Genomic DNA, 288,358 nt, shown 5'->3' on the forward strand with positions numbered 1-288,358 from the left:
TGGTGGTCTGTGAAGCTCAGCCACCAGAAAGTGACTTTGAGAAATGACACTGTAGCTGCAAGTCTGGCTTGCTGCTTTTTTTGCTGTTGTTAGAAGTGCTGCCCTTGGTACATAGTACTAATTCTAGGTAACATTTTATAAGTTAAAAACAATTAACTTCTATCCAAATGTTCTCTTTAAAGACATTTCAGGTTTTATACTTTTTTATTGAATGAGAAAATAGTAAAATAAACTTTTAATATTAAATAGGCATTCTTGATAAAACCGACAATCTATTTTCTCTTGTCAAAACCTAAAGAATGGAACATTTCAATTAGGTGTTCACTCACTCACAACCCTGCAGATGCCAGCAGATCACACTTCCACATTTACTGGTTGTCCTTCTTTCCTGTCCAGAGCAGTCACAGCACAGATTGGCCTGGCACAGAAAAGCATTTGGTTCTGCAGGAAACACAGCTTTAGTAAAAGCAAAGGGAAGACAAGGCTTCATAGACAGCTTTGCAAACAAGATGTGAGTGTAACCAGCAACTCAGCTGCACTGGGACTCTGCACTAGGGCATGACTTGCCCCGTTAATTTCAGGGCACCTTCACTCACCTATCAAAGCCCAGCATCTTCTGTGTCAACCTTGTTTTCCTGTTTTCCACAACACATAATAAAAGAGAGGCAGCATCTGACTGCATTGATGAACAAACCAATCTAATATTGACAGGCCCATAAACCTCAGTTAGAATTTAAGCATCTGGAACTCAGTTCATCCCCCAGTGGATTCTCCCAAGTGTTTCTGGACTTCACAAGGGAGAGAAAGGCCCCAGGAGTCTAAGACTAAGACATGATCAAACTCAACATCTGTTCAATGCACTCATATCACATCACAAGGACAGAGTTTGTTTTGAGTGTGGTGCCTAACAGAAGTCCCCCATGTAATTCTTCTTCTTGATTCTCCCCCTGTGTATAGTTAGCCTTTTGCAGCATTAGCCATACATAGTAAATTGGGATCATAGCTAAATACAAAGCTTGGCAATTCACTTAAAAGCACCGGGATTATCACTCTATGCAACCGTAGCTGGTGCTGAGAAGTTAAGAGAATAAATGCTGCCAACTCAAGCCCCCCTTTTTTCATCAAAGGAACAAAACACACAAACAAGCAGAAGTCCCACTGCTTGACAAATACTTTCTTCTTCAAACCTGTTTTGAGCTGGAGAAAAACAGTAGTGGCAGCTGCTGCCTGGAAAGAACAAATGCTTTTTTTCCCCTTCAGAATGGAGTTAAAGCCTGGCACATCAGATGGCAAATAAACCAGCACGTATCCAGACTGACTCTCACAAGACAAGAGAGTCTGTGCCGCTGTTATATAGCTGCAAATATACTTCTGAGTCTCACCATATACAGGAGTTGTCACTGATTACTTCCAAATTGCATGAGTAGAAACTGTGCTGAGCCCCACAGGAACCTCAGGCCTTTGGTCCACCCTGTCCACATCACTGCTTCCTTGATTTTGGAAGATAATAACCCCTGCCTTACCCCAGGCCAGCATGGCTTGACTGTATCCTCCTGTCAGAAAACTCTTTTGTCACAACCAACCAGTTACGTGATGACATCTGTTGCCACATAGCAGTTGCTGTGCATGCAGAGGATCACAGCAGCGTGCTAGGGATGGAAGGATGGGGAAGCTCAGCGGGAGCACAGCACCGACTATGAAGCAAGGCTTCTAATTTATTTGAAGTGGTGACACAGAGACATCAGCTGGGACATCTCCTGACAGATCATCCATAACAAACCATTTCTGAGCTGACAGGGGCTTTGGAGCCACAGCTGCTCTTGTCATCACTGGGAGGAATAAAGCTCGACACAGCTGGCTGCAGATTCAGTCCTGACCCTCACAGCAGCAGCAAGAAAGCCTCATCACTCTCTCTTTGTATTCTTGGATATGAATCTTCACGGTATTGATCCTGCTTTGAAGAGATGCAAGGACAAGAAAATAAAATCAGATTTATAATCTCTTTTGATCAAAACTGAAGAAGAATCTCTCTTGTGAGATGGTTTCAAGGGTAGCAAAGAGGAAACCCTCATCACTGCACACAATGCACTGCACCCCATCATACAGTGTGTCACTATTCTGCACCGCAGACAGCATGTCATTATTCAGATAGAAGACTTCATTATACTTTCCCATCATCTATAGTACTTCTGTTTCTGAACTGTCTTCTGTACATCTCAAGGGAAGCAATTAAAACTAACATGGAAATAGTGAAAAGCACCAGACATTTTGGAAAACTTCCCCTCTCCTTTTAGAAGCAGTTTATTGCCTGCATGCACAGACACACATAAATTAATAGCATGAACCTTTGGGTACTGCTAGATCTAACTAGAAACATTCAGTACCACCAGGGGCTTATTCTGTGCTTGTGAATCTCCTTTCTCCAGCCAGTTATTTCTGGTCTGAACCACAAAGCTGAATACTCAGCTATAAATAGCATGAGACTTTTTTTTCCAAAGTAATAGAAAAACATCAATTGTCCAGGTTTTGCAGCATGTGTTTGCAGCCCACTAGAGTGGATTAGCTCTTGCTTGCACAAACCAACAAGTGTGTCTCTTGCTCTAGCCATTTAGGACTACAGCTAATTTCCAGGATTTGGGCATATTTCTAAGCTCCTGGGCCTGGGCATATGTCTGGCTAAATCATGAACCAAGACTCTGGCAAATACTGACCTACACCTCCAGAGCAAATTCGCCTTTGGTCATTGCATGTTTCACACATTTACCTCTTCATCCATCCATCCAGATGCACTTAAGTAAAGCAGTCTTGATTGGAGCACTTCACAAGATGGAGAACCCACTTCTTTGAGCTTGTTCCAGTGTTAATAATTTTCATCATTACATGTGTCCTGCTTCTTTTAGTAATTTTCTTCAGCTCCCAGTCATTAGTGCTTGTTGTGTCTTTCCCTGCTAAATTAAAGTGCCTTTTGATACCAGTATTTTAGTTCAGTTAAATTTAACATAGTGAGAATTACTTAATTATGCTCTTTTCTGAAATAAGCTAAACAGACAAATCTCTTGCTGTGAGGCATTTTCTTCAGTTTTTGAACTTCATAGTTTTTCAACACTGTCCCTTCTTCTAAGATAGTTTAAAAGCTTGGACAGCAGAGGCAGACCCAGTGTTTTATCAAGTGAAATCACTTATTTCCACTGCCCTACTTACCAATCTGAGGATGGTACTAGCTCTTTTTGCAAGAAGATGTCTAACACAGCACATTGAGTTGTCTGCTCTGACCTGTGCCTCCAAATCAGATCTGCAGCTTTCAGAGCTAAATCACAAATTTTTAAGGTTATATCCACATTCCTTGCTCCTAATGTGTAACTTTGCATTTGTCTCTATCAAAAATGCATTTTGTCTGCAACGCTTCACTGCCTTGTCCTTACTGCTGTTTGCTTTTCTGGCAGCTTTGTGCCATATCCAGATTTGATCAACCACAGTCCTGCATTTGCTTTAGAGTCCCATTTGCTGTCAGACCTAGTACCCTTCTCTGCAAAATCCTCTTAGAAACACTCCACTCAGTGACAAATCCATATTGCAGGCTACTTTGTGAGATCTTGGGCTCATTCATAATCCATTTGAAGCACACCTCATTCACACTACTTACTGCTAATTTCTTTATTGGAACCCAGGCAGTATTTCAAATATCAATAAATCAAAATGTCAAATATCAAAATACATCAAAATCAAACACATATCAAAATAAAATATATCAAATATCAAAATATAGCAAAATATCAAATGCCCTGTGAATGGACTTTTATCCACAAATTGAGGTAATAACATCAAATAATGGTGTCAAAAGACACAGTGGGATAAGATCTCTTTTTTCTTCTTCATAATAACATATAACCTAAAATTACTTTCTCATGGTTTACCTCCTTATATTAGTTTTTAACTGACTCCTGTATCATCCTTTTTATCACTTTGCCTGCTGCTGGGGTCAGCATGGCTGGCCTGCTACCTCCTCCTTTTCTTCCAGTATTGTTAGCTAAGCATTTTCTGAGGCTCCTGATACTTCTCAGGCTCTATAAAACTCTACAGAAACACACAGCAGTTGGCTGGCGTTCCCTTCAGCCTGCTCTGTGCCACTCCTGGTGACAAACTAGCCAAGCCTCAGCCCTTTGAAAAAAGAGTGAAACAAGATGAACCGGCAGAGGTCAGTTCTGGTTATTACTGTAAGGCATTAACTGCACTGTCTGAGGAACGAGTTTGGCAGTACATTTAATTTTACACTTTGATTCACCCATCTATTTTAGCAGAAAGGGAAGGAAGGTGTTGAGTGTGCTCAACTCCAGCAATATGTTCTCCAGCAGTGAGTAGTATGTGATACCATCTTGCATCGCTCAAGGTGGCAAAGTACAGCTAGTAGACTCCCACATTTTTTCTTACAGTTAGTTCATGTACTTTGTAGCTCATGTACTTTGAAGAGAGATGTTTTCTTTGGAGCTAAAACTGCAGAACTGGCTCTGGAGCATCTTTTGACACAGTGCCTAATGCTTCTCTGTACCTGTTGCCTTCTTCTGGGAGAAATTAATTTCTTTAGAAACATCTTATTTTGGGGCTGTACAGTAAGTTTCAGCTATAATAGGGTTCCATCCAGTTATTGCTGTCCACAAGAGAGAGCTGAGAATTATTAAAGTTACAGCTCTTGGGATCAGTCAGTTTAAACTAAATCCACCTCCTGGGTACCATTCACTGCATCTGTACTATGAGGAATTGGACAGAACACAGCTTGCTTTCTCACCTCTCTGCATTGCTCTCAACACTTCAGTTCTTTGATGATTCAAGCTACCTCTCCTAGCTGCCTGTGGATGTACTGTTTGCTTTCTCAGGGAACTACAATGAATATTCCTCCTGCTAGTTTGCTCAAATGCTTTGCAATCCTGGGTCATTTCTGTTGCAGGAGAATCCGTGTTTCACATTGCCTTTATTTTTGTGACATACCAAAAACACTGCTGCTGTTTGAAGTTCCCTGATCTCCTCTGGCTTTCCAAATATTATATTTGGTCTCTACAGCTGCAGTCTGTATGTTCATTCATCACCTGCTCCATAGGAATGCCCCCCTCTCAGTGAATTCATGCAGACATGATGAAATAGAGCTGTCCTGCTTTCCTATTCCTGCTGCAGGTGCAACTCAGGAATTGGTGTTTGCTTTGTGGATGCTCCCTCTTCCATTTTTGATGCACTGTTATGAAAAGCCCTTGCAGCCCCACCACACCTTTTCATCACTGATCAGTATCCTTTGAGGCTTGCTGGTGTGCTGTGGTGTGTGTGTAGTGTTGTGTTCAAGTTAGGGTTTTGTTGTTTTTTTTCCCTTTTAAATGTCTTGATGAATACATCAAGGGAAGTAAAGAACAAGGCGATAAAAGGGAAGCTATTAGAATGGACACTGAGGAGCTGAAACAGTACCTTATTCAATCGCTCTGAGTCAGGCACAGATAACTTGTTATAGGGCATCTCTGTGTCACTGTGTTAGAAAAGTCTTTGTCAGGAACCTCTTGGGAGGAAAATCCAGTTAACTTGGTGAGCTTGCTGTGTGTAAAGCGCCTGGGAGTAGCATTCAGCTCATGGAATCAATGAACCAAGGTCAGAAAATTCAGCTGCTGGTGTCATTTGAAGAAGCAAAGCTTAATAATGCTTTTTTGATGACACTGGTGTTGCTGGACTGTTCAGATCCTACAGCCTTTAGTAGCTTCAAAGTGATGATTAAGCTTCTAAAAGCGATGCCCTGCCTGTTGGTGACATATTTTTGCACTGTAACATTTAAGCTCTACATATTTATCAGCCAAATTTGATTATTAATCAAAAATAATTACACATTCATTGTTTAAAAGCACAAAATATTGTTCCTTAACATGCTCGTCTACTATAAAACACCCGTAAGATTTTATTTCAAACAAAATAATTCACCTCCATGTCTTACAAATCTTCAGTGAAACGATTTTACCCTGTATTTCACTTCATCTTTAGTTTTGGTAGGCAGAAAGCTGCAGTTTCCAGCTCTCTGTTCAAGCAAAAGCATTCATGATTTGGACATGTGCAATGACTGTGGAGGAAATACCTGATAATAAATGTGAAAGGCAGCTGTGGTTGTGATGATTCAAATGTCCACATGGTGTCGAAGATTCTTCTGGGTGCCAATTATTCAACCACAGCTTGCAGGACCGAGCAAAATAGGTTTGCACTGCAAATTCCAGCCTAACTCCACGGTGCAAACCAACACAGCACATGCCCAGATAGCTGGGACTTACTTCATTCATTCTGGAAGAAAGGCTAATAGAAGAAACTTCCTGACGCTGAGTATTGCCCATCACAGGATTTCATGTCACTGATGTGACATCTGATGAAATCACCAGTACTCGGAGCTACACCTGCATGAGTTTTTTATCTCCCAACTTTCCCTCACCTAGCAGTGGCAACATCACGAAAGACACACAGGCTTGTTTCAGCTCCACTAACATCAGCCTTATGGGAGCATTTGACTTCCTGGATGCCTGTGATTCTTGTCCAGGCTTGCATTCCAATCTTCTGATACAAAATTACTGCAGCCAAGACTAAACACAAGGATAGTTATGTCTTCAGGGGCAATTGTGACTGATTAGTACCCATCACCAGAGGCACAGATTGCATGCAAACAAGTCCATCAGCTTCTCATAAGAGAATTTAGGAAGTCTGAGGTTTTTTCAAGTGCCTGATTAGCCCAGGGACTCATTCATGACATGGAGAATTTATCACATAAACTTACTCTCTTCCGCCACAAATCTGATGAGACCTGAGCGGCTGATGGGACAAAAAACCACCTTTCCCCGTTGCTACACAGTATTGTTCTTGAAATGAATATGTACTTTGCATCTTCTGTTGCATCCCTCTGTGCCTTTTTTGCCATCTTTTGGAAATATCCAACATTACATCTTGTTAGCTTCTGAATCATTTGGATAGTGCTAATGACCTGGTGATGTCAGTGCTAATTCACATGGTTCATTTCTTGGATTAAATTCATTCTGTGGTAACAGAGACAACGATGATCTCAGCAAGGAGTCATGCTTGTAACCCATCCAATTCCACCAGTGCCTGGGTAATACACAGGAACTCATTTGTCTGTGTTGCACAACAGCTAATGTTTTTCCTAAGAAATTCCTTCAACAACCTTTCCTAAGCATTTACCAACTCCATTCTTTCTGCTGGTACTCGAAAATATTTTATGTTTCTACTTGGACATCTAGCCATAACATTTCAATGAAGGTGAATCACGTCTAAACCAATTTCTCCTGATATCCTTATGTGCTTCTTACCTAACTTTACATACTTCAGTAGGTTATCAACAACATCAAAGAGGAAATTGCCCAAGCAGTTAACAGACAGACAGCAGCTGCCTTGTTAGCACTGACTGCATTTATCTCATGTCCTCAAACTTTCAAACAAAGCTTCATCAGCCACCAGACATTTTAAAGCCATATGTACTTACAGGTCTTCATGAGTTACCTTGAAATTAATCACTTAAATCATGGCTGTCAGTAGTTTTGCAGGATTACCAACTCATTCATATAATTACACTCTAATGACTATTTTGAGAACTAATTTCATTGTACATCCTGTTCTTTCAATCTCTTCAGCTGATTACTTCTCAATTGCCAGCTACACTAAGATTCTTCCAACAGAACATAACAATCCAATTTAAAGGCACTTGACGTCATCAGTTGTCTGTAAAACTCTACTCGAAACCATTTGAACATCTGCTGTTTTGATGAAATTGTTCTGAACTTTGTCTCTTGCAGGCAGTAATCTACACACAGCAGATTAATGCAACAACAATCAACTTTGAGAACATGATAAATATTGCTTTAATTTAATGAATGCCATGTTTTGGTCTTTCAGACCTGGCCTCCAGCTTAGGACACATCTTGGATCTTTTCTTCATTGACATGCTTAAAACTTCAGAGATGCAAGCAATCTTGCTATGAGGTTGTTTGCTTTTGGATAAATAAAGATGTTTTCATAATGCATGTGAATTGCTCTGAGGATGTAAATTGCTATAACTATGCAACATTTTCCATTTCAGAATGTTTAAATGTTAGGTCATCATTCTAACCATCTATCATTTTATTTTGATTCTCTTCACATTTAATACTCATATAGTAAAAATTTCCACCAAATAAACAAAAAGACCACTATCTTGGTAGCAATGATGGCAAGGATGACCATCACTGTAGATTTGCCATTGATATATCTGAATGCAAGTGACTTATCTATCAGCTCGTAAGGTTTTTTGTCCTTCCTTCTTCTGAGGCAGGGTACATTCTGTCTCCTATGCTGCCGATCCTCTCCCCTGCCCCTCAAAACCCCCCACAAAACCTCCAGCAGCTTCACTGACTTCCTAGAAGCCTGCACTTTCTTGATTGCTACTGCCTTGCTCTTTGGAGAACTTTTCCATCATGCACTTTCTGCAGTACTTCCAATGATATGCAGTCTGTGGCAGTTTACTCTCGAGTTTTCCATGATCTCCAGAAGTGGAACCTAATTGTGGATTCTGGAAGCTCTCCCAGTGATGCTCCCTAAATTTATGGCCTGAGGGGACACTTCATCAGCATCTGGAACTTCTGAAGTTCATAGCAGAACTTCCAGGGCAGATTATACATATGCCATGTTTTCTTGGGAAGAGGTCCACTCTTTGTTTCACACTCTCTGATATGTTCTGTTGATCAGACAAAATACAGATCTGCAAAAGCCTGTGTAATATTTGAACTGCAGATAATATGATTAATATCATCTAAGTAGGAAAACTAGCAGTGGATTTATGAGCAACACTGGAATCCTGGTTTATACAAATAAAGCTTGTGAAAATTAATGTTTGCTACCTCAGACTGTACTAGCTAGTCTTCAGGTATGTTCACAGATCGGATCAAAACAAGGATGCTTCCCTCTCCAGAAAGCATCATAAAATGAGAGAGAGAAGTCAGTTAGAAGTCAGATTAGTTACATGACTTCTGAAGATAAGATTGCATTTGGTTGCCTCCACATGAGGCAATTAGAAGACTCCCTCATGTTTAAATCATATTTAGTATCTTCCCTTTGCTATAACCACCCCATATAGACTCTTCTCTAAAATAAACATCCTTTCAGATAAAAAAGGTACAAAAGTCCTAAAGGGCTTTGAAAGGAAAAGGAATAAATTAATCTCACCAAAACTGTGCAACAAAGGGAACAAAGATACCCTTGTTTTAAGAGAGAGGACTATCACCACATAGTACAATGAGAAAGGAGGAGAACAAAGAAATGTTACTTACTGCAGTCCAAATCTAACTTTCTTCCTTATCCATGGGGAAGTGAGAAATGGAAGACAATATGGAACAGCTGGAAAGGATAAAAATACCAGGAGATGTAACCAAGCAAAACATTCCCCCAGATGAATAAGTTTCCCTTTGATCAAACGGCAACAACAAAAAAAGGTTTGAAATGCATCTGTTTTAAAAAGAACACAAAATGAGAATAGGCAATAGACAGTGATAAAGGATGAGGAGCAAGATGAAAGGTCCGAGATGAATCTCAGTTGGTATGAAATGCTCCAGGGTTTTTTCCTAGTTTTGTGCAACTTCCTCACAGCCAGGTGATTATGCAGCTCCTGAGCCTATCCCATTAAGACTGCATAATGAGAGCTGAGCTGCTGTTGAAAAAATCAGCAGTAAGTACAGATTGCTTTTATATTATTGATAGTTACTTTGGTAGCAATGCCAATAAAAAATGGAATATGCCACTGGGCAGAGAACAATAACCTGTCTTGGTGAAAAAGCTCATGATCCAGCCAATATTTATTAAATCATATACACAAGCTTAATTATACATATAGTTGATGCATTGCCAGCTTCTTTTTTAAAAAGCCCTGCTTAAACATTGCTCCCTCACTGTCTGCCCATTTCCCAACCTTTAAACCAGGCAGCATAAATAGAGGGCACTGGGAACAAATAGCCTATGTGTTCATCTAAATCGTAAAAGTAAGACAGCACTATTATCAACAACAACCACAGTCGCACACAAAAAGAACAAGTAAATGCTATTAGTTCCTCTACAGGGCCACACAATGATCACAGGAATATTTCCAGGATAGTTTTGTAAAAACTTACATTTTTGTTTATTGCAGCCCTGAAAATTCATCTAGAGCTAAGGGAGATTTCAGGAATGCTGGCAGCCTAGACCAAGCACTAGAAGAGGACTCTTCATGGCTGCAGTGCACAGCATTCAGACACCAGGTTGGGACTCTTTCCCCTTCTCCTTATTCCCAGAGGCTGAAGCTTAAGCTTGTGTCTTGGTAACACTGGCTCACAAACAGAATTCATTTAAGCCCAGCATTTTGTCTCCTACAATAGCCATATGTGGATTCCTGAGGAAGAGTGAGAACAGAGCAAATTCATATTGTATTTTCCCTAATACTCTCCCAGCCTCTGACTATTTTCAGCTCAGGGAGCTTTCTGCCCCTGTTGAAGTTTGTTTAGTGTCCCAATGGATCTCTCTTTCACACACTTTTCCAGTCCCGCTTGAAATCTTGTAAACTTCTTGTATTGCAGCATCCTTTGTCAAAGTAGCATTGGCTACCCTCCGCTTTGAAGAACCACCTCTTTTTGTTTCATTTCCTGCCCCACTATTCCACTTTTTCTCTTATAGTTTCTAGTTCTTCTGCAGGAAGAGACAATCAAAAGACAACCCCTTCCCACTTTTCCACACTACTCCTGTTTTTGTGTCTCTCCAGCAATCCAATTAAGCTATCTCTTTTTCAGGGTGAAGGGTTCTACCCTTTGCAGTCATTCCTCATGTAGGAATTGATTTGTGCCTTAAATTGCCCTTCCGTGAATCTTCTCTAGATCTTTAACTTTTCTGAGACAAGGGGACCAGTACTGCACAGTATGCACAGTGTGGTAAAGTGCAATTTTATAGAGTGATCCTGTATTTTCTGCTTTGCTCTCAATTCTTTTCCTAATCATTACCAATATTTTATTTTCCTCTTTTGACTGCTGCTGAGCATCAATGTGATGTTTTCAGAAACCTACCAAACTCTCAAGAGGTTTCTCTTGAGTGGTAGAGTTCACTAATGAGACCATTACTGCAAATGTGAAGTTAGGACTGTTTTTCTTCCCCATTTCACATCACATTTACCTACACTGACTTCCACCTGCTATTTTATTGCGCAGTTTCACAAAGACCTTCATAGAATCACTTTCTATGCCAATTGCCCATTGCATTTAGTATTTTGAATAACTTACTTTCATCAGCAAACTTTGTAGCTCCATGTTCAAACTCTTTTCATGGCCACCCATGACTATGGTGAACAGGTGAGGATCCAGCACAGACCCTTGCAAAACTCTGGGTCCATTATGAGGACCCACACCAGGGTTCTCTCATTTGTGCCATAACTGGTATGTTTGCTATGCAAGGTAAGCTACTTCACTACCTTTTCTATTTTCTCAGCCCCCAGAATGCTCATTTTAGTTAAAAACCAGAAAATGCACACTGGCAATCACAGCATTTTATTCTGTTGTTAAAGATGACAGGACAGAGGAATCACTCATAGCAATGTTAAGCTTTTCAGTATATGAATGACAAAATGAGAAGTACCACAAACCCCAAAGGTACTTTCCTCAAAAAGGAAAGAAAGCAGAGATGAAGTAGCACAAGAATTGGCTGATATCCAGGCAGAGAGGAACATTTTTACCATGAGATCTTTGCCATCCACTCTCCCATATGAACGACACAAAGTATGATGGGCTGGTACACTCATCAGGTTCAGTGGAACTTGTGGACACAGTTATTAAAAAGAGAAAGCATAATGGCATCTGGCTGTTAGTTATTCAGGTCTTTCCAGCGCAGATTTGGCATCTGCTCTAAAATTATTTAAGGTGCTTGACAAGATGCAGAATGCAACAAAAACAAGTCAGGAATTTTCTAGTCTGCAAAATTTTATTAAGCAACAGCTGGACAACTCTTACAACTCCAAATCATCAAGGAAAAATAGGGCAATCAGTCCATCTCTCAATCATGTAGACAGTAAAGAATCTGGACAAACCACATTTTTATAGGGAAACCAACAATGCTTTCTAGGCACCTTCTGCAAAATCTATTACACAAAATACATAAAAGGAGAGGCATATCAGTGTAGTTTTTAAGTACAATGGAAATCAAGTATACCATGGTATACTGAGGAGAAAAAAATACCCAAACAAACAAACAAAAACAAACAAAAAAAACCCAAAAAAACTTGAGATTCCAAATATGTATTTAAAAAATTGGACAGGTATGTAAAAGTACACAGAGCGAGTACCAGATTTTCAACAGCTAGAAGAAAACACATGCTGGGCTTGCTGGCTTAAGAACACATGCACCTGCATGATTATATGTTCATTAAATTAATGTTAAAAAACAAAACCCAAAACCGAAACAAAATGGAAAAAATAAAAAAGAAAAAAAATCCCAAATCACATTCAAAGTTATAGTACCAGAATAATGCATTTAGAAACAAATGCAACTCCCCTTCTTTTTCAGGAAACACTACAGTGCCTTTTCAATCAAATGCATCCCCATGCTATTCCACAACACCATATATTTTATCTACAATAAACAACAAGATCTTGAACAGACATACCCTTCCCCAACGCACAACACACAGAAAGAAAAAAGAGCAGTGAATGCAGAAAGGTGAAACAAAAGGCAACCAAAGGCAAAACATGTATCAAGCAAGCAAAAGAACCAAATGGAAAATTAGGAAAGTTGTGAACAAATAGCTTGCAACAACCTAAGTAGGAATTACAAGCCGAGAACTATGCCAGTGAAATACTTGAAACTTGGGTGGTAGGAACACTGTTCAAAAATGTTTCTCTTTTATTATTAATCTTTTAATATTATTAATCTTAACCCATTTTTTATTGAATGCTCTGGATATGTAAGTATTTGATACTTTCCATTTATTTAAGTCTCACACAATCATTTTGGTTTGATCCTGCAGTCAGCTCTGGATCAGCAAACCTGAGCACTGGCATTAGCTCTCCACAACAATTTGCCTTGAAGCACAAATCTATCACTATAGATCAGTTTGTAAAATCAAAACTTGAAGGATGAAGTTCTTAATTTTCTTAGCAAGAACTGCTTCACTGAATCCTGCTTCATTCATTTATTTGGTTAATTGCTTTTGTCATAAAAATCTAATTTTCTAGATGCAGCAGCAATCAAAATGCCCAAAGACATTACCACCTGATACATCTTCAGAGATTATCAGGCAACACACAAAGCTGAGCCTTTTAATCTTAGAACTTCTCTGCAGGATTTTTTTTCAGACGAAAATTAAATAAATACAAAGATAAAGTAATACTCATAGCCCATGGATCACAAGTAGTAATTAATCTTATTCCTTGAAGAATGGTGCATGTAAATTCCAGTCTGGCAAAGAGGACCTGTGGTGCCTACCTGCAGACAACTCCTGAAGGTAGCAGGAGTCTAAACTGGTATTTGCGGATGGTAGATTTTGTTTGCCTTGAAGATGAAGGGACTAAAAAATGGGAAAATTTATTTACCAGAATTTTTCCATTTTTGCCAGCAGTATAAGAACATTTGCTCTCTTATGCCAGGAAATCTATTATATCAATCTCTACATAACATAAACACCTTGCTCTCCTTGATGGAGTCCTAGAAATAGGAATAAAAAGCAAAAATCTAGCATTCTTCAGGAGGGGTTATACAGAACTGTCAAATGGCGTTGGTTAATGCTTTATAACTTTCTTAAGTGGATACATGGGTCATGTAAGTCATTCCTTATAATTACACAGTAATGGGAAAGTATATTTTGGGTCAGATTCTACTCTCTTATGTATCCTGGTGTAACCATGTAGTGAGGCTAGAAGTTGGCCCTCTGTCAGTATGCCATGCAAGTGGCTCATGTGTTACTGATCTTCGAGTCAGATTTGCTGGTCTGGAGTGGTTTGGGCTCCCCAGAAATGTGCAGTTTCCAACATGTTGCTCTTGGAAACATTCATAAAAGCTAAAGAAAAGCCAATGAAAACTTACTCTGTCTTCTCTCCCTTTTCTCTCAATCAAATAAGTTTTTGCACATGCTGCATTCTTCATATGCAGATTTAAACTGTTTCTGACAGGTAACGGGGCACCAACATAACATAGGATCACAGACATTAGGCTGCAAAAAGCAAATGCACAGAAAATGTCTAAGGCAATGACCAGGCAAGCTCCAAAATCTGTTTGGAATTCATGAGAGGATATTAAAAAGTCACATCATGGAAAGCCTGGACCTACGGAAAGTCTAGGCTCAAAGCTCATCAAAGAACTTTGATGCCGGTAGACTTTCATGCATCTTCATAAAAACAATGGAGCAAAACTGAAGAGAGAAATGTGGAACTGTTTTACTTGTGGTTGCATAACAGAAAGTTTATTTAACTGATACGAAGCTTTGTGCAGATTTACTGGTACTCAGGCAGCCCATGACACGTATCACTGCTACCTCTGGAACTGAGTGCAAAATTATTAATGTAATAATTCATCTTTTTGCTCTTTCATTCCCCTCCTTACGGTTTCTTACCACATTGCAGAACCATGCTATTCTTGCTGTTTCAAGTTAAATTTGCCACTCCATGCATACTGCACTTCATACCAAACTTCAATTACCAATTTTTAGACTCTGCTGGAAGCTCCCAAGTGAATTAAGCTAGAAACAAAAGAGGAAAACAGTGGAGAAGGACAAATTTCTGCAGGTCCCAAAGAAGTCATCTACATTCTTTGTAATCTACACAGTCCTTCACAGCAAACTCACTGTGTTCAGCTGCCAACAGATATTTTTGCCTGCCTGCATTATGAAATTCTGCACATTATCCAGCAAAACCAGGTCTTCTTATATGCATTTTTAATTTCTTGCAGCAAAACATCCTGCTAGCAAGCAATTACTTACAAAGATGCTTTATAAATATAAATCAGGAAGTGTGTATAACCCACTGATACATAGTAATAAAATAATCCCTAAATCACTTATTACATTATGTAAGATAAATAAATTGTCTTTTGGACATTAACAGGAAATCTGCTTTAAATTATCTTAAAAAAAAACACTCAAAAATCCCTAAAAAACCCCAAAACCTAAACAAACCAAACAACCAACCAAACAATAAGTAAACCCCCTAGACAGTCACAATTATTGCACAACTGAAAAAAAGCTTTGGGAAAAACACACTTAACTACTGGGAATTACTGTATGTATGAAAGAACTAGATATTTCTGAACACTGCTACATTCTTCCTAGAAGAACTCAGTTATCCACAGGAAACCAGGGATTTACTAATAGAATAGAAAATGTAACATCTATTTTTTGGCTGAATGCAATAGCAATCTTCAGGACTTAAGTGATAATTTTGGAAGAGGCTTTTAAATTTGCTTCCTATATTGTATCTCAATGAAAAATAAAACAACTGTCACTTTCATTTGTTCTTTGTATAATTCAGGATCCAGTTGCACATCCAGATATTTGCATAATTTCCATTCCTTTCATTAAAATTCTATATATTTGTCAGTATTTATCTCTCTAATATGGGCTATTCTCTATGTTATTAAAATCCTCAATTCAAGGGACTCTGTTAAATGATTTTCAAAAAGATAATCTTATCCTGTAGCATTTTCTGACAAGTAAATGGGAAGTATGGTGGGAATTTTATTTACTTTCCAAATATTTGACAATTATTCCTTGCATTTTGCTGGGGCAGAAATGAGGTCTCTTTCTACGCCAAGACTCCTTGTAAGTGCCATCAGAAGGACACAATCATGACCTGGGCCAGTGAAACCAAATTACTAACTCTACTACTTGTTGTATGAGGTTTCATTTGTCAGTTCCTCATTTGCATAAAACTGCTGGTAACTGGAAAAATTTGGAATGCACCAGGTGAAGAGGAATACTGTTCCCTGGAAGGTTAAAGAAACCACATGCAGAAGTCCTTCTGTTTAGGTTAGAGTTTGTTCAGAAAAAAAACACCATTCATATTGGTTTCATGTATTAACAATTTTGGCTTAAAACTGCAGGTGATGTTTCATTCAGCTGAAGATTTCTAGCACGTAACTGAGCAGCCCTTCCCTCAGCAAGCAAACAAGCCAGGGTATGTTTCTTCTCTTACGGTGTTCAGTGCCTACCTGTTATACTCTAATTAGAGTATGACTGGTTACCACAGATGTTAGGGCAGGTGAAGATTCTCATCAGCCAACTTTCCTCCTTGTGTACTGACTGGATTCAGTGGACTGAGAATTCAACCTACTGTTTGTACAGTGTGTAACTCAATATAAAGGGCTTAATAGTGCTTCATCCACAAAAATACAGGGGAAACACTTCCACTGCTTTTAAAGGGACTGGAATCAAACCCATTCTGGTTCCTCTATTCCACACACAGTATACACACAGGCACTCAAACTGTTGAATAAATCATGCATGTGAGAAAGAAAACAAATGGGCCCAGACAACTGATGGAAAAATCTTAACTGAAGCAAACAACAATCAGCTAGATGCCAAGGGGAATGTCGTGCCCGACCACTCCTACACGCAAGCAGAAGCTGTTGAGCTTTAGGATAATACAGGCATGGTACCATCTACTTCCCCCATCCTTCCTTCCTACCTCTGCTTCCTCTCTCTAAAGAAATAATCTTGCATGTCGTTTTTCCTGGACTTACCCTGCTGCACATTACCTGTGGATGATCTGCCTCATTACCTCCCTTGGCAACCCTCTGAAACTCCCTCCTGACTGGCATTACTCCTTGTGTGCTGTACAGTTCTAGAAGCCTCAGCAGAGCAGGTGTAAACTCACTGCATGCTGATAACCTCTAATACAGCAGGGTCCTATGCAGTATGTTATGCTATATGTTCCTCTAGAATGAACCAAATGGAACACACACCTGCCCTACCATTAGGATTTAAGAGGGAAAAGAACACCTATTCATCTTAAGTTATAACAAGTTTTTCAAGTGAGAAGTTAAACCATGGATGAAAGACAAAGCAGCCACTGACACCTCAACCAACATAACTTTCTCAGTGTGCCTTTCACTTAAAGGAGGAATTTCTGAAGGAAATCTGCAGTTACATTTTGTAATCTAATGTCCAAATAATAACATCAATAGTTTTGGGGTTTGTGTGTTACTGAGCAAACTACTTCATATAAAAATGCACGCAAGGAGGAAAAAGAAAGCAAATAAGCATGTGCACAACACATTGACAACACAGAAACTCTTCTGTGCAAGTAACCCTTCTGAAATGCACAACAGGTCTGCATGTCCACCAGAAAGAACTGCAGAGAGTCATGCTACTGTTATGAACCCTTCCTTTGTAATACTCCATGTAAACTTGGCTTCCTGCCCTTAGCTGGAGCATTATATTCTCAAACCACAGTCACAAAGACTAGTCAAGTAGCAAGATGATAAGAGGGGATGATTCTGTCCATTTTTATCTTCCTCTTTCAACTCATTTGTTCTCCAGCCAGCCATGATGTTGTTTCCTGTACTGAAACTACTTTCCTCATGAAATTGCTGCTTGCCATGACTTGTTACACTTCCGTCTCCTTCCTCTACACTGCTGTAGAACTTGATTCATACTGATTGCTAAGAAGACTGAATACACTGGGCCTTCTCACCTGCTTTGTTTATGAAGTGTAAACACGTTTAAATGAGGAGCACGTACAGGTGTGGCCTCAGTAGGTACACCTGCTCACACTGTACCTCTCCCAGCTACCAAATCAGAGAATACTGCTGATCAGTATGAGCAAAGAAGCGGTGCTCCTGATTACTTCCTCCCTTTTTTGTGTTACCCACCGAAAGATGTTTATCCCCCAATAACAAAAGAAGCAATGCTTGTAATTACTCCTTTATCTTCCGTCACCTACTGAAAGATGTTTATCCCCAACAACAGCACACAAAACAAGCAGACATCAACTTCTCCAATACAGTGGGGTTTTAAATCACCCACTGGTAACAGCTGTTTCTCTTCTTAATAATACATTGTTATTTATAAATTAAACATTGACCTACATATGCCTCCTTGGAACCTGTGATGCTCAGTTAGTATCAAAGAAGAAACACGTGTCTTCAAGTATTATAGCTTTTTTTTTTTCCTTTTTTTTGCTGCTATCACTGATGTAGTAGTAGTACAAACTGGACCAGAAAAAAAGTTATGTTCCCTGTTTTAAAAAGAACAACATGATATAAGGCAGTCTATCAAAAAGAGCAGTCTTTTTTAATCCCCCTATGAGCTTACATGAGCTACTGTAGCAAACACGGCAGAACCACCACAACAAGCCAAAAGCCACACTTCTCCAAGTAACACCAAATGGCTCTCAACCCTTCGCTCTTTCTGAGACCCAGCACAATGCTTCAAAGGAAAAAAACCAAACACCTGAAAACAAACAAACAAACGAAACAGAAAACAGCCCCCCCCCCTCTACCCCATGACTGATTAGAGTTAATGCCCTTCTGTTGGGCACCAAGAGACTTTTCCAGTTTTACTGCCTTCTTTGCTCCCAGGCACCTCTGCACACCTAAAGCAGGCTGCCCTGACATTTTCCGGTTTGGACTTTCTGAGAAGGTCAACATTTTCCTCTCTCCAGTCTCTGCTTGTTCATTTGAGGCGTTGAGTCACATTAGCCAGAGCAACAGCAAAGGCTTGCACTGCAGAAAATGGATACTGAAAGTCCAAAATATAAGCATTGCCATCAATCCTTCCAAACTGCATCACCTGGGAAGCAGGGGAAGAGGAGAAGGGAAGGAAAAAGAGAACAAAGTCAAAAAAAGTGATCCACAGGAAAGGAACCAGAGAAGAACAAAAGCAAAATGTTTTTGCTCCTTTGTACAAACACCTCACCTCCTGAGCTAATATGAATGGGGCTACTCACAGAATGTGGTACGAAGCTCTGTACTGTTGCTCTGTATGGAGTATTTGACTACAATATTCGACTTTATAGAGTAAACTGAGCTTTAAAACATACTAGCCTGTATACAGCACTGATGTAAGGAGATTGTCATCAACTACTCCAGCAGACACAAGTTACACCAGCAACATGCTTCATACAGTAAAATATCATTCTCTCCCCTGGAGAGATCCAATCATAAGGGAAACAGATTTTCTTTTCAAAGAAAGAAGCTTTCAGGGAAGGGGAATAACCAACCTCGTGACTCTAGTATAGCTGGGTAAGTGTTGTTCCACAGGGAACATCTTAAGTTTGGCTTATTATTATTGCTTTTTCATTTGCTTCATGAGAAGCCCAGATCATATTTGCTCTATAGTGAAGATCCCTGAGTTAGAATGAAGGCTGTCTGTGGAAGCTGAGTCAGGCTTTGCTCCCTCACCAACAAAGCCTGCAGCAAGGTGATTTAGCACAGCTGTCCATGGGCATGTATCCACAGCCATTTAACCAAAGAAAGGAATATAAATAGCTCTGATGACTGTCTTTTTAATGAGCTGTTGTTACAGAGGAACAAAATCAAGAGACTATCACTGGTCATGCGTGTTGGATATTTAAGACATCTAACTCCCCATTTAAATCAGAAGACACATACTTACTTCATTGTCCAGCTCTACCATCACTGTAAGTCACTTCTGATTATTAAAAGATCAAGGCTCTCGATTCCCTCTAAGTCTCAGTGTCCTGATGATTACTACCACTTAATAGCCTGGGTTTGGTGTAGTAACATCCCACTTAGGCCAAGGTGAGAGCCTAAAATTAAACGTGGGGTTTTCTGAACTATTCACAGATCCCTCTACCCATGGGTGGGTCAGAAGCAGCTCAGGAATGCTTTGTTCTGGGACGGGTCTAGCATTAAGAACCAGAACCAGAAGCCTGGTAACCCACAGGGGAAATTTTGGCATGGAGGGAACCTAACTGCTCATCCATCACCTCTGCCTTAGCTGTCCTCTGACTGGCTAACTTTTGTTAGCTTTTGCAGCATTTACTCAGATAGCTGCTATCCACAACAACCAACAGCAAACACAGCTACCATTGGGGAGATGTGTTTATTACAAAACCCACTTCCAGAAGTGAGAGCCAGCGGGACCAGAGGAGGCCCTTATTCCCATGTCCGACTGCAGTAAAACCAAACCTATTTTATACATTTGCTTTACAACTGAACTTTACCTTCCATTCCGAATCCAGACCTTTGATGGTTGCCTTTTATCAACCACATGACAAAGCTGTTCTTGGCAGAGCAGCTCACACAAGAGGGAGGCACTCGCTACATGAGATGCAAAGCTCATTCCTGGCATGGCTTTCCCCCGCCCAGTTCCCACCTTGGACCTCATGTACACCCCTCCTACCTGTCGTCCTTCCAGCTCAATCTGGAAGTTTTTGGCTGACTCCTGGGTCACCCGCCCTCCAAAGTCCAGCTGGTAGACTTGTGTCGCCTCATTCCAAAGCGGCTGCTTGTTGGCCATCACATATACAAATCCCTGGCTCCCCAGCCTGCCATCCTCCTTCTCACTGGCCTTCCGGCACTTGAATTCATCCAGCTCACTGGCTGTCCTCAAACTCCTTTTGGTTTTCCAACCTTTTTTGCTGCCCTGGCTCTGGTTCATTAGTTCATCCCCACTGATAAACAGCTCTGGCTCACTCTCTGAACTGTCCTGAAACTCGTTTGTCTTGTTTAGCTTCTTGGATTTCAGCTGGTCTTTCTGGCTCTTAACCTTCTTCTTCTCCCTCCCCAGCCGAGGGCTGGATATTAGCGAATTGAAGTCAGTCAGTGTCCTTGCCTCCTTTTTGACCTTGCCCTCAGTGATAGCCTGCACATTGCCTTCCTCAGCTCGACTGTCCAGGCGCTTCCGGCTCTTCTTGCCAAATTTATCTGTCCTTTGAGGAACAGGGCTTTCTGTCAACGAGAGCACTTCCTGGAAGGTGTCCGCTGTCTCCACCATCACCTCTGTGCCCACATGGCCCTGCAGCTCTGCCGGCGGGGGAGACATCACCGGCTTTTCCACCACAAGGAGCGGTTTGGGGGGCAAGGTGCCCTGGGGGTTCTGTACGGGTGGGCAGGTGCTGTAGGAACTCCATGGGTGCAAGGCGATTGGTGGCAGCTGTAAACTAGAGCAGGCGCTACTTCCCGGGTACATGGGTGGCAAAGGGCAATAGGAGAGGTTGGATGGATAACCTGGCTGAAGCACAACTGTGGGCTCCTGCTGTGCAAACTGTGTTGGAGCCAGAGCTTCTTTGGGGGAGCAGGGAGGCTGCATTCCCTGAAGGGGAGGGGCACTGTAGTTTCCTGGGTAAGGTACTCCAACCCCATAACTCGTCTGGAAAGTGGCAGTGGGACTGGTTGGAGATTTGGGGGAAACAAACGGTACTCGAGACATATCCAGATGTTGAGCTTGACCAATGATAAGAGGAGTCGGTTTTAGAGGGTTGGGCACTGAGCTCTGAGATGTCCTTTCCTGAGGAACCCATATCTCTTCACTCACCATAGGGTCCCACTGGTACGGTGGTGGCCGTTTTACACTGAGGGCAGCCTCTGCCAGGGACACAGGCACGTGCCGTATTGATTTCTCCACTGGGCAGTGCTGAGATAGAGCCTCATCCTCCGTGAAGGCGGAGTTGATATAATCCGCTCGGTCACGGGAATTATCAGGTGGGCTCAGCAAGCTGTAGGACGACTGGGAGGCCAGAGGCGAAGTACTGACAGAGTGAGCCATGACGGAGCTGTGCTGGGAGGCACTGCCCGTGCTCAGATCAGATCTCATGCCACCAATACTAGAAGTGCTGCTACTAGCGTTGGCACTAGTGATGCTGCCCACAACACCACTGCTTGAGTTGCTGCCACCACCACTGCTGTTGTTGCTGCTGCACTGGCTGCAGGTGTACAAGGCTGTGGGTACTCTTTGCTGGTACTGTGCTGTCACAACATTGTTCTTGGCTTTTGGGGGAAGTTGCAAGGTGGCTCTCTGACCATCCACCAGCTGAGCCATTTTCAAGGCTGCCTCTCTGCTGTTCCTCCGCAGAGTCGCGTGAATGATACTGCTGTCCAGCCTCTGTGTGATGCTTCTGCCCTGGGCCAGCTGGCTGGCAATGTCAGGGTAGGGCGGTGGGTCCCCGGTTGGGATGGAGTAACGGGGGACCGTGAGTCGGTTCAGGGTGGCGCTGGTGCAGGGCTGCTGCATCTTCTTCTCAGCAGCGGTGATACGCAAGGTGGCGGAGCTGCCGGGCCCTGGCAGGGTGTACGTGCTCTGCGCACAGAGCATCCTGGTGCGAGGCCGGCACACCTCCTCCACGTTCCCGCTGCTGTCAAACGTGGTTATCCGCTCGTAACCCAGTGGTGTCTGGTAGTGCCCTGCTGGGTAAAGGGAGAACTCACCCTTTTTCAGGCAGAGGTCGAGGGGCGGCTGTGGGGGGGCAGGTGGTGGTGGCAGGGCAGCAGGAGGTGCAGTGGGGATGGTGCCAGGGTAGGGTGGCGGCGGATTCATCTTGTTCAGCTGCAGCTCCGGAGTGGTTCCGAAGATGACAGCGTCCCCTTCCACCAGCTGTGGCGAGGGCCGTGGAGCCTTGGCCTTGGGCAGGGGCTCGTGCTCACGGTCGCCATGGTCCCGCAGGTCGGCCAGGGTGATGGCGGGGGGAGCGGGAGGTGGCGGGGCGAGGGCCGGGGGCACAGGGGCAGAGCGGCCCATATCGCCCCCCGCTCCGGCCAGCTGCCCTGCCCCGGGCCCGGGGAAGCGGCCCGGAGGCCCTGGGAATGGCCCCGCCCCCTCGCCCCCCGCTTCCGCCGGCGGATTGGTCAACACATCCAGCTGCACGTTCTGATTGGCCAGCAGCGACTGGACGAGGCCGATGCTCTGGGTGGGCGACATGGCCTGTGCCGAGCTGTGGATGGGGGCGATGGGGATGTTGACGGTGCACGGAGGGCTGCTGGCTGGGGCGCCCGGAGCGCCCGGCACTGCAACGACAGACACAGCCCGTCACCCGCTGCACCGCGGCCCACACACCCCCAGGGGACCCTCGCATGCGATGATGGCAAGGCCTGTGCTGTGGGGTTGCCTGAAGGGATGAGGGGCCACAAGCGTGTGCTGGCTGCAGCGGGTGGGCAAGTGGTTGGCTAACAGGCACTAAACCAGTGAATTCTTCTCAAGCAGTGTTTCGTATATTTTTATATATTTTGGGGTTTTCTTCAGCACTTGTGGAAGACATGAGGGCTGCTAAAAATGTTTAATGAGAAACTTCATGGCAGCATTGACGTAAAATTTGGAAACTGGAGGTTTCTTTTGTACTTTGTCATTACACTTTACCTTTGACTTTTTAAACTACTTGCTACTTTTACATAACTTGCTTAAGCAACTCTGCTGCATTTGGATGGACTTCTATCAGATCCCCAAGTCAATGGATCAGAGCTTAGTTTGAACAAGTCAGCCAGCTGGTCTCCACTGATTCCCGCTGCACAATATCTATTTGTAATAGCTGGTGATCAACTTCAAAGTAACTTCTTGGGAGTGATGATTCAGAGATGAAGTTCAGAGCTTGCTTTCAGTCTACATTATGATTCCCACAGACTTTCAGAATCTGAATTACCACTGACTCATCATCTAATTTTAACTACTTTTGCCTAAACCAATACAAGTTTTGCTGAATCAAGACTCACTAGTTTTCAGAGAGAGTCTTTTGATAGTAAATACATCAACAAAACATAGAAGGGATAATCCACTCAGAAACTCATGACTGCCCCTGGTCCTAGCATCCTTTTCTCTGTCCCTAGCCCTAGGATCACTAACACTGACTTCTGAATTCCTCTAGGGCTCCTCCTTCCTAATGGTAAGGCACAGAAAAGTCCCTACTGGCCCAGGATGACTTCCTCTGGAGCCATTCAGGTGCCAGTGTGCTATGCTGAACTGAGCTTTGGGAGGAAGGTGAAGTGATGGTCCTCAAGCCTGTCCTGATCCAACGACACTTATGGGCTCCAACTTGGACATTTGTTGTCATGAAAAGCAAGAGAGCAGCCAGGAAAATAGAGAGAGGAATATAACAGAATGAAATACAGACTAAATGTGAAGAAATAGATGGGAAGCCAGAGCAGGAATGTAAGGGGAAGATGTGAGAAAATAGATGGGAAGCCAAAAAGATTCAAGAAGTGGGGGCTGTAGTCAGGGCAATTTCAGCAAAAGCATTTGGACTGGCTGCAATCAGAAATGTGAAAAGAAGCAAACGTATATAGGAATATTTTCCACATGTGGTGCTGGCAACAAAGGAGGGGGAGGTAAGAGGCAATTCTGATGATGTTAAGCAAAAGCATGGAGCTATCTCAACTGCTTGCAATTCCTTCTGCAAAAAGTGGTGAGAGTGATTGCAACAGAGGCTATCACTGAAAAGCTGGAGCAGGGCAGGGAAATGAGGACACTGGAACCAAGTACAGGTGGAGAAGGAAAGCTAAGAAGGAACAAAATACAACAATAAGGGGAAACACTAAATAGTATATTAAACCCCCTAATAATCTTGCAGATTCTTTCTGTATACAACCCACAGAAAATGGCAAGTGAGCTGCATCATCAGGTTTATGAGAGGAAAAGAGATTAGGCTCCAGGATCCTAGAGTAATATCCAGGATCATTTACACGTGCCAAACTGTGTGCAGACCTCGAATTTGCAAGACCAGATCAGACAAGAGATCCATTATTCAGGACTCTTCCAGCTGCTGCCAGTTCCTGATTAATTTCTAATTAAAATTCTAGTCCATCTACCTATGCCCTATAATTACATTTTCAATGGCATTAGGCTTTTATCAGCATCAGTCTGTAGTAGGTGTACAGCTAGGTCTGTGGCTAATTTTTATGGTAGTTCTGTTCATTCCTTTAGAAGAAGACTAACAGCTAAACTTAATTGATCCTAAGGCAGCATGGCTCTGTGCCTGGCTGGCAGGCAATGCTTTCATCCTGATGCCTTCAGGTTAGCAATTTATCCACCGGAGCTTCAGGTTTAATTGTTAGCTTGGCTTGAGCAACCCACAATGTTGCTGTCATGGGTATTAAGTGCCTTGTCAAACAAAACCTCATTTGTTGTGGTGTTGCTTAATATCCCTCAATGTTTAAATACAATATTATTTGGTTTTTATTTTTTAATTTATTTGTTTGCATAATCTGCAAGTTAAATCAATTTGCTCTCCATTTGCCTTGCCAAATCTTTACTGACTACATTAAGAGTACCTCTCTATGAACAATCCATTTCCCAAGAGCAGCTCTGTACTAGGGTTTGTTTTTATGTAACATATAATCATTATTTACACTGCAGTATTTTTTTCCCATTAGTATATGACACTTTTTTCCTTCAGATGCAGGCTTCAAGAAAGGATATCCACAAAAATGTTTCTGGAGACTTAGGCAGCCTCCATTTGTTAAGTCACAAACCAATTTTCAGAAAAAAGTAGAAAGAAAAAAGTGGACAAGAAGAGGAAGGCTGTTACTGAGGACAGAGTAGGATGATTCTTTTACCAGCCTTCTCAAACGGCTGTAACAAAGCTCTCTAACTATTTGCCTATATGTGGTGTTCACCAACCTGCAAATCTGAGTACCATTTCATCTCTTTTAATAATATAAAAGGAATTGTTATTGCAGATCTAATCCAATTTTCAGGAACGGATATGAAAACTTGGTATTAACTTCTTTTTTTTCCTATATTTTATTTTTCTATTACTTTCTGAAACCTGTAACCTGGCAACAGGAATCCCTCACTGATGTGAAAATTCTGAAAATATATTAATTTATCCTCCTTTTTATTATTTGTTAATTTTATTGGCATGATTTTTTTATTGGAGTAGCTCCTGAGTACTTCCAGTCCTTTTACCTGCCACATTCACATTACCTGCACCCAAGCCTTCCCTGCACTGCTTGAGTCTTCTGCTACCTCACATCCCAGTGAAATGAGAAATTCTTCCCAATCCCCCTTGTTTATAAACTACTTCACTATTTTAGCCTCTCTATGAGACTTGTTATTGATAAAAATCCAAATGGGTGTTTATCACTTCTCAAAGGGTGGCTGAGTTTTATGGGAACCCACCCTCCAAGCCAAGCTCCTGTCTGTACTTTGCTGTACTTTGCTGCCATCAGGTCATGAGGATGACCCTTTTGCCTTCCAATATGTTACAGTTCTGCCACAGGTGCAAAGTGAAAGGAGAATTCTATGGAATAATGGTCTCTGGAGAATTCTTAGTGAACTAAAGAGAAGATGATAATTTTTCCAATGAACTTGAAATTTATCAGCTCCATACGGATTACGTTTTCCAATGTTTTAGAAAACAGTGTCCATAATACATATTAGCCTTATTCTAACTCAGTTTTACAGCACCACCACCTCCCCCATCAGACTAAGGGATTTTGATTTGTGTGTTTACCAAAGGGGACTAGCGATAGAACAAGTGATCTGCCCTCCATCTAGCTTAATCCATAACATGGTAGACCTCCAGCTCCTCCTTACCTGGTAAATCATCTTCATCTTCACTGAAAACATTTGGATTAAAGACAGGCAGGTTAATGTAGTCCATTGAAATCTTCCGCACTTCTGGGAGATATATTGTCATCTGCCTGGGCTGCAGATGCAGCAAACTGGTTTTATATATTACTGGAGAGACAATGTAACAAGAAATAAATAATCTGCTACATAAAGAGCATCTAAAGCTAAGAAAGAATCAATTCAAAGCAGAAATAAGGGCTATGACTATTGTTATTTACTGTATTAAGGAACAAATGCAAGTATGGGCCACTCATAGCTGAATCACTATGCAACACTTTGCATAAACAGAGTTGAAAGATATTGTTACTTTCAGCTATTTCTCTTTAAACAGAAGGGACATTTATGTAATTAAATAATATGTAGAAATAATGAATTATGTCATCTTGTATTCACATTTATTTTTTATGGAAGATAATTTTTCCATTCTACTTTTGAAACTCTTCACCAAAGGATGTTACTGAATTATATGAGTTTAGTGGAAAACTGGAAAGCTCTCAGGAAGGAAATCTGTCAAGGGTTACTACACACAAAGGAACTCCTCCTGGGTTAGGAACTCCCTCGGACCTTAATCACTGGAGACAGGGAGAACATTTGAAGGAAGTGTCACTATACACTTACTCTACACTTACATCCTTATCTACCTATCTGTCACTGAATGAGAAAATTAGAACGACCTCTCGTCTGACCCAGTAGGGACATTCTTACACTATCTTTTGACAATCATTGCAAATGCAGATGTCAAAAAGTCGTATATTACTTGGAAAAAAACCCCCAACAAGTAGCTGGAAGAAACCTGAGGGCTTCTGTAACATTTTGTTAAGTAGAAGGTGCCACTGCCCTTTAATAGTAGCACTGGCTGTCCCCAGGATGACAAGATCCAGAGAGGACAACCTCTGCCCAGAGGCTGGGCCAGAGAAAGTCCTCTCCCCAGCATTTTGGAGTCCATCTCTTGTCTGATAGTAGTGAATATAGCTACAAAAGGTACCTATTTAACTAATTCTGCAGCAAGGGCATCATTACTTAGTCCTGATCTAACTGTACAATGAAACACAGGAAAAAGAAGTTTTCTGAAGACCTCACAGAACTCCTATACTTGCATTAATATTTCAGTTCAGAGCTCACTTCTACTAGTACTCTGCTCTTTATTTAGTCTTATTTCTTCAACAGGACTATCTAGATAGAACTGGCCTACACAGAAAAAGATTAAGGAGCATAGACAAATACGACTTTTAATGAAGTTACCAATTTACTGATGCTCCAGAAAGAGAACCATATGACAAGGTTATGCATTGACTTGAAGAATCTTGAGCATGATGCTGTAATAACTTTTTAAATATTACTTTGGTATAATTAGTAGCCAAGTGACTATAAAAATCTGACTTTTAAAAATATTTCTATTACAGTAGCTTAAAATCTGTGATTTTTATTATAGTCTTCTTGCAAGAATGTTCTTTGGGTTTTTTTTAAATAAACTGTAAAAATAAAGGTCTTGACTGTAGATTAATATTTTGTTACAACTATGACTTAATATTTTATTGGTCATCTTGTTGTATGTATAGATTTTAACCTCTTTTAGTTACAATGAATTTTATAAAATCTAACTGCTACTGTCCATAGAAAATAAATGCTTTGTTAAGGAAGCCTTCTGATCACTTATAAATAATCAAATGGCATTCAGTTTGTTGCTTGTTAGAAGGGAGTTTGACATGCAAAAAATCAATAGAATTGACTTTTACCTGCACCAAGGTTAGTTGGTAGGAAAGCAGCCAAACCCACGATTTTAAATTTGGTTCCCCAGATATTAGATGTGACCTGAGCAAGGTAGTTGTGCTGCAAAGCAAAACAAGATCATTTCACCTAATAAAATCTGTATCGAGCTCTAATAAAAAACTGTCCAGCAATCAGGCTATTCCAAGTGATAATACAATTTCAGCTCCCCTTGTTTTTATTTTACTGAAACATCCTAATGTGCTTATGTAGCAACTATTATACCCAGTGATTAAGAAGTCTCATTTTGATATCTGAACACCATCAGATATTGTGTATACAACAGCCACATTGGCTGATAAAAGCTACTGAAGAACCGAACAACATGATGGCAGCTTAGTGAGAATAGGCCTGTTGTCAGGCACTTGCTTCTCCTGCACAAGAGCATAGCTATTCTGTAAATATACTCTGCCCTTTGCTTTTATGCTTACGAATCACTTTATAGAAAAATAAGTAAAACAGAAATTACTCAGAAAGACAAACATATTTTTCCTGGAGTTTCCGAAGCAGCTTCCCAAACCACTGCTTCAATGGTGATCAAATTATGGGTCTTAAAGATCAAGAGATTTTCTCAAAGGCCAAGAGTTACACTGTCAATAAGAGTTAGATCCTGCCAAGAGCAGGATCTAAGCCTCTGATCTCCTGTCTTATCCAAAGGACTTTTAGTCCTACCTACCACTGCTGTGTAACAGATCTAGACTGTTTCAATGTAAAGGAGGAAGTGAAATGATAGTGCAGAAAAAAAACATCTGAAATTAAACAAAATGAAAAGAACGCTGGCTGGCATTAATAAAATACGTAACTTGGACAGTTCCACAACCTGCCAAGTTTAATTTACCCACAGGACACAAACACCACAAAGAGCACAGAGTGCTAATTCCTTGCCTTCCTTCCAATTAAGGCCACTACATGTTAATTATCAGACAGAGAACATGTGGCCTTCTGATGCAAGCACTTGCTTATCCCTAGAAAAGCAGAGAACTGTGGTAGCATTAAGATAACTCTGAGAAACTGATGAAAGATTTTTACACACACCTTCAAACAGCCAGCAACATTACCTAGAATAAAACCTCTCACATGGCCTCACACTGACAGAAGGCAATGGTAGCAGGGATTACCAGACAACACTTGATATTCCATTGACTCTTTCAAACATTAATATTGAACTGGAATATTAATTAGAGATATAATAGAGATTAAATAGAGAATGCAATTCTCTAGTTGCTCCATCTAGCTACTGTAATTAAATGAAAAGTTTTCATTGGTGATCACTGGATTGGTATCACAACATGCAGCCTCTGGAAGGAGATGCATTTGGACTCAGGTCTGGTAGCAATGTGGACAATACCTGGGTAATATCTTCTAAAGGAAACTCTCTTCGGGTTAGGCTTGGTGAACCAATAGAAGGTTTCCTTATTGGCAGCCTTGGTGATCTTGATATCTCCTGTGCAGCTCGTGACATCTTTGGAGATTTGCGGGCTTCTATGTTGATTCTGCAGATAAAGCAATAATTGGAATCATCATCAGGCATGCAAAACCGCATAAAATTCACGTCTTTCAATATAAAGACGTAATGAAGACAACTGGTATGGTGTCCTCTAAGTGACTAATGAAGTCTTTAGAGTCTACAGGATGGAGTGTTACAGGTCAAATGTAAAGATATGTGAGAACTGACACGCTTGCAATAACTCAGACTGGATAGTGTCTCATTCATTTAACAAAGCTCACAGCAGTTCTGTGAGATACAATATATCCTCTACTAATCCACAAAAAGGTGTAGGGCTGAGTTATTTCAGCTATTAAGACTTCAAGCAATGTCTCAAGAAATGAAAACAAGACACCTGAACTGGCAGATCTTCACATCAGTAGAGCAAACCAAGGGTCCACAAACTTTGTCAGTGATCTTAGAATCACAGAGTCATAGAATAGCTAGACCATAGAAAATGAAAGGTTTACCTAGACTGAGCATTGAAGAGGTAAAAACACAGACTGTTTGAAGGACAAAATACATTCCATGGTGGCAAAAGTTCACATGTGGCAGAGGCAGAGGTGGGAGAGTTTATAAAATCTTTCTTTAAGACTGTCTGAGGAGAAGTCATGACCCACAACCTTTTGCCCCAGAACCTTCCCCACAGACCACCTCAACACCAATCTCTTGGGATCACCCCAGAACTGCACTCTGTAGAGAACCTCACTCCTTCAGAGGACTTCTATCTGCCGGAAGAAGTTTGCTTTTAATTTTATGAGGTGTCAAGACAGTGTTAAAAAAAAAAAAAAAAGGAAGAAAACCAGTGGAAAAAGAAGAAGAAATATCCGAGGAATTACCTGGGGAGTTTGGGTGATTTGCTAGCTCGACTGATTTTGGGAGATTTCTTTGCTGCCCAGTCATCACTCAGTTCGATATCACTGGAGTCAGAGCAGTTGCAGCTGTCAATCACAGTGGAAATCAAGCTGTTTCCATAGATTTCATCTATCAAGACAGGCCCCAGAAAATGTAAGTGGTGCTTCAGAAAACTGATATCAATTGCAACCATCAGCCATCAGAAGCATAAATCCAATCCACAGGCAGCACTTGAGATAAAACCATGCAGAGAAAAATTAACCGTTCTTCACCTTGCCTAGTAAATTCCAAATTTCCAGTGATCTGAACATAAGTGAACATGATTCAGAGGGGTGAATTTCAACTCAAAACTGATATTAAAGAATATTTTCTGCTGATTATCAATCCGTTCCCCGCTGTTCAAAATAGAAGAAGTTCCCTTTTGTAAAACAGAAGAGATAATGGTATAATTTCAGAGGCCTGAGCCCAGGTCATGCTAAGATTTTCTTTTAACTATTGAAGATTTAATATCTAAGTCTTTCTACATCATTTTTTTTTTTATACAGAGCAACAATTCAGCTATACCTGCTTTTCCATCTGTTTTAGGATCCATGATGACAAACTCCGGCCGCAACTTGCTAATGCGACGTCCCTTCAGTATAGGCACCAGTCCCCCAAGGTATTCCAGGTACAGAGTATAACATGGACCACCAACCTCTGGGTCATCTTCTGTCCGCTTCATCGTGCAGTGAAGCCGTTCATTACCAGATGTTGGGTAGCTGACAAAATCTCTCATGTTGTTTGGGTCTGGGATAGGAGGCTTAGTTAAATGAAGGAAGGAAAGAGAAAGTTTCCTATAGGTTATTGTGGTTTTTTCCTGTGGTGACTTAATCCCAACACAACTAACTGAATATGAACCCATCTCTAACTTTTCAGTTCAAGATTAGTACAGGTTACTGCGTGAGTTATGCAGGACCCCCATGCAAGACAGAGTAGCTAGGTCAAAAGCAGCTGTACACAGAAAACTGGAACTAGTTACATGAAAAAGGAAGGTTGGGCCTGTGATTAGATCACTGAATTAGACAACAAACGTGTCTTCAAGCGTCGACTTCTCTTTTTTAACTTGGGTAATATGGTCAAGCCTAAGTCTCAGAATATCTTATCTCTTGGTGGTCCTCCAAGTGAACTTGGCCACTCAGGTTCCCATTCCCGGTTAGTATCAGTACACACTAAGCCACTACGCTACAATGATGTCAGCTGTGGAAGAAGCTTGTACTTTTATCACTTCCAAGCAAATGATCCATCTTTGCTGAGGGCCTATTTGTGTGCAACGTGAAGAAATATGAATACAAAGCTCAGGCTGGATTACCTTGCCCTGCTTGCCCACACACTGTATTAATCCATAAAAAGCTCGGTCTTAAAGCAGTAGACTGCTTTTGTCTATAACAACAGAGCCTGTATGACACAAACGGTATTAACGTGTATAAGTAAACACAGTTTCTTTCAAAATGAAAGTACAAGGAAAAAAAGGAGGGGAAAAAAGGAATCTCCTTAATCCGCTGAGATGGATATAGGCTGAGGAGTGATCTATGATGCAGTGCTCAAGCTGGAGGTGGAAAACGAATGCATGCAGGGAAGACAGTGCCTTTTCAGGCACTGGAGGCACAGCTGACAATGTCAGTGGGAGTATGTGCCTGGGGGAAAGCCAGGGAAAGCATGGATCAGTGTTGAGGAGGCTCCAGAAACACCCATGAAACAGCAGGGAGGGGCATGTGGCTTCTGGGAACTGTGTCAGCCTCTCAGCTATGTAGCCCCCCTCTAGGAGCTGACAGAAGGGTTGTTGGCAAGTACATTCTGCTGTACTGCCTCTTCCCCTCTGAGCTCTGTCATGGCTCCCACCCTTGCTACAGCCAACAGCTGCCTCCATCCCATCCCATCTCCTCCCCAGTACCTAAGCAAGCATCACTGAAGCTCTAGAGAGCTTCAGGGATGGCTCTGGGACAACATGGAAAGCATCCTGGGGAGAAATAGGCATGCTAGAAAGAACTGAGAACCACTGGTGTGTTAAATGCTCTGCATTTGATTTGAAGATCAAAGAGTTATGGTTACAGCAAGGCATTTATTCTTCTCTGGCAAATGAAATGTTTCACAGTTGTACAAATTGCCCTCATTAGCAGTACGCAAATGGAACTGTGCTGAATCATTATTTTACAGGCATAATTTATTCTCATTTTAGCTGGGCCAACTCCACTGATTTCAGATTAGTTATTCTAGCTCTGCATTGTTTTAACAAGGATATGAAACTGGCTCAGGAGAATGCTGTTAACACGTATGCAGAAAATACCTAACACAAAAATACATGTTTGAATGTACGGCATTTACCAGCTAATGCTCTGGTTTATAGGCTGTGATAAAGAGTTCAAAATCCTGAGATATGACTGCAGGCAAAACCATGAAACAAAGGGGCTGAGCAGATGGCTCTGCCTGTGGTACAGGAAAAGGCATAATATCCAGTTCATTTTCCACAACACTGTTAGAACAGTAAGGTTAGCAGAACTCACTGTCAACAGAAATGTCTGGACAGCCACAGGTCTTAAAGTGTAACTTTCCTGGCAAATATAAAGATTCATGTAACAAGTGGGAAGGCAACAGTTTTACAGCTGTGAATCTCTCCTATGACTGTGATACAGTCTTATGGTCCATGTGAGCTGCTTCAGAAGTTTTTGTGAGTCACCAGCATGTTTTACCCTTGGGATGCCCTTGGAAAGGCCATCCCCATAGAATAAAGCAGATCAGCATATGTGAGCCTTCTGTTGAGATTTTAATACGCACCAAATAGATTAGTGGGCTCTTGAAAAGGACAGAAATGACCCTTAATCAAGCTTTTAAAATTATAATGACGATAATTGTAATATCTTATCATTTAGTCACTGCCACTTAGTAGCACCATGGGAGGGAAATCAAGCAACCCTTTCCTCTTCCTCGCACACACACCCCCATTTCTTTCCTTTTACCTTGATTGTTGGTATAAAGGCAGTGGTGAGGTATGAGCAGAGCCGAGGGGGCAGGGTCAGTTTGCTGATATCCTTGTCATCCCGCAGGCAGCTAGCAATGGTCTGCTGGCACAGCAGCTGCAGGCTGGAGACCCTGTGCTCCACTCTGACAACGTACAATGCAGGTCCGGAAGCCATCAGCAGACGTGAATCTCTGTGACCCCAACAGATGGAGATGATGGGACGCTGTGCGGAAAGGAAAAGGATATCACTTTAAAAGAGTCTGTACTTGCTTTGAGATAGTTGCACAGCAAGTGATAACATGAATTCAGCACCAGCCACATTACCACAGGTCTTAAAGAAACTTAAAAATACATACAATTGCCCCAAAAAAGGAAGAAGGATGTAAACATCTGAAATTATCAGTATCAGTGGTTGATGTTTATACAGGGCTTTTTACTCACAAGGCTTGAAGCCCTTTATACAAGGAACTGTCTATCAGATTCACTGGAACAGGTTGTCCAGAGAAGCTGTGGCTGCCCCATCTCTGGCAGTGTTCAGGGCCAGGCTGTACGGGGCTTGGAGCAACCTGGTCTAGTGGAAGGTGTCCCTGCCCATGGCAGGAGGTTGGAACCAGATGAGCTTTAAGGTCCCTTCCATCCTAACCACTATACGATTCTATCATAAGTGACTTTAAAGCCACACAATGTTAAAAAGCAGAATCTTTTGATGCCATATGCAAAGACTTTTTCAGTTATATAATCAATCCTCACCCATTGGTAATAGCTCACATTTTACAACTGAAAAGTTAAGTTATATACCCAGAGACACTTAGTAAACTACTGGACAAAATGCAGACATCTTTCTTGTCTTACACTGAGGCTTCCTCTGCACAGTACCTCTTCTGAACTATTCCCAGAGGAAGTGAACTGTGGAAAAGCACCAGGAACAAAACAGAGAATGGCCTTTTGTCTTTTGCTTGCTACACTCAGAAATGTCTAAATTCATAACCAGTCAGGAGCATCTGGTACTAACTGTCAGAACATGGAGCACAATTAACAATAAACAACTCAAATGCTGTTCTGGACATTATTCCCTGCTGCATGAACATCAAGAGTTCATGTGAGGATACTGAGTTGTGCTTGCAAGGAGCTCTTTAACCTCTCCTCCTAAACCCCATCTTTTTCATGTAAAGCACCAGTCTGTTGTGACCTCTTATAGCCCTATCACTATTACTTTTGTCCTTCTTCACCTCTCATCTCTTGCTTTCTGTTACAAAGCATCTGTATTTGCATAGATACACACAAACTGGATGGAATTTCAATCACGTAACTGCCATTTCTATACAAATAAATAACACAGAATAAAGAAGAAACTCTCATGTCATGAAGAATACTGTGCATCAGGTTCTAATCAGTGAACTACAAAAGGTTTGCTCTTTCCTGTGGAGGCCTCCCTCCTTTTCACAATCCATGACACACAAAATCTTAACCAAACACATTTTTAATCTGAATTATGAACTGTATTTACTGAAAGGTCAAGGTCTCTTTGAAATACGTTTGCTCTTCACAAGATGCATAAACCAAGAATTAACTATACAGAAGATAGGGTCAAGAGTAACTTTTATCCACTCCTCTCTAATAATATGATTCCCAGATAGCTGGGTTAGATCATCCTAGAATCTGGTCTGGAGAAGAAAGCTTTTCCTTCAGTTACAAATTCGAGATGCTTAAAGGTGAGAAACTGGGATAAAATGTTTTTATGTGAATGATATGAAGCAGAATGTAGCTACACAGTACTGTACCAATATATATCATCAAGATACAGGTTGGAAAAAATAACTTTTTCAGAGAAAAGACCTTCCCTCCTATGTCATCTTATCCTAGATTTATATTTCAAGGAAACCACTGGTTTTAAAGTGGGAGGAATGAAGAAGTTTCATTTTTATTGCATCTAGGCAACACCACACACACGCACACTTCCATGGAGGCACAAACCTTCAGGCTGACTGATATGCAAATAGAAAGCAGCAACATGTGAACCGTGTGATTTTCACGGTAATTGCTAAAGGCATTTTGTAGTTGAGAACTTCAAAAGAATTGAGAAACCCTTTGTGTACCATTGATTATTATTACACAGTTTGTTGTAACCATAATCAGTGGGAGAGGGCCTTAAACTTGATGGGAGATCACACTAAAGGATACCTTACTGACAGGTATTTTCATGATTTGAGAGTTTGGCTCAGCCCTTATACTGTTGGGCAGTAATGACAGTTCAAGCTTGCAAAATAAATGCAATTGAAAAGGCACTGACACAACTTAGGTACCTGCCATATCTAGTATATGACAGCCTGATAAAGGCACTAGTAGAAGTGACCCTGATTTTTCCAAGCACTGAATTCTGCACGGGCAGAACTATCTACCTTATCATTACCATGGGATCCAAACAGCATCCTTCTGTTCACCTTGCATCAATAAAGTTTACCTCAAAATACAGTGAAGGAGCAAACAAGGATGTGACTTCACACACAAATCTTTAATTACTGGATAGAGTTTAATGCCAGAAGAGAAGTCTAATATCCCAGCTAGCATAATCCAATATAGCACACCCAGAGAGCCCTACCATGAAGTTTAGTACTGCAGCTGCAGTAACCCAATATATCATACCCAGACAAGCCTCTCTTCATCCAAAGAGAGTTAAGTGAAAACACTTCTCTCCTCAGATTACTGCTGCATGCAGATAACAGCAGAGATGCAGATACTACCAGTGCAATCTTAGACATATTCCCAAGGAAAAGGTTTTTCAGGAGCTTTGAAACACTGGGTAGGACCTCTGGCAACACAGCACTGTGGAGCTCAGGAAGAGTAGAAAGTTACAAGTTGAAAGGCATGGCCTCACTGCATGATTCCACCACAGGCAACCACAGTTCAATCATCTTCTAAGCTTCTGAATATCTCATTCCCTTATGTTCTGTTTACAGACTTTTATGTAAACAATATGTCAGTGGCTGCATGTTTAAAGACACACACACAATACCTAAAAGAGCTGTACTGTTTGTAAATCATGGTATCTCTACTCTTTATTTAGTCTTCTTACACACCTCTCATGTTTTAATATTTTCAGTCTCATCAAAGAGCACTTGTACCATATTGATTTGTCCTTGTTTACTGATTCACCAGAGATGCCTTGCATTCCTTTTCGATGGAATGGCGGCACACACAGTACTTCTCAAGCCTAACATCCAGCTACATTTCCTTTATCGTGAAGGGCTAAGATTTAAGATGAGGTTCAGGGAAAATTAGTCTGTCATTACAGGCTTGGAGAAAGAAAAGATCACCCAAATGCCAGATCTGACCTGACCTTTAAATGTGCTGCTTAAATAGTATTTTTCAATAACTATGCTTCCCACTCTTTCCCTTGACAGACAGGGATATGAATCAATTACTGCAGCAAGTCAGTTATGAGCTGGCCACAGCTTTCCTTCCAGACTCTGCTGAGAAAAAACAATTGAATTCCAACATCCAACATAAAACATCCATTTATTTGCACTGGTTTAACAAAACAAAAAAGGAAGGAAAAAAGTTGTTGATACCCATATTGTATCTGTTAGAAAATGAACAAGCAGATCCCAGCACAGAAAAAATTACTTTCCATGTTTGCACGCTTTTATTTTTCTGCTAGGAACAAGGAAATGCAGCCACAAATATAATGTCTAGTGAGAATTTCTAATCTCACTTTGCATATAAATATCTTGTCAGATTTTTAAAAATCTCAGCACAAACTGTAATATACCTGAATTCCTGGGTTTAAATACAAACATGTAAGAAAAAGACATGGAAACCCCTTTGAAATTCTACATATAGATAGGAATCAGCTCTATTACAATGATATATTAGAAGTAATTGGCTAAAGGACAATGAAATGAGATTTTGTATCAGGAGAAATACTGACTAAAACCCATCTCAAAAAGTGGCCAACAGGCAGCTCTTTCACAATTTTTTTCAGAGTGGGCTTGAAAGCCAGCTACATCCGTTCAAATCTTTACCCCCAGCTGGGACGTTGACTCGCCTTAGAAAAGCACATGGGAACGGATATTTCTGCTCAAAGCTCTGTGGTTGCTTCTCGTAACTCACTCATCTGTCTCTCTTTAGGAGAGAACACAACTTATATGGCTTTCATCACTTGTATGCAGTTCAGTCAATGAAAACACTGTGCAAGCTGATTCGTGCTGCCTGCTTTGAGCTCAGAAATCCTGAGCCACAGGGCCTGCTTCTGCTTGGATTAATCCCTTATCTTCTGACACTGGGAGTCCCACTGGTAATGAAAGAAAAATGGTACTCCAGGGCCAGAAAGCCCAGCAACAAGAGGAATTTTTTCTCAGGAGAAAGAACCCAAATGCAAAGTAGTATCTAGTGAATGGTACCTGTAAGTAAAACTCTGTGTTGCCTGCTCACTCTCACTTTAGACTGCTGATGTGGAGATGAACATTCTTCCCTCTCCTTTTCCCATAGAGAAGCTGGAAGGTACAACAGCTGCAGTGCTGCAGTAGGGATTGAAGGTGCTAAAAGCAATGAAGGCTGTGATGTGGTCAGAAATGGCACTGCCCTGTGGCTTAGTTTGATTTTTTTATGCAGATGTTTCTTATAGCCTCTCTTTGGTTAGGGTTTTTTTGTGGGGTTGTTTTTTGTTTTGTTTGTTTTTGTTTTGGGTTTTTTTTTTAAGAGTCTAATACAACAATGAGATTCCATTGTAGCAAAATGAGTCATTGCTTAGACAAATGTCTCCACTTTCCAGTCCTCATCACAATCCATTTCTGCAGCAATCAGAGATGACCTTATGGCCTATATAGAAAATATCACAGTCCTTATTGATATCCTAAAGAATGTTTCACCACATAGTTCTAGACAGTTGCTCTTGTTCCTGTAAGAAAAAGAAACTCTTCTTGAAGCTTTATTGTCATCCAGGAACAACTAAATGGGATTAATTTCAGGTGATACAAATGCAAGGCAATGTTAATTCAGAAGCAACAAAACCTGAACCCTCTGTGTGAAATAAATGAAGAGAAAATAAGCAAGGTCAGCTCAGGTGGTTAACATAAAAGGCAGCCTCTTATCTCGAAGCTTTTTGATCTGAATTTAACCTGAAATTGCATCCTCCTTCTCAGCCTTAATAAAATAGCTTTTACACAACTACCACATTTCTGCAGAATCACATAATCTTAAATCTATCCATTCAGATGCTGGGACATTTCCAGCTGTGAAGGCTGCTGCTGAGAACAGTGGGTTTAGAGCAAGAGGGTCTTCTCAAAGACTCCTGGAAACCTCTCCAATAAAGATGTAGTGTTTGGTACACCACTTTGAATTAGGGTTTAAAAATATTACACTGATAAAAATGAAATTACAATTTTTATGCATCTAATCCTGTTGCTTATACAACTGGTTCCAGAACATGCCAGTCTCAGTTCACTCTCATCCTTCATTGCACTTGAAGTTTAGTATGTTCTTACATCAGTTACATAGTGGTATAAAATCATAAGCTAATGTAAATATATTGTAGAATTATAGGTGTAATCTATAGGTATAGATTTGATCAGCATCACGGTTTCTAAATCCATGTTCTTATTCCCCTGGTCTTCTCTGGGACATATAAAAAAGGAAATTATAAAAAGTGAAGAAAGAACCAAAATATAATTACAACTTTGAACCATTACACAAAAAATCCCCCAAATCCCAGGTTTGCTAAAGCTGGCAGTTAAGTAATTTTGAAGTGATCCTGTAGAAGACGCCTCTGTTTAAAGCTTAAATGGGAAGACAGGAAGCAGCTGTATCCTCTCAGAACCAACAGCAGGTACAGTCAGTTGATACAGTAAAGACCTGCCTGCACATCTGACAAGAAATTCTGAAGTGACAGAACTGGGTCACAGCATTTTAGCAAGACTGTCGACTAGTCTTGAATGTGTTGATTATTCTCATCCCTGCTTGATGCCAGGGAAAGGTTGTGAGGGTTTAACAAATAATGGAAGAAACCAACATGTCTCCAACAATAAAAAAAACAGAAAGATCAGCAGGGCAGCCTGCTGTTGTAATCACAGTTTTAAATGTTGAAAAAGCAGGACCATGAAAAAACTGCCAGCTACAAGAAATGAGTATATTTTTGGTACATCATGGTGTTCATGTACACAAGGGTGAGTTTAGTAAGAGCTAAGTTTTACAGAATTTGATAGTATATTTTTTGAATAGTTATCAGCTGATCAACAGCCCTTAAGATAAGCTCTTTGTATTAAATAAGTAACCAGCATGGAATCTTTGGAATCACAATACAGATCCAATTTTACAGAACTACTTCAAATAAGATCATGGAATCATAGGATCACAGACAGGTTTGGGTTGGAAAGGACCTTAAGATCATCTAGTTCCAACCAGGGACACCTCACACTAGACCATGCCACCCAAGGCTCTGTTCAACCTGGCCTTGAACACTGCCACAAATGGAGCATTCACCACTTCCTTGGGCAGTGGGTTCCAGTGCCTCACCCCTCACTATAAGCTAAAAGTCTGGTGTGACTTTCTGAAGACTCTTCTGAATATTTCTCCTCATTCTTTCAAGGTTCAAACCAGTTTGATTCCATGTGGCAGAAGTTCCATATTTGCCCAACCCGTACCTTTTTTCATCTCTTTCAGCTTTTTCAGATCTTTCTACTATATTCTGCAAATACATTCTCGCAGCATGTCAGGGTGGGAGGCTAATGCCTCAGATCAGGAAAGAAGTGAGGCTGTAATACTATAACTTTACCACTCTGTTTATGAATGTTATTTTTCATGCAAAGTGTTCATTTGGATACTTCTAAAAAAGTGTGATTTCCCCATCTATGGTTTTATAGTCAGTAAACTAGGTTTATGAGCTATAAATTACTGTATTGAAGGTAAGAGCTTATGAGAGTTAATCAAATGAGACAAAGGATGCCAAAGCTGTCTTGAAGATGGAGGGGAAGATGGCATATAAAACACCTTGAAGGGAACCATGACAACAGTCATCATCAAGATGACTAATCTGCAGTACCCAAATCTATTCCACATTGGGGTCTGCACTGACTTTATGTTAGGTAACATTCCAGCCAAGTTGCATATAAATCCTATATCAGTTTAGACTGAGTTTTGTTATAAACAGTAAAACCTCTTTTTTCCTGAATATCTTACCAAAGACAGGACAGCCGAACAGCAGAATCAAAACCAGTTCAGTATACTTTACTGATAAAATTTTCAGACATCTGCTTTATCAAAGAACTGGGACAGAGGACCACATGGAAAATCAGTTGTGCATCTGTAACCTACTACTTTCTATGTTTGTTGCTGCTTTACTTTTTCTGACTATTCAGAACAATGCTCATTTAGAATAAATTTTCTTTTCCAGTCATATTTGCTTGCTTCAGAAGAAACAGTTTAGGCAGAAGAATTTGAGATGAGGAAATTATTTTCTTCAATTAATTTCTTCAATAACCAGTGATGATTTTTATAAAATCCCATTACAAGGCTGACTATCATGGTACAGAAAACTAATTAATTTACTCTGATGATTACTGGAACCACTGACTCACTGTCATCTCTGCACACATATCTTTGGAGTAGAGGCAGAGAATAACAAAGTTACTAGCAATTGTTTTGCAAGAGTGGTTTTTATCTGGTTTTGTTAGTAAATCAAATACTTAGCAATGTTCTAGCATACCTATCACTTAGCTGGTAGTACTGCCAGACCAGCATTCAAATACACAGAAGCATAAAGTCCACATAAGCAGAAGCTGTCGTGGTTTAAACCAAGTCCCCCAACTCCCGGAGAGTTAGGAAGGAAAATCCAAAGAATGTAGCCCCCACAGATTGAGATAAGAACGGTTTAATAGCTAAGGCATAACACAGAATCACCACTGCCATTACCACTACAAATAATAATGATACAGCAAACAACAAGTGAAGAGAATACAACACCCCACCAGCCACCAACCCATAACTCACTCCACCCTGCCCGGTTGAGCACCGCGTGCTCCCTCCTCCATTTTCCTCTCCAGCTTCCCCTCTCCACCTGGCTGGAAAAAAAAACCTTGAACAAAAACACCTTCAAAACATGCTCAAACCATGACAGAAGCATATGTCCTTCTGAAAGACGCTTCACTTCCTCCTGAAGCTAAGTAATTATGAACTTATGTGAACTAAATAGAATAAACACTGCGTTAGTAAGAGGAGTGGCTTTAATTTTAGGCAAGTTTATGCACAGTTTTTCCCAAAGAAACAAGACTCCATGATTGTGCTATTAAAAAGGTGATTGTTTACCCCCTGGCCCCTCTCTCCTTCATTTCCAACCTGGCTTACAACTTCTGAAGCTGCTGGCTTTTCACCTGAAGTTGACAATGGGGAAAGAAATCTTCATGATACTAAAATACTGCATTTTCAGTGAAAATTAGCAGCTGGAAAAAGCATAGAGGCTCATGTTAATATTTCTACTACAAGAGATACTGCAGTATGGACTTGGCAGCTAACTGTTCTGTACGACCTGTCAGTTGTCCTATAAGTACTCATATAATGGCAGAATAATTAGCCCTTACATATGCCACAGTATGTGCTTTCTCCCAGCTGACTAAGTAGAGAAGAACTGAGAAGAGCTGAAAACATGAAAAGAAGCTGAAGTGATACGGGGAGAAATGAGAGATGAAGGTAGTAGCTGGTGCAGTGCTGTGTTTTGTCTTTAGTCTGCGAACAATGCTGATAACACACTGGTGTCTTAGTTGCTGCTCAGTAGCATTTACTCTGATCAAGGACTTTTCAGTCTCTTACGCTCTGCCAGTGAGGAGGGGCACAAGAAGCCAAGAAGAAGCAGAGACAGGACACCTGACCCAAACTAGCCAAAGGGGTATTCCATACCACAGCACATCCTGCCCAGCATATAAACTGAGGGGAGTCACCCAGAAGGCCAGTTCACTGTTCAGGTCAGGCTGGGTAGTGGTCAGCAGGTGGTGAGCAGTTGAGTTGTGCATTACTTGTGTTTATTGTTTGGGTTTTTTTTCATTTCCCTTTTCAGTTTTATATTCTCTCTCCTTGTTATTTCCCTTATCATTATTAGAAGTAGTCATATTACATTATACTTTAGTTATTAGACAGTTCTTATCTCAACCTGTGGGGTTTATATTCTTTCAATACTCCTCCTCATCCCAGCTGGAGGGAGGAGGAAGAAGGGGGCAAGGGGGAGAGCAAGTGGCTGAGTGGCTCTGAGTTACTGGCTGGGCTTAAACCACAACAGATGCTTAAACCACAATTTGACTTCACAGCTTGACACTAGAGTGCTACACTGCTACAACAGCTAACATGGACATACTGTATTCTGGTATTGAACAAAGAGAACAAGGTGTGCTTTTTAGCTGGTCTGGAAATAAGCAACAGTGGTACAAATATGTTTTCTCCAAAATTAATCCAGAGAGGAAAGAGCTGCTGTACTTTGCTCAAAGGGCTATGTTTAAGACAAGACAGCTGTGCTTTAAGTACCTAAATCAACATTAGATGTCACTGTATGTATTTAGGTTGGCTTTAGAGATCATAATTTTAAATATTACAAAACTAAAGAATTCTATCTAAATTAGAGTGCTAATGTCAGTAAGCACAGGTTAAGGCTAAATATAAGCAAACACAAAAGCTTAGCAGCTGGTTTACTATGTCATCCTTTTGTATCCATCCGAGATCAGGGTACTGAAAAAAAGTTGTAATAAAGGGTATCATCATTAAAAATAATTAAGTAAACATATCTACAGCATTTTCCTTCACTTTTAGATTTCAAAACTATTATAAATTCATTAAGTTTCACTAGTAAGAGTCAAAAATCAGATCAGTCACCCCTATTTTGCAGAAAATGAAATAAACTGTAGAAATACATTCAGCTGCGCTCTGAAATATCAGCAAGGACCTATGAAGCTTGTGCTCCTAAGCAGCACACAGACCAAGTGTTGACATTTACTTGTCAAGTAGAACGACCTAGGTTACAGTGAAAGTCTGTACAGAAAGTGGGAACAGAAACAAGACTTTCTGATTCAACCTTCTCCATCTGATGCCATAAAAAAGTTAAATACTCCGTCAGATCAACTGGTTGTACATTAGAAAAATACAGAGATAACAAAGGGAGACTAATCTTGTAGTTGTGACACTGGACTTAGAATATTTTTGTCTAACTCTTGGCTCTACTTCAACATCAAGCAAATTATCTAGCTTTTTTCTCCTTAATCACTCCAAAACAACACAATTTCCTCTTTCTATCATGGCCCAGTGGTTTTGGGAAATAGACTGCTTCTCTTATATACTAGCACAGTGGTCTTTTGAATCAGATGTCTACCTTAATGCAAACAATAATTATTCATAGTGCATTTTTATCTATACTGTATACTAGAGTGTGTTCCAGGTGTTTTGCAACTGTTTCATATTACAGGTCTATACCAACCAGCTAATGTGAGAAAAACATGTCAGAAAAGCATTGAGAACTGACTTAAAAAATACCTCCTACCTGCACAGGTGTCTCCAGAGTGTAGATATGTTCCCCACGCACATTGTAGAACTTGACAAGTGCACTTTTCAAAAGGGAACCATTACTTAGGTCAACCAGCTGGTTTTGCTTCTCCATGCCTGCTACTGCCAGTAGGTCTCCTTGTGTACACCACTGCACCACCACATCTGAAATCACAAAGATGGTTTGCAATGATCACTGCTTAGAATCAGTAGGCATGGCACTTCCAGATGCTGCAAAGTCACTTGGACAACTAAATCATGCTCTCAAAAGTTACTTAAGTATGTAGAAACCTAAATCCTTTCATTTAAATAGTAGCAAACATGCCACATATTTGCAGTTCCAAGAATGAGTCTTTTTATCCTGTAAATTGTAAAAAATGTGGAAAACACAGAAATTTTTCTGTCTCTATGGTGAGTCTAGAATGTAATGGTTTCTCCTACCTACATGAGGACAAAAATTTATTACAGATGTTTAAAATGATGTGGAAGATCCTATGCATATCTTCGAGGGATAAATAAGTGGAATCAAGTTAATACAGAGATTAAGAATATAAGGAAGAAGTTAGAATATATTATTTGGATATTTTATATATATATAGTATAACTATATATAATATATTATATATATTTGGATATATTATTTGGATATAAGGAAGAAGTTCTTTACTGTAAGGGTGGTGAGGCACTGGAATGGGTTGTTCAGGGAAGTTAATGCTTCATCCCTGGTGGTGTTCAAGGCCAGGCTGGACAGAGCCTTGGGTGACACGGTTTAGTGTGAGGTGTCCCTGCCCATGGCAGGGGGGTTGGAACTAGATGATCTTAAGGTCCTTTCCAACCCTAACTAGTCTATGACTCTATGATTATATGAAGAATCTAACTAAGAGAGCAGCAAAGAGTATCTGCCTGGAAATGCCTACAGTGAAAAAAAAGCAGCATAGCTGTCAGTGTCTCGTGTTCTCACTGGCATTACTCAATTGCAGTTTAATATTAATGTCAAACTAGAAATACGTTTGGACTTTTGTCCATAATTACATATGGTCTCCATGTCATAGGTTTTCTTTTGACACCTGACCTGTGAAAATCTTCTCATCTGCCTAGAAGGAGTTTGGCGGAAGCACACAGGGATTACTTAGTCTCTCATATACACAGATATGATCAGCTACTTCTCCTAAAGGCACCTCACGGTGAGGAACACCCATAGCTTAATGTGGGGATTCTAATTTCAGACCCTTACATCTTCCAGCTCTTTGTCAGACTTCAAGAAAAGCACTAAAACAGTATTTTGTGTTTCTGCTTGTGTTTCAGAGGCAGATTTGCATATGCAAGGAATACTGGGCTAGTCTTTAAACCTTTTTACCCTTAAACCATAGGTGAAAGGCAGTTATTTTGTGCTAAGACAAAGTGAAGGTAAAGACAAAACTTTTGTGCTCTGGGATGCTCAATCTGCCAAGAACCTTTTGAAAATATCTGTGGGCGAGAAGCTGTCTTCAAATGAAGAAGCAGGAGAGAAATGAGAGTTGGCAGGAAGGATCTCAAAATTGTTTCAAGTTGTCAACTTGTCATTTTCTGGGACTTTCATGTGCAATTTAAAATGGTTTTGTATTATTTCAACTTTCTGATATTTCTCACGGGAATTATGCTTCTGCACATATCAGAGTCAAGACACATGTTTCTCAAGATAATTTTTCCTCAGCTAGGCTTTGTATGGCCCTTTTTTCTCTTAGCTCTCAGCTCTCTAAGTAGTCTACGATGAGATTTAATTCATCTTTCTCAGAGAGTATAATGCTAGGCACACTAATGACTTCATTAATGGCAAGCTAAAGAGGCAAGCTAACCGATTCCACTTTTGGTAACTGGATTAACCACACAGCTACCAAAATGATACATGTCTTTGGATACATGACTTCAGGTAAAGCTTTCAGTCAATCCCCATACGGAGAGGAGTGATTATTGCTCCCAACAGTTTTCTCCCTCTCTCTCCCACAAAACTCGCAGAATTAGGCTGCTGTAAAGGCAGCATGGGGTGGATGTGGGCTGCAGCATCCTGCATGGTTCTATAACATGCTTACACTGCCAACAGGGTCTTCAATGATTATTGAACCTTGATGTAAAATAGCTCAACTCATCACTAGGTCTTGGAGCAAGCACAGAGATCAAAACTGAGGTAATGATCTGCAAGTGAGTTGGTGGATCAGAGTCATCCCTCAGTAAACCTTGAAGAGAGCTCTCTTAACTATGCAATAGCTCTGCAGGCAGTAGTTGTAGCTAACTAGTGTAACTAGTAGATGTAGCTCAGCAGTTCTGCAGGCAGCAGTGCACTGTGAATCACTGAATTAAAAGGTGCAAATAAAGAAAGGATACAACTGAACAGTTCAGGACCTCTACTAGAACTGACGAAACATCCAGAAGTTTTCAAGCTGGATGAAAAGAAGAACTTGTATTTGAGTAATCAAATTCTCATCCAACAGCAAAAGTTCTTCTGTATCAATTTTATATAAATATTTCAAGCAAATGACAGCTTTGCGCAGCTAGCAAAGTAACAAAAATTATACAGTTATTGTTCAAAATAGTTTTATAGTTGCCTGATTTACAAATACATTGAGAAATCTACAGCACCCCATAAAGACAAGGACATCTGCTGAAGAGACCAGAAAGCAATACTTCGGGGTTTCAGACAAAGCCACGTGAATTAAGCTTGCAGACAATACTGAAGACCACTCACCCTCAGCAGAATACCAAGTGGCTGGAAAGGATGGCAACCCTGAGCTGGGTGGTTTTGCAAATTCTTGCATGTGATAAAACCAGTAAAATTACAGTCTCTTGAAAAAAAAATTTACAAGAAGATACAGAAAATATGTACTATATAAAACTATACATAAAATACTTTCCACTGTACAATGCTTCAAAACAACAGTGAAATCCCAATCACCTTTCTTGTCTCCATCTCACACCCCCAATCCAGCAAGATGTTGCACATTCTTTGTCTACTGATGAAAATTATGTGGTCCAGTTTACAATTCATAAAAATACTTCTACTCTAGCTGCACATTAATATTTTCCTAAAGGAGAGTGATGCAATTAAGAAATCTTTTTTCCATTTGTGACAGTCAGCGGAAAAGAGAAACAGGACAGACATCCCCAGCAAGACAGACCACTGCAACTCTAAACAGATAGTAAGATGGGTTTTGTTTCTCTTACCGTTTCCATCTGAAAGCTAGACTAAATGACCACTCAAGATTACCCTTACCCTAACTACTATAATACAATGAAGATGCTGGGCAGACCCATTGGTAGATGTGACACGAGCTTCTCTAAATTTGTTCAGTCTTCCCAATTTAGGTGTCCTTTTGGCTGAAGAACTTTTCTGGATCATAAGGTTGCCTTATGATCCTATATTTTGCCAGTGATGCACTTCTTGTGTGGGCACAGATGGAAGCAAGAGTGGAAGAGAAACCTCAAAGATGATTCTTTTATGCCATAAGATTACCCTACATAATGGATTACACAGGAACTATTGGGGTGGTGTTCGGGCAAGTTTTCACCAAAAATATCCAACTGTTATAAAACAGCCAAGAGTCTGCTCCAAAGATTTTTTTGGGTGGGTTTTTTTTTAATATAATATAAAACTAATTTACCTGTGGAGCTGAAAAAGAATCAATGGAACCTATATTTAAGTTTGTGCTTATGTGCTGCAGTGAATTAAAACGCCTCTGCAGGCAAGGAACCGTAAATTGCACTGAGAGCTCTGGCAAAGTAAGAGATTTTTTGATAGGTAAGAACAGTAAAAATTCCAATGTGAATTAAAGACTTTACATGGAATACTGATTGTACAAACATTCATGCATTTCATGCACATCACTTAGCAAGATGTATAGTAATTAATCAGTAGAATTTTCCTTCTCTCAGAGTAACTTGCTTCCTGATAATTAATAAGTCTAGCAAGTTTTCCATATCTGTGAAAGTCAAAGTAGCATTATAATTCATATCTGGTTACCAAAAGGATGGGGGGAGACCTTGCGAATTAAAGGTGAAAAGGAAGTGTTATGTAGCAGAGGCATTCACACAAAGAAGCATAAACATATTAGCACATTCAGCTGGGAAACAGCAAATGAATCAGTTGCTCTACAAAACTGCCATAAAAACACAATCCCAAAAATGGAAACATTATTTCAAACACAAAAACTCCATGAGTCAAGCGCTGCTCTCCCACCAGCAGGTGTCACTGCTGGAAACCGCAATAACGGTGGCAGGGTGCTTCTGCGTTAGGAGAGACAAACACCACTAAAAATACAGAAAAAAGAGAGCATAGGGAAGGGGTGAAGTGATTTCCTTTTGTACCTTTCAACCCTGAGCGGATGATAGTAGGAGATAAGTCATCGTAATTGTTCATTAAACTGATGTCTCCCGACGTGAAGCTGACAGTAAGTAGTGGCTTGGTGTTCTGTACTGGGACTGGATACGCAGCTGGTCCGTCTGCAAAAACAAGGCTCTAAAGTGAGCAAAAGGCAACCAACGAGAAGGAATTATATTCAGGCTGAAATACACTGTACTTCAGCCTGCCACCATCAAGAGTGCTTCCAAGCCTCAAACTCTACCTCTTTATTGCTGCAATGTCAATGGGCAAAGCAAAGCAGGATTAGCCAGTCAGTTGTCTGTTTTTGTGAAGCCCCAGTGTTTTTACTTTGTGATTTTTTACCACAGTATATCCAAAGTAATCTATACATATACTATTACCTTACACAGTGAGGGTTTTCAATCTGTCTCCACTGTCAGATCTTCAAAGTGTCCACAAATTGAAAACCAGTGCTTGGAAGCTTCCTTGGAACCCAAGTTGAAAACCAGTGTAATAAACAATATAACCACATTAAAAGCTATTTGTTAGTTACACTTTCTGCTTGGGCAAGTGCTGAGGGCTCCTCCTAGGGTCACACAGGGATATTATAAGAACTTCTAAAAGAACATACTGACTTTTCACAAATTACTGTATTCTAAATGTTAGGAGATAGGCATCAGATACTGTTTAACAGAATCCAGTGTGCTCACATGTAAAGGTGAGCTCAAATGGAAGAGCTGGCTTTAAAGACAGGATATTTCTGCAAAATCTCTGCTCCTCTGGGCTTGTTTTTCAGCGTTCCCTGAAATTCCCTTGTTCAAATACTGCATGAACAATATCATCATCTATAGTGTTCGCCATTTAACTCTTTTTGTTTACAGTTTCTGACAGGAGATGCTGCTGCCCTGATAAAGTACCCTTCAAGGCCCAGCCAGCATCTTTTTTGTCAACAAAACTGGTAGAGCCAGTTAAGAGTGGTATAGCTTCCTGAACTTGCAAAAAAGCTGATCAGAAAGCATTCTGCTGAAATACGTCTAGTAATTACCACTTCTTTGTGTATATAATTTAGTAAGAAAAGCCCATCAAACTTCCAGTCCTTCCTACACACCTGTGTGAGTCAAAGGCTTGTCACCTTTGAGAGGTTTATGCTGCAATCTGCTCTAAAGAAAACACATCATGTTTGGGTAACTATTAAAATAGGCCTGTAGGCTTGTAACAAGTCCACCCACCCCTGACTGACTCAGAAAGAGCTAGCACATTTGGATCATTTAAGTTCTCATCTGTGTACTCTGCAACTTCACCATCCTCCAACTGGAAACTCAGCATTTAGAAAAACCCCTAAACAATGAACACATCAAGTTAATGCTGTTCTCTATGCTGCTTTAGAAGTTTGCTAGGAAATTTGAAGTTTGTTTCTTTTCCTCTAAGGTAAGAAATGTCACACAGTATCAAAAGTGAGGCATGAATGTCAAAACAAAACTCAGTTTCAAAATATGCTACCGTTTTATCAGATGATCACATTCTCTTTTAACATTATTTGTTAAATACATATGCCTATTATGCTTATTCTACTGACATATATACATGATTCTGGACAAGGTAGATTTTTAGACTGAATACAAATTACAGTTAAAACTGTAAGAGTTCTCAATTCAGCAGTTCAGATCTGAGAGGGTAGCTCAGAATTACTTCTAGCTATTATGCAAGGCTGAGAGAACTGGGTTTGTTTGGCATCCAGAAAAGAAAGCTCAGGGGAGGTCTTATCATGTTCTAGTATTTAGAGGGTGGCTACAGAAAAGATGGAAACTCCCTTTTTACAAGGAGTCACATGGAAAATAAGAGGGGTAATGGGCAGAAGTTACTCTTGGGAAGGTTCCAAATGGACAAAAGAGGAAAGTTTTTCACAATGAGATCATTCAGCCATTGGAATAATCTCACCAGGGAAGTGGTGGATTCCCCAGCATCAGACAGTTTGAAGATTTGGCTGGACAGGGTGCTGGGCCATCTAGTTTAGGTTGTGCTTTGCCTGGAATGGTTGGATCAGATGATCCTTGAGGTTCCTCCAACCTGTACAATCACTGTATTATTGATTTAGACACTAATTTAGTTCAGACTTTATACACTAGTACACAAAACCATCTTACCTAGATCTTCTAGACTAATCAACACTATTAACAAGAAGTATTAGCATTACTTGAATAAGAAGGATGGGGCTGACTGTGCATGGATACCTATGACTCCTAGGTCTTTGCCACTGATTACTTCCAAAGGTTTTGAAACAAAAACATATCTCCCAACGAGTTATATTTATACTTAAGTGGAGGGAAGGATTTCTTCCTGACCCTCAAACTGGCAATGTGCTCTTAAGCATGGAAATTAGTAATTCCAGACAGAATGTCATCTTTCTTCTTACACTGTGTAATTGCAGGAAATACTCTCATTTTCAATCCTTCTATGGAATTTAGTGAGCTTTTTATGTCAGGACTATCAAGAATGGGACTATTATGAGAAGCATATAAAAATCTTATGCAACACAGACAAAATTAAACATGTAGTACTTTCCACTATGTCTAGTACTGGTGTCTTTTCACATGAGTCTAAACAATAATGCATTAACTTCTGCAGCTGCAGTCTGACTACCTTCCTACATATGGACGACTGCAAAACCTCACAATATCTGCTTATCAGTGAAACCTGCTATGCCCCTATCTAGTGTTTTTCACTTACCCCCACTAAAAGCTTTGAGCTTTGTGTTGTTATCTTATTTGTGCAAATGGAGGCAGAGCAGCACAGATGAGGTATGAGTGGCAGCAAGCCATGCAGTGAAGCTGGTGGCAGAGCTGGAGACAAATCCACTCTCCTGTACCAGCTCTCTGCTCCATTCCCCATGCTACCTCCACAGCAACACACCATCTTTCAGACTCTTATCTGCTTGAAACTTTGGCCATCCTGCTGTTTAAATACAGCATGAAAACTCCCTGGAGTTCAAGATGTCTTTGTGAGTGCTTGCAAAGATGAAGCAGAAGGATGTGCACACAACACTACCTTGTGGTGGGGAATAGTCATCAGAGTCTGTGTCGCTCTCACTGCTGTCCTCCACCAGGAAGCTAGGGTAGTTCCAGGACATGCTGAGGATGCCATCTGATTCATGAAGGAGCACGTGGGCCAGCATTCGGCCATGGCAATCCATGACGATAACTTGCCCATCAGCAGTGCCAAACAGTACCTGAAAATACCAGAACAGACCTCAGTCCCACCAAACATCAGCCAAACATGGACCCTCCCTCCTTCAAACGTATCTTGTAATTAACTATCTATCCTGGAAATTAATTGAAAGCAAAGCAGTCAGGGAAGTGAAATGGTGCCACAACAGGATGCCACAACCAAAGATGTACACAAAGAATAAAGTTAAAGCAGAAGAGTCTAGATTTAAGTTCCAAAAATCTGTGAGCAAGTAACATTCCACAGTGGGGTGTATTTTGTTCACTTTAATATGATACATCACTCTTTATTTGAACTTGGTCATTACTACAACTAAAGCAAGCTGGCAGAAGAGCTACCACAGAGTCTGAAGTATTCTTGGATTATACAGAAACTTCTAAAATTGGTGGCAGAAACTGAGGTATGTGCCAGTCATAACAATATCAAAAAGGAACAGCTGACGAAAGTGAGGTCTTAACACAGATTTCAAATAGCTTGTGAGAAATAGAAAGCTGAATAGAGGAAGACAGGTTATTCAGTTCATGAGCTGAGAGAAGGTGGGAGAACGTCTTCCAAAAGCATAGGCATAAAGCAATATGATCAGTCAACTGGAAGTAGATTATTATAGCCCAAGAGGAAGGTAGTATTTTACACATTCAGGAGAGATGAAGAAGAGCTTCTACCCACCATTTCAAATACAAAATGGATAATGCAAGCTACTATACAGCCAGTTTACACTGGCTGAAATCAGACTGACTAGAACCTACAATTTCTCTTTTTATAAGCATATTCAGTCTTGAGGCTTTAAGCAACTGCATATCTGACGAATTAAAAAAAAATCAGGAAATAAGGATTAATAAATCCACCAAACACCAAATGCATTAGCCACGGCTGCTGCTGCTATCATGTAATTTCACATGAGGCAAGTATGTTTTAAAGCAAGTTTAAATGCACTCATCAACTTGAAAACTAGCCAGCATTAAAAATGAAGCTAAAAGGAAGGAAAAATTTTATACTTGTCCTTCAGTCTACCACCTATTTACAGTGCTTGTAAAATGTAAGATTCTAAAAATTATATGCCTGGATTAAAGTCATCTAGCCTTGTATCTTACCTCTAATAATGGTCAAGTGTTTGGGGAAGAGTAAAAGAACAGGATGGACTGAGCAGACACCTCCCCTGCACACTCATGTAGCTTTCAACAAAAAGTATTCCCTCTTCTTTGATAATTTATAGTTTCACTTGGTAGCCTTTCCCTCTTAACACTAGAAGAAATACTGTATAATTGTTCCCTATTTACATTCTCAATATTGGTCACAACTTCACAGACCTCTATTACCTAATCCCTTAGTCATCTCTTCTCCAAGCTGAAGAATCATAACCTATTCAGCATCTCTCTGTACAGTTATTGTTCAAAGCCTCCAATCACACTTGTTCTGCTGTCAGATGTCTTCCTTTCTGTCTTCCTTCTGAGATGTCATGCCAGGCTTGCAGCATTCAGACTGTGTATTGTATCACACTTACACAGTAGTACTCAGCTAGGAAGCAGTTGTCATGGCTGCACATTTGAAAGTTTCAGAAAGGAACATGGCTTCAAAGGTCTTACTGAAAATAAGAAGCACTAAAATTTTTGTATGATCAAAGTGATTATCAGGAAACACAGAAAGTTGTAAACTAGAATAGCAGTTTAACAGAGGAACTATTTTTGGATATAAGAACTGCGACTTGACCTTTGTTCATCTCACACTTCCTTCCCTTGTGGTCCTTTATTCTAGTCTTCTTCCACTTGCATCATCCTGTCTCCTTTCACACTGTTCATTATTTTAATTACTCAACATGCATAATCCATGCACAGCCACTTTCACTATCTGCTTTTAGAGCATAACTACTCTTTCAGATCTCTAGGAAAAAAAACTTCTTCTAGAAAGCCAAAACCCTACCAGTTGTCATTGCTAGCTTCTTACACCACTTCAGCCTACTCTATAGATAGTTTTTCTAGCAGTCTTGTAGGGGTTTTATAACTGCAAAATACCTAAACAGAGGAGATGAAACTCACATTTGTTTCTAAAAATAGTAGTATGAGTTCTAAAATCCTGTAGAAACACTTTATAATTGGGTAGGAGCAAAATGTTGGGACTCATTACCCAGAGTCCAGTCTCATCTCAATCTAAAGTTAATTCTTTCAAGTAGAACTGCCCCCAATTAATTTAGAACTGTGAAGTACTACAGTAATTTCCAATTCAGAACAGCTGCATGTGGAACCTGAGAGCTCTTTAGCAACCTAGAAATGTCAGGGGGCACTCTTCATCTCTTTAGCCAGGCTATAGTTTCAAGGAACAGCTTTAAGTTTCAGGGTTATTGTAGCAATACAACCTTTAAGATTAAAGCATTTATCAGGCTGATAGTCCTGCTGGCTGAACTCCTGCTGAAGCTGTAAAAATGTCTAATGGTATTATTATCCATAACATTACTCAAGTTATAAATGCCACACTCAAACTACTTATGTCAGATGAATAAAACTCTCTTGACCTTCAGAAAAAAAGGTTGAGACATAGGGTATGCCTGAAGGAGCCAGTGAAGAGATGAAAAGGTATTTTAGGTGCCTAAATTCATTATTTTGAGGGTATTTGCAGCTCTAAGAGGTCTAAGGGAATGTTGGAAAAAGTCAGTGAACAAGTTACAGTGTTTTTTTTATCCCCTGAATACAAAAGCTAAATGATAACAATAATTTAAAAAAAAAATCCCAAGTAATTATTTGGAAGAGATTATTTGGCCCCTTGTTCTGTTCTTATCCCCCTTCCTCTCCATTTGTATTGTTCATTATTTCATCTGTTTTTATATGCATTACCACTTGTAGAATTGTGCATAGTCTGGTAAAAAAATACCTAAAATCACTCAATACATTCAAAGCATGAGTCAGTTATACAACATAAATACAGTATTTCTTTACAAAACATATAAACCTTAAGGAACACTGCATTTCAGTGAAGTTGTAGTTGACTAATGGTCATACAAAGGCAGAGCAGTCTCCAGTAGTGCTCTGATATTGTATACTTTGAAGGGAAAACTCTGATAAACAGCATTGGGATAATTCCCACACAGGTTTTATAAGCATACCAAGAGCTGAAGGTTAGGTTCAGTCCTGGAACACAAATGTCTGGTTTATCCATGAAACCCAAGTTAGTGGTGATTCCTAGTTATTCCTAGAATATGCATACTGGACCAGTCCAGCAAACTGAGCTCTACTGGACATGAAATACTCAAGCCTTCTACAGCCCTGAGTCATACAAATAATTGTACATCACCTGTAAATGTTGCTATCTTACAACAGTAATTATCTTATGCAGCAGTATTTTAAACTTAATAAATAAACAAATATTTAAAACAGAGCGTAACATAAAGGCAAATCCAGTGTCCCCATCTTAATAATGCAAAGTGACTACTTAGTCTTCCTTTTCACAGACCGATTCCTGGCTAGTTCTCCCTGCACTGCTAATCCATCCAAAAACCAGAAGTAAAATATGTATAGTTTAAATTTGCTGGAGTTTCTATACCTGCCAAATCATTCACGCAGAGGATATATCCCCACTATGCCAAAGTGCACATGCAGGTATTTCTGTCAGGAAATCCTAAGGGGGGCCTATTTGTGTTGCAATGTGTCAACTTTCAGAACTACATACATCACTTTGGTTATTTTATTCTAGCCATCACTTTTAATGACACATCCAAAGACCTCTGAGATCAGTGAGTCATGATCTCCCTCTGGAACAATCAGCCTACCTAGGTCTTTTCAACCCAGTTTACAGGTGTTCTGTTATTCCATGTTCAGTTTTTGCTTTAACCAGTTGTTAAACCATGTTCAACTTTTGCTTTAACCAGTTTGCAACTGCAGATGTAAATGCTGCTATCTCACAAAAGTAATTATTTTATGCAGCAGTTTACATTCACAGATGTAAACTTCATTTGTGCATTTCTTAAGTGTTCCTAAACCCTTTTCTAAATGTACTGCAGGAAAATAATGTTGTCCTTCTAGGACAGAGATGTGATTATGCAGGCTGGCAGCCAAGTTCATATGAAGATCTTTCATAATCTTTGGATGTACCAGTCAGACAGAGGGGCTTGCTGATATCAAACTAACCTTTTCCAGGACACCCTTTAAATTTCCTCAGACTAAGTGAGGAGTCTCATAACAGTGAAGTCGTAGCTCAGGGCAGAATTCTCACCAGCATCTTGTGACCAAGTAAACCATGACTGATCTCACAAAAACATACATCTTTATTTTTTATCATCCTCAGGAGCTACATGTCCAAAGCTCAATGACTCCTCTTCCACCTACCCACTTTCCAGTCCTTGCTCTTTCAGCGTATCTTTACATTCTTCCATCTTTTCTGTTTGGCATCTGCTAAAATCTCGCTGCCCTTGTAGCAGGTAGCGTGAATACTGCTGCTAGCAACTTACTCTGCATACCTCTGCGTTTGCAGCCACCTCGTCTGATGTTCTGTTTCACTGACATTTCCCTTTTCAAAGTTTAGATCGGTCTTACACTTTTTCCTTCAGCCTCCTCCCCCTTCTCACCCCAAAGGACAAAGTCAGCACAGTACCTCAGAAATCATGTTCTGCAAAAATGCTAATAAGGCTAACTGCGTTTGCATTGTCAGAAGATGCTGAGCAGCTCAAGGAAGCTGAATTAGTTCTGTCTGCCCTGATTTAGCTGTCTGGACAAGCATTAGTATTCATGATAGGAACAGTCTTCACAGTTGTCACCATAATGCCATCATACTAATAGAGATAAATCTATTTTGCCGATTCAAAATTAACCGAACTGTAAATTGGTTCATAGACAAAATGACGGCTCAACCTTGTATTTATGCAGGTAGGCTTAGTAACATAGGAAATACGTGGAAAATTATTGCCTTTAAACATTTTCTTTCATTAGCCTAACAAAAAAATGCCAGTCTTGCAAAGGCCGAGTTACATTCTACAGTCCATTAGTTGTGATATTAGCATTTTGAATTCCTTACTGTTTCTCTGTCACAAGGCAGGAGACACTGAAGCAGTTGCCTCTTAGAATACATTAAAAATTGAAAGTTTGTTTTTTGTCAGTGTGGTATTTGTGGCTTTCCTTCTTTTTACTTCAAAATGCAAAGAGAAAGAGAGAGAGAACCAGAGAGAGGCAGACAGCTGCTCTCCTGCTGAATACTTTTATTTCCATTAAAAATTCAGCCATTGTAAAATGATTTCTTGAACTGACACAAAAAGACGTTACCACAATTCACACACAAGCTCAGGGGGAAGTACTATGTTTTGTTTGACTGCTTTTATGTCTGAAACAACTAAGAAAAGTCTTTGTTTCCTTTGGACATATGGAGTTACCAGCCCTGCACATGGATGATACACCACAAGACCATCCAGCTAACTGTATATATACACAGTAGTGAAATTTTCATTTCAGGCCATTAACACTTTCAAAAACAGCACTGGTTTAGTTACCTACTTTCAGGCTTGTCCCCCTCTCCCTTACAAAGTCCATAAGGTCTAGAAAACTATTACAAAGCCATCAAATAAGAAGACAAAGTAAATACACTGGAGGAATATCTGTGCTTTTTAACACGGACAGGACTCCAAGCGTGGACCACTGAGCTCCCACAGTGGAAGTACTCTGGAATGCTCTTCAAGCAGCACTACTGTTTTCTCACTAAACTTTGCCAGGACAGTGCACACTTGTCTATGAAAACGCAATCCAATTATATATATAGCAACAAAAACAACTGTTTGGTACTGTTAGGTGGGAAAAAGCAGTCAGTTTTAACAACAATCACTCAATCAAGCAAAGAAGTCAACCGATACACTTGGCAGCCTTCTGCATTGCTCCCAAGCCAGGATTCAGTTATTTCCTGAAAGATATGTTGACTGCTGAAGCTAAAATTTCCTTCATAGTTTCAGAAGTCTGAGAGTTTCTTTTTGGGTTTTGTGCTTTGGTTTTCTGCCTGATTGAAAATGGTATTCCTTAGCAACAAGGATTGCACTCTCAACCAGTGACAATGCAACACAAAGCAGCTTAGAAGCAATGTCCTTGCTGTTTTGAATTTCACGATAGAAAATTGAGAAGTTCCTGGGTTAAGCTATATAATAATGGAAGCCAGCCCTCAACTTCTGCACTCTTCTTCTAAGTCTTAGATGCTGGCAGAGAAGGGTAACTCAACTTGGTCAGGAAACATGTAGAATGGGTGAGGTCAAGTGTAACTGAGTCAACATGGAGATAGGCTGACTAATAAACTTACCAAAAGAGGCATTGAAGAAGAATGACTATCCTCCTAAAAGCAAGGAAAACAGGGAAGAATTAATCCCTTCTCAGTCAATGCAGTCGCCAACAATGTCTGAACACTGACAAGAAACTGGCTCCTGGACAAAGAGCAGAGAGCTCAAGTGGAATCCACACAGGATGAAATGCTGATGGGAAAGGTCTTGGAGAACAGATACTGCTCCCACTTTCCATTGGCATACTATTGCTTTTTGTCGAAAAATCATGTCATATCACTTTCCAGAAATATCAACTCTCATCTCCAATTTACTATGAAACTTGGCCACCCTGTTTTCCCAGAAAAGACCCAGCACAGAAATCCACAAATCTCCTCCTGACTGAATCACTTTAATCCTCCTTCCTTGCACCAAGGTTTCAGACTATTCTCAGGCTTGAACACATCTGATCCAAGTTCAAGATCTCATTTGGCTCCTGGTCTTACTACACTTCCAAAAAGTCGATGGATCAAGTCCCTGTGTTAATAAAGTTCAAATCAGCCACTCTGGCAGCTACATTTCTTTTGAACTGAACAGACCACAAAGCTCTAGATGAACCAAAAGGGCCCTGGGGCCGAAGTATTCTCAGCCAAGTGGCTTTGGCAATGGAATAACACAGACTGTTTCTGAAAAATGCTATAAAGCCTTAACAGTTCAGGGGGTTTTCCCTCTCTAAGAATTCCAGTCCCACTCACATGCCCTCTCCTGGTCAATGTAAAATCTGAACAAAAACGTTAAAGCAATTTTCTTACCTTACATACAACTTCTTATAAAGGGAGCCGCTTTCTGCAAAAGGCTTCATGTTTTTCCCTGTACTGCCTCAAAAGTAGCCTAGGTACATGCTGCTGCTTTCCACAGGTGCACTGCAAACCCTCCTTCTTTCTATCTGCCTCAAAGCATAACACAGAGCTTTTCAGAAACACAGTTTCAAGTAACTACTTCCTGTCCCAAAGAACTAAAGACTTCAGGCTATATGAACAAATCTTTCTGTATGAGTGCCAGCAAGGTGAGAGGAGAGGCAAATGACTTCTTTCTTGCTGACACTTCACACACAGAGACTAGTTGTGTTGCTGTTTGGGCTAATCTTTACTTTGCTGACTCAAACACTGACACCCCAAAAATGCAAAACAGCACTGCGTATAAAAATGCTAAATAGATACATTAACTGATCAGCACAAGTCTTCAGCTCTCCCTCCACCTCTGGTTTGTCACTGCCATTGACATCCTTCCTTTCTTGAGGGAAGGGAAGATGTGGTAGAGTGCAGAACTTAACAAGCCCCAGATTCTGGTCCATTAACATAAGAATATTTCAACCTATCTTAGCATCACATCAGATCAAAGTGAAGAGTTATAAGATACACTGTTGAAGGTGATCTGTATGTCCTAGTAGACTGTGCCTCCAGGGAGATGCAGAAATCCATTCAGCCATTTGTTTTTCACAGTAACAAACATCAAAATACTATGTCTACAAGGATAAGCAGAACATTAAACAGTTGTATCACTCCTTTCAGACACAGTCATAAAGGGAGAAACTTCTTTACAAGACTCATCTGAAACAGCATTGACATGAAATACCGCGAGAGCTACTATGATGCCGTCAGCCCATAAACATCCCCTATGTTACAGCTCTCATGACTGGAACAAATGGCACCATCTCATCAGCTCTCTTAAGTCTCTTGCCTCTACAGGCTGGATGAAGAGCACCAAGGGAAAGATTAGCCAAGGCACAGATGAAGCGAGTGGGAAGAAGAAAGCATATTGAAGCATCACCTTGCTGCTTCACTCCTTCCAATTACTGGCTCAATAACTGCGCAGTATCAGCTAGGATTTCTGGCAGGAATAATCAAGTCTGGAATAAACCAACAGAGATGCCACAGTTCCTGAAGATGTAGGTGAACCCCTGAGGCTCCAAGGAGAATGCCCTACCCTCCCCAGAACTCAAGGCAAAGTCTACACAGTCCTCCTCTGAGTAGGGAAATCTGCAGTGTAGCTGCTCACTGTTAGTAAGAAACGGAGAACACAACTAAAAAGAGGCACACTTCATTGTGATATATAACTCTTCTCTTTCTGCCTTCTTGGAAGACATTCTGTCAGCAGAATGATGCAGGAAAAAGGCAAAGACAATGCTAATAAAACTCTGTATAGACACAAGGGAAAAAAAACAACAGAGAAATCCATTTATTTCAGAAGTAGCTGCATAATAGAGCTTTAAAACAACATAATAAAAAGAGATGGGAAAAAGAAAGGTTAACTAGCACTTAAAATCCACATTACTTTTTCACACAAAATCTGTCTCTCAATATTATGTGTCATCATAAAAATCAAGTCATCAAGCAAAAAACAAAACCAAAGTGTTACTGGCTAACAGCATGTATATCCATATAACACAAGAAAGTCTACGCAAAAACTTTTAAACTTTTAAAGTATATATAAAGCCCCACATAGTTCGTCTATAAAAGAATCGTCTACCATAGGATAGCAAACATTCACAGAACCCTTAGCACAAGCAAGCAGAAATCATTAATTTTAATAGCAAGTCTGCCACAAAGGTTTGAAATGCTTCTAAAAATAGTCCAAAATATTAAAGGCAGTTAAGCTGTGGTGGGTTTTGTTTATCTGTTTGGTTTATATAACAAGCGGATTTATCTTGAAAGATAACTGAAGTCTCTTTCCCGTCCTCTTTTTGCATTTTAATAGTGCTGCTCAATTATGCAACAATGCAATGTTAAAATCCTTACATGCAATTTAACCATTGTCTCTAGCCCTTGTGGCTTGAATAAACTGCCTAGTTAATTAATGACACTTCCTCAATGCTATAAAAAGCCTCTAGCCGTTTTTCCCAGTAACCTGAGTAATTCATCCATCAATAAAACTCTTTCAGTTCTTCCTCAAAGACTACCTCACAGTGCAATTTTGAGTGTCCCTAGTCACTGTAAACATAAGTAATTTGATAGTCTCTGCACCCAGAACTGATGGGAGGAAAAGATGCATTTTTATATGTTAAGACACAAAAAAACAGACATTCCCTGGCATTTTAAAGGCTCCTTCATGTGAACCTGTAAAGATCCTGCATAGGGACAAGAAATATTCTAATAAAGACCAAAGCCATTGCTTACACTTTCAAATTTAACAGGATGTATATTTTCATTTCATCCTTCCTTCCATTCATAATAATTAAGGTAAATATTTACCTTCTCTATATTGCCCCAGTTGCCTGTTTGTAGCTCCCTTTCATCATTCTGCCAACTCATTAGAAGGCTGTCTTCAAGATTTTTTTTCCACACAGCTAGATATCTGAGCATAATTAAACTTGATCAGTGTGACTACCACAATAGCAAGAACTGCCTGAATCATGCCTGATTGAAACAGTAAAGTGAATGGAAGCACAAACTCCTCCTTTCAGAGCTACAGGTGATGAGAAGACATAGGTGAGAAGATCACATCATGGCCCAAACAGATGCAACACTTCCAAATGTTTACAAATTCCTTATTTTTAAGCCATGTTCTGGAAGCTAGGTGAGGCTACCTTCCCTGTTTTCATCTTAGAATTGTTCAGAACAGCTATTTCCAAATGCGGTACCAGCACACAGATCCCATCAAACTACACTGCTGAACATAGAAAGTAATATGCATGCCCTTTTTCATGGGAAAAATCCTTTCTGGGTCCTGGGTTCCACCCTGAAGCAGTGCAGGCAGGGTGCTGCAGGCATGGTGAAGGTGCTGAAGCCTGCCCCTGTCTCATGCTTGTGAGGTAAAGGATGCTGAAGTATCTGTGGTTGCCATGGGAGTAGGGATGGCAAGGGCTGCGAGCAGGAGTGAATTAACAGCACAGAAACTGCCTTCTCGCACAGCTATTGCAAACTACAAAACATTAAAGAAACAAGCAAATGAAAAACACCCAGACCTCCCACCCCCTGTGTTTTGAGACAGCTGTTTCATCTGCTACAGGTCTCATAGTTTTCTTCCAGCATCTTGTAAGACCCGGCAGTATACAGAGTATCTGTTCCTAACACAGTGCTGCTTTTCTCTTCCACCATGAGCAGAATTTTGTAGGATTAGACACAGAACAGGCTGAAACTGGGGGCCTGTATTTACACATTCTTAGTACAAATCCATGTAACGTTGCGATGGGACCACATACAGGAATTAATGTGGTACCCAGCAGGATGCAAATCAAATTAGGTAACTGCTTGTATGCCTATTTTCAGAGCAAACAGAAGGAAGCATGCGGGCAAAGTTCACATGTACATGTAGTCAGCCATGTCCTGGCCAGTCCCTGAATTTCCACAAATAAAAGCTTACAACAGGAAAGAGGAGGACGGAATATAGATATGGGTTGCTATGGCTGTCAGAAAAGCCTAGTAATTTACACTACATAAGATATAGGGAACAAATATAGATTAATAGCATCTCTTGGGATATCCACAAATTAAATTCTTTCTTTTTCATCAAGGCTTCCCTCTACTGAAGAGTAATTTCCTTCTGATTCTTTTTTCACACACAGGAACAACAACAGAAACATCAGTGAAGTTGAGGGAGTTACATTATATTTCTATAAACAAGAGAATAATCAGACCCCTCTACAGTTTTCACCCAGTTCTTGTGACTCTGTGCCTTTCCCCATTGTGAATAGAGATAAGCCTCTTGAATAGGTAAAATCTGGGAGAAGAAGAGGATGGCACAAAGGCAGAAGCTGATAGAAAAATGTCACTATGAGCTGAGCAAGCCCACAGGAGGGGACATGAAGCACTGGAAAGATATTTTATCTGACTTGTGGGATTGGGAAAAATCTTCAATTACTTATTGACGTTGCTTATATAATTATAAATAAACCCTTTGGCAAGCCAAATCTTCAGTTTTTCTCACTTGGGAAGTCATTCAGTTTACTTGGTATGTACACTCCCTCTTTGGAAACAAGCGTGGAATGACACCACAGAACTGTCTCAAGACAGGGTACAGCACTCCCTGATATTTCAAATTTATATTTCACCTGAAACATACTTCTCATCCCTACATGATCCTAGGTGAGTCTTCTCACCAGAAAAATACTTCACTTAACCCTGAGGAAGCAGGCTCTACTACAGCCTCTTGTAGCCCTAAAAAACCCACCATTTCAAAACAGTGAAAGGAAGGACTCAGTCCTGCAGAGTCTTCTGTTGTATGTATTTGCTTATTACCCTCAAGAGGTCATTGGTGTAACAAAGCTCTCTGCCTTGGCCAGACATGTGCTCTGGTTATAGTGCACAGGAGCAGGAAACAATGAGGAAGCTACAGACACACACTGAAGTGAGAAAATTAACTTCTAGTCCTCTACAATAAACATTCAGAACCACTATCACAAGGCCTATGTCTTGAAGTAGAATCACAGAATAGTTAGGTTTGGCAAGGATCTTAAGATCATCCAGTTCCAACCCCCCTGCCATGGACTGGGACACCTCACACTAAACCATGTCACCCAAGGCTTCGAATTAGCTGAAGAAGCACACAGGTTGAAGTCCAGATTTGAGACCTGGTTCTGACCACAGTAAAAATCTGCCAATGACCTTTATAAAAAGATCATCTGATGACATATGATGCTGAGAAAGAAAGCACTGCAGTCAATCAGGTTGTATCGACTGTCCTATGACTCATGATCGGTTCGTCCCCAGGAAATAAGGAGAACTCAAGAGATCCTGAAAACAGCAGAGCTGCAAGAAGAATGATACCACTCTCTTCCTACAAGAAAATGCAGAACATTTGCATATAGTATTAATAAAATCAGCCAATAATTTCATCAGGGCAAAGTGTGTACCAAATCAGATAAAAGAGACAACTATATGTCCAGTTTCAGCAGGACTGTGCTGCACACTGGCCATCTCTCTAGTTCTCATCCCATGTCTAGGCTCTTAAAAGACCTTGGGAAGCATTAACTATGGAGATTCAACCACAGGTGACATCAGCCACTACCTCAGGTGCTTTACTTAGAAGTCTGAGTCAATGCACAATGAGGACACAAATTCAGAGGCCACACACATCCTATCAAACAAGACAGAATTGGCTGGCAATAATGTATCTCCAACCGTTTCTTGCCTCCCAAAGAAAGATGGTAGTAGGAAATTACCCTCCCCCGTGGCAGAGATGCCACACAGCTGTGGTGAGGAGTGTCAGAGGTAATAGCCTACTGGTATTGAAGAGGCAGGTATGAGAAAGGATGGAAGATGAAACTTGAAGAGGAGGACAGATGCAGCAGGGCACTGAGGGAGAAAGTTAAGAGAACTGAGGAGTGAGGTAAACAGACTACAATATAATCAGGACGATAGAAAACAGATAGTAAACAATACGTTCCCCTTGGAAATTTAACTTTCCAAGTTGTGTTAAAAGGTCATGGGACATTTTCCAGGAATACTTTTATTAGCAATGTTCACAGTGCCAGAAAGAGGTGACAAAAAGAATAGTATGAAAATATAAACTTAAATGTTGACACTTATCTTTCACTTGCTGCACTGACAAGTAGCTTACATTAGGCAATAGGGAAGATGCTGAAGCTATTTTAGACTAGAATAATATTCTGTTCTTACTTGCACAGTTACAAATCAACAGAGAAACTAGATCAGGAGGTAAGTTAGTAAGGGTATCCATTTCTGTATGTGCTTATTTGTGTGTAATATATGCAACGTCCTTCCCCTGCCCCGCCTGACTAGCTTGAACTGAGCCTAGTCTCTTACCTAGTGCTTCATTAAATCATATGTCCTTGTGCCTCCAGAGGCAAATAACATCTAAACACATTTCAGAAGACCACTTTGCACCAACTCCAGAGAACAGTATCAAGATCCCTCATCACTTAACATGCAAACCCCATAGTCAGGAGACAGTGCAGAGCAACATCAAGCTCTTAGCTGATTTTGGTGTGTATTTCAGTGAGTTTGTCAGCAATAGAGTCTGTAACTCCAGAATTGGCCATTATGTTTCAATGTGCTTATCTGGACACTAACAAGTGTTTCCCAGAATAACCACTTATGAAGCATCCAGATTAGAAAGTACAAACATATTGCCTAAATTGAATTAAAGGCAGTCAGTCACCCCAAATTACACACTCAAGTGAAGATATTTCCAAATACTGCAGCAGTAACTGAGTATCATACAAATGGGGTAGCCTCATGTTTAAAACATAGGATTGAGAGCTATTAGATCTTAGTTTCTCCTCCTGCTTCTGCTTCTTGTCTTTTCCTCTTGATCTTGAGTAAATTATTTATTTACACTTCCCCAGATTCAAAAAGAGGCAGTTAAGCTTCCTGGCTTTAAAGAGTAGCGTTACAATAATTAATTCATTATTCTTTGCACAGCTCTAAAATTATGAGATGCTGCTGCAGAATGCACATTATTAGCGCTATTTATTCCACTAGAAATTCCAAAAATAACTCTATCTTGGATGGATATATAGTATTCTACATTAAAGTCAGTGGTACCTTGGATCTTGAACAAGCACCTTTTCATGGCACTGTAAAGTGAGGGACGGAAAATAATCCAGTTGTGATCATAACACAGTCCCTCTTTGCACTATTCTACCCCCATGATTTCTTTCAGTAGTGTATTATACACACATTAACCATATTGGCAGCAAGCATTTGAAAGGAAAGACCATTCCAGTAAGTTCAACAGTAAATGGCAAATGGCCATTGTAAAATCTACACACGAAACCAATGGGCTAGTTGAAGCCCCACTATAAATGGTGATGCGACCAGTATCATATACTTCTTTAGAAAAACAGTAAAGATTTTTTTCAACCAAACAACTAACTGAATAAGACTACATGTGAATTGGGGTGAAAAGTGATGATAGGTAACTTGGTATATTATCATATCTGCCTAATGAGAATGACAGGATTAATTACATTTCTGTTATCTGTGGGAGCACCAGTTCTGAGAAAAACTGCTCTTACAAAGTGATCACTTAACAACCTTCTAAGAGATGTATTCTATAGCATATAAATGCAACATAATTAATACCTCTAAAAGCACCATTACCTGTTGGTCATCTGGAGTCCATATGCCACAGGTGATCTGACTCTCCAAGTTTATTTCTGAAGACCAGTGTCTCTGTCCACTGACTGAACCAACCAGCACAAATCCATCTCTATAGGAGATAAGTGCTTGAGTCCCATCATGGCTCCATGTAAAGTCGCTTACCTTAATATATCAAAGATAAGAAAACAGATATATGGGCCATATAGGATTTTTTTGTTGTTTTAACAAAAGGTAGCACTGCACAGAACTTGACAGGGCAACCATTAGCCCAGGTGTAGCTCTGATGTCATGGCTATTGAATAAAGCAACTGTCCCTGCAAACTGTCTTTGTGACAATTCTTGCATATTGTTTTCAAAAAAGAAATGTGTCATTTTCTCCTGTGCTTTTTGAAATGTATAAAGCATCACTTCCTCTTTATTTTGCCTCTCAGGACTTGATGAGGACAGATCTCTTGACTGCAGAGAAAACATGCATACCAACCTGTGCCCCACGATCATTCACAAGTTCCACTGACCATCTGCCTTCATATTGTATCCAAACAAATATTCCTCCATCTGCATCGCAGGTTGCTAATTTCTGGAATGGTTCATTCCATCTCACCAGTACAACCTTAAAAGATTACAAACAAAAACAGCATTACCAAAACTGTGTGTTGTGCTAACAACCACTTAACAAGAACCAGTTAAACAATACTGCAAAACTGATATTGCCACATTTAAATCCTAAAGATGTACAAACCAGCAATTTTCAGCACAGCATTAGGTGCCTCCCAGGAACAGCTGGAATCATTTTGTCATCATGGCTGTCAGGAAATGCATCATCTTCCACCATCAGGCCTTTGTTGAAGGCATTGCATGCTTTCAGTAAAATCACACTCTAGACTGGAATGCAGGACTTCATTACAGAAGTAGCAAATGGGACCATCCAACACTCTTCAGTTATTTCCCCCATCATAATTTCAGAGACCATCAGACTGTACATCAAATCATCATCTCTTGCTGTCTTCAAATGAAGTGGCATGCACTGGTATCAGGTTGAATCTGAATACTCATATCAACAGTGACGTGGAAACAAAAATTGAGTCTCAAACTATTAAAATATTCACAGCAAGGCTGCTTTGCTACTCAGTGTAGAAGGAAGACAAAGAGGTTTTAGACTCCTCTCTCCGCATTAGAACTATCTGGGATTTTCTGGAGAAACTAATCAAGTCTAAACCTACCAATTTGCTCTCTCATTTTTAATTAATATCAATTTAACAAATACAGTATCTCTTGAGACCTCAGTATAAAACTGAAAAAAGCACGTCATCCTAGTGCCTGCAGCAGAAATTAGCAGCAAAACCATTTACCATTAGTGACTTTATCTTAAAAACCGTTTTTCCAAAATTAGTTTGATTTGACAAACATTCAGATATATATAGGATGCTTACACTCATACACAAGAAGATTCCTCCTAGCTGTTTTCATAGAGTGATAGAATGGTTTGGGTTAGAAAGGACCTTAAGATCATCAAGTTCCAACACCCCTGCCATGGGCAGGGATGCCTCATACTAGACCATGTAGACCAAGGCTCTGTCCAGCCTGGCCTTGAGATAACACATATCCAAACAGAGAAAACACATATTAGTCAGTCAGTAGTGTTAAATTAATTACTTAATGGGCATCCAGATCTAATAGTGCTTTTACATAAATCTAAACAGATAAGTAATCATCTAAAACAGACAGAGAAGATATTCTTGAAATATATTTTGCTTCCCACAGAGGTGGAATGAATGTCCTAAAGACTCCAGTCCTAGGATGAGCTCTAAGTAGACATACCCTCCATGCTTCACAATAAAATCAGCAGTAATTTTTTGAACTGGGATATAAGTATGCATACATGAAACCTAAACTTGCAGCTGAAGGATATGATCTTACACTTACTTAGCGAGTGCTACACCTAATCAGAGAGTCAAGGGTCAGAACTTCAGACCATTTAATTAAACAACCACAAGCAAACTGTTTCTTCATGCATGCACAAAGATTAAGGGGAGAAGTGAGTATGACAAACCACCTCTCTTATTACACGGCTAAGAATCCCATTTTAGATTTTACAAAAAACCACTTGCTTCTACTTGATTGTAGCCTTGCAGCTGCACTCCAAGTCACTAGTCCTGTCCCCAGTCAGGTAGATTATATCATGCCACTAGCGGGATTGTATCATATATTGCTTTTTCTAAAATAAATATTTTTATTGGAAGAGCAGTAAATAAAATATTCCATCATAGCAATACATGCAGCAGTACTTTGGCAGCGATTTTGCTCTGTCCTTTCCACCTAAACAAGAATAGCACAGATTTGTCAAAATTTTGTTTTCATTTTGATGTAACTCCCATGCACAGAGCCATCATTTCATCCACCCTGAGGCAAAATGCAACAACATAACTGTACTTGCCAGTAATGCCTAACGATACTACAAAAGAAGTGAAGAAAATCCCGAGGATAACACTGAAATAGCTTCACCTTCAAAGGCTAGGAGCCACTAAGATGATGACTATTCAGGAGTAGAAGGTACTTGAATCACCACTAAAAACCAGACCTTCAATTCTTAGACACTGCTCATGTTGGACATTTCATAGATCACACAGACCAAACTACTAGAGAAAATGTAGGGAAAAAAGATAACACTAATTGTACAGGTAATATGGTGGGGTATTTTTAGCCACTGCCATCAAAGGTGCTACTACCTGTTATAAAATAGCCCTGCTTCATCTCGTGAAGACTTGAGACAGCATATGAATTTACAGATTAGCCATACCAGCTCACTTAATGACACGAATTGTGGCAAAGTGACAACAGCTACCTTGATGTAATTTGTCTCTTTCCTATTTTAAATAGAAATCTTGTTAAAACTTGAAGATAACTTTTGATTCAAATTCTGTACAACCTGTTTTTTCTTCAGATTAAGCATCCAAGTGTACATTTGAATGTAAACAAGATTAAGTCAAGCCTCCCTCCCTCCCTCACAATTAGATACAAATTGATAACTTCCAAAATAAAAATCACAGATGAAAATAAAACAATGATTTTATATGCCTTCTGATAACAGCCTCATAAGGAAGCAAATTTGTAATTCAAAAATTCAACTTCTTTAAACACAGAGCAAATGTTATCATTTTATAAGGTCATTTTAAAGATGCTACCAACATTTACATTTAACATCTGACTACAGGTGTTGAATCCACAACTACTTTGATTATTTCCAATTTCATTTTAGGCACAAGATACTGAAGCAGAGAAAGAAAGGAAGAAGGATTGCCTTAAGTATTAAGATGACTTTTGGCTTTTATGTTAGCTAAAACGTAAAGCATATGAAAACATGCCCCATTGACAGCACATTTAAATAATGCATAAGCTTGAATTACCCTTCTGCAAAGAGGAATTTTATTGCTCACCCATAAACGCAAAGATATCATCACTTTCACTAACAGCTTCAACTCACAGGGGATTCATTTTTACTTCTGCCTTTTTGGTTCTCTGCCTTCTACTTAGCATCTTCAGACAAGTGCTGAAGGACTAAACTGTTTTGTATTGAAAGAGCAAAAATGTTGGTGTGCCAGAGCAAGTTGTCTGTGACCCATTTGTGGTCCACATAGTTTCTGTATATTGCTTGATTATTTTGGTTCATTTATTATTTGTTTGTTTTTTAAATACTATAAAAATCACAAATTGTGTTTGCATCCCAGACATTAACCATCTTCTGAATTGCTATCTCATACAGGAAATGATCTCCCATCAATAAAATTTAAGGAACTCCTGGCCTAATATATTAAGTACAATGTAAACAACAATGTACTGCAAAAGGGATGCTTTCCATCAAGTTCAACAAGCTTTTACATCAGGGTCTTTGAGCTCTTCTTTATATTTTTTTTTTAATTTCCCTTTCAATCATAAATGTTGTGCACTTACTACATCTTACGAACCTCAGTACATAATTATAGTTTTTGAACCACAGTTACTTCCCTGTACTTCTTATCCTCACATATGCTCCACTTGGAAGAGGCCAAGTCTTGTGGCAAGGAAACAGCTGTACACAACACACACTAATTTAATTATTGTTATGCTTCTAAATTTCCATTTTCATTCACTATTGCTGTTTGGTCCACTAATGCAAATAACAAAACAAAGTCCAATCAGACTCTGGCCTGGAAGATCATCACGTTTCTTTGAAAGACACTGCCACAGAAAGACCACCATGCAGCTAGCAATGATATTATTTATTAAAATCTTAGACAAGAAATTCTATTAACTGCCATCTCTGGAGTAGCAAATATGTGATTTATGGTAAATGTGACCTCTTCCCAACAGAAAACAGGTTTGGTAATTCCACAGAATCACAGAATCAGACAGGCTGGAAAAGACTTATAAGATCATCAAGTCCAGCCATTACCTCACAACCAGCAAGACCACCACTAAATCATATCTCTGAGGGCCTCATCTATATGGTTCTTGAACACTTCCAGAGACAGTGATTGCACCATTTCCCTGGCCAGCCTGGTCCAATGCCTGATCACCTTCTCTGTGAATTTTTTTCTAATATCCAATCTAAACCTCCCCTGGCACCGCTGGAGGATGTTACCTCTTGTCTTGTCGCTTGCTACTTCGGAAAGACCGATCCCCACTCACCACAACCTCCTGTCAGGTAGCTGTAAAGAGCACTATGGTCCCCCCTCAGCCTTCTCTTCCCCAGGCTAAACAACCCCAGTTCCCTGAGCTGCTCCTCTCAGGACTTGTTCTCCAGACCCTTCACCAGCTTGGTTGCCTTTTTCTGGTCCCTCTATGTCTGCTCCAGTACCTCAATGTCTCTCTTGTAGTGAGGGGCCCAGAACTGAACACAGCATTCGAGGTGCAGCTCACCAGTCATTACTGAAATCCTACCTCTCTGTAGGTCCTAAAATATACAGTATATAAATGCTATAGAGGCAAGGGACAAGCATCTAGGAAAACTAAATGGGTAAATAACTAGGACAATTGTCTCCTGGAGTTCCATGACAAATTTAGATAGATTTATTACTGATCACTGCAGCTAGTCACAGTGAGTCTTTATTTTTAAATCTCTGATCCTCCATCCATTTTACTGAGGAGCAGACATATGCTCTAAAGAGAGGCCTTCTCCAGCATCCCTTTTCACATATGCTATGGAGAAGTGCTTGCAGACAGACTTCCACAGCAATAGAGAGTAGAGAATAGTTGATCACAACTATTTGATTTTAGCACAACCTGCTACACCTGGAGAGTCACGTTCCCTTATCTGGCATGAGCATTTCTAAACTACAAGTAACTAGCCACCTTTGCAGGGTGCACAGGATGTGATGCATTCTTACTCCATTGAGCGTTTCCAATACTGAACATCCTACAGAACTGCTGGCCTTTTTTCTCCCTAAAAAAAAAAGTAAAATCATACTACATTTGTAATGCTACTGAAAGTGCTGATGTGAATCCACCTTCCAAGCAGAGATGGCAAAAGACCTAACTGTTCCTAAGACAGAAACAGAAAAACTAATAAAGGAGATTAGGCTATTGCCTACAGTAGCAGAGTACAGGACAGTCTATCTGAAGGTTTGTTCCAATCCTGTGCTTTTTTAGGAAAGTACTTATGTTTTTAATAGGACATATAAGGGTTGGAAAAAAAGCACTGGAAAAGGGGACTGGACAATCTACCTCAGATCACTGAGCATCACTGCTGTATCCTATTAGCAATCCTATTATGCAATCCCTAGTAAGTAGATTGAACTTAATTCATGATTTCAAGTACAGAGAAATATGTGCATGCCACAAAATGTGGCACACATGGTTTATTAATGGGAACAAAGATGAAGAGATGTGTAAGTATATAAAAGAAAAAAAGATAGTGTGTAGTGAGGAATAGAAATGAAACATAAAAGGACCAGAGAAATCACTAACCACCTTGACTTGCTAATACAGTTCAGTGTCTCTCTCATTACAGAGATAAACACATAATATGTACACAAATTATATACATATAACATGGGTGTGTGCATGAACACACATCCCCATGAAATCCCTGTGGAAACCGTGCCAACTTTCTACATTTGCTGACTTAAATTACTTTACTAAAGCTATTTCTTGAGCTAAAATGCAATTTGAAAGCAACAACAGGTGCTCAGAATAAGAAGAAGGGTTGCAGTTAAGAAGCTGTTGCTTTTCACTATATTTCCTCTATAACGAGTGCTTGGTTCTAAATGGTTCTGATTATGTTTAGTTCAATGAAACATAAAGTTTAACTATTTTTAAAATATTCATGTTTTTAAAATAAAGGCTAATCAAGTTTGTCTCTCTTAATTTCTTATGCTGCAGATTGTTTGCAATTGTTCTTACTTTCAACTTCACTTGTGACCCTCATTTCTTGAATGACAATAATGTGAGGATAATTCTCTCCATTCAAACTAATGTAATCCCGCAGACAAAGAGCATCACATTAAGTATTTTTCCTACCAATAACACTAGACAAAAAACCAGCAGACAGGGAAGACAGCTAGTTTGCACAGCCATCTTCATATCCTACTTGCCTTACATTGCATTCTCCAATGATATGTTTGCTGTCTCTCCCACACCTTCAGAGCTTTGACTTTTTGTTTCCAGTGACATTACACAAGGGTTTACTTACAGAGCTGTCAGTTTCCAAGGTACAATACCCATCAAGGAATCATCAAGAAGAAACTACTCCTATTAATGACAAACACTGTGCTGCAGCTAAAGATCAGCAAATTTATAATAGTTAGTGTCTACATTTCTCGAAGAAAATCTGCCAATTCGCAATAGGGACTTGCATGTTACATAGTCTGTAAATGAATGGTGAATGAGTTCCGGGAGACAGAAAACACTGTGCAAATCCTTCACGTTTCTTTTGTCCACATAATAATAAAATACACTCTTTCCATGGAAGGACTGGAGTAGCCTCCAGGTATCTCAGGGATGGATGTCCTTTAATAACCCTTACCCTTGCCACAAGAGAAGCTGTGGTCACTGGTGATGTGCGTCAACGGCATCGCAGCTGCTCACAGCTCCTGGGGGGTTCTGCAGCTGCCACAGGCAGCCCTTTCCACTGCCACTTGTACCTTAGAGGTCTGCTGCTTTATCCTATGATGCTACTTTTTCCTTGAGAAACATGAATTGCTCTGCCAGCAGCTGTCATCTTGCTTCTTCTCCTCTTTGGAAAGGAGCTTCAATTTCTATAAATTCTATAAATAGTATTTAAGTGAATATAACAACATTCTTGTGAGAGAGAACATAAACGCTACTAACTATAGGGTTTTAAAGATACAAAAAGACGCATGTAAAGGCCAAATTTGAACAGCACTCCCTCCACACCTTTTTTTAAACTGAAAATCTGATTTCATGGTAAAACATTACCAATAAGCTAAGCATGACATCTGTGTCGTCTGGGGACCTAACCTTGCACTAACTGAAATCAGAGGTAAGGGTGGACTAGTAATAAGGTGCTGACCTTAACAGATCTGAAAAGTCCAGGTCCAACTCCGTACATTCTTCTGACTGCAGACTTCTCTGTGGCCTTCATGTGAAAACCTACTCCAAAGCAATTACATCCCTAATTTGAACACCTCAGGTAAGGGTCTAAAGTTAAGCACAATGTAGGAGTACATTAGAAGCTCTGTGCTGTTTTGTTCAATATGCTTGCTCTACTTTTTTCCCCCTTTCTCGTTGGCATTTGTTTTCACAGCGCTAAGAGCTCGCATCAAACTGACAAAGACTCAGATCATCTGCTCAGCTGCAGAAAAAGAAAACACTAGGTAGGAGCAGTGCAGTTGACCATCAATAACCCTCTGAGTTGTTGCAGGGGAGGTAACCATTCACTCAGAGTTCACTCTCCATGTGAGCGGCTGGTACTCTCTGCAAGTAACAGTGTGGTTTGCTCACCCACTACAAAGAGTGTTGATGCTCCCCAGCAAGTCTTGTCTATTTGCTTTGCAAATGAATGCCACACATGCCTATATTTAAAAGGTGTCTTGAGGCTGGCACACATATAGTTATATATATACCACCACATATACCTATTTTTGAAAGGTTTTTTATGCTTGATATCCAACCCTCAAGGGAAGGCATTTTGACCTTTCAAAGCTTTAGGGGATGATTTTGGCAAATAGGCAACTGCAAGGAAATTTTGTTTTGCTAACTACTTCAAGAGGAAATGTACTTAGTGTGAGTAAGATGTCATCTTAAAAATACCTAGACTGTCAACATCTCACTGAATACATTTAGAAGCCTTGATAGTAAACTGCCAAGACAAAGACACAGAAAGGCTCTAAAGCTTTACAAATCTTCATATGGTACTCAAGTCATATACTTCATTTTAAGAAATACATTCCCAAAGTCTATTAATCCCAAGGATTTGCCATGTAACCATTTTATATGTTCACAGAACACAAAACACACCATCTGATCACCTACCTTAGAGGAAGCATCCCCAACACCCCTCACAGGTACCAAAGAAGCAGCATTATGCTCCTACAAATGAAGTGGTTCACAGGGCCAGTTCCAAAGAGATTACTCTTTTCACTTTGGACAAAACACATCTAATTGTGGCTTTAAAGAATTGCAGTTGTAGCGAACATTTAAAAAACAAAACAAAACAAACAAACAGAAAAACAACCCACCACAAAATAAAACAAAACAAACCCCAGAAATAAGCTGTATCCCAACTATATCTGATAAATGTGTTTGGGCAGCTGAGAATCTTTGACAGGTCACTTGTCAGCACTGGAAATTGCACGTGAGAAATAGAAACGACAGGCAATATGAACCTTACGTGGATGATAAGATGTTGGTATCTGGTTACCAGTCCTCATTTGAATGTATTTCTTAACTGTCCCTTCTAGGGCTATTAAGGAAAATAGTTGGGTGTAATCTGAAGGAAAAATATTAAGGCATGAAAAGAGTGAGGGCCTGAAGATAATCACCCATATGCAAAGATATCTGCAAGCTATGTTCTTAGAAGGGAAACGGGTGGAGGTCTGCTCATCTCTCATCTCTCAGACAACAGAGTGACAGTGATACAGAGTATGCTGTGCTTTTGAATCCCTTCCCTTCAGAAGGATGCTTAAGTCCCAAAAGCTCTTTCACTGAAAACCTTTTCCACAGAAAAATCTTTTTTAGACTTGTGCCATGCTCACTTCCTTTATAGCATGTACATTACTACCACCATCTCCTATTGATAGGCTTCTTGTTTTTAAGCATCCCTGTAAGATACTTCTGTTTAATTGCCCATACATACTCCCTAGAAGTGCAGAGGCAAGCCCAAGTTCACTAAAAATAAATCAAACCTGAATGTCGATAAGGATGAGCAAAGGATAAAACAGTACTTCCACCACCTTCCTTACAAGAAGAAAGATCTTGCTTTGTTCTAGTTTCCATGCAGATTAAAAAAAAAAAAATTAAAAAAGAAAGGAGAGATGACTATTCTTGCTAAAGACAAACAACCATTTTGTGTTAATATCAAAATACCCAGAGCAAAATAGTTCCCCCTCTCAAATCACTGCTGAGCACCTTTAGAAAGGTCCATTGTTGTAAAAATTAAGACACATGCAATAAACTCTGCAGAGCTGGCAGTTCCTTGGGTTTGAGCATCTATGTCCCGCAAGAAAAAAACGCACCAGATTTAGAATTCTCTGGTATTTAGCCTACATTAAATTAAAAGTACATGAGCCTAATGCTCATTTCACTAAGCTCTGACGAAATGATGTTACAGATGGTACAAATCAGGACCATTTTACAACCTCCACATTTACATTTCATTTTTGGGCTGCATATATGAAGCTCAGTGTAAAATAACATCAAACTTTAAAAACAAGAATAACACTCACTGACATCCACATATGCATCATCACCATATATGAATTTAAACACCATGAACACCTTTGTTAGAAGCACCAAGGAGAGGGGAGAAGAAAACAACAAAAACACCCTACTTAAGATAGATTTAATATTCTTTCTCTCTCTTTCTTTTATTTTTTTTTATTCCCCTGGCTAAAATAACAGAAAAATACTGGATGGAGAGACACAGACACCCTGTAGCCAGAGCCTACGGTTTTTATTCTGCCTCTTTTTAAAAATATGCAGTCAAGGACAAAATGCTGTTTGGAACCAGTTCTTATATCCTAAAAGATGGATAACCAAATAATTATTAAAAAAAAACAACCCAAAACCCCAAACCAGAGGAGACAGGATAACAATAAACACTAATGAAAACTCATGCCTACCCAAAATGAATTAGCTCTACTCTGCTTTCTCAATCGCAGCTACTTAGGAATTCCTATAGTATCTTTGGACCTCACAAATGCTAAATATCTTGTTTGGAAATACCCTCAGGGTAATGAATTACTGGAAAGTCAGTGAAGTGACTATGACAGAGCTGCCCTCCCTTATACTCAATCTTCTCAGTTTGGTGGCTAAAAATTCCCGATGAAGTGTTCATGTAGTAGTAAAATATAGTTTCATAACTTTTCACGTATATATGCATGCACAAGAACAGTCAAGAAAAAACAAAACCACTTGCAGTACTAGGAAGCTTTAACAGAAACTCATAAAATGTAACATAGATCTTATTTTATAGAACTCTGCTAGTTAAAGCACACAAAGGAGGCAACCCAAGAACTTTGCCTTCTGGTGTCTATTCTGAGAAGTGCCAGAAAAATAATGGTGTCTCATGACCACATACTGCTCATGAATCTGCCCATATCAAATATACTTATGCCTGCCTGCATCAAATACACTAAGGTAACAAATAATTTTTTGCTTGTCGGACACAACTCATACAGCATTGCAATTAAATAACATTATTCCAGTTACTGAACATCTCCTTTAGCATTTGTGGTAGAGACTTTATAATCAGAAGCTGAGCAATGACTCTCTTGATGATTTTACAGGGTAGACTACAACTTAGCTTGCACCGGCTTAGCTGAAATCACTGTAACGGTGTCTCAAACAAGTCTTATGTGGGACCTGATTGCAGCACAAGCTTTGTGCAAGTCCTCTCCACGGAGATGAACTTCCCTCATTACTAAACTGCAGTAAAAGCTTGATTTTCATCAGTGATGTAAACAGGAAAGATCTTAAAATTCAGTGTCAAAAAGTGTTGTCCAAAAATACTTATTTCTCTGATGGCTAGAAATACTTCAGCCTTAATTATTCTTCTCAAACACAAGAAAGTAAAAATAATCCAAACTTCAGTAAGAGAACAGATCAGCCTTTCAAATCTATTAATATTTCCCAGGTGGTAATACCTGTGCATTAATCTAATTAAGGTAAGTTATAAGGCAGACTGCAGACAAATGGCAGAGCCAGGCATTTCACTGTTCAAGTGGGAATACTGTACTATCACAAATTCCCAAAGAAGTACTCTACTACTGTTATCTTGATCATCAAATCCAACCGTAAAACCTCTGTCTGCCACTCAATTGTAGAACATTGCTGGCCATCTGAGGAACATCGGTGACCATAAATTACTCACAGAAATGGAGAAAAGAAAGCATTTGTATAATCTTTATTGGACTGCCTGGACTGGCCTTGCATGACTCACAGAAGCTTCCCTAATCCTGTGAGAATGGAGAATGATGAAAGATGTTGCGACCGGTCTTGTCCAACATCATTGTTGGTGACACAGACAGTGGGATTGAGTGTGCTGCCAGCAAGTTTGCCAATGACACCAAGCTGTTACAATTCTATGAATTTCCACCACGTTACTTTGCAGAGGCAGGATGCCTTCATTAACTTCCACCACAAGGCCAGTACTGGAACACCCTGGCTGCACCGAGTGGGTTTGTTTTAGATCATAGAATCATAAAATAGTTAGGGTTGGAAAGGACCTTAAGATCATCTAGTTCCAAACCCCCTGCCATGGCCAGAGACACATCACACTAAAGCATGCCATGTAAGGCTTTGTCCAACCTGGCCTTGAACACTGCTAGGGATGGAGCATTCACAACTTCCCTGGGCAACCCATTCCAGTGCCTCACCACCCTTACAGTAAAGAACTTCTTCCTTAGATCCAATCTAAACTTCCCCTGTTCAAGTTTTAACCCATTACCCATTATCCTATCACTACAGTCCCTGATGAAGAGTCCATCACCAGCATCGTTATAGCTCTCCTGTCAGATACTGGAAGGCTGCTATGAGGTCTCCATGCAGCCTTCTCTTCTCCAGGCTCAACAGCCCCAACTTTCTCAGCCTGTCTTCATACGGGAGGTGCTCCAGTCCCCTGAGCATCCTTGTGGCTCTCCTCTGGACTTGTTCCAACAGTTCCATGTCCTTTTTATGTTGAGGACACCAGAACTGCACACAATACTCCAAGTGAGGTCTCACGAGAGCAGAGTAGAGGGACAGGATCATCTCCTTCGACCTGCTGGTCACACTCCTGTTGATGCAGCCCAGGATACGGTTGGCTTTCTTCTGGGGTGCGAGCACACACTGAAGCCGGCTCATGTTCATTTTCTCATCAACCAACACCCCCAAGTCCTTCTCTGCAGGGCTGCTCTGAATCTTCATGAAATAAATACTGTCTCACAATACAGTCTGTGCCATGATCAATAATTTTATTTGTTTGACTTGCAGGGCACAAGGAAGTTATACATAAGGGGCTCAATCAGTTAGACAGAAGGATCGTAATAGGCAAAGTGGACAACACTGGATAGCACAAATCCCATTATTCCTTTTTACCGCTGTGTTTTAACACTGTTGCATAAAGAAGTCTTAACCAGAAGAGACACTCGTGTTGTTGGAACTGCACAGTTTATGAATAACAACATGCCTTGAAGTTTTTAGCCTTGAAGACAAAGCTAAAAGCAGGCTGGGAAAGCACTGCAGGGAAGATTAGCTCTACAGAATTGTAAAATGGCTGTACTTGCTCAATGTAGTCTACAGGGCTGAACTATAGATTGGGAATGTGATGTCTAGGCACCCTAGTGGATCACAGGCCATAAGGGTGATAGGAAACACATATCTGACTGTCTAGGACACCACTTGGCCTCAACTAATGCAAACAATAACAAAGACATTGATTACCTGTGGTACAGAAAGCAGTTTTCAAGGAACTGAATTGAAACCGACTTGCTTCTAAGAGACCAAATAGCAACAATACTCAGCCTTTAACAATCCAGCCAGCATATGAACACAGATTGACAGATTGTCTGATCTGCATTCAAGAGCCTGAGCCAGCTAGCTTCTAAGCACTGCATCACTGGAAAGCAATTTTTATAGTTTAGATAGTTTATCCTTCAGTTCGTTCAGAAAAGAGAGAGGAAAAGCAGTACATTGTTCCTTTTTTTTCCCCTAGTAAAATCCTTAAAAAAAAGTTTCACCAGGCAAAATAAGCAGATGTTTTCTATCCCAAGTCACTTTCTTGTCAATATGCATCTGGAATATGACCAAGACAAAAACCTAGTGAAGAAATGAACTGTAAAGCAAGCATGTTTGCCTGTGCACTGCTGCTATGTTATCCAGATATCATTTCCCTGTTTCCTGTCAAGTGAAAGTCTCAATGCAACTGTGTCTCCTTTCAGGTTTTCTGTAAAATGAGAGCTAGTATGGCTAGGAAAAGCAAAGTAGCAGAAGCAGATGGCTACCAAATCTTTCCAAAAGTGAAAATCTAAATTAAAAAGGACACTTCTCTACCATTTTATTTCAAAGTAAATGTGTTAGCATTTAGACAATGTTTTTGATTTCATAATTCCTACATTTCTGTCAAACACCCTTAAAAATTAGAGTTAACAACCTGATAACTGTTCCAAACAATAAGCTTACATGTGACCAGGTGCTGCCTTACCCTACCTAAAGAGCCTGCCCACGTCTGTGCTACCAAGCCTTCTACACCAAGCCACTGCAGCTTTCCTCTCACCACAAAGCCTTCTTCCTACTCTTCAGGCCAGCACATTCTCCATGCTTAAGTCTTAAATCTCTATGTATTAGGTATTTCCAGAGAAGGACTTGAGACTGTGTACACAAGTAACAGTGTAAATTGATTCTCCCAGCCCCCAATTCTGCATTTTCCATACAAACCCTGTTGCTTGGGGTTTTTTACTATTTATTCATCTGCATTTCTGATGCCTTTGTTTTGAGGAGGGGAAAAAAGCCCCACACCTTTATATTAAACATAATAATTGTGCAATAAGACAGTTCTGCAAGAAACTAGAACAAACATCACAGAAGAATTTAAAACTGTAAATAGACAATATGTAAGAGGTTGCCCACAAGTGCTACAGGCCATGATTTCTGACTGGTTCCATGAAGTTCAACCTCAAAAGCAGAAAACACTGCCCCTGGACATCCCCTTATAAAGCAGCAATGGCACCACTTCACAATGGGCTGAGGAAAATACTTGTCTTCACTCTACACACAATTTTGGTTTCTTTTCTTTAGATACTTGTCAGATTTTAAAGTAATGTTTTTTAACATTCTTAAAAGAATTTAAAAATCAATAAAAGTAACTACTGGAATGACATAGAAAGAAAAAAAAAAGGTTAAACATTATTAAATGCTACTGTAAGTAACAGGCTGATATTCAGGAAGCTGTGTTTTCATTTAAATATTAAGTAAAGCTTCCAGCAATGAAAGAAATGGTTGAACAGTCTTCTAAAAGAAAAGGTGGAATAAAGCCAGCCTTTGGAACTACTTCATACAAACTTGCACATAGAACAAGAAGGTATACTGCAGGGACTTACTTGTTTTCTCTGTGTGTTAACTGACTACATGAGGTTACTGCAGTTGAGTGGTTCTGTTATTAAAACAGTATTTTCTTACTCATTAACTGAGATTTAAGGAATAAGAATTGTGGTTTATTAACAAGTACAACAACAAACCATTTTTTATTTTCTTATTTTTTTTCTAGAACAAGATCACATTAAAGCTCACTTGAGTGCTGAAGTGTAGCGCATATATGGAATAAACACATTATTTCAATACGGTAAATATGTGATAAAAAGAAAGATATAGTCCTATTCTATGCATAAGGCTAAAGGGGAATATCTGTATCTTTATATAGGTATGATCAAATCACAATTTTTGTATCTGTCTATAGGCTGGAGGTAGAGGTGATAGCTGCCTAGATGGTCTGCAGCTGTTTTCACGTCTGCATGCAGATCTGCAAGCAATCAGTCATTCCAGTATGTTTTGGTCTGTGTATGTTCTTGTTAAACTTTGATATGTTAGTCTGCTAGCATTTCCAGAGTACAGCTTCTCCCTAAAGAAAAACAGATGGGGTGAGACAGGCTGGAAGTCATTCACTTTTTCATAAACCTTTAGTAACAAAGCAGTTACGTCACTAGCATGATGATCAACAGATCTATTTGGAAATTACTTGTTCCTATTATTAAGCAGCTAGTGATCTGACCTGATGTTATGAGATGATGCTGACTCTGGATCGTATCATAACAAAGAAGTGAGAGTGCCTCACTCTCTTGAAAAAAAGGAGATGGAGCATTAGGGTAACAGATCAAAAGCATGGAGTCAGAAATGGGACCCAAGATCCAACAAGAATTGATTTTCACCAAGCAAAGCCCCAAACCTAGTACCAAAGAGTATTCTGTGGGAGACTCAAGGATACTACATAGACCATCAAGTACCACAGTGTTTAGATGCAGGAGTGAAGGAGCCCTGCTAAGCTGACTTGTAGCCAAGCACAGGGCAGGAAATGGAGCTTAGCTGAGAAGGATCCAGCTAAGCATCAACAGTGGAGTGTAGGAATGCCACAGCTGCAGCTCTCTGCACCATCCCCTGTTCCAGAGCCTCATCTGGAAGGTGGACAGGTGGCCTGTGGTCATCAGTGCATCCTTCTGTTCTGTGGTCCACCTGTACAGACAGAAGTTTTTCAGCAAAACTCCATGTCAGCACCTAGCAGTTATATCCCACTTTGCTACCATTACTACATGGTAATTCCTTCAAAGTATGTTCCTGTAGAAAATACCAACAAAAACATTTTTGCATTGTTGCACCTTATTATGCCCATGGTATTGTGATGTTGACACCTACCCACTGCTTTGTATGAGCCATGGCCAGGGCACCCTGCTGGGCTTGCAACCATACTCTCAACCCTCCTGACACTGCATGCATCATCTAATCTCAGACTCAGAAGAATGATTTGGTCTTAATGTGCTGTTTGCCAAAGCTGACACCTTTGTAGTGGGGAGAGAGCATGATTTGGGGAGTCCTGGACAGACTGTCTCTCAGCAGAGAGCGAGGGAATGCAGAAGAGGCAGCTACTGAGCAGCCCCCGGTGCCCAGCATGACTCCCAGTCTCACATGATCTTGACATACTGGATTTATCAATACTAAAAATAAAAACCATGTGATGCAGACTCATGCACTGGAGGGACTGTTGTTATGCAGTGAAACCATGATAGCTGAGATACTGCTAACTATGAGCCAGCCACCTAAAGTTAATAGTTTTATTTGCACTTATAATCCAATTAGTTCACACTATTTTAACAGAAATCATGCTAGCTTTTTTAATTTTTAAAAAATTCTGTTATTATTGCTACATAGGCATATGCAAGATTCCCTAAAACTCTCCAGTAAAGTGTGTTTTTTCCATGCCATTTTACCGATTCCAATCATAAGGTTTGTGTTATGCTTGCTATTTGAAGGCCAAATATCAATATTTTCCATTAACATTTTGGAACTACCCTACCTTCTGGCCACTACACAGAATTTTTTTTTTTTCATCTATAGCTATCCCTTTGTAAGAAGATTTGATTTCAAAAATCCTTTCAAGTACCTATCTCAGACCTGTCAGATCTGCAGACACCATTAATTATTGTTTGGGGTTTTTTGAATTATCTTTAAATATGTCACCTAAGAAGAGGCACAACTCAGAATAAATACACTAACACTAAGATGAACGCACTTGTAAGACCACAAGAACAATTCCTGAGGAGGAGACTATCATGTGAAATAGCAGGACTACATGAACTGTCTGATGTGTGTCAGTGTCAAATTCATTTAAGGACAAATATAATTTAATACCACTAAAACCTTATCAAAAATGATGAACAGCTCATCACCCTGTACTCACATATGTATCACATATATATCATGTACTCTGATGCATATCCGCGAAAGCCATGCATACTGGAACTGCACCAAGGAGATGTGTTTTTGTAGGCAAACAAATTTACCTTTAGTTTAGGTTTGCCTATTTTATTTTAACTGTTCAACTGAAGACATCAGGAGAAGACGACAGGAGGGGCTTACATCATGCCTTCCAGTCACTCTAAGTGCAATGAACTCCAGAACACACGTGCAGAAAGTTCTCTTGCTTTAAGGGCACTTTTAAGAGATGAAGATCTTTTACTCATATACATAATGGATGTATGACCAAAAAAAAGCAACCCAACACCTTCTACCTGAATTACAATTGCATCAGTTCCTGATGTTATTACTTTCTTGAATCCTGTACCTGCACACTTCTATTTAGCCACAGACTTCAAGAGATGCTGGGAACCATCCTTAACCATCCTCCCAGGCTATGCTGTTTAGCCAGTGCCTGAAAATAGACTCTGAATTCAGGTATCACCCACACAGAATGCTCTTTATAGGATGTTACTGAGAATCAGAACTAATTTCACACCTTTTATACAAATATTATGCAAATTACACCACTAAAGTCGTACACTTTACATTAGGAAGGAAGAACAACCAGCAAAAGAACAGAAAGAAACCTCTAGCAGCTCAAGATTGTCTTACAATCACATGTGTGAGGCTTAATATCCCCTTCAAAATTTTTCAGCATGGATTATGGCAGCTGTAAATATTTCTGATATCCAATAAAATAAGCTTTCTAAAACCCTGTTAAATTCATCAGCCTAGCAACTTACTGCTTTAGTGACTTTTAATCACAGATCTGATTAAGAATTTCCTTTTATCAGTTTTGGAATTTGCAACCTTCTCATTCCTTTAAATACCCACCTACTTTAGTGCTTTAAGACAAGGAAAACAGAAATTACCCCAATCTACCTTTTCTATTACCATTTAGAGGTTTACACAGTTTTAGCACATCTCGTCTCTGACTCACTGCTTCTAAGGTAAACAGCCACATTCTTCAGCCACTCTCCACAACTGAGATTTCCCTGATTCTTTTTCAGCTTCATCTCATGTTCCCAGAACTCCCACTAACTCTTGAATGCTATTGTGAGGTGAGATGAGGGCGTTCTTCATGTATCGGCTTTTAATTCTGGTAACATTCTCCATGCTATTCTTCATTACTTTTCCTGTTCTTACTGGTATGTTTTAAAAATTACTGAGATTTTTCTTTTACTACTGTATTTTTGAAGCCAGCTGCATACCAAGAAAGAGCTTGCTATTATCAGGTCCAGGTCTTTGCCAAATGGAGGTCTCCATGGAGGGGTGTAGAACTTGCAGCCTCATAGCTCTCCACGCTCAGAGATAAGACATCATTTAGATAATTCCCAGTTCTGCCTTTTGGCAGGGCTAGTGGGGCAGGCAGAATCCCACATCGGTGCGCTTCATGCCTGTAAGAACAGAGCAGTGCCCACCAGTTTAAAGTGGAGATTTATTAGCATACCACTGTCAGGTCTAACCAGCTTATGTGCCTTTTTGCTTTTGTCCCCAGTACAGGTTTTGAATCGCACCAACAAACTGACTCTCATTTTAGTAGTACCATGTTTCTTAATAACCATCTGTGAAGAACAAAAAAACTTTCTAAAAGCTTTCATCAGTTAAATCAAACAAGTTTCCATTTGTCAAAACACCTTCCTCACCTTCAGTTTGGCATGACACCAACATCATTTTCTTCTGTGCAATTTTGATGGCTGCAATCTATGAACTGTGACCTGTCAGTAACTATTATTTCAGCTAATTTACTGACTACCAGTATAAACTTACTGGGCTATAATTCTCCAGATGCTTCCTAGAGCCTTCTAACACATGCAGTTCCACTTTTTCACTGTTATTTCTAATAAAACTGTATATACTTGTCTTAACACTTTAGCCATCTCAGACTTGAGCGCTCTTGACAAATCTGGATGTGTATCTGCAGTGAGGACTGGTACTAATAAATAATTTAACAACTCTGCAATATTCTGTTTTCCTGAGTGGCTCCCTTTGCATGTGGTAAACCACCCAGCAAGTCCACCAGCTGTCTCACCAAATTCCAGCTTCTCATTCCCTGAAAGCATTCTCTGTAATTTGTACCTATTCCTTTAGCCATGTGCTCTTCCATCAGCATTTCAGTCTTTTGGGTCCATTTTGATCTGCTGTAGGATTACTGTATGAGCTTAATTTCCTTTAAGAGTCTTGCAGCTGAGCACCTTATGAAGACAGTGGCTATCTTCAGGCAAGGTGCACACCAAAGACCATCTGATTACTGGATCAGCTACAGGATCTCAGGGCAGAGGCATTGCCTGGGAACTGCTGGTGATGGAAGAACTGCCAAGCCTCTCCTTTACCTGCCTCTCTCACTTGCAGAATTACAGGAAAAAAACCTGCTCTCGGTGCATGGGCTTGTGTAAGAGATCATTTTTACTGTAACTTGTCCCTGTTTGTTAGAGCTCAAAGCACACCAGAAGGTGACAAAGTAATCTCATTTATAGTTTAACACACAAAAAATTATTTTTCTGCAGTCATCAAGAGTAGAATCACAAATATTAAGAGTTTCAAAAACAGAAAGCTGAAAAACTTCCATATTTTTAAATGAAATTAATAAATTTGATGCCTGAGACATGACTTTCAAATGCTTGTATAAACAAACACTAAAAACCTCAACTAAGAAACACAAGACAGTTAATGGGATGATCGCCTGTGGACCCTTAGTCTCTTACCTTTGCCTACAAGATGAGTTAATACACTCAGCAGATTCAGGCTGAATCATTGCCTCTTACTCTTTGTCCTGCTCATTGCATTTATATAATGTCTATATGTATAACACATAGAATGGTTAGGATTAGAAGGGACCTTAAAGCTCATGTAGTTCATTTCATGTTACATAAGCTGAACAAGTATTATTAGGCTACTCTGTTCTCAGGCTCAAAATAAACAATACTTGACTTCCTTAACAATCCAGGGCATTGCCTTCCCTTAAAATTAACCTGACTTGACAGTTGCACTGTGCAATACTCCAGTTTTCTGAATAACAAGGCTGTGACTTTTGAAGTAATTCTTACTGTGGCACTAAACCACGAATGAACATGGTTCATCTGCAAGTGAAACGAGGCATGTGTGAAATGGTACACATTGATACTTTCAACAAAATACTGTTGAGTGGTGCTAGTGCAGTGTTTAGGTCCTACACAAACACCCCCAGGTCCGTTGAGTCAGATCTGCTAAGCACCGTGCTTTGCAGGAGACCCAGGAAAGCTGCTGTATACATTTTCTTCAGTGGGCAAAGCTCCCATCTCAGCTGCTTGTTCCCACGCCTGGTTCCCATCTTACTGTTCCTTTTGTGCCAGTGTAATTGTGTGAGTGGCCACATTTGATAAATCAGACCACAGAACCAATCTCTCGCAATGGTTAAATGTTGCTGAACTACAGTGCAGGAAAATAAACCTCTTGAATAAGTTCTGACACCAAAAGGCTGTCCATGAAATTTCATTCATGCCCCTTTGGTACCACTGCAGTGACAGAAACAGGCTGGCAGCACAGTAGGGCACATTCATCTTACTGTGATGGCCTCTGGTGATCAACACCAGCTCAGCTCCTGCACAAGTTTCACTTGGCTTATTCAACTCTTGAGCTGAAGAAAGGCTACACTGCTACCAAAACCTGAATGCCTTCTGGGGGAGCTTTCGGTACACCTTACCCGAGCCAAGAGGAAGCCTGCTGCCAATGCACAGCCCACAGCTCAGAGCACCAAGCATATGGGAATACAAAACCCAAGATGTTTGTTTTCACAGCCCAGCAACCTTGACAACATCAAAACTGAGAGGTCACACCTCTGGCCACTAAAGCCTATTCAAAGCAGCAGGAAGACATTAATGAGGTAAAAGAGGATGAGCTGCTCTTCTCATCATGAAGCTGACACATGCCTGAAGGCTGCGCTCTGCTTCCTAACTATAATTTGAGAAAATATTCAGATCATGAGTGAGACTGGTGAATTCTGGGGGATTTTAGCACTTCTATTTTGGGTGCAAAATGACTGGAATCTTGCCCCAAATTGGCATCATGGTCAAAAAAAAAAAAACCACCATGTTTGAAAAGTTTATTTTCTTTCTTCCACAGTACTCTTTCCATATCCTACACTCACTATAAATAATGCACAACTCCCATGTAAAGTGAATTAAAAAAAGTTTGAAGGCCAGAAATATATATCCCACAAGCAGGTCCTAAAAAACCCCAAACTTTCTTTTTGAGCAGCTAAGCTTTCCAAGCTAACTTATCCACCCACCCAGCATGTACCCAAAATCTAGAGGATATGATAATTCATCCACAGTAAAGAACTCTGCTTCCAAATTGGCTTTCTGTGAGCTAAGTACATGCTGCTCTAAGACTCAAGCTGTGCATACTCTCACTATTCAACAAGGCTCTCATCTGAGGCTCATCCCTGCTTATACAGCCCAAGCATTTGAAGTGTACCTGATACTTTTGACCATTTCTGGTGAATCTCAGAATCCAGAACCCAATTCTCTGGATGTGGGACATCAGTAACTTTGTTTCACAGGGAATTATCAGTATCCAGTAAAACAAAACCAGAATTCCATAAATAAGGGTAAAATTGACAAAAACAGAAAATTGACAAGTTTTTTTGTTGGGTTCTGGTTTTTTTTTTGTTTGGTTTTTAAGTCTTAAAGAGCTGCTAGCTGATATCACTACACTAAGAGGACAGCAATGCTATGCCTAAGAACAAAAAGATTAAAAGGCTTCTATAGACCACAGACTAAGATTACTTCATTACTCTTCTTGATTTTTTTTTTCTCCTCTTGCCAAAACAAATCTATAGCAGTCAAATCACCTAACTAAATTCTCTGTTCCTGAAGCATACACTATCTACGTTTTGGTGTCCACTTTGTATCACCACTGTGTAATAATATCCACAATTCACAGCACTGTATTTGTTCACTACTCAGGGTATCTCATGACTGATAACAACAGACTTACGGGCAACACAGTGCTACTGTGATGGCGCACTAGAGTGTCACCGGAAGTATTTATTCTTGGACAGAAGCTCTCAACTCGGGAATTATTAATAACATTCAGGAATTACCACCCTCTCTTTTCTCTAAGTAGATGAGAGGAGGTGATCCTACAAAAACATTTGTGTAATAAAAGGCCATTGCACAAAGTTGACCGTTCTACAGTACTGGACTGAATAATCTGGGGTGGTTTAGGGACTATTTGCAAGCTGCAATGCATTGAGGTAAGTATTATAACAACACTTAAGCATGACAAAAGCAAGCACATCATCTTGACAGAGAAATTATAACTGGAGGCATACGGTAAGAAATGCAGTCAGCCACTGACCCAGGCTTGTAAGGAAGAACTGCGTCATACAGCACACAGACTACAGTACTCTCAAAGTAATGCAACACTATCTGGAAATGCAGTATAAAATGGGATTTACTGTATATATTTCCAATATAATGTTTGTGGAACTTCCTTTTCCCTGAAAAAAAAAAAATCTGTATCTGTACCTTTTCACCCAAATCTGAGACTAAAGAAACGTCAAAATAATTTAATCCAAACCTTGGTTTGCACAACCTTACAAGAACAGGTTGCAGAATGGCAGCTAGTGCAGAACCAATCAAAGAAAGAGGCTGAATGGAATACTGCAGCTGAGAAAGGCATCAGCTTCTAAAGTCCAGAAGCATCTGGCTCTTCAAACCCAGCTGAATTGGGATTATTCCCAAAAAGAATATCTAAGCACTTAAATCTGCTCTCATATTGCCTTCCCAGCAGAGTCTGGAGGTTTGGTTCAGGACAAAACTTGGAAAAGTTTCTGGGAGCAAAGCAGCAACATGGATACTGGGCTGCAGAGCCAGTCTACAGCCTGTTGGCTTCCAGCTGGGCTCACTCTCACAAACACTAAACCTCAAGAAGAAAAACAACAATTAAAAAATCAGGAAAGAAGGAAAGGTTTTAATCTAATGGAAGAGGTTGAAACAATTAATCCTGTGCTTTCCTCAGTCAACTGCCTTGTGAACACGACTACTTTCATAGACTCCTGTTGTTGAGGCAATGCACTGTGTTCTACTTCAAAATCTAGCAGTAAATGAGGCATTTCTTTATCTCTATGCTACATATGATAGCATCTTCTCCTGTAACAATAAGACATACCAAGAACTTTCTGACCTGAGCTTGTTCCTCAATGATAATTTTGACAGAATGACAATGGTTGGAGATATTCATAACAGCTGTACTAAATATAGCGCACAAACCACTGAGATGAAGTTGCTTCTCAATGACAGATACCTATGACATCAAAACAAATTCTCATTTGAATTCAATTCCAAATTCATAGTTACAGATATACGCTGTAAACCAGCATCTGAGCCATCTCCAACACAGGACTAAGTCACTCCATATGCTCAAAGAGAGCTGTGAATAGTAAGAAGAGCAAGAATAAACATGAGATAAAAAGCCACCTCATTCAAATGAAGGGCAGCTGTATAAAGCTCTTAAAACATTCATGTAGAAAGGTATGAAAATAAATGTGCTATTCTGCAGTTTATCTCTCCCTAGCCCTGTCTCTCACCCTGCCATGCTCCCGTGGTGCTGCACAATCCCACAGCCCACAAGATCACAGCACGAGCAGCATTATCACACCAGCTCCAAACGAGTACTCAGCGCCATGCTCCAAGTCACTCACGGTTACTAGAGCCAGATTCTTCCAAATTATTTCATATAAATGGAGTGTCATTAGGGAGGTGTGTATGTCTTTGAAATGACTCGCTACAAAGTTTGAGTCAGTCTGGCTGCAGACACAAATGCATCCAGTGTTGGCTAAGCAGTGGGTCTGGATAACAGATAGAAAGCTGTCCCTGTACACTGTACCTATCATCCCCAGCAGTTCCTTTCTTTCTCCTCAATATCTGTCATAGCACAGTCACACAATGATCCAAAGAGAAAAAAGTAACAGTCACCAGTCAGACAGAAAGAAACTGTCATTAATAACACCACCAGCATCTCAGCTCTTCTTTGAACTGCGGCACGCAGAGAGCTCAGGTGCCTCTACAGAGGGTGGTTAGAGAACATTATTACCTCCAAATTATTAATGAGAAAAATAGAGCACATGAAGGTGAATTAACTAGTCCAAGACCATACAACCTGTGAGTAGCCAAACTGGGATTAAAACCTGTGCATCTGGTGTCCCAAACCATCAGTATCAAAACAGATGAGAGGAGGTGATCCAAAGAAAATGTGATGGATTCCTACATTGACCATACAGGGACAATAAGGAAGATCTGACACTGCTTAAGAGTACCAGAGGGCAAACGCTGACCTTTAAATGGTACTAAGTGGAGAAAGTGGTGGTGATTCTGCTTTGATATTTTCAGGTTGCTATACATCACACTGGTTAAAAAGAACCACCTGAATTCTCTCGTTTTGACAACCCTGCACCCAATTTTCCTACCTTATGACATTTGTATGTTGATCTCCTGTATCTCTGGCATATGACCCGTCAGAGCAACCTCTAACATTAGCAGCCTGCTGTCCCCCTAGACCCCTCCCCTACACAGTACTGAGAGATTTTACCAGTGGGCTTTGCAGATATTTGCTAACAACAGAGACTCGTGAATGTAGGTCTTACCATAGCTGTGGCAGGCCATGGTGTTTAATACTGTTACCTTCTGCTTTTTTACACTCCCTTTAAGCTTCCTTAGCCCCTTTCTATCCAAACTGTCCTTGAGCCCCACCCTATTTCTTCCCCACCACCAGATCCTTGTCTGACATCATTCTAGTCTCCCTTCCTTTGCTTTCTCATGTCCTTGCAAAGAACCATCCCCTGACCATTTCCTCCTCGCCAGTTCCCACTCTTAGCCTCCTCAGTGGGCTTTCCATTTCGGACCCCCTTCAGCTATGCCTTACTTCACCTTCCAATCTCCATTCCCAGACAAAGTCACTCTCTTCCCCCACACAGCGATTCCTGACACTCTGCTCTCCCCTTCCACCCATTTCTGCCTTCACTTTGTCCACAACACTTTCATCTCACCTGTGATATCTGCTTTCCCACTCTCAGCTTGGCTGTCTCAGTACAGAAGCAGATGAAGCAAAACAGTCCTATCTCATCCCCATAGGATCAGGCACCATCGCACTGAGCCACTTTGTGGGATGGGTGCTTTTGCCATTTGACCAGCAAGAGGAAAGATGGGCAGATACTCAATAAAGAAGAAATCTTCAAAGATCTAACTGCTAGAATTTAAATTGCCTCTGTCATTTCAGGGAGTTATAAATTGGTCTAAAAGCAGACCTGGGGAATACTGAGACAGAAATCCCTATTCCACAATACAGAGGTAACAGAAGCATTCAAAGAAGAGCTATCACACTAAGCTAGATAAACAACTTGTAAAAATTTCAGCCCAAGTGGTTCCAGCTGACAAGCTTGTAGGCACTGTAAAACACAGCCTCCTAACGAGAGGTGTCAGAAAACCTCAGTAAGAGGCAGGGCTTTTACCTGAGAGAGTACCTTACTGCTTTACGCAGGACGCTAAGGTAGAATTCTCCCAGCAAAACCTATGCTGTTAACTCTACCTGTACTTACTCCAAGGAGCAGTAGAGAACACATCTACTGCACCCTCTCTTTGTGATTCACATGCTACCTAACAATTCCATGTGTGCTTTGCTCCTGAAATAGATCCTCTGCACATAAAGTTCACAATATAAATTGTCCAAACTAAATACAACTGTACCAGTGTCTGGTTCAAGCACTACTACTGTACAGCTGTATTTAGACATATTAATTGTAAAATTGTGTAACAGTAAACCCTTTTGAAATTAAAATTATTTAGTTCTGCCTTCCAGGTAGCTTAACAACTAGATCTTGAGAAGAGGAGGAGGAGAAAGAAGAGGCAAGGACTCCTCTTTGCTAGCAAAAGTTTTGGCATAGAGAAAGAACGGCTTTTGAAAAATCACCATAAGATCCCACGACAGGTTAAGTATTTGATGCAGTTACATCATCTACTGTATAACAAGTTCTTTTCCTAGACTGTGTTCCTGCTGAGTGCTAAGAAATCAGAGGCTTTCAATCCTGCTCACGTTATTCCCCAGCAGCTCCTCTCAAGTAGGCAGCTAATATAAAACCACTGTACACCGGAATAATTCAAGAGAATTTGTTCCCAAGTAATAACTCAGTCTCTACATACACCACAAAAACTACCTTGTGAGCAGATCTAGCTTTAAGTTATGGACTGTCACATACATCTAAGAACCTGGTCCTTTTACTCTACATGCTTTACTTTCAGACAAAAGCATTTCAGCTGATGATAGCCACTGGAAATTGAGAGAAAACCTTCAGTAAACAGTATCTTTCTGTGCTTATCTACACTAAATCCTAAGCATGAACCGTGTGTGAAGCCCACTTGGCCCATTATTTCAGACAGTTTGGAGACAGTGAAGTCACAGATTTTCAGGAAGATGTATGGCTTAATTATTATTTCTATTAGTCCAACTGAAATCTCCAATCAGCAAGTGCAGCTTTAGTAAGAGAAACATTATTAGAGGCATCTCCTCAACTGGCAAACACTGTCATACTCCTGTTGTGAATAAGCTTAAAAGTTGAAGCTTTAAAAGAAAAAAATAGGGCTTGGATTTGTACACACATATGCAAAGATGTTTGCTTTCACTTCAATTAAAACTTTTTTCCATCATGAATAATCTATTTAACTAATCAACATCTGAATTACTCTAAGGAACACTACATTCAATGTAAAATTAAGTATAAAAAGAGAGCAAAAAGTAATTAAGGGAGGAAATTATTAAGCTATTGATTTATTCTTTGCCTTTTGCTAGCATAAGTATTAAGTAACTTCCAGCATTCACTGATTGTAGATCAAAATAAAAGCTATGCCAAATAACGTAAAGAAGTCTCAATTTACCAGTTCAGTGCAAGTGAATTAGTTCTAAAAACGTTTTTTCAGAAGGGTATTTCTGCTGTTAAATTATAGGCTGTGTTTCGCTCTCAGAAACCTTCAGAAGGAAAAAGTACATACAAAGACACACCAAATGAAGCTAGTAAAGGGGCTTTGGATTTAAACCATATAAATAAAACAATGCTGGATTCTCCCTTTCCAAAACTAAGCAAATAACTGTACGGGTGCTTTTTTGCTGAGCCAGTTATTGAGACATTGGCAGTCATTCATTCAACAGTGTGCCTAAAAATAAACAAACAAATCCATCAGTCATTCAAGTAGGATGTTTTTTTCAGATACCAAAAATACACTCAGCAATACTGCCCTTCTTAATAAGACAGCACACTGGGGTTGCTACAGGACGGTCCACAATCAAGTTCATGGAGGGGAAAACTTGTTGGCTTGAAGAAGTCCTGCTTGCCTACTCGCGTTACTGTTAGAAATACGTAAGACCTCCCAAGGGAACAGCAAGAACAGCAGCTGCTTTCCTTCACCAACATCCACTCCCTCGTCACACCAGTTGTGAGCAAAAGAGCAAAGACTTTGTTTGGCAAAGGTGGATCACTGAGGCATGCAGCCATTTCCTTTCAAGACAGCACCAAATGACAAGATAAAGATAGGGAACATATCAAAACACAACCACATAATGTGCTAATGCATTCAGCAAGACACCTAAGAAATATCAGGAGATGGGACTTGTTTGCTACAGATAGCAAATTGGTGTTAAAAATAAATCTGACATGATGAATTTAGCATTTCAGTCAGAATGGTTACTACAAACACTATTCTATGCTACTTTAAAATTCTATTTTAAGATCTATTTTAAAATCTCACCATCTTAAATTTAAAAACCTGCCCACAATGCAGTTTCACTGAATGGACCCATCAAAGGTTAGTCTTACCCTGAAGGATTACAGATCTATGCATGACACTTCACATACACATAGTATATTTATAGCTCGAAGTGGTGATACACTTTGCAGTTTCTTTCCCCCCCACCTTCAATTATTATAATGGTTCCTTGCAGAGAAGGAGTTACAATTAGCTCTACTTTACTAAAGTTAAGGCAATGGTAAATCAAAAGATTTGTACAAAATTAAAAATAGTAAAACGAGAATTATTCCCTTCAAAGTGCAAACCTATAGAATTCAATCATGTAGCTATGCAAAGCCACCACATTTTTCAGGTATTATCTCCTACAAGGCCCCTGGAAACCAACTGTGGCATTCTAACAACCTTCGGTCCTCATAAAACCAGGTATCCTTAATTACAAAAGCTTATTATATGAGTGCACCACCCACTGCTCTGGCCATATGTTAATACAGTCAGAGATGACTCACCATTATATTAGAAAAGCTTCAACATCACAGACTGAGAAACCAAGCCTACAACTGGGATCACAGCTTTTCACTGCCATCACATGAGAGGCAACCGGCTCAGATCTATGCCTTTGAGGAAAATGAGCAAAGAAAAAAGGGTAAATAGTTTCTCTAAGTAGAAAAAAAGAAAATTTGGACAGTCATCCCAAACCCATTTTCACTCCAAAGTGGCCTATAGAGAGTCATATATAGATTCATTCAAGAGCCAGGAATGTTCACATTAATCTTGGTTTATGTATCTGTAATGCTTGCAACATCCAGAGTATGAAAAGGCTTTAATCTGAGATTTTTGTGTTTCCTTACAAGATGAGGACAGCTTTCCTCTTCAATAAATGAACATTTTAGTAACAGTTTATTCAAGTGCAGGAAATCATCTACCAAAAAGGCAGCCTGCTGCCTTACAGGACATATAACCAAAGGGATCCTGGTATTTCCAGAAAGTGAGACTATTTAACAGATTGGAAGGTGTCTAAAACTGAATCAGTAATTCTCACATGACTGTAGGAATGAAGGAGAAAGTAAAGGAGATTTAAATGGAACCCAAGCAAACAACAAAAAATGGTTGGGGTGTAACAGCTTATATTTACCTCAACCTTCTTCCACTGCTGCAACATAAGACCAGAGACTTCCTTGTAAAATGTCTCCTCAGCCACAGGGACGTCAGCTTCCAGCAACCTGTAAGCCACTCCACACAGGCTAGGAGGAATATCTCGATTCAACCTAGGAGGCAGATAATTGTGTGGTTTTCTTTCTTTCACATTGCTCACATTTTTTGAGCTGTATTGTACAATGTTGCTTTTGCCTTAACCTGACTTAAGGAGAATTTCAAGGCAACTTAAAGGAATGCCTGGGAAGGGAGGCAGCAGAGAGCATCTCAACACATTTTCTAGGGTATTCCAGGAAGAGGGCTCAAAGCATTAGCCAGTGCAAAACCTCCTCACTGGAAACCATGACTAGGGAAGTCCCATGGTGTTCAAAATACTTGGGAAAACACCTGCATTTCCAAATAGTATAATGGGCAACACATTCTTGTATTAACAGCGTATAAATTCAGAGGGGAATGAGTCATTCCTCAGTCCATTACTTACAGACCAAAGAGATTATTCTGAATTTATGACAGAGTTCTCGCTCCAGTTATAAAGTATAATCCTGACATTACAGTATATCAATTTAAAATTCTACTTTCTACAGCATGTGTATTTTCCCCACCTTTGTTCCTCTACTTAATGTCTGTGACACGTCATTTCTTTTATCAGCATATGTCTCTCCCACTTCCGTACTCTGCCTCTTCTTGCTGTATATTTTGTTTCTGTAATAGAATGCTATCAACAGAATCATAGAACAGTTGGGGTTGGAAAGGACCTTAAGATCATCAAATTCCAACCCCCCTGCCCTGGGCAGAGACACCTCACACTAAACCATGTCACATAAAGCTCTGTCCAACCTGGACTTGTACACTGCCAGGGACTGACCATTCACAGGTTCCTGGGGAACCCATTCCAGTGCCTCACGAGCCTTACAGTAACAAATTTCTTTCTTGTATCCAATCTAAACTTCCCCTGTTTAAGTTTTAGCCCATTACCCCTTGTCCTGTCACTACAGTCCCTAATGAATAGTCCTTCCCCAGCATCTCTATAGGCCCCTGTCAGATACTGGAAGGCTGCTATGAGGTCTCCATGCAACCTTCTCTCCTCCAGGCTCAACAGCCCCAACTTTCTCAGCCTGTCTTCATACGGGAGGTGCTCCAGTCCCCTCATCATCCTCGTGGCCCTCCTCTGGACTTGTTCTAACAGTTCCATGTCCTTTTTATGTTGAGGACACCAGAACTGCACACAATACTCCAAGTGAGGTCTCACGAGAGCAGAGTAGAGGGGCAGGATCACCTCCTTTGACCTGCTGGTCACGCTTCTTTTGATGCAGCCCAGGATATGGTTGGCTTTCTGGGCTGTGAGTGCACACTGAAGCCGGCTCATGTTCATTTTCTCATCGACCAACACCCCTAAGACCTTCTCTGCAGGGCTGCTCTGATTTCAGTGGTTTACTTGCTTTTCAGCACCCTATCATTAACTAGGAAGTAATTTTATTATCTGTGCCTATTTGAAAACTCAAAACTAACAGTTGCACTTAGAGCTGACAAATGGACCAGATGGATGGCAGTCTCTCCAGCCAAGTGACTGATGCGACACGAACCATATGTTGGGATGTGGAAACTTGGGCCCTGAGCACAACTTCAGAACCATAATGCTCTCTGGATTGCTTACAAACATGCTTTCAGGAAGTTCAAAATAAAAGTAAAAACCACACTCCTTTTGTTTTCAGTAAAATATTTTACCCTGTTATTCAGAAGTAATGGCCCTCAGGCTCCAGCCCCATCTCTACATGTTGCCAGTGTGTGCACTTTTCCAGATCTTCTACATACATGACACAGTGTACTTCATATCAATATCTGGCTTTCGGGGTTGGTAAGTAAACAACAATATATGAGCAAGAACTAAAGCTCTTACAGTGTAGGAAAGGGATGAACAAAGTAAACTCACATTTAGCTACAGGTGAGGCTTTGCTCTCCACAGCTGGCCTCCTTCAGTTTTTAAATGAAAACCTGAACATGAGATCCTGGAAATACTACTTGAATCCCACTGGAAAACTAAATGGGCTTTGAGGTCTGAGGACAAGAGGAAGAGCAGTGCCCTGCAATTGAAAGAAGGGCTCTACCATTCTCTGTTTTTCATTTCATTCTGTTTTTATTGTTTCACTCTTGAAACCAAGGCTGCTTCTGCCTTTGGTTGTTACAGGTAGGAAGCTTGAGTTCAAACTTAACTTAGTGTAAAACTGTATTAAATTTTAAAAGGTAAACCTTACTGGCATTAAAAGCAAATAAAATCTCTGCATCTCAAATAAGAACTCTTTCTGTAAATTCTGATGTGATGTCACTAACAAAGTTGACTGCCCATGGTAACTAAACTCAGTTGGCTACATACTCCCTTCTTCCAACAACTGCTGAAATAGCTCAATGCAGAGCTACTTCCAGCAATCAGATTTTGCAAATTCAAGCACCTTTAAAAAATTTTCAGCATTTGAAAGGGGCGAATTTCAAATAATAACCAACACTTTAACAGCAAAGATGCTGAAGTTCAGGAATTTTCTTTGACAGACTCATTATAAATGATGCACTTTCGTGGGAGGTGCTCTCCCAAACTTGGTTGAACGTCTCAGGCAACTGTTTTGATCAACTGGCCTTTAAGATTAACATTATCCAATTGGCCAAGTACTAAAAATTAGAGAGAGTGAAAAGAGAAAAGGAGCAGGTAAAAAATGACTAGAGGCCTTCAGAAAATCTGTAATGAAATGTATCCAAGGAAAAAGCCTTCCTATATGGGAAATTAGCTTAAAGGCACACAGGGAGGTGTAAAGTGGAAGAGAGACAGACAATAAACACACAATACATCTAAAGAGCTGTAAAATTGCTCAGTTTGAATGGGATTTTTATTATTAAACCATGCAACCATATTATAGAACTAACTGAACTCTAAAGAATTAAATTATAATAGAAGCAATTAGAAGAACAAACTTGTCAAACAGACAATTCAGTCAAATTACCAATATTACAAAAGACAGATTTAGAAACTTCCATTTCAAGATAAAAATACAGCTCATGAAGTATACTAGATGATGACTTTTCACACACTAATTACATAGGGTTTAATCTCATGCATCACCTGAGTCAGTCTGTCAAGAAATGCTAATGTACCTTCAACACCTCTTCCAGTTGATGACCTAGGGGCAATCCTAACCCTGGAAGTCTTCCCAGGGCAAAGCAGCATATAGAGTCATGAAGTACAGCATACCTGCATCAGTACTTGTGAAAACATGTCTAATTTTACACATGTAGGAATTATCCAGACTGACAGGTAAATTATTCTTTCAGTTTAAAGCTTTGTCCATGCAGAATCATGATCAGTAGGTCTTTGTGCCTATTCCAGAACATCACATACATTCATAATTTCAGTATCTATTAATAAAAGTCCTTTCATCTCAATTAAAAATAACATCCAGTCACATGTTTCTACTCAGGAAGGAACACTGGGAAACCTGATGAATATTACATGTTACTTATTCAGGTGTCCCAGTTTTGACGTTCTATACCACAGAGGCATTGTACCAATTTTTTTTTTACTATTTGGATGTGGTGAATTCTTTCTGTTTCAGAGGGAATTTTTCCATACAATACTGAAAAGGTAATCAGCATGGGAATAGAGTACCACTTGCTACTCCTTTTATCCTATTAGAGGTTCTCAATAAACTGTTCTAACTGAAGTCTTGGGCACAAGTCTGTTAGATTTCACTGGGAATAAATGGAATACTATAAACAGAATCATTGAATAGTTGGGGTTGGAAAGGACCTTAAGATCATCTATTTCCAAACCCCCTGCCATGGGCAGGGACACCTCACACTAAACCATGTCACATAAGGCTCTGTCCAACCTGGCCTTGAACACTGCCAGGGATGGAGCCTTCACAACTTCCCTGAGCAAATCATTCCAGTGCCTTACCACCCTAACAGTAAATAACTTCTTCCTTACAGCCAACTTAAATTTCCCTTGTTTAAGTTTTAACCTGTTACCCCTTGTCCTGTCACTACAGTCCATCCCCAGCATCCGTATAGGCCCCTGTCAGATACTGGAAGGCTGCTATGAGGTCTCCATGCAGCCTTCTCTCCTCCAGGCTCAACAGCCCCAACTTTCTCAGCCTGTCTTCATACGGGAGGTGCTCCAGTCCCCTCATCATCCTCGTGGCCCTCCTCTGGACTTGTTCCAACAGTTCCATGTCCTTTTTATGTTGAGGACACCAGAACTGCACACAATACTCCAAGTGAGGTCTCACAAGAGCAGAGTAGAGGGGCAGGATCACTTCCTTTGACCTGCCGGTCACGCTTCTTTTGATGCAGCCCAGGATATGGTTGGTTTTCTGGGCTGAGAGTGCACACTGAAGCCGGCTCATGTTCATTTTCTCATCGACCAACACCCCCAAGTCCTTCTCCACAGGGCTGCTCTGAATCTCTTCTCTGCCCAACCTGTAGCTGTGCCTGGGATTGCTCCAACCCAGGTGCAGGACCTTGCACTTGTCATAGTTAAACTTCATGAGGTTGGCATCAGCCCACCTCACAAGTGTGTCAAGGTCCCTCTGAATGGCATTCCTTCCCTCCAGCGTATCAACCGACCTACACAGCTTGGTCTCATCAGCAAACTTGCTGAGGGTGCACTCAATCCCACTGCCCATGTCACCAACAAAGATGTTGAACAAGACCGGTCCCAACACCAATCCCTGAGGGACAGCACTGGTTACTGGTCTCCAGGTGGACACTGAGCCATTGACCACAACTCTTTGTGTGCGGCCATCCAGCCAGTCCTTTATCCACCCAGTGGTCCACCTATCAAACTGATGTCTCTCCAATTTAGAGACAAGGATGTTGTGTGGGACAGTGTCAAACACTTTTCACAAGTCCAGGTAGATGACATCAACTGCTCCACCCCTGTCCATCAGTTCTGTAGCCCCATCATAGAAGGCTACCAAATTGGTCAGGCAGGATTTCCCCTTAGTGAAGCCACACTGGCTGTCACCAAGCACCTTGTTGTTTTTCATGTGCCCTAGCATGCCTTCCAGGAGAATCTGCTCCCAGATTTTGCCAGGCACAGAAGTGAGACTGACTGGTCTGTAATTCCCTGGGTCATCCATTTTCCCCTTCTTGAAAATGGGGGTTATATTTCCCTTTTTCCAGTCATTGTGAACTTCACCTGTCTGCCATGATTTTTCAAAGATGATGGACAGTGACTTAGCAACTTCATTCGCCAGCTCCTTCAGGACTTGTGGATGGATTTTATCAGGTCCTATGGACTTGTGTACCTTCAGGTTCTTAAGATGGTCTTGAACCAGATCCTCTCCTACAGTGGGCCCAAGGTCTTCATTCTCACAGACCCTGCATCTGCATTCCAAGACTTGGGTGGTGTGGTCAGAGCATTTGCCAGTGAAGACTGAGGCAAAGAAGTCATTAAGAACCTTGACCTTCTCCAAATCCAGAGTATCCAGTTCTCCTAATAGCTTCTGGAGAGGGCCCACGTTGCCCCTAGTCAGTCTTTTATTTGTTACATACCTACAAATCCCTTCCTGTTATCCTTAACATCCCTAGCAAAGTTTAATTTGAACTGGGCCTTAGCTTTCCTAACCTGGTCCCTAGCTTCCTGGACAACATCCCTGTATTCTTCCCAGGCCACCTGTCCTTGCTTCCACCTTTTATAAGCCTCTGTTTTCCCCTCTAAGTTTCCTCAGCAGCTCCATATCCATCCAAGGAGGTCTCTTGGCCCTCCTGCTGCACGTCCTCCTAGTCATGATGCAACATTCCTGAGCTTGGAGCAGGTGATCCTTGAATATTAACCAAGAGTCTTGGGCCCCCCTGCCTTCTAAGGCTATATCCCATGGAACCTCACTAAGCGGGTTCCTGAAGAGGCCAAAGTCTGCCCTCTCCAAGTCCAGGGCAGTGAGCTTACTGCACGCTCTTCTCACTGTCCTGAGGATCTCGAATTCGACCATCTTGTGATTGCTGCATCCAAGGCTGCCCTGGAGCGTCACATTTCCAACGAGCCCTTCCCTGTTGGTGAGCACTTGGGTCAAGCATGACACCTCTCCTTATTGGCTCCTCTATTACTTGCAGAAGGAAGTTGCCTTCCACACAATCAAGGAACCTCCTGGATTGCTTGTGCTGGGCCATACTGTCTCTCCAACAGATATAAGGGTGGTTGAAGTCCCCCATGAGAATAAGGGCCTGTGAGCATGAGGTTGTTCCTAAATGTCTATGGAGCGCTTCATCCACACAGTCCTCTTGATCAGGCTGTCGGCAACAGATCCTCACAGTAATGTCTCCCATCACTGTTCTCCCTTTAAGCCTGACCCACAAACTCTCTGTTGACTGCTCACCTGTCTTCAGACAGAGTTCCATACTCTCCAGCCTATAAAACATATAAACTGCTTCATGTTTTTCTAAAGAGGTCTGCCTGTGGCTGCCCTGAAAGCAGACAAAGTAAATGCCATCAGCAAAAGAGATTAAAGTATCTCACATGACAGCTTGAGAAGCAAGGCTTTGGAAAAATAATTTAAGGGTGACAAGATTATTGCACATGCCTGCTACAGCCTTATCACTCTTTCAAAGGCTTTCTGTGGATGGTTTATGGCACAAAAAATACAATTGCACACAGTTATAAATAACATGACACCTCTTCATGTGTAAATATTATAAATGCCTACAGTTCTATATATTACTGTAGTAATAAAAATGAAAACATATTCTTATTCACTAGTACTAAAACTGATCAAAGCTCATAGGGATACACAGCAGTTCCTGGATTCAAAGGTAGCTCTTTCCACTAACATCACAAAACTAAAAGCGTATGCAATAAGACAGCAGAAACTGACAACTGTCCATCTGATTTCTGTGACTGAATACTAGGTTTAATACCTGTGCGGAATACCAAAGGCACCATTACATGAAAATAAAAATTGCTAACTACTCTAGCTCAGTACTGCACTTAAACCCAAACATAAACTGATTACTGTAGCAAGACTCAGAGAAGTTGTGGAGTCACAATTCTTGCAGATGCTCAAAACCCAACTGGACGAAGTCCTGGTGTGCTCCTGCTGAAACTGCTTTGGGCACAGGGGTTGGACTAGACAATATCCAGAGGTCCCCTTGATTATTCTCTGATCAGGGGTTAAAGGGACCTCTTGGAGGGAGGGCTGTTTTAGTTTGGGTGTTTTTTGTGGGTTTACTTTTTTCTTTGCTCAGAAATACGAACAGACATGAAGAAAACCACTATGGCTACTCTGCCCTATTATAAGCATAATTATACATGTCATGGTTATGCACACAAATATGAAGTGGTTTGATTTTAACATGGTTAGCATTATTTGGGGTGAAGTGTTTCATTGTTAAAATATCCCACACATTTTTATATCAGAACTGCCAAGCCTTCTATAACACCATAAAAGATACACCTACATATAAGCACTAGACACTGAAAAGATCTGAAAAGGGAAGATTATTTTTTCCCCAGTGTATAAAACTCTTCATTATTTATTACTGATAAGGTGCAGTCAAATACAAGCTGGACAATATTCCAGAGAAAATCCTTCTTTGTTAACCTTTCAGGCAATTTCTACTTTTCATGAAGTCTGAAAGAGTGCCAATCAGACAGCTCTCTAATGCAATCAGTAAGTAAAGCAAGGAAAAACGTGATTATGTGTCTCTATAAACATTCTTCAATATATTTGAAGGAGCGTTAAACATATTTCACAATGGGGTACTTCAGAATATATTCATGAGGAAAAAAAAACAACACAACAATACTCTGCTCTCTTCTCTCCTATAGCATCTTCAAAGAAAAGTCCAGCTCAGGCCAATAGCTTGCTTAGAAAAAGCCTAGATGCAGAACTGCCTTTAACATGTCTGTGTTACCAAACTTCCTAATATGGATGCATCTGTAGAAGCACACCACAGTTTTAACCAAACACTTTATGAGACAAGATGACAAAGCTTGCTTCAGATATATACATTAAGGCGTTAACATCACCCAAAGGGCACCATAGCACTTTCTCTCCTCTTTCTTGCAATTCTTGATGCGTAAGATTGTGAAGCCAAAGAGGCAAAAGGGCATTTCTGACCTCATGCCCTAACCTCTTCTCCTCTCAGTCATGTACATGTCAATCACGTAGCACCAGTGCATCAACCACCTATACCCATGACATGCATTATTCAGAGGGTGCTGTCAAATCATGTGCATGTCAAAGTCAAGCCTGTAACTTCAGTGGTTGTGCTTCGTCCACACTAGCAACATATTCTTACAGCAATACCCTAATACAGTCATATTTGATATTCTAAATTTAATATTTTACAGCCAGAACATTTAAATCTTAACAGAAATCTCAGAAAATATGGATTTTTTTTCCCAAATTTGTTGCAAGATACAATATTTAACAATATTGTTCCTAGTGTTCCCTTGGTTGCCAGGGTCCATCACATCCTCTTAGGTCTGAATGACCTGCTGAGCCAATCTAACCAAGGGCTACTCCTCAAAGGAGTGGTTGCTGCAAAACCTCTTCTCCTAACACTCATATAACTCCTACCTTAGCAGCTAAGCTGGCAGGGAACCATGAGAAAGAAAAGAAACCTAAAAAAAATTTGAAAACAAAACCCCAAACTAAAACAAAAAGAAAAAAGTCAGGGGGAGGGAGAGGAGCCTGCTTTTTGTGCCAGTAACCAGTCACTACATTGGTGTCACTGTACTGTAGACAATTATCTTATAATCATAATGTCATCACCACTGTTGCCTAAATCTCTTCAATAAAGTCTTTGAATTACATGGCTGCAAATATAAATACTAAAGGATTATAGAATTATGTATCTACCTCTAAAAATGAATTTTCCTGAAAGCATTTTCTAACCACTTACTTAATCCTGGATATATGTTTTACTTTGCCATACTTTGTCCTCATCCACAAGCAATAGCTAATTTCTACCACAGATTAAATTCAGGCAAGAAAATCAGTAGGATATGTGTAATAGTGATGATTACTATAGGCTAAACTACAGTTGATCTATCAAGCTCCTAATAACAGATAATCCATGTCTGAGCTCATTAATACAATAAGTAAAAGATGCCCTGAGGCCTAGAGTATAAAAGATGGCAGTGGTTACAGTGGTCCTTTCTAGCCTCAAATGTCCGTGCACTTCTAGCCAAGAAACAGCCCGAGAGAAAATACAACCTGAAATTCACAGTTTCTCCCCTGAGACAGATGAGGGAGGTTGTGTTGAATAGAGAACTGTCATAGCTCATGTTCCCAGCCCACTGATGCAACCAGTTGCCCTGCAGAGCTGGCTTCTCCAGTCATGCTGCTGCCCTAGAGGTAGCTGTCATGGGAGCATAAGGTACCAACTGCAAGGTACTGCTTCTACTGCCACCCTGCCTGCCTGGCTTTCCAGAAGAGAAAAGGAGAAAATAATAATAAAAACCCTTCAATCTTTGGATATCAAGGCAATGCTAAGACAACCACTTTGCTCACCTTTCACTTCGGTAAAACCACTGGTATATGGAAAATTCCAAACATGAACTATCTGGAACCAATTCCTCATTTTCAAAACTTGTAGGCAGCTCCCAGCTGCCTGAATCAACTCTTCTATTACATCTGGTTTGTACTGCTCTTGAGCAGATAATTTTTATTATTGATAACATCCTTGTCACATCCATCCCCTAGTTAGCTTTGGGCTCCTCATTCCCCCTTGTGAATACTTACTAGCAGTACTATTTCTACAGTTGCTCTAGAGATGTTTCGCAGAAACATCCATGGCCATGATCTGCCAGCATTTTCTAAGCTGCCCTCAGATAAGCCCAGCTCCCCTTTTAGTTGCAGTCTGTGCACATAACATTTTCAGCACTTTTTACTAAAAGCTATCCCTCTTCAACCTCAGAATGGCTGAGGTGAGAAGGGACCTCTGGAGATCACCTAGTCCAATCCCCTGCTCCAAGCAGGGTTGGTTGGAGCAGGGAGCTCAGGGCTGTGTCCAGTCAGGTTTTGAGTATCTCAAGGATGGAGACTCCACAGCCTCTCTGGGCAACATCTTCCAGTTTTCCCACCCAAGTGACAGTGGAAATACAAAACTGTGCTGCAGTATCCAGAAGGCTATCTTCTGTACTGATGGCAGTTATTAAACAGCAGTAGGTGGATATGTTATTCCAAGCCTTGATGGGCTCCAAATATTCTGCATGCACTGTGTTGCTTTTTATGTGCCACACATTTCATCCTGCAAATAGTTCAGCATATTTTAGCTTTGAGCCTCTGAAGTCTCACTGAAATAAAAGCTATATATAAAGTGTTTCCAGGAGCTAATTATCTTCCTGCTTATCTTTTTCTTGACAGTGTAATTCCAAAATTATTTTACAAAAATCTTACATACTACAGAAAAGCATAATACAGAAAAATGTTGAAGTATATCCAGACTTCTTACCCAAACCATATTTTTTGTTCTCCTTCTGAACATTAGATGTTAATTAGTTTCTATTTTCAGTTTAAATTTGAAAGGTAGCAAAGAAGATATATATATATATATATATATTTGTTTTCACCTTTGTTGCTGCTGCTCATCATTAAGCTGAGGCATACTGCTATTTGCCAGGAGGTAAAAGGAAAGATGAAATTAAGTGGGAGATAAGTCACACAAATGGAAGAGATAACAGACTATGAAGTGCATCTGAATAACAGACTATGAAGTGCACTAGCAAAAAACCACAACTATATACATAGCACACTTTCTTCCTCCAAGACAATTCTTTTCAGATGACCTTTCTCAATTTTATACTAGGTGCTACAGATCAATAACCACTTTTAACATCCTGCAAAACATGGAGGCTATGCAAGCAGCTAAAGACTGACTGTTCCAATTACTGCATGGGAAGTTATAAAAAATGCTACTCATTAAACAGATTAAGCATGGGTAAAAGCAAAAGACTACAACTTTAAGCTAATGTATAATAATGCAGGCATTAGGAAATGCCAAGCCCTTAAAAGTTCTTACCTTGTCGTTTGCCTAATTATGTATTTTTAGTATTCCGTGCTGTAAGACAAAATAGTATTGTCCAATGCACCCAGAAAATACTGTAAATAATCTCTCAAAATTTGAGAGCATCAGAATCAACTTGTAAAAGTTACATAAACTCAGGGGAAAAAAAAAATCTCATTTCCTGGCTGTAGGGAACCTGCCTCTAGAATGGCACAACTGAACAAGCGATCTTCTCCTGTTCTGTGCACGGGCACTAAACACTATGCTTCCTTCATGTAAAGCATCTGGAGGCACACTGATTGACTGTCAATGTCAATCTAGAGCCATAAATGCATGAATTTTTCTTTCTTATCCTGTACTACTCAAAATGTGCCCTGTTGAAGGCAAAGGACCCAGAGAACAAAACCTATGAAATGTAGTATCTCTGTAATCAGATAGCCATAACATATATGCAGAAAAAAATCTGAGGAAGACTAACAGCCTTAGTTCTACCATCAATTCTTAACTTCTTGATTTCATGTCCTTCCTTTCTTCAAGTGAACAGTTTTGTATTACTTCATTTTTGCTTCCTTATTTTTTTCTTGCTACAGAAAAATACAGAGCTGTTCTTTCTTGAGATGATGGGTAATCATGATGGCAGAAAAACCATGGAAAATGAAAAACCCAGAGTCTATATAATTTTAGGTATGGGCAGAATAAAAAAAAAGCCCACACAGCCAAGTGTGTAGACCCAGTTACACACATTTCCTTGCCACCAAATCTACAAAATTACAAACTCTACCATAGACTGAAAGTGTGTGGAACTTAGCTGACAGAGCCTATACTTCAGGTAACTGAACAGAGCAGTAAAGATTCAAATATACAAATAGCTATTTGCAGACTTCTCTGTAATCTTAGCCTCTAAGGCAGAGTCTCTTCCCTCCCCTTCTTTCTTTCCCTCAATTTTCTGCAGAAAAAAAACCCTGTATCCAAGTCAGGGAAAAAAAAAAAAAAAGCATTTCCTTCTACCAAAATATTTACATTAATTTGGATAATGTTTATTCACAGGTAATCAGCAATGTTTAATAGCAAAAATGCAGGCATTTACCACTTGATTTTCTAGGCACCGAAATTTTCTAGCAAATAAAAGTCTTCATATGATTAAAGTCATGTAGGACCATTAACCTCAGTAACCATAGATGCAGTGCTTTGCTCTCCCAAGGCTTTTTCTAATACAGATTTTTTTCAGATAATCCTCAACATGTACATCATGACTTAGCCACAGAGCACTAACATTCCAAGAATGTTTTTCATTCCTTAGTCTTCCATATTAACAGATCTGAAGGATCAAATTCAGGAAGAAAGAGAGCATATCTGCATACAAATGAGCAGTATTCTAATCCAGTAGCTTCTTTCTCTGTCTGCTCTGGATAATTCAGATGCTATTTTTATTTCTGCAGCAGATTGTCTCTTTCTTTCAAGTAAGTAGATACACTGAAGGTCTGCCCAGGTGCTTGCCTAACCAACTCTATCCACTGGACAATTGATATTTTAGCTCAGCTGGAGATGGTGTCTTTAAAAGCAAGAAATGAGGCTGGTAATGAAGTAAAAAAAAATCTGGATTGCAAATTTATGAATTGTAGATTAAAAGAAAAGGCTAATGATGAGAAAATGAAATACTTACTAACATGTTTTGCCTCAGCAGGTGCTAACCATAGCTAGCATTTCAAGATTTGTCTATAACAACACAATTGGGGGGGGTGGGGAGAAAGTATCTATATCGCTATCTTCAAGTACAAATGCCAAGTCCTGATCTTCCTGGTGCTGCAGAAATACCAACTACCATTTTTATATGTTGTAAGGCTTTTTAAGTAAACCAAACATGAAACCACAGTTACATATGAATAATTTTGTATATACCAACATCAGCAGGTCCAATACTTGCACAAAATACAGAATTCAGGGGTAAGTCTAGATATAAATTAAATTAAAAGCAGGTTACTAGAATGCTGAAGGTCTTGCTTTAAATCATCTGGGTGTCCCAAAGGATTTTACTGCAAGACTCTCTCACATACTGTAAAAGCTCCCTGAAATCTCATGCATCATTCAAAAATTCTTCCTATTTATCTGTTTAAGGATTAATGGGCATGTCATCTTTTCTCACTCTTTCTAAATTAACAGGGACTGATGACTTTTGCTCTGTAGCAGAAAATTCCATTAAGAATCATACCGCAATGGGACAGCTACATCCTGGTATACCTGAAGGACTAGTGATGCAGTATGGCCTTAGGAAAGATGATGGCCCCTTTCTTTCAAAACAAACACCACCCTCCATGAGGGAAAAAATATGCCGCACAGAAAGCTTTGCTATTCAACCTGCAAGGCTTTCTTTTTGTTCTCTAGCTATAAACTAAGGGTAAACCAGAAAGAAAATACAGATTCTATGTGCTTTAATTAATCAGCCTGATTTGAGCTGATACAATACTATTATATTATATAATATATATATACTATTAATACACAATACTATTATTCACAATCACAACTTGCTGATCACTAAAAAGCATGGAGGAAGACTGGTAGTTCATGCATTTAACTACATACAGCTTGGGGCTATACTGTTCCCAGTCTTCACAACAGTTTTGTAAATTCACCTGAACAAATTGCATACGTTCTGAACGTGAATTCCATCTGAATGAGGGTTTACACTAGGAATATAAGGTTGAAAAATTAACTCCAAGTTTAATATTTGTTCTGGTGAGTTCACATGATAACAATTTCCTGATTAAAACCTTCAGCAGTTTGCGTGGTCTCATGCTAAGTTCCAATCTCAAGAGCTCTCTTACATGTATTAAGGTCTGGGATAAAAAGGGAATGGAGCTTTATTATTCCTGCCACTACTTATGATACTCCTCTAAGGCTTCAGCTAAAATGAGGATCCAACAGTGCTAGATTTTGTGCAACTATGCTATAATAAAGAGTCCTAAAAGTTTAGAATCTTCATATGAACAAAAGGGTGCTAAAAGAGAATTAGTATTGCTCCCATTTTACAAAGGGAAAATGAAAAAAGAAAAAGATTAAATAACTGGCCAAAACAGTCTTTAAAAAAAGACTGAATAGTTGGTGCTGGCATTGAATCACCAGCTATTGCTCGCTGCAAGACTGTCCTCCTCTGTGAGCTTTCATAGAGGAACACCAAAGACACTGAGAGCCCGTAGTCACCAACTACACAGAGAGAAGCTTTCTTGACCATAAGGGAACAAGGTTTCAAAGTGACTGAAAGAAGCCAAACCTCCTATCCATATATAATCCTATCCACAAATCAAAATAGCAGGAATAATTCACTGCAAGGAAATGACTGAGAAAACATCTCAAATCACAAAAAGAAAATTAAAATTGAGACTGGAGAAAGCAAAGCCTCTCCATTTCCCACAAGCCAAACTTGCCTGGCTGAACTGACACCAAAGATTCAACTCAGATGACAGCATCTAAGTCAACAGGAGTTTACTCTGTATTACTTTATATTTACTACAGCCATTAAATAATCAATATCTAATGTTTTATTTTTTTTCAGTTTTAGAACTCCTCAGGTGCTCAGCCACCTATTTTTCTGGCACATCTCAGAAATTTTGCCACTGGCCCAAAGGCGGCCGTAATGGATGAGAGCCTGACATATGCTTACATGGGCTTATATTATCAATTTTACTATCTCCCTTGGCAGTTTAGTTTATTGGCTAACTGTTCTTGCATTCTCAACCCACATACCCTTGAAAGTTCAGTTTTCCAGGCTGCAGCAACATAAGTTCATTTTTTCTCTTACTCTGAACAGCCAGAGCAAGCAAGACCCCAGCTTCTATAAAACTGCTTTCCACACACAGTGGAAGCTCCTTTCCTACTTCTCTCTAAAACATACAGTGATTTTTGTGTTCCTCCTTTCCTCCTCAAATAGCATTTAGAACTAACACAGGCCTACTAACTAACACTGCCACATAAAATCCATTTGATGAGCTTAGCAGATTACAGTGCACAGAACTGAAATGCTGACAAACTGCTAAGCACAACCCAAAGAAAGAAAGAAAGTAACAAAGAATAGCTCATATACACAATAATCCTAATAAGTAGAATTGACAGCAACCTCAGAAAGGGAATAAGTGGCACTAAACCCCCTAGAAAACTATTTTTTTGTGGGCTCAACCAGCTCAGATGACCCTCCCTGGAGCTGCTAAGCACTAGATCTAACACAGAGGAACTGGTGAGATCACAACTGCCTCCTTGCCCCTTAAGGTCATCTTAGCTTTAGTGTCTAAGATCAGCATTAGTAAATAACTTCAGTCACTATGAGGAAGCTCAATGAGATAACACAAATTATCTAATACTTGCTGCAAGCTACGAACATGCACACAGAAAATGACCATAAACAGGAAAGCTGCACAACTCTTCATCTCCCCTGATGAGCTTGTGTTGGAGCCTGTGCAAAGGCTTGCCACATTGCAGCACCTAGGGAATAGAGCCCCAGCCTGCTAATGGGAGCCAGGAAAGAGATCATTGCAAGTATCTTCAAAATTAGGTCAACCGTGGGAATAAAGCCTATTATTGTCTGTTAGCAGCACAATTCTAACCCTTTAACACCTACTCGGGTTCATTCTTCATTATTAGCATGTACTGGTATTTTTTTTTCAATTTCAGTTTCTCTAAATATAACACAGAGTAGAAAACAATCATGTTCTTATTTTTTAGCACCTTTCAGTTTGGTATGTGAAATGGGCATGGTTCTTTATAGCTGCAAATCGCCTGAAATATTTCTGTGCTTATGCACTACAACTCTTCTAGCAGCTTTTAAACATTGTTAACAAACTCTTTAATGAATGACTATCAGGGATTCAAACATTAATTTTTAAACAGCTTGTCAGGAATTCTACAATATCATAGGCAACAAGTAATGACTTTAGCACTTAACATGGTTTGGCACTTCTCCTGTCTAGACTTTCTGACGTCTTTTTACTTTTGAGCACCAACTGTTATCACAAGCTTTAACACCAAGCTGTCTTTGGAGGCTCCAGAGTAAATGCAAGCAGACCAGGTATTCTGTATTATGAAAGAGAGGAAACTGTGCTATGTGGCTGTGTAATTCAAGACTTGTTCCTGATGCCTGTGTATAAAGTAGAGAACTGATGTCACACAGCCGAATGTAATTCAGGGATTTTGTGACATTTGTGCACTCAATATTTCATGTCAGAGTGTTCTTTCACAATTTTTAAATATATCGTACCCACTCATTTCAACACCAGAACAGGTGCAACATACCAGGCAACAGCCCAGTACAATCCCTTTTTAGATAAAATGAAAGCATTTTGTGAGTGAGAAGACAGCTTACCAGAAGAGATGCTTTCAACTTCAGTACACCACACAATTTGGGTATTGGACTTCCCTCTCAGTTAAAATAAAAGGTAATGAAGATACAAAAAAAAAAAAAAACTTATTCCAGAGCTGGTTTTTCAGTAGTAATAAAATTAGCGAGAATTGTTATCTGTCATATATATGCTGTATGCAATAAAAGATCATATAATAATATAGCAACATTTCTTTTATTACTAGCTCATTTTCCTGAAGAAAATACAGAAAAGACAACAACTGCTAGGCATAATAACTTTTAAGGATATGTATCCTTTCACAAATACATTATTTACTTCAAAGCTAAAGCCATGACTCATTCTACTGTAACCAGAAGAGAATTTTCATTGTTTTCAGTGGGCTCAAGATTTGACCCAAAAATTTGAGGTTCAAATCTCCCTCAAAGCTCCTGGAGACCTGAAAAATTTAATGTGCTTCTGAAGCCAATTCCTGTGATTTGCTTGAGCAATGTATGGCAAGGAAGGTAGAAAAAAAAAATACAATTCTTTCTCTTCTCTGTGGAAAAGAACATAATAGACTGTGCAGAAGTGGCCAGTTTAGTATGGCCCAAAAGAAGACATGTGGACAGTTAACCTGACTTACAGAGGTATTAAGCAGCCTTCAATCCAAATGGCTTCACTGATATTCCTCCAGCTTTTCTGAGAGCAAAATTTGTCTCCCTTTCTCTTAGTCTGTCTGCCTGGGACTATGGGAGTTGGAACAGCTATGGAGCTGCACTCTCAGCCCAGCACTCAACTCAATTGCCACTCTTCTGCCTGAACATGAATCGCTGATGACAAGCTTTGAGACAAGTCCCATCCCAGTGCTAGAGTGAGATATTAAAAAGAACCACAACCAACCCATAAGAAACAGTAATTGCATAGAAATGCTGTCAAGTTAACACTCCAAAATTAATAACTTATTTTACACTATTAAAATGCATAGTAGTAACTGTTCCCCTACAGGCAGAATACAAATCAAGTTTAAGTAGGATGAGCAAAAACTGAATAGATTTTCAATGAGCTCCTCACAAATTACTTCATTGCTCAGATTTAATTATTTATTTTCTTCATTTACAACAAGGCCCTAAAACCTAAAAATATCATAGGTGACTATCTCCATACTGAGCTCTAGAAAATAGGCAACGTAAAAAAAACCCAACCCAACCAACCATTTCACTCAAGTGTGTGCTTCCAAGAACAACCATGATGCAGACAAGTTTTTTCTTTTTCATAATCCAACCTGAGTGCACTCATTTTCTAGCAACTTAGAACAACCTCAGTGATTTTAACATTGTATGTTTAAAACGTATAACTCAGCTGCATTGCTCTTGTACAGTCCATATCTCTCCACAGTCCGTATACAAGCTGAAAAATGAAAGCATGTGTTGAAATGTTTTCTCGTGTAAAGGACTAATTTGGGGCACTTTTGGTAGTAATTCAGCAATCGCATGAAACACTACTTCAGCCTCCCTTTTCCCCTAAGGAAGAGACTAAAATTTTTTTGTGATTTTATGAAATTTCTGTGGTCTTTCATTAGAGCAATGACAGACACTTAAAAAGACTTCTGACAGTAATGAAGAAGACAATACTGGGAGAGGAGCATCCTGTTATCTTTGTGCACTGCTATGACCAGACTGCCTTCAGGTCCCATTAACTCCTACCAATTAATCTGTCTCCCATTAACTCCTACCAATTATTCTGCATTTCTCTTTACAGTGAGAAGGCTAGTATTGCCATAGTACTTCAAAGCATTTACAGATTATCAATAATGTTGTCACTGGTTATCTACTTAGAGGTAAGAAGAAATACTGCAAGGGCTTATAATTTTCCTTTTCTTAATGAAGCAGAAACTAGCAACATCTGGGACAAAAGGAATGTACGTTTTCAACTGCAAGAGAAAATTTTTATCTGATACAGGTTGTGTGACAGATTTTCAAGTTACTGAATTCTGCACTGAGCTTGGTATTACTGTTTGTGACCTACGGATGGTCAGACTAGATGAGATGCACTGCTCCCCTGTTTCCTTGGGCTCTTACAGATTTGAAGAGTTTCATTCTTCTAAGTCACAATGCAGACACTGACGTGAGGATTAGAAGAATTTATCACTGTTTGCACTGACATACGAATAGCTGGAAATAAATACTAGTAGCAATTTTGTTTTGATGAAAAGAAATAATCTGTAAAGTACATCAACATTCTTCTGTAGCTTTCAAGCTTTTATTTTTATTTTAAAATGTTGAATGTTTGTAAAAAGTCAGAGTTGCCAATTAGTTTATTTCACACTGGACTCCTAGAAGAAAATGTTCAAAACCCAAGCTCTACAAATAGTGGGAGAATTGGACAGCAGTGGTCATCACAGATCTTCCAAGAAAATTAAAATCACCTGATTTTAAAAGAAGTCTATTAACCACAAAACAGCTCAGTCTTCTAACTAGATGTTATTGCAGCTTCAAGTCTTCAAACAAAAATAAAAAACCCCAAAACTTTCAAAACAGCTGAGCAGAGGCTTCCAAAGCCACGGAAAAAGTGACTACCAAAAGACAACACAGATGAAAAATGAGCTAGCTTTCTCCAGTGAACTAAAGAAAGTAAAGCATTATAAATAGGTCATAACAAAAATAGATTCTGCCTATAAAAAGAAACACCCACTCCTAGCCATAAGCAGATCTATTTACTCACTACTGGAAATTCCTGGAAGACATCTGCTGAAAAGACAGACCATTCCCTGCTCTAGTGAAAACACTACTTCTCAACACTATCAAATGGGAGGAGGGACAAAGAGAAAATGGCTGTTGCTGGATATTTTATTTCTCATTAGAATTACGGTGAGAGGTTCAGCTTTCATCTCCTTCCTTCCTCCCTCTGCTCTGTTCTTCCACCTCATTTCTTTCACCACACTCAAACACTGTTGCAATTGCAGGGCAGCCAGAGAGCATCCTGTATGCTCCCCCATCAAGTCACTGCACTTAACTAAAGGGTGCTTGCTACCAGACTTCCTAAGTGAAGTTCCTGCTGTTAACAGCTTTGGCTAATGGACATTACTATTACCACCAATTTTTTTTATGCAAGTAAACATCTGTTAGATTCCCCAGAGATGTTTCTTTTTTCCACCAACTGAAGCAATCTAATCCCAACTGACTAGTTTCACTTGCAGTTAACTATTTGATTTTTTTCTATTTATTAATTAGTACAGAATTTACAATTGGATGGTTCCACTTTGATAAACTGTACACAGCATCTTTTCCCATAAATGCTGAAATCCAAATAGGTTGTTAAATATTAAGCAATTTCTTGCTTAATCCAATGGAAAGTTGAATTTCCTTCCCTTGATTTATTCAACTATTAAGAACTTCAGCTTCTATGGTATTTTTTTTCTTTCAAAGAGACCTACAAAGATAAAAGTCCGGTTTCTTGGACAGCAAAAGCAATCTTGTTTTCATAAGCTTTTTTTTTTTATTGAAGTATTATTTCAAGTTGCTCCATAGAAATATAATTTATCTTGCAGTATGCAGCAAAACAGTCAGCTGAACTGCACATGGATTTGCATCCATCAGTGGCAGTGATATGGGGATGCAGTACAAGAAACAAAATCCACTATCTTGAAAAACAGTAACTTCTGCATCAAAGCAAAGATGCAGTTTAAATTTTATTAAGCTTCTCAGTCACAGAAGACTCAAGCATTATGTAAATCTCTGATACAGAGAATGAGACACAATGTATTTGATTACTGCTGCTTCACATATCAGGAAACTAAGGCAGCATTTGATATTAGGAGTGCTTTTTGGGGGTTATTTTTAAAGTAATAACAAGATACCTGTTGCAATTCAGAAAAAGGTAAAGAAACATTAAAATTTAGATTTAGACATTGGGAAGCAACTTGAAGGTTTAAACACCCTCAGAAAAGGGAAAAAATACTACTAAAAAAAATTTAATACATCAGTTAAGGAAACCAGCACCTCAAAGACTCATTAAGTGATTCTGAGAAAAATGATGAAAAATTCAGCTTTATTCTCAGCCAAACCATCTATCCCAAGCAACACAAGCTGTAGAAGATAAATGAAAACCACTAGGAGACTGGAATTGGAGCTCAAATTCATGCAAGTAAATAAATTAAGCAGTGAAAAGATATAACAACACTTTGCACTTATATAGCATTTGTTACATTCAAAACATTGTGAAAACATGAACTCAAACAAAACAACAAAAAAACACCAAAAACCAAACAAACCAAAAAACAAAAACCCCACACACAACTCTGTGCTATCAGAAAAATTGTAATTCAGCTCAAGCTACATCAATAATTACAAATGCAAGTCACAGAATGAAGTCCAAATTAGACCGAAATTTCCTTCGACTGAAAGTTACTTCTTTCCCTTTCAAGCCAAACCTCATAGAAAATATGGTAAGGTGAGCCAATTAGCTTGTATCTGTCTTGGATCATGCTGCCTATTCTGCCCCTTTGAAAGTAGGCTTCTCCTCTACAGTCCTCTCCAAAGTGCTTTACCTTGTCTAACTTTGCATGCCTGCAACGATTCTGTCTCTCAGTAAACCTTCAATCAACGTTTTTCTTTCATATGCCTTATCAAAAGTAAGTATCATTCTTCCCAGCCTGCAACTCAGGCTGAAGGACTGATTTTAAAATAGTAATTCTCCCTAAAGTGAGTCATCTTAAAATGCCAGTGCTTTACATTTTAGTATCAATGCCATCATCATTTTAGATATACAACTGATGCCAACGGATTTACACATGAAGCTCTGCCAAATAATCCAAGCTGAGTAACAATTAATCTCTCATTAATTTTGCACTTCTACTTTAGAAAATAATTTTTTGGACAGAAGTCTGTAAGTCTCACCCAAGAATACATCAGTGAGTCATAAACACCAAATACCTACTCAGTGCTGTAACAACATCCCACCAAAGTTGTTTCTGAATATTATCATCTATAACAACATAGGCTTAATCAGAATTTATAAAGAAAATTTAAGTAACAGTTAAGGCTGCAAGACTGACACTTAAGTAAACGTTTGCATTCCCTTGCTAAACTTCTCTTTTTCCACTTCCTAATACAACAACTCATTTATAGGTTTTAGCCCTTCAACTCCTATTGTGTACTTGCTTTTTTCCATCCTTTCCAAACCTTTGTCTTACGAGATTTTTCTTCCTTTACACATTTGATCTAGTTTGTAGGTGCCCGTGTCCTTCACTTATTCTGCATTTTAGTTTATTCTCAAGGGAACATGAATCATTTCCATATATTTATTTTACTCCATTCACCAATACAGATATATTAGACATTTAGTATCCTCCTCACTAAAGCTTTAAAAAATATCCACCATTTTCAAGGTGGACAAATGTTACTGCATTAAGTGATCTGCTAGCTGAAATGAAAGTAGCCTTATCATGAAATACAGTTCTTAGGCCACAGTATGCAACCTGGTAAAAGTCGGGAAAGCAGACAACTCTAATAAGACCCACAAGTCTTTCCCTCAATGCCTGAGAGCTTTCTGTGAAGCAATCCTAGCAAAATAATACATATCTATTACATGGTCAAGAGAGATTAATTAAGTATATTGTATACATGAACAAATTTTTAAATGCTCACATTTCAAATCAAATAATGATTACTGTATTTCTCATGACAAAAAATATAAGCTATGGATGACCAATTACATGAAAACTTCAAATACATAAAGACTACAGATGCCAGAAAGAAGAATGTCCCAGCATTTCAAACGTACTTCTTTCCATTAACTCAGCAGGTGAACAGCTACTCTGTACTGCCAACCCTTTAACAAAAACACACAAACCTTCTATTCAACAGGTAAATAACTTCTGTCTAGCTTCAAGGCTTGGTGCAATTTAAGAACATTTATTCTCAGGACAGGCTTCCTGAGCACATGCACTCACCTCTTCACCACAAAATCCAGCCAGAATTCAGGTCCCAGGGAAGGCTTATTCTGAAGGAACAAGCAGGACTCACAGCCTGCACCCTGCTTGCTTTGTGCTCTTCTTCCCTAAGTCCCCTGACATGGGAAAGTAGCTTCTGTTCCTTCAACAGCTTCCCTGCGGACCCCTCAGAACATGAGCAAAGGCATAACTGTGACAGCAGCTCTCCTGCCTGCTCACCCCCTGTGTGACCCCCTGCGCAGCAAGAGGCCCAGGGAGCCCTCAGGAGCAGGGCCAGGGCTGCAAAGGTGGCCGGTGCCCCAGGTAGGACATGATGCACGAAGGCTGCGCACCTCCAGGAGGGAAACACGGCCTGCAGAAGTGAAAGATTCTGGGCAAGCCTCTTGCAAGGTGTGTGAAGATGGGTCACAGCCAGGGAAGCCAGCAGCTCTCTGTGGAAATCTTGTCAAACCAAGCTCCCTTTCCACCCATCAGCAAACAGATCTCACTTGCAGGTCCCATCTGTACCTACAGAACTCCAGGTCTGCCAAAGGGATTTTGCAGACTGACTGAGACAGCTTTTAAAGCTGTTTGACTTCTTTTATCTGCGTGCATGCACGCTGAATGCAGCCATCCTTCACATGGAAAAAAAAATAAATACATATCCTCATTCATTGCCAATGCTTTGACAAATACTACATGGAACAAAGAAGCAGGAATTGTGCTGGGACTCATGTCAGGGCCTCCATCCATCACCCGTTAAAATGTCCCCTGCTAGGCCTTCTTTCAAGGGAACTCATCAGCCTTAACAAGTGGTAATTGTCATTATTATGGAGGCCACCACTTGCAACTGCAAGGGCAGGGGAAGACAGAGAAAACAGAAATCAGCATTATGCCACTCTTCAGGGTTTTCATTTCTATTATGTGTAGTTCTTGTTCCTCTAGTCTCAAAATGCATATAAAGCAACTTGAAAAGACATTAAGGACAGGAAAAAAAAGATGATTCAAATGTATGGATAGATACTGTATGAGCAACTGACTAGTACTACTGAAATCAGGAAAATAGATTACTGTAAAAGGGTAGCATATAGACCAATTAGATCAGGAGTGGCATAGAGTACACAGGTAACAAATGCTACTGCTTATTCCAGTGTAGGGGGGAAAAACAGTCAATGAAACCAGAAGGATGGATTATAAAATAACAAAAGAATGTACCTTTTCCACATAACTCACAGGTATATTGTACAATTCACTATACAGGATTGGTCAAGATTTTACATAGATGCAAAAAGCAGTTAGGCAAACTCACAGAAGGTTGTACAGACAGCAGTGGAACTAAAGATAATATGTTTTCATTGTTATAATTATTGTTATCTGTACCATTTAAACAAATTGGCCAAGTGGAAAAAATACCATCAATAAGAATTCCATGAAGTGGCAGCTATGCAAAGCAGAGCCAACCACAGGTTGCCAGAAGGTATAATGAAAGAGAGCAGCAGCATGTTCAAGATGTGTTTGTAGGGGGGAACATGGGTGGACCCTACCAAAAATGCCAAGTCACAAGTCAGACTTTTCTCCCACCCTCAATAATTTAATCTGCTTGGGGACAACAGCTTGGCACACATGTAGGATTACAGTTCTGATTACAAACAAAGATTTCATTTAAATGCTCTTATAACAAGTACAATCCATTTGTAGAGAAATACACTAGTAAAAGGGGGTGGTTTAGACAAGCCCTTGTAGGTAGTCTCCACTTGCCTATAGCCTTCTGCTGGCTGTAATGGGCTTTTCTTGGGAAAGATGAGAATAAAACACTCAAGCCAATAAAACCTACAACCTCAAAAGAATGTATATGTTTTTTACAAATTCTAGACCTCATCCTGCAAAACATTTTAGTACTTGGGTTTTCTGTGCTTAACAGATAAAGGCCCTGATATTGTAATTCCAGACAAAGAAAGCAAATCTGCGTTTTGGAAGAGCAGTCTTCTGACTTCCATCAGCATTGCTGTCTCCTTCCTTGCCTCTAGTCATTCATGGGCAGGTTAAAATAGCCAGGCAAAACCAACCAGAAGCCTGCAGGCCTCATGCCAGCAAGGCACTGACTGTTCTGGATCAGATTCAGGCTCAGGATACTATCCCTGTATAACACTTCATGGTTTTGTGTAACATTTCAGCATGCAGTTCTTTTCTTGCCCTTTTCTGGCTGGCTTTACTGCTGGACTTGTTTATTTCAACTGAGCTATTTTTATCTATTTTTGGGTCTCCTCTCTTTGCTCTCTTATCTGCTACCCATGTTTTTCCCATTCCTTTGAGTAGCTGAGAGCTAATCCCTTTGTGGGTGGTTTGCAAGAGGTCTGTTGGGCTTGCCCTCGTGTCTGATTATTTATACATTTATTTATTTATTTATTTATAGTCTTGCTTGGCTATGTATTTTATTTGGTGATTTTACGTAGAGACTTAGCTTTAGTGTTTCATACTGGTCTAATTCAGGCCATAGATGCTTCACGATAGGCAACTTAATAAATGAGTTAAATAAGGATGACATTCAAATGGTTTCATATCACACATGGCCAAGAACAGAGCTGCTGATGAAAGCATTTCAGTGATAAATGAGTTAACAGGCCAGACAAGAGGTAAACATCTAAGAGGCCATTATGTAATGCCTTTCATCTCAAAGTCCCCTGGAGCACTTTATTATGTAACTTTATTTATAAAAAGGAGATAGTAAAATAGCTAAATATTCTAGAAGATCCAGCATGCTATTTGTACTATAGTTTGTCATACACTTGTAGGTTTTTACAGCTTTTTGATGTCAAATGGTGGCATCCTTGTAACTGTGATCCTGCCTCTGTCTTTTCTGCTCTGTAGCATGACTAAGTCACCTGCTGCTGGGATCCTTCTATGACGAAAACCCTGTAAAATGGAGGAAATGGATGAAGAGCTTATGTTGCAACTCAGCTTCAGGAACAGCCCATTTCCAGTGACAGAACAGCTCCAGCTACCTGCACAGAGTGCTACCACTATAAACATGCAGTGTCTCTTGCAGCTGTGTAAGGCAAAACAATTTATCAGTGCTGGTGGTAACAAACAAAAGCAGAAGGGCAGCCAAATCTCCTTCAGCACAACCCTAATAAAGCAGCTGGGATCCTCATTTGTACCACCTGCAGAAAAACATGGTAATGAGCACATTCTACAGCTGCTGCTCTGGTAACTTCCACCTGAGGGCCAAATACAATCCACTGGTACAAGTTACCTGTTCATTGCATCTGAACTATACATGACTACAGTGCCCCACACAAAGTCCAGTCATGTGGCAGAGGAGGAAACAAAGCACACAATTTTCTCTTAACATTTGAATAAGAGATCAGTTCACCTGGATGTAAAGATTGGTCATCACCAGTCTAGATACACTGCACTCCTCATCACTGCCTGTGAGAGATGTGGTACAAAATGCCAGGCTGATCCCCTGGAATGACACCCACTGCTTCTAGTGACATTGACAAGAAGTGACAGGAAATTTCAAAACAGCATCCAGAGTTATTAGCTTGCTAATAACCACCTAAAAATGAATACAAATCAGTGAGCAGTCTTCTGTCAAACAATTACATGATTGTCGTGATTAGAGTCGCTCAAAAAAAAAAATCAGCTGATCAAAAACCCTGATAAACAAGCCTTTTATTTTCAACTTAGACTAATACTGCCTCACAAAACAGAAAATCTGTCTTCAGTTTCATTTGAAGGATTTTTGATGTTTCTCCTCCCTGCACACATATCCCAAGTGATGAATGAAGAAAGCAGCAGACTACTTTCTTAAAACAGAATTACAAAGATTAAGGAGTGAGCAAAATAGCTTTTGAAAATTGTATTTTAAGTTAAAAAGTTCAAATACTTTCAATTTAGGAAAAAAAAAACAAAACCCCAACGCAAACAAATAGAGAGTAGTCATTATCACCAGACTGGATTAACATTTTACATAATCTAACATGCTCTCCTAACACCAGTGCCATCCACACAAATTGTTTTGAAAATAACAGCCTGTCTTTTGCTATAATGCAAATTATGAAGGAAAAATTCAGTTTCACAATGGTAACTAAATCCATACAGAGAGAAGGTACCTCTGAGTACCACAGTACAATATGATGGAAATATTGTTGCTAAAGAACACTTTAAAAATTTTGGAAGATTATTTTTCATCATCACATTGAACAGTGAACCTAGAAAAGCACCCTCTGCAACCACCTGGAAGTATAAAGGGCATTTAAAAAGACATTTTAACCCCTTTTTAAAGCATCCTTTACAGTCTATGCACCTTGTGCAGGGCATTTTAAGGGCCTTTATCTCTTTTTGGCAATATTTAAGGGCTTTAAAATGCAGCCTTCAGGGTGATTTGTTTAACAGTGGCAACTCTTCACTCAATAAATTTGTTCACCATATGTAATCAAACTTCACTGCTGACATTCAAGATGAAAAGTTAACACTGCAGAGTTAGAATAGCAAAAAGAAACGATAACATGTTTTTGCTGCTTTCACAACCAGAGGAATATTTTTACTCATAAATACAACATTTACTCACTTAAACCTACTGGAGCTATTATGTTGGACAGATGATACAGGAGAGCTAACCTACAAAACCCTGATTACTGGTGAGGATTAAAGGCTCAACTTGCCTTTTCAGACTGCAGCGGTGTTTGCAGTATTGGTGAGGCTACAGTAAGTTTGCTGATGAACATCTGCATTTCTCAAGTGATTCTGGAGTTAACTGACAATAAGAAACTTCAATCCATGTATTATCTGACTTTCTTCTAGCTTTCACGCCTACCCAAGGGAGTCACACAACCATGTTTCAGATTCAATTAAATGCCTGTGATTCTCAGTCTTAATAATCACTGCAGCATGTAAGTACACAGAATTTTTTTAGAACACTTTAAAAGTCAAGTTCGACAGGACAAGTCAGATCTAACATCTCTACTGTTATCATCAGCAACACTGAACTCAATTATTAAAACCTCACATTAACAGGGAATCGTATTATATATCCTCTGAGCACAATCCACATAATTACAATTGTTCTGAAACTCCAAAGAGGTGATTTCTTAGCTGATGAACCAGCTGAACCACAATAAGCTGGACGTAAAACACAACTAAAAATCCCCTAAACTGCTATACACCTGAAGAAGAAGGAATCCCTCAAGATTAGCTAGATATATACCAAAAAAAGACTGCATTGTTGCCCACATGCTGTGGGGCCAAATATTACTCATGATCAGACTCTGAAGATGAGTCATGAATATTTATTTTTAAATTGGCTTGTGAAATCAGATCCCCAAAAGAACATCAAGATCAGACTGGCAAAAGCAAATGCTTTAAGATAAAGAAATGCTGGCTACCTGTGGAGTATTATCATATCTGAGTATATCTGTGGAGAATTATCATATCTGAGTATAATTAAGTGATTATTAATGAAAATTAATTAATTCATCTTCACAGTTCCAAATATAGTAAAATGATTGCTACTGTTATTCAGAAAATGAAAATACATCTGTGGTTATGGTGAAAAAAAACAAACCTCAAAGCAACACAATCTTCCACAGCAACATTCCACTGCCCAATCACAAGACTCCACTTTTCTTCATGCCCTTCACTGCATACTTAATGATTTCCAAAACAAGTATTATAGAGCTTGTTCAGGCAACTTTCCCTCATCCACAGGCACTGCACAGGCATCAAAGGGATGAGAATTCCACAGAGTCAAAAAAAAATGAAAGTACACATTCAAGTAATTGAAAACTGAATCATAATATGTATGCACCAACATATTCAAATAAATGAACTGACATGGTAAATCAAGTGCAGGTAACACTGACATTTCACAGCTTTTGATAGCTTAATCTTTTTTTCTGATACACAATGGCTGCCTGTCAAATCATTCAAGCTTTACAAAAGAAATAGGAAAACCTGCATGTTGCTCCTGACACCCACCATCAATTCACAAAACATTAAGCAGGACTGATATCTACTATCTACTTTAACCAACAGCTATTAAAGTTGTCATCTCTCGTTTGGATCACTCACTATAGAGGATGAAGATATTTTGACCACATGTGATAGCTGTTTAGGAATCAAGGCAAATTCAGGACCTCAGAACCATAAGTCCAACTCCAGGGCCTGGCATAAAACTGCATTAGAAAAGCAGCAGGCAGACTTGCCGTCTCTCTGCCTCCAGTTCCCCTCCAGGTACTCCTGTTGTCTTGTATTCAAACAGTCAAAACTTCCACCCAACCATTCAGGCTGCCCTGCTCCCCAGAGCCCACTCATTCCCACTTCAACCTAAAATCTGAGCTCTTCCCCTGGTCTTATGGGTGCTGCTACCACTCAACATATAATTAATCACGTGGTAGATCCCTACATCAAATTAGTAAACCCCTTTGCTTGAATAAATGCTAGTAAAAAAAATAATCGATGTTTCTCATGTAAAATTATCTATTTTTCAATAGTAAAATAGCAGTATTGGAAAGCTTATCATTTTTAGAGAGTGAGTAGAAATGAGGCTAACAAGTCAGGTGCTACCACTTCGCAATAGTAATTTAAAAATGAACTGTTAGTTGCAAGGTATTTCTACTACTACTACTAATACTAGAAAAAAACCCCAACAGCCTAAGAAACAGGAGTGCCTTCAGTACTAAAAAGCTTTCAAATTTGTGTCCTGAAGATTACAAGCAAGGCCACAAGAAACTTAAAAGGAACAGCTGCCCCATAACATCAAGTTTAACATCTTCTAAATCTGTATCTTATTATTTTCACAGGGGAAACACTTGCAACTAAAGCTCTGTGTATTTCAGTAAAGAAGTCATGCTCAGAAACTACCTTGAAAAGATATCTCAAGCAAAATGATAAAATGCTTAGTGCACAGCAAGACTTTTTATCTTGGGCACATATACCAAAAAAAGTGTATCTAGTTTAGTTTCAGCTATTATTATCACTGAGTATTCATGGCCCTAAAAATGGGGAACTTGTAGGAAAGAAACACTGAAAGCACATGAAGAGCCACAGTAAAAGCTGACATTATTTCATTCAAAAACCACAGCTGAACAGGCAAAATATAAGGACAGAAAGCTTACTCTTTAGTTAGTATGTGATTCATACCTAGTCATAACAGATTTAAAGAATTGTTAGTTAGAAAATAAGACTATTCAAAAAAGGTTACTATAAAAAAAATGCTATGCTTTCATTTAAAATAGTTTCATATGTTATGGTATAGTATGTCTCATCTATTTGCACATTTATCAAGCTCCATATGAATTTCAGCTCAACACAGAAAATTTGGGTTATATTTTGTGAAGTCTGCTGAAAGTAAAACAGAACATCAGGAGACTGTATGAGGTCCCCAAGTCAAATGCTTAAATTCTTCATTAGCTTACTCTTCTGTGGAACAGAACTTTTCTACAGCTATTATTTTTTCAACAGTTTTACTTACAAGAATCACAGAATCATAGAATCATAGAACACTTAGGGTTGGAAAGGACCTTAAGATCATCTAGTTCCAACCCCCCTGCCATGGGCAGGGACACTGCACACTAAACCATGTCATGCAAGGCTTCGTCCAACCTGGCCTTGAACACTGCCAGGGATGGAGCATTCACAACCTCCCTGGACAACCCATTCCAGTGCCTCACCAGCCTTCCAGTAAAGAATTTCTTCCTTATATCCAACCTAAACCTCCTGTGTTTAAGTTTTAACCCATTACCCCTTGCCCTGTCACTACAGTCCCTAATGAAGAGTCCCTCCCCAGCATCCCTATAGGCCCCCTTCAGAATTTATTTTAGCTGGGAATATACGCTACAAATCTTTTAAGATTTACGTATATATCAATCACAGAAGCACAGAACAATTTGGATGAGAATCATAGAACAGTTGGAATTGGAAAGGACCTTAAGATCATCTAGTTCCAACCCCCTGCCATGGGGAGGGACACCTCACACTAAACCAATTGGATTGGAAAAGACCTTTAAAGATCACCTAGTGCAAACCCACCTACAATGAACAGGGACATCTTCAACTAAACTAGGTTGCTTAGAGCCCAGTACAACCTGACCTTGAACACTTCCAGTGATGGGACACCTACCACCTCTCTGGGCAACTTGTGCCAGCCTCTCACCAATTTCACTGTAAAAATTCCTTCCTTTTATCTAGGCTAAGTCTACCCTCTTTTAGTTTAAAAAGTCTACCTCTTGTCCTATTGCAACAGGCCCTGCTAAAAGATTTTTCCCCATCTTTCTTGTAAGACCCCTTTAAGTATTTGAAAGGACCCAATAAGATCTCCCTGGAGTCTTCTCTTTTCCAGCTTGAACAACCGCAACTCTCTCAGCCATTCTTTTTAGAGAGGCTCTCCATCTCTCAGATTATTTTTGTGGCCTTCTTCTGGAACCCCTCCAACAGGTTCATGTCTTTCCTAAGACATATATACACATGCAAAATAAAACTTCTTTATATAAGGTTGTGAAGTCATACGAACAAGGTGAAGTCCTTCATGTCTTACAAACAAGTTTTGATCATTGCCACAACTATACATCAGAGATGCAGAAAGAGCAATTAAAATAAAAATTAGGCATGCATAAAAATAAGTACAGGAATAAAATTACATGTATTTGCCTCAAATGGTAGTTTAGGTTCATCTATTTTTAAAGAATGCATCTCCCTCTCCCATTCTCAGGCATCAGGTGGCTCATTTTAGTTGTTAGCAGCAACTTGGGACCTTCAGGATAGAGAAGTGACCTAGACCTATAATTACTGACACCTGCTGCCAGCCATTAAACACAGTCATTTTCTTGACCAGTGTACTCACAACCACATCTCACTTCTTCATTCTGAGGGTACTGAGCAGGAAGCTGGCTGAGGGAGGACAATTTTAACACATACCCAGTGACCACAGAAACTGTTACCACAGTTAACCCAATGAAGCTCCAGCTCTGGGTAGGGCCTTTAATGATACCTAATAACAGTGTGTCAAAGCCTAATTTGAATCTGTTTAACCAACAGAATGACTTTATGGCAGCCATAAGACATAATAACAAGGTATAATTGGTTGCATAAGTAGCACATATTAAAACGAAAATATTCTAATTTGTTAACCTCCCTGCTGGATTTGTTTCCTGTGAATAAGTACATAAAGCAGGACAAACCTTATCCTTATCAACTACTCTTGACTTGAAACACTGCTTCAAAAGACTTCCAATTTCCTTAAAACAGAACAACTTACATAAATTCCAATACATATTTCTCAATAAACACGTGCTGGTTTATCACTTTTATAACCTGCATAAGTATTGCTAATATTCAAGAAAGCTTGTAACACACAGACTTCTCTCACAAGTGGAGTGCAGGGTCTGGGTTTTCCCTAATTAGTAAAAGGACTACTAAATCTAAAGAAACCATTTATTATGTTGTGGTTTAAACCTAGTCAGCCACACAGTCTCTCTCTCACACCCCCCTTCTTGTCCTCCCCCTGCTCCCAAACAGATGGGGAGGAGAATGCAACTCCCACAGCTTGAGATTAGAACAGCCCAGTAACTAAGGTATAACACAAATCACTGCTGCTACCAACCAATAATAATGATAAAAGAAATAATGGAAGACAATACAACACCTCACCACCCACCAACTGATAACACCCAGCCCAATACCTAGTCCAACCTTGCAGTGAACTAGCCCTTCTGGGTAACTCTCAGTTTCATCCTGGGCATGATGTGCTGGGGTATGGAATACTTCTTTGGCTAGTTTGGGTCAGGTGTCCTGTCTCTGCTTCATCCCAGCTTCCCCTCCTCCCTAGCAGAGCATGAGACTCACAAAGTCCTTGGTCAGTCTAAACATTTGAGCCATAACTAAAAATATCGGTGTTATCAGTGCTGTTCCCAGACCAAAAGTCAAAACCACAGCGCTGTACCAGCTACTAACAAGGAGAAAAATTACTGCTACTGCTGAACCCAGGACACTACTAAATCTAAAGAAACCATTGAAGATATTATTCTGGAAATGGTAAGAATGCTGGAAATGCGATTAAATTTGAATGAAACATGTAGATTACTCATGGCATTCAATGGAAAAACAGTGATTCCTACTCTAACATCTGTGAACAGTGAGGTGCCTTGTGGCCAAAAGTAGAACTGCTAAGATAACATACATGAGAAAGCATTTATCTTACACACTGATAAATGTTACTTATGCTAATGGATCACTTTGTACAGTAAGGCAAATAGCACCTGTAACTGTAACATCAAATGTTCTTCCATTTTATACACTTTATTCAGTATTGGTCCCATTTAGGTCACAAAGTATATGTCTAACTCAAGATATTACCAGAACAAGAAGTGGCAGGTATTCTCAAACTGCAGCCTTTCTTAGCCACTTAGTGCTCTTCATACTTATAAGACACCTTATTTCAAGGAACCACATTTTGAGCATCCATTCCCTACAAAAACAACTCCCTCCACAGCATTACCATTTATTAATTAACCAGGCATTTAACATTCTAAATTCTGTGCAGCAGAAGAAAACACAGCTTCATGTTATGCTCTCAGAATACTTCTTAACTGAAGAACAAGGTATGTGTATATTACCAGGTTCAAGAAATATTTCACAGGACCAAATCAGAATTAAGAGAAAGAAAATAGTAAGAAATAGGATCATTTTTTCTTACAATAATCCTAATGTAAAGGTCTGCTTGTATCCTTTATAAACTAACCTTTCTGGTATGCAACCAGCATTCCTTTTGCCAATAGCAAAACGTCAGAAACCTGTTTCATGGTATGCTCAGAACAGCATCTTCACATGTGCACCCTCCAAAGATGAGGTAATTCCTAGGGAAAGGTCCTCGTTAGGGTAGCTAGAAATTACAAACATGTCTATTTTTAGTATTTTGTAATTGAATAATCACGCCTATTTGAGTCTCCTTCTTACCTTTCTTCTTCCATTTACACAATTGTCTGTTGTGCCTCTATTGGAAGAATGACCTTTTGGCAGAATCTGGCTTTCTGTGAACCACAACTACCTCTAGCTCTTTTCAGGTTAAAGGCTTTAGAGCTGTTTCTTCCCTGGGTGGAAGAATCCTCTGCCTCTCTTTTTTCAGTCTTACTCAGATGACACATTTCTTCTTCAACAGGTTGAAATACTCCCTCTTTCTTAACTTCAGCACTTCTTGCAGGTCATTTCAGAAGTCTGATCTTTCACTGTCTACATTTATCATTTTTTATTACTTTGTTTTATACAGAGCTGCAGATTTCTGTCACTTACAAGACTTATACTCTGCAGCTTCTTCCAAAACTTCTTTCCAAGGTGCAGGGCTTGTGCCATCTAAGTTTCCTCTCCTCTTCAGCTTAGTGACAACTTTCTTTCCCAAATTCTGCTTCTCTTGTGAAGTTAGCCTCACATCCAACAGCTCTGATTTTCTTCTGCATTTTAATTATCTCTGCCTGTAACTCCTCATGAGGAATATGACTATGTCCTCTAATTGCTTGACTATTTGCAGTATCATCTGGATTTATCTGCAGAAAAAATGCTCTCTGCCTCCTCCAGCACATCAGTTCTCTCATTTTAGCCAAACCTGAATGGCTTCTTTCCACACTTCTGCATATTTAGCACTTCCTGCCTGCCTTCAAGAGTCATATTTTCTGATGTTGTTCCGCTGGCTTAGGTGCAATGGATTTCAGCTAGATTTACAGAGCCACAGAATGGTTGCGGGATGGAAGGAACCTCTGGAACCCAGGACTGTGTTCACATGGCTTTTGGGTATTGCCAAGGATGGAGACTCCACAACCTCTCTGTGCAACCTGAGCCAGTTGCCCTCACAGTGAAAAAGCATTTTCTGATGTTCAGAGGGAATCTGCTGCAGTTCAGTTTATGCCTGTTGCCTCTGTCAATGAGCACCACTTAAAAGAGCCTGGTTCCATCTTCTTTGTACCCTCCCTTCAGGTATTTATATAGAATCCTAGAAATATACATTAATAAGATCCTCCTGAGCCTTCTCTTCAGGCTGAACAGCTCCAGGTCTTTCAGCCTTTCCTCATATGTGAGGTGCTCTAGTCCTTAATCATCCTTGTGGTCCTCAGTTGAACATTTTCCAGTATGTCCATGTCTCTTGTACTGAGAAGCCCCTCAGAACTGGATACAGCTCCCCAGCTATGGCCTCACCAGTGCTGCTCACAGGGGAAGGATCCTCCCCTTCAACCTGATGGCAAATATTTCTCCTAATGCAACTGAGGACACAATTTGCTACCTTTGCCAAACAGGCACACTACTTGTTCATGTTCAACTTGGTGTCCACCGGGACCTGCAGGTCCTGTTCTGCAAAGATGCTTTCAAGCTGGGTGGTCTCCACCATATATTGATGCCTAGCGTTCTTCCTCCCCAGGTGCAGGACTCTGCACCTCTTGTCGAATTTCATGAGGCTCCTGTGAGCCCACTTCTCCAGCCTGTCAGGGTCCCTTTGGACAGCAGCACAACCCTCCACCATATCAGCCACTTGTCACAGTTTGGTATTACCTGCAAACTTGCTGAGAATAAATTCTGCCCCATCATGCAAATCATCAATAAAGATGTCAAACAGGACTGGACCCAGTATTGATCCCAGGGGTACACCATTAATCACTGACCCTGGCCTCCAAATAGAGTTTGTGCCAGTGATGACTACCCTCTGAGGCCAGACATTCAACCACTTTTCAACACACCTCACTATCTGCTTATCCATCCTGTACATCAACAGCTTGTATATAAGAATCTTACGGGAGATAGTGCTGTCTGTGTCTGCAGAAAATAACAAAAATTGCCAAATCAGGATCTACTAACACGTATGTTTCGCCAACCTGAGAACCATGCTGTTAATCAGGGCAAGGGATGTGAGTTCCCTCCTGACAGTGTCCCTTTTAAATACAAGAATAAATCCACTGTATTTTGCAGTTTCATTACCTTCTGGCCAGACGAAACAAAGCTGTATTTTCTTCATTAGTAGAGTCATCCACATATATTTCATTTTGTTAAAATGCAAAAAATTGAGGAATGCATAAGGATACTATTTTCCAATGCACTAATTTGTCAAATAATTCTAGAACTGGAACATCACAATTCTAGTTTGAAAACTTAAAAACAGAGTTTTTGAAAATTCACCAAAAAAAAAAAATGCCCAATTCCACTTCATTTTTGTTACTTCCAGTAACACTTTTGGTTTACAAATGGTTTCCTTCTCTTCAAAGAAGTTTCTAATGCAAATAAGACACTAAGAACTCCCTCAGAAGTTCATACATGTTCATACATAAAAGATCACTATCAGAGCAGAGATGATGGTTGCCCAAGGACAAGTGCCTATAACATTTCTTTTGTCTGTCCTACTACATTCTAGCTATACTTGACAAGCAATTACTTGGTGCTCTGCTTTCAATTATATTGTGAAATGTTTATGGTTTGTAATGAGTATCTTATCTGTTCAGACTATCTGTACTTCAATTAATTCCTCTGGGAACTGTTTAAACCAAGGCAGTGTCCTTAATGATTATTATGGCTCAGAAATGCCATCATAAAACCTGATTTCTCCACTATTCAAATGCTCAGCATGTACGTATGCATATACACTGCCTTCAGAATTGCATATTGAGTTGTGACCTTCCTTATTCAGAAGGTGCTCATATTCCAAGCTTAGGCATCAATTGTCAGTAGCAATCTCACCTATTCACTACATCTATAAGTCCTCATCATTAAACTTTTGTTAAAGAAAATGCATTTATTTTCCTTTAACAACTAAATTATCATGCTGAACAATTGATCCTATCCAGAGCAATAGAGCATCTCTGCCCTAATTCAAAAGGCAAAAAGGCCCCTTGGGCATATCATTATCTTGTAATATGCATGTTGCTGTCTTTCAACAATTGAATGTGAATAAAAGCTTAGGGTTCATTTCTGATAAAGGTGATCTTGATCCACTTTAAACATTTTGAGGAGAATTATCAAGAACAAAACTGTAGCCACGTGCTATAGGATGGCAAAATGCAGAACCGCATTGATGGCGCACTTACAAATACAATTAATTTTTCTTAAAAGCTGGCAATACTGTTCTCATGTCACACATTCCTCTTTTACCCAGCCTTGATTTTCTAGATGCTCACTAGAATGAAATAGAAAAACTGTAATTTAAAATTATCCTTTGCAGGAAACACACTGTGTACATGTGACCTACAAAAGAAACCTTCAAGAAGCACATCAGTGCAGCACTACCAACTCTCACTACTCAACAATAGTTGTGGCAATACTGGATGGTTGGCTTCAAAGCTGCATGACAATGCAAGCACAAATGTAATCCTGTACCTCAGTAAAAGAAGGGTGCATTGAACACCTAACCTCCCTCCACTCCTCAAACTTGGAGAGCTCACAGAGGGGCTGGGATGCCAAGGCAATTGAGAAAGATGGATGGACAGAGAGACAGAAAGGGACAAATGCCTAGAGAAGCTGTGGTTGCTCCATCCCTGAAAGTGTTCAAGGTCAGGCTGTAGAGGGCTTGGAGCAATTTGGTCTAGTGGAAGGTGTCCCTGCCCATGGCAGGGGGGTTGGAATTAGATGACCTTTAAGGTCCCTTCCAACCCAAACCAGCCTATGATTCTACAAAATATTTGTGGAAACAGATACTGAGTGTGGCTGGAAAGAAAACCCAGTATCATAAAGAAAAGATAAAAGACACACTGAAAGGGGTCACACTTCTTAAGAGTTGAACAAACTATACAGGAGACGTACTGGTACAGTTTAGGCCATCCCTTCGGGGCTGCAAACTGATACAGGGCACAGAAATAGTGAGCAGAGGACTCCTATTTGTCACTTAAGGGAAGAGAATCAACCCCTTCCAACTCCTTTTATTTTCTTTACTTATTCTCTCAAGAGAAGGCTATGAAAGATACTTCTTTCATCCCCAGAGCATATTTAACTTTCATCGAAAATTTAAGATTGGTAAGAAAAAGACTAACAAAGAGGTTTAAATTTATTTTGGCTCTCTTAATACCTGCTTTGAGAAATTAAAGCATTCAAGCACCCAGACCAAGTGCAGAGTAGACAGTTAAGGAGGTATAATAAGGAGCCCTGCATGAAATTTCAATGTGTTTGTCCTTTCTGAAAGTAGTCAGAAAAGCCTAGCAATACTAGTCACAACACAAATTTAACAGAGCCAGCCCAGTCGGGCACAGGACCTATCCTCCTACAAGCCACTTCCCACAGAAGCACTAATTCTGCCTCTCTCTGCAGCACTATTTTTCTGTAGCCATAAGGACAGAGAAAAGGCGTGGTTTGTAGACAGATTCAGTATCAGCTAGCAGGGTTGTAAAAATCAGGCAAGCTTTCAGAAATACAAGTCTGCCTTCAGCACTTGGCTTTAAAAAATGACAAATGTTTTGTCTCCTGTGTGCAGCGACAGAAAAGAAACAGGAGAGAAGATGTGCAGTACCACAGCAGTTTACATCAGTGTATGTCTTGTACCACTGAGGCTTCTGTAGCCAAAAGGCATTGCTATGGTATCACTCTACCTCAAGATTTTTTAAGTGCTCACCAATAACAACTGTTCCAGCTGTGTCTGAAAGCAAGGGTTGACAGGAGGTACCCATGCTGCCAAGACACAGATGTTGACACGCTTTTTCTGTCCAGGAATCACAATAAAAATCACATTTAGGTTCAAATGCCACTTACAATTAAAAGTGAGAATTCAAATCAAGAAACACTACTGAAAAGGTTTATTTGGTTTGGGGGGGGGGGGGGGGTAGTGTTATTTATTTCCTACAGAAGCAATACACTTCTGGAAATAATCTGCTCTGCCAGAACTGCTCAGAACTTTCATATGCAAGCTCAAAAAGGCAGAAAGAATAACAAAAGATTTCTTTTTAAATGGGGAAAAATGATTTGTAATGTCCTTCCACTCTAAAACAAAACCAAGAACTGTGCAGCCTTCCATAATTAATGTAGTATGAAAAGCAACATTTATTGAGTATTTTTAAATCACAGCATTCCTTTGAAAAGCTGTAACTAATTCATTTGACAGTCCAGCTGAGATATGTTTACATCCGTATCTACTTTTAAATCCTGTGCTAAACAAAACAGGGTGGTTTTTGAGGCTGCAGTCATGCACTTAGTACACTTAAATAATGTCAAATGTAAATAAATGAGCAATTTACTTTATGTTTACAGTAAAAAATGTTATCCATACTCAATAACGTATTCAGCATGTTACTTAATTCACTGCATCTGAATTTGCATATTCTTGCACTATTTTTTTTAATGCTTCAGTCCAGTAATTAACATACTGGATCTTATTAAATATACCGAAGATGTCTTTTTACTTAACACAGTGAAAATAAACACCTGCAAAATATTTTTTTTAAACACTAATAATTTAAGAAACATTAAGTGGCATAGAAACTGTTACCATCTTAATACACTGGACACAACAGAACCCATTAAAAGCAACACCTACAGCAGCACTGTCCAACCAGTATGATTTGCAGGCATCCTGTAAATCTTTCACTGGAAGGGGAAGATCCCTGTAAGGCTAACTAAAGCCTACTGAGGACAAGTTTGGGCTTTTTTTCTCATTACTTTTCACAGATCCCCTTGAAAATATCTCCCCAGAAAGCTCAGGATGGACCAGAAGCTGAAAGACAGTGTCTCCGTGGTATTACAAATAGCCTGGCATGCTCCAGAGCCTGCTAGTCACACTAAACCCTGACCCTGCTGAAGTGACCAGTTATTTTTCATTTAAGACTTTATTTATTACAGAACTAGTAAGAGTCATAAAAGAATGTGCTCAATTACTTCCCTAACACCATTTCTCAGTGCAGCCAAGGATAGTCAAGTTAGGCCAAAATCAAAGACTTCTAAATTTCACTCTGTAATTTCTGCATAGCATTACGTTTACACATGCAGTGGAGGGAAAGGTATTTTAGACCACCGCAACTCTGCTCCCTGGACACTAATTCACATCTTGTAGTACAACAGCACATCTTCCTGCCTTCTAACCTTTCTGCCACATTGAGGAAAGAAACCCAACAGCCATCCCCTGTCAGTTTATTCTCTCAAACCAAGGGAATGCTCTAAAGCCAAACTGAACAATGCACCTCTGCAGTCCTTCACATCTGCTCCATCAACTATAAACCCATACAGACACCTCCCAGGTCACAGTCAGAGATACATCTTCCTATGACACTTGAAACACGTCAGTGCTGTGCAACACAGGTTACCCCTTCCTTCTGCATCATAATTGCTTCTGCCTTCAATACATGCCCATTTAAATTTTAATTTTTAGAATGCTGAGACTTACGTAAATGAGATTCAGGACTGTAACTGCAATGCCAAAGTTATAAAGGATTTATCACCAAATGCAGCATTTGCACCTCTTGCCATGGAATAAATGCAATACGCTTATCACTGTAGTTACCTCTAGAAACTACAAAAAATTGAGGTTGTTAATTAAGATAACATGGCAGCCACTTCCTCATTCAAACTCTAAAAACCAACCTTGAAGCAACTGTAAAAACACAAGTGTGGCTCATGCTAAGAAGCATTTCATTCTCAATTACTGTTCAATGAGATGAGTCATTCAAGTTCACCACTGCAATATGCATGTCAGTAATTAAACCCTGGAGATTCTTCATTCTTATTTGTTCTGATATGCTACAGGTGTGCTATGACAGTCAAAAAGGACCTGTGCACAAAAAAAAAGTTTCAGCAGGAAAAGCTGAATTCTCTTCAGCAATCATAAAAACACCACAAAAATGCATCACTAGCATCCACCTTCATGACTCACTTAAAAATAGTCTCACGTTCTTGCCAAAAGCACAGCACTGCTGCATCACCTTTTCCAGATTTTCACCCTAAGACTGAAATACAATGTACTGCTCTGCCCACAGCATATTGCTAATTATACCCCAAGTGAAAAGCGTTTAGCTTCTGTATTTTCACTCTTCTCCTCTGTTCATTACAGCATTTCACACTTTATAATTGAATGCATACTAATATCAAAGCAGCAATCTTTGTCAGAAAAGCAATAAACTTGACTTGTCACCCTAGCTTTATTCCAAAGGAAAATATGTAGAGGTATAAATGACCATTTCTGGGAAGAAGGCAATATAACATGTGAAACACACAGGATCGTAAAATTTTAATTCAATCACATCCCTTTGGGCACATTCTGTACAATAAACATAACATTAATCAGATATATATAGCAGGATATATTTGAAAAATTAACATTTTCCATTGTGTAACAGTACACAGAGGAGACAAGGTTGCTGTTGGGTTGCTTTTTAACATGAGAATAGGAATACAAAATGTTTACTACTTCTTACACAAATATTAGCAATAAACAGTGCTGTTCAATGTTTTCTTTCATTCAAAAAATCTTTCAGCAGACAGATTTAGAAGTAAAAGTGTTTTCTGAAGAAAAAAGTCTTTAAAAACTCAACTATATACGTTCAACGACAAACAAAACTTGTATTACAGTTTCATTTCTACCCAAATCAGTAAGATTCTCCTATAAAAGGATTACATTCAGTAAGCCTGGTGAAGAGTGTTATATAATACACCATCTTACAACACTGAACTTTCATCTACCCTGATGCTCAAAAAAAATATGCCAGCAGGAAAATCTGACAGCAGCCACACTCACCACAGAAAACTAGCTGCACTAAAACCACTTCTCTTCTTCCTTTCATATGACCCCACCATACCAATTCTCTAGTGCCATACAGAAGAATTAATTGGCAGTCTCTATTCTGGTCATTCACACATTTTCTGCTATCAGTAAAGTCCTTTACAGAAACACAACTCTTTCTTAACGACAAGCTTGACCCTACACATTTTAAGTGCTCCCCACATCAAATAGAACATTTTCTTCTCACCTGAGAGTCTCTTATACCAATCACTGGTAAGTAAAAGGATGCACAAACAGCACAGCTCAATCCACACAACAATGATGCAATGACCCAGAAAGAGAATCTAATGGCCAGCTGAGTAAACAAAGCAAACTAGCCAAAACCAAAGGGCAGCATGCACATCAGCATCTTCTCCATTTAACTGGCACATAATTAAACCTAGTCTCATATTTCCATGCTCTGCAACAAGACTTCACATTCCCATGACCAGGGTTCCCACTTCCCCCAGGATTTCCAAGATACTTATTATGCAAAAGGGGAAAAATGGGTGCCCAGGTTCCCAGAAAAGTTAGAGAATAAAACATGGAGAAATGAAAAGTGATCACTGTGATTACACATTCCAAACACAAAATGCAATCTGCAATTGAAAATTATGCTGACTACCAGATAGTTCAAAACAAAATGTTGGATTCAAACATTATCATTCCCTTTGGGAAAAGGCGGCTGTAATTTTTTGAATGAGACTTGTACAGATATATACATGAATCTGTCTCTCATCTATAAATATAAAAGTTTCTATAATTTACAATACACCCACACACCTGCATATAGAAAAAAGCCTGTGGAAGCAGCTATTTTAAACTAAACATTTTTTCCCTGCTCGTTCCCTTTTGTCCTTAAAAAGAAGACTGTTACTAATGTTACACAAGAACTGAAACCACCCACTTCTAAATCTTTGGTGCAGCTTATGTCAAAAGGGCAACATATATTAAGAGTCCAACAAGTAAGTAGCATAAAAGAAAAAACACATTGTATCTTTGGTTTTAATTTCAGTATATACAATGTCATTCCACCCACTAAATGAAAAACAAAGCTTTGGACAGATTCTTTTCAAGGAGCACATCCAAACACAGCCTAACTAAAAAGCAGAACTAAATGAAGCCCTCACACCTGTCCGAGGCACTGCATGCTGCTGGGCATCACCTGCACTTTCCATGAAGCATTATGCGGGGAAAGACAGGTACCAGGATGATGATGAAGCACAGCTAAAATGCAAGCTTTTACCAACTTACTTATCCCTTTCAGGAAAAAATGAATGGAAAAGGTTTTTCATCACTGTAATCAGGACAATGCTTGCACGCTGAAGTTACGGCATTTCACTGCAGGGCATCTTAATGTTTTCTCTGATTAGTCCCTCTTATTCCTTCTCCTGACAAAATTAAGTTTTTCTAGAGATGACAACTATCCCCTGCCACATGCCATCCCAGTTTGCAGCTTCCAAAAAACTTAGCAGACTTTACTGAACAAATATTATACTCCCCTGCCTTTCCATAAGTCTTCCAAGCCCAACTGTAATACTGTGTAAAATCAAACAACTATCAAATTTTAACCACCTTAACACACATTTGTTTAATTTGTTTGGAAAGTGGGAGGCCTTGGGAATGAAGGAGTAAATAGGCCAGACCAAAACCAGGCTAATTTCCAGAGAACCTCCCCATCATCAGCCTCATGTGCTCGAATTCATCAGAAAGACTGCAGCAGATCCCAATCACATTTGGATTAGTCTTGAACCTTATTCATACCACCCCGTCAGATTTTAAGTGGAAATATTACACAAAAAGCATTGCCATCATTTCCTTCAAAGTGTAACACACATTTTGCTTACCTCGCTGTTGTGGCCCCTCAAATTGAAGTTGATTCTCTGAGGGGTGTTCCGGTCCCTCCTGCAATGGCTGGAAGTAAAAGTGACACCTACAACTCCTCTGCCATTGCCTGTCGCCAACCAGCCTTCCTCATAGTACCGCCTCCTGCACACTGGTTTCTCCTTCTCACTTTTGGGGACTCTCCCTTTCCAGGAGAGGCAGAGGATGTTGGAATCGCTGCAGAGAACAGGCCCATGTTCCACTGCTGCATACATGCTTTTGAAATATTTTATTTTTTGACATAAGAAAGTAATATGTCTAGTGCACAAAATTTAAATCAATTTTTTTTTCTTTTTTATTGATAAGACTGACCTGGGATAGATCATTGAAAGGGAGGAGGATGGGGTCAGTGTTTATAAATATCCACCAAATGCATAGTGAAAAATTCCTCTATAAAAGATGATGGCAGTTGGCTAAGAAAAAGTAACACTTAAAAAAAAATTCAGGTTCATTTTTGTTTGAGTCTGTAGAGTGAGGGTGCACTTATCCTTTGGAGAAACAGCTACTTCATAAGAGGCGCTCAAGAAATGGTTAAGTCATCTTTTTGCTCAACTTGATATAATCTTTATACAGCCTGAGATTCCAGTTTAGCGTAATGCAATTCCAGAGACAAAGAGTTGCAAATGTGTAGGTTTCAAGTAACTTAAGGCTTTTAAGATTTCCTCCAGACAGATTTTCTTCAAAAGTTCAGTTGCAGAAATTTAAACACACGCACATACATATATATGTATATATATGACATTCATCTTTTCCAAGCTGCCCTCTGGCATATCTTTTCCATCTGATGTATTTCTGCTGCTAAAGCTGAAAGAGATTGCATAAAGGGAAAAAAAGGCACACAAAACCGTGCGAAACAACAGACCCGAACTTGTGCAGACACTGGTGTGCCAGGCCAGCTGGGAAATCCCTCTTGGTACTGAACCGCTTGTTGGACTCAAAAGTTTTTGTAGTCCAAAGCCAATCCACTTTTCATTGCAGCACTTTTTTTCCACCAGAGACCCAACACAGCCTGAACTGTTTATCACGCTATCTTGCCTGCTTTCCCACTCTTTGCTGCCACACACAAATGAAAAAGAAACCCCCTCTTCATTTATAGCAGAATCAAAAATGCTCTAAAGCTTTTAGCTTTCAAGCAGATAAGTTTGCCTCAGGTGAACCATGAAGTTCTCTCTCCTCTGAAACAGGCTAAAATGTCAAGCTGTTTTTCCTTCACTTTTCCCTTTTTTCTGCTACAAGGAATCACAGATTTTTCCTCCTATCATAAAAAAACAAATGCCACAGTTAAAGCACATCAAGTAAGCACTCTTTCAAAATCTTCTAAAATTCAAGGAAGGAAGAAATATAATCATCTAAAAAAGAAAGAGAAGCAGCATTAAAAATCTGACTTCCTGGGTTCTCTATTTCTCTAGGTATTTTCCTTGCTTCTTTGATCGGATCTTTCCTTCTTGATGCTTGTCTACAGCACAGATTCATAGTTCCAGACACAACATTTGCAGCTGTACAAGAAGGAAACATATGAAGTATTCCAATCGTTTTATTTGAATAACATTTATGAGCTCAATTAATTAGTATTTATACCACACTAAGTGAAAAGAGGAAAAAGGAGAGGGAGAAAGAATATGCACCAGTTTGATGAACTGGTTAACTCAAGAAGGACGATGAGGTTTGCTCAGTTCAATGCCCAGAGTTGTCCCATAGTTCCTCAACTTATTTACTTCCAGTCATCATTACTCAACATGTGGTCACGATTTATTAGTCTATTCACAATCTATTGAGCCCAAAGCAAAACGTGCCAAAGACCATACATTATTTCTCTGCAATAACAAAGTCAGTTTCCTCTACCCTCTGTATTTTTCTTGTTTTCCTCACAGCTATTAATTTAGATTGTGGAGGTATTTGTTAGGCTTTTTCTGTGCAGAGGGTGTTTTTTCTTCCTCTTCTTGCAAACTGTTTTCACCCGTGAAGACCATGTGGGAAGTTGAACATTACTAACAGGTGTCTTTCCATGGATTACTGATTGCTGTGCTGTAAAGGTGCTCCATCTGGTTCTCAAATTAATTTTCATCAATTGCAAAGCTCTCAGGAATATGCAGGAGTAAGTCTATGCGATGACAAAAACATGTGCGTTTTCATGTACATGCGGTGCACACACCAGCTCACTCAAACAGGTACTCTGAGATGCATCTGCTTTTTCAGTTTAGCTGTGGTGATTTTGTAAGATACCTGTTATTCAAAGCTTGAAATCCCTGGATTCTTCCAACTCTGCAAGACAACACACACACACATACAAAAAGAAGAAAAAAGTTAATGAGCCGCAAAACAACTTAAAGATACAAGGACTGTTGTTACAGTAATCAAAGCATTATGATTAAGGACTTTAGACTGGACTCCTATAAAATACCTGCATTAAATATAGACACATGCAATATTCAGACACACACACTTCCAAAGTTCCCAAATTTTCACAATTGACGTGTATAATTAATGAAACTCATGCATAAAGGATACATTAGGGCATGGGGGGTGGCAGAGAAGGAACTTTCTTTTGGCCACAGTCACTGGGGTAACCTCTTAAACAAAGATTCTACAACTTTGGAGTGAGGGTCGGGAAAGGAGGTCTCAGTGACAGGGCAAACACAAGAGTTAGACCCCAAGGCACACAGAATCACAGAATGGCTGAGGTTGTACGGGACCTCTGGACATTATCTGGTCCAACCACCCTGCTCAAGCAGGGTCACCTACAGCCAGTTGCCCAGGACTATACCCAAGCAGCTTCTGAATCTCTCCAAGGATGGAGACTTCACATCTTCTCTGGGCAACCTGTGGCAGTGCTCAATCATTCTCACAGTAAAGAAATGTTTCCTGATGTTCAGAGGGAACCTCCAGTGTTTCAGTTTGTGCCTACTGCTTCTAGTTCAGCCACTGGGCACCACTGCAAGGATCCTAGCTCCCTCATCTTCATTCCCTCCATGAAGTGTTTACGCAAATTGCAAATATCTCCCTGAGCCTTTTCTTCTCCAGGCTGAACAGTCCCAGCTCTCTCACATTTTCCTCATATGAAAGATGCTTCAAACCATGAAAGTACAGTGCTAATAGTCTCAAAGGAGATTGAGGAGTTTCCTCCAGGGCTTAAATTACTGCTTTAAAGGATCTAAGGTACTCCAAAATTAAAGCTTTAGGAGTTTGAATCAATATGGTTGAATTTTTAAAAGATTACTCTTAAAAGGACTACTCAAAAGTAGTCTTTCTAGATTTCAAAAGTCTCTATTTGAAGAAGAGGTGAAACTCCCTAAAGTCAGTTATATACAGAAGAGTGTAAATACTGTAGAAGAGACCAAGCAAAAGGCTGTCCAGGGTATCCCAGAAGTTGTATCTAAAGTGCATACATACGCACACTTATTGCATCTATATGGTTACTGCTAAAGAGAGCTCATTTTAATTTACAATTGCATTTATGACATTCATCAAAGCTGTAAAAATCATCTTGTTTATATTACATATGGCACTGTACTAACCTCACATTTTGAGGGTTATCAATAAGATTTTTTTAAAGGAGGAAATGATAAGAAAAACTCACAGATATAAAGGTGAAGCCATAAAGTAGTTTACAACACTATTCGGCTAGCACACTTACCAGGAGCACTGTCCATGAGCTCTGGTGAGTCACCACCAGAACTTTTCAGCATTACAACTAACTGAAGATTTAAAAATAATGGCTGCTACCATTTTTTTCCATCATAGCATGATAAGCATATGAGAAATGTCACCTGTACGCTCCAGATTTATGCTGTTTCTCAGTTACAGTCCTAATAAAGTTCCTTATAAAGGAAATGTCAGAAAAACTTTCAAACTTTCTTAACACACTGGTTTGAGGAAAAATTTCTGCACTTTTCCTATATACAAACTTGATCCTGTCAAGGATCAGCATTATTATTTCCAAACCCACTGGAGCCTTAGTAATGAACATCTACATTCAAGTGTTGACATTATATATTAGTGGCATGTCTATTATGATGCAAGCCTACAGAGAAACAAAAAAGATGGTTTATTGAGAAAAGAGAAAATCTCTGAAACATCACAGAGTAGCACAAGGTAAGCATTAAACAGAATTGTTTGAACTATGCAAGTACTGTGACTTTACAAGTGGATTTAAAAATGCAGACAACAGTAGATGCAGTGGTTTTGCACAAAATCTGTATGCAATTTCTGTCCTTATTCACTGCATATAAAATTAACAGGTTTGAGAAAGGACTCTTCTGCTTCTTGACCAACAACCCTCTCTCACCTCAGTCCCATTTACCATCACTTTCAAGACTAGACAAACCAAAAGCTCCTTAAAAATAATTATATTCTTATAAAAAATATCCCAGCTGCATTAGGAATGCTGGACAGGGAGAGGTGAAAATCTAAAATAGCTACAGAAGGAATAAAGTCAGTCGCCATTCAAGCACCTCTCTCTCTCTCTCTCCACAGTGCACCCTACAAGATTATTTTACCTTTAAATCACTGAGGGTCAACACTTCCTTTATGTTGCACTTATTAAAAAATACTTTTAAGACTGCAGTGTCAAACACTCATTGACAGGCTGAATTAAAATTACATATATTATATATTAAGATTTAATTCTTTCCGTTACCCTCTCTTTCATGTCTACCCTCTCAGTATTTCCTAAGAAATAATTAAAAGATTCGGATGCCAGTCTTCCCTCAAGAAAATCAGTAACTAATTTAGCCACCCCCTCCTTCCTCTGCCCTTACAGCAGCCCCACAGTTCTATTTTTTTTCACATGTTTAAACCAAGCTTTTTGCCTCTTTTTTCCCCACCATGAAAAAACAGCGTAATGGCTGCTACGTCCATTGTAAAGCATGTGTAAAAGCTGAGGATAAAAAGCATTATAGAAAAGCTATTTGCACAGTCTTACCACTAGTCTGAATTCAGTTTGGGCTTCCCACATAAAGAGAACTTGGTCTTCCAGATGAAACTCATCCCAACTAAATTTTTAATGGCATTTTTATTAATAATCAAACTTTTATGCATCTTTTCTTCCAGAGCAGGGCAAGGGCTAACCTTACAAGTATACTGGATTCTGGAAAAAATATTCTTCATAGCTGTTAAATTACTTCTAGCACTACTAGGACACTAAATATCGACACATTGCAGTTACCTGCTCTTAGTCTCACTTAAGGGAGTAGCTGACAATATCTTTGCTCTCAATTTTCCTTTCAAGAAAAGGAGATGCTTCTTGGACTCAACCTCTAATACTGTTCTGAATTTAAGCCCTGTGTTGTAAAACATTTCTTAAGTACAGGCACCTAATGAGACAAAAAATATATTAGACCTGTAACACAGGAAAGAAACACAAATATTTAATTTGATTTTGCTTTGAAAGCATAGCTCTTCTCAAATGCAAAACCAGCAACAAGTTTCCACATTACAGAAATAAATTCAGATATTCATCTTAGAAAAAGAGAATGAGCTTATTAACAGTGGTTGCCATATTTTAATGTCAATATTTTTATCTCCTAACTGTTTCCATTAACTCATATAAAGTGTGCTAAGCCACAGCTGGACAACCAGGAAAATATTTGCTTGTTCTCATGCATCTTTCATTGAAGTGCCTCTTTTGTCGACAGAAAGAAGTCATGCACAGCCAAGTGTACCAATTCTGCAGCAAGCTCTTCAGTACTTTATGTTTATTCAATACCTTACTTGTCAAGGCTCCAGAGAAGAGTATCTGAAGATGTGGATAAAAGGAGGCACGGAGGGGAAAGAAAGCAGGGAAGGAAAATTCAGGTGAGCAGGCACTATTTCTAAATTATGTCTTCAGAATATTCAAAACCAAAAGAAAAAAGGAGTCACAGCCTGCACTTTGAAGATTCTGACCGCCCAAACATCTTATGGAAAGAAATGTAAGCTACAGAGTCTTTGAAAAGCCAGGCTACCAGAATCCAGGATTCTTCAGCCTAACCAGATTTCCTTCCTGTCAGGCTTGCATGAGGTCAAAGGAAATTGCCATTTTCCCTTCCTTTATAGTCTAAAATGGAAAAAATATAAACCAGTATCCAAGAAGACAGCAAGAGACTTTAAAAAATGAGAGGCCACAAACTTGTATTTTGTTCTGAAGTACTGAACCACAACTGGTTCTGCACAATCAGATGATCCCACCAACTATCAGATGGTGACTGTGGGAGTAGTCTTCAATGTTGCTGCTGAACACTATACCACAAAATTGGCACATTCTGCAATACAGTCATTATATTAAGGTCTAAATACTAAAGAGTAGAAACTGGTGAGATGACACATTTTGTTGTTTATTTAGTCCAATTTATAACGTAACATAAATTATTAAATAATCCTATCCAAAGGGAAAGAAAGCCATTTAACAAAATTACTCATTTCCTAAGTGGCTAAAGTACACACAAGAAAAAAATAACTAGTTTGAAAGCAAAAGGATGTTTATTTCCTTTTAAAAAAGGGCAGTTCCATAGGGAGAAAATGTGATTTTGACCTGAATGAGTACTGATTTTCCTCTTCTTTTACTCATATCTTCTAATTGTCTTTGCTTTATTCACCTTCCATTGTGGTGTAAGTCACTGAGGTTAACACTATTCTTTCATATTACACAATACAAAATTAATTTGGAGGACATGATTCTAAAAAAATACCAATAAGTTAACTACTGCTTGTTCTGCACCCCTGGAAAAAATGAAGAGTAGAGGGGGGGAAAAAAAAGTTAGAAGATCCTTGATTTTTGTTCTGTCTGTTCTTAAATGGTTTTCTCTCCACAACATTTGTCCTTGAGTAATTCTAGAGGCTTTTCCCCTACTCAGGGATGGCTGCATGGCCTGATCAAGACAGTCAGTCATGCTAAGCAGAGACATAAAGAAATCTGTAACCACATTATAGTTGCACAGAAAGAGACACGTAGCAAAGGTGTAATGCTAGGCACTGTGATAGTAACTGCCAGCCCACTAATACAGGCACTGTAATAGTAACTGCCAGCCCACTAATACAGGCACTGTAATGGCAGTTATATGCACCTATATATTGTTAAGCAAATAAAACTGACAGAAAATGTATCTGTTGGCATATTGAGAGAAGTGAAGCTTGTATTAGTGGCTGTTCAGCAGGCATTCCCTGTGAATATTGACAAAATTTATTTCAATGCAATACTCTGACAAGCTTACAACCATCTCCTCCACCAAATTATGCTCTTGGAGAAGTGAAAATAAAAAATAGTAGTAGCTGATTGGTATTTCTGATGTGCTGAAATGGGGAAGAAGGCAATATATGTATCTTGTTTACACTTTTCTTAAAGTGCAAGATCTTTTTCCCTGTATAGCTCCTATACAAAAAAAAGGGAAATACTTCTATTATTTCTATAACTACTATATATACTCCACTTTTAATCCCTGATGCTACACAATCCAGTTAAATGGGAGTTAAATTAAAAAATACATTCAGAAGAACAAGCAAGAAACAAATTTTAAGATGCCTTCAGGAAAAATATTTTCAAGAAAAACACCAAGGATCCTTAAGAAAATTGTCAGAAGCTATTAATGGGAGTTGTCAAATTTAGACACATTCTCCAAAAGATGGAGGCATGAAGACATGAAATTCAGTAAATTGTTAGAAGTGTAGGAAGTGAGGTAAATAATTATGCTGTTCACAGGGAAAAGAAGTTAAAAAAGGTAAAAGCACTGTCGAGCAGACTCAGCCTCCACACTAAGGGTGTATGAGCTAAACAGAACCTACCAAAAGAGAAAACCTAACTTAAGTGTGGGGTTTTGTTTTGTTTTAACTTGGGTTTTTCAATGCTTTCTTTAGAAAATGTATACTTTAGGTGAATAAATGTGTCCATTTCTGAAAGAACTGCTGTAAGTCCAGTTAATCAGCTACTGGGCAAACACACATGGGAAATTTCTGAGTCAAATACTGCTGGATCTGTTATGCTTGTATGTCAGGGAGGCAAACACAAAAAAATAATTGAAGGCTGAACTCTACAATACAAAGCATTCAGCTGCAAGACAAAAGTATTTCTGCTCCCACAGCTTTTGTTCGCTTCTTCCTTAACACCCAGCACAGCACACCATGCCTCTCATTTAAACTAGGATGATTATTCAAGGATGCTACACTCTGAACTACATCAGAGAAATGAGCCAATTAAAAACTTCAAAAATGAAGATTCACAATATAAATCTGCTTTGCCCGATCCAGGTGCACCCTCAGCTTCCCTTGTGACAAGCCATACCCCTCCAGCCTCTCCTAACACAAGTGTCAGCAATCTTCCAATCATGCAGTTCAGGAAGCTGATCTTGACAGAAAACTTACCCTCCAAAACAGCTATCAGTTTTAAGGGAGCTTCCCTTCGTGAGCTCAGCATGCACATACAGCATCACTATTGTCAATGTAAGAAAGCAGGTGGGAAGCATGGTACCAAAATACCCTAGATTTCAGTCACTCTGAACTGTGCTCAAAAGTTTTTTGTTTTAAGCTGAATCAATCCCCAACACAGTCCCAGAGCAGCCCCACATTCAGTTGGCAAAATGGAGAAGGTGAAGCTGTACAGCACAAATGGGGAACAGAAGGGAGGAGTACTTGCAACTACAACTGGCACGTGAAGGCTTCTGATGAGAAATTTTGGGCATGCAATATTTCTGAACTCAAGAGTTAACCCTCAGAAGGGAGGGAAGCACAGTTTGCCTTTTGAGGATGAGTTTAGGATAGCTGTCACAATGTCTTGGAGCCAAAGCCACGCATCAGCCATGCAAATATGCCTCATTTTCAAATAAACTGAAGTGGGCAGAAATACTTCAGACAGATGTTGAAAGTCCTGTTTCAGAAAGGACAAATGTACAAATAACATATATCAGCCTTTTAAATAAATTGGAGACTTACACCACTGAAACACACATTCAAAATCTTTAATGATTAAAAGAAATGTAAAATGCAACCAAGAAATTCCCTTCTCTTACAAGTGTCAATCTTCTCTCTCAAGAAACAGCTGCAATCCTCACAGCACTCCACAATGTATACTTCAGGAGACACTTGCTTAAAAAGTGGTAACAACTGTGCCTCATTAATGACATTCAAAGATCTTCAAGGGATGGAGCCCCAGCTCTTACCATATCTTTTCCATTGAACTGACTGCACTGACCTTGCCTGTAATTACAGAGCAATTTCTTTCCCATAGGAATGTTCTGCAGCCTGCAAACATCCCTTGAGCTCACAGCATTCCAGCTAGTTCCTAATTATCTCCAATATCTACCCACAGGCTCTTTGAATACTTTTCATGTGAACATATCATGATATCCTCCCCCCAAATTCCGATACACCATTGTATGTGACATATGTACTGCAACACTGTAAACAAAATAGGAAATAAAAAAGGAGGGGAATATGAAGGGAGAAAATAACAGAAGCCACCAGCTTTTATAACTCAGAAGAGCCTCATAAACAAGAATTATTTCTGTTGGACAGCAAGCCATATTTCAATCAGAAATCTGATAATCACTGTGAAGCAGTTTGAGTGTGGCGTGTTGCAGCAGGGAAGGACACTGCGTCAGCCTGCAGGGAGGGAGCTCCTGGGGATGCCGCATTACAGGTGTGAAGTGGATTGTGAGTACAAGCTTCCCACCACACAGCCCTTTGCTCACCACAGGCTGCTTGGCTAGAGCTGTGCAAGAGACCTTCAATGGGCTGGATTTTTTTTAGTATTATATTTTTTATTTTTAATGCAAAAAAAAGACAAGAGTTGCAGTTTTCAAAGAACTTGGGTTTCTCAGTCTTTGGCTTTGGGATTAAGAACTTAACTCTCTAGGTCTGACTGTCCCTCCTGTGTGCTGTAACTAAAGATTTCAGTATGTGCTGGAGGACTTGCACCTAACCCACAACTCCTGCTTAGAAGTCTGGATGCAGAGGAGGGATACTCCTGCCCTCACATTAAAGAGATGTAAAGCTAATGAACAGCTTCATCTCCTTCCCATACCTGTCCCCCTTTTGTTTCAAGTTCCATGTTTTTTCCTCAAGATTGTGGAAGGTTGTGCCAGGGTTTCTTGGTTAGAAGAGGCATATAATATCATGAATAAAGACTCAAAGAGTGATTTGCTTTAGATGCAACCTTGAATAAGTGTCACTGAAGAGGCCTTTGTAAACACCAGGAACTTTAATGGACGCTTGCAGCAAAGACTTCTGTACAGAAATGAGTTGTTTCACTAGCAAGACTTAGAAGGCAGATGTATGTGCCCTGTTATGCGAATGATGGTTCCAAGCTGCTCTGTCTAAATTATGTGCCAAGAGCTAACTGGTCACCTGTACAGACCGAAGCAAGGAGGCTAGCAAGAAGCAGACATACTCTACGGAAAGTCATGTTCTAGTGGGTAAGCTGAAGGCAGGAAGGCAGATTTGCCCCTAAGTAAATCAGCACAGCAGTCTTCTATCAAATAGCTTTACTTTACAGAGGTCTTCACCATCGTGATTCTCTCTTCATCCTGGCCAGATGCTTCTTCTAGACATAATGCAAGATGTACACAAACAAAACAAAAAAATGTGAAGTGGGGATAAGAAACAGCAGTAAGCTGTAGTCACAAACAGCTCTACCATTCCTCTTGCATAACTGTGACACTATCACCTTTCTAGTAAGAATTCTGTAATAGGCAAAAATTGCTGATTACAGAGGTATTCAGTGGAAGGACTGCTATTAAGGACTGTGCCTTCTTGTTTTCTTAAGTATGATACAAAAATAAGAAACAAATTTTCAGAAACTCCAGAAAAGTATACTCAAGGAGCAACGCAAGTTATTTTAACTAGGAATTCTGAACATTTCACTTTAATGCTGTCTATGCAAAAAAGAGACTACTCAAATTTTGTTTACAAAGTTCATTTCTATAATTAACTAAAAATTAGTCGACATGCCAATTCTTCCCAATCTGCGAAGAGCAAGCCTTTGAAAAGTATCTTTTTAAATATAAAATTTTATCTTTTTATATTGTACTAATACACCCATTTCTTAACACGGCAACTTCTCAAGACAGCCAGATTTTGTGTAATTCATTTAACTCTGCACAACTAGCAGACAGTACTTGCTTCTAACATAATCTCTATAAAATTATGAAAATGCTCTTCCATTGAACATCCAGATTTCACCAAGGAAGTAAACAAATATTGTAAATTTGCATATTGGGTTTTTTAAAGTAATATTCTAATTATTTCCCAGCTAGCCCTGTCATTAATTTTATTGCCTTTTTCTCTCAGGAAGCTGTATAAATGCAGTAACTCAAACTTCTTGGACCAAATTACTTCTCTTCCTCAACACAAAGCTCTCAATGCCTCTTTAAGTGAATCTTTACCTAACCTGTACTTATGAGATTTTATTTTTTTTTGTAAAGTTCAGATTCAGAATCTGAGAAACATTACCACAGTTAAATCTATACCTTTCACATAAACATTCACACAGAGCTAATGCATTCACATACACACAAAGCTAAAGTTATCCATGATTAACCGAGAAAAAAAATCCCCACTGTCATTCTTTGGATTTTCTTCTTTGCCATTGCTAAGTTTCACCTTACTGCCTTTCCCAAGGAGAATAAGAATCTCCAGATGAAGATGGGAAACTTCTCAAAGCAGCCAGAGAAAGACCGACTTGACTGAAGAATGTCAGCTTCATGTATTTTCTACTTTATTTTGGCAACTTAGATTTTGGAAAGGAATATGACTGCATTTAGTATATGAGTTGGTACCTAGCAGGTTTCTTCTGCTAAATCTGACAAATATAGGTCATACTCCTTTGGCACTCATTATATGCTCATGCATACGATGCCTTCTTTTTTGAACATGACTAAACTCCTTAGGATTCCATCGTGTTTGCAGATTCCAGCCAAAAGAAACAATAAGAAGATAAAAGCAGTTTGAGATAATTTAATAAATAATTTTGACCTAAAATTTTAAAGCTATGTTACATACAGTCACTTTTTTCCTTCTGTGCCTAGAATTACTATACATTTAGACAAACTTGGTTTAGTACAATCATTTTTTATTAAGTACTTCACAAAGTACCTCCAGAGATATATAAAAGCCCAATATTTGCTATAGTAAGTGCTATTTTTCTGTATGTCTACGTGAAGGTGTGAAAAAGTGGAACAATTAGAAGGGGGAAAAAAACCCCTCCCCAAAAAAACCCATACCTACAAAAAACCCACAACAACCAAAACTGGTAACTTATAATCCACCCTGATGATTCCCTTTATAAAACTCAACATCTGCACCACAGGTTCTTCTGTGTCCAAAAAGTCTGCTTGCAAACTGCTCAAGGAAAATTCAGCTGCTTTTCCTTGTAAGCAGCTTGGCAAGGTAACATCGTAATCTTGCAGTGTCAGTGGTCCCCTTGAGCTTACAAAGTCTATTAAAACAAATACATGAAAACATCTTTTTCAGGATTTCAATTCTATAGCTTAAGAGGATCAGTATATTTTAATTTCTTTTTAGATTCAAAGAACATAAGACAGTATACTACTTCAGTATCTAATGCTGCCATGACACCTCAAGGCTCTCTCCATTAACTGGCTATTATGCGCAGATCACAGAATACCAGGAGTTCACTAGGAGAAAAATACATGCTTTCTTGTTATCTATACCAGCTAATTGCAACAAAATCAACACTGCAGCATCTGCCTGAAACAGACATTACATTCGATCTGCACTAGGTGGATGCACAAAACAAACATTACTTCAATAAAAAGGTAAAACATACAGTATTTCATAATGCTGATACAAAGCTTATGCAATTAAGTAACTCAGCAATGACATTTTAAGAGGATTCCACCCCAATAACTAAAATGATTTATTATATTCACCTACTGCTCTACTGAATGACAGTATAAAACAAAGCCAATGAACATAAATATCAGAATACAAAAACTCTATTCCTAACTATCAAAAGAATAAAAAAAAACTAAATTAAATATGGGAAAATCTAATTACTCAATTATTCTAAAACTGCTGATAATACCTGATACAGATGCTGACTTCGCTGGATTATCAACCTACCAACTATGTACTGAGCTGTTGATTAAAATGATGCAAGATATAAACCAAACAAACTGACTAAAAAAAACTGTTATATTACATATGTAATCTAAAAATTATACATTTGCTTGAACTCAGCCTATCTCTTTCCAAAAAAGACATAAAACAAGACATTATACATAAACATCCTGTCTTGTTTGTAATGGTAAGCCATCACAGCAATGGCTGTATTGCTGCCACTGCTATTTTTCCTTGTGTCCATACGCAATGTATTCCTCTCATACAAGAAGCTCTATAATGCTGGTGCCACTGGTCAAAGTGAATATGGAAAGCCTACTAGGATTACCTCTGAGAAGGATGAGTAACCAACTCATAATGCTCCCAGCATGAGCATTTCAGTGCATGTATAAAACCGTAAAGCCGTAACAGAGCATAAGGAAATATTATACATCATTCCAAACATGTTAAATATAAATAACTGCAACATGGACAGTGAACGGATAAATGTTCTACCACAGTAATCTTGAAAAAAGCAAAACCCCAAAGATGATTATCATACAGGAACAAATAAATTCACAAATTAATGCACCTGACAGATTTGCAGTGTGTCAATATCTTCCAAGTATTCCCCACAGCATCACGCCTACAGTAACCCATCAAAAATCTATCACTTAGAACAGAAGCAAACTACATTGTACTGATGGATAACGACTAAAACCATAAAACAAATATTCCATCCTTTCCTGTCCATCCCTACTGGACATAAAGTCCTTAAGCAAGTAAACCCCAAAAGGTCCCATACAAACATGGCATTTAAAGAGATGCTAACAAACCTTATTTTCCTCTTGCTCTCAAGAATGTTCGAAGTATAGAATTAAGTCTTAGGAGCTCTCTAAAACTTCTTCCCTGTTTCCATCCATGTAGACATTCTACACTCAGTATTGGAAGACAGCTATGAATTGTCTGCTATGATAATCAGGTCCATTTAATTATCTTGCATATACTTTTTTTTTCTTTTGTTATTTATACCTGATACCAAGTAGGTAGGAGACAGTATTAACAAGATTCATGGATTTCCCCATCCCCCTTCAGGGAAAAATATCCATAAAACAGTATCATCTCCAGTCCATCAGATTTCTTTTCAGTCGCTTAACTACAATTACCATCTGAAGTAAAGTACTTTCTGAAGTCTTGTAACAGATGCAAGCAAAAAAGCCTGGTGAGCTAATACTATCACCTCATGTCTTATGCTGATTAAAGCTTGAGAAGCTAAAGCTCACATCCAAAAAAACAAGTTACATTGATATATCAGTTCACTGAAACCAATAATGTGGCTTTCCAGAAATGTAACTCACATGCTTTAGTTTGCATTTACATGTTCACAAATTTTCACTTGAGATGAAGAAATCCATCTCACAGAGAGCAATATGAACAGTGAAATCAAGCAAGACACTGAGAGATTGTAGACAGATGTACTACAGCAATGCAGAGCTGCAGGGATCTGATTACAGACAATATCTGCTGCTAGGCAGTCAGTCTCCCACTGGGCTGGAGAGCACGTACACACGGATGTTCTACAATAAAACAGTGTTTGTTTCTTATATAGAGCCTTACAAATGTTGCAGGATTATTCTCCCTCAATGCTTCAACATTTTAACTTATCAAAATTCTTAAGCAGAGCATAGCAAGGCACTTACAGTTTCATAACAATGCCCCATGCAATGTGTTCTGTAATTCTTGGATCTGTTGCTCTCCTTGCAAAAGGCAAAAGCCAAAGTCCAAAGCAACTCCTGTGGATTGACAGCAAATGCCCTTTACTGCTGTTTGTCAGAACTATACCCATAGCAGCCAGAGCTCTATCAGGCTAAATGCAAATCCAAACCTATCTCCTGGAAGGCCACATGCAATTGCAAAGAAAATCAGCATACAAGCAGGTGATCCACTTTGTTCAACATATGTTATTATTTGCTCTGAAGAAGAGCTACAAATAACTAACACTATCAATTTTCCAAAGAAGCTTCTACAATTACATTGGTATGCCCTATGGAAACACTATCAGGTTTCTCATAGCAGCCTTCAATGATTCAAACAGCTAGCCCTGGTCTTCCCACAAAATTATTATTAATACTAAGACAGCAGCATCATTCCTCAACAGAAAAGCTCATCTGTGACTGGCAGAATTACCATTATCAATGGTAATCCAACAGCTTTATGACATCTCTAGAGAAATAGATTTTTGTAGCAAAAGTAGCAGTACCTTTGGTACTCATATACAATAAGGCAGGATTGCTTCTACAAGATCTTTCGCACCAATCACGATGCCTTGAATGCATACATTGAAGTCTTTTTAGCAACCTTGTAAGACAGGTAAGTTACAGTTTCTGTCATAACAGATGAAGAACCTAAAGGTACAGGCCTGCAACACAAGCAAACTTCACAGCATGCTTCTTGATCTCAACCGCCCCTATGGCCCACTCCAATTTGCCTTCCTAGATCTGGTTGTCCACTGCTGGATGTCGTTCTGACACCTCCTTAGGCAGACTCAGTTTCTTAAAACATAAGAAAACAAATATTAAAAAGGCAGGGAGTGTTCTGTGGTCCTCAGGAGCTGGATCAACTCACTGAAGAGTCAGATGAGTGTTGGAGCTGAAGCAAAGGAACATGCAGGACCCACAAGATTTTGGTGCAGGGAGATCTCTCAGAAACAGAAAGATGCTAGATCAGCTCAGCTGCATCATGGAACGTCCCCATGAGACAGAGCTGGAGCACCCTCCTTAATACTGAAGGACAAGAATGCACCAAAATAAGAGGAAGAATTTACCATTAATGGCTTCCAGTCTGTGCCGTGATCCTATTCACCACTGAGTGTAGCTCATCTGATTATGTTTTTCTGTCCATTTCAATTTTGCTTCAACACTTAACCTGTTTTGAAGCCACAGGAACAGCCATAGACAACATTCTGCTTTTTGTTTGATGATATTTGACAATATCCATCAACATTTGGTGAAACATAGCTTGCGTCAAAACACCTCAGCAGTTCACTGCAGATGGACAGATACATAGGCCAGGTTAATTCAGAAAGATTTACAGTAACCACAAAGAGTTACTATCTCAAATCATCAAGCGAGGAAACTTGATTTTAATAAACAATTTTAATTTGACTTTGTATTTGCACTCCTTTTCTGAAAGCTTGCTATGAGATAATCTTAAATTGATGTTGATTTGCAAGTAAATATAGCTTGTATCTCATATTTGATATTTCATTTTGCTAACTTTAATGCTATAATACATTCACATTTAAGCAATTACATAATTTAAACACATTTATTCAGATCAATGATTTTCCCATTTGATGTTGAGAATGATAAACAGCCCTTCTCATTTTCTCGACCAAATGTTCCCCAAACTATCATACATGCACAAGTGACACAAAGTACATTCATACGGAACACTCAAGTACACAAGGTACCCTGAACATTACAAGACCCAGCTTAGAACAGAAGTTCCTACTGCCAATAGTCAACTCCAATGTCACCAATGTTGCTGGGTACAGCAAAAAAAAAAGCTTTTGCAGAATTACATTTCAGGATTATCTTCCAAACTCACAAGTGTATCAAGTGAGTTTCAAAGGAACCTAGAATTCCCCTTATATAACTCCAAGTTTTGTAAGACTTAGAGAAAGTTACTGATAAAACTACACTAGATATTTTGGATTCATATGCTTCTGCTAATCATGTTTGCATTGAAAATGAAATTTGTTGGTGTGTTTTTAATAAAAAGAATGATTACCTTTGGCTAGTGAACTGAGCTGACTTTCTTGATTCAGCATCACTACAGCAACAGTGAGCTGATCTCAGCATCACATTTAATTTTTTTTTTACATTTTTAAAGAGGAAAACAACCCTTTTCAGTTTCTCCTTGTAAAAAAATAATTAACATTAACTATACTGAAATGAACACACAATTTTCCATCTATGCCTACTGAAGAAAATCTGTTCCAAGCTGATCTGCTCCTTCAGCAAACTGAATCCAATTATTTACCCAGCAATTTCCCTCATTTCAGTGATCTGATGTACTTTAAAACTTCAGCAAAAAATATTTAAGCACTATGTACTCACATTACTTATTAGCAAAGCTATTTTATTTAGATTTGACAACTTATTTAAAGGCTAAATATACTACAATAGAATTAGACAAAAAGCTCCACTGAAAAATAGTATCTTTTTATATCCATTTTTAGCTACCATGTAAATGCTCACTAACACATTGTAGTAGAAAAAGACTTTTGACTATGGTATTGTCAGAAAGGCTTCTCCTCCACTATGGACCCATATCCACACTTCCATTGTATCACAAAAAGATCCCAAATCTCAGTTTCAAAGCTGACACTGAAGATAAAACCAAGCTAAAAAGCCAAATTCTAAAATAAATTGCATGAGGTACAGGCACACATTCTTTTCTAATCTTTCAGCAGGGGACTAGTGATAGTCTCTACCAGGTACAGCAACAGAAGAGGTATCAAACAGTCACAGCCAGACTTCAACACATTTTGTCTGCTAAAGCCCTTTAGACATACTAGTTTTATTTCTTCAAAATTTCATGAAAAGGTATGAGTTTTCATACTTTGAATCTCAACATACACAAGATTTCAGATAGATTTAATATGGCATGAACAATGCATATATCAGATTCATAATACAGAAGCTATGCAGAAGCTAGTATTTCTACTTCCCTTCATTCCAAGCCATCTACATACGCACACATGAGAAGAAAAATGATCACTGCTATTTGCCAAACCCTGCAGTGTCATATGGGAGCAGTAGGTCAATCTTTAGAAGACTGCTTAAACCTGACCAGTGCCTGATCTCCTCCTTCCAGCTGACAGCAGGTCATGACAAACATTATCCCCATCATGCAATGACAGAGCTGGAGGGAATTCTTGTAAAAGAAAAACAGAAACATAAGGAGCAAGTTTCTTTCTGGGAAGATGGGGTGAATTAAGGTCATATTGAGAACAGGCAGGTGGCTCACAGGGCAAAAACGGCACTGGATCAACATGTAGAATTTATGCAGTTTTATTTTGAAGCCATAATACTAACACTTTTGGGCAAAAGGCCCAAATCAGACTTTGGGCATGGTATCAGCTTCCTGGATTGAGTAAAACAGGCCAAGAGCATGTACATACATACTACAGAGCATCATCTACCATCTAGTACAAGGCATGTTTAATTAGCTTAGTAGGGATAGAGAGTTTGGGGGAGAAGGGTGGAAGAATCTGTGTCCGTCAGTCTAGCAACAGCATACCTGAAACACACTTAGAAAAAGCTCAACCCTGAAAACAAACCCAACGTTATTTAAGCTTTTATTAGCATGACAATTAAATGCTAAAATATCTGACATGAGAAATGACATGTTCATAAAATCCACTATACAAGACAACCCTGTCTCAATATATTAGACACTAAATTCACATAGGGATATAGGACTGTGTTGCTACAAAAACAATTGGCAATTACACTAAACACAGACAAAATGCTGATGACAAAGACAGAATGGCAATGATTCTTTTCATACCATTCCCACAAAGATACAATGATAGAAGTACCCAATAGGCATCTGCCTTAAAAAAAATAAAAATTAATACAGATTGCAAACTCCTGAGAGAAGAGAGAGTACTATCCTCATGCTAGATTCTTTCCAGACATTGTTTGCTATTACTGTAATCACATCCCCTGACTGGGGCTGGGGCAATAGGACATGACACACAAAACCACTTCTTTGACAACCCACACACCTGTCTCAGCCCAAAACCTGTATATAATACCAGTACCTTTATTTCATTTTTGTTTCTGCATGACACAAACATGCACCAAAAACCAGCAGTGGAAAGCAGGAAGCAACCTTTCCAGCTGATCAAGGCCTAGGTTCAGCAAAATATGTCCTGACATGCTCAAGCTATGAACACACTTTGATACCCTGCTGATTGTGGATATAACCACAAAAAGCCAGGGCATTTGACTGAAGGATATTACGACACAATCAATTTCTATAATACTAAGGATCTAGCAAGCCACTGACAATAAACATTTCTTTTCTAGCTGAGAAAGCAAGCTGCTGTGTGGCAGCATTTTCAGGCCTTCCACTGACATCATGCTAAGAAAGAGGTAATTGTCCCAAGGCAGATTTCGACTTATCACCAGCATGAGGGAGTGTCTTGTTTATAATCAGACTCACCAGTAAGGATTTCAGAATTTAGAGGACAAGAAAAAGAAACCCAAACCAATTGAACCAAAAAAGCACAGACTAAACAAACCTACTTAAAGAAAATCTAAGCTTTTGCCTACTTTGTTTGTAAATACTAGAAAAAATCTACAGAAACTACTCCATGTGAATGAGTGCTAGGGAAAACACAATCTGAAGCATCACATTTCTTAAGCTTTTAATCGTTCAGACAGTGGAGAGTGCGGGACATCAAATATCAATTCTGAAATCCCTAGTATAAGAAGAGAGATTATGACTTTCTGAGCAGTGGCTTTATATCATTTTTTGTCTGAATAGACTTTTGAGCAGAGTTCTGGGCCTGAAATTTTCCAAAACAGTGAACAAAAAGGGCTTTGGCTCTCAGCTCACAGCGAGCATGCTGCAAAGTGCACTAGATATCCTAATGCTGCCAAACAAGCTGTGCACTTCTGTGAATTTTATTTGGTATGGAAACCAGCACCTCCCACAACTTTTCCCTCCCTATTACCACTTATTCATACTTTAAAATAATCTGCAAGAAAAGCTTGAAAAAGAAGGCTTGAATATTATGGTACACACCACATAACAAACATCAGAGTCTGGAGAGCAGAAACCTAACAGGTTCTCTTTGAACAACTATGCATGGTATCAATCACACAGCCACAGGAACTTGTCCTGACAGAAAGCTCAAAACTGCAGAGAAACATGACAGCATTATCATCTTTTGACAAATGTAAATCCCTGAGAGATCCCTGAATTTATTCAGCTAGTCAAAGAATGCAAGTAAACCTCTGAAGCCAGAGAATAAGTCTCTCAAAAAACAGAAAGGAAAAAGACAGGTAAACTAGACACATTACACATAGAGGTGGTAAGCAGCTCAGCGTGAGACACCCAGGAAGCCTCACAGCATAACCTGAGAAACCTGGAGAAGAAAAGTAACACGAAACAATTCAATTTTGTTTATCACATCTTTCACAGCACTTTTCATTTGTTCAGCTAAATTTCTGAACAAACTTCTGCACCAGAACACTGATAAGACTCCACACAAGAAGCAAGGACCCTCTTGACTTTTCTTCCCGCTCTCTGTGACCTAAGGAATTTTGTATTTGCCTCTTTGCCTTGAAGTATAACTCTCCTCTTCACAAGGTCTCTACCTATCCCTAGATGCAAGAAGAGAACAGTCCTGTTAACATCTGCCTTCATGAGAGAACCAGCTTCATACCTGTATCATGAAATTAAGTCTTACTTCTTCTGAAAAGAACAGTGCTTTAGTTTAATGAAAGCACACAACTTCACATATAATGCAAAGACGATGCTGTGCAGAAGTTTAGGCTACATAACCTCAATGTTTAATTCTCATGGATAAATTGTATTTTCCATATTGTATGTCACACTGTTCAAACATAAATCCGGGGCATAGTAGCTAAGTATTAAAGAAAATTATTATGGGGATTAGCAGTCTGTTTTCCAGAAACAATCCCAAACAGGTAGGATGAGACTTTTCAACAAAAGAGTACCCCTGTTTTATTCATACTGCTTCAATAAACACAGACATTGCTAAAAGATTGTGAAAATGAAAAATCCCACAAGCTAACTCAAAGATCTGTGGCCAAAAAACATCTCTATGGATAAAGCTGAATAGTCTACAATGTATTTTCTATTACAGGAGGGAAAGATATGCACCAAGCTGCTGAATCAACCTTTCTGTCAGAAATGTACCCTTACCAATGAATGAGATACAGACTTATCACTGCTAACTCCCAAAACCCTCAACACACCAGATTTTATTTAGCAACACTGTGGACCCTTTGGGTGATTCACTATCTGCTACAAACAAGTGGAAGAATCTTTCAACTACAAGAGTGCTTTATGTGGATATGTCTGAATATGTGCCTTACACAGGTACCTCATCCAGGAATGCACTTTTGCCAAACTTACGATAAGTAGCATTACTTTGCACCATTGTTGTGTCTGATGGTTTATAGATGTCAAATGATAAGCCAAGAGTTCACAATCTCAAGAATCAACAAGAAAACAAGGAAATAACGAGTCACACAACATTTATAGCTTAGCCCTTCTTTCTGCAACTTGTTCAGTTTAACCTTTCCCTAGCCTAGTCATCTTCACTTGAGTGAACATTTGACTCCTTTTCAACTGCATGATTATTTAACATGACCCTGAACTTTGAATGTTTTATCTGGTGTCCTAGAAGTACTCTACTAGCCTCAGTGATCCTATGAAACACATGAACATAGTATTATTCCCAGTACACTGGGCAAAAGACAAGCATCTCAACGCAATACAGAAGCTCACAATAGAACTCAGGGGGAGGTACAGGAGCTCTGACTCCCAGTCTGCTGCTGTACTCATCAAGTACTGCACAACAAAAATAAAATTCAAATGTAACTGTTAACTTAGACTGACACAGATTTATTTAAAAATCAAAACCAGCATTTCAACAGAACACTCATCCACATGGGATTGCAGTTGCTTTTTAAGATATTGCATTTATATGGCAGCAACCTCCCACAGCCTACTTCACCTTTCTAACCACAAGACCCTGCTAGAGTAAACACCAAACAAGCAGAGGCAGAACTTTGAACACACCAGGAATTACTAGAATACTTTAGGTTATCTGTCAGGTAAGCAGGGCTTCCCTTACACAAATGATTCTGAAATCTGATCCAGAGAACTCATTCATTTATCTATTAGGGAGGCCTGGAAAAGATGCCAAAATTCATCAGGATTTCTTAAATGAAGGTAAAACTCCAGATCATTAAAATTAAGTGAAAACAGAACCCTTTTCTAAATGTAGATCTTGCTGTGCAGCCAAGTATGTCTGCATGCAATTGTTATTTACTTTAAAGTTGGGGTGATTCTCCAGATAGTTTGGATCAGCTCTCATAATGAGGTGCTTTAGAACAAAACAAAGACAAAAACAACAACAAAAGAAAAATCCAAGATTTCTTTTTTGACTATATTTGCTATGATGATGTAGAGGCAAAAAGAGGGCAATAACAAAACAGTTTCGCCTTGCTTACCACAAAACTGCAAAATTTTAAACTTCAAGGAATGCAAAGACAACAGTATCAGCCAGGAAATACCGTCACAACTCTTAACCAGAAATATTAGAAGAAACTGTGCTAGAAGTTCTAAAAACAGCACCTTCCTCCCCCAGAAAAAAAAAAAAAAACACAAAAAAATAAACCACCATTCCCCAAAAAACAGCCTAATCAAGGACACAAAGAAATCACACAGTCTTTAGTACGCTCTCCAGTGCTCTCCATTCAACCTGCATCACCTCAGGCCTATTCTTATCAATAGTATTATCAGCCCACACATGGGGAGGTACACGTAAAAATGTCATTTGGGGCAATTGAAACAGTAACAGAACTGAGCATTGTCAGCATTTAGAGATCCTCCATTCAGTGCTTCCACACTAGTCCTGCCAGTGAAGACAATAACCCAAACTTCATAAGATACTCAAAGGGAAAGAAGTTATGCTAAGAGCCTGAGCAAGTATTAAGCTCCGAAAGCAATGAGCTCTTACTCTATACACAAACAAAGCAAAGCAGAAGTAAACATAAGTGAAAACAAACAGTTGCACATCAGTATGGAAACTCAGTCATCAGCCATGTTATTTGTTAAAACTGTGACAATGCAGCTGGAGGTGAATCATCATGATCCAAATCCTCATGACACATCCATCCCACTGCACCTTCCTTAACCAAAAATGGACAACTAGTAGCAGATCTCCTCCTGGAGACACTACAAAAAAACATTTTATCATTTGCTATGCAAAGCTCGTTTGATTGTCTTAGATTTTTTTTATTCTCTGCCCAACATAAAGCAAATGTTGGTCATTCGTTGATTTTTGTGCTCATCTTTGGACAACAGAGGACATAAATTCAAACCCAAACTAGGAAACAAAGTTTCCCAGTATTTCTGGAGTCTCAATGAGCAATATTATTTTAAAAACAGCAAAAGCTCATTCTGGCACCACAGCACTAGACAACTGAAACACAAATATTTTCTCTCCAAACCAACTAGAAGCTCCCTCACACCAGAAGTATTTAAAACCAAACTCCAAAGGGAGAAGGGAGAGACTGAATTAAGTAAGTACCCAACCTTTGGAATATAACCTCTCTATGACAGTGACAAAAGACTTTCCTGCCGCATCTTGTGAAAATAGGACGCTATCTTTTATGAAATCTTTTGGCATTACAGGTCATTCAGCCCAGAACAACCACTATTCAGGTCATCTGCTCTCTGTATGAGTAACGATTGCAAACCCCACCAACACAGAACTGGAAATGAAACTGTATGATAAGAATTTTCCATATAATCATCTTCCTCGTCTCCCAAGCTATATCATTCCCTAATCAAGTGGTCTTGCATTTAAATCCTTGGAAGAAAGAGGTATTTCCAATTCCTCTATTAATAACTAGAAGTACTTAACCTGGAAATACAAGGGAGGGTCTAAAACTATACAGGTATATTCTTCGCACTAATACCAATCTCAAATTGTACTTTCTTACACAGTATACTTTCCTCAGTCTTACTAAAGGTCCACTGAACAGACTTTAGAATTCAAAAGCTCTCTTTGCAAGACTGGGAAATAACAGATTTTGGATTTAAGACCTGTTCCCTAGGGTTATTCTACTGGTATAAAGGAAGAGAGAAGGTCTCAGCAGGCTGGCAAAATCTGCAAGGAATCCACCTCTGACAGGTCTATAACTCAGAGGAAAAGAACTTAATTCTATGATTTCCATTTGCTCTTAGTAGAAGCCTGTGGCTGCACTAAACTTTTTATTGTTGAAACAGAGTAATTCTTGCTCATTGTAGTGTATTACAATTCATAACAGGGCTTGCTATAGGTATCCTTAGAAGAACCATGTCCCTCTCATATTTTTAATTTTTTTTTATTTAATCTTCATATCCACTTTGGAAGAGCTGCAAATGGTTTCAAATCGCCTGCCTATACCATGAGCTGGTTTAATTTTATCCCTTCATCATTCACGCAAGATAGCAGATTTTCACTGCATAGTTTCCCATACAATCACAGAATTGTAGAATCAACCAGGTTGGAAAAGACCTTTAAGATCATCAAGTCCAACCATTACCCCAAGAATGCCAAAACCACCACCAAGCCATGTCATTAAAGGTGTCATCTCAACATTTTTTGAACACTTCCAGGGACAGTTATTCCACCACTTCCCTGGGATGCCTGTTCCAATGCCTGGTGAAGAAACTTTTCCTAATACTCAGACTAAACCTCTCCTGGTGCAGCTTGAGACACGTCATTATGAGATTAAAATGTGTATATTTAAATCTCTCTCCTGCAATTCAACCACTTTCATTGCTTTATCTAATTAAATTCACTAAGAGTTACCAGACAATGGGAGCTATAGCCCCATTTTCTGATCTGACAAATTTAAAATAAATAAATTATACATGTACACACTGCCATAAAGGATCCTTTGCCTTAGGCATCAAACATCCTTAAAGAACTGCTATCAAACCCTAACACACAACAGACAGAAGGAGGAATCCAAGCCAGGGAAAATTCCGTATCAAACTGGAAAAATGCTTAGCAGTCTCCAGAGCAATCCAAGTCTGGAAAGCCAAATCAAACACATTTAATTAATATCACTGTTTCTTTATAGATGAAATGAAAGTTCAAGTATTGACCATGGGAAAGAGGCATTTCATTGACACATTGTTTTCTTTCCATATCATTCCTGAAGGTCTTATGGGTTTTTATGGATGAGCATATGATAAATAGGGGGCTAATACCTGTCCTCTGCTACTTAACTTGAGAAACTTCACACCAAAATCTCCATTAAACTTTCCCCAATCTAATAAACAATCGCAAGCTTGGCAATTAACTTTTCAAAAGCAAGCTTTTTACACTCACAATGTTTTTACAGATACAATTCATACACAGATATGAACACCACAGTCTTTATAAAAAGATACACTGCTAGGAGCAAAACTGGTTATAAGTGGTTCTCAGGTTTCATTTTGAGAGAAATAGAAAGGATAAAGAAGCTGGATGTTACTAGAAGTGAGAAGATTTTATGAACAGTTGTTTTTTTTTTTTATATTTCTCAGTAAATAAGAGTCTGCACACAAGACTTGATATTGCATACATACACATCAAGTACTCAACTTTATCCAGAGAAGTTTCATATCAAATTTCACAAATTAAAAATAACAGGGGTTTACATAATGCAAAATTACAGGAGTGGAGAATTTAACTTTTAAGCCGGCAACAGCCTAACTAAAAACAGACACTTCCTGTGTTATAGGATACTGCGGATGCTAAAGCTACTAAGGGTTCAAAAAGAGATTGCACAAATTCATCACAAGCCAAATGATTAAATACCAAATCATCTGCCCTCAGACGCCTAAACTGCATCCTGCTAGAAACCAGTAACACTCCCCTTCAGACACTCAGCTATTTGCATGTCCTATGATACTCTTCCCTAGGCATATCTTTCAATGTTAAAAACAAGATATTGATGTAGAAACAGCTCTGGTCTGAGCTGACACACCATTCCTAGGTCCCTATTTTTGTGCCTGGGAAAAAGGAAGGTAAACTATCTAAAGCTGGCTCAACACCTACACTCTTCAATTCCCTCATTTCCAAACACTATGTAGGGCACTTGTATGGCAGCCAAGATATTTATATAGTAACAGTTCTTAATATACTTATATCACTCATAAGAGCTGGGGAAGACACCACAAATATATAACTTTTCCTCCTTTTCCTGTAGCTGAATTCACTCCCCCTTTCAAGTTTTGTTTAGTACTTAAAATAGCTTTATGAGTAACATTTTTGGTATTTTTCATACAACATCAACTCTTATCCACAGGCTATGCTATCTTCCAGACAGGATTTGTGTTAGTCGATCTCCTTTTCATGTATTTTATCCAGATTTTAGACAGGTAGCTCTTTTGGGGTTTATTTTTTAGTTACTCTAGAACTGAAAGAATTTCCTAAAAGTCATTCTACCATTCCATTAGAATAGGGAGATCTGTTCTTTATCAAGCACAGGCAGCAATAACATTGCAAATAATGCTTGGATGCCCAACAGACCAAAGTTTCCACTGTACTAGACACCGAACCCAAAACAGAACAAACCTGAGAGCATTCTGTCCCTCTCGCAATTTAAGAATTGTGTTTGCTATGGTGTTTCTCCAAACTAAAGAGCCTCCTGCAGACTGTGATCCATCATAATCACAGTGGGCAGCCAACCTTCTTCACAATAACTTTATTTGCTATTTATCTTCAAAACACTGCTCTTCTATCATATTCGTGATATACAGGCAGAAAGAGTCTTTTCTTCCATATTGTGTCAAACATTTATGGGTCCTGCCTGTGTTTTTTGTCTACTTAAATGATGCCAGGTACCATTGGTAAAGTATTTGCAGTATCTTTCTTTAAACGGTTGTGTGAATGGGTTTGGCCTTCTTCCAAATATTACCTTGCAAATATTACTCAAACTAGTGAAAGGAAAAATACAAAGATTTTATTTAGAAATCAGTTTAGCTGCAAGATTTGCTTCACCAAATACCGAGTGAGGAGTGTCTTCAAACAAGAGGAATCTATCCCACCACATGTACAAAGCAGCAGAAGAACTGACAGAATGGATTGATATTAGTACTCAGAAATGCTAGATCTTCATATTCTAATGGAAGAGTTAATCTTCAAGTACATGCCTGACGAAGAATACTTTGCATCAGACAAGGATGTTGGAGACTATTCAAACCTAGGGTACTCACAAAGTATATGGCTGGCTCTGCCAGCTCTGAAACTACGCAGAAGGCAACAAACACAAATTAATCAGGACCTCCATGTTACACAAAGATTCCAGCTTTCCAGTGGGAGGCTCTCCAGACCAGCTTTAATATAATCAAGGATATGATGTGCAGGTGAATAATACTAAGGTCTTTCATGGGTATTACCACAAAGTGAGAACTATTATAGACCATTTTAAAGATACCAAAGTTTTAAGTACTGTTAAATGATGTAGAGGAAGGCATTAGTTTAAAATAACACAACACAGAAATAATGGATCAAATACAAAAGTATGTATCAAAACATGAGTCACACAAAAACAATGAATACAGAAATAGGCAAGACAACTTTTTCTTTAAACTGGTAATTTCAGAACATTTCCTCTTGGACCATTTTTCCAAATCATCTGAGTCTACACCAATCTAACTGAAGTATACACAGAGTTAACTGAAATCACTGACTATACCTGTAAGAAACATTTAGTTACAGTAGATAAGCCCTCATCCTCTTTAATAAAAGGTTTACAACTTAGATCTAAGTTATATGAACTCATGTCTCAGGACAGTATTACAATATCTAGGAATACAGTTCCTATTCTGTTTAGTGTATAGTATACTATACAGCTCCCAAATTATAATCCTTCCATTATCAATCTTTTATACATTTTCTAACTTTTATGTTACCCCTAAACAGCAATGCTTTAATGTATTGTTTTGAAATAAATAAATGGCTTTCTGTCCTTTTTGGAAAATATAAACCCAGTAGAAGATATCAAGGCATAAACTAAACTACTAAAATGAGCGACAATCATCTGTGCCCCTCAGTTGATACAGGTAGTTGGAAAACAACAATTTAAGTACGTGTACTTCACACACCTCTAGCATCAGAGGTTTGTTGTACTACCAGATGCATTACATAAATGCAACACTGAATGTGACTGGAAGTGGTGGTTCCAGTAAAAAAAACACATGAAATGCAAGATTCTGTATCATTTCTAACAGGTCTACAAGATGGAAATGAATGAAGACCAGAAAGATAAGAGAATGCTGGCCATGTAACTCACTCATTCACTCACACTTCTATTTTTTCTGACAAGTATCAACAGACATTATGTACAGACTCTTAGCAGTCAAGCTCCCTGGTAACTGGAGATACGTGCCACATTACTACTTTGATCACCTTAACACTGTCCTGAATCATTCTCTAACTCATAAATGAATCTGGTTAAGCCTTCAGCAAGGTCTCTTCTGACACTAAGAAAAGTCAGTTCTACTTAAAGCACTGGTTTAGATTACAACACTGGTATGGGAAGTATGGTATGAAATGACCTCAAGCATCATCAAGTGAAATAAAAATGCTACAACGTAAAATTGTACACACACGAAGGGGGGGGTGAGGGGGTGTTAAATTGTAAAATATTTTTAAAAGTCTTATTTTATTGGTAGACCTTATAGATTTTCTTACAGCGATCACAGGCAGACAATCATCACTAGATAACAATAACTGCCCTTAGATAAGAAGAAAATAATTACACTGAATTATTTTGTAAGGTGCTTTCAAACCTACTAATGAAAAGTACTGCTTAAAAGCTGTGTATTATAGATATGCTTAATCATTACATAAAACAAGTACAACTTTTTCTAGAGTCTAGTTATAAACAAAACTACTTTTATTTGAAAGTTCAGCTGAACCAATCACTTTTTTATGATAAAAATTATTCAGTGAGCTAAGGGAAGTTGCACTACAACAACTTTCTTGGTGTAAGCTTACAACAGCACCATGGAAATCTATTCATCCCTTACTGAAGGAAATGAATTGAGTAATCTGAACTGTCCATCATGAGCTCAGTATAGTTCAACTTGTGCAGGGATTTTACAGCATAATGAAATATGTTGAGGGTTTTAGAATAAACATTTGTTGATTATGTGAGAACAAATTCCACAGTCCATTGTTAGAAGCAGTGATGTGATGTACAAAAAAAATACCCCAGCATTTTTCCATGACAGTCATTCACAAGTTATAGTTGTCAGCTTTCTAAACTATTTTTAACCTTATAAATATCTATCTATATACACACACACCAACCCACTACCTCCTTTCAGCCCCCAAGAAACTGATAATGACCTTCTTATAAAACTCCATTGGAAGTGTGTGGGGATATGCTGGTTTTGAAATAGCTCTACTTCACTTGACATTCACATTGCCTGTGAAAAATGAGGCCCACTCATGCAAATGTTACTTATAAGAGCAATCAGGTTAGGAACTCTTGGCATGAAGCTGTTTCTTGAATTAGGATTGCAGGATCAAGTGATAGTTATCATCCCTAGGGAACACCATGATTTTGCCATTATGGGAAAAAAAAATCTATGATGGTATTACTGAAATAATTTTACCAGAAACTTGATGTAATGAGAAAACTGTTCTATTAACAAACCTCACTCTTTTATACCAGTTAACTCTTTAAGCTTAAATAGAAATACCTAAATGTTAGTGGTTCTTATTCATATAATCAGCCTCAAAGCTGTATTATATTACTGTAAAACATTTATTCTTTTGACCAAGTACTTAATAGACTGCATTTCATTAAACAGTTATTTTAGGTTTTAAGACTTAAATTTCACAGATTATTAGTAAAAACAGACATTAAAGAACAATTTTTCTATTTACAGCTCCCATATGTGTAGAAAATACCCAGTGCAAATACCCTTTACCCATTTAAAACACTGTATGTTACTCATAAATCAGTAATCCTTGGAGAGGCAAATTTCATACTGGCAAAATGAAATTACCTATGACAACAATCACATTTTTTAAGGAGGCAACGAAAAAAATGTTTCCTTTAAGATGCCTTTGTCTTGTTCTTTAAAAAAACAAACAAAACAAACATCTATATCTAAGGCATGGAAGAAAAAGGGCTCTTACATACTAAACCATCACATTTGACTCAGGAAGTCCCCTAACCTCAAATTGCTGGAGGCCTGGCTGCTTTCCCAAAGCTTCACAGCACGCTCACCCTGTTGTTATGGTGTTTCCTAAGCATCTGCTATGTACTTACTGCTTGCAGAAATAGGAATCCAAACTCGATGGATCTTTGATCTGACCCCATACAGCTGTTTTAATTGCATGCTTTAATGCTTCAGTCAAATTTAAGTACTATATTGGTAACCGATTCTTACACGATTTTGGGGAAACCTTTAGGAAGCCAAGGTGCTCGAACATGCTGGCACGCAGACATTTACTGAATGCATGACGTGAACACACAACACAAAAGAATGCGAAGTAGTTGCACTCGCTGGGCAAATTTTACCATACCGCCGGGCACATTTCCTGACCGTCTGCCCCGTACCCCCCCTCCCCTACAAAGGCGGGGCCGCGAGGGGATGTAATAAAAAAAAGGAAAAAAAAAAGAAAATAACACCAAAAAATCGCAGCGCTACAGGGAGTGCCGACGAGACACAGGTGATGCTGGAGCCAAGGCCATACATACATACATACACACACACCGCCGCCCGGCTCCCGCAGCCGCAGGTCCAAGGGAAGGAGCGGGGCGATGGGGTGGGGGCAGGAACGGCACCGGGGCTCATCCCGACCGGTGTCCGTTAGCAGTAACTGCCACAGCGAGGATGCAGCACACACCGGACGCGCACGTCGCGGCGGCGCCCCGGGAGCCCCGAACCTCCCGCACAGCGGCCTAGCAGGTGCCCAAAGGAACAAAAGCCAAACTAGCTCCGGACCATCCCGCCCCCGGCGGCGCTCCCACCCTGCGGCCCTTCCACCGCTGCCCGCACTCACCTCGGCGGAGAGAGCGGAGGCCACTCGCACCCCCCCCCCCCCACACACACACATCGCGGGCTCGCTCCCTCCCCGCTCCCGCGCACCTCCTCCTCCCGCCGTCCCGGCCCCGTCTCTCACCGCTACCGGATCGGCAGCAGCAGCGGCGGCTGGGCCCGACTCCCCCGCCACGTGACCCCCGCCACGTGACCACCACACTTCCCCGGCCCGGCTCCGCCCCCGCTCTCTCTCCCGCAGCGCCGGGCGCCACCGGGAACCGGAGCGGGGGGAATGGTTTATGATGAGCTCTAGACCCTCGGCGCGTGAAGCCCAGGCGCCCTCTGGAAGGCCAGGGCCCGTTCGTGGAGTCCGGCCAGCGCCATGGCACCGTAACGCGACGAGATAACGGCTCGCTTGGCAAGGGGAAAGAGCCGGGGGGACCAAGGCTGCCGCCACCCTGTCCCCCCTCATTCCTTCAACTCCCTTACCTTCCTCTGAGGAGGCAATCGCGGGGTGCGTTACAGACAGCCACGGCTGTACATGGTAGTGAGCGTTACTTGATACCAAAGCGCTTAGAGCTGGCTTGTCCCTCCTACCTTCAGAGCTAGCACGGAAGGTTGGAAGAGTTGGTGCACCAAGTCCCACCACATACCCCTCCCAGCAAAACCTTGGTATTCCCGCACTTCTGCTTTCATGGAAAGTTACAGCTGATGAAAATCGTGTTGACCATGTGAAGCGTAACCTTTGCTCCCAGAAAATATGCTTACAAATAACTCGTCAAGGGGGTGTTTTATGGGAGAGAATGCCTCTATCCTGAAACTTGTCAGTTCAGGATACAGTTCAGAGGTATCAACACTACAAGACCTAGGGAAGCCCCAGCTAAAAGGGATTTGCATGGTAAACAAACTCTGAAGCTGTATTCTGGTATTTCTGTATTGCATTCAGTGCACATTCCTTCAGAAAGGAGCAACGAAATGCCTAAACACAGAAAGTGTGAAGCACTTGGCAGCTTAAGGGAACCAGGAACAAACTGTAACTATCACCTCTAAAAAAGCCACCTAGAGCACAGTGTTTGGGGAGCCAGAAGTGAAAAAGCCCAATCCCATGCTGGCTTTAGTAATCCAAATGTACCATTTCAGAAACTAAAAGGGTAAATATTTTTCACACTATTCCTCAAATATTTTTTTAAGGATTTTCTCGTACAACCTATAGCAAGAATGGGACAAACTTTGTGCCAGAGGATCAGCTACGTCTGTGAAAATCTGGAAGGCTGAAACCTGAGATAATGTGTTAGAGCTAGGTATGGATTTCATCTGTTAATTTTCATTTAGAAAAAAGTTGCCTTTTTCATTGAGGATTTTCAGTTGCATTACATAGGCTAAACCTTTGGGCATCTCTTAAAGGTAGAATAACAGTCATATCGCTTAAGTGCAATAAGTTATCAGGGAGTTAGGGCCCCATTTCTGGGTACATTACAATAGTTATCAACTGGTGAGCTCTGAAGACCAGGGTTCCTGAACCAAAAGACAGCCACCACTCTTATTGGCAGGCGTACGTTTATTATATGGGGATTACTTCTTCAGTAGAAAATTTTGAGGAGCTAAACCAGCTAAAACTACTGTATCACTCAATTCTTGTGTTTAACTTAAGCTATGTGGCCTTGGATCAATTCCCCATTTATAGGCCATAAGAAGTAAGTTCAGGTAGTAAAACAAAAAAACATCAGAGTAGATTTCCAAAACACAGCTGCAGCTTTAACCCGCTTTGTAATCCTGTTCTCTCCACCCTGGCACATTAGCTAAGAGTGTAAAAGTGTTGATTACTAGTCCCTCCTCTCAGCTGTTTTAGAAGTTGCCTGTAGCTGCCTTTGTGATCACAAGAGAAAACAGGTAGTTGTTCACCAGCCTCTACAAATTGTGATCCTGACTCTGAGTGATATCATGCAGGAGTCCTATCTGTTCTGCACCCTATGACATGTTGAGGACTAAAGGAAAATACACAGGAAGATGGACTCTCTTATCGTTGCTTCAGCTATCAACATCACACATAATTAAAAAAAAAACAACAAAAAACCCCCCAAAAAAACCCAAAACAAATTCACATAGAATTCACAGAAGAATCCCAGGAACTAGAACCAGATTCTTCAGGCTATGTTAGACATAGCCTATGTTAATAGGCTATACATAAAACACAGCCTATAGCTATGTTAAACCTTGCAACAGAAGAGCAATTTTTCATTTGCATCTGTGAATCAGCAAGACCTGATTCCAAATCAGGGACTGACTACACCCATGTGCAGAAAGGAAGCAACAACAATCTCAGATCAAGTCCGTGATCTGAGTGACTGGAACCCAGGAGTATCCTTGTAGTTAAGGCCTCATTTTTCAAAGTGAAAACATAAGTCAAAACCTCTATTATCTACAGAAACAGCACACGCTCTTTTAACTTGCCTACAGCATACTGGTGCTCTGTAAATGCAAAGGCAGACCACACTTAGGAAAATACTACTACTGTTCTGCATCAGTTTTGTGTTACTACTATCTTACACTTTCTCTGTGACTTAAAGATAAATCTCTAGGATAATCAAACATTTTAAAAGCCACTGAATTCACATTTGAAACTATATTTAAAGATACGTACAAACCACAGAAAACTCAAAGGGGGGAGACAATGTCTTCCTTCGCTAGTCTACTCCATCCCTTCTTCCAATGTAATCAACTTGACCTAAAGCACCAGTTCATTATGTTATGGCGATAATAGCATAAACATTTCAATAGTCCAACTGCAACATTTAATGCAACTTCAGCAGTACAAATGAATAGAGACATTAACCTAAAATTGTGTTATCATGCAACATTGTTAATTTTTTATGAAGCCTAACCCCCACCCTTATTTTTTTAACTTCTTGGTATTATTGATGTAAAGGAAAGTTTAGCTACCTTGCCAGCTTGACTGGATAATAAAAGTTCTGTCAAGAAACTGTACAGAAAATTCTGTAAATTCATGTTTACTATTGGAATATTGTGAATTTAAGATCAAAGGCAATAGGACAGGTGCCTTTTCAGAAGGAAATCAGCTCTGCTCATTTCAGTCATGACCAGGCCTATGCTTTTACATCTTACCAAGCTGTACTCCAGTATCTGTCCATTTCTATAAATGCTTAATTCCATTCCTTAAGGAACCAAATTCATTCCTTAAGGTACCAAAGAGTGTCCCCTCTTTTTCAGGAAGATTTTGTTAATATACCTCTTTAAAAAAAGGGGGGGGGGAGAGGACAGACACCTTTAAAATAACAAGCTGTGACCATTTACGAAGGCAGATGATGAATTCCATTCATCTATGAGCAACTACATGAATTTGAATGCATTTTATTTATTTCAAAAAGAAAACCTATGAAAACAGTTTCTTCAACTCACCTTCCTTAGTCTGCCCAACCAGAACATCTCAATGTTATCTTCATTAAATGTTTTCACTTCAGACACACATTTTTCTTACATATCATTTCACTTTTTGTGATTTCTTCCTCATTTGCAAGCTCACTCTATTTATGCTCAATTATACAACTTGAGTATGTTTGGACAGAAAACAAAACACAGAACCTGGTTGTTTTCCAAATGTAAGAAACATTATCATTGTAAAGATCAAAACTGTTATTTCTATAGGCATTATATTCCTAGAACTGCTGGGCTGATACTTCTCTATATAGTCGTTATATGTAAAGTCAAAGGTACTTGGTTTTTTAAATACAGTCACTTCCTATGAGTGTTACATATGCTCCATGAAAAGGGGAAAATGCACCTGAAAAATCAAATGTAACCATGATTCTTAAGAGACTTTCAAATCCCTTATCTTGGGGCTTTTGTTTTAATATTTTAATTATTTTTGGGGATGTAGCTCTTCATAATTAATCTCATCCTAAAGACAGTTTCATTTCAAGATACAGATATAGTAAGGCAAGGTAGCTAAGACAGGAAAATAAACCAAAACAATTATTGAATTACTTAAGTGAAAAGTGGCCTATTTCTACAAAAAAAAAAAAAAGTTCTTGCATCTTTCAAGTGTAATCATTAGCAGATAAGCAAAATGAGTTCAACATTGGCATGCAGTTAGAGCCATACTCAAGCTTATCAGTATCTTTAAGTTCAGTGCAGTAATATGCCTAAGTATTGGCAGGACTGAGGTCTTTGCATGGAAAGTTTACCCTTTCTGAAAAATAATTTAAATTCTATTTAAACTGCCAATAGAAAAAAATATTTGATGAACTTTCAGTCTAGAACAGCGATATAAAGGGAAGTCCTGCTCACACCTCTCATTACTTAGATCATCTACAAGAGCTGCTTCCATTGTGACTATTTTTTTGCTGCTGGCTACTGAATTCTCAGAAGACTGCATCAGTATTGCTGTTGTACAGTTCATACGTTGGACTTCCCAACATTTAGTAGAATGAATATGGAAAGAAGTCCAAGCTCAGGGTAAGATTTTACCTGAAATGTAGCCCAAACAACATGGAAATTTCATTAATATTTACAGATTTCAAGAAGAGAAAATTCTCTAATTTCAGCTGTCCAGCCTGACATGTCTTTGCTTGGCAGTACTGGATGGCTTTCTTGAAATATCCCTCCTAGCCATAAGGAATTCTGCTGTAGTTGAGCAAATATAGTTCTCTTTTGAACACAGAGTCCATCACTGGTACAATTTATCTGTAGAAAGGAACTGAAATATAGCCTTTTATTTCAGTTTATTTCCATTACAAGCTGTTAAAATTAATTATTAACAAAAATAATTAAGTAAAGACTTTAAGGGGCTCCCAACTCAATCACATTTGCTACACAATGAAGAAGCCTAAAACTCAGATTAGGTATGTCATTATTTCACTTCATTTTTTTTCAGGCCTTCAGCAAAGAAAGGGAAGCTGAGAAATACCAAAATACCCTAAAATAAAAAGAATAAATTGTAAGTTGTCTTTATGTGTTGTAAGAAAGGGCAATGAACACTTCACCTTGCAGAATGCTACCTACAGGACCTAAACTAGAATTGATACTTAACTGTCTTGTTTCACAATACAACTGTCTTGTGTATTCTTATAGATGTCTCCATTGTTCTATCTTCCTCTTTTACCTCTATTTGGACTTCCATCATGAATTACTGTCCCACTTTTGATGCATTGGAGAGTTTTGCATGCAAACTTGCTCGCTTTTTTCACATGCAAATCTACTCGCACTTTTTTTCGTACGCAAACTTAACTCATTTTTGTTAGCTCTATATGCTTAACTGATTCCAAAAGGCATTTTCCTTTTGATGTACCTAACCTTGCAATTTTCCTCCACCACAGAGGAATGCATCAGAAAAAGAGAAACAAGTCAGCTTGCCTGGGTGGATTCCCCGAAAGAGCAAGGATTTCCTCAGTAGCTGAAGAGATTAACCAAACCCTCCATTCGACTGGCTGTTCGCTCCAGCTTCCTCCTGTCTCGTTTTTTGTTGTGTAAGCAGCTCCAACGTTCCACCTATATTCCACCCCACCCACCTCCCTTCAAGGAGCTTAATGTAACCTGAACATTACAGATATCATCCGAGGATCCTGAAAACTGACACATTAAAAGCAGCAGCAATTTTGGGTTGGTTTGTTTTTGTTTTGTTTTTTTTTTTAAATTAAGTCTGCCAAATCTAGCATATACAAAAAGATCCTGTGCTTGTATTCAAGAAGGAGAACAGTAAGGACAAACTCAGTTATCCATCTGGTGTAAATGGCACAGAAGTATTTGAAAAATATCTTGCAGATAAGAACAGAAACAGTTGGGTAAATGGGAAAATTGGACAAGACACACTAAGTGGAATAGAAATTCAACATTTGTAAAATAACTTATGTGCCAAACATGGAAATTATTCATTGATTTTTTTTTTCACCTTTACTAAGTATTTCTTCCCTTTTCTCTTATTATCTTAAATGTGAACTATTCTTTAAGTGACGAGATAGTCTCACCACAACAATGTTGCTAACATCTACCCTTCTCAGAGAGAATTACTTTTCACAGCTCTAGCAGTAAGGCACAAGTAAAAATAGTACTGTTAAATGTAGTGCTCAGTATCACATATGATCAGGTCTCAGAAACTAGCAGAACAACTCTGAACAGTAAGTTTGCTGCATTTGGTAATAAGTTTACATTTGCTTGAACAAACCCTTAACTGCTTTGCTAATATTTGCTTTGTATATTTATTACTTTTTAATGACTTTCTCACCGACATCTGGAGGAAATGTGAACTAATGGCTTGGCATTTTGTCTATGTTCTCAACACTTGTTACACAATTTACATATGTTTAAATGCCTGCATCATTAAAAAAGATCAATCACTTGGCACCAGAGATCATACTTCGAATAAATTTTGTGCACACAGAAGTTCTCACATTTCTCAGATTTTTATTTTCATACTTTTAAAAGAGAAGAAAAATAAATCTATATATCACCCTTTTCATTGTACATGACACTTCATTACTACGTTACTGCATGTCGTCACAGACATTACAAATGTGTACAACTGTCATCATTACATACTGGGTGCTAGGATAAAGGAGAAAAGTACCAGTCATGTTTTGAGTGTAGCAGTTTTTGACACTGAAAAATCCAGACTTTGACATTCCCTAGACCCAAGAGTGGCAAGTTTCCAGCACATCCAACTTCTGATTCTCAATGTGAGCCTCCTGACTAGTAAAATATTGGTACAAGTGATTAATCTCAAGCTTGAGCAAGGATGAGGCGTTGCCAATACCTGACCACTACTCTTAAACTTAGGCCATTTATGACAATCTTCTTTCTTCGTTTCTATGATTTGCTTTGGTTATGATCTTTATGCAACTATAATGATAACAAAAAATTGCACTACCTGAAAGCCTCCTTCACTGTTTCAAATTGAGAGGCATGGCGGATTGCTTCTTGTAGTTAGCAACTTGAACAAAGTAAAAAGGAACTAGAAGAATAACTCTGCACATCAAAAAGGCGGTTTCAGCTCGGTATACTTTGTTTTCATGCTTGTAGCAAACAACTTTAGGAACCACCTAGTGAAATATATACAGCCACAGAATCCCTCTTTCCCACAGCTCCTTCTGGCTCCTGTTGTCCCACAGCAGGCTGGACAGACAGAAACGGCTTTAAAATAAATACATAAATAGATAGATAGGTAGATAGACAGATAAAGCTACTCAGACCCCAAAGGGGAAAGATATACTAGTTCCAAGACCTCAGGTTCCCTTGTCCTCCTCACAGCTCTTTTCAGGTGTTTAGCTTTGCCCACTCCTCATCCCTCCTCTCAAATGCTGTTTGCAGCTGCCTTTGCCCAAATGGCAACCTAACCAGCAACAAAAAGCTGTCACAGTTCTCTATCACACTGACCTCACCATGGCTGTGCTTGACAACATCAATTTCAAATACTCCTTAAGAAGACAAGTTTCTTTTTTCTTCAATTTTATACTGACTTTATGACCTTCCCAAAATTAAAATATATAATTAGTCTCAGACCAAAAGCAAAGTCAAATGCAGGGAGCACACTTCATATTACAGCTGAAGAGAGACTTTTTTCTTCCATATCTTCGTTTCAAATTGGTTGATGACACAGAAGACTATCATTATTCCAGGGTTACTCATCCCTGCTGAATCTCTAGCTTCTGCAATACATATATATCTAATGATATACATACCACACACATGCAAAACACATTTTATACCCAATAAAGTTGCCAGTGTAGGAGAAACCAGAGATTAAAAGGAAACAAAACTACACTATCATTCCACATGGAAAAAGCAGTCCCATGCAGGACAAAAGCAAGGCAGAATAAACAGACATAACATTAAGAAAACCTGCTCTCCCAGTCCTCATGATATGTTGGCTCTGATGATAAATAGAGGACCTTCTATAAACCAATTAAATTCTAGTTAATTGCAAGTACATTTTTGGATATAGAATTAAAAATGAGTGCAATTTATCTCACTTTTGTCCTTATGCTCCTTGTGATCTTGTTCAATTTCAGAATTAACAGGAAATGCTAATCAGAAGCATAAAATACTCTCCCCCTTATTTCCTACCTCATATCTCTTTCATCTTATCTCACCCCTCTAGCTTTGAAATATCAGAACAGAACACACAAAATGCTGACAGATTAGAGAGGTTTGCTTGGTATGTTTACCTCTCACTACTGACAGTATATCAGCTACCCAACACTATAGAAATGTGCAAAAGTTTCTTATCTGCAAGCAATCTCTTCAGAGCTACAGGCATACCCATTGTTCTGCATGTCCTGTAATTTACAACTGGGTCCATCTTTCCTGTATTAGAAAAGTGAGCAACTGTACAGCTCAGCCAGACAATCCCTTTAATCTATAGTAATCCATAAATTTTGCTTGCTGTTTCTTTCCTGAAAGGCTAGTTTATGGCTAATCAATTGCCTGTCAGTTTTGGTGTTGGATGGGTTTTTTTTAGTGTGTTTGAGCACAACGTTCCTGCATAGGTATTATGAGCCTGCTTTTCTTTTGGTAAAAGAAAAATATTAACTTGAAAATGAGATTTCTTCCAGGAACCTTATTCCTGTTGTTGTTACCAACACCTGTAAAGTTTTCACATTTTAAATTTATTCACTGGACAGCATTTTATAGTTCATTTCTATTCCGCAGCTAATCTGCTTATTACTGCTACACAGAGGGGAGAAAATTACTTTTTGTGTATACAAAAATACAATCACTAATAACCAAGGTATTATGTCAGGGTTTTTCTTCCTTCATATTAAAACTTAACTGGTAGGTGCTGTGGGGTTTTTGTTTGGTTAGGGATCATACTAAATTTTACCTTTATATAGCTGTAAGCCAATAAAAACTATTCACTTTTGAGAGTAATGAGGGAAAACCTTCTCTCTGTCTCATTTCTGTGTACTATTAGCAGCACAATAGGGATACAGATGCAGAAATCCGCAGTGCTCTGAGGAACAGGTACCCTACAACCACATGCGGTTTTTATGAGGAGGAAATATAGAGGAAAAAAACCCCAACTTCATAAGTTACTTCCAAATGTATCAATAATGTCCTGTGGTTTACACTCACAAAAAAAAAAAAAAGAAAAAAAAGATATGTTAATACAGATGAACTCCTAAAGCAGGCTAGTGGTGTAGAAATACACAGACCTACCAGTAACATCTGAAGGGAAGACCACGCGTCAGACATATCATTTTAAAGCACAGATAGAAAACACCAGATAAATAAACATCTAAGCCATTTCAGAGCTGAAGATACTACATTCTAAAATCTCCTTCTGCAAATACCTTTACCAAAGAATCCTTTGAAGTGGAATGTCCATCTCCAGCAAGAAGTGTATCCAGAGAGCAAGATACTAATTCTCCAACGCAAGGTAAATCTCTGACCCACCACTACCCATGCTACAGCAACTCTTTAAAAAGCAGTTTAAAATATTGCTAAGAGCTCCCCTTACTGGTCTGCCTCCAAATTGTTCAGTCTTCGGTCCTGAGAATCTTTTTATAGGAAATAAAGACGGGTAAAATATTACTTGTATTCCACAAATTTTCATTAAAAAAAAACAAACAAACAAACAAAAAAACCAAAAAAAACTTTGCATCATATTTCTCTAAGATGCCCTATTTAAAAAATTTCTTATTAGTTGTTAAATCACAAGACCAAAGATAATGACTTAGTTTAGGAAGAATTTATTCTTCCATCATTATGAACTTCACCAATTTATTGAACCCTTAAGTTTGTGAAGTACATGTAAGACTTGCCAAAGCCTGAATTACAAAACAAACATTGACACCTAGTTCTGAAATATTGAGTAATACCTCATTTCACAGTAACCACCATCAGCTCTAATGCGACCATTTGTGGGATAATCAACAAGTCAGTGTGACAAAAGGATGAGAATCTGCTGTGGAACTGGGAACTGAAAAAGATTTATTATGAAATCTTACTGTTTCTTCAGTGGCCTACTGCCTGGTTGGGAGAGCAAAATATACCCCTCAACCTGTGTTGGTTTATTTACGCCGTGAGCGCCAAACATGCAACATGGCAGCAGCCATGGAAACTGAACAGCTGGGCCTCGGGATCTTTGAAACTGCGGGCAGAGAGGAGAAGGTCCAGAGAGAGGAACAGCCCAAACTGGAACCTTTCTATGTAGGGAGACATTCCTGGAGCCAGCTTCGGAAACTGCTCACAGACACGCGGAAGTATCACGGCTACATGATGGCAATAGCCCCTCACGACTTCACGTTTGTGAAGAAAAATTATCCTGAAGGACCTCATTCTGATAGGATCTACTATCTAGGCCATCTTGGACTATGGGATGTACTCTTGTGAAGAGGAGTTGCTGCAGGAGAGGAAGCGGATTGGCACCATAGGGATCGCCTCTTATGATCACCACCGGGAAAGCGACACCTTCCTGTTCCAGGCAGGGAGTGGAATTTATCATGTAAAAGATGGAGGCCCTCATGGATTCACTGTGAGTTGCTCATCCCTCCTCCTATCTCACTGCAGGACTTCTTTGCTCTGGCTTGGACTGAAAGCAAAAGAGCATGTGTTCAAGACCAGGTTGGATGAAGCCTTGGGTGATATGGTTTAGTGTGAGGTGTCCCTGCCCATGGCAGGGGGGTTGGAACTAGATGATCTTGAGGTCCTTTCCAATCCTAACTATTCTATGATTCCATGATTAAAGACTCGTTGGTTTTATAGAGAGAGATATATACACAATATATATAAGTAATATATATAAAAATAACATATATAACATTTTTAATATACGGTTTTTACAGCCCTACTTTAGGAAGCTCAACCTAGGGGCTGACTAAAACTGGACATTTTTATGGTGTTAAAAGGTTAAAATAAGTAATTTTAACAACAAAATGAAATACCATTATCTTAAATTCACCATAAACAATCTTGTTAATACATAAAATACATGTTGTCTATTTTGTTATTGAATACTTGAGATGGTCCTGCAGAGGTAACTTTGAGTAAGAATAGGCAAACTATTAACAAGCAAACTTAAAAAATAATCTGAGGCTTGAAAAAAAACCCCACCAAAAACCAAACCAAACAAGCAAAAGCAGACCCAAACACCAAAACCCACAAAACAGTTACATTTTCAATTAAAATTAGGTACTATTGATTATTTTAATAGGAAGCTGCGTTTTCAGTTTCCACCCCTCTTTTTCCATTTAACAAATGCCTTGATTGCATTGTCCAAATTCTTACCTGCTTTAGATCTCTCATCTTTCTGTCAGATATTATTCTCTAGCTTCTGTATTCGTGTTAATTAAAGTGGCATTTTGGAACCTGTTCAAAGTTACAGTAACTACCCAAGAGCAACTGTTTATATCACAAAACACAAACAAATGAACTTGAAAGCCTTTTTGGATGTAAGTTAAGTACCAAATAAGAAATTAAGTTAAAATAAGTGTCCTTTAGGTAATTAACCTACCATGCTCCTATAGTTAAGATACTTTGAATTTGGACTGAAAGCAAAAAGTGAAGCACCGGCTCAACCCATAGCAGTGAAAGCCCATCAAGATAAAATCTGCTGCTTCAATAAGATGCCATGAGGAATCTGTTATTTAAGCTCTTTTTTTGCTAATCAGGCAGGACCTGAGCAGTGTATACAGTCCCTGTACCAGGTAACAGCAAAAAAAGTGAACTTACTAGCTATGGATAGAAATGTTACATTAACATATATTCCAAATACAGTGAAAGCTGATGTCCTCACCATATCAACTTTATTAGTGATACATGTATATATTTAAACAGATTTCCTTAATCTTTTATTCTCAAAGCTTCCAGCCTTTAATAAAGATACTCATAACACAATGTTTCATTCCAAGCTCTGCTTATCAATAATACTTCACACCTAAATGAAAGCCAGAGAAAACATTTAAAATCTGTAAGTGTAAATATTAACTATCTCAGAGTGTCTTGATATTTTTAAAGCTAGTATCTGCTTTTCTCCCATCTGGGAAATACATATATACACACACACATATGTATGCATTTTAAAAAGCATAAAGCATGTAAAGTCTAGGATTATATACCTTCAAAAAGAAAAAAAACCCTGCAAAGAAACCAAACTACAAAGAACTCAGCTCCTTAGACCCCGTAAGGTGATACCAATTTGTTTATTTTATCTTTTGTTTATCTTTCCAGCTTAGAATCAGCTAGGCCTGGTTAGGTTGCAGGAGGGGTCGAAGCCTAATTAAGCACAATTAACTAGGAGAAAAAGACAAGAACTGTAAGAAATCTATCATAGGTTTAAAAGGAAAATCACAATAGAAGTGTAGCACTAGACATACTAAATAGAGGTAAGCTGCCCAGGCGTAATTCTAACATGACTTTTCAAATGCTGCCATATGAAAAGAGATGGAAGGATCAATTACCTTTCATCAAAATCTGGATGGAAAATAAGATCCCAAAGAAAAGATAATAAATAATAAATTGCATGAAGCTATCATGCCATGTAAAGACTACTGATTATGCGCCAAATAAGCATCCGATAATCTTCCATAAAATAACAGTTAAGAGGTCCATGTTAGACCAACATCAAGAAAAACGTAAGAAACAACACAGCATTACTAAAAGATTTCAGCTTTTTGTATCAAATGAAGATGCGTAGCTGCTTCTTGATATATGTGACCAAGGAAGCTTCCACTTGTAAAAGGAAGAAACAACTTGGACCAAACTCAATTGTTCTATACAGTCAGAGAGGAAGGATACCAGAAGCTAAATTCTACAGGACTATTTGCTCATCCCCATGAGCTTGAATATATGTAATTCAGCAGAACTTTGGAAAGCTTTCTGATTAAGAACATCTAATGAAACTTTCTCCTGAAACTTTCCTATTACTGGGGAAAACAAAAACCCCAAACAAGTACAACCAACAAACCAAAGCCACAAACTAATCTGATATCCACTGGACAAAGGAAAAAAAAGAAATGGTCTGAGTCAGTAGAAAACCCTGTTCCTTATAAAAGTCTATTTCACTTGTTTTTCCCAAAAAAATAAAAACATGGCATCTATCTGATGTACACGAGCAGCTCTGAAAACCAAGCTTCCATTTGAAGTAATATCCTAGAAGTCTTGCATTTGTAAATTATGACTTAAAGATCAAATAAATTTGGCTATTTTGAGTAGAAAGTAGGCTGAGATAAGGTAGTGTGTGTTATTCTGCTTGTTTCTGTAATCTGCATCTGCCATATTTGTAGACAGAAAACCTCACAGGTTTTATCATTATACACTAGCCAACTTACTAAATAAGCCAGGGTTTGGGATAGTAAGGTACAAATACAGCATAAAACAAACAAAAAAAGCCCACCAAAAAGCAACAACAACAAAAAAAAAAAAACCCAAACCAAAAAAACCCCTATGAAAATGTATGGCTTTCTCTTCACAGTAAAGTGCTATAGGGAATGCAGAACTAAGCTGAATTAAAAAAAAACACATACAACAAAAACCCACCACCACCAGAAAAAGAAAAAAAAATCAAAACCAGCTTTCTTCACAGCTAGACCAAGCAAGTCTTTATTTCCCCTTCCTGATCACATAGGCCTTTTGTGACTAAGTATCAGCTTCAGTGTAAAAATAGAAGCAATTATATCTAAAGGATTGGTCTCCCATTCTCCCATTTATTTTACCCCTTTAATTTGCTATTGTTGATATGCAAGTAATCGGTTTAAAATTAAAATGGGATGATCTGGGTTAATGGATTTTTTTGTCTCTACCTCCTCATATGCCTCCCTCCCCTCCAAACTCCTAGAGTCCCACCACCACTCTCCAAACCCAGAAGAAAACAGAAAGCGTAGCCTCAGTAGAAGCAGGCAAGTAGCATGGGGCATTTATAAAATGTTGGGGAGGTGGGGGGGACAGAAAACAAAAAAACCAACAAAACAAACAAACAGCTTTCACCAACTTTAATTTTGGTGTATAAACCCTACTAAGTTAAAGCACTGACTATGGCTCCATCTTATGGAGATGTTCCATCAAATATAGAGTATACTTTAACAGACATTCTTCAAATTATTTCAATTCCACAGGAATGTAATATGTCAGGGATGTTCTTGCAGCATTCCAGTACAGAAACACTACTCTAACTTTTGGCTCATACCACCTTGCAAGATAAAAAAAAAAAAAAGGAAAAAACAGGGAGCATGCATCAAAAATTCGCTAGTCAAGTTCTCAAGTGTATCATTTTAAGGATTTTAATAAAGATACCACAATTTTTTCAAACTTATAAATACAATTCAAGAGTGTGTCTATGAAAATGATCCACTTTCTAGAGTACCCACTCCCATGTGGAACTTAGTAACCACAGTGCATTTATTAAAACAGCAACAATCCAAGCTATTGAAATTCATTATTCCAAAACTTGCAGTTATCTCATTTCTCTAGACTTTCTACTTCTGAGTAATAGGAAAAGAGTTCTGGTCCATTAACTCGCCCACTCTCTCCTGGAGGAAGTTAACCAACTCAGCTAATACAAAGACGTGAGTTTCATCCAGGTCCTGTATGATGAACTTCTTTCCCAATGCATTTGACTCATCCAAGTAGAGCAGAAACTGCTTCATTGCTGGGTCGCTGTAGAGACAAACACAAGTCATATCCCACCTCACTGTAGCAAGATAGAGTTAAAAACCAACAGAAAAACCACCATGTGAAAACACTACCAAATTCTGATGGGAAATCAATATTAATTTCAAGAACCGCTTACAACTTAAAGTTTATGAAGCCTTTGAAAAAGTTGTTTATTTCACAGTAGTAAATGCTTGGGTTACCTTAAAGATAAATAGATAAAGTCAAATAAGTACATGCTGCTTGATTAGCAGAGTGCATCCCTATGCTGTTTAAGTAACTTAAAAAAAAAACCCAAAACCAACCAAACAACAAACCAAACCAACACTTAAGTAAGGCAAGTTTGAACTTGTATTTTTATCTTCAGTAATAGAACCATAAACCCATGTTTTCTTAAAGCATATTTTTGTTTAAGAACAAACAAAACCCAGGGGAACACTGATCCCACTCAAAGTGGTACAGCATAGAGAAAAAATAGTAATGTATGCATGAATTGTACATTTATCACATAGTGACCAAAAAGTCTCTTTTTTATGATGTTACCTCCTAAATTAAATTTACAAGTTCAGAAGAAAATATTTTGGAAGTATGGATATTGCAGGTAACTGGAACAGCTCCATTATACTAAACTGCTAGTTAAAGTGGTTTCTTGATCTACCAAAATTTGGACATGTTCAGGCAATATCATTCCAATACTCTTTTACAAACTAGGAAAAGCATGTTCTTTGGTAAAACTTAGTATTTAAATGCAACAACTGCTGAAGAATATGTGCAAGAAATACAAGAAACTGGAATCAGGTAGCTCTGAACACTTCAAAATTATGAACACAGTTGTTTTGGCAACACAATAATTCTTAAATCTTTAAAGAACTCCTCTTCAAATCTTTCCTTTTAAGCACAATATTACATGCCCCTTTGGATGGGTGCAAGGAGGTTTAATTTTTGCTTGTTTCACTCTGCTGTATTTCAGTGACTCACATCAGTAGCAATAGCTTTTGTCCTAGCTAGGCGGTATGCAGAGAATGGTTTTCACACAATCAACATACAGAGCTGTAATCACTGCCAATAGGTCTATGTCACAGCAGAAACACTGATCTCATTACAGTACTTGAAGATTATGATCCCTGATATAGTGCCTTCAGAAAAGCACCAACATAGAAAAATACCTGCACAACATTTCACTATTTTATTTTCATTATTTACACATTCAGAAGTGGGTTGGTTTGATTTTTTTTTTCACTGCCTGTCCATTTGGTATCTTAAACATCCTCAGAAAACTGGGTTGTAAAAAACTTGTGTCTGAAGTGTAAAGAAGAGGACAGATTTATAGTAATTCTTCATCTTCTCCCTGGATTAAATTTTGTGCCAAATCATAGGCCACCCTTATGCAAAAGTGGGGAGAAAACAAACAAAACCAAACCAAGGGCTAGCAAACCCACCCCAAAGGTCAGCTTCCCAGGCAGCTGTTGAAAACATCTGATGGCATAACAAATGCTACAGATTTGTTATGAGACAGAATGATCAAGTTCCATGCTAATACTAAGTGGCACATGGCCACAGAGCTGAATAAAAACACACAGATCTTTAGGTATGTGTAAAATAAACACATAAGTACAAAACAAAACATTTTGCTAACATCTTGAGATTTTAGAACTTCTTGCCTTGTCATTCAAGAATTCTGAACTCTGAGCATCTTTATATAATCAGCTGTAGGCAGGCAATTTTTTTTGTGCTTCAGAGGTTTATTAATATACTAGCATGAAGCCAAACTTGAGTAGACAAGCTTTTTATTATAGCAGTTTTGAACTGCTCACACATAGCCATCAGACATTCAGGCTTCAGCTGGCTAATGTCCAGTCAGCTCAGAATATAGATATTGCAAGATTACAATTTTATGCAGGCAGATCACAAGAGGTCCAAGGTTCTTCTGCTTTTGTGCAGTTACAAGTGTACAGCAGAAATGTTATATAATGCTATACAATGATTCTACAAATTCTGACTTATGCTTCTTTCTACTTTGAAGGTAATTAGTCATCCAATTCTTAGTCATGTTTACTGCATATACATGGAAAGCTTACTTTCATAAACTAAAAGTGTTTGAGTATGATCTACAAACAGGACACCATATCAGCCTTGCTGGGATTTGGACTGGAGTTGATGAAAAAAAAAAGACAGAAAAGAAAGGACAAAAGATTATCCCATCTCCCTCTAGAGCCAGTAAAGAAACACACTGTTCATTAACAGCAACACAACCCCCCCTATATTATTTGTAAGCAATATAATGAACAAGAGGGTACATCTAATGGTTAAGCATAAATGGAAAACAATATCTTGAAAAGAAAAAAGGAGTTTAGAATTAGCATTACCTACAACTGCCTCTTCTTCCCCCAAAGGCCTCACTTTTCTCATATGTGCTTACTCAGCATCACCCCTTCTCACCATAACTCCCTTTTTCTGGTCCAGACTCTTAAGTTACATAGAACATTTTCAGCTCTAAAGAAAAAAGTAGACTTTGACACAACAAGAGACAGTACGTGCTGTTACTAACCATTCAACCAGCACACCTTTCAGAACATTCACCATCTTCCCAGTTTTCTCACAAACGCTGAAAGAGGTAACAAGCACAACTCTTGCTCTGGGCTTCCCAGGTAAACGAAGAATAAATCTGAAAGCAAAGGAAACAACGCCTTGGTTGAACTCGGCGATCCTTTATAAGTCACCTCCCCAGGACCTGCGCTGCCCGGCGACCACGCAAAGCGGCAGAGGCCTGGAGTAGCGCGCAGGGACAGGCCGGGGTACCAAACCCAGCGCAGGCTGGAAACCGAGCTGTGAAAATTAAAGGCCTTCCCTTTTCCCTTCACTCCTAGAAGCAATCCCGGCACTTCTGCCCCCCCACCATCACCTCCAGCAGCTGGGGCCAACCACCGGCCGCGGCCTTGCAGAACGCGGCCTTAGCGAAGGGAAGCAAGGCCCAACGCACACCTAGAAATGCCAGGGACTTCTCCCAGCCGGCAGGTTTTGCCGCTTCTCAGGGAAAATGCTCGCTTGCTCGCTCCCGCCCACCCTTCACCTTTCCCTCCGCCGCTGCCGCCGACCGCTTCCCTGACGACGGAAACTGCACACCTAACTGCCACCAACAACCGCCACCGTCACCGTCACCACTATACCATGCGCATGCGCAACCTTCCCCTCCGGAGCCTGCGCTCCCGGCAGCGCCTTCTCATTGGTCAGGCTGCTTGAAGCGCGTGACGTTGCAGGAGCGCGAGGGCGCCGCTGCCGGACGCGGCGGAGAGAGTCAGAGGCGGAAGGTATTGGCCGCGTTAGGCCGGTGGGAGGGGGGTCGGTGGGGGAGGCCGGCGGGGGCCGGGAGGGTCGCTGGAGGTGGGGAGACAGGCTCCGGCACGGCCCCCGGGGGGAGTGTCAGCACCTGCCCCCTCTTCACCGCAGGGGGCTTGCTTGTTTTCCTCATTTAGTATTTATTATTGTTTTCACGATCTCGGACTCGAAAGTCCCTTCTGACTCTGGCAACCCGCAACGGCGAGCGTGTCTGCTCTGCCCCTCGGCCTGGGCCTGCCGAGCGGCTCTGCCTACCGCTCCCGAGGTACCAGCGGTGCCTCGCCCTCGTCGTGCGGGTGCAGAAGTGGGGACTTGGTTTTACCCTTTTGGAAAGAGGCACAGTTATTACTGCTTTGCTTCCTGGCCAGTTAGATGTGGCGTTGCCCAAATCTTCATTATTTTTAATATGCCCTAGTTGTGTAGTTGCAACTGCCCCACGCTGGGGTGGTTATTACAGACATTGACACTGCACAGACCTGTCTAGGAGTTTGTTGCTGGCTGCCTAGTTCAGGGGATTGTGGCACTTGCTGTCACTGAGCTACATGTTTATCGTGGTTGCGTGTTGTGGTTAGGTAGAAGAATAAATGTTAGTGCTGTGGTTCTGTGAATAAAGATAGTAAAGCCATAGATTAGAGTTTGGAGGTGGGGGAGGTGTCTCCAGAGGGCTGATTATTAATGCCTTGGAAGTGTTTCATAGTGTTATATACTCTGACAATGCATAAATACAACACTGAAATAACAGAAGCCAAAAAGTGTTCTGCTGTGATTGTTTCAGTGCTGGGGTAGTCAGGGAATCATGGAATGGTTTGTGTTGGAAAGGACATTAAAGATCATCAAGTCAATGTAAATGTGTTAATGCAGACACTGAAGTTTCACTTACAAAATATGAATTTCATGTTACTTCTGCAGTCTATGCAAAACCAATTTTTGTGTATTTTGTGATTGTTAAAAATATTTAATATTTTTTTCTCGATTTTGGCATAATTCTTGTACTAAAAATACTACACATTCTATCTACTAAGACTTGAGATTAAGTCTTCAGCAGATATGATATGTGGAACTTGATTGTTGTTATAGGTTGCCAAGCCACTTTGTTTATTTTGCTAGCTGAAGGAAGTTTTTCATATTGTGGTAAAAAGGAATTGGTGCTTTTGCCTGGCCAAAATTGCCTTGGTTTTCAGTGCTTGACTAATAAAACTGTACTTTCTTTGAACCTCACTGTGCAGAGGTTAACATACCTCCTTTGTCATTGGTCTAAAGTGCACTGCTTCTTTATGATGCTTCCTGAATAGTCCCACTTTTTCAAAGAGGCAGGGTAATATCTAGAATGTGTAAGAAAGATGCAGTGTGCTTCTCTTAGTTCATCTTCCTACCTGTAAAATTGGGAAAATTCAGACCCTTACATCATAGATATGTCAGAAGAGTAAACCACTTCTGAAGAGCTCAGGTACTACTTTCATGGAGATCATTGCTGTCAAGGAGATTCATGTTTGCATGCAGTTGCTTGTGCATTCAGAACTTGGGTATTCTACGATACAGTAGGTGGTTTTGATGACTGGGAAAAAATATACAGTATTTCAACATTCAGTGAATATAGTGCAGTTAGTCTGTTAGTAATCTGTGTCTTCATAATGATGAATTACTAAGGTCTTAATTTTAGAAAAGGTTGTGTTCCTCATGGCCTTGGCTAAGTTTCCATTCTTTTGCATGTGTAAGAATTTTTCTAGGAAAGAAGTGTCCTTTATGTTTTACTTGTAAGCATGTCCTTTTGAATTTCGTGAGCCCATGGAGTCAGACATTTTAGAACCAATATTTATTTTTATTAACTGTAGAGTTTTCACATTCTTAAAGTATTAGTTGGATTTGCCCTTTTAAAGCAAAAAATGTATAGTAGTAATTATTGGAGCCTTGTTAGTCAAAATAAAAGACTTTCTTGCTAACAGAATCAGTTACAAACTTTGAAAGCATAAAGTTTGTTACTGAGTTGTATTAAAGTCATGTCATAATGAGGAATGTCTTTATGGACATACAACTGTATCTGGTATTTAAGGGAGAGTTATGAAGAAGTAGGAAAGGAGGCTTACAAGAAGGGAAGTTAATTAGAGATACATTCTAAAATCAAGAGTAAAACATAATTTTATCAGACACTGCTTTAAATTTTTATTGTAATTGAAATGAAGCCTATTAAGTTAAGGAGTTCATAGACTTAATTAGAGCACTTTATATAGAGTTAAATGACACAAATATGGTTTATTGTGACCTTTGCTGTAAATCATGACCTTTGCAATCATGACCTTTGTGGTAAAAGAACAGGTTTTCTGCTGCAATTCTCAAATCAATCATTGCTTTCTCTCTTTTTGTTTGTTTGTTGGTTTTATTGGTTTTGTTTGTTTGTTTTGTCTGTTTTAACATACAGAATGTCAGTGGCTGCTTACTGTATATTTTGCTATAGACAAATAGGAACTATAGGAACTCCTGGTCCAGCCACAAAAGTACACCTACCCTGGTATGATATCAGTAAGTACAGTTCTATATGTATTGATCTGAGGTGTTAATAAAAATGAAAAAGCTGTGTTGATGTGGACCCATGCATAATTAAATGATACTAAAGATCTAAATCCCTAAATACTTTGTGATCATGGGCTTTTTTCAGCCTGAAGTGGGTGTATACCTTTAACCTTGCTTTGCATAATGATATGTAAAATTGACACTAGAAGATTATCTGGAATTAGAACATAAGATGAAGGTCCCCTCTCTAAATGAAATCTCCATTTTATATCTTTTTTTTTTATAACTGTTAGAGCCATAAAACCATTACATTAATAAACCATGAATAAGGTTGCTGTAAAGTTTGTTCCTATTGTTTCTTCCTTCTTTATTGGTATTAATTCTGCAGTCTTTCCTACTTAGTGTCTGCTTTCTTCAGTGCCTTCTGTGTAGGATGACAATTCTAATGAATCTAAGGTTTATTTTTGAGCATTAAAAGATAGAATATTTATTTTTCTGCACTACAGGAAGCATTGCAATTTTTTGCCTTTTCAACTTTCTCTGCCAGTTATTTTTCAACATTTTCTGCCTCTTTTCTGCATGCAAAATTTTTACAGTTTCACAAAGAACCTGGTGGCAGTGGTTGTGAGGCAAATCTCCCAGTTCATGCTGAGGAAATTATTCATGATAGGTGAGATGGGTTCCACTGGGTTTGCTGCTACTAGTAATAATATGGTTTCTCTGTATTGAGATCCTTACATACAGATAGTCCAGGCAAAATACTCAGATTTGACAGGAATTGCTGGATTTAAAGGGGAAATTATTGCAAGTGGCATGTTTTTATTCAGCTGTTTGCTTTATATGTAAGATTCAGTGGATTTTTTTTTCAAAACCTGTTTTCTTAAAGAGGCTCTGCAGCACTTTCCAAAGGACATACATGCTCCTGTATGTATTCATATAAATTGAAGAAATATTCACTATTGTATAAGAAAAAGTTAACTCCTTAAAATGTTCTGAATGAATGCTAGTCGCACAGGCAGAGAAAGTTTACTGTTCATTCGCGCAGCTCAGCAATGAATGTAATTAATTGATGGGTGGCAATACTTAAAGTAAATAGTACTGGCAGGATACATGTTTATCATCTTGCTTAGGAGAGCAGAAAAATTCTGATCAAGTATTGTTGTTCCTATTTGTAAATTTAGGTAATGATTTTCTGAAAGCCAGACATCAGTAGAAAAGTTTAAACAAGCTTACTCTTAGCAGCTGACATTCTTAGTGTCTGGTAATCAAATGCTAACTATATTTATGTTGAGGTAATGGGCACAACTTTGTTTGACATGATTTTTTTGTTTATTTTCAAGGAAAAATTGCAAAGGTTACTGGATCATTGATACTTGGGTAAGTTGTAACTGACAAGCATGTATGTAACTTATGAATTAAAATTTTAACTGTATTATGTGTATCTTTCAAAAAATGCAACAATGTTACAGGACCTTTAGATATAGTACAATATAGTTTGAAGTGTATTTTCTGACAGTTATTACTTAGTTTATGTATTTTAGAGTCTTTACTTTGCTAAATTAATCTGTCAACTATTATAAACTTGGTAGAAACTGCATACCAAAGTGATTGTTAACATATTTTTACCATAATATTTTTTAAATTAATGTTCATACACAGTTTTCTTATATTTAAAGAGGTTTTGTATTCATTACATATGAAGTCCTGTCCTTAAAGAAGTTACTGCAAATCGATACTCAAGCTCTACATCAGGAAAAACTTAAGTCCTATATATACGTACATACAGCTTCTCTAAATCAAAGTGAATATCAAGGTAAGATTTATAATTTCTTGGAGTCTAAAAATAGAATATTAAGATAATAGAATGTTTCTGTAAGTCACCCTTATATAAGGAAGATTATATTACCTGAGATCTGTTACAAAAATAGTGTTCTTCACAATGTCACCAAGTTTATTTTGAACTGATGGCTGGATTTTTAAGATAGTTCTATACATACAGTTCTCTGTATTTGAGGTAATTGTCTCTATGTATGTCCATATACGTATGTGTGTGTGTATATTTTTTTCATATATAGAAAATAACGTGAGAAAACTGTTTTTCAGACTTCCAGTAACCTAAAAATTCTCTTGTAGGCATCACATACCAAGCCAGAAAAGAAATCCATAAAGCAGTGAGGAAAATTCTAGAAACAGAAGCTAAATTCTTCCGGAGACCTTTTAAAGGTAGGTGTTGAAAGTGTGTCTTTTTATCTATGATTATTATTTTTGAATAGTGAAACATCAGTTGTTTAGAAAGTAATTCTTCTTACAAAATTACCTTTGTTTTCTTTTTTTGGTGATTGAAATGGCGGTAATATTACTTACAATTTTCTGTACTAATAGTTAATGAAAGTGATGTTTAAGAAGAGATTTGAGATTACTTATTAATGATTAATATTCACTTATTAAAAGAAACAGTTGTGTGTTGTTTTTTTTTTTACTCAAAAAATAGAAATGTGACTGTTAAAATGCTCATTAATAATGTCTGCTTCATTTCTGTCCTGCTAAAAGAACAATTCAGTACATTTGATGGAGAAGATCATGAATGTGCCTTATGGCTTCTCTTAAAGAGAACTCAGTCAGAAGATAAAGAGGTCCGACTACAGGCTGTACAAGACCTGGCAAGCAACAGTCACTGGCATGGTAACGTATACAGATACAGCCTAATTCATCCCAGAAATGGAAGTGTCTCGGCTCTTTCAGTTCTGCTGACAACAAAAGCTAGGAGCTGCAAGAAGTGTAAATACTCTCTGAAATTTGGTCTAAAACACAAGGGGTTTATTTATATTTCAAGCAATCATTCTTTCCTTATACCCTGGTACAGAGTGTGTGTCTGCAGTGCAGGCCTCTCTGTTTCCCCACCAGACAATTGCACCCATTGTTGTGCACTCATGTGGTGTGGGAGAGCAGTTCATGTTCATTAATTCCTTATTTTCAGCTGGGACTGCCAGTGCGGTCACAAGTCCTGGCAGTGATTTTTATAAGGCTCTGTAAGAGGACTTCAAGGCCATGTAAGTTAATAGAAGTTGATTAGTAGCTGATAGGTAGTAATAGCAAAGTTGTAATGAGAAACTAGAGATAGAGGACTTGTATGTGCAAGTATTATTTGTAAGCCATTTTCCATCTTAGTTGTTATTTAGTAGTAATAAGCTCTCCCTGTTGCTCTAGCAGCAAATATCCTTGAAATCCCAAGTAAAGGGGGTATTTGTGAATATGTTTGGCCTCTTCCCCTCCATCACTAGTCCACATAAGCTAGGTGACACTAATCTTGGCTCTCGTTGTGGTAACTTGGTCAGCTGAGGACCTTTCACTCTTGGAGTGCTTTATAGGATTTATCTTTTTTCAGGTTACCTCTTTAAAATTCTAATGAATTTCCTCAAGAAATTTACATCAAAAATCTGTGTTTGAAAACATTTGAAAGCTAGGATGTACCAAAACTGAAGCTTTGTATACTAATTTCATATAACTGTCTCCTGTTTATAGGAGAACATCCGTTAGCAGGTGATCTCAGGTCTTAGTGCACAAGATGGCCAGACCTCAGGAATCTAGCTGCTTTTTCTGTTGTTCTTTTCTCTGTAGTGCTCACTGCTGTAGTATATGGGATTTTCACAAATGCTAATTATTCTTGCTAGGTACCTCATGAAAGGAATTTTTTTTGAGCTGATAATTCCAGAACCGAGTCCAAGAAAGTTTAAGACTGAAAGTATGTGCTAACTTTTCACAGCTAAGACCAAATTGTTCAGCATATCTGTTAGCATAAGTAGAGTATTTTGCTTGTCCAAAGCACAGCTTTGGTGACTTCAGTTTGCAGCTGTAAATGTTCTGCACTGAATTACAAAATATGAGTGATCCCTGACTCTGAAAATTATATTTTAAATGGCTTGTCGGTTTTGTTCTAGAATTGTACAACAGTAACAAAGATGGAAACAAATTTTATAGAAAGAAAATATGGTTCCCATTTGAGTTTTGGTTTTTTTTTTTCACCTGTCATTTTGCTGCTCAGTGTCAGTATGTAATTTCACGTTTTTCTAGCTATAAAGTAGGTAGGGTTTGGAAAGGAACATTCCACAAAAGGTGGAAGCAAGGACAGGCAGCCTGGGAAGAATACAGGGATGTTGTCAGAGAAGCTAGGGACCAGGTTAGGAAAGTTAAGGCCCAGTTAGAATTAAACTTGGCTGGGGATGTTAAGGGTAACAAGAAAGGATTCTATAGGTATTTAGCGAATGAAAGACAGACTAGGGACAATGTAGGACCCTTCCGTAAGCCATCAGGAGAACTGGCTACCCTGGATTTGGAGAAAGCTAAGGTTCTAACTTCTTTGCCTTGGTCTTCACTGGCAAAGGCTCTGACCACACCACCCAAGTCTTGGAAGGCAGATGCAGGAACTGTGAGAATGAAGACCTTGGGCCCACTGTAGGAGAAGATCTGGTCTGAGACCATCTTGAAAACCTGAACATACACAAGTCCATGGGACCTGATGAAATCTATCTGCGGGTCCTGAAGGAGCTGGGGAATGAAGTTGCTAAGCCATTGTCCATCATATTTGAGAAATCATGGCAGTCAGGTGAAGTTCCCAGTGACTGGAATAAGGGAAATATAACCCCCATTTTCATGAAGGGGAAAATGGATGACCCAGGAAACTACAGACCAGTCAGTGTCACCTCCGTGCCTGGCAGAATCTTGGAGCAGGTTCTCCTTGAAGGCATGCTAGGGCACATGAAAAACAACAAGGTGCTTGGTGACAGCCAGTGTGGCTTCACTAAGGGGAAATCCTGCCTGACCAATTTGGTGGCCTTCTATGACGGGGCTACAGAACTGATGGACAGGGGTGGAGCAGTTGACGTCATCTACGTGGACTTGTGCAAAGCATTCAACACTGTCCCACATGACATCCTTGTCTCTAAATTGGAGAGACATCAGTTTGATAGATGGACCACTGGGTGGATAAAGAACTGGCTGGATGGCCACATGCAGAGAGTTGTGGTCAATGGCTCAGTGTCCACCTGGAGACCAATAACCAGTGCTGTCCCTCAGGGATTGGTGTTTGGGCCAGTCTTGTTCAACATCTTTGTTGGTGACATGGACGGTGGGATTGAGTGCAACCTCAGCAAGTTTGCTGATGACACCAAGCTATGTGGTTTGGTTGATATGCTGGAGGGAGGAATGCCATTCAGAGGGACCTTGACATGCTTGTGAGGTGGGCTGATGCCAACCTCATGAAGTTTAACCATGACAAGTGCAAGGTCCTGCACCTGGGTCAGAGCAATCCCAGGCACAGCTACAGGTTGGGCAGAGAAGAGATTCAGAGCAGCCCTGTGGAGAAGGACTTGAGGGTGTTGGTCGATGAGAAAATGAACATGAGCTGGCTTCAGCGTGCACTCTCAGCCCAGAAGGCCAACCATATCCTGGGTTGCATTAAAAGGAGCGTGACCAGCAGGTCGAAGGAGGTGATTCTGCCCCTCTACTCTGCTCTCGTGAGACCTCACTTGGAGTATTGTGTGCAGTTCTGGTGTCCTCAACATAAAAAGGACATGGAACTGTTGGAACAAGTCCAGAGGAGGGCCATGAGGATGATCAGGGGACTGGAGCACCTCCCATATGAAGACAGACTGAGAAAGTTGGGGCTGTTCAGCCTGGAGAAAAGAAGGCTGCATGAAGACCTCATAGCAGCCTTCCAGTACCTGAAGAGGGCCTATAGGGATGGTGGTGAGGGACTATTCATTAGGAACTGTAATGATAGGACAAGGGGTAACAGGTTGAAACTTAAAACAGGAGAAGTTTAGATTGGATATAAGGAGGAAGTTCTTTACTTTAAGGGTGGTGAGGTACTGGAATGGGTTGCCCAGAGAAGTTGTGAGTGTGCCATCCCTGGTGGTATTCAAGGCCAGGTTGGACAGAGCCTTGGGTGACATGGTTTAGTGTGAGGTGTCCCTGCCCATGGCAGGGGGGTTGGAACTAGATGATCTTAAAGTCCTTTCCAACCCTAGCTATTCTATGATTCTGTGATTAGTTACTGTTTAAATCTGGTAGGGTTACTGAAAGTCTGTCTTGTATCTTCTGTAACAATTTTACTGAAATGTGTATTTTGTATCATTTAAAATTACATGTCTCTGTCTTTGCAGCATGTGGTTTTAAGGCTGGTTTTTAATATTGTATGAAGAAAAAGGTATGCAGAATGCCTTTCAAATTTTAACTGAAGCCCAGGCATTAAGCTTGGGGTTTTAGATCTTGTATTCCTTTCACAGTGGCAATACTGAATGGTTGCTTTCGCTTGGGTTCAACTTCTATCTGAGAACAATTATAAGACTGGTCTCTGGTGAATGGTTAGTGCTCAAGTGTATTTCAGCTTGGTATAGTGCTAGTCAAACATCTGCAATTTTTATCTTCAGGAATTTGTAATTACAAAATTGCAGAGAGGTCGCTCTTTTTTCAAGTGTATTTGCAAAGTAGATCAGAAACTACATTTAAAACCAAATGAAATATTTAAGTATAGTTTTAACTCTAACACTGAAGTTCTTGTGCTACAGGTTATCAGTATGGTACAGTTGCCCAAACCTGTGATCAAAGGACTGCTATAGGGTTGGCTCGATCCAAAGATATCAGCCTTCGCTTTTTCCTGCCTCCACCACCATTGCCAAAAGTAAAGAATGTAAGTAAATGAAAAGCAGGTATTAGATGTTTTTCGCGTGCTTGGTTGGTTTTAGTGCTTTTGTTGTTGGTAACCATACTGAACTGTACTTCTTCTAAAGTAGGTAATGAAGTAGTAAAATTGAGCCCAAAATACAAAACTATATACAAAACATATATTGATATACCCCTGGGGTCATCCTGGATTGCCTTGTTGATATTGACAGACTCCTACATGTAGAGAGCTTTTCTGGAGGCTTTTGCATCCTCAGTGCAAGTCTCTGCTGTAGCCCCACTTCTATTGCCAGCTTTTGGTTACCAGCAAATCTGTATTGGATAAATTTGGCCTTGGTTTGTTTTTATGGTAATTAGTAAATATATATATATGATGGTTTGAGCAATCATGTCATCATATCAGCTTCTTCAGTAAACAGAATTGGCACATAAAGCATAATATAAAAGGTCTTTTGTAATGCTGACAGAAGTCCCTGTCAGAAAATACCTGTAGATCTTAACTAATGAAACTCTGAAAACCAGCTTTGATTGGTAGAGATATTCTCCGCGTTTGCTTTCTTATCTTTGTAACATTACAGGATAGTGGATGTACCTGTCAGTCCTGAAGTACTAGGTTATACGAGTATATGGTTGTATATATACACTATTTTTCCCGTCGTCTATGCTGATTATTAAATGAACATCTATATGACTATTTTGAAGATAAAAGATTAAAAGAACTGTCTGTATTTTCTATTAGTAATTTAGGCATGCGGTTTAATGCAGCAGCACCAAAATTACTGTGTAGTTAATGGTGAACTTTTAAGCTTCCTGTGCTAAGAAGAATGTTTCTTTCTTTTTTGGACCTATTAGAATAAGGCCATCAAAGTATGAAGTTTAAAGCTTGCTTTTCATCACTCAGATGGTGGGTTTAGAATTACCAATTTCGAAAATCTTTACAGGTGTAATATAAAACCAAAGTTGCAGAGCACTTAAGTCCAGGGTTTATGTTTTATGGCCTTATTAATATGGCTGATTTAATTATTTCAGGTATCTTTTTTTATCTCTTGGTTTTGCTTTGTGCTTTGAACAGAAGTAAAAGCTATTTGTGCTTATATCTGACAGGATTATACCATAGAAGATGAACTTCGCCTGTTGTTAGTATCTTTACCTCAGACTGATCTTGATCCATGTGTCCAGCACTTTACATCTATTGCTTTACGTGAAAGTAGCCAGATTCTTGCTGCACAAAGGGTAAGTTCCCACCTGCAGAATAGAACTAGTTGAGTTCTTTGTGTCTTCAGAGCTCAAAGATACAAACCTGTTTTCATATTTTTGAATGTTACAGGAGAAAGAGACTTTGTGACTGTACAGCATAACTAAAATCTCTTCTACACACAGTCTGTCTGCTTGAAAGCTTGTTTATCTTTCCCAGCTGTACTGGTTGGTTTAGTCAAAGATTGTATTTTTTTCTTACAAGCCTTCCCATAAAGCAGATATTTCAGTATTTTGTCCAGAACGTTTTCTTTTGCAGTGCTCGTAAAATGATTTTTCATGTTTCATCTTACCTGTTGTTTGGGTATTCTTTCACTGCTGAGGTGATTAAACCTCTTTTAAGTCTTACTAGCAAACTGATAAACTGTCAGCACACCTTAAATAGTAAACTCTCTTACACCACATGGAAATGCCTCCCTGTAACAGGTCATTGTTGCCAGAACCAGAATTTAAATAGTCTAGTAGTCTGTTTGTACTTGGAAACTAGGAACTTTCTTCAACTCTGTCCAACAATTTCCTGGGTGGCTTTAAAAATGTCATTTAGAGTGCTGTTATTGCTTTAAAATAATAATTATAATCCCAGTGTAATCCATTATCATATTTTGCCTTTTATTTTTTTATTTTAAAGTTATGACTGTTTAATCAGTGATGATTATTTTTTATAAGATGCAATCATAAAAATTACTGTCATGTTTCAATAATGGTGCCTGTCAGGCTTTGTTTAGAGATTTCAGAATGCAATAACTATTTCCTATGACACAGTTATGTGTAATGTTTTTACATTATCACCCCTTATTGTTTTTATACGGAGTCCTCCTGTTTCAAAGAGAGTTTAGTAAGACACCACACTTGGAGGCATTTCGATAATCATGCTGTTCTAGAAAATTGTTTTTTATTGAGGATATGCTGGTCTTCCTATTGCATGATTGAGAAAGACTGGTCCTTGGAGACCATGCTACATGTTGAAGACCCTTTTTCCTCTTTTTCCCCCTCTTTATTGCAGCTATGAAAATCTAGATACAGTATGTATCCTGCTTTATTTTTATGCTTGAGCAAATGATCTTGAAAGAAGACATTCATCAACAAAATGAAAATCATACGTTTTGCCCCTTAATTTATGTTTTGAAGCTAATAGGCTATGGAGACTACTGACTGGAAATCTAGTTAATATATTCAGTTTGAAATACTAGATATTTTTCTGCACCATTGTGTCATTTGTTTTGAAAAGTGCATGCATGCTGTGTACTCTTTGTAGAAATTTCTATGGACCATTACACACTTAATGTTTTAGTTTAGAAATGCTGATTTTTCATAGCCATTTGGAAGGTGGTATAATTTTTGCTGATTCTCATTTCAGGGAGGTTTATGGTGTTTTGGAGGCAATGGACTGCCATATTGTGAGACACTGAGTAAGATCCCTTCAGAGACAGTGGAACTCTTTTGCTTGCAAGCTTTAGTACAGCATTCTAAGGTAATTTGTCCTTTAAACTATAACTGAAAAGCCGGATTTATAAACATTCTGTTCTAATGCTCTCATATACTGGGAAGGAGTTGCCATTTCCTTATCTCCTATTCCTTACCCCTTCTGTAAGGATATTCAGACAACCAAGACTGGTGAGAATTGGAAGGCAGCATGATAAACTCATTTTTTTCTGATGGGAAGTGAATATAAGTTCTGTTATTTCTAATTAACCTGTATAAGTTCCACTGTAGTATACTTGTATGTATCTTTCAAAAAGTAAAGAGCAGCTCTGACACAGAAAAGCAGGAGAGAATGCCTGAAGTCCAGAAGTCTTTTTCTGTTTGGGGCTACCTCCCACTGACACTCAGAGTCATTTGAGATAGACATTATGAGGCTCTGCAGCTTCTCAAGTAAGTGAGATACTGGTAATACAAAATTCTCAGTGCAAAATATGTGTGGATTTGTGTAAGTTAGTGTACATTAATTCAGAAATCTTACCAGTGGTCTCTTAATGCTCTTAATCTAACTGTAGTGCCAGGTTTCTAGAAAGCAGTGTAGCTTCATGAATTCATTTTAATCAAAAGCCAGAATAAAATGCAAACGTTGGCTTTCAAAAAAAGCCCTCCTTCCAACGATCATTGCCTTTGGCAGAACATTGCACAGCATGCACCTAATACACTGCATCTTTCCAGGATCAGTCTGTTCTTTGCAGACATCTCTCACAGATGGAGAGTATGGAAGACTTCATGTAGAAAACTTCGTGTAGCAGTGATTCTTCTTGTTTCTTGTTGCTGTACTCTTCTGTGCGTGCTTAGTTGCTCAGAAGCCTAGAATACTGAGAAACAGCATTGTCGTGGTTTAAACCAAGTCCCCCTACTCCTGGAGAGTTAGGAAGGAAAATCCAAAGAATGTAGCCCCCACGGATTGAGATAAGAACGGTTTAATAGCTAAGGCATAACACAAAACCCCTACTGCCATTCACTACTACAAATAATAATGATACAGCAAACAGCAAGTGAAAAGAATACAACACCCCACCAGCCACCGACCCATAACTCACTCCACCCTGCCCGGCTGAGCACCGTGTGCTCCTTCCTCCATTTTCCTCTAGAGCTCCATCCCTCCAGCCTTCTCTTTCCCAGTATGCATCCTGGGCATCACGTGCTATGGTATGGAATACCTCTTTGGCTAGCCTGGGTCAGGTGTCCTGTCTCTCCTTCCTCCCGGACTCCCCTCCTCCACCAGGCTGGAAAAAACCTTGAACAAAAACACCCTCAAAACATGCTCAAACCATGACAAGCATTGAGAATGCCAAATTGTTATTGGTAGTAGGCATGGATAAAGAGCAGTTTGCCAGTATTCCTTGCTCATATTCCATATATGTAGAAATTCTGACTCAGTCTAGAACTTCTTATACTCCAGATTTTCAGTTTAAACAAGTTGTGACTGTACTAATTCCAAATGTGTGTGAGTCTGTTGAAAGCCACAGACTTGAGGACATCAGCATATAACTACCACACATTTTCAAGCACTGTAAAGAGCATGTTCAAGTCAGAAGCATTTGGCCAATATCAGTAGTTGCCACTACAACTAATTAGTGTATATTCATCTGCTTGGACTAGAATCTGTTACTGTCCTTAAGATCAGTAATAATAGCAGCGCTACATGGGATGTAGACATATCTTTGACATATCATTCAAAGAGAAGGGATTATAATGATTCCATTTTACGTAGTGAACAGGAAAAGAGGTAGCTAGCATTGAGATAGTGCTCTAACAAATGGAGATAATTATCCTGTTCAGACTCTTAAACTTTTGTTGAAGTTTGATCATGCCAAGTGGAGAGCTATCTCTCTCAAATGTGGAGGAGAGTGGTGATACTCAGCATCTTTCAGGTTGTTAATCCATAGAAATCATGTGTTTAGCATATTAAATACTTAACTTTATCTTCAACTACGGCATAATACATTCTAGATTAATAAGAATTTCTACATATTAAGGGCTCGGCATCATTCAAACTCCCTGATTTGTGAATTAACAGCATCTCGACCTTTTGCAGAATGTCTACTTACTGTCATTGTATTTACTGTACTTACTAGGTTTCTTCTCACTGTGATAAAATTGAAGCTAAAGGAGGCCTTCAGTTACTACAGAGGATATACCAGCTACGTAAAGATTCAGCAAAAATACAAAGGAACATAATTCGCATTATTGGAAATATGGCTTTGGATGAACGTCTTCATGCATCCATAGTACGTGCAGGTAAAAGGAAAGCAACTGCTAGCAGTTTGAATGTCAGATTTCTATTCTAAAATTTTCAGAGGATTCAGTGTTTTTTTTAAATATAAAGGACGATGGTAGTGGTGTGTTTTTTGTATTTGTGAGGGTGGGGAGGTGGTGCTCTTGTTTTTTTAATGCAGAAAATATAGACAGTTTAGATGGTGTTGATTAAAAAGTCCTGTGTGCTGTCTGGCCAACATACATCAGTGCTGCAGAGGTGTGCTAAGTCTGATCGATGGTGATAGATTGATGTTCAGTTTACATGACTGGCAAAGATCTGAGTTTTCTTCTCTTGCAGATAATTTTTCTTTTAATTGACTGTTTTAGTCTTGCAAAGGAATGGGACAGCTTGTAGTGCATAGCTTTTGGAACAAAGTGAAACATGCCTTTCCACCCTGTCTTGTTTCATGTTAGGCTAGGAACTTCTGCTAAGTTTTGCTCTGATGCCCCCTTTTAATGCCCCTGATTATCACAATTAAATTTCTGTACCAAATAAATAATTCCCAATGTTTTATTAGGAAATAAAGAAAAAGAAAAATAGAAGATACCAGTATGCTGTTGTATACATCTGAGCTGTTGTCTGCCTCTTAAACACATTTTTAATTTGCTGTTGCAAAAAGGAGACGTAGCAAAGGCACAGGGAAAGACTATGAGGGTGATTCAAATTTTTGAATGACTGTGGTATAAAGAACAAATAACTAGAATGGGATACTTAGTATGGAAAAAGTGACTGAAGGAGAATATGACTGAGATTTATAAAATACTCAGTAGCGTAGAGAATGCAAGGAGGGAATGGTCATCTGCTGTTTCTTGTCATGCAAGACCAAAGGTTCTTGTACGTTAAATTGCCAAGAAGCAGAACAAATAAATGTATGCATTTTTCCATACAGTGTGACCCAACTAAAACTTGCCACAAAACATTGTGATTGTTGAAGACTTAAAGAGCTTCAAAAAGTAATTAGATGAATTCAGGGAAAGAGAAATCCACGAAGTTCTACACACAGAAGCCAAGTTGGCTGTGGAAGCCTGAAAGAATATAATAGATAATCAGCCCTATATACTTGTTCTTTTGTTGCTCTATTCCTTGATTGTTCTGCAACTTCCATTACTGCTTTTGGAGAAAGACAGCTAGACTACAAAGGCCTCGGGTCTGAGCTTTAGCACCTTTCTTGCATTCTGATATGGTGACTGATATGATGACTGCTAAAACCATATGTATAGAGGAAGAGATTGTAACAGGAAAGCCAGCAGCTTCCTGGGGCACAGCTCTCAGTATAAATGGGATTTTAGACAGTGAACCAGTCTCCAGAGTAGCACAGTTGTATATTACTGGTTAAGGGTTGATAAAAGTACTCTTTTGTTGCTGGATGATGTGCAAGAAACAAGAACCTCTAAGGCTCTTTTCCTTTGCAAAAGCTGTGGCACAGGAAGAGAAAGAAAAGCAATGATGCTTTTCTTCTGTAGTAGCTGCGATAAGGCATCTGAGGGCAGAAGGGTTCTGAACACTTATTTTTGCCTCTTCATCTTGGCTCTTGTAAGAGAAACGCAAAATCAGAGACTTTTCTAATTTTAATTGGACAAGCTTGGCAGTCTTTTATTGTATTTGGAGAACTGAAAATAGGGAGTGTTCTTAAGGAGAGCTTGCACAGGAGTCAACATTTATTCTGTTTAGAAATTTATTTTTTATGTTAGCATTCTTAAATTTTAACATCTGTTTTCACAAGTATAGTTTGAAGTATGGTGTTTCTGACTTCTTTTGTTTGGATGATGTTTCTGTTAGTTAACCTGCCACTTCGTTTTTTCAATGTAGGTTGGATTTCCGTACTTGCTGAAGTAATGAAATCCCCACATGTCATTCAGTCCTCTCATGCAGCCAGAGCTTTGGCTAATCTAGACAGAGATGCAGTGAAAGAAAAGTATCTAGATGGTGTTTATGTCTTACACCCACAATATCGCAGCAGGTAAAGTGGAAGGAGATACTGTACATATTGAGTTACTTGTACATGTTGTACTTTCAGTTGCTTGTTAAACTGTTTAGTAAAAGAACTTTGAAAGAGCTGACATCAGAGTGCTGCTGTACTGATGTCACCTGCTCCTCCTGTTCTTTGCTGGATTGACAGGACTGAATCTAGATTCTCAAACAGGAGAACAACAGAAGTGGTTGGAGCAGCCCATGACTGTAAAAGTATTATTGTACTGCAGGAAAAATCTGAACAGAACACAAGATAAATTACTGCTTTACATGCATTACAACCATGTAACCTTTGTGCAGGCTGCCTTGAGATAATTATTTTGCCTTGTAATTACTTTGCTGGCAGCAGCACATGTTGGCTTAAGATGCAGTAAATTTACATTTGCAGCTTCTTGTAATAGTGGTTGTATATCTGGGGCTGAAGCAGCCTCCAATGTGGTATGTCACTTAGTAGCAATTATTCCCTGGGTTATTGGTGTTAGTTACAATGAAGATGTAATTTCATGATAAAGCTGGAACTACCAGGTTGCATTAAGAGTAGCTGGAGAGAATGTTGTTTTTCATTATAGAAAAATATGACTTGTGAGCTGGGTATTTTCCATACTTCTTTTTGTATCTCTCTTCTGGGTGGATCCCCTTTTTTTGTTTTGTTCTGAGCATCCTCTTTGAAATGTCATGAAATGTTTACCGTAAGATAAGAAGTTACATATAGTGTTGAAAATAGAATTTTGTCATCCCTTCAGTTAAAAGTTATGTGTAAATTTTATTTGCTAAAAGAATATGTACCATACAGCTCTTAGAAATTCCTTTTTCTGTATCAGTCAGCCCATCAGAGCAGACATCCTTTTTGTTCATGGTCTTTTGGGAGCAGCATTTAAAACCTGGCGACAGCAAGATATTGACCGGCGTTCTGATAAAAAAGCTTCTGAAGGACAAGAGGAGTATAGCCAGTGCTGGCCAAAGGTAAAAGACAACAACATTCTCATTAATTTCTCATGAATGAGAGCTGTCCAGAGGATCTAGAGTTTCACTCTCTGTAGTTGTCTCTTTTGAATCAAGTTACTTGTAATGTATTATACAAATAGCACTTCTCATGTTCCTGATATATTTTTGTTAGTAAGCTGAAATCTTAAGCGGGTTGTTCTTGCAACAGAAAATCAGTGCTACCTTTAAGCCTTTAACATCATTCTTCTGCTATGAAATGTTATTGCTGAGAAAAAAATATATATAACATTAATTTTTAATTATAATTTCTTACATAGGTGTCTGAGTACCTCAGATTTTGCAGATTACTTATTTATCAACAATATTTAAGTAGCAATTAGTGTTTCAAGCAACTCACATTGGTATAACCACCAAAGTATCTCTGTAAACTGGTCAGTCCTGTTGGTAATCTTAGCAATTTTTGTTTTACCCAGGAGAGGGAGCCAGCAGCGTGCTAGTTAGTTATCTATCTCTGTCCTTTGCCTACTTTGTAGCTGGGGAACAGGCTAGAGTTCAGCAGTATGGTATGAAAGAGTAATAGTCTAGGTGTAAGATGTATTTAGGGATTAACTGAAGAGCAAATATCTTGCTTGATATTGTCCCCATAGTAACATCCTTGCTCCATTCTGCTAAATTGCTTACAGGAGTTTAAATACCTCAATTATAAGCTGCTTTGGTTTTCCTTTTCTTCAATTTAGACATGGCTGGCTTCAGACTGTCCTGCCCTTAGAATCATTTCTGTGGAATATGACACTGACTTGAGTGACTGGAAAGCAAAATGTCCTGTTGAGGCTCACAGGTAACATATGTAATGTCTGCAGTTTGGAAGTGAGGGAGACGTGTAAAGCCGAACCTTGGGATCACCTACTGTGAAACTAAATTTAATTTTCCCTGTTGCATTTGAAAATTATTTTGGAAAAACATTAGGTACAGTCATGATATGCTTGAGCCTTGTAGCCTTACAGGTAACTACTTGTGCCACCTTCCTAAATTCTTACAGTCTGTGCTTCATGTTTAAGGGGGACACTAGATTAGGCTGTTAGTTGATGTAAATATAGCATTAATTTTATATCTTAAGGGGAATATTTCTTAAAATGACCCACTAATGCTTCATAAGCCCAGCAAAAAAAATCACTATAATATGACTTTATGCTCATGATAAAATGAAGTGTATCATTTTCATAGAAGTTGGAAAATACCTTTAAGATCATTGAGTCCAGCTGTTAACCCAGCACAGACAAGTCTTCCAGTAAACTATGTCCTGAAGTACCACATCTACACATCTTTCAAATATCTCCAGGGATGGACTCAATCACTTCCCTGGGCAGCCTGCTCCAATGCTTGACAACAAGAAGGGCAACAAAACTAAAGAAGGGTCTAGAGCCCAAGTCTTAGGAGGAATGGCTGAGGGAACTGAGGTTGTCTGGCCTGGAGAAAAGGAAGCTCAGGGGAGACCCTCTTGCTCTCTACAGATACCTGAAAGGAGGTTGTAGAGGGGTGGGGGTCAGTCTCACAAGTAACAAGCAATAGGACAAGAGGAAACAGCTTCATGTCATGCCAGGGAAGGTTTAGATTGGATATTAGGAAAAAGTTCCCCCACTGAAAGGATTGCCAGGCACTGGAACAGGCTGCCCAGGGAAATGGTTGCATCACCATCCCTGGAGGTTTTGAAAAGATGTGGCACTTCGGGACATGGTTTAGGGGTTGACTCGGCAGTGCTGAGTTTACCGTTGGACTTGGTGATCTTAAATGTCTCTTTCAACCTAAATGATTCTGTGATTCTAAGTGAACGCTTTTCCTATGTCCATCTGGAATAAATTTCATGTAAGAAAATTTGAAAAAGAAACATATCTATTTATTTTAAGATAATGTCTTTTTTATTACAAAGTGGGAAATTAAATTAACTGCTATATACAGTCACCCAAGCATAGTATTTGATTAATTTCTAATTGCATATGGTTAATAAAAAAAGAAATATATTGAAAGATAATTGATATCTTTAACCATCAAGAGCAAAGATGTAGAAGTAGAATCACAACCTTATGATTACTCTAAATGTGTGAGCTCTAACAGGCTCATTCTTTGTCTCAAAAGTGAATTTTTATGTCTCTCAGCTATCCTAAAAAGCCTATTTTTCAGCTGAAAAGACACGTGAGTGTCCTTTTCATGTGATACAAAGCAATTTCTAGTGAGAATGCTGAGAACCAGTAGAGATAAAGTGAATTACTTTGCACAGTGGTTGCCCAATATCCTGATGAATTCATTATCCAAGGGTCTTCTATGTTCAATTCTTGTCAACACTGCAAGGAGTAACAATGTTGCACTTTGAAGCTTGCACTGGGAATTGGCATTGGTTTTGTTTTGATTGTATGCAGGTTCATTCTCAACCTCTAACATGTAGCTTATACTTTTCAGACCTCAGTCTCTTCATTTATAAAGTGGAGAATTATTGTGCTTTTATACTACTCCAGCACAAAACATTTGGAGATTGTTGTCTGGAAAGTATAGCAGACATTGTCTCTGATTTTTTAAGTGAGTTCGGTGGTTGATCATTTACGTTGCTCCACATTTTGAGTATTGTTTAGTTAGCAGCATACATTTTTGCTAGACATTAGGTATATTCTTGCTTCTGTGGATAAAGTTCATTATGCATTAATGATGCTTTCATAAAATGAAAACATAATTTTGTTATAGTGCATAAATGAAACTATATAAAACATCATAAAAAGGTCTTTTGAACTAAAGGAAATGAGAGGTGAATAAATGAAAAGAAAACTTTCTAGCAAGATCAGAAAATTGCATTTAGCTTAATTCTTGATGTCTTTGTGGAGCCAACCTTACAAAACTTTTTGGCATTTTTTGGTGTAGCAACAATAACTAAGTAATTAATGTTTTGTGTAGTTAATTCATTTTCGTTAATGTGCAACACTGAAAATTCATTCTGTTTTAACATGGCCTTTTAACCTGTCATGCTTCATCATGCTTGTGTTTGTTTTTTCTTTGCAGGAAGTCTATTGCTTACAAGAGCAATGAGTTGCTTGGCAAGCTCAGAGCTGCTGGAATTGGAGACAGACCTCTGGTGTGGGTATCCCATAGCATGGGTGGTAAGCACATTGCCTGTTTGATACAAAGTATTTCTTTGCTGTTATGTTTCAGAATAAGCTGTTGGACAAATTCAGTCTGAAATGTCATTACTCGGAGTAGTTTATCAAAAAACATTTGCAAAAAATGGAAAATAGATTTCTTCTTTCGTAATGCATTGTATTCATCAGCCTATACATTTGGAAAGGATTTTTATTGCTGTTTGTTTTTACTGTGTTGATTTAAAAACATAAAATCAATGAGTTGAAATTCATGTAAATGGGAACCCAGAGGCAAAATTTTCTCCATGATCAGGCATATAGTGAGTGTCATTAGCAACACATAAAGCAAACCATAAATGAGTTTACATCATTCATTCATACTTCATTTTAATGCCTCCTCAGGTTTTGTTTGTGTTTTTTTTTGAACTTAATCTTACATATTTGACAAACTAAGGACTAATCAGCTGAGGCAAGAATATGGTTAGTTGTTTCATGGATAATATAGCATGATCATTATTTTCACAGTGGTTTAAATCCCTGCATTAATTCAGTTTCTCTTGCCAGGTCTTCTAGTCAAAAAGATGCTGGTGGATGCTTCCAAGAATCCAGAAATGGAGAAAATTGTAAACAACACCAGAGGAATCATATTTTATAGCGTACCTCACCATGGTTCCCAGCTGGCTGAATATTCTATGAATGCCAGATATCTTCTCTTTCCGTCTGCAGAGGTTAAAGAACTCAGCAAGGGTACGCTCGCTTTGCTACCATTTCACGACAGGGGTCTGTGCTAATCCATCCAGGAGGCTGCTTTTTTTAATCATGCTGTCAGAAAAAGCTGGATAAAAAATATGTTTTTATGTTTTGGGTTGAGTGTTGAATTCTGAGTAACTTTCATTTGATTGCAGAGATGGGGGCGGGGGGGAAGGGAGTCAGAACTGGTTTATAGTAGCATGAGTCATTTAGCTCAACATGTGCTGGACTTCAGACCCTTATCTTCTAAACAAATTCCGTGCTAAGCAGAAATAAAAAATTGTTACATATGATAGCTGGGGAAAAAGGATTAAAAGCGAAATGGTACTTCTTTTCCTGGAGTACTGATTTTTCCAAAACATCTCTAGGAATGCAGTCTAGGCATTATCTTATGTTCAAGATAATGCTGCACAAATTATGTTGCTCTTTCTCAGATTCTCCTGCCCTTAAGGAGTTGAATGATGACTTCCTGTCTCTTGCTAAAGATAAGAAATTTTCAGTGCTGAGTTTTGCAGAAACCTTACCAACACACATAAGCAGTATGATAAAACTGCACATTGTGCCTCCGGAATCAGCAAGTAAGTCAAATAGCCATTTAATTTATTTTATTTTGTATATGTTCATGTAAGCATTGTTAATGAGGAAAGGTTAGAAATGCTGTGGTAGGAAGACCTGGAAAAAAAACGCATCTGTTATATTGTGGGTTTTTTTGTTTAAACTTTTAGCTCAGTTTAAATTACAGTTTTCCTGCTAGGATCAGAGGCAGCTACATTTGTATCTTAGAATAGCAATTGTTTGGTTTGATTTCTCTAAATGTGAGGAACACTTGTTGAAAAACCCCTGGTCTGAGGTTACATTGTTATAGTTTGTTCTTTCCTAATTATGAATAGCTGTTTATTCTTGCGTGGATAGGCTGAATCATGTTTTATAAGCTCCTGTGAATTTCAGCCATTTCCTCCTTTAGAAAAAAAGAAAATTAGCAAACTGCTAGTGGACGGAAAAGTTACAATGCTGTTTTTCAGTGTGAAAAATCCATTATTTTCCGTATCTCAGGTACTCAAGCAGTAGTTTGCTTCCTGAAGAATTTTCCCTCCATCTTTTTGCCTCTTGGAGAAGGGAAAACCAGACAATTTTTTCTCTTGCTTTGTTCATGGGTGTTCAACTTGGAGAATTTATTTAAGTCTAGTATTTTCAGGTTTTCCCTGAGCAAAACCCTCTTCTGCACTGCCCAAGGTACCTGTAAGGCCTGGAACAGAAACCACAGCTTTGTTGGGTTTTAGATCAGGCTTTCCACCACCTAAACCCACTAGGTTACATGCAAGGTTATTGCTTTTAAAGAGTGGGGACTATACATCCCTGTTATCCTGAGTCAGTATTTAGCAATATTTTTCCAGTGTGTCTTCTCAGGAAGCATTTTTTTGTGAAAATTATGTGATGCCATTTTATTGGCAAGGACTGAAAAGCTGTACATTCTTTTTTTTAACAAAATAAAACATAAAAGAGGTCTGGATACGTCCTGTGCACTTAAAACATTATAGTGTGTTTCTCCTCTTCTAGAGATGACACAATGCAACACATGGGCTCTCGTGAAAAGCCTATGGAGGGCACGTGACGTTTCAGTGGCACCCCACTCATTTTATTCAAAACCAATGCTGAGCAATATGCTCAGTTTCTTACATGCATGCTTGCACATGTGAAGGCAAACCTTCATCCTGCTCTAGTGTTATTCTACATGGTTAAAGATAGAGTTCCAAGCAAAATGAAAGATTTCTCAGGAGGCTGAGTGAATAATGATAAACTGGAATGTGACAGTCATGGCATCCTAACTGGAAAATTCACTAGTAGGGGTAGTGATAGTAGTAGTGAAATCCCTAGTGTGCCACAAAATCATTAGCTGAAAATGGAATACTTGTATTCTACAACTAAGCAATCTAAACTTTTCATTTCCCCTGAAATGTGTGTAGTGATTTGTGGCATATTTCAGGTTCACTCTAGTTCCATATTTAATCTCCACATCCAAATATTTTTATAAGGAATGTGGGCAATCAATGATGATCAGAATCTGGATACCTTAGATTTAAACCTTATCCCTGTTCAGTCAGATGCTGGTAAATGAAGTTTTGATTCTTCAGAGTTGTCTATATGGAGAAATGTACATTAGTGTATTCCCAAGAAAGATAGTTGAACTCTGACCTGGTGGTTTACCGCTGTGGGTTTTGTAGCAGTGTATAGCTCTATCTGACTCTGTAACAGTGTGTATTGATGCTTTTAGCACATTAAAAAATAATGAAGACTAAACAATTAAATTGAAGATAGGCAAAGTTGCTTTTGAGGTAGGAATTGCTAATGCAAGATGTGCTTTTCAGTCTAGATGATCTTACGAACTTCTGTAATTTTTTCTTTCTGTTTTTTTTTCTCCTCTCCCAGAGTTAGGAATTGGAGACCTTATTCCAGTGGATGTTAATCATCTAAATATTTGTAAGCCAAAGAAGAAGGATGCTTTCCTGTACCAACATACACTGAAGTTCATTCAAGATGTTTTAGCCCAAGAACTTGGAGATTGATGTTTTGCCATCCTTGGCTGCTTATTTATTTCCTCTATTTGGCGTAACACAGTAAGTTCTTCTCCTGACATTTGTTGGGGGATCTGCAGAACTACAGAGATGCTATGTCAATAGCATCTGCAGCTAAAATACTTTTCAGCACATCTCCAACTTAGGTACTTCTCCAACTTATTTCTAAAATGTATTCAAAACAAATACGAACTGAAGTCCTATAAACCTGGCAAAAAGAGAACATGTTAGAGTGGCCATAATCTGTCAACAATGTGTGCATAAATTCTCCAGCACTTAGTCCACAGGTATCCCTCTGGAGCAGCACAGCTCAACTATGGAGAGTGCCCAGGGTATCTTTTTTATCAAGAACAAAAAGAGCTTTCGGGAGATGGGTGATCTCATTAAGGTAACTATAAATCTTACAGAGAGGAACAGAAACAGGTGATAATTTGTTGTATCAAAGGGGAGAAGCAGCACGTGGCTGCCTCAAAGCTTTGGTTTACAGGCCATGTTAAGTTGTGTGACTGGAGCCTGAAGAAGTGCATCCAAATTGAGGAAAGCAGCGTTTTGGTCTAGTGGCCAAATTACAGGAGGTTTTGTAATTTGCCTTTTCATTTAATAGACCACTCAGATTTGTCAGCAAATATGGCTTCTGTTTTCTGTTAGAGATAGGTTGGTTGCATAGACAACTACATTTATTTTAATCTGTTTGTACTAATGAAAACAAAAGCAGTGTTCACCTTGTACATTTCTCTCTTAACCGTAGCAACTCGTGAGCTTTCTTTAGGACAGTGTGTATCTGGTCAGACTCGCAGCATTTCTGTGCTTGTTCACATGGAAGATACAGAACAGAGGCTTAGCTCTTTTGCTTTACTCTTAGGACATATGGAGAAGATGGCACATTCAAATCCCCGGCTCGTGGTACTCATTTAGAAACTTCTTTTGCTGAGTTAAAGAAGAGCATTGAAAAATGCTCAAGTGGAATAAGGCAAATGTAGACCTTGGCAAGAAAGCTAATGCTTAGAGTTTGGAGCTCAGGTAGAGAAAAGTAATGCAGGAATAAATTCAGGTGATCTCAAGTCCCACTGGAAATGTGGAAGATCCCAGATATTTTGGATTGTTGGGGCCCAAGTGTGTTTAGCAGTGTAGATACAGAGAAAAGACAGCAGTATTGTCTTACTTGAGTTTATGTTTATATTAAGGATACCTTAGCAGTACTGATTAAGTATTTTTTAGCAAAAAGAAAATATGGCAGCACTCAGTCACTTTCATAAAGTCTTAGTTTGCAATGTAGTTAAAAGCAGCCTCAGTGGTCTCTTCCTTCCTTCCACCTACTTCCCGAGCCCTCTTTGAAAACAAACACAGGCTGTGATGAGGCTACTCTGTTGTAGCTGACCAGTGGTTAAATAAGGCCTGTACTGATGACAGGCTTAAGATGTCTCTTAACATCACTCATGTGAAATAGATCTAATGTCACTGGCCTTAAAATAGCAGCTATGAAAGCTACCAGAGGTGGAATGTGCCTTGCAGTTCTGCACAGGCTTGGTGCAGGCACCAGTGGCAGTCCTGCCAGGTCCTGAGGCCACTTCAGCTGTTCCAACTTCAAGGCACTCCAGCCCAGGGGGACACTAGATCTGAAAATGCACCTCTGGAAGTTGAGCTTTGACCTGCTGGAGTTGCATAGTGAAAGTCAGAGGAGCAGTGCAGAGAAGTAGAGCACCATGCTGGCACGAAGAGCATGTTTTCCCCCTAACCAAGATGTAGGTAAGAACACTGCATGGAGGTATTTCAGATAGATAGAGAATGCAACAAAACTGTCAGAACTTCTAAAGTGGTTTATCTTTTTTACACTGTGGTTTGAATATATTATTTAAATATGTTTACTGAGTGTAAATATATTAGAACACTTTGTATTCACAAAGTAGAGGGTATGTGGAATTCATTGTGAATAGACAAGACTTCTAATAACTGAATGTGTGTTTAGTGTGACAAATCTTGTATGGATTTTTAATAGACTTCTTATTTAGCTTTCAGGGCTTCATGTCAATAACATTACATGTTCATCTCAGTAAATGCATCTCTATTTTGTTACTGTAACTATGGCAACTTTCTCCTTTTTGTAACTGTATGTATAGCCATGTGTAACTTTTAAAACTAATATTGTTGGGGGTTGTTTTTTTAATAGAGTAACGAAATGTGTTTTAAAAATGTCCTAGATATGCCATAGAATATATTAAAGTTGAATGACCTGCCAAATGAGTACTCTGGATCATGTGCGCTTTTGTTGAGGACCTGCTTTGGTTTTTAGTGGCTCTCGTGCTGGGAGAGTGCCATATGTACCCTTCATCTTTGGTAAGGGGTGTAGTATTGGGGGCGCGGTCAGTCATCAATGTTTTACCAAACTGAACAGTTTTTCAGTTGTGCTTTTGGATTTTGCAGTGGGGCTTCCCAAGCCAGGTACTGACATTGGTTCGAGGGCCAGAAGAAGGTCTGTTGTGTAGCATTTGTATCTGCTTCCCATTAGAAACTTATGCTTTTGTGCTTCTCTGGTGCCACATTAACTCAGAATATTGCTGTTATGTCAATTCTTAGGTCTGAAATTATGTCCTTAATCCCTCCTAGCTGGGGATCCAACTTGCAGGTGTGGCTGTGGCTGATGGGTACATGTGAGGTGTCTGCAAAGATGGTATCTTGTTTGTGTTGTGGCATCCAGGACTAAAATAGTAAGACAAGCAGGAAGGGCTAGTGGTTCATTAATCTTGCATTGTTGTCCAGCACTCCTGTATAACTGTACTCATATTTCTAGTAGCAACAGTCATCAAGCTTTTAATTCCTGTAATTACAGTAGTGTAAATGGGTTTCACTCTGATTTAGGCTCGTAGTGCCAGGCAGCAACTCAAAAGAAGATATTTTTCCATCTGGTGAAAATGGCAATTCTGGACAAAAAGGAAAAAGCAAAAATGTTGTTTTGTCAGAGTGGAAATTCTGAATAATATTTTGGGGTTGGTTCTCCTTGTTTGCTTCAGTGATCAGCCACCTAAAAACACTTAAACCTGAATGAGAAGGGTCTGAGTTTGCTGTAGTGGTTTCCCAAGCACAGGGCAAGCTTGTCCCTGCTTTGCTTCTGACCACTAAAACTAGAATCCAGGTCACAAGCACCTGCCTCTAAAAAATCCCTTGGCTGGGGCTCTGGACACCAGTGTGGAAGATAATCTGTTGAGCCAGGAGATTGCTCATTCGTTGCTGTAACCTTTTCAGCTCAACTGACCATTCCTTTCCATTGATTTGCTGTTATTGACCAGTATATGCTGTCACTGATGGTATAAGCCAGCTACCTGCCAGGATTCATACTTTCAGAGGCAGCTGGCTGCATACATAGTCATAAGGTAGAATGCTAAAGGCCACGTACTTCTTCAGATTTTATTTGACTTGTATAAATCCAGTTTAATGGGCTTTCCTGCAGCTTTCCAGATATGTCTTTCATTAACATGTAAATTGGCTGTCCTAGAGCTGTTAATTATCTTTGCAGAAAACGTTGGCTATGGCCATATAACGTACTCTTTTTTACTGTTCTTGATGTTTCCTACTGAAGTGTGCCTGTATCTCTTCTGTTTCAGAAGATACACAGATTCACTTTATCTTTTCTGTTAAGAAGAGGACAAAGAGGTTACAGCTTTGTGTTGTCTTATAGGAAAACAACTGCCTGGCTTCAGCATTATTCACCAGCCTCCCACCCCATTAAATGGGCACTCAAATAAGAAGCTTAGCACTGCATTTGGTTGGCTTGCCCTTTGAAGGATTTGGGATTTTTTTTTAAGTGTATGCCTGGCAAAGAAGGCCGCAGAGGAGGATATCAGGTGCTCGGATAAAGGCAGCATCTGCTCTTATAGGGTGTGCTGTGTCCAGAATTTGGCAGTGGCAGTGAAACAGGTAGGCATAACAAGTAACAAAATTGTTGAACTCCAGTTTCCAAGACACCAACAAGCAAATTGATTTTCGTATTAAAAAAATCCTAATTCTGATCATCAAATTCTGAACTTTTTAAATACATCTTTTCTGGAAAAAAAACCCAAAGGATTGTTTTCAGCTTCACCAGCTGCTTAAAAACAGTCTCTGTCCTTTAATAGTAGAAGAAAGATCTTGATGCTTCTGTTAAGAAGTCCTCATGACAAGCTCCAATCTGTCATTTTTAACTGCCTGCTTTGAACAAATGGCATCCACAGGGTACAGTTTTACTGCACAGGCAAGGCAGCTACGGCAGTAAGACACATTTAGCACTATGGATTATCTTTGCCAAATCTTGGGCTCCTGAGAAGCGTGACTGCTACCTTGCTAATAAACACCAGATGACTTCATTATGAAGATCAAGCCTGCGTTGGGCTGAGCAATACTTCATGAGTCAGCCCACCCTGGTAAGTGAACACTGGGTGCATGTAAGGGAGAAGGACAGACACGCAGGAGTACTTGGCTGTTGTCCACAGTAGTTAACAGGAGCTGCTTCCCCTATCAGTGCTGTGGTCTGAACCATTGCACATTATCATCTTTTACACCTCTTGTTGTGAGAACCTGCATAGAACAGATGGTTGTAGCTGCCTGGTAGTCTTTGTGTGTTGCAGCTGCCTCCTAGGTGTGCTCCCTTTGCAGATGCACGGTGCCCCTGAGCAACAGCTTTTTTTACAGTGGTGCACATGCTTCTTAAATGCAGCCTTAGATATGGTTGCCCATGTCTAGTTACAGTTTTTAGCCTTCTCAGCTCATGGCCAGTGATCCCCGATGCAGCACAGCTTTATCACAGATGCTGGAGGGGTTGGGAATGGGGTGCATATGGCAACTCCTTCCCTGGTATAAAACAGACTGTATAGCTGATGATCAGCAGGAGCACACAGAGCAGTAGTTCTACACAATTCTACCCCATACCTGCCTACAGGTTTGGGGTTCAAGGTGAGTTTTAGTGTGAGCAAACTAGGCTACAAGAGTGCTCCCCACCGCAGGAGGGTCCTGCTGTTCCCAGTCATGTGCTTGTGGCTTAGTTTCAGGATGTAACAGCCTGTGTTGCATGTGCTTAGACTTGAGTTCCAAGAGCAGCTCTTTCCTCATCTGCACTGTGGGAATAAAAGATTACCATGGCATTTTCCTACAAAGCACAGGATGGGAACAGGGACACAACTACTGAATTACCAAGCTGCCTTTAGCATAAGACATAAATATGCCAATGACTTAAGCCATCAGCTGGTCTCAACTACTCTCCATATTTCCATTGTATTTCCATAGCTAATAAATGAGCAGACGACAGTGTTTCTTCAAAAAGGGACTGTCATTGTCCATGTGCTTTTTCAGTGTGAAGTATGTTGTTTTGCACTGGCTTGCTGTGAACAAAAACTGTGGTGAGTTTTGGAACTGTGCTAGAAAACCAACTAAGGATGCCTTTAATCTCTTTGTAGGTCAGAGCAGTGTTCCGAATAGCTCCCCAGTCCTTTTTAGAACAGTTGAGGCATGTTATTTCAGCACAGCACTTCACTTAACAGAGGTCTGTTGTAATACGCAGGTTCACTTGCCTGGTTGAGTAAAACCAGGCATTTCTTGCTGACCACTTCTGATTCTGCTGCACAGCCTCACAGCACACAGCGTGCATTTTACTTTAACACAGGAATGAGTTTAGCAATGCAAATACCAGGGCCTGCCAACACTGCAGCTAGTTGAGATCTACCAGAAGACACTGCATAAGCCTTGATTGCACAACAGAAAGTAAGTAGCAGAACAATGCCAGCATTACTGTTGTAGCTATACGGGTGTCTACTCTCCTTCTGGGTGTCCATTCCAGAATAACTGCAGCAGTCCAGCTATTTCAGATAAGGGTGCTTTATTTCAAGTGGCAGAAAAGGATTAATATATAAATTTCACACAAAAATGTTTTTCTGAAGGTCTTTTATCCGTACATCATTACATATTCTTGTATATGATTTGTACCTGAAATGAAATAAAACATCTTAAGATGTTTAAGATTAATAAAAAGAAATAACTTAGAATAAAGAACTTTTCAAAGCTCTAGATAAGGTTAGGTTGTATATACATGTCCCTCCAGGGGCACAATCTTTACCTTTAAACATGAAATGTAGCCTGGACAGATAATCTATTCCCTTAAATAAAAATCCTTGTGCAAAAGATTGATTTTTGCATTACAATTACAATTTCTGTAGGAACAATAAGGGGACAAAAGTTTACAATTCTAAATCAGTATTTGCCTTCCTCAAGCTATTTTTGTTTTCCTCTAAGACAAGAAGTTTGTCGAATCCTTCTGACAGGCCACCACCCTCTTCATCATCACTAAATGTAACCCAGTGACTGAAATCTTTCAAGCTGGGGTGTTTTAGACTTTCTGGAGTGTGTGCTGAAGAAGCTGATGCCACCTGCATAGAAGGAGGGCAGGAACAATCCAGGTCCAGGTCCAAAAGATTGGTGTTCTCTGCAAGGAAGGTGGTGTCTGAGTGCTGTGCATGCTGCCTGCCTGGTACAGGAGGATACTGAAGGTTGGCCATCAATTCTGTGGTGCTTGGTGCCAGCTGCTTAGTTGTGTTGTCTTCTGGGCTGGTAGAGAAGGTAGGAGCTGAGAGAGATGCCTGCATGGGGCCATGAGAATCCTGAGTCTGAGGGCAGAGCCCAGGATTGTTGTTGTTGGAGTTGAACATTAGCCCACTAAAAAGTGGGTTGTCACTGCTCTGGAGAACTTGCAGATGGAGAGCTGCAGGAGCTGACTTCTTTCTTCTTGGTGGCACCTTTGGTGCAAAAGAGGCATTTTGCGAAGGCAGTGCAATGGCCTCATCCATGCTGGAAGAGGGGGCCTGCCTTTCACTGATCCCCCTGCTCTCCTGAGGCTTCCCAGGTTGTGTGATTCTGGGTTTAGGGACTGGGGTAATCCTAGTTGGAGTAAGAATAGGTCCAGCTTCTAGACAGGGCTCTGGAAAGCCAAAAGGAGGCTGTGCTGCCTGTTGGTCAAACTGCTCTTCTGTAGATGTGGCCTGAGGGGAAAAAGGAACAAGAAGAAATGTGAGACTAAAAAGGGTACCTTTAACTCTGAGTCACTGCTAGTGCAAGTCTTATTGCTGGTACTACTGAGAAAAGCTGACAGTCCTGGAATGAAAAAGAGCAGTACAAAGAGGAGGCTTGACAGTGCAGTTTTATACTGCATTTGCTTGGTTCTGTTCTCACATGTTGTGCCTTGGACCTACGCTCATTTACAGAGTGCTGGCTGAGGACGAGGACACTACAGCTTGTTCACTCCCTGTACGAGAAATACATCTCTGAGTCTCTCTTTCCTGTTAGGATATTTCTCCAGGCCCAATTAACACAGCTCTGGGGAGTTATTTATTTGTTACATCTCTGCTGACTAATATTATTTAAGCAAGAACGCATAGGGAGGGCAAAATTAGCACATGCCTTTGGGTATATGCCGTTAGGTTCTGTCAAAGGAAGAATATGAAAGATTATATTTGTCTTTCTTTTGTACATAAATTGCTTTCACCATTAAATAATCATTTTAGCAGCTCTAGAGATGAAGAACTATTATCCCTATTGTTGAGACCCGACAGAGACCTCCAGGTTTGCATTTTTAAGAAGTATTGAGTAGAATCCAGCATTCAAAGTGAAAGGCTGAATCCCATTACAAGGTGTGTGCGCAAAGTTAGATGTCTCTGAACAGGATACAGAACAGCATACTGATGATGAAGCTGCCTCAAATCATTACAGAGCAGACCACTCATGATGCGGTCAGAAGTAAACACTGTGATAAAGAAGGGATGAGTCTGAAATCCTGAGAAGCTTTAGACAAACCAACAGAAAAATAACAAAATCTAAAAGAATGGACTGAGAAATAGAAAAGCTGAATACAACCAAGTAAGGAACTCATGGCTCTCTTTTCTTTCTGATCTTTCTTACATTTTTACGCCTTGGTGACTACAATACACAAAATCATTTCAGTGCCTGCTGGCCAAGAGCTTCAAATGACAGGACTTCATACACAAAACTGTTTAACAGGCCACCCCTCCTGCCATCGTTCACATTCTGTAATGGAGGCTGGATGCATTTTGCTGCAACTATCTTACATTTTCCACTTTGATTCCGGTCCGTTGCAGCGGTACTGGCTTCTTCGTAGTTGGAACTTTGGGTGGTGGGCGATGGGGCACAAGCATGGGTCCTGCTTGTGCCCCCTGAAACGATGCTGACTTTGTCAAGCTGGGAAGAGGCTCTGGTTTGGTGAAGGATTGGTTTTTAGCTGGAGCAGACTTTACTGAATCTTCCTGTAGTCCTGAAATGCAAAACCAAATAGTGTCTTAGCCTGACCAGAATGTAGCTTTGAGGTAATTTCTTTCAGTCATATTTCCTAAAAAGTGCATGCCTGAAGGTCTGGCTCAGGCCAGGAAGGCAGGTTTTAGAAATAAACCCAGACCTTTGCAGTCCCGTCACATCTGTACAAGGCAGTTAGGGAAAAATTCCCTTGCCTGGAATAATTTCATGCCAAGCCTGCAGTGCTGTGCCACCATTTTGCCAAGTGGAAAAAACACTGGCTGGGGGTCAGCAGTACTGGACTCACTCAAGTCCTGAGTCTCCTTTTGCCTTGGTTTTCTTATCTGGAAAATCAAGGTAATGCTGCTAAGCACATCTTGTACTTTGGGAAGAACTATACATGCCAACTGGTTGTATAGCACAAAGGACCGAAAGTGATGCTGACAGGACAAGCTTCCTGAGTGAAATGCTTAATGTGAATTTCAAAATCAATGGAGAGTAAATGTGATTTTAAAGCCAAATGAACAGTACTCTCTGAGGAACAAACATCAAGATGCTTTTATGATATTTCTAATTAAACTGGATTATTCCAGATTGCATTTGCTCCATTTACACATGAAAAGGGATATTTTCTTTCTAAACTGAGAGCCTTGCAAACTCAGGTAGCTTCTCAGAGTCATGCTGCATTCCTTCTCATTCATATAGCATCAGCAGAAGGACAGCTTGCAGCCCTGGAGGGTATATTCAACACCACCTAAGTTTCAATACCTAAGCTGGTTTCCTGCTCTAACTTGCCCTTGCAAGAAGCTCTTCTCCAGGGATTAGACAGTCTAAACACAGAGTGGTTTTTTTAGCTCAGCTATTCAAGCTACAGTAGTGCAAGATTCTGTTCAGGTTACATCTATACTCACTGCCCAAATATGAACAGAATCCTGGTTATTTCTCCCACTATTGTACTTGCTTTATAGTTCTGCTTGGACTAGTGAGCATTCACCAAATAGAGCAGCAAATATCCTTTATGCAACCCTGAGCTAACCCAGGTACCATCTTTATCTTTTAATTTTCAGACTAAATCTGGACATAAATAGCCCTAGGTGCTCTCAGTAACAGGTTCTAAAATGAAATACACAACTTGAGTCATCTTGGAAATGAAGGTTAGTGTTATCAAACCTGTCAGAGAATACCAAGTACAGCCTTGTCTAAATGTGCGTGTCAGTGTTCAGGTGAGTTTATGAACAAAAGTATGTGCTTCTGGGCTATGATGGAACGGATGAATACCCCTGCAGTTTTCTTTAAATAAAGATTTCTGTGCTCACCTCCTTTAGCTTCCATAAGACATCTAATAGCTTCTTCTGCTTCCTCAGCTGTGGTGGTTTTGATCTGCTTGACGTTGTAAGGTTTACTTATTCCAGTCCGGACTTTGGGCTTAAAAAAAACCCAACCAAGAATAAGCGATCTCGAGAGAACTGATTTTTCTAGTATGCCTGTAATCCTACAGCTAAGCTCAGATACCTGCAAAGCTCTGTCTTTACCAGTGGCTATTCAACAATCTATAAATAATGCAGCAATGCTGGGGGGTCTTTTGGAAGATACTACATCTTTGTTACCACTAAACAGGCAGACCAATGGTTTATTGTCACAGCTAGTCCCCTAGCCATCCCCTGTTCAATACTCTGGGGTTCTTATCCAGTGAGACAGGAGTGGGGAGGTGTTCCCACATTCTGGTCTTGATCTCCTCAGAGGGCTAGCAGCCTTGCTGGCAATGGTCAGGAGTTGTATTCTGGGCGCTAGCATGGCCCATCAAAAAGAGGTGAGAAAAGAATCAAAGCATATTATTGTGGTGTTGAAAATTCAAGTCAGCATCTGCCAAAAAGCAGTAGGTGGAATAAACCAACAGTGACTCAGTCTTGCACCACTCTCTCCTTCTTTGGCCTCTCTAATACCTAGCAAATTAATAACATTTATCTGGTGTCTAGCAGGTCCTATAATCTAGTATTACAGTACAAAGAAGTTCATCTCGGCATTTCCAGGTCAGGCATGTGACGAACTGCCTTCCTTGTATGGCAGGTGTGTCACAATCACAGAATGGTTTGGGTTGGAAGGCACCTTAAAGATTATTCAGTTCCAACCCTCCTGCCATGGGCAGGGACAGCTTCCACTTGACCAGGTTGCTCCAAGCCCCATCCAACCTGGGCTTGAACACTGCCAGGGGTGGAGCCATCCACAACCTTTCTGGGCAACCTGTTCCAGTGCCTTACCACTCTTATAGTGGGGAATTGTTTCCTACTATCTAATCTAAATTTACCCGCTTTCAGCCATGTACATGGTGCTCAGTGGCTACTGTGTCCACATGGATGGGGCTGATCAGGACAACACTAAGTGGCCACGCTGAGTGGCAGGACTCACTGGCTGCTGAGGGGCTCCAGGTAGCAGCTTTGCCATTGCCAGGATGGAGCAGGAGGAGTGGCTTTCTGGAGAGAGGGAACCATCCGAGGGGGACTTTTTGCTTGGTGTTCCAGCTGAAAGAGGAATAAAAATGGCTTTTTACATTCAAGAGCTGGTCCAACATTTTATCTGCAATGGAGCAAAAGCAATGTGCTTTGAAATTATTTGTGGTAAGTAAAAAAGATGCTGTCACCCTCCCTGCTCCTCCAGGGACAGACTTTGGGTAAAATGTTCCCATAGGATACTGAGCACTTTGAGTCCCTCTGCCCAAGTGTCAAGAGCCAGACACTTTAATCTAGAAGGAGTGATGGGCTGAATTATTACTGGTCTAATCTAAACTGAAAAATATTATCAAACCAGAATGAAATGCTGAAATCTGGAACTGCTTCAGGAAGCAATTTCCTAGTTAGTCTTGCTTTCATTTAATTCATTTAATAACCTCAGCTGAGCATTAACACACAATCACAGAACACCAGGGTTGGAAGGAACTTCAAGGATCATCTGGTCCAACCTTTCTAGGCAAGCATGACCTAGACTTGATGTCCCAGCACCTTGTCCAGCTGAATCTTTAAAGTGTCCAACAATGGGGAATCCACCATTTCCCTGGGGAGATTATTCCAACGGCTGATTGTTCTGTTTGTGAAAAAATTTGTGTCCCGTTGGAATCTCCCCAGAAGTTCCAGGCACAGAAATACAGATACCAGAGTTGTCACTTCTGTGCAACAAGATTTGGAAATGAATGTGAATAATCCCAAGTAACTTATCTTTCAGTAGCAAGTCTGACAGAGCCTTTAAGACTGAAAAATACACACAGAAGAGAGACTTTAGGGCTGCAAGAAAAATGTGATAGCTTGTGTCCTACAGAAGGTGAAGATGATTATGCTGATCTAGCAATCAGCATTCATCTGAGAAGTAGCCATAAAACCAGGAGCAGCATAGCACTGATGGCATCTCGGGTGGGTAAAGCTTAGGTGAAGAGCATCACTTCCCCTTTGTGCCTCACTGAGAATTATAATCCACTTTGCATTTGTTTCTCATAAACACAGAATCAAGAACTGCTTGCAAAACAGGAAAGGACAAAAACTGTCTAGAACACATATTTTGTCAAAGCTTTTTAACAGGAAAATTACAATTAAGTCAGAACAAAGAAACTGAAAGAAAACACACAGTGACATTGAAAGTCAACAGGCATAAATACTGATATTTATTTTTATTGCCACAAAGTGGCTGGTTAACTCGCTAACCTGAGTTAGTATGGAACATATGGGCCATTCCATCCTCACTAAAGACATTTGTTTGTGGAGAATCTGTCACCCTAAGGACAAACTTCTCCCACTAACTGCAGCCACATTCAGGCTGAAACAGACTGGGAAGCAAGTGTAAATACCTCAACAGCCTCACATATCAGAACAAGGTAGTACTTTCTTTGTCAACTACGATTGGCAGCAAAACTGTTCAGCTGGTGCCAACATAGGTTAAAGAAAGTTAAACTCACCTGGAGGGGGAGGCCTCTGTGGTGGCTGAAGTGGCCGAGGCCTGGTAGGAATGGACAGAGACCTGCTTGGAGGTCGGCGACAGCATTCCTCACCCACCTCCAGCTCCTGCTTCAGATCAGCCAGGTCTGAATCATCTAGGGAAATTATAGGAAGAATCTGTATTAGATACCTTCTGGGTGAGATGCACTAAATTCGGAGGGTCAGGAGAGAGGGAATTATGAATGGCAAGCCTCAATCAGGTATCTCAGCAACATGCCGTGGCTCCTTTCATCTTGTTTTGCTCTCACTAAATGTCTTTCTGCTCCCACTCCAAGAAACATGTATGCTTTTGTCAGACACTTCTCTCTCTCCCCTTTTGCAGCATTTATTAACTGTTTATACCAACACAAAGACTGCCTGCATCTGATTTCAGTGTTACTAGTCACCGTACTAGGTTCTGAGCTTTTTACAGCAAGAACTGGTGACACCTGTTCTCACTCAACCTTTGTCATGACAGCCACAAGGAGGCTGGTTAATTATGGCCAATCCCTTGTTCTTCCTTCCTGAATATAGGAATTTCCCTCTGAAAATTAGACAACTTTCCTTGCACAGAAGAACTGGTTTATGCTAGTGAAAAATCTGGACGGCTCACATGTTACATATCTGTTTTGCGGAGTACAACTGCCTCAGTCTGGTAGCCCCTGGCTGCGCCTTACATGACTAGGTAATTTCAGTCTTTCCTCCTGCCTAAGCCTCTCTGACAACTCAAGAAGTGAGAAGCAGTGATTGCTTTTGTTTCCCCCTCTGCTATATTGAGGGCTTTCAATTCAGTTCTCTTACCCTGCCACAGCTACCCAGCCATGCAGCTCTGATCTTTAGGACTCCAAAATTCACTGGGTTTAATCTTGTCCCTGTGGCTTGGAGAGGATGGGGAAGGAGCTGTGTAGCAGCAGTCTCTGATACTTGAGGCATTTTTACACAAGTTCTTGTTTTTCAGAAGGCTGTGCTCTGCAGGGAATACTGAGCTGCCTCACAGTTCCCATCTCCCACTCAGCAGCGGATGGTAGCCACAGACAGTCTGTGATCTGCCCAACCTGCCCTCCCCCTACTCGTTGCATTTTCTATACTTTTAAGCTGCAAATGCACATTCACCAGTGAGATGGAAGGAGTCATGCAAGCCCCTTGGCTTGAAATTCTGGCAGTAACACTGAACACAGCCAAAAACCAGCCATCACCACTCTATTCCCCTAAAAGGCTGCTGGTTTTAGGCTACGGCTTCCAGTGACATCAATTTTGTGAGGCTGTGCCCTTCTTTGACCTCAGAAACATACATACACACTGTTCTGCCCATCACTGGTTTCCATCTGTGTCTAATATCAGCTATACAATCATCATACCTTCGACTGGGAGTTAGCCAGAATTGGAAGCTCATGGACACATCTGAAATTGTAGAGACTTTCACGATGGACTGAATATATAATATTTTGAGCTCTGTGAGATCATGACTGCACCTTGACCTCCTTCAAACTATATAATCTCCATTTACTTTGTGATCCTTTTTGTGGGAAAGAGTTAGTGTGGGTGAAAAGAATCACTGCAATTCTCCGTAGCTTAATGAATCATCACACAGTAGGCCAGAGGTGTTTGGAGGGCAAGTCATCCTATAATACAAAGTGATTGGCTTCACAATATTTAATGACAGATTACTTCTCAACTCAGGGCTAGGTTTCTGGGTCTGGCCACACTGCACTCAGCATGACTCAAGGCAGGCATGAAAGCTGTATATCACTCTGATTGTTTGGAAAATCTGTGTAAAGTTAGGAATTTCATTTAATCTTTTTGAACTCTACTTCTGACTCAGCCGTTGAAAGCATTAAAGTTTTCACTTGTATGTCAGAAGATAAAGCACTTCTGAGAGAGCACAGAATGACAGCTACTGAATTACTTGCTGTCACAATGAAGTGTTCAGTGCATGACCCAGCCTGTCAATGCTTGGTCACCAAAGCATGCCCTGATCACATCCCACTGTAAGACCTCCACTGGTTTGACTGGTTCTTGCTGCAGTTTTTATCAGTATTCTCTTCACAGCTTTATCTTCTCTTTATTGAGTCAGTTCCCATTAACATACAAACAAGCCAGGGGACCAGGAAAAAAAGGTAACTAATTTATGAAGCACTAAAAGAATTAATATACCTATTGTGTGAACCTCAACTTCCTCCAAAAGAAATAAAATGGGAACAAAGAAGAAACTTTAGGCCTCCTTGAAGTATGCTGTTCAAACAAAACCACTCCTGTACTTCCCAGCTTACACCTGACTGCACTGCCACAGCTACTGTTCAAAGGACAGAGCCAAGCCTGTCACTGAATCTACAGAATTCCTTTGGTTTGATTTTCCTCAGTCCTTCACTAATAAGAAAATAACAGACATTTTTTTTTGTTGTATTCTCTGGTGCCAAACAACATGAAATGGATAGAAAGACTTAATTTCTCCTGACTATGAAAGGAAACCAGCATTTCTCAGCATTCTTGCCTTGCCCTGGCTACAGAGAAGGAGGATGTATTATTTGTGTTGCTGTTATGCCTGAGGACCTCAGCTTCTGTCACGAACTCAAAGGAGAGGCTGAGCATGAGCATGTACCAAAAAGATGATCCTTATCTTTGGAGGACCTAAAATGAAAATCAAAATGAACAGGGAAATACAGACAAAAGGAGAAACTTTCAGGTTGTACTTTAAGGAAGGTAGATACTCTACCTTTATAGAGCTGTGGGTTGTGTCCAGATTTGCTTGAAAGAGGTGCAGATGCAAACTGTGCAGAGCTCTCAGGCATATCTTCTGCTGTGTCGTCTACTAGGTGTTGACACAAAGTATCATCTAAATAGTCATCTTCATCCTCCACTATATCACCTGAATTAAAATATTAAGAAAGAATTAGTGAGGAAATGTATTCTCTGTCTCTCTCTGCTACTAGTCAATGCATTTAATATACAGGTTGGGCAAGCTTCTTATGTAACCCACGTGTTTCATTACAGCTTGTTTCTATACAGACAACTGTACCATAACTTGAATTTGCTACCATATATTGTAATACTAAATTGATAGGACTATCTCAGCAACAGTTCTCTATCCAGGCACAAGGCAGGTCATGGCCTTAGTTACGATCCTCTTTTTAAGAATTGTGGCTTCATTACAGATGAAGATATAACTGACACTCCTACAGTACTTTCTCTATGCAATCAAAGTCAGCAAACCAATTTCCCACAATTTTGCTTAGAATCCTTCTGCTCACCTTCTGAGTCATAGTCCAAACTTGAGAAGTCAAAATTTTCTTCCAGAAGAAAGGAGTTTGCCGTGGGGGACATGGGGGCAATGCTGTCCCTTTTTCGAGCAATTTCTTCCTGAAGGCCCTTTAGCCAGTCTTTAGTCTTGGGCCGGATCTTCACTGTTCTGCCCCTAACCTAATGCAAAGAAAGAACTGTTTCCCCTTTGCCGAGCAACTTCACAAAATGAGAACACCTGATGAGAATAAGCAAGGGTTGCCAGTCTGTTGTGCAACTGCTTCAGAAACTAATGCAACAAGCTTCATTTAGGAAGCTAAATGAAAAGGAAGCACTCTTCCTACCCCACAACCAAGTTTTTAGGCTGTAACAATATTCTTGAAAGAAAATTAGCTTCACAGCTCAAAAGTACTGCTGCTACATTTGGGAAATACTTGGGAAATTGATGAAACATCCAATATCATCAAAACAATACTGTGATAGTAATAATGGTGTGGGAGGCTTCCATTTTTGTGTCAGTAGCTTTAGAACACACGGAATTTGCTACTTGCTGCCACCTGTAAGGAGATTCTCTGCTCAGATAATCCCAAATATGATGGTTTATGTATATGGAAAGTATAGTATTAAACAGGTTGAGACCGCAACTGCTTATATGTATTGCTTCATGACATTTGGGGTGAGATGTATCCAAGCAAGCAGCTTTGAAACAAAATGAATATGGGAAGTTCCTGAATCAGGTTCCCAGCACCTTTAGACACTGCACACATGCAACTGCATTTTGGCTTGTGCTATAAATTACATTAGTGAAAGGAGCCAAATTAAAAGATACAGCTCCAAATATGAAAGAAGAATGTGAGTTAAATCCGTTACTTGAGTGTTTAAGTTTAACACTGCAGCCCCACAAACAGTCTTATCAGCATAAATGAGGGGGTTGATGAATTGTAGAGCATGTGTGTGGGAAGGAAGAGCAGGGGATGGGAAGGTAAATGCCTACTGCTAATGCTGAGTTTGCCATGGAGGCCAACGAATCATGTTGCTCCAGCTTGGTAGAAAGAGTTTATTTGATACACTTAAGAGTAATGAAAAGTCTCCAAACCACAATCATGAGGATGCTTTGACAACAGCATGAAGTCACATATTATCTCAGGAGAACTGCTTCAAGTGCCAGAACAATGGCCAAGTCCATATATTCTGCATTGGTATCACAGGCCAGATCCTAAGCACTCCTTAGGAGCTCCAAAAGTCACCTCCTGCCCTCTGAAACTGAAATACTGCATTTAAAAGCCTCAGCAGCTGTGAAAGCTAAGGACTTTGTGAGCACTAAGTTTCTTTAAAATAATGCTACTTGATACAGATAGAAACACAACTGTCTCATTCTAATCATCCACTTTTGAGAAATTTGTTATGAAATTCCTATTAAAGATTTGAGAGTCTTACTTTGACACCATCTATATCCATAACACGAAGAGCTGACTTGCTGTCTGCAAAGGTCACCAGCATTTGACCTCCACTGATCCTAGGAAAAAAAGGTAGAGGAGAAAAAACAATGCATTTTACTTCACCACTGAATAAAAAGCCTTAAAGGCAAGCATGATAGCTGTTGACAGGTCTGATCAAGTCTGATACCTGCATTCCCTCTGTACTAACTTCCATGGCTCTCCATATCCCTCCTGTATGTCACATGTCCTCACCTCAGAGGACACGTGATGTTCCCAAAAACTGGTATACTATCAAGGTGTGAAGAAGTTAAAACCAAAACTAAATCACCAAAGCTCTTTTCTTGCTCCACTTCTTCACAAGCAAGGTGATGCTGCTGTTCCTGCAGAGTTGCTTTTAAACCCTCAACTTATATTTGGTACTTCATAAAACCATACAACAGGTCATCAGTTTTCTCCCTTAAGAAATGGGTCTAATATAATACAAACAAGCTTCTGGTCTTGTTTCCAAGGTCAACTGTCAGATCTTTTGCCTGTATTTCTCAAAACAGAAGTCTCACAGCCTTGTGCAGGAGCTGTACATGCTGGAGCCCTGTACAGAATGAAATTAAACTGCTCTGCCAGAAGGTATCGCATTGCACTCTCCCTCTCAAACTCAGTAGGTGATGAAACTTCAAGAAGTCATACTATTAACAAACAACCAAAATGACTCCCAAAAGAAAGGTGAGTGAGCTAGGAAATCTTAGTGAGCATGACAGTGCTGGAAGAGAGCAGCATTTCCTCAGAGGAAGAGAGGCAGGGCTGTGCCAACAGAGGCAATGCATAGAAATGAGGCCTGCATGTAGAGGTGATGATTCACATCAAGGCCTCTGCTTTATGGTGCCGTACCAGATAAAATTCTCCACTCAGCTAAGAGAACTGTTAGACTATTTCTTTAACAGGTTGATGAGAGGTAAAAGATTCAAAATGCTTGTATTCAATTTCTAATGAGGAATTCAGCATGCAGTAAAGGAATGCAGCATACTGCTTTCTAATACAAAATTAGAATCTGTCAGGACAAAAAAGGAATTTCTAGCCTGTGTTCTTGAATCATGCCATTTCAGATCCAAAATTTACCTGACCAGAACAATAGTGCCATAATTCTCAAACATTTGCATAAGCTCTGTACGCAAGTCCTCAGGAAATTCATTCTTCTCTTCTGGTGTTGGTGATAGCAGATTTACCACTACTGTGGCATCCAGTGGTCCCTGGAAAGATGACACTTCCTGGAAAACACTCTCACGGGCAGCTTGATTAACTTCCTGAACTTCCACTTCTACAATAGCTAACACTGGCCTATATAAAACAAAGAAGAAATGTGTACTTAAAATTAAGATCAATATCACTCAACAGGAAATGCTTATATAAAATTAAAATCAGTGTCAAGCAGCAGGACAAGTAAGCACTTACTTGTGTGAAGGACAAACAGTGTATTTTTTAAACTCTATACAACTATGACCATTAACTCCGTGATGTTACATCTCATTGCAAATGTTTAATTAAGCCTGCTATGCCTTCAAAGGAAGTAATCATTATGTATGACTGTCCTGGTTTGAGCAGTAGCAGTCATTTTTCTCCTTCTTGGTAGCTGGTGCAGGGCTGTGTTTTGACTTTCGGCCTGCGAACGGTTGCTGATAGCAAGTATGTTTTGAGTTACTGCTCAAATGTTTGGTTTGTCCAAGACCTTTTCTGAGCTCATGCTCTGCTAGGGAGGAGGGGAGGCTGGGAGGAAGGAGAGACCTGACCCAGGTCTAGCCAAAGAGGTATTCCATACCATAGCACGTAATACCCAGGAGGTAACCGGGAGAGACCCGGAAGGGCTGGAGCTCTGGGGGGATGGAAGAGGTATCGCTTGGTGCTTGGTCGGGCAGGGTGGGGTGAGTTATGGGTCGGTGGCTGGTGAGGTGTTGTATTCTCTTCACTTGTTGTTTGCTTTATCATTATTATTTGTAGTAGTAGTAGAAGGAGTGATTTGTGTTATACCTTAGTTATTAAACTGTGCTTATCTCAACCCGTGGAGGCTACATTCTTTGGATTCTCCTTCCTAACTCTCCGGGAGTCGGGAGAGCAAGGGGGGGGGAGTGAGTGAGCAAACTGTGCGGACTTGGTTTAAACCACGACAATGACCTACCCAGAAAGGGAAGTGCAACAAATTATTTAAGGTCTCACTGCAAAAGAGCACTGTGGTTGGCAATACAACCCAGAAGTTCAGAGTCTGGTGGGTTGTTTCATTTTTCCTGCAGCGGAAGATCATGCCTTGAGCACTGTTAAATATATTTACCAGTCCTGCATTAGCTGAATGTAACAGTAAGGACTGTAAAGGAATTCAAATAACTATTGTGTGTAGCACTTCTGACAAACCTGATATTTCACTCATTATCAAACTACTGTGCTCCCAAACATCTATAGATCAGGAAGGTAATACATTATTTTCTCTTAGACAAGGCCACATAAAGATGTCTGCTTCCGAAAACAGAAGGAGAAAGTACTCTAAGTGTATAATTTGGTTATGTAGCAAACATATGTCAATCTATCACATTATAAGCAGCCAACATAGCAAACTTCCTTCTTCAGCCTTTTCTTACAAATCACCTCTCTGTGTGTTAGATCTAAATAAAACTGAGAAAGCTCTCTGAAAGAGTAGAGCTTGTCTCATCTCAGTGGATGCAATCCCCATTCTCAGATTTCCACCTGCACATACACAGAGAGCAGTAAGTGGAACTGCTGCCTCCTACTTGCCATAGATTAGAAATGTGCATTACCAGAACATGTGAAAGCAACAATAGCAGAGCTCAAAAGAAATAGTAAACCGGGGGGGGGGGGAGGAGGGGGGGGAGAAGTATAGAAATAGTTAAGTATTTCTACATGCACTGTGAATCATAATGCATTTCCATATGTCACAAGCCCTTTTTCCAGCACAAACCTTGGGAAAGCAAACCTGCTGACTGTAATTAAAAACCAGTTTCTGCAGTCAAGTTTGCTGAAATAGAAAACCAATGTACAACAGTCATGTTTCACCAATTGCATCCTCAGGGTCCTTTATAATGAGTGCAGCAGTTCCACTGTGCTTTGTGGAAGACAGCAATGTCAAAGCCTTGACACAGAGAAATTGATTGCAAGGGGCACGTTCTTCCATTGCTTGAGGAATAAAGAACAGTTCTTGCATGCAGAAGCACTGTGAGAAGCACAGAGCCAGCTACTGTGGGTCACTGAGCGCTGCTATGAGGAAAAATACTGTAGCACTTCCATAGGGCATGCAAAGGGTGAGATAGAGATTATTCAAAATCAAAGGGAGCTTTCAGGGTATATTTATTACAGAATTTGTTTGAGGGAACTGAAGCAGTGAACAAGTTTAATGAAGGTCATTCATATCCTGAAAGACAAGTTAATGATACGGACCAGTCAGGGGCACTGGTCTTTATTTTTCCCTCCTCTCCCATCTCCATTTCTAAGTGAAGCCCAGAAGCCCAACACTTCACTACTCTGAAATGGTCACACCTAGCCCTGTTCACACAGCTTACACTTCTTCAGGCCACACTGTCCCAGCCTCCTCTTCTCCCATGGCAAGCTGAGTGGAAGCCCATCAGAGCAGCTTGTTTTGCTATTGGAGATTTCCAAAACCAAGCAACAGAAAGCCCTCAGCTTTCTGTATCTGTTGCTACAACTTATCCAACCCTTGCCCACATCACAGTGCAGCAGAAATCAACACAAGACCATAGATACTTACCCCGTGATATAAAACCTACCATGAGGGAAAAACAAACCTCCAAATGGATAAAAAATACAGAACAAGAGTGTAATTCCTGTTACAACAATGTATGTATTACAACCATAATACAACAATTATGACATTATGAATGCGTCATAATTCAGTATGACACATTCTACCACTGCCCTTTCTTTCATTATTTGCTTAGGACTTTACCTGTGGTCAGATGCTTGCAGCTCGGCTCTGCCATAGTACATCAAGGCTCCGGGTGTCCAGGTGTGCCTGACTTTAGTTTCAGCATTCAGATCACTGTCTAGAAGATTGATCTCTCCAGCTATGCAGCACAAAACATGATTTAAAACTCACTCAAAACTAGCTGTACTAACAGTTAAGAGCTTTTCTATTAGGATGCAATTTACAGACCCTAGTAGTAGAAGGTGGGGTATTTTTGTTCTTGTATCCTGAAATATTTACCAACTAGGGACTAGGGCAAAAATACAGAAAGGACAGGGAGTGCAACAGAGACAGCTGATCACTAGAAAAAGACACCTGTAAAATGTTTAACCTAAATGTTACCCAATCAACTGCCTGTACAATCTGGGTTGACATAGTCATAGTAGGATTTTGGCTCCTGCCCCATTATTGAGCATAGAAACAGACACTGTACCTGCAAAATACACTGTAAATCTGAATACACAGGAATTGGAGAAATAATGCACAAGATATGGGAGAAAACAAACCTATGCAAATCTAACCTCTGAATACTTCTTTTGCAATGCATGAAGATGACAAAGTGCTCTAGACATTATGCTACAGTATTATACTGCTGTGAATAACAGCAAGGTTCTAGGTCACTGTTTAGGCTAATGGACAACTCCACTTTTTTTCTCTGGAGTTAAAAATGAGTTAATATGGAACATCATGTTCATGGCTAAACACTCGCACCGTGGCTACACTTTCTTCTCAGAAGGCAAATAATCCTCTAGCCTGTAATAGCAAAAAGAAGAAAGGCAAAAGAACTGGAGCCAAAAGGCAGAAAATCTTTGCCACCAGCAGTAAAGGAGTGGAACTCTGGTAGCGAAATAATTAGAAAAGCTTTGAAAGGCTGGGAAGGTGGATGAACAGACAAGGGCTCAGGTATATACCTATGTGAGCTAGCTGTGGGAGGCCTACAAGCTCTAAAGATAGGAACCTGCCTTGGCTAGATAGATCCTACGTTCTGTGTGCACTCCATGAACTAAAGTCTTGCCAGGGGCAAGCCTTGTTATGCAAAAGAAGGAATATGCTGAAGGGTTTTCCTTCTAAACTGAAAACAGCCAGCACAAGAGGGCTTTTTTAACTTCCTTATTGTATCTCACACAGTTTTTCTTTCCCAGATTACATCTCCTTCAATGGTTTAAACTCCTCATTTTATGTTATTTTTCGTTCCTTTAATAAGAGCATATAACTCTGTATCACACTGACACATTCTGATTGCCCCAGTTTTGCTTTGTACCTTTTACCCTCAGTATACTCATGGTATGACCTGGATTTCAAGTAGTAGTTCCCAGGCATGTGAAAAGGCAAATCCGCAGGCACAAACCAAACTACTTCCCCAGCAATTACACTTTTAATATGATTCTGTTCAGATTTTATAAACACCAGGGGATGTACCTACAGACTGAAAGAATGGTAATGAAAACAGCCCCTGGACACACAAAGAAATACTTTTTATTTTGTTCATGTAACTCATGAATAACAAGTGAAAACAGCCCTCCTGCTGTGCTGGCCATTCATGATCAGAAAGTACTTTACGAACGCTAATTAATGAAATCTCCCTCGACTCCAGAAGCTAGCAGAAATATTCCTAAGAATTACTATGGCAGAAGAAATTACAGAAAAGTGCTTATACATCTGCTGAGAACAACAGTGGCAACAACCTAGCCATTAGAACATGGGAATTTTATGTGGACTAATGATTCTGTTGAAAAACAACAGGATAATTTTGAGATTGCTATAGCTGGATTATTTTCATTTCCTGAGCAAACTCCCAGCACCTTTTAATTCTCTAGCATGAGCCCTTTGTTCACATGAAGAAATGGCTCTTTCTAGCCCTACAAGTTATTCCAGTGAAGCTGAAAGAGTATCTGCTGGAGTAAAACTACTGCAATTTGACAAAGCCTACAGGACCCACCTAAAGACAACTGACAGCCCAGAACTCACTAACTCCGTTCTTCACCATTCACTAGATTAAATCCCCTTATGTGGATTCTGGATGAAATCTAAAACAACTTTCAGATAAAGGAGGAGGAAAGACCTTACACACCTGTTTTTTCAAATGGCAGTTTCTTTCTCCACCAAAGCACTCTGTCAGTCCAAGCTGGGGTTCTGCATTTATCACTTGTATCATAAGCCTCTGAGCCAACGTCGTATTTATATGTTGGTCCAAAATTAATAGTCCCTTCATGGAAGTCTTTAAAAATCTATGAAGACAAATACCATATCTTTGATCAAATCACAGATGAGGTAGGTGCCATTGTCATGTATCTGCTTCCTTGCAAACAAACAACGTTCTGATTTTTAACCAAATTAGTACATTCATGTACTAAAAACAAGGGTCTGGAAAATGCAACTTTGTTTACTCTCTTAAGGAACTAGACTGAACCAAAATACAGGAATTCAAGTAAAGGAGACACACTGCCTTACTTTTCCACTGGATTTCTGCTGTTGTAGTTGATCAAATTCCAAAAGTGTCTTCCAGTCTTGACGTTTGAGAAAATAAAACACTTCCTCATATGTTAGATCAATGCGATAGTTAAAATCACCACACCAGAAGACATAGTCATGTGAGAACATGCTCTGCCCCTAGTTTGGAGGTACAGAATACTGTTAAGGTTAAATCACATTAATGAAAACACATTTTAAATGCATTGAAATATAGAACCCAGTTGCTCTGAATTACTAAATACCAGACCTATTTGTCACATTCGATTTGTTAAAATCCATCTTGTGCTAAAATGAAACAGTTCCTTCACTGTCTTTTGCATCCAGCTGAGCTGAATTTGTAAACAAGAGTTTCAGGCTGTGCTCCCTGTTTCCTGAAGGTATGTCTAAGCCAGGACCCCTGCTTTATATTCACAGTTTGGCTGTCATTAATATTAAAAACATACACTTGTTTCCCTAACACATTTCACCCACATATATTTACATATTCTAAATATAACACAAAATATGCTTCTGCTACCAAGGCATATCCAATGACATAGGCTCTGAGTAAGAACAAGTTCCAAATTTGATCTTATGTGCATGTTGCAGTTTGGTAAATGTATTGAAATAAAACGTCAATGAAAATTCACTCCAGTTCTAAATTTTACATCCCATCCTCTAACCAGTCTTCCTGGCTTTTTTTTTTCCTTCTTCCAGCTAAGCTATAAACCTCTAATAGCCAGAGATTTGTACAGAAATCGTGCCAGAGCTGTGGCTGTCACAGCACTAGAGGGCACTCTTTCTATGCATTACAAACACAGGCACATTAGCTATTGCCAATGTAAGGGACATAAAATAGCTAATGAGGTATTAGAAGGAAAAAACTACCATGAGCACAACTTTATGGCCATTTGGAACAGATATTCTATGCAGGACGTCCAGACTGCCAGTGTTAGTTCTTACATAAAACAACTTATTGATATGCTTCACGTGCCAAGCCTCTAAACCTTGCAAACAACAGGAAGTTAAAATTTTATGCTTTGCAACCTAAGTGCCATCTTTTGCTGACAAACCAGAATACACAAGCTGGTCCATTCCCTCCTTGGTTTAGGACCTCTCCAGGGAGGTTTGAGAAACAAAATATTGTGGAAATTAAAGCAACCAACATTGAAGGAAGCAAAGGAGCACTGCTACTAAATCGCATGAGTCATCTACTGGCCTGAAGAGACAAGTGTGAAATAAAACACTAGGATGATTGATTTGACGTAATTTAGGGAAAAAGTTATTCATACACATACAATAGTGCAGCTAAAGCAGCTAAGCCTACTTGCCACACACTGAGGAAAGCCAAACAGCTTTCCTTGGAAGTGACACATTTGTGAGGACAAAGTGAAGGGAACAGAAAGTACCATGTCAGTGACCGAAAACTGGTATGTCATACCTGAGCAGGAGCAGCTAAAGCACTGATGTTCTGAGTGGCATGAATGGTCTTTTAGGTACTGTTACTAACTAGTGCCAGCAAGTGCTATTGTTATCATGCTCTCTAACCAGACACCCAGATCTTATCCATGAGGCCTTACAGATTTGTCAGTTAAGTTGCACCTTTGTGAAAGATAAACTTCAAAACTGCTCAAATGCAAGGACTTTTCAAGTACTGCAGCAACTATATTCTTTGAAAGTGGTAGTACCTTTGTAAAGTGAGTGCTATGTTGGGTGGTATCTGGTCTCTTGTGAAATGTTTTACCATTGTCCTATAAGCCCATTCTCCATAGCACTGAGATGACTTCTTTGACATGACCTGTCATCAAAGGCAGCCTGAGACCAGCTTTCATAATGCAAAGATACAGCCTTTATCTCATTTTTTTTAGCATACATGCACATACACTTACCATTGGGAAGCTGAGTTTCTGTGTGATTTCTTTATAATCTTCATTTCTTTCTTTCACCTGAGTCTGCCCAGCAGTTAAGTGACTGCATATAAAGCAGAAACTAGTACTATAGAACTGAAAACGAATGCTCACTGCCCCTTTATTTCCAGCTTTTCCTCCCATTCCTGTCTTCACAGTGTCTATTGCTACATCCCTATATTAAAAAAAAAAAAAGTAAAAATAGAAAGATAAGAGAGTAAAAGGCTGCAGGGGCAAACATTCAATCAGGTTTGACTGCAACATAAAGGAAAAGCCAGTTTAGAATGCCATGTCTTCTGCCCTCCAGAAAACTTGTCTTAGGCTCATCTTTTAGTTTATTATGTTTACATACTTGTGTTTCAAAGTAAGTATAATACAATAGCACATAAATAAAACTATTTGAATGTATTTCTCTCCTCTTTCTATCTCTTCCAAACAGACATGCAAGACACTATTTCCAAAATATTGGGAATTTCTACAGAACATATTTTTCACGTTTAAATCTACTATGATCTTTAAAATACAGACAATAGCTAAGTTTATTATTACATTTCCTTTTGTTTTTGAACATACGGCAATCTGTTTTTCAGGCTGTTAACAATTTCATTAGTGTTATTACATGTAAAAAGCCAACTTCGCAGTTGGTGCCAGATTTTTCAGTCAATTAAAGATCATAACCCATAATTTGTTAAATCAGATGCAATAAAATCAGTGATTATTGGATACAACTATTTATACCTAACTCCTAAAATGAGTTCTGTACTGATGACAAATTGCTTATGGTCTTTATGTTCTTAATTACATGGCATTTCAATGTCATGATTAGCATACATTTCACTACAGAAAAATGACTTGGCAAAGAAGACCACCTGCTTGCAGGATACTTTTTCCCAGATGGCCAGTCTACTCTGAGAATAAAGCATGCCTCTCTGATCAGGTAAGTAAATGATGAGATCATCGCTGTAACTAACCCCAGCACCACGCATGCCCTTCCTAGTGAGAAAATACTACTTTCTAGACATAAGTCAAGCAGTTTTGGACTAGAATATTACTTGCTAAAGTAAGAGGCAGGTGGAAAATTACTAAGTTTTTTTTCAGTTACTGTCAGGCATTAATGATCTGAATGATGTAAGATACTAAGCTCTCTTACCTCCCTTCTTGATTTTCTTCTCTCCCCACCTTTCTATCTTTTTTTTCTCCCTCTTTTTCTCTCTTTTCATGACTGCAGAAAACTACCAGAAGAGACCCTCAGGTAAGCAAAAAAGCTTAAGCTTTTTTTTCTGTAAGCACAAAAGCCTTCTTTTGCACTTCTGATAATTTTTGTTTTCCTTTTCTGGGCATGGGAAAAAACTACACAAGCATACAGGCTACGTTTTATTAGACTCACCTAACACATAGCAGCACATCAGCATTAACTCATGAAACCTGATTACCAACATTGAACCCTTCCCTCTTCCTCTGGAGTTTCAAAGGGTTACATCCAGTTTGACAGCTGCAGCAGAGCCACTGTGCTGTTTTGCTTCTGATTTTTATTTAGGCTAAGCACTTCCTGCTGGATTACTCAAATTTCTTCTAAGCCAGATGAAAAGTAAAAAACTGGCAGACACAATTCTCCTCTGGACTGCTTCATGACAGCAGAAACATGTAATTTTTTAAAATCATGTTGAAGAAAGATTACTGGGAAGGTAGCAATGCAAGACCACCAGTTACCTGGATTACATTACTCTGCTTAGCCTACAGCACTCGATGTTGAACAAGCTCTGCACTGATCTGCTCAGTGGATAAGAGATCAGAAGGAAGAAAGAGGCAGCTTTTGATATTTTGATCACAAAATGCAGTGCCCTATCAGTGCCCTAATATGGGGTACACGGCACTGATTGGACAACTCCAGACTTCAAGGTCAGACAGATGCCCAAAGGTAGTTTTGGCTAATTACTAATTTCCTACCTATTTATGCTCACCTTGCACAATTCCTGACCACTGCATTTTAATGTGGATATCCCCTGTGGCTTGGTAATCTTCTAGGGGCAAGAGGAGTTTGATCAGTCTCCAGGGCCACTGGTACTAGCAAGCTGAGGACACACAGCTCTGAACCCTCCTGACTAGGCACATGGTTTTGGTTCTTGTAACATCTGGGAGAGACAAACATTTAGGGGGCCCTAAAAGCTTTTGGTTCTATAAAATGTCACGTGGCAAAATAGTTCTCTTTCCCCCACTTCCCTTTCCACATTTTCCACCATTCTTTTCAGGTCTGGAACTAGCCCTGTAAAACATGTCCTTGAGGCAGAGGCACTTGCCTTCACTTGAACTCTTGGACTTACTAGCTCAGGTCATTCTCTCTCCAGAAAGATAGCACCCAAACAAGGTACACCCTGACTGTCCAAGCATGCCTGGTTTCTCAGCTGAACTGGAGGAAGATACTGGGGCTGCCTGGCCTTTGTGCTACTCAGCAGGATGGACTCTAGCCTGCAGCTGCTGGGAAACATGTCTGTCCCCCACACTGAGCAGAGACCAGAAACCAGGTTTGCACAGCCCCATCAACCTGAAAAACCAGCCCCATCCTTCACTGGCCATACTCCAACAAAGACGCTACTGCAAATACAGGTTGGGTGGGGTGGTTGGGTTTTCTTGTTTTGTTTTTTACCTGATGAAGGGGACATGATATGGTCGTACAAAGATGAAAAGACAAACACCAACGAGCTGTGCTGATGTCAGCTGAATGTAGCGATGAGTCCTGGAAATTGCTTTTTGAAGCTGCTCTCCCCACATTTTTCTATTCGTTGTACTGGAACAAACATAAAATCATTTAATGGAATCAAAAGAAACCACATACAGTCAATAAAATGAGCAGATTAATAGTGCCTCAGCTTTACAGACATCCATTAGGCTGTGGAACTGAAAGTACTGTAGGACAGGTGCATGGCAAAGACAGATTAATACTTCCTTGTGAGCCAGTCCAGAGTTAGCAGGGTCAGTGAGCCCAGACACAGCACACAGAAACATGAGAGGCTTTTTGTCTACTGTGCTTAGAAAGATCCATGCTCACATGATGCTTGATATCCCTATTCACTGGGGATAACTTGAAGCAGATTATAGTAATCATAGCCATAAAAACAAAAATACATGTCAATCTCATGAACTGTAAGATTTCTTGTGGTCACAGAGAAAAGGAGATCTTCCCTGAGTGGGAGATGACTGTAGCTGTAACTTGCCATTCCCAAAACAGAAAACTAACTGGTCATCCTGATGGATCCACATTGGAAACTTCTTCCACCCCAATTCAGATTCAAAAGGACCAGTATACACAACAGCCTACTGTGCATGCTGACATACCAAGCTCAGGCTTTGCCTTTAACTCCTTCTCTAGCCATAGTTTTCATAAACACAATTAGCCATAGAAACATTTAATTCATTTTAAAATTCCCACAAGAATGCCAATTATGTTTGCAGTCACTGAGCACATTTTTCCAGCATCAGACAGGGATTTAAGGACAAGCATTAAATCAGTGTCAACTATCAGAATTCTTCTCTGCCAATGTTGATTTAAGAGATTTAGAAACATATACTCCACTGTACAGAAGTTCACAGAAAAACAGCACTTCAAACACCTTCCCAGTGCCATTTGTTAATGGCAAATGTATTTCCAGCTATGATTACAAGCAACAAGCTTGGAAGCAAGTACATCTGTACAGCATATACAGAAGTACATCTGACCATAAAAAAGAACAACTAGAGGCTTTTGGCTGGCTGGTTCCTCTGGGGGAGAGGGTCGTGATGGTGGGTTTTTTGTTGTTGTTTTGTATTGACTTGTGGTTTGAGGGTTTATTTTGTTGGTCATTTGGGTTTTTGTGTTTGTTTTGGTTTTGGTTTTTTTGTTTTGTTTTCATGTTTTGTTGATGGCTTTTATTTTTTTTGTTGTTTTGTTTTGTTTTTACCTACCTGGCATTCACAATATTCCCTGCACTTAATTCAACCATCTCTTCAAACCCCACTGCAAATATATCAGGAGGGAAGTTATCATCTGTTGGTAAAAAGGAAAAGTCATGCAAGAATTACTATTTTGTTATTTCTTCTAATAACTTGTATTCTGATTTCTGTTAGAGATCATTCCTGTAGTTCTAGCTTGTGTAACCCCTGCCAGGCTATACATATTCATAATTCCTTTAATCTAATCTCACAAAACAACCCCTGCAGTTCCTCTGAATTTTTTTCCTGCTTTTCTCTCACCAGTTGGTCTCCATCTCTCTTGCAGGAAGCAGTTCAGGAAAGAGCATTATACCGTAGCTGTGTTAAGATGAGAAAATATTCAATGCTCTCTCTCCCTCACCCTACTCATCACTAAAGCCACATCATCTCACTACCCACCATCTTTCATCCCTTTGCCATTTTACTCAATATGCTTTTACTTTTCAACACCAATCCTATGGAACTGCACTTACTGGGCAGACACCAGTATGTCACTTCCATGTCAATGCCTTTAGTAAATTTATCTACCAGCTTAAGGAAGACTTTGAAGATTCTTCTTTTTTTTTCTGAGATCTTAGATGATCACCCATACCTAAGGTTGGGTAAGATCACTCCAGAGCACAGTGACCCTTCCTTCCCTGGCCTAGGCCTATGGTAAAACACCAAAGATCAAATGCTCTCATATTGTGCAGTATATCAGTTGACCCATCAGGTCTGTTCACTGCCTAAAGGGATTATAATTTTTTGGGTTTTTTGAACTGTCATATGGCCAAGGTAACAGGAACTTAATTCAACATGAAGACCTAAACAGCAAACAACCATAAGAGCCTAAATCAGATATGCCCCAGAAAACAAGAATAGAAAAAGAAGTAAAATATGCAGCAACTCTCTGTAGGCACAAGGGTGAAACTAGCAGATGACAGCTAGTCTCATTTACTGGCTTAACATGACAGGCACTGTCACATGTGCATTTCTCATTAATAATTTTGGACATTTGTCTTTGAATTACTTACCCATTTGTGTAGGCACTGCATTAACATTACCACGAGCACAGACATTTGCATGGTCACACCCTAGCTCTGTTCACATTAGTCAGCTCTCTTCCAGAAGCTGCTTATACCTACCACATTACAATTGCATGTACCATGCAGTCTTGCTTCTCCAGTTGTCTCAGGGGAAGGCTTGGCAAGGCTAGCACATGACAAGCACTCAAGAGATTTTAATATCACAAACACAGCCATACGCTAACACATCTCAGTTGTTCCTGAAACAGACTGGACCAATCACCCACCTAAGGTGCTCAGAGTAGAGCGGTCTGCACCTAGTCACATATCCATGCACCTAAGCACTAGGGGTTCAAACAAGACAACTTGTGCAAGTAGCCAAAGATTTGGAGAATGAATTCCTGAGCTTCAAGGTTAGGCACAGGACTATTCCTTTGATGCCTGCAGGAAGCTAAATGTTCCACTGTAATAAAAAAAACAGAGGTTTTGCCATAGTTTTGTAACCACTCAATTTTTAAATGGCAGAACATTCACTTTTTATTTTCCTTAATAAAATCTGTAGATCAATTGCAATATCTGACCTTGTTCTGTAAGTAAGAAACTCAGCAGCCAATTTAAGCAAGCCACAAGTATAAGAGCTTTCTATACTGAAAAGGAAATTGCCTTCAAAAAAATAAATCTTTTTGTCTGAAGGCTTTGATAGTAACATTTCCAGACAATTTCAGAGTTCAGATTGTACAGGTATGTTTAGCTCCAGATAAAAACCAAGTGGACATTCTGAGGGCATGTAAGAATGTAGCTCCCACTTACAATGAAAAAACAAAGAACAGAATATGGAAGAAGAAAATGAAATATGGAATACAGAATAAGCAGATACACACCATGATAGCATGAAAGAGACCTCTGACTTCTGAAGGTTCAAAACAGTCACATGGTATAAACTAAGGAGTTGCTCTGACTGTCAGAAACTCTTCAGACATGATTCTACTGCTGCAGGAAGGCAGCACAAGTCCACACCCCTAAGAACTGACAGAAAATGCCCTCCAAGATGCACTGCCTTTGGAAAGAACAGCTGGTCAAGTCATGTGTCCCAACTCACTGTCTCCAGAGATGCCAGCAAATACTGCTTACATATTTTGACTGTGAAGTATTACCCTGAAATTCAGAAACTCCAGAGAGCTTGGGAGAATCCAGCAGCCAGTCTGTCAGCTCACTGGTACCAAGGATGTTGCTTCGAAACTGCTTCCCCCCATTCACATTCCAGGTCCCTGTGGCAACACGAACACGCTTGAAGCTTGTGAATTCAAACTGACGCTCCGACATGGCCTTCAAAATACTTGGAGTTACTGATGAAAAAGAGGAAAGAGAAAGAGGGTGTGTAAAAGAATGTGCTGTAAAAGGACAGAAAGCATACAAACAGAAACAACACAACCAGTGTGAAATAATGACATTAATCTAGCAGCAGCAACACAAAAGCTAAGGAATAACTCCAATGGCAACAGCATTAACTACAAAATAGCTAGAGTTTCTCTTCCAGAAACCAGGCACCCTTTGAAAGCCTCTGAAGGGCCATTCACTCAGTTTCAGCATACATTTTCCTGCACTTCTTCAAGTAATAAGCAAACAAATTATTTTTCCTCCTTTAACCTTTTTAGTCAAGCCTACAGTGATGTTGTGATTTAACCCCCTCTGGCAACTAAGCACCACACAGTCATTTACTCTCCTCCCTCCCTCACAGCAGGATGGGGGAAAGAGGTGAAAAAGTAAGAAAGCTTGTGGGTCAAGATAAAGACAATTTAATGGGACAGAAAAGGAAGAAAATCATAATTAAAGTGATAATAGTAACAATAATAATAAGTCTGAATATACAAAAGAAGTGATGCACAATGCAGTTGCTCACCACTGATGCCCAGTCAGTTCCCGAGCAGCAGCCCCTGGCCAGCTTTCCCCCCCAGTTTATATACCGAGCATGATGTCATACAGTATGGAATATCCTTTGGTAAGTTGGGATCAGCTGTCCTGGCTGTGTCCCCTCCCAGCGTCTTATGCCCCTCCAGCCTTCTTGCTGGCAGGGAAGTTTAAGAAGCTGAAAAGTCCTTGACTTAGTATCAACACTACTTAGCAACAACTAAAAACATTGGTGTGTCATCAACATTATTCTCATACTAAAACACAACACTAGACCAGCTACTAGGAAGATAATTAATTCTATCCTAGCCAAAACTAGGACAAGTAATCAAGCATGTCACAAGTTATGAATTAAACTGAAGCCCTAAAAAGTTTAGAGTGTGAAGGGAAATGCAGAGACCAGAGTCTTACACGAGTCCAAATCTAGCACTGTTGTGGCTCTCTTGCCTGGTCAGAACTCCTCACAGGAAACTGCTATAATTCACTTATTTTGGGGGAGTACAGAAAATTAGCAGTGTGCTTCTTTTGAGCAACTGAGGTAACCTTAATCTTTAACTACCTGATTTTCATTGGCAATCAGGCGTGGAGAAGCTATCTATAATCTTGCTTGTGGTCCACATCAGGGAACAGCCCCAGGATTGAAGTGGTGCTGAATGCTTCAAGTCTATCCTACTAATATCTGCTAGTTCTTTAAAGTAAACTGACCACATGATACTGCTTGTGGGTGCAATTATCCTATATTTTGCATACAAGTATTTTCTCAGAGAGAGATAAGGTGGTTTACCCTAGACAGGTGCAAACCAATATGTGTATGTTGTGGACTATCAGGGCTCTGGAGTAAAGCAGGGGATGAACCACCATGTTGATTTAATTGTGCTTTTAAAGATCCAAATGCTAAAAGCATGTGCAAACCACAGGCCAAAAGTAAGGAGATAAAAGGTCTGAGCTCAAGAGACATTCTCAAGACAAACTCAGGACCAGGCGGGGAATACAGCCCTAAAATCTTTCCCTCTGGTCCAACCCCTCTAAACTATCAGAGGAGATCACCATCAAAAAGTAGACATACTCAGAAGTCCAAAAAAATATGAAAAATAAGCATAGTGGAATTAAAACACACAGAGCTGTGCTACAGTCACTTGAAAGCATGGCTTTAAACAATAGATATGTGTAAAAGTAGCTTGCTTATTGATTTTTTCAAAAGGGTGCTATTGATTATATCTGATAGCTAAAAAGAGACACAAAAGAAAAGCGAAGGATTTACACCAGCCTCACCCAGCAGTGCAGTGTGGTCCATGAGCATCTTGCCTTTGTCTGCATATTCCTCGCTGAAGAAGTCACCCATGAGCAGCAACTTAATGGCTTCCTGCTTTACTGCATCAGAGAAATTTGACTGAATAGTGCGAGACACAGAGCGGGCACCATCCTTGAGCTTCCCAACCTGCATTGGACAGGAATCATCAGTGCGAATGTCACCAAAGAGTAAATCAGATATCTTTCTTTACTTGTGAATAAACAGTTTTGCTGGGTTTTTTACCTTGTTCTTCCCCTCAAGGGCACGACTGCCTGTGGATACTCTGCTCAGATTACGACCGTTGACAGTCCACATTACTTTGTAGGATTCCACAAAACGCTCAATTACAGATTTAGAGTTCAACCCAAGGCTCTCTAACTGAGCAAGCAGGATCTGGATTAGGTGCAGAAGGAGAAAAAACAACAGCAACATTGTTCTTAAATGTGTTTTTGCTTTTTATCCTCAGTTTAAGTATTCCAGCCAGTACTATTCTTTATCACAGGACTGGCAAAACAGACTTGTATAAATGAGGCTCATGCCCTCTTTCTCATATTTGCCATGCAACAGACCATGTATGCAGTACATGTTTCCACAAAAGGCCCCCTGACAAACTCACCTCCAGTGCAATGAAGGACTGAACGGTATTAGTACGATCCAGGCAGTCCAAGCAATTAATTCGAAAAGTACCTGTCTGCAGACTTTGGTAACCAAACACAAGAGGAGGGAGGAAAAAAGGTATATTTTAAAATAATATCTAATAGTAAATTGATTGAACAAAATCATCAAATATTCAGCTTGAATATCCCACCCACATTTTGATGATGCACAATGTATTCTATTAAATTGTCTAATTATTTAACTACATCTGCAACATTGTATTAGCAAATCCATGCACTGGTAATTTTGCAGATTCCAAACAATGGAGATACAGCTAAGCAAATCATCTATTTAGTGCCATGACTACACTTTGTCTCAAAATCATATTTCAAGATCATCATTTACACTCATGGTCCAAACACAGCAAGAAACCAATTAGGTGGTGCCTTGCTATGCTGGGACAGAAGGGCAGGGACACTCACCGTGGACTTACATTCTCGCCCTTTGTGAAGGTTCCAAACTCTTCCCAATGCAACTTCAGCTGAGGCCTCAGCAAATTTTCCAGTTTCTCTGTTTTCCCACCTTTTGCAAACTTGTAGTCAAAGTTTATCATAGGAGTGTCCGCCGCATGTGAAGAAGCCCATAGCAGTTTCTATTTAGATAAAGGAGGAAACCAAATTCTGCTGAAGCCACACTGTAGGAATTGATACCAGTGTGCGTTTATCATTACTGAGCTTACTGTTTATCATGCTTTGAATACTGAGAAGTTTGTTGGGAATTTTGAAAGGCCAGACGTGAAAAAAGCAACTGAAGTCCCCCATTTGTTTTCTTTCCAAAACTAATCTGGATTGTTAGACTCCAATTTTTGGCAGAGAAACTCAAACTGTAACTGCAAAGTATATTTCAGAATTGTTGCTGTCTGCACCTTGGCTAGTGGTAGCCCTGCAGCAGTGAGCTGCTACCTCTGAGCGCAAGGTATACAGCTCTGGGCAACCTCAGGACCAGGACCCTGATGAGAAGGGTATCCAGAGCTGCTTAAAGTAGAAGAGCATAACAGTGCATGGGTGTACTGTTTTAACCATTCCTGAAGTGCAAACACATGGAAAAACATGGCCCTAAACTTAGGCAGAAGTTGCCTGGGAAGGAAGTAAGAAAAGAAATTTATATCCCAGGAAACGTACTATAAAATGTTTGTGGTAAACCACAAAAGTGAAAGAAGAGGCACAAATAGCCTCATTATTTCATCTCCAATTGCAATGACCTCACACACATTTCTGTAATCACCACGAATTTCATTATCTGTAATAGATACAACAATAAGACATCCTGCTCTCCATGACAAAGCCAGAGAAAACTGTTACATTAACTCTAACTAAGCATGTCTTTGTCTACTCCCTTTCTTCCTGCACATTCTCATCCCAAGAGATGGATTCTTTTCTCCACTTAGATTATGACACAAACTGAACAAAACAATTGTGATACTACATTAAAAGTGTACAGTTACAGCAGTTACACCAGTATAATTATATCAAGTAAGCCATTAAGCCTTCCCTGCAGAAACAAATTTAAAGGTGTTGCATGGTTTTGGAGGGAGATGCGCAAAATCTATTTCATTACACTGTTACAAAAGCCAAAACACTTGGTATCCACTTCTCTGTTGTTGACACCTCAACTTCCCATTACAGCTGTTGGCAGTAGTAACACACTTGAGGAGGACATTTACCCACTGCGTTGGTGTAGATCATTGTCAGAGTATTCCTAACTCTCAGCTACAGCACTGCTTTTACTGTAAACATAATTACATCTGTTATTGAGAATGATTATGGGAGGAACAGCATTACTGGGAACAGTACTGATTTTCAGTCTGGCAACAGCTGATGCTAAGTTGGTCATTTACAAATTTTCACTTGTTCCTGTTGTATAAATGAATGGTAGTGGTGATATTCTGATCAAGGGAACCCAGCAGCAGTAATTGCAAGAATATTTTGAACCAACCCTGATAAGAATTACTAAGACTTCAGCAAAAGCTGGAGGAAAAGGAAGGAATACAAGCAAAGGAAGATAGAGAAACAAAGAAATAAACCAATGACAGAAGAGGAGAAAAGCTTTTATTCCAAACCATTTCCTTATAAATTAGTTTACTTTTAATTCAAGCCCTTTAAAATCATTTAAGTAAAAATTAACTACAGTCTCTCCAAACATCCATTTACTAAAACACAAAGGTAAGACCAAGAGGTGGTTGTTTCAAATGGGTACAAAATTCCAAGTTCATGTGCTGCCAGCCTTAACTTTTTCAGCTCACAAAATGCTTTAATAATTTTTCTTTTTTTTTTTAAGCAGGGGTAAATTTTAAGATTTAAACAAAACTGGTATTTCGTTAAACTAAATGAACAAATGCAATGTATTTATTCTAGAGATGCCCTGTTTCTGACTTGACTTCTGGTTGTATGGTACTTGCCATGAACATGGTCTTAAAGGTCGTCGGAGTTTGATAAAATATCAGCATTAAATTCACAAGAAATGTCAGAATCGTATCCTCATAAGTTATTTGAGCATTCAGAAGTGATTCTCTCTTACCCTTTAATGTCAGTGTTTTTGCAAAATAAACTATAAAAACTATTTTAAAGCTAGGGAAAACAGGACATTATAAAGGCTTAGCTGTGTCATGCAGTAATTCAGGAAGAAGCTGAAAACAGAAGCTAGGACCAGACTTCAGTTCTGTAGCTTCCTCATTGCCTTGCAAGCCTTAGTCACAAATACTCTCTTTGGCCATATTCTGTACAGATGAAGACTTTCACTTTGTCAGTTTCCACTTGGAAAGCTGAGAGTCCTTCCCAGCTCTTTTTGGAGGAGGAGGAAATGGTCATACAGAAAAACTGCCAAAACCCTCCAGCCACTCCTAGTCTCAAGTATATTATTCCAACAGAGAGGGAAACAAATCCCTCTATTTAACTACAATGTTCATTTTGCTTAGTTTCACACAGTAAACATTTGATCTCAGACTTATATAATTCTTTACCAATGATAAATACATAACACTTATTACAGGTGTGTAATTCAACCATTCTTCATATTATTCTTAGAGAGACATACTCCAAAGTACTGGATTTCTAAAGCAACAGGCGTTTCAGAGGCAGACTTCCATCAATCTCCCACCAGATTTAGACACCTATTTCACTGCTGCAGACCCCACTCTGTGACAATCTGTGTCTTCACATTAGTTTTAAAAATCTGGCCATGGTAATATTGCACTAAAACTCAGTGCAGCTTTAATTCTACAATGCCTGACATTCCTGCTTTCAGGTATTAGTTGTGCCTGCGAACATTTAGGGGCCAGGAAAACCTCTCTCCATGCATCACTGTCATGTGGTACTCAGGCAACTAATTCCCATCACAATCAGTGCAAGATAGCTATTTCCCATTAAAATCAGAGCAAGACAGCTGGTGTATGCTCTGTGAGCCAGGGTCAAGACCTGGCCCCCAAGCAGTTCCAGCAATTCCATCAGGCATCTGACTGCACAGGTACATACTATGACAAAGCTGACCACAATTCATTTTTGCAAATGAGAACTACTCTTAGGTGAATTAAGGCAATATTTTTTTAAAGCCTGATCAAAGAGAAAGTGCACAAACTTGTGAAGAAATAAGCATGAAGGCAGAGCTGGAAATTAAGCCATGAGACTATAAAGCACCACCCTCCCAGTATGTAATCTCTAATAAAGAGGTAACAGTTTCTTTAGATAAACTATTCATCACCTGCTGGGCCAGAAGGAAAACAGAAGAACATGGAGGCTCAGGGGAAATCAGCAGTTAAAAAAAATAAATATTGCTTTTACCTTAAAAGCTCTGTTGAGCACCTCCTCCCCTCCTCTGCTTCCCAACAGGTTAACGATCACTTGTTTTCCATACTGCTCTTTCAGAAGCATCATATGCCTACAGCAAAAGTAACCATAATTGGTACTAAACAAAACCATGTTATGTTGCCTACTACCTTTTTTAAAATACAGAGGTCAAGATCACTGGGTGCTCCATCCAGCAGAAAGTTTCAGCCACAGCAGCTACAGACATCTTCCTCAGTTTCCTTACAATGAGTTATTAAAGTACAAACAGTGAAAGGATGCAATTAATGGACACAGTATTCTGTACTGAACTTAAAGAAAGAGACATCTTATGAAACAGGCCCCAGATCTTTTATGTCACTGTTAGCTTTGTCCTTTGTATGCTCCCACCTCTTGGCTGTCAGCCTGGGAACTACATAGGAAAGACAGCAAGAGAAAAAAAAAACATATTACACTTAGACAGGAATTGCCCAGCATCTTGCAGGGCTGAGCTTACAAAGTGGTAACAGCAGCAATGGGGCCAAGGACTCCAGTGCCAAAGCCAGAGCGGCACAAACACACATGCCATAGATGACAAGGTTCAAACATCTCTAAGCTACTGCAACATTAAGACATTCACTCTCAGCTTAATTAAATTAAGCAGGAAGGTTAGTAATCATAAGCACTGCTGCACTGGATCAGACCAAAGGTCCTTTCAGCCAAGTGGCCTGACCCAGATTCTTCAGGAAAAATAAAATAGGACAAGTATAACATGGGTGGGTTTTTTCGGCATCTATGCTGTCTCTCAAAACCTAGGGACTCTCAAGTCAAGAGCTTTTAGCCAGATGCAGAGGCATCCATTCTCCTCCCAATAATTTTTTTCAGTTGGCATGCATGTGCTACAGGAGTTGTGCCGGCTCATTAGAAAACAGTTGATTTTTAAAGCCATCTTCCATCATGTACTACCACCACTTTGGTAGTACTTAAAAGGAAGCTGGGTAGGAATAGACAAGAAAAATAAAGTCTCACATAAATTAAAAACTCTTAAACATTGCAAAGTGACATGCAATGGCAAAGTGTTGGGAAAATAGCAAGCACACATCTTCTGGCATGCACCATTAAATCCTATATCCAGAAACAAGCCCCAAGGAAAACCATGGAAGGGGATAAACAAAAGAAAATGTTATCATCATGGCCTTTAAGAAACGTGGCTATACTTTCTGATGCTATTTATGTTCCCAATTCTGCTACCAGTTCTCTGTATGCCAACTCTTCCCATTCGTTTGTACCTCTCTGATCCCAGCACCAAAATCCTACTTTGACAATATTGCTTCCATACAACAGCTGGAGATTAGATCACCTGCCTAAGTACTGCCAGCAGAGCTGCCTGAGGGTTTCCCAGGGAGAGGGGACACAAAAGATCCACTAACAACATTACCATTCACTTCCCATAGTGTCTTCTCAACATATTACGCTATCAGATGGTTACATTTAATAGGCTACATCCAAACTAACATTCTCAGAAAGGCTGTATCAGGTTGTTAAGTTTCAGGGTCTTTTTACTTATAAGCAGTTGCTTATTCTTTGCCTATTTTCAAAAGACTCTCTTTTGCAGATCTGTAAGCAGAGACATCCATAACCTGATCAAAGCAAAGGCTTTACTGTGCACAATGGAAAGAAGGAACAGTACAATCAAACTCACGTTCATGTTTCTTACAAGAAAGCTACTCTAAGTACCCTGCTGAGGTACTCTCAATCTCTTGGGCAGTACAAGAGGATGCTAAATAAGTTCTTGTTTTCTTCTTATATAAACTCTCTCTGCTGTGGAATGCAAAACTCTAAGATGGAGCTTCAAGGACACTGGCAGGGCCAGTTACCATGGCACCAGATGACCACAAGACCATGACTCTCAAAGGCATATGAATTCAGTTGGATTTAAGAACCTTAAAAAGCTTGGAGAATGTAAGCTAAGACCCTTTGGAGAAGGGACTGCTAATGGTGCATAGTCCCTTTAGGCTCTAATCCCTGTTTGGGTTCTTCAGTGCTGCAAAACTTAACAGTCAAAAACATCATGTTTGCTAACAGTTGTAGTAAATGAAATCAGGGAATTAAGAGGCCTTACCCAAAATCAACATAAACTCTAATTTGCCAAAACCAAGCCAAACCAGAAACTAATCACGTGACCTGGCACTTACGTATTGAAAACTTTCAAGCATGACCAGCAGGTCAAAGGAGGTGATCCTGCCCCTCTACTCTCCTCTTGTGAGACCTCACTTAGAGTACTGTGTGCAGTTCTGGTGTCCTCAATATAAAAAGGACATGGAACTGTTGGAACAAGTCCAGAGGAGGGCCACGAGGATGATCAGGGGACTGGAGCACCTCCTGTATGAAGACAGGCTGAGAAAGTTGGGGCTGTTCAGCCTGGAGAAGAAAAGGCTGCATGGAGACCTCATAGCAGCCTTCCAGTATCTGAAGGGGGGGTACAGGGATGGTGGTGAGGGACTCTTCATTAGGGACTGTAGTGATAGGACAAGGGGTAATGGGTTGAAACTTAAACAGCAGAGGTTTAGACTGGATATAAGGAAGAAATTCTTTCCTGTTAGGGTGGTGAGGTACTGGAATGGGTTGCCCAGGGAAGTTGTGAATGCTCCATCCCTGGCAGTGTTCAAGGCCAGGTTGGATGAAGCCTTGGGTGATATGGTTTAGTGTGAGGTGTCCCTGCCCATGGCAGGGAGGTTGGAACTAGATGATCTTAAGGTCCTTTCCAACCCTAACTATTCTATGATTCTATCAGCCTGAATTCTTCATGTCTTTTTCAGTCAATGTTCCCACTGATATCCATGGGATTTTGCCCTTAAATGACAGCACTTCAAAGACATTCAAAGGAATCAAGCTAATGCATGGCTTTTTTTACAGTTTCCAGCTGACAAGCAGAGTCTTCACAGTTTAGAAAGTTTTACAAGCCACTCTTTGGCTAAAGTAGAAAAGCATCAGCACGATAGCATCACAGAGTACTGATTATAGAATAAGATACTTATTTCTGTATAGCAATGGGAAGAAAAACAGTCTGTAATTGAATGGAAGCAGTGTTTACTTTTTAATTACCTGGGTTACAGTGGTAAAGAACACATGTTCTGTGTACTTTAAATGCAAATTCACATTTGTTGGCTCACAAAGGGTTACAAGGACCCTCTTTTTGCACATTACTTGGTATTTCTTAGCTTTTACAGAATCAAGCCAGGAGACCAAATTAATTCAATTACCATTGAAAACAGGAAAGTGCACAAAAAAAAGAGTGAATAAATGAAGTAAACCCATTTAATAATCCACAACACCTGGGAGACTGGCTGCATGCTTTGCACCTCTCAGGATTTGCTATGAAGGCATAAAGTGGAATCTTGGTTAAATGCCAGGCTGCTGTGTTATGGCCAAAGTGGAATGAAGCTTACCTGTCAAAGGCAGGAGCATTAGCTTCTAGACCTCTGTTAAGCCTTAGATGATGGGAACCCACCTAAAAGAAAATATTGGAAGAAAAAAAAAAGAGAAAAATAACTTCTTAAGCTGCTAGAGTCCTAAATCACTAGATGTCTCCCTTATTCCTTCAGAGAAAAACATCTCTTTAACAGCACCAGACACCTACTGCTGACTCGACACACCCACACACATAATATCCTTAACACAAAAATCCACAGCTTTTATTAGACAACAACTTTTTCAACTAGAAGTGAAAACATGATTATCATTAAGCAAAGGAATAACTACACATCTTTTTATGGCCAAACAAACCACATCCCTCCACCAGCTTCCTCTAGCAAATATCCCACACCACCTCAAACGAATATGCTGGGTGCCCAGCATTCTTTCTGCCCTTCCCTCATCAGAAAAGGCTGCAGTTATGCCAGTTTCATGGGCTGAGTGTCCCAAGTTCTTCCATCTTTCATTATTTACACAAACTAAAAAAAGCATCAGAACAGTCATTTCAAAATAGGAAGGAAGAAATCCTGTATCATCAGTCTATTAGGACTTTTAATATATATGTCAACAACAGGAGCCCTAAACTCCTTTTGAATTACAGCTATTGTTATTACAGTATGCAGAGAGCTTCTTTCGTCTCCAAAAACTACACTGCTAATTATTTATAGGATCATGCATTGTTTCCTGTACTTCATCATCTTCCTTTGTTTTTCATGAGGTTAGTTTCTGCAATTCTTTCTAACATCAGTGCCAGCACATTCACATCCAAGGCATAAGAGTTATGAGTATACACCAACATAAATGAAACCTGCATATCTAATCCAGATTAGCCAAAAAAGCAGACTGTGCCCCTACTAAAAAGTTGAAAAATCAGTTTAACTAGAGATGCTACCCACTAGCCAAAAATACTTCAGAAAAAGCTCTTTGGCTTCATAACATATGGAACAACAGTGCTGGATACAGCTACATCATGGGCAGGGCATGTGCATGACCATATGGGCAGACCTGCTTTATAAAAAGAAGCAAGTGTGGCACTGGATGGTGCTAACAGACAACACCACAGACCTTTTAGTCACCTTTCTTTTGCCCTAAATCTAGTAGCTCTGAATAATGCCTAGGTGCTAGATTTAATGATAGGAAAGTATCAATCTTTAAAGTATCTAAAAAAACAGTTATTTTATGCATTCTCCCTACTAATGTATATGTAAATAAGAGCATACTCATTCCAATTGCTTATCCCTCTGTTAAGAAAATGCAAAGAGTGCTAGGATGATTCTTATTTGATCTTGTAACTATATCAAATATAAGTCACAGATGAAATGTAAGCTGCTAGGCTTGATGAATTTCCTAACAAAACCCTACATCTTTGCCTTGCAGAAGATCAGATTAGATCATCATCACCCTTCTGACTGATATCCAGCAAACACACCATCCAAACATTATATTTTGTTTCAAGGTAATGTACTACTAGAGAGTTCTTGGTATTCCTAGATACTCCAAATTTTACTGGGGAGATCAGTATCATCAAGCCGACAGAGCATTTTAGAAGGAAAGGTTATTCCAAATCAAACTGAAAATGTTATAAAGATACTGCTGTAAGTTTCATCTTAGGACATCAGGACACAGTCTCTTACAAATAGCTCCCTGTAGAAGCACACAAACACATGAAAATATTAAACTTAACTATAGCCATTTGCCTGATATAGTTCTGTTTATCTGAACATGCAGAATTTCCTACAATGTAAACCTAAAATGACAGAGCTCAGCATTTTCACTGAATGAGATTTGCAGCTCTTTATAAAAAACTCCAATTAAATTCTACTGAAGTTCTGAATTATAAGTAGCAAGAGAGATAAGTAAGGTAGACTTTTTGACTGTACATTTACCTGAAGCCTCAGTTGCTCCCAAAACAGTGGAACAGAACCTCTGATCTGCACAAAGGAAGAGACGTCATCATCCAAGTAAATTGTCTGCAATAAAGGGAAGGAGTTCTGCAGTTAGATCTATCAGTCTGTGACCCCTTCTTAAGGTGACAGATTACGACACTGAACTCAAACGGTAAAAGAAGTAAACCGTGTATCTCGCTGTATCCACTTACTGCTCAGCCACTTTTCCATAGTCTCACAGGCAGTGGAACAAAGCACAACATATTTGCTTTCATGTCATCGCACAGAATCAATTCATTACTCACCAGAAATAACAAAAAATTTAGAACACTAACACTGCAAAGAAGAAAGGAATCTTTCATCCACAATGAAGATAGATTTGGTCTGCTAGTGGAGACGCTCAGGAAGACCAACCATATACTCTCACTATGTCTCTCTCAAAACTTAACTGTGCAAAATGTCATTGCTCCTTGTGACCGATGATTGGTAATGCCAGGTGTGGGATAAGCTTATCTCTTGCTTTATTTACTATTTCTTATTGCGCTGCATGTTGTGCCTTGTCAGTGTCCAAATAAGCCAGCAGCTTTGCCACTCCCATTCTGAGATACAGTGAACAGCATGTGATCTACTTCTTTTCCAGGAGGCTTAACAGTGACAGGCTCCAAATTCCCTATTTCCTTCCCTAACTAGACCTCAAACTTTCCCTTAATATGTGTTCTTAGGATCACTGTTAACAAGCTGATTTTGAATCAAATTTGTGCTACATACAAAGGCTGACTAACCCCTTTGCCTTATCCCTCCACCAGCCCCCAAACAAATGCTACATTATATGTTAGCTTAGCACAAAAGATACTATCTTCAGACCCAGTATGACCACAGAGCAACTGTGCAAAGCCTGGCTCACTCCCCTGACCTATACTTAGTAATGGAATCCTGGCTGTTTTCCACAGAGGATATATGATACACATGATACACATCTCTGTTATCTCATGCATGACAATGAGTCTTCTGCAGCCTTGTGGAGGAATGGTATCCAGGTCATCCAGGTAGTTGCTTCTCTAAGCACATTGTATCATTTAGCACAACTGCTGCCAGCCAGCTAGTAGCTCCCAAAATAGAAAAGAAGGTGAAAATAGGTTATTCTACAGCTTGAATGTGGTTTGTGCTTTTAGGTTTGCCACTAGAAGTGCAGCCTGGGTGGCTCAGGGGAAGTGCCTTAATTTATGTTGACTTCTCATATTTATATAATCACTACCAGTGTATACTTCTTAGAGGTACACATGTGAAAAGTAGTACATAGCTACACCAGAGAGGTGGGTATTTAAATAGTCTGTCACCAGTTTTATCTAACTAATCTTTACAATGCTTTTGCAAAGCATTTACAACTATCCCCATTTCACCAAGAAGATTTAAGAGGCTTTGTCAGGGGCACTGTGTCAGTGTTAGAATGATGGCTGCCCCAGATGTAGTGCAAAACTGTATGTTTTTATGGTTTTGGCCTCACACTAATGAATTAGAAAACCTTCTCTGTCACATTGCATGCTTGCACAACCCCCTTGCAAGTGAGGGAGTTGCTCGGAGAAGCTTTCTTGCAAGGCCTGCCCCACTTTGAGTAACGCGGCTGTAAAAAATGCTCTCCCAGTAGCTGATGGTACCTGAGTGCAGGAGCTAATAACCATGGGAACACACTGATGCATCTGTTTGCAGTTCTGTGCTCAGAAGCATCTGTCCTGCAGTTGGACTATAGGAGGAGTGAGCAGGCCCACCTTCTTTCTCTTTATCACATACTCTCTGGGACAGGTTGTACCAAATGAGTCAGTGACTTCCAAACACTGAATCACTTTTTCATTCACAGTCATGGAACCAGAGGAGCTAATTCTAAGGTAAAGCAAATTTTTGTAGCTCCACTGACAGCCTAGCATTATCCTGACTCATACTAAACGAGGATCAGGTTCTGAATTTATGCAAAAAAAAGAGTCAGGACTGGCTCACTTCAAAATGTGACAATAATCATCACCTCAGAGATGAATGAGTGGAACTGAAACATCTAATGATGACAAATACAGAAAAGCTTTTTATGAAGCACAATTTGGCCACTCAGGCAGCTTGCCACAGAGGTTCAGCTTTCTTTACAATCTTCTAAGCATTGTTGTTTCCATAACTAACTGAAAAATCCACAGCTCAAGTATCTCTCTTTGGCCAGCTCTTTCAGAAGTCCCAGCTGCAAATTCTCCACACCCACTGATTAAAACATAGTAATAATAATTTTAATTTTAATACTTGCAGTTTATCTTGCTGAACTACAGTTTAAATGGAAAGTATTTCATCAGTTACAGACTATGAATATATATATAGTCATAGAATAGTTATGGTTGGAGAGGACCTTAAGATCATCTAATTCCAACCTCCCTGCCATAGGCAGGGACACCTCACACTAAAGCATGCCACCCAAGGCTTCATCCAGCCTGGCCTGGCTGCCAGGGTTGAACACTGCCAGGGATGGAGCATTCACAACTTCCCTGGGCAACCCATTCCAGTACCTCACCACCCTAACAGGAAAGAATTTCTTCCTTATATCCAGTCTAAACCTCTGCTGTTTAAGTTTCAACCCATTACCCCTTGTCCTATCACTACAGTCCCTAATGAAGAGTCCCTCACCACCATCCCTGTAGGCCCCCTTCAGATACTGGAAGGCTGCTATGAGGTCTCCATGCAGCCTTCTCTTCTCCAGGCTCAACAGCCACAGCTTTCTCAGCCTGTCTTCATACAGGAGGTGCTCCAGTCCCCTGATCATCCTCGTGGCCCTCCTCTGGACTTGTTCCAACAGTTCCATGTCCTTTTTATGTTTAGGACACCAGAACTGAACGCAATACTCCAAGTGAGGTCTCATGAGAGCAGAGCAGAGGGACAGGATCACCTCCTTTGACCTGCTGGTCACGCTTCTTTTCATGCAGCCCAGAATACGGTTGGCTTTCTGGGCTGTGAGCACACACTGAAGCCAGCTCGTGTTCATTTTCTCATTGACCAACACCCCCAAGTCCTTCTCTGCAGGGCTGCCCTGAATCTCTTCTCTGCCCAACCCGTAGCTGTGCCTGGGATTGCTCCGACCCAGGTGTAGGACCTTGCACTTGTCATGATTAAACTTCATGAGGTTGGCATCAGCCCACCTCACAAGTGTGTCAAGGTCCCTCTGGATGGCATTCCTTCCCTCCAGCGTATCAACCAAACCACACAGCTTGGTGTCATCGGCAAACTTGCTAAGGGCACACTCAATCCCACTGCCTTCTTTATGCCAAATACAAAAGAAAAATACTGATCAAACATTTCTGCCTTTCTGCATTAACAGATGCTCATGTTTACACTTATTAGTGATTCAACATCATAAGAGTTATTAGCAGATACTTGTTACTACTATCACTCATATTTTCTGTTCATTGGTTTTTACCCATTACCTCTTCTAACTGTTTTCAGCTCTATTAAGCTGTCCATTTGGAGAACTTTAAAAAAACAATAAAAAAGTTCAAACTGCTTGGGAATCATTCCTGTGATCTAAACAGGATGCCCGCACCCTGATGTGATGAGCTGGGGGGTCCTCTGCCAGGATGTGGTCTAGTACAGAACTCTCTTATGATGATAGGGCATTTTAAAGAAACTGACATTTTTATGCACTTTGCCATGTAGTCTTTAGAAATTCAGATGAGGTTTCTGAACTGGGAGCATGGCCTCTCCAGAATCATTCACTAGGAAGTGCTTGGCATTAGCACATTTTTTTTAACTTTCATTTACAGGGCTCATCATCCTGTTCTCTGGAGCAACCCTGTGCTCTTTCACAATCCTCTCACCTCATTCTTGTGATGCAGATGAGTCCAAAATAATTTTCTTCCAAGCTGCACAGAGTTGGGAAAAGACCTAGTGTTTTTAATGAGTGGGAGACTTATTAAAATTACTTTTCTGTCAGTCATTCCTTTCTTAAATGAACTGTACCTATTAAGCATTACAACTATGCAAATCTTCCCTGAATTTCAGCAATACCTACTGTCCTTCATTCACCACTCCAAGGAACACAACCCCTGATCTCGACATTGCCTTCCATTGTATATGCTCCTTGACCTTACACATAATAGCAACAACTTTCCTACTAGCAGACTTGTTAAATAAGCAGGTTGAAAGACTAAGACTTTCCAGTTCAAGAACAGACATAAAGTGAACATGCATGTACAGTATAAGAAACCTTATCCATTAAAATCGTAAATAAGCACTGATAATGCATCTATGTTAAAATTACAGTCATAAATAAAAGATTCCAACTTTGACGCTTATTCAATTCCAGCATTTATGCATGGATAAGCACCGAATTTCTTTTCTCATATTCCTCCAAGCCTTGATCATCTTTCACTCCCAATGTTGTTTTTTCTACAAGCAGATATCTATCCCACTTTTTTGTTGTTCTAGTTTTGATTTTATTACCCTATCCTCTATCAGTTCCTTTCCCTTATTCTAAGTCACAACACAGAAGATGAACAGTTCCTTATATTCTGTTTCCAGAATTTTCCTGTCCTCCATTTTCCTTAACTCATGGACAAGAAATACATCCAAGAACATCAGACTGGTTTTTCTCTAAACATTCAACAACAATCACATTATGTTTTAGACAATGCTTTCTCATTATAGTTCATACAGACTGCTAAGTCTCTGTCTTTTGGCTTCATAATACTATTGTGGAATCTCATCTTTGTCTTAGATCAAAAATGACAGCAAGTTGTTGCCTACTTGCCCCAAGGAGAAGGTTCATTCCTATCAAATACTCAAAACACTTGACAACTACTTCATTGATCTCAAAGGGTCTAGCTCATAGAACAATCCAATCCAGTTAGCTGGTTGGATTTTCAGACACATTTCCTGCAGATTTTCCCACTTGACAACATAGTAGTGACTGGATACTTAACCCAAGTGGAGGAACTCTTTGCGTTGACAATAGATTGCGTGTCCTCTGACCTCTAGTGTTAGAATTTGCCATGTTAGACTCTTTTTGTGGTCCCTTCCTCTGACTCCAGGATCAAGTATGATAGTTCTGACAGTTCAAAAGGATGTTTCTCAATCCTTCTTTTCTGTTGCATGTGGTCAGACCTTGCCCCTGTGATCCAATAAGCTTCCTGCACCAGTACTGCTAGTAAGCTTCTGAACAAGAAGCAAACTGATACTGCTTCTAAGCAAGAAGTAAACATCCACATCAAACAGCTGGTGTTCTAATCCCAGCACGCTATGCCCATTCATCACTTGGAATAATTTATTCACTAATCTCCATCACTCAGCTTCATCAGAAATAAAAAACTATCCAGTCACAACTTCAAAAAGCAAAATTCATTACAGACTCGAGGGACACACAGAGAAACAGTCCATCCATGATAAAACAGATACTCACAAGGCTTGTTCTGTGATTCCCAGCTCTGCCACACAACCCACAAAGAGCATGGATAACAGATGGCCTAAACATATCTCTCCATGAGTCCCTTTAGCCCAGACCACAGGATCCAAGAATATATTTGCCAAAATAATCCTCTTTGCCCCGCCTGGGGCCATACTAAAACTTGATCCAGAAAATAAATTAACGACATGATTGCATCCAATCCTCTCCTGGAGAGCTATCCAGCATAGTCTAGGAGTTATTGTGAAACAGGGATCATTTTTCTTAATCAACGCCTGACATTTTTTTCTTAAACTGGAAGAAAGGGAATGTTAATCCAAATTCCAGGCATTTCCTTTTAATACCTTGCCAAGGTTTCCATTTTCTTTCTCAAACAGTTCCATGAAGGAGAAGACAACTGAAACCACTCATTTATCTTTAGTAAATTACAGGTGTTCGCCATAAGTCACATTGTAAGATGTGAAGAGTTTAGTCTAACTCTTCAGAGGATAATTCGGAGAGGACCTGAAATGTAAATAGTGACAGGCACACAAACTAAATGAAGAAAGCATGCTTGTTTCTCAATGCTATCAGCAGAAAAGAATTAAAAGAATGTGATACAGTCTCAACTTTAAGGGATTACTAGAGAGAAAGGAAAGGTGAAGAGAAACATAAGCTATTACTGGGAAACAGAAGGATTTTAAAACTACTTGAGGATTACCTGCAATACTGCAAGTAGAGAGGGCTACCATCCCATTACAAAATACTGGTAGCAAATCTAGAAGTACATGTTAGAGGGATTTTAAAAAAATAAAATCCCTTTTTCTTTCATATTTTATTTTTCCTTAAGTGTTTCCACCTTTTTTCTTCCTCCTTTTTTCTTTGTAAAGATGCAACCAAATGATCAAACACCTGAAAGATCCTCTAGTAGGTTTTTTTCTTTCTTTTTTTTTGGAAAAACAAAAGTAAAGCAAGATATTTAACTGTCTCCTCCCCTTCTTCTCAAACACTGTGAGTCACAGCAGTTAAGTGAGCCCACAAAAAATGACTCACTGCAGAGCTAAAATGCCACAACGCTAACTCAGTGGGAGACAAAAGCATACCATCTATGCATAAGAGAGTTGCCTGAAGATAAGATTGTTTCTCCCTTTCCTAAGAACAGAGAAACATTAGAAGTAATTCCTACGAAAGAAATAGAAGTCCTGGCTTTTCAGAATCCTCACATCTATTTATCCATGAAAGTGCACAGCCAGCATGCCATTGTACTGTACAGGCTGCAGCAAATGAAAACACAATGTTATTCAGCCAAGATATTACTTCATAAGCAATTAGTCAGTAGTCTACTATGAAAGTAGGAGAGAGTTTATTTTAGGACTCTTCCTTGGTAAGTGGATGGCAGCTTAAACTGGATCTCAGGCATCCCAGTGGTTAGCCCAACATTGCTTCCTTAGGACATGCAGCTTGGTAAAACTAGTGTTTATCACCATTAGCAACAGTAACCTTCTTTTCTCCTTTAAAAACAAAAAATAAAAGCACACAATCCTTTAAAAATGCAAACCCTTGTTAAAATTTTGAACCTACTAGAGCCTTTCACCCTATAACCATTTCACTCTCGTGCTTTTGCTTACCCAGTTGCAAAACACTCAAAAACCTTCAGTCCTCCCACTTCACAGCAGCCCCTGGCCAAACATGAACAAAGCACAGCAGTTCTATAAAAGCCTGATCCAACCCCAGCTAAGGGAGGCATTAGCAACTAAGTATTGCTTTGCCGCTCACCAGGAGCCAATCCTCTGGTTTTCTGCTGGGATGCAAAAGGCTGCCTTATTCTTCATGCTAATCATTCACAACATACTGTACTTCAGGAACATAATTAAATAGAAGGAGTTACTTCTGACCCAACTAGTAAGCAGCATACCAGAAATATTTCTCATAATTAGACAACTGCTAAGTGCAGTGCAGCAAATGTGACACTGATCTGAAAGAAAGCTGACAACCCTTTCTAACATTTTATTTTCTCTGCATTTCAGCAAGAGAACATTCTTCAAATCAGTGGTGCAAATGTACTTTGCGCTAATGCTCAAGAGAAGGCACTCAACTAAAATAGCAGACTGTACCATGTTATTACTTTAAATGGCGTATGTCCCTTCTTCTGTTCCCAGATTTCAGGGGAAATTCCACTTTTTGTTGGGCAGATCTACATCTGCTCTCCCAGTGCACTGACAGACTTTCTAGAAAGATATAGATGCTGCTGAACTTGCCTCGAAGTTGCTTTGGACAGAGGCACAAAAGAGAATTACTAGCAGAGAATTCAGAGGCTGACATTAGACTCAAGCACAGCAGGGGAAGAGTCTGGCATCCAATCAGCAGAATTTCTGGAAGCCTGAACGCTAAGTGGAAGGCTGCCAGGCCAGCCAACTGAAAATGCAGGGAAACCACGAAAAGGAAGGACACGAGCAAAGAGCCACCCACAATCCCAATGAGAACTCTGACCACTGTGCAAGAAATTCACATGTGCATGCTTTGAGCATGTCTTGGGGATCAAACCTCACTAGCAGACTGGGGAATACCAATCTGCAATTCCTCCTCCTGCATTCTGCTGAGCAATGCTGTATTGTGTCAAGTGTAAGGTGTCCTCAGACAGAACTGGGTGAAGAGGTTAAAGCTGCACCAGCAAGGCAACATCTTAAGAGGAAATTTTGAAAGCACCCAAATATTGCTAAATTTTGGACAAACAGGAGACTGAAGGCATGCCTGCTGCAAGCAGTAGGGTAACGGATAGCACTCACTGTAAGCTGCTACACTTACACAATGCCATGAGGAAACGCTAGTGCTGAAGTACAGACCCTTTTGAGAGGAGTATGCCACCCTCAGCAGTCAGGCACAGTCCTACAATGACACAGCTATAACTCTCCTGGAACAAGTAATGACACAGGGAGCTTAAGTATCTCTGTGCTACACTCTCTTGTGTTATGTAAAGATGTCTCACCAGCTTCCCCTTATGAGTATCACATAAGCAATCTATTTTCATTGTATGTGCACCTGTGTGTATATGACACATACATCACATATAAAAACAATCTACACTACATACAGTTTTGTAGATCTGCCCAGAAGACAGTGAAAACAATGTAATTTTAGGAACACATCCTTGTCCATTTTTGAAAACTACTACCAACCATTTATCCATTTTTCTTATAGAGATACCCTTTTCTGTATGATGATTATGACTGCAAGTAATTACTTCTTCTAGGCAAAAAGGAAAAAGTGATTATACTTGAATAAGAAAGCGTTCATTTCAGCTGGCACTGAAGATCTCAGATTCTCCAGGGTCCACTGCTTTTTGTTCACTTTCAAGGTAGTAAGCTAAACCATGTGTAATAAAACTAACTGACTGTTATGCTGTTAGGCTGTGCCAATCAAGGCAGCCTGCTGAATGCATTTCACTCATATATTTTGTCTCAACATCAACTGGAAATAAAATTTTTATCATTTATGTATAACTGTGTCATACCACTTCTCACTGGAGAGAATCTCCCACAAAGCAAACGAGAATATAAAGCAAAGTCTCTTCCAAAATGAGTTGTACTGGAATTTGCTTAACTGAGAAAATGGTGTGTTTTCTTCATTTACTTTACTAACTGAAGGTGATTTGACTCCCAGTGAACACAGTTCCTTTGCTGTGCAACTTCCTCTTGACTAGAATAATATATTTGAGCGCTAAGAGTTCTTCACCACAGCACATCATGCACTACCTACATTCTATAAATGTTGTCCTCACTGGTCTGGTTAAATCCTGTGAGACAGGAAGTTAATAATCATCCTTATTTTATAGCTGAAAAAAATACTGTACAAAGAAGTGACGGCTTCAATCCAGTAAGGCAGAGTTGAAGGATGAATATTTATGATCACAAGATTTTGTATGATTCTCAGTGACTTTGTTAGAGCCAAAAGCAAATCCCAAGCTCTAGTGTTTGCTGAAAATCACCCCCAGCACTCTAACCAAATTCTTTTACATTAGTGTAGATACAGTTATGCCATTGTAGTGCAAGAGACTTTCAACAGCTAATCCAGCAAACCTGACTGAATGACCTAACAGTGATATTTAAAATGAACAAAACAGAAATGAAGTGTAGAGACCATGACTTTATAGAAAATCTTTCAAACTAGCTCTTCTCCAATATTCTATAGCATGGAAAACACAATGGATTTTAGAAAAATGCACTTTAAAATGTATGCAGAATGTATAAAAGTGTGACACTGGTTATGGAACAGATTTGAAAACATTCTTTTGTTTAATACATGAGTGTCATGGCTGATAACTAATAAGTTCCATAAGACTGAGAAACTCACAGTTACACATGTTGATTTCCCATGTACTAGCACACAGTGCTCTCTGAATTGTTTAAAACCCCATGTCTGTATTTCACTACAATATCAAAAGGCCTGACTTTCACATTCAGGAAAAAAACCATAAGAATTAGTGAAAACAGTGTGCATGGAAAAGTCAGAAGCCCAGAAAAAGAACAGATTGCAAAGAAATGCTGAATGGACAAGAACAAATAGATCTGCCATGCGACAACATTTTAAACATTCTTGGAAAAAACACTTGCTGAGCTCCTCTAATTCTTGTTGGAATTTCTGCCCTCTTAAACTTGAGTGGGATGAATTATTCAAAGCTAGTGAATACGTGCACTTACCTGCTCTGTCTCGACAAAGTTGGACACATGTCCGTCATCATTGACCCCTCGAAGATGAAACCGGACACCAGCTCGCTCACAGCTGATGCGAGAGATAAGGCAGGCTTTTGCCTTCTTGTGGGAAGCATAAACAGTGCGAATGTCCACTACCCCACACATCACTTTCAGTAACCAGTCAGAGCAGTTCACCTGGTAGTGTTTGAAGGGCACATGCAACAGCTGGTTCCTGAAAGGTTCAACAACATACAGATACATTACTGAATAAAGTAAGACAGACAGCCATAGGTGTCACCCCACAGTAATCACTAACTGAAGCAATTAATATTTTGTGACCCCTTTTCTCTTGTACCTTTATCCAAAACGAGAAAATATCAGAAAGAAATCCTTGTGAACTACTGCAGTGGACAGAACATGGCAAAATATAATAGCACAGCTACCACCAAGATGCTGTCCTTACATCTTGTACATCTCTCTTAAATTCAGGTGCAAATGTCACCTCTTTCAGCTCCAGAAATACATTCAAATTTAGTAATCTTTTTAATAAATGACAGTGCTGTTAAGCTAATTACTTTCTGAATAATATTGCCTGCACCACTTTAGCATACACTACAGGATGAAGAGCCATTTTAAAATCCACAAGGATTTTCAGGAAATATTTTTCCGAGCAGAAACTGGACCCATAAGTCAACAGAGATATTGCAAAAAGTGCTACGAAAATTAAAAGGAATGTCTGTTTTAACCTTCTATTTATTTTAAGATCAACAACCCAAGAAACCTATCAGGCGTGGTTAACAGTGACACTAGTCTCTTCTATTATGATGGGTTTCCAAAATGTGCCTTTAGTCACAGAGGGCCAAGAAAATCCCTTTTATGATCATATGTTGCTCAGTAATACAAGAGTTGTTACATCTAGCAAAACCCCTGAAGAATTGTTCTTCTAGAGTACAGCATTTATCTGGAAAAGGTGCAATTCATTCTTACCTTTAAAAACTAAGTAAGTAACTGAAAAAACAGCTCTAAAACGATTCCATATCTCTTCCACCTCCTTCCCCTAGCTTAACTCACAGACTCAGACTAATTCCAGCAGATGATTTTTGTTGTTGCAGTTCATTTAACAGGCACTTTGTACTGCTTGTAACCAAGGACACCACACACTTTTCATTGTGTAACTATTTATTCCATTGTTTACTTCTCTAAAGAACCTACTGTTTGGCCTGATATTTCCCATATTGCATAACTGCCTCAAGATAAATTTTGTAAATGTGATGTTGTCACCATCCCTGTTCTACAACATAAGAAGAATGGAACCTCCCTAGGGGCTACTTACAGATCAGCCAGAACAGCAAAGAAAGTTCAAATACCTGTCTTGCGAGGAAAGAAGTTTCAAAAGACAGAACAGGTAAAAAGAGCTGCTTTAAAAGTTGTTTCTTTATTAAGGTATACTGCCATCCTAGTATTTTCATCATGGGAATACAGTTCATTTGTGCCATGTGTCTGAGTTGACATGCTTGGTGAACTCTTTGAGAGGGATGCATAATTAGCACAGGTGAAAGAAAGTTTTATGTATCTCTCTTCTGAGTTAAACTCAAAAAACTAGATCTTACTAGCCAAAATTGCATCATGGCTAGAAAGATTAGCCAGGATGAACTGCTCTTTCATTTTTATTTATCATCCATTATGATTTTTTTTTCTTATTTAATATTCACCTACTTTGGGCCACAGGACTCATCACACATTCTAGCAGCACACCCACATTTAACTCTGCCAGTTATTTTTCACCTACATCATATAACCCTCGTTTATTTCCCGTACAACTGTGCTTCCTGTGTGACTATCTTTTTGTTTAACAAGAAAAAAAAATGAGGGTATGGAAATTCAAGCATTCTGCCAGAACTGTAAAGCAAACAAACCGAATTAAATCAATGTTGAACCCACCTAGGGAAGACAAAACCCAGCATTGTGTTCTCCTTTCTACCCAACTGATACCACAACAAAAAATACTGTTTCTTTGCTTTGTAAGCACAAGAAAGAAGTACAGAGCAGTATCACAGGAGTTTTTTTTCATGCAACACATTTACATTGAGCTGTAAACATATTAATATTGATGTTTTCAACATAAGAACTGGGGCTTGTTACTGAAACATTAAACTACAGGCTTTCAATGCACACACTTTTAAGAAACAGAAGATACTTCAGCACAGATTATGGGATCAAGGAACAGTTCAAGTGCAGGTTTCTATTAGATAACTTTTAAAGCAAATTATTAAAAAGAACTGCAGGGGAAACTACTCTTGACATCTAGAGACATGTTTCTGTAGTGTGAGCAGTACATGCTGTGTTTCCTTAAAAACACAAAATGTTGTTATTACAATTGCATTTCACTATCAGATTAATTTTCATTAAACAGAAGTTATGTGTTTAACCCAGGTTTATGCTGAATTCACTAAGGCCACATGCCCTCTAAAATGTCATGACAATAAGATGAAAGGAGGTGCATCTGAAATGCATGTGTTTATTTCCCTTTGAGAATGTCTGACCAGGAAGATACAGGTAGGGATAATGGAAGACTTTGGTATAACATGCAGTACTAACCAGAAGAACGAGTTACCAGATTCATAGTGGTTATCACCCTGCTTCTGAGCCCGCACAGTCAGGTCAAAGTTTGAGCCTGCATTAGGCCAGGAGAAATAGAACATCCCAGAGTTCAGGATTTTCTTCAAGGCAGTAACGCGCTCCTCTTCCTTGGTTTCTTCCTGGAGAGGACAGAAATCTGTTGCAGTAATTTTGTAAACTTCAGCATCCAGGATTTTTCCCACTGATGTACAGCCTGTCACCAGGACCAGAAAGTGCAGCCGGGCGTTACCTAGAAGGTGATAGACAGTTACAAAAGGGTTACAGGTGGACACAGGCTATGTCATTTTGCATCAGTCCTGTCATATGCAGTGCTGACAGGGCTCCAGCAGAGGCCAGTATCTTTGCTTCAGAAGAAAACAAATAACAAAAAAATGGGCTATTTACATGTTTTGATTCCTTTTGACTGCAGGTAAGTAAGTGCAATTGCGTAATACTCCACACTACTTCTACACTCTCATCCTTTGCTGCATTAGACTGTTTTCCCACTTACTTTATGAAGTGCAATGAGCTTGGTGTTGGGACACTACTCAAAAATCAAATTTTGCCACCCTCGAGAACATAGGTTGTTGTTGGATCTGATTGAAGGGAAAGCTAAAAGACTCATCATATATGAGATAATGTGTATTTGTCGCTATGGATTTTTCCAACTGAATTCTGAATTTTAAAGATATGAAACATTCAGGTTTTTTACTGGCTTCAGCAGAAGCTGTGCATGTCCAGCCATTCAGAAAGGTTCAGTATTACCAATTTTTAAATTTTCTTTTTTATGTCACAAAAGAGTGTACATGATTAGATAACACCCCCAATTATCACTAAAAAAATTCCAGCTGTGAATTTGTTGTGAAGCAAAGTGTGTAATGGTCTGGAACCAGAAGGTCTTTAAGGTCTTTTGGATCTTCCAACCCAAACAATTCTATGATTCAGGGCTCCAAAACTAAAAGATAGATTTTGAAGCTTCAGAACGCCTCTGTAATCAGATCTCTCATACAGGGCAGGATTTCAACTGTTGCTTGTTCTCGCTGAAATGATAATTAAGAAACAGTAGAACAACTATTAGGAAAACACTGATTTTGCTCAGAAAAAAAAAACTATTTGATTCACTTAAATTGGTCTCTAATGGAGACAATGTCATCCTGTTCACTCCCGTTAGTAAGAGGTGGAAATGAGCCAAGATTTATTGCTCTAGCATAGCAGAAACAGCAGCTGACCTGCCAAGAGAAAGCTAAGTAGTACCCTTTGTAGCACAGCCCTTCAACCCTCCACAGTGGCCCACGGTCTGAAAATGCAGACCAACTTTCACACACCAACTAGTTTTTTTTCTGAAGCAGGTGAGTTCTTACTTCCAGATTACAGGCTGGCTGCAGAAACTTGAGTTAGGGGTGTTTCTCAGCAGGGCCAGAATATTTGCGTGGGCACATGGGACTGGAATGGAAGGACAAGGTGGGAGATTGGCTCTTACTCATTCTGTTCTGCTGACTCCAGTTTTGCATAAAGGCCAGTGTAGGTGGTATTTACTGAAAAGCTCTCTTCGTCACATTTCTTTCTCTAACAAGGGTATGCTGTGTTCTCCTTCTCAAGTGCTTTTAAGAAGTATGTTTCCTGTACTTTTCTAGATTACACCATAGTGGAGAGTTAGAAATACATTAAAACTGACAGCTTATTTCTCCTTTGCACATGAGTATGCATAATTATAAAGGATAAAGAATTAAGAATGGGAGATACATCATGTTAGTTCATACCTGACTAAATACTGCCTTGCAGCCTCCAGAAGGAGTTAGGAGGAGCTGGCTGTTTCCTGGAATAGCTAATAGTTTCTGTGAAACCATGAAAACTGATCAGCTCTAAGTAGACATCACTCGTGAGACTCTGGAAGCAATGTATGCAAACAGTATTAATATGGCTCACTATCAGCTTCAGGGACAGAAAACCAGTAGTGACACACTTGGAGCTGTCTGGCTGGGATGCCCCCACTGGCACTGGATTTAAACTAAACAAATCTCTAGTTTAAGAAGGCAATTAGGAGTAAAGCATGACAAAAAAAGCCAATCAAAATCTACATTGTTTTGCCTCACCTAGAAACTTGCTATCCCTTAGCAGAGACTCTAGACTCAATTTTTACTACCTCCTCCACTCATAGAATCATGGAAGAGTTAGGGTTGAAAGGACCTTAAGATCATTGAGTTTCAACCTCCTGCCATGGGCAAGGACACCTTGCACTCGTCCCCAAAAAAGAAGACACATCTACACATGCAGGCATCCATCACCTCCACTCCTCCAAATCCCTAGCTAATAGACTCAGAAAAAGTAATCACAGCTAACAAGCTACTGCATTGTCCCTAAAGCATCAGAAGACTAACAGCTTTCTGAAGCTGTAATACTCTACCCTGACTGTGCACTTAATCCCACATGAGGGAGTTGGGTTTGTTCAGTCTGGAAAAGAGATGGCTCTGGGAGACCTAAACTGCAACCTTTCAACATGTAAAGGGGGCTTACAGGGAAGATGGACTTTTTACCAGGGCCTGTAATGACAAGACAAGGGACAATGGTTTTAAACTGAAAGAGGGTAGGTTTAGATTGGATATAAGGAAGACATTTTTTACAGTGAAATCGGTGAAACACTGGAACAGGTTGCCCAGAGAAGCTGTGGCTGCCCCACCCCTGAAAGTCTTCAAGGCCAGGCAGGATGGGGCTTTGAGCAACCTGTGAATTGAGCAATCTAGTGAAAGCTGCCCCTGCCCACAGCAGGGGTGTTTGACTAGACGATCTTTAAGGTCCCTTCCAATCCAAACCATCCTATGATTCTATACACATGGAATAAATTTCTTTACAGTAGTCCAAATCATGGAGCAACCTTCATCCACTTTTCAAGCTAGCTTTCAAAAGAGGCAGGCTGGCAAAGGAGTTCACAGAGCCCAGAAAGTTGGAGTAAAAGGAATGAAAGACAGATTTAAGCTACAGTAGAGCTAGTTTGCTTTGCTGCTTTGTCCTCCTAGACTGCTCTGTGAGATGAGGTGGTCTTCAGATCAACTCTGAAATCTCTGATTCACTTAAATCCCTCAGTATGCTAAAAAAAAGCCAGAATGCAGAAATCCTACAACACCACAGCCCCAGCTTAGTAAATCTCTCTGACTGTGACTTGGAAAAAAGGTCCCAAGCACTGTATCCTGACATCACGTTCGTTCCAGGTAGTATTTGGACAGTGTTCCTGGGAATCAGCTCTGGGCTATCACTGCAATGCCTGCAGGAGGAAGATCCCTGACTGATATACATGCCACTCTTGACACAGGGAGTAAGCTAATCACAGTATCATATCGAAAGGGCTCAAGCCTGCGTCCTGTCCCATTTTAACTCACAGCACAGATGAACCACAGGATCCTGAGCAGAGGTAAGGCTCCTGTCAGCCTTTCACCCTTTTAGCACTTCATACAGCAAAATTAATGCTACCAAAATACTACTCCACTATTTATCCTTTAATCATGTCTCCATTAAGGTCTAAGAAATTACTCCCCACTAAGCTATAAAGCTACGCACAGTGCAAAAAGACTTTTCCCTGTCTTCCCCTTTTTGCCATCAAAATCAGTTTATATCTGGAAATTTCTTCTTTCAATCCCAAACATTTTTTCTCACACCATTTCCCCTCAACCCAGGCTGACAATGATTTTAAGTATATTGATAACTACACTGGACAAGTTTGTGATGAAAATCGTAACTATGCTACCTCCACTCATACTTTCTCCTAGGCATTTTGTCAGATAGAAAATGGTATTCCAAGGAATAAAGCAAAACATATCCAAAGAGAATCTAATATGGCAGAAGCCTATTACCAGCCACAGGAAAAATGCTTCTGTTTGTTTGCCAGTCACTGAAAGTCTGGTTATCATTATGGACATATTAAAGCAAAAAATCAGTCCATTTACTTCTAAATTTAAACTTTAAAAAGTCAGTGTGGTTTCTTTTCTGTTACATAAATGTCAACAAGCCATAATCTTTCCTGTTGAAAATAGATACTTCACATGAAAACAGCTGTACCAACCACAACCCTACCTAAATGTATTTAAATTTAAGGGTAGCAGTTGCTTAAATTGCCTCAATCAGGATGGATGTTGCTACCGAAGCAAGCAGTTTTTATAAAAAGCAACATTAAAATCAACTTTCTCCATTTCTAAAAATTGCAGACACTAAGTTATTTGGTTAATTGTTCATTCATTGCAAGGAAAATAACATTTTTAGCTGACAAGAATTTACTGAACAATTCTTTTAGCTCCTAAACAATAAATTTTTATTAGCCAGTAAACCTCACAAAAGAATGCAAGAAGTTGCATTCCTTGTTTACTACATCCACCCCTCAGAAAAAAGAAAGAACAAAAAACGCAAAACAAACAAATCAAAGCAAACAAAACAAACCACCAGAACAACAAAATCCTGCTATCAACACAACATGGAATTTCCTATGGTAGGTAGATTTGTGAGGCCATGGCACAAGAAATAAATTATTTTTAAATTAAATCGGTTTTGCTAAGTACACTGTGAAAATATCACAGCTTTTATCACAGAATAAACTAAGTTGGAAAAGACACTCGGACATTCCTTAAAGCTGGATGGTATTTCCCCTTAGAACAATCCAGACAACTCCATTAATCCCCACAGCCTTAACTTTTCAAAACTGCAGCTCACTACCATTTCCAATTCTGTAATGATCTTAAAAATACTGCTTCTTCTAAAGCTTCCAGTGAAACTCTTTTTATGCAAGTAGCACCTGAAGTAGCAGACCAACAGCAATCACACCACCAACACATCAGTCAGTCCAGTCAAATCCACCTGGCAGCATTATTGAAAGCGTATTACAGGGTTACAACCTTTGAGAGGAGCCAAAGTGCATGCAAAGTATTTATGTTTCTTCTGCTCATAACATCAATAGCAACATGGAAAAAAACATGCTAAAGCCATGAAATGAACAGTCACCCCCTTAAGTGTAAGCTCAAATAAGTCAGGAAGCTGAGTTTTAAAATGCTGGCAGTGCACCCTCAAGAGGAAATGAAGATTTAACACTACATCAATTCCCTGTGGTCAGTGGCCCTGCCAGTACTACCACTGCCGTCAGCCCACAGAGAATCCCAGCTCCCAGGAGCTCCCTGCACATCTAGAGTAAGAGACAGGCCAAACTCTCCTCACTTCTTGAAACAGGAGCCCAACAGTTCCTATAAAAAAAAAAAGTAACTAATGGAAGTGCACTGTGTGGAAAAATTATGTAATTCTGCCTTGATCTCATGTGCAGTACAGCAGCAGAAAGCATGTTATATTCAGCTGACAGCTGCAAAGTACATGATGAATGGGACAAGCACTAAGGCATATAAAAAGCAACCCAAAAAAATGGAAAACCTTTTCCTGTGAAGTGATGAAGACTCCAGGTCTGGCTCTTAAAACTTCAGCTTGTACCAACAACCACAGCAGCTGCAAATTGCTTACCAGCCCAACACCCCACCCCCCCCACAACCCCCCCTCCCGGAAAACAAAACTCTTTTCTTTAACTTTTACAAATAATGTACAGTTCTGCTTCATATTAACCTTTCTAAACTTTACACATGATGTAATTTAGAATTTAGGAACATAAAAACTGCAATTGAAGACCACAGCTATAGAAATGGCCCTCATTCCCCGAGGATGCAACCTGAAATGTTTTAAAGCAATCTCTGAAATAATTTTAAAGAAAGTGAAGTGTTCCTCACTGGCCACTTTCCACAGCCACACATCTATGAAAGAGCAAGACTCACCTAGAGTACTAAAGACAAAAAAAAACCCAGTATTTCGAAGCTTAAGCACCATTATTCTGCTCTCAGGTAGATAGGTATAAATGTTCATGCATAGTAACCGACACCATTATTTTGCCCTGTTACAGCTATAAATCACCACAACTGACTGTGAAGAACACTTTCGAAGAAATGTGAGAATTGTTTTGCCCACAGCAGTATGTGCTGAATGCCCTTTCATCAGGTTGCACAAGTGAGGCAGAGGATGGAGAATATTTGGCACAGGAACAAGACAAAAATAACTTACATCCACTTTTTCAAAAGCTCTTGTGAAACCAACTGCCTTAATCCATGTTGAACAGGAAATGCAGTTCTGGTACGTCACATGCTACAATAATAAGATGCAGCTTCTGTATTTAACCTGCCTACATGACTCAAGGCAATTGTTTCCTCTGCAGTTTATGGGATGATATCAGTGTTGCCTATTATGAGCTGCAGTGGAAAGGAGACAGCATTCAATTCTTATTTCATCCTTCTTAATTCCAATATAGACAGCCTTTTTTTTAAAAATTGACTCCAGTTTTTTCTCTTTCTCCATTCTAATGCAGTCATTCCATTGCCTTGTGTTCCCTCAGCCTGTACCATCACCATTCCACACATGCCTCTACTTCACTTTATAGTCCTCCAAAAAACAATTTGCAAGGTATCATTGCCTCTTCTGCCTTCAAAATTAGCAACAGAACACAGCAGAGGAATAGATTCTAACCATCTAGCTGAAAACCTCTGAGGAAATCTATAGCAGAATTATGAAAAAAACACAGGATTTTCCAAACTACAGTTTTAGTCTGAAAGATACTCCTCCCTCTTCTAAATATGATTACATTATTAGAAAATGTTCAAAAGGAATAGAAAACAGGTACTTAGTTGCTTTTGAAACTTCTTCCTTTCAACAAAACACTGTATATGTGCAAGATCAAGAGTATATACACAGTCAAATGAATTCAGAATGACTCCCCAAATACAGCAGCTGTATTAAACTAAACAACCTGTGTGCTAATAGTGTCAAAATACTGCCTTACATATGCACCCCTTCTGACATCGGTGTCTAAACTGAACCCTGCAAAGCCAGCTCATTTAATACTTGCTTAAGATGTATTTGCCACTGCTAGATCTATTTTGGCAGCAAAATCTTGGCTGAGATACAACTCAGAAACACTGTACAATTCATCCTGCTGCCATCCATCTCACAAAAGAAAGCAGAAGAACTTAGTGAGTCATGTTAACAGACGTAAGTACATAGAAATGAATGTTATTGCTGGTGGGAAACATTAACTTTGTGAGTCAGTTTCACATATTTCATCTACTTTCCTGTGAAAAGCACGATCTACTTTGGCAGGAATACAATGTGATTTATTTGGATTCCTAAGTAGTGATATTTACAGATTAATTAAACTGCTCAGAGACATCTTTGATGTCTTGGAAAAAAAGTCTCCCCTTCTGCTCAACAAATATACTCTTAATATTCCAATGGAATGTACTTTCACAAATATTTTCAGCTAATTTAGCTGGTCTGTAGGCTTTCAGTAGCAATAAAAGAAATACTGATACTCCTGAACAAAGTTGATGTGATCACTGCTGCTCATTGAAGAGCTGGCCAATTCTGCCCTTGTTTGCAGCTACTAAAATACATTATATGAAAAATAAAGTTTTTCCTGTATGGACTGATCCTGGCTGGACGCCAGGTGCCCACCAAAGCTGCTCTATCACTCCTCAACTGGACAGTGGAGAGAAACAAGAGACTCATGGGTTAAGGACCGGTAAATACCATTCACCTACTACCATAATGGACTAAACAGACTCAGCTTAGGGAAATCTGTTTTATTTACTAGCAATCAAACCATAGCAGGATAATGAGAAATGAAGTGAAACCTGAGAACACCTTCCCCTCACCCCTCTACTATTCCTGGGCTTAACTTTACTTCTGATTTTCCCTACCTCCTACCCCACAGCAGCACATGGGATGGGAGATGCTGGCTGTGGTCAATTTATCACAGGTTGTCTCTACCCCTCCTTCCTCCACAGAGAGGACTTCTCACACTCTTCACCTCCTCCAACCTTCCCTGGGATGCAGCCCTTCAGGAACAGACTGCTTCAGTGTGGGTTCTCCTTGGGGTCACCAGTCATGCAGCAAACCTTCTCCAGCATGGGCTCCTCTCTCCATGGGGCCACAGGTCTTGCAGGAGCCTACTCCAGTGCAGGCTTCCCACAGCTCTGGTGGGAACAGCTCTTCACACAGCTCTTCCCTCCTTCAGGCATCCCCCTGCTCTGGTGCTGGACTCATCTGCAGGCTGTGAAGGACATCTGCTCCACCATGGACCTCCGTGGGTTGCAGATGGACAGCCTGCCTCACCACAGTGTGCACCACAGGCTTTAGGGGAATCTCTGCTCTAGCACCTGAAGCACTTCCTCCCCTCCTTCTGAACTGAGCGTGGTGTCTGCAGAGCTGCTGCTCTCATGTTATCACTCCTCTCTCCAGCTGCAATTGTGCAGGGTTTTTCTCCCTTTCTTAAGTATGTTACCACAGCAGTGCTACTACTACCAGTAATGGGTTTGGCCTCAGAAAACAGTAGGTCTGTCTTGGAGCTGCTGGATTTGGCTCTATCAGACACAGGGGAAGCTTCTAGCAGCTTCTCACAGAAGTCACCTCTGTAGCCCCCCACAACCTTGACATGCAAACCCAATACAATTATTTTCTAGTGTTAATCTTTTAGGCAAGCAACAGCTAAAGGGATGGAACTTAGTTACATGTTCAGCATCAGAAAATGTTTGCTTATCTTTGCCTACCATTACAGCATGACCCTCCTGATTTTTCACTCAATCACAGTTAGAAGTTTGCTTCCAGTTAACTTTTTTATCCAATTACCAATAAAACTTTTAACAATCCTTTCAAAAGGAAGTCCTGTACCAGGACTTGTAATTGAAATCTAGAACTAGACAGAGGTGCAGTGATGAAATTCAGAGACGGAAAACCTCACACTTTGAGGGCACTGAGGTTTAGCAGCTGCCGTTCAAAAAGTAATAAGGACATGGGATACACAGAAATCAAAGGATAAAAGAAGAAACGAAAAAGGCTGAGAAAATTTCACATCCCATTTAAAATCATTCAGCTTTGAATAGGAAGACCAAAACTGGATATATTTAGTTCCCATCACATACAAGAAACTACACTCATCTGTAGCTTGAAGAGCTTGAATGCAATAGCTTGCACTATGGTGTAGCTAAATTTACTATTATAACAGGATTCATTAGACTGCTATGAGGAAAAACAGATCCAAGTTCCAAGAAAAACTAATTACAAGTCCTCTGTTTTTAATTACATTAATGAACTGATATTAATCTCCATAGAAATGCTTAATTAATTCCACAAGAAACAAAACAAATAAAAAGCCCACATTCAGTTTAAAAGACTAGATGAGCCTACTGTTCTAATTTATGACACAGAAATCTCTCTTGATTACAGTTGCCTCTTCAGATCAATCTCAAGTCATATTACTCAGACTGTAAAATGGTAAGTAGGCTATAAAAAGCTACACTTACATCTACTGGTCTAAATACACCAGTGCTCACACCACCACTGCCTTTGGCAGATTCCTTGAGCAAGCAGCAAGTTACATGGAAAACAGCCTTGTCATTCCTCCAAGTCAAAATTAAGGTTTATGGTAAGAAGACCCTGGGAACAAGGCATATAGTGAATACAGCTTTAATGCACCTTTTTCATCAGTGAAGTCTGCTGTATAAGATACCTTCGAATCAATGACTCCACCTCTCTTCCTAAAACATTATATTTCTATTAACATTCCTGTTGTCAGTGTAATAGCAAGTCCTTTAGTAAACGAAGATTCCTAAACTGTACAGAAATTTACAGCAATGACAATAAATATTCCTTACTCTTACTAGCTGAAGTTAAAGGCCTGCTTCTGCAGATCTTTATCCATGTGAATTACTCAATTAAAGGCAATCAGGCACTATACCAAGGACTGGCAATCTGTAGTACCACAGTATAAGATGACCTTGATTAACCAATGTTTAAACACTGCACATGCTCAGAATCATAGAATAGTTAGAGTTGCAAAGGACCTTAAGATCATCTAGTTCCAACCCCCATGCCATGGGCAGGGACATCTCACACTAAACCATATCACCCAAGGCATAACCCTTCAAAAAAAAGGTAAGAAATCACAGCTTGCCTTGGACAAATGTATTAGGGTAAGATAGGGCAATTATCTTTAGGCAGCTAAGAATGGTAGACAAAACAAAAGTGAGAAAAAATCCAAAATTCTTAGACTATCCTTTAGTGATACGCTTTCAGCACAGCATAGAAAAAGAAATTTATCTTTTCCAGACTGTACCTAACACAGTGCACTGTGTTAAGGAACAAGTTAAGGAACTGGACAACTCTATGGCCACTTGTTTTTTTTTTAGCATTATCTGGGCATTTTATAATCTCAGTTATACAGGTGGTCACTTACCACATTTAAGCTGAAGCTCTCCTAAGCAGCCATAAGCATCCATGAGTTTTTCATATTGTCCTTTAATTGCATCCTTTTCTTCTGGAGCTGAGAAACAAAAAAAAAAAGGCAGCAAATCTTAGTTTTCCAGTCTTTACAAAAGTTTCAGATTGCTACTGCCTACACTAATGCTTTCCAGTTGATTTTGCTCAGCAAATGCATTACAAAGGTAGGTTTGAAATGCTGTAGGAACACAGCAAGTAAAAAGTGATGGGACTGAAAGGCATAGGATCTCCACATACCACCCTAGAAGAAAGAAGAGTGCTCACTACCTTTCCAAACAACATGATTATTAGCAATGCTCTTATTCTATGGTACAGATGTCACATCAGTTTCAGAATACATAAAGGAATATACAAGCACATGTAAACTTTGCACCAATATAAAATAAGCACAAAAATAATAATTTATCTGGTCGTAAGCTAAAATACATCTTTCCTTGACGTACAAAAAGAAATGGTTCCTGCTTCTAGATTCTAACAGTCTAATTTCAGATAGAGCTGCATTTTTATGCAAGGAAAATAATGTGATGTAGGCACATCAAATGTTTTGATTGATATCCTACTGAAATCAGGTATGATTTCAATAGGAATTAAACACGTTTCAGTGAAATAAGAATTAGCATGGCCCAGACCTGTCACTGGCTACTTTAAAGTAAAACCAAAGTACTTCCTGAATGAGTAAGTCTGTGTTTTCTGTGTATTTCCCAACAAGGAGCGAGGTTAACCTCATGAATGAGGAAAACAGCCTGTATCCTCAGATGTCCTTTTACTTTTGAACCACAGATAAATAGCAACATGGTTAGCTAATACTTTAAAATCCTATGCTCCTAATAAGCTTCAGCAGTTTAAAATAAAAAAAAAATCTGAATTCTCTGACATTAACTGCCTGCAATAGATGACAGAATAGAACAGAAAAGAAAGAAACAGACTTTTCTTTATAAGCCTCAAGAGGCAAGTAGCTCAGTGAGAAGCATGAAAACAAACAAATATCCTGTATATTGCTGACATTTTGATGTGAAAGGAAGGACAATTCCACTTGCAAAATTCCTTAGCAGAGGCAATCCCCCAAAGGAAATCCAAACACATTTGTCTCAGTTCTTGCACCCATGACAAATAAGCAAGACTTGTTATTTTTTTTCTTAGTTTTATTTTTGCTATCAGACTTTCACAACTTCTCTATTCTGCTTTCTTAGAAACACTGAGTGAATCAGGAAAAACTAGTAAAATGTTGATGCCACACACACCAGAGAAACAAAACATAAGCAATAGAACAATTGTTACTCTGGACAGTAATGACTTAAATATTCAGTAACAGCACCACTTAAGAGCTCAGAGTCTGGTTCTCTGGCACTTACAACTTCTGCAAAACCAGTTTTTTGGTGGCTTCTGCACATGACACTGGCATGTATGGAAGCCACTATTTTCCCAAGTCAAGCCAGTAGCATCACATGCACATCAGCTCCAGCCATGGGACTGGATTTTCCAAATGCACAAATAGCTGTGTTTCGTCAGTACTGGTACAGAAATATGCCATCATTCCGGGCGAGTCATTTGACAGAACATTTGCCTGCACAATAGCATCAGTACCAACAAAGCTGCCTACAAGGTGGCACAGGCTCCAAACACAAAGCTTCAGAAGAACTCTGTGCTGCATTGCCACTCTTTTTGGCTGGCTAACAACTTGCCAGTAACTTCTACCATATGGAAGATTCTGTTGTTTATGCTAGGGTTCATTTGCTCCCTGAAGCAATTTGGGTTCAGAAACCAAAAATGTGACAGTGATCTTTTCTCAACATCTCCAAAGACTCAGCACGCTTAAGACTTCACCCGTGGATATTTTGAGAGGGAAGGGACATGCCTGTGGGTCACACACATGGAGAAGCCAGAGTATTTTAGTGTATACAGACCACATCTATATGGTGAAAAAGAATATCCCTTTGTTATAAATACTGATGGAATTTGAAGTCTTCTGACCTATTACACTCCTTGGTGTTGCAAACTCCTGAGATGCACCGTGACGACCATCATTTGGCATGGGCCATTACAGGGGCCCCAGGCACCAGAGGTCAGGCAGCAGCTCCCACATGCTGCACTCCTCCATAAGGGCACATTTGACCTGGCTCATGACTCCTCTGTGCCACACAGCCTTTAGCCACCATGGCTCTGTCTTGCTCCATGCCCTGTAGGTGTGCAAATGAGGATACAGGCATCATCCCTCCAACACTGGGAGGTCTTTTCTGGATTCTGACAGACCCCAGCCAACTTTTTTTCTTTTTTGGAGGGGGTGAGGGAGAAAGAGGAAGAAACCAGTATAAAAAACAATACATAGAAAGGATGACTAGAGTGTGACTTTAAGAGGATATGATTTCAGAGGGCCTGAGCCAAGTTCATAGAATCATAAAATAGTTAGGGTTGGAAAGGACCTTAAGATCATCTAGTTCCAACCCCCCTACCATGGGCAGGAATGCCTCACACTAGACCATGTAACCCTGGTTTTGTCCAAGAAATATTTATAAATCTTAAAAAATTCTTGATGAAATCTCAAATAACTGCCATCAAAACCTGGTATGAAACATCTCCCAGAGTATTCACAAACAGTGCTAGGACACAAGAGAATCACTAGATAAAGAACAAAACTAACTGATGTGCTACTACCTCTGCTGGATAAAGAGAGTTCAAGGGATAAATTACTATAAAACTCCAAAGGCTTAGCATTTTTAGTTGGTAACATGAACATTATTTCTGTGTTTTTCTGTCAAATGTTCCAAAGTCAGGGGTTTTATTCTGCAACACCTTTCATAAAAACTCCAAAAAGAAGAGGCAAGGCAATGAGAGCAGTCTGCTTGACAACTTAAGATGAGAACTGGATGTTTAACTATACTCTGCTCACATGTAAAATCCTTCCTTTTTCAAGCCAGAGTGTTGAGATCCATGCATGCATATATATATATAGTTAATGAATAATACTGCTACAGAAGTTGAAACTCATGAAAAAGTTTTCCACTTAGAGAACAAGTCAAGTTTGCAAATGCATAGTGCATTTGTTTACTCCTTACTAATAACTATAGGTAACTAAACAGCACACACAGTAATTACCAAACTCCACTAAAGCTTCCCATTAATATGTTTAGTAAACTTCTGTTCTATTAATCCTATAATTGAGAATGCACCTTTCTGCAATATTTACAACTGTGTTGTGTTTGTAACAACTTTACCGACCTGCACTGTCTGCACTCTTCAAGTACCTAATATCAATTATGTAAAAGCTCCTGATATAAATTATATATAAGGCTGGCATGTTAGCTCAAAATTGTAACCCTTGCAAAACAAGAGGCACACAACAATTCAATGAAACTAAGCTTCAATAAACTCAACTAAAAGTGACATTTTTCCATGCATAAAATATTTTAGAGCAAATGAACACCACCATGGATATATATACAACTTCACATGGCCTATCCAAGTGCAACTTCCTGCTTGTGAAAGCTGCAAATTCAATTTAACGGCTAGCAGGAAAAGCCAGACATACTGGCCAGCTGTACACGATTTCCTTTATTCAACCCTTCCTTAAGGCTGATGCCCCAGACTTCAGCAGGAATCAGCATGGATCTCAAACATAGGGTACCCAGAAAAGTCAGTGACTGAAGTAAGAGGGCAGAAAGGTAACTTGGTTCCAGGACCAACATTAAGGACAGACATAACAATACCTACAACTTACACATAAACTGAAGAAAGAGCTCTTAAAGAAAAGAGTCTGGGACCAAATTACAGCTTCTATCTCTCCCCTCAGATTCTTAAGCCTGATTCTGGAAATAGACACCTGCTTAGCTGCAGGTAGTGATAAATATATGTATTTCCATACCACACACATATTTGTCCACCTAAATACAAAATTAAAGCTAATTGTAAAAAGGCAATGTATCTACAGCACAGAAACTGTATTCTGTATTTAAAACAAACAAAAAAAAAGAAGGAAAGAAGGAAAAAGATAACACAGGTAAATAATTGCCACTTCCTGGTTTTGCATTCCTCCCTCTGCAAGGCCATACTCTGATTTCAGTCAGCTGCATCAGAGAACCACACACACACCTGCAACTGAAGCTGCACAGGAGGCACAGAGCTGTTCTGCTGAGTATACAAATGCCTTAACTATATATGTTTGTCTCTAGTAAAGGTTTAATTCCCAGATCTGTGAGTGATACCAACGGAAAAGTTTCTAAAAGCTTTTCCGAAAACATGCGTATTTCCAAAAACATGCAATTAGGATCCACCATAAGAGATGCTCTAACGTCCTGTAGTAAAAACAATTGCAGAATCAAAGTACAGGGAAAAAAAAAATCACGTTTAGCTCTGCCCTTGAAAAACATATTTTTATGCTGAATTTCAATAGCAAAGCACTCCTGTCAACATCACTTCACTAAGATTACTTCCTACAATAAAGTGACTGCGTTTCCAGCACTGTAGTTTACATCAGTGACTGCCTTGACAGCAGCTGAGAACTGGTTTAGATTTCTTTTTTATAAGTCCACCACTTGATGATTCCCACTCCCTGCTGCCACTTGAACAAGGTTAAATTCAGCATTTAAACTTCTTGTAGTACAGAAGTATTGTAGAAGCACTTGAAATTTCAAAAAAGGGTAGCTGTCATGCCTGTTCAAGGGCAGAAACATTACGGAAAGAGAATAATGAACAATGACTAAAATTTGTTCTTGGGCCTTCACTGTCCATCCATGATTATTTCTCTCAACAGTTCTCTCAATACAAGACTCCTGTTGCAAAACTACATAAACTGACAACTTAAGTGCTTCAGATTTATGTATCTGCTTTTATTTAGTGTGGAAGTTTGCACAAGGCACAGTTGCAAAATTCCTCCTCACCACAGGTATGCAATTTTTAAAAATACTTTATTTTAGAAATGGAAAATTAGACAGGGAAGCCAAAATTAACACAATCCTAGGGCTAGTACATCTGAAACCACACATATACAAAGTTTATGTTAACCTCCCACTGGAGTGCTCTATGGTTAGTAACAACCTGAATGCCAGTCAAACAAAACAGAATTCCTGTTGTTTCTATTCCCACCCTGGCTGCAGAGTTTGCTCTTCACAATTACTGTAGATTCACAGTCATAATTCCTGTTGCTGGTTTTCCATCCTTTTCTGGTCCTTTGCTGCAGTAACAGAAGAAACAAAGAGGCTCAACTGGATAAACTAGCTTTTCCTACAATATAGCGAGCAACCCAGGCTGGAAAAGAGAAACCAAATTAAATAAAAGACAAAGTTATTAACATGGAGTGGCTGGATGCCAACACATACATGATTATTACAGTTACCTCTAGTGGTGACACTGGACTTTCAAAAGGTAACACTGGACTTTCAAAGGTCGTGACAAACATGTTTCTACACTAGCCACCATACAGATCACTAGTTCAAAATTATTCTAATATACATTTTAAGAAAGACTACATAAATTCTCTACTCTGATCTTTATCATGGCAGATCAAAAATTTTTACACAATCAGAACTATCCTCATGACAATCAACTGCCGCCTCATGAACCTTTTGGCTTCCTTCATTCAAAAATCCCCAACACTAAAATGTCTTGCCATCATGTATCATAGAAGATTCAGCTCAGTGGACCTGGATACTGAGATGACATTGTGACTGACATTGTACAAACTATAACATACATAAACTGTGAACTCTTTGCAGTAAGAACTTTTAAGTCTTCCCTTTCCTTTGCACTGCTTGAACACAGACTCCTACAACAGTGATTAGTGGCATGATTACAGGAATAGGTAAGTATTACATGCAAGACAATAACCCAGTACAACGTGTTCCCTGCTCTACTTTCTGCACCTTACCTCAGTTACCTCATTTTTCTGTGTCTGCATCAACAGCAGCATTACATTAACTCACGGGTGGCAAGTATAAGAACACAGGATGACACAACCCTTGGCACACCTACAACTTCCACTGCCTCAGGTGGGACTCGAGCGTCTCCAATAAGGGCCAGACACTCAGGTAACCATATAAAGTGCAAACGACATGGGCAGGCATAGCGCCACAGTAAGATGCCAGGTTTTCTCACGGGACATGAATCTCAAGCCAAAACAATCCCAGCTGTGAAATGAATGTCTATGCTGGTGTTTAGCACCTGATATAGCTGAACAGAAATTTCTGCAAGAGGCACTGGGGCCTATCCCTTTAGCTGCACCCCTTCTGCAGTATTCTTGTACGAATATGCAGTCAGTAAGACTCGGACAAGGCTGCAGAGTACAAGTCTTGCACGGGAAAGATGTCCTGTGCCAAGACCCCACAGCCACCAGACAGATGGGTGGCCTCTCCAGCTTCTTCCACCTGGCTGCTGCTGAGGAGGCTAAAGGCATCCAGAACAGAGGAGAAGCCTGTCTGCCACCGATCAGGCCTGCGGATTACACAAGGAGGTGATGCTGGCCAATCCTCCACGTGTAGCACGAGGTGATCGGGGGTCACCCCAAAACGGCAGCGAGCGGACAAGGCCTGGAGTGCCATGCTGGAGGCCGGGGATTACAGGGAAGCGAGTTCCCTACGGCCCGTGTCCCACTGGGCCCAGGTCTGCGCTCCCCCTTCCCTCTCTCCAAGTCTCCGGGGAGAAAGTGTCCCAAGATCCCCTGGGCACCGGCCGCTGCCAGTACCCCGGCACCCCTCCGCAGGCACCAGCCGCCTACCCACCGCCACCAGCCGACTACCCACGGCCCGGCCTCCCCGCCACGCACAGCGCGGGAAGTGAAGCCCGGCCCGGGGCACTTACTGAGCGCCGCCACGGTGCCGGCCTCCAGCAATAGGCAGTCCTGGCGGGTGCGCGACTCCAGCAGAGCGCTCGGCCCCGGCTCCTGCTTCCAGAGCAGCCGCAGCCCCTTGCTCAGAGCCATGGGAGCCGCCGGTCGGAGTGAGGGAAGTGCAGGGGGTGCCGGTAGAGAAGAGATGCGACTCCTAACGCGGGTAGCGAAGGAGCCTCCGTCTCCTCAAGCGCTCGGAACACGACGCTCGGAGGGGTCGCCAACAGCCTCGCGCCCCCACGGGAGCTCCTCCGAGCGCGGGGTGCCCGGTTCCCCGCAGCCTGCTTCACCCGGCGGCGAGGACGCCCAGGGAGGCGGGCAGCACGGACAGCCGTGCCCCCTCCCCGGGAGCCGGCCACCTCAGCAGGCTCCAAGTGCCTGCGCTCAGGACGGGACGAGAGCGGGGAGTTCACCGCGGCCGTTTCTCCTCGTCTCCTGTGGCCCGGCCGCTGCTGCCTCCTCCCCGGGGAGCCCCCGGCTGCGGCCAGCGGCTCGGGGCACGCACGACCTTCTCTTCCCACCCACTCTCCCCTGAAAACTTTCCAGAGTTAACTTTGTCCCTCTCGCTCCACGGCTGCGGCTCCTCCTCCTCCGGGACAGGTACGAGCAGCCGGAGGGGTGTCTCCGCCTGCCCTGCCCGCTGGGGGGGAGGGGAGGAGAGAGGAAGAGCGGCGGCTCGGCGGGGCGCTGTGGCAACTGACCGGCTCGGCCCGAAGCCGCCGCTCCCCGCCCTGTGTGGCCCGCGGCCGCTGAGGTGAAGCCCGCCGCCGAGCCCCCGACAGCGCGGTGAGGGGGTTCAGAGAGCAGTGAAACGGCTGGAGTGCCTGAAATGGATTTCTCCGGCCGCGTGTCAGGGCGAGCCGGCTGCTGCCCGGGTTTACACCGGGAGAGGCTGCGCTCCTCCTCGCTTCCTGTGGGGAGCGTCTGCCCGGGGGGGCGGCGGTTGAGTGGTTCCCGCCGTCGCGGCAGCAAAGTCGAGCCATCACCCAGCGCTGCCAAGTCCACCACTAAGTCATGTCCCTAAGCGCCACATCTCCATGCCTTTTAAGTACCTCCAGGCATGGTGACTCAGCCGCTTCCTCGGCAGTCTGTTCCAGTGCTTTCCATAGTCATAGCCCAATTCCATTCATCTGCCCAGCAAAATTACATTATCTGTACATTAACCCAATGACAACGGTGCTAGCACCAGCTGGAGCTTTTGCCTCTGGAAACACCTCTGCTGTGCTACCCTGCTCTCTTTGTTAGGGCCAAGGAAGGTTGAGGAGCAAGAGGAACACTAGGCTTTACTCAGACTACTCTTTAAATAAGGTTTAATTGCAGTATCAGTTAAAGATTTAAAATGAAAACTGGGAAGCTTCTCATTCATGCCACACTTTTCATCCTATGACTAACTGAGCAAAATGTGCTCAGACCAGAGAAAACTTGCTGTAGTTTTTAGGAGAAAGTGCAGCCCTGTTTCTACACCCGTAAATCAAGCACAGTTTGAATTTGTTAATATTGTAGAATTACACTTTACAATTATATGTAGAGAAAACTGCAAAATTCAAAACACCCAAACTACCATCTGTCATTACTCTGTGACATAAACATGGAGAACCTCAGTCATGGCTGTGCTCTACCAGCTGGAATATAACAGTCCCTGCTCTCACTGAACTCAATGGAAACAAACTGAAAAGCAGGTACTGTCTTCCTGTCATGCACCTCAGTTGTATTTATTTTATAACTAGTAGTAATTTGAAACTAGAAATTAAGTTTGGTTATGTTTATGGTGTCTTTTTAAAAAGGTAACATTCTGAAAAATTTAGTAGGAAAAGTGGGATTGGTGTTTGCACTGGGCTTTTTATTTTTCCCCTGATCCTGTTCATTAATACAGTGTATAGGGTGAGATAAAGAATGCTGGGTAATGGTAAGAAATGACTCAGAAGTAGTAGAAATTAACTGACCAGGATGAAAAAAGCGAGAGATCTCACAGCTCAAAGTTTGGGGGTTTTAAAGGAAATAAGAAAGAGTGTGCATTAACCATTCTTGATTTTAAACAGAAGGGATGCCTTTCTCACAGCTATCCTGTGGGAATGGTAGACCAAGAATCCATTTGTATCTGTCACCTTTCATCATGATCTCTTTCCTTAGAGAAAAGTACTTATGTGAGATGAAACTCCAAAAGTATCACTTAAACAGTCTGAGCTGCTTAATACAGTTGTATCACATATGATTTTAAATAGCTGTCCTGTATCATGCACTCATGTATCTTAAAATGATAATAATAAAACCCACCACTTTTTTGTGTGTCTTTGCCTTTGAGGAATGATTCTTTAGAGTGGTCTTTGAACTCCATCAGAAGAGTAAATTATCACTTGGAGGACACTAGTTTGTCACTCACTATTGCCCATACTTCAGTAGTCTTTTTCCATTAGTGCTCTTCACTGCAAATCCCAAGAACACACAATTTAGGATTGTTAATAAAAAACTGTCAGATTTGTTGGGCAAAATACTAGAGAAAGCACTGGTGCACCTGGGATAGTATTTTTTCAGCACCTCAAATCAGTGTGAGAAGTTCAAGGTAGAAAACTGGAAACCTTTGGCAGTGTGTTTTCAGAGAGCTCTGGTTGCAAAACATCCACAGTGCAGGAAGATGCATTTTTAAAGGTGTGATGTTGTGATTACTGAAAAAGCAGTAAGTCAGTTAATTAGACTTTTTGTTACAGGTCTGTTACCTTAGAAACACAAGACTGAGAAAGCAACTATCTGAAAACGGTGAAGCTGAATGGTGAATAGAGCCATACACTTTACAAACCTTCTCCACACAGAATGACATCCAGAGTGAGAGCACGGATAGGAACTTTTCTCCATATATCAGGAGGACATGCAGAGATTTCCCTTGCCTCATTTTATGGCACTCAAGAGCCTTTCATCTGACCAAGCTGACTATGATTTCATGCATTAAAGTCTATTTTTAAGGAAAAATATTGAGATTGATAGATCATCTTTTAGTTGACATTTGGAGTTGAGCTGTCTTGCTCTGGAGCATTTGTATGTGAGCATCATGGAAACTGATTAGGTCCTATAGTCATTTGAAGAGTCCCCCAGGTGAATGCACTCTCTTCCGCAGCATCTATATTCACCCTCATAAACTCCTCTGCATTTTTTATTCCATCCTCCTTTCTCAGTGAACTTTTCCTTTAATCTTCTGCCTTGATAGTTTCATCATATTAGTTCCTTTGCCTCTCTTCAGACTCCTATCTTTGATTCTTTATCACTCTTTCTACCTCTGAGCAGTCACAGATATTTTGCATTGCCTTTTGAATGTTCCCACCACTAAACAGTGGGAGGTGATCTGCTATCTTCAGCTGAGAAAAGCCATAGGTCTGTGGGCTATCTCTACTACTCTGTAATAGTGGGAGTATTTTGGAGAGTGGAATGTCTTGTCAGCAGTAGTGCTCCTTTGCTTTCCATTTCTCCTTTCAACTGCTTTTCCAGCTCCTGTCTTTAGAGGAGGGGGTGGTGGTGGTGATGAGATCTTTCTCTCTTCCTCTCAGAAGGGGAGGAATCCTTATTATCCCATGTTTGCTGACTGCAGAACTATGTGAAATATGTTCAAACAAAATTGCAGCACTGATATGTTTGAGGGCCAGCTTTCACGGTAGGATGATATAGCCTCCAGCTACTAAATAAAGTTTAGTTCCTGTTAACTCACCTGTGGCATAAACTGTGTTGAATATAATGTCCACACTATTTTTATATAGGTTTTTAAGCACAGTTCTTTTACTGCCATCAGAAATTCAGCTCTTATCTCAGCTTTAGAAATCACCTCCTATCTTCTTCCAAGTCATTATTCAGTTTGGTCCACATTTCCTGTCCCTTCCTCTCCCCAGCCCCTTTTTAACCTCTTGAAGCATGCTATGCAGTGTAATGACTCCTGCTTCTAGATCTTGGGTAGTGGGTAATTTACAGGGTCTGGATAACAGCCTTAGGGAAGAAGAGTCCTGCATGCTGATTTTAGCAGGTAGCATTGTATGTTTGCCTGGAGACCATCAGAAGTATGACAACAGGGATGTTACAAAGCAGAGCTTAGCAGAACTGGGAAGAATAGGGTGTATTTGGCTTAGACGACTGCCTGTCTGGGAGGTTTGTTTGAATCCCATATCCTTGACTTGGGCTCATAGAATGGGTGAATGTCCCTGTAGTATTACTTGTCTGTCTTTCTGTGCTATTGAGTGATCTCTGCAATCTGGGGCTCTTGTACAAAAAGCTATGGTTATACACAATAGAAACAAACAAAACATACCTGCCTATGTACAGTATTATGCTATTGCAAACAGTGGTAATTTTTTTAAACTCTGAGATTAAATATAAAAGATTACTTATGACGGCATTTCCTGGGGATTTCTGGCCATGTGCACATGGCCTCAGTGGTCACAAATTCCTCAGGAAATGTGTGTGCCCACAAGGTCATTGAAAACAGTTTGGGTTTTGCCTTTTATGAGAAACTTGTGACTTCAGTAAGTAAAGAAGAAACAGGGGAAATACCTCAGCACAGCTTTTCCTGGACATGACATTCAAAACAACTAGTCACTGCTGCTAATACACAAAACTTAATTGTTTTCACATTTTCTAGTGAATATTATGATAACTTTTATTTAAAGCTGAATTTGCCACAGAGAAGTACTCACAACATTTGTAGGATAAAGCGCTCAAAATGTTACTCTGAAAGTAGCTGTGGGTTTTTAATGTCACCTCTTACCCTCTCAGTGAAATTGAGAAAGCTTTTTATTCTAGTTGGTTATGCTTGTCTTGATTGTGTGAAAAACTTTGTGTGCAGAAGACATCTGGTACTTTGTTACAGAGATAGTCTGATATACGCTGTGCTAGGTCACTGTTTCGCTACAAGGTCAACACCATTTCGTTACAAATACTTCTGAAGAGCATGAGAAGCGCAAGTGATAAATCAGTATGCTCTGTGTGTTCAGACTGACCTTACCATGAGTGTAAGATGAATGATGCAGAGACATTTTCTTTGCTTAAGCCAGTGACGGAATTTTCAACCTTCCACTCCCGTTTACAGCCTTCCTTGATGAACTCCCCTTATTCCTTGCCCTTGGGGACTGTGATCCTTACAACA

General features: G+C 39.7%; 4 protein-coding genes across 7 annotated transcripts; 1 reads left to right on the top strand and 3 right to left on the bottom strand.

Annotated features, from left to right (window-relative positions):
• Nucleotides 1–11,966: 11,966 nt before the first annotated feature.
• TULP4 (TUB like protein 4) lies at nt 11,967–168,881 on the bottom strand. The gene is made up of 15 exons (XM_034060519.1): nt 168,818–168,881; nt 137,833–140,131; nt 66,441–66,569; nt 65,960–66,121; nt 51,506–51,686; nt 48,466–48,600; nt 44,126–44,292; nt 33,614–33,838; nt 31,185–31,419; nt 30,605–30,749; nt 29,628–29,772; nt 28,249–28,342; nt 26,477–26,620; nt 20,357–22,956; nt 11,967–18,781 (listed from the first exon to the last, which is right to left on the bottom strand). The coding sequence occupies exons 2-15, from the start codon at nt 138,082–138,084 to the stop codon at nt 18,665–18,667; spliced, it is 4,731 nt and encodes a 1,576-aa protein (XP_033916410.1). The 5' UTR covers nt 138,085–140,131; nt 168,818–168,881; the 3' UTR covers nt 11,967–18,664.
• A 14,038-nt stretch (nt 168,882–182,919) lies between these two features.
• On the bottom strand, nt 182,920–186,493 carry GTF2H5 (general transcription factor IIH subunit 5). Of its 3 annotated transcripts, none has more exons than XM_031049851.2 (3): nt 186,475–186,493; nt 185,856–185,972; nt 182,920–183,313 (listed from the first exon to the last, which is right to left on the bottom strand). In XM_031049851.2, exons 2-3 carry the CDS (start codon nt 185,888–185,890, stop codon nt 183,133–183,135), a joined length of 216 nt encoding a protein of 71 aa, XP_030905711.1. In that variant the 5' UTR covers nt 185,891–185,972; nt 186,475–186,493; the 3' UTR covers nt 182,920–183,132. The 3 variants fall into 3 exon arrangements, with proteins under 3 accessions (XP_030905711.1, XP_005150116.1, XP_005150115.1); XM_005150059.3 differs by having other exon boundaries at nt 186,431–186,486; XM_005150058.3 differs by lacking the exon at nt 186,475–186,493 and adding an exon at nt 186,378–186,468.
• A 70-nt stretch (nt 186,494–186,563) lies between these two features.
• On the top strand, nt 186,564–212,431 carry SERAC1 (serine active site containing 1). Of its 2 annotated transcripts, XM_031049850.2 has the most exons (18): nt 186,602–186,615; nt 189,060–189,160; nt 189,748–189,821; nt 190,492–190,528; nt 190,828–190,964; nt 191,285–191,374; nt 191,702–191,833; nt 195,718–195,839; nt 196,937–197,065; nt 198,444–198,557; nt 200,647–200,809; nt 202,638–202,788; nt 203,621–203,762; nt 204,482–204,582; nt 206,790–206,887; nt 207,431–207,613; nt 208,051–208,194; nt 210,044–212,431. In XM_031049850.2, the coding sequence occupies exons 3-18, from the start codon at nt 189,797–189,799 to the stop codon at nt 210,178–210,180; spliced, it is 1,905 nt and encodes a 634-aa protein (XP_030905710.1). In that variant the 5' UTR covers nt 186,602–186,615; nt 189,060–189,160; nt 189,748–189,796; the 3' UTR covers nt 210,181–212,431. The 2 variants fall into 2 exon arrangements, with proteins under 2 accessions (XP_005150117.1, XP_030905710.1); XM_005150060.4 differs by lacking the exon at nt 189,748–189,821 and having other exon boundaries at nt 186,564–186,615.
• A 3,583-nt stretch (nt 212,432–216,014) lies between these two features.
• On the bottom strand, nt 216,015–283,859 carry SYNJ2 (synaptojanin 2). Its single transcript, XM_034060558.1, has 27 exons — nt 283,212–283,859; nt 276,379–276,465; nt 266,061–266,331; nt 263,469–263,694; nt 253,368–253,451; nt 251,457–251,518; nt 248,026–248,122; nt 244,672–244,841; nt 244,209–244,290; nt 243,836–243,985; nt 243,574–243,739; nt 241,548–241,739; nt 239,363–239,444; nt 238,068–238,208; nt 235,406–235,598; nt 233,517–233,675; nt 233,137–233,293; nt 231,048–231,165; nt 228,200–228,418; nt 227,085–227,163; nt 225,659–225,827; nt 225,124–225,276; nt 222,392–222,526; nt 220,858–220,970; nt 219,768–219,876; nt 218,271–218,473; nt 216,015–217,187 (listed from the first exon to the last, which is right to left on the bottom strand). Exons 1-27 carry the CDS (start codon nt 283,330–283,332, stop codon nt 216,390–216,392), a joined length of 4,536 nt encoding a protein of 1,511 aa, XP_033916449.1. The 5' UTR covers nt 283,333–283,859; the 3' UTR covers nt 216,015–216,389.
• Between the last annotated feature and the right edge of the window lie 4,499 nt (nt 283,860–288,358).

The sequence above is a fragment of the Melopsittacus undulatus genome, chromosome 3, assembly GCF_012275295.1.
Source record: "Melopsittacus undulatus isolate bMelUnd1 chromosome 3, bMelUnd1.mat.Z, whole genome shotgun sequence".
Taxonomy (NCBI): Eukaryota; Metazoa; Chordata; class Aves; order Psittaciformes; family Psittaculidae; genus Melopsittacus; species Melopsittacus undulatus.

Coding starts and splice junctions, on each gene's coding strand:
- TULP4 (XM_034060519.1), bottom strand. CDS start 138,084: ATGTATGCAGCAGTGGAACATGGGCCTGTTCTCTGCAGCGATTCCAAC. Junction 48,601..51,505: donor TGACTATTCCCCACCACAAG/GTAGTGTTGTGT, acceptor TTGTTTTTGCAG/ACGGACCAGCTGCGTATCCA. Junction 31,420..33,613: donor CCTTTATACCAACAATCAAG/GTAAAAGGAAAG, acceptor CATTTAACTAAG/CCTCCTATCCCAGACCCAAA.
- GTF2H5 (XM_031049851.2), bottom strand. CDS start 185,890: ATGGTGAATGTTCTGAAAGGTGTGCTGGTTGAATG. Junction 183,314..185,855: donor AAAGGTGTGCTGGTTGAATG/GTTAGTAACAGC, acceptor TTGTCTCTACAG/CGACCCAGCAATGAAGCAGT.
- SERAC1 (XM_005150060.4), top strand. CDS start 189,061: ATGTCAGTGGCTGCTTACTGTATATTTTGCTATAGACAAATAGGAACT. Junction 190,529..190,827: donor ACTGGATCATTGATACTTGG/GTAAGTTGTAAC, acceptor TTATATTTAAAG/AGGTTTTGTATTCATTACAT. Junction 195,840..196,936: donor CATTGCCAAAAGTAAAGAAT/GTAAGTAAATGA, acceptor TATATCTGACAG/GATTATACCATAGAAGATGA.
- SYNJ2 (XM_034060558.1), bottom strand. CDS start 283,332: ATGGCTCTGAGCAAGGGGCTGCGGCTGCTCTGGAAGCAGGAGCCGGGG. Junction 231,166..233,136: donor ACTGCCATTTGAAAAAACAG/GTGTGTAAGGTC, acceptor TGTGCTGCATAG/CTGGAGAGATCAATCTTCTA. Junction 227,164..228,199: donor GGCACTATTGTTCTGGTCAG/GTAAATTTTGGA, acceptor TTTTTTTCCTAG/GATCAGTGGAGGTCAAATGC.